Source organism: Homo sapiens, chromosome 2 (assembly GCF_000001405.40).
Source record: "Homo sapiens chromosome 2, GRCh38.p14 Primary Assembly".
NCBI lineage: Eukaryota > Metazoa > Chordata > Mammalia > Primates > Hominidae > Homo > Homo sapiens.
In genome coordinates, this window is record NC_000002.12 from 64725242 (window position 1) to 64958012 (window position 232771).

A 232771-nucleotide genomic window follows, 5' to 3' on the forward strand; every position below is an offset into this window, starting at 1 on the left:
AAATCAAGAGATCTAGACCATCCTGGCCAACATGGTGAAACTCCGTCGCTACTAAAAATATAAAAATTAGCTGGGCATGGTGGCACGTGCCTGTAGTCCCAGACACTCGGGAGGCTGAGGCAGGAGAATCACTTGAACCTGGGAGGCGGAGGTTGCAGTGAGCCAAGATCGTGCCACTGCACTCCAGCCTGGCGACAGAGCAAAACTCCGTCCAAAAAAAAAAAAAAAAAATTATTGCTGAAATTCAACTGTCATCTTCACTACTATAATGAAATAAAAAATATTTTGGGGTAAACATGGTAAGTGGAGGTGGAATCCTCAAACCTTCTTTGGCAAAGTTCATGTATGCACTATTTATAATATTTTACTTCTGTCTCTGGCCTGATTTAAAGCCAGTGAGACACATTATGGTAGTTAGGTACTGCACAATCCTTTATCAATAGAGTGTCTTTATTTTTTAAAAACTAACCCAAAATTGGCCAGGCGCATGGTTCACGCCTGTAATCCTAGCACTTTGGGAGGCCAATGCAGGCAGATCACCTGAGGTCAGGAGTTCGAGACCAGCCTGATCTCTACTAAAAATACAAAAATTAGCTGGGCATGGTGGTGGGTGCCTGTAATCCCAGCTTCTCGGGAGGCTGAGGCAGGAGAATTGCTTGATACCGGGAGGTGGAGGTTGCAGTGAGCCGAGATCACACCATTGCATGCACCTGGGCAACAAGAGCGAAACTCCGTCTCAAAAAAAAAAAAAAAAAATACCCTACCCAAAACCATTCGATACTATTGAGTTCTTAGGCCCTGGAGAACTAACTGAGGGCAAAATCACCTGATTATAGCCAAATACTGCTGACTGAGAGGCAGAAACCTGAGTAAATGAAAAGAGGTTGACTAAAAGGCAAAAATGGAAGCTAAGTATGATCCACGCAAAGCAAGCAGGATACTGAATGCGTTTTTATAAGTTAAAGAGAAACTCATCCCTCTAAGAATGTAACACAGCTTCCTCCCATACCTGCTTTATTGGAGACTAGTTTGCCCTTGAAATTTACAATCCAGCTGCCTTTGTGTATATCTGAATATTTCAAGCAGAGTACTGTGAAAACTGACCCACTTATACAATGCAGTTTGTTTAGTTTGGGAAGCAACTATTGAGAAAGACAAACTTAATTCTGGTGCAAATTAGGTCTGTAAAGGCATTCTGTGAGTGTTCATTGGCAAAGTGATCTCTTTCATATAATGGCACTTGTAATTATTCTGATCAATTTTGCATTCCCTATCAATTCATCTTGACTTGGAGACAGCCCAAATTATCAGGGGTGCATTCAGAAAGGCTCTCCAGGTTGTCGGCTGATCAGTGCTGAGGGAAGGCCATGAAACATGTGGCTTGCTCACCATCAGCTCTTTGAAAATGTATTTTAAGGAGTTCAAAGTTATTAGCAGAGCTTTTATAATAAGATATGAGTAATATGGGATTTTCTAAGTTAAAACTTTTAGGGGCAAGACCTAAAGAGAAACTTGGTGCTAACAATCACAGTTTGATTTGCTTTTAATCTTATACTTCAGCTTCTCAGGGATGGGTGGCATTATTCCAAAAGTTCCAAAGTGGCCACAGTTGCTATTTTTCTACAAATAGGAGGTCATATAAGAACATATAAGAAAGGGCTTCTTCATAAATGTTTCCAGATGACCAAGACCAAATTTGGATTATCTATGACATTCTTAGTCTTTTAAATGGCTGAAGACTTAGCACTAGGTGCATTTTCTCCTGGATTAAGTCTCTCCCACTAGATCCAAAAGTCCTCCAGAGCTGGTTCCACACAGGGCTTTGCACAGAGTAGATACTCAGGAATATCTGCTAGAATCTCAAGTCAAATTAGCTCTTGAGACAAGAACTGTACCTCTGTTGAAGGAGGTGTACTTTAACAGAAAGAACACAATGGTCTGAGTTTGAGGAAGTGGGCCCTAGTCTTTGCAATTAACTGGAGTTTCACTTTCCTTATGAAGGGCTTTACTCTAGATTTAGATATATACACATATTTGAACCAAATGGTCCCTAAGGTTCATTCAGCATGGTTCTAAGTAAGAAATAACAAGGCTCCTCTTTTATTCAATTATTGACTTCAAAGTCAATCAAGAAGCTACCCTTTGACGGTACATATGTTCTTATTGTGAGTAACATGGAATGGCCACTGAGGAAGATTTTTAGACGGTGATTTTCTGTGTAAATATGAGAATGACAGGGAAGACAGGAAGCTAGATGCTATCAAAGTGCTGGTTGCATGGTGGAGGGAATACTGGAGCAGGATGGCTCTAATGACTACTAGCTGTATGCCCTTGGACAAGCTGTAAACTCTCAGAAGTCTGTTTCCTCATTTGTAAAATGGGAGACAATACCTCACAAGGTGGTTGTGGCTGTGGGTGTTAAATAGGATAATGCTCATGAGAGCACTTACAAACTGCAAGGCACCATACAAATACAGATGGTATTATTCCTTGTACCAACCTGCCAAAAACGGTTTTTTCAACAAACTCTGAAGTATTAAAATAAAAAGCTAATGTTTTCCCGAAGAACTAAAATTGAAATTCTTTGTTTTCTGCTCATATTATATCTAGGTGTGGAGTGGACAGCAAGACAACTTAAGAGTTAAAATCTAAGCCCAGCGTGGCTCTCCAGCTGGTCTACCACTGACTTCGGTTATCTAACATCTGGCCTCTGCCCTTACTACTATTAGTTTACAATTACAAACAACCTCAGGCAGTGCTGAGAAACTCCATTGCCTGTTAGATGATAAGCTGGGGCACTTTAGGAATTGTTTTGCTTTGTTTTGTTTTTAACTTAAATTTGGTTTGGGCAGACCCCCTGCTGCCATTCCTGTAAGAATAGGTGTGGGTTTCCCCAAGGGCAGTGTTGGGGAAGACCCGGACTGGCATGCATGCTGCACTGGCTGATTTCTGCACTGCATTCCACAAGGTGCCCACAGCACTGCAAGGGCTGCCCTCTGCTTGAGCTCCTGCATGGCTGCTCCCTGCATGAGTAGCTTACGTGCGGCACGGCTGCTCCTTGCATGGGCAGCTCCAGCAAGGCCAGCACAATGCATTGCACGGGCCGCTCTCTGCACGCACCACTCCACGCTCACAGCAGCCCCAGACTTTGAGACTTTAACTGCAGAACAGAAGTGAGAGGCTTCGGCTGGCAGCTGTTAGTTGCTCCTTATTCTTTGTCACTCACAGAAAAAAGAGAAAGATGGTAAGAAGGCAGTGACTTGTTTTCTTTGTTTCTTCATAAATGGAGGCTTTAAGAATATTCTATAGGCCGGGCGCGGTGGCTCACGCCTGTAATCCCAGCACTTTGGGAGGCCGAGGCGGGCGGATCACGAGGTCAGGAGATCGAGACCATCCCGGCTAAAACGGTGAAACCCCGTCTCTACTAAAAATACAAAAAAATTAGCCGGGCGTAGTGGCGGGCGCCTGTAGTCCCAGCTACTTGGGAGGCTGAGGCAGGAGAATGGCGTGAACCCGGGAGGCGGAGCTTGCAGTGAGCCGAGATCCCGCCACTGCACTCCAGCCTGGGTGACAGAGCGAGACTCCGTCTCAAAAAAAAAAAAAAAAAGAATATTCTATATACTTTATTCCTTCAGCCTGCTGTAATTTTAGTATCATCGTTTAAAGGCAAAACATTTTTTCCATTTAATGCAATAAAATGCAAAATAAATAGCCCTTTTAGATTGTTTTACTTTATTCAGTAAGATACATTTCTTTCACCCAAAATTTTTTTTTTTTTTTTTTTTTGAGACGAAGTCTTGCTCAGTCGCCTAGGCTGGAGTGCAGTGGTGCAATCTTGGCTCACTGCAACCTCCGCCTCCCAGGTTCAAGTGATTCTCCTGCCTCAGCCTCCCGAGTAGCTGGGACTACAGACACACGCCACCAGGCCCAGCTAATTTTTGTATTTTTAGTAGAAGCGGGGTTTCACCATGTTGGCCAGGCTGGTGTCGAACTCCTGACCTCAGGTGATCCTCCTGCTTCGGCCCCCCAAAGTGCTAGGATTACAGGCGTGAGCCACCGCGCCCAGCCCAAATGTACTTTTTCTCTTGGGTATATTTTAGTCAACTATTGTATAGATGCTAGCTTACTGAGGTTGCTAAATAATTAACTTCTGATTATCACAGCTTTATTTAAAACTCTTTTTTTTGAGTGCTTGCTATCTGCCAAAGTACATTTTAAAAAGCCGTTTATTTTTTAAAACTACATTTGCTTTAATGTATAGGATGTTAATACATTTTCAGTCTAGGGTAAACTAAAATCAACATAAATTTGTATTCCCTAAACATACACCTCCCAGGTGAGCTGCTCCAAGTTCCGGGCATTCAGCAGAGAAGGTCCACATACTTCACTATGGATAATCCACAGATATCTAAGCACTCTTCCTGCCTATTCTTAATGTCACCCTGAAAAACTAACTTAGTCACAAACAGAAAACCAAGAGCTACCTACAGCCTGAAGTATTCCCAAATCATATATGCAACTATATAAATCATGGAAGGTAATAGTTCTTTTTCTACTTTTTGTAACTGCCTGAAAATAAACCAGAAGTGGGCACATGAGAAAAGACAACTATTTCATATAACAAATAAGTTATATTTTCACCAGTGGCTATTCAACTTTCTCCTCCTCCCCCAATAAAATTCTGATTTCTAACTAATAGAGCAGTCCTTTCATGTTGGTTTTGTCTCTTCCAGTTAACAACACAAAAGAATTACGACGATTCATCCTCTCAATTTTATGTAGCTTTCAGAAGCCAAATGAGCAACAGGATCATCTTGTTAATAAATCTTTCCAATTAAGTTGTGAGTGTAGGCTTATGTTAGATTTTTCAAAGGCTCTCTCAGAAGCAGAGGAGTGGGTTACCTTATTGTCTAGGAGTTCCCAAATGCAGAAAGAGTGTATCTGATGTTAATGCACAGATGTCTTGACTGGGGAAAAAAAGAAAACTCATAAATCATCACCCCACACATTTTAGATGGGAGAGGAAATAGCAGAATGGAACAATTAACAATTACTATTCTACAGAAATTATTTAATATAGTGGAAAGAGAGACAAGGCAGGGTTTAGAAGGCCTGAATTTCAGTCATTCCACCACCATTTACTAACTTTTTTATTCTCTGGACTTGAATTGGCACATTTCTAACATAGGAATAGCCACAATTCTCTTGCTGATCACACAGATTTGTTGTTGGGATTACATGTGAAAATTCACAGATAAGTATTTTAAAAACAGTTTTAAAGGGCTACTCCAGTATTTCTGACATTAACAAATTTCTCTGCATTGCATTCACTCAAGCGTGACTGAAGATGATCAAAGCCAGCCCTTCCACAGCTCTGTCAATTGGGAATCTCTGAAGTGGGTCTGCTATCACCACTGCATGGGGTGACGTCAGGCTGTTGTTTACAGGAGAAGAGAGGCTGCCAATTTCCACTGAGCCCAAGACCTCTATGGCCAGGCTTCTCAGTCTGCACGTGAGCAAGAATGGACTCTTTATGCGTGGCATGTGTGGACATGCACCAGTTCACGTTCAGCGGCACTAAAACAACAAAACTGCTTAACTGCTTGGTGTGTGCACAACAGCATGTACTTTGGATCTTACGATTTCACTAAGAAGACTAAGCAAAATTGATCAAAATGCAACTTTCACTTTTGTTACTCTGAAAGCGGGGAAAACCTGTCATTCGGCAACTTTATCCTCAGTTTGATTTTTAAAAAGCATTTTGAAAGCAAAACAGTTGATTCTAGTTTTTACAGAACTCTCCTCAAGCTCTACATTCACTAACAAAAGAACTATGGACAAAATATTTCAAAGCATGAAATATATTCAGACTGCAGTAACCAAGTTTTATAGGAACCACTTCATTTTCAGAGTGGTTGCAGTTGCTTCCTCCTATAAGTTCAGGAAGTACTCACTCAAGTACTAACATAGTCTAACTGAATCCACTTTGGGGAGATATTTTGTTACATTTATTACTATAAACAGGAAAAAAATCTGGCTTATTAACATTTGCCCATTCATGAAATTTCCTGGCAGAAAGCAGCCTGTTAAATCAAATTTAGAGGGCAAAAAAGAAAATAGGGGCTGCTTTCATTATAATCTTTCTTCAACTATCCATCACCTTCTGGGACAGCAGTCAAATCAGGAATAATATGGGAGCGGATCGTGTTTATAACTGGCAATGAAACTTTACCTCAGACAATAAATCTCGTGTAAATCCTAACACTGGAACACTGAAGAAGAGATGGAAGAGATGTGGGAAATATTCTTGGTCCCTGGAAATTAGTTTCTTTGGTCCTGTTTTAAGTGTAGCTGAAGAAAGGAGAAACTATGGCTCAGGAATAAAATGAAGCCCAGAAAGAATCCCAAGTTCTGTTTTTGGCTCTGCAGTTCATTACATATAATCCTAGGTCAAACACTTAGCCAAGATGGTCCTTATTCTCAGTGTATGAGAAATGGTGATGATAATAGAAAATACTACTTTTCAATTTTTAAGAGGACATAAGAAAAAAAGAAGACAACGAGTGAAAGTTTTATGCAACATTACATTACAGGAACTAGAAAAGAACAGAAACATGGACTGCGCATTCAGCCGGACCCTGGCCATCTCCTCTGAGAGCTGCGGAGGAGAACTCACTAAATAAGGGGGAAGTGCCATGAGCACTTCCTTCATTTTATAGTTAGACATAACAGGAGCATAAAAAGTATGACACCAGTTCAACTTTTTCAGGGTTGGTGCCAGCAAGTAACATTAGCCACATATCCTAAACACGTCAAGAAACCTAAAGAGCTATCTATCCCAGGGTTCCTCCCCAACATAAGTGCTAATCCAGATGCCAAACACCTTTGTAGAAAAATGTGGAAGTAGTTTCAGATTATACTTGAAAATGGCTGTCATCAGCTTCATTCCTTTATGTGGTGAAAGACACCTGAATACACGAATCAATGATGATGTGAAACAATGATAGCAAAAAGGCGGCAGGCAGGAGCATTAATAGTCTCAGTTAGGAATGCTTCAAATGAGCAGGAATTTTATCGACTGAACAAAGCAATGATTAGAGCAGAGCTTCACACGTTTGGAGCCAGTACAAAGTTCATGAACTCTATCTTTAAAAGAATAAAACCTCACATAAAGTAAAGCAGTCAACTTGTCAGTCAAGGCAATCAGTAAGAGGAATAGTAAGAGAAACTGAATTGACAGGAACCCTTATTCTTAATATTTGCCCCTATCCAACTTTTACTTAAAATTCTAAAACTGGCTATTTCGACTTTACTTTTCTAACCTTTTCTGTTTGTCAAATTGACAGGATCACTGAAAGCAATTATAAACGCACACAAAGAAAATAGGAGGACATGTGAAGAATAGACATTTATAACTGGGTTGACCAAGGGCCCGAGTTCCCACTTGACACCCCATGGCGAAACTGCTTGTTGCACTCCAGTACATCAAAGCATCATGTGCTCAATGGTGTGATAGTTAGAAAAGTCATAGTACACTTGCTTACTATACATTTGCTACATAAACTGCCTCTCCAGGAGCACAAAGGGTTCCAAGAACTCACTACATGAACGCTGATAGGTGACTGTAAGCACTGAATCACTTTAGCTTCAAAGACACACCTAATAAAAAGCGGGTGGATCACCTGAGGTCAGGAGTTTGAGACCAGCCTGACCAACATGGAGAAACCCCGTCCCTACTAAAAATATAAAATTAGCCAGGCGTGGTGGTGCATGCCTGTAATCCCAGCTACTTGGGAGGCTGTGGCAGGAGAATCGCTTGAACCCGGGAGATGGAGGTTGCAGTGATCCGAGATAGGGCCATTGCACTCCAGCCTGGGCAACAAGAGTGAAACTCCAACTCAAAAAAAAAAAAAAAAAAAAAAAAAAGACTCAGTTCCATTTCAGTAACTGACTAAACAAAACAGAACTTTTCTTTGTCAAGAACTTTTTCCTAGTCATTAAAAATGCCTATTTTTTTCCCTCATCATATAATGGTGTAATAAGTTTACACTGATACCTGCATCTAGCATTCAAAAGTTAAGATTTAAGTATTCCATACTGCATCTCATTTTGTATTCCTAAGGTGAGAGGTAGGGATACTGCTAGCTGGAATGTCAACAACTTGAACTGAAGAACAATGTAAAAGAGTAATTCTCACACCAACAATGTCAATAAGTGTATGAATAACTAACATAAAGTGAAGCAAAAGAATCTTAAAGAAAAGGCCTCTATTTTAGGAAATGGGAAATCCATTTTAAAAAAACTCCTCATTCACATAATTATTCAGTAATAAAAGTCACAGTTTCTCCAAAATACGTGAACCTAGGTCACCAGAACAGCTGTCAGAGGCCATATGAACTGATTTGTAGATTGCACAGACAAACAAAAGGTAGTGGTAACAAGCACCTCTCCTCCATCATGAAAGTGATCTCTTCTATGCAATGCTTCTTTGTCCATCTCCCTGTCCAATCATCATGTAAGATCAAAACAGAAAAACGAGTGGTCAAATGCCTGTATAACTCTATTAATAACCCTAAATTAGCCCGCGTGGAAGAAGTTTCCATTTTTATCATATTGTTCTTAAGATGCATAAGTACTGCAAAAAATAAAACCAAATCTTCATGACCCATGTCAATCTAGTGTACTTACCATTCAGTAATCACTACACTAGTGATAACGTCAAATTAGTGGTAGTGGAACACAACAGTGCTGAGAAGACATGAGTGTCTTTGTACCACATGGATTTCATGCTAAGGTAGAAAAGATGGATCCATGACCTGGTACACAATAAAGCTTATGTCTAGGGACTTAGCCAAAGTACAGACAAATTTTCTCCAAATATAATCTCTTTTCCAAATAGTTTTTAAAAACTATTGTAAATACATTTTCCTTAGCTGGTCAACAATTTTTCACTGGTCATCCTGCAGTTTTCAGTCAGAATAAGAATTCCTCGAGAAAAATGAAAACAATAAATGACCTGGAACTATGGCAGTTTGCCCTTAAAATCCATCGCACACAACTTGAAGTTGTAGATCTTGCCCATGAGAAGCTCCAAGAGAGTACACAGGAATGACAGAATCAAGAAAGAAGCAAACACAAAGACAAAGCGCTAGTGATTGCTCTATCATTGGAGTATAAACCTTCAGTAATAAGTGGCAGATAATACACTCTGGACTCTTCGTTGCTTTCCAATCCACTGAATTAGACTTTTGTTCCATTCTCTCAGGTAGACCAAGAAGTAGGGGCAAGAAACACAGTTAAAACATTTCTCAACAGAGACGAAAAAGAGAAATTGAGTCAGTCCAACTGCTTAGTCTCGACTGGTTTTTACCTGCTTGATTGTCTGAAGACAAGAATACACCCTGATCCAGCAATGAGTATGGTCAACTGCACAGCCATGAATAAACGTTTCCCATACAAGACTTACACATCACGGCAAGGTCAGTCTTAACTCTAGTTGGGAAATTAAATGTTAGTTTGTTTGAGCTTTTGGATCTTGATCTTGGCTTTCTTTTTTTAGCACTGGGTAGTGGAAATAAAAATAAAATCAAGCTATTAGATGGGAAACAACAGACATTTCACTTTTCATTTCAGCCTCTGAGCCATTAGTAACAAACCTTGGCTAAACAGTAAAAGCATTTGTTACACAGCAAAGGGAATCTTGTCCACAAAACTTTTCTGCAAGGCACTAACATTTAAAATGTGCTCAAATGAAACCAAGCTTCATAAGTTATAATCATATTTCATCCTTCTTAAAAATAACCAATAGCACTTCAAGGAATGCAATATGAATTTCAAATTTTTATATTCTCAAAACTCAGCACTTTTAAACAAAATTATAGCCACAATGTCCCATTCTCTGGCTTCTTTAATAAAATTATAATTTATCTCAGAGTTTTGCTTTCATTGTGCAGCATTACAATTATAGAACCTAATTTGAAATGTGTTAGAATCATCAACACACACTTAAAGAGTTCCTTTAAAAAACATCTCTCTGGCTGAAAAGATTCATGCCAGCAGAAGCTCTGAATTATGGATCGAACCATCCAAAATCTGAGTATTTTCAGTATTCACAGAGCCTAACAGATCAATAGCTACTTCAACACTAAATCTAAAAATTAAAGACACTGAAAAAAAGTAACAGAAAGGAACAGGCCAGGGTTCAGCATCTTCCAAGTCAAGAGAGAGACCAGACTTTTCACCCTTCTTCCATTCTCTTGCCATGGAGGATGGCAGAGTTAAACGTTCTACTTACAGGGGTCAACAGGCATCAATAACTTTCATTCAAGAGTGATCCTGTCATTTTGGAAGAAAATTTAAAAGGGAAGAACATCCCATGTAATTGGGTTGTGGCAATTTTGCAGGAAGTCACAGGTGTTTCAGAAGTGCTTTAGAAATACCATAGCGAGAAAAATATGACAGTCCTTCTCTCTCTATTTTGAAAAGGGCATGCCTGAACAAAGACCTTCCATTGTTCCTGCATAGAGTATTGGAAAACATGTCTTTGGAAGATGACTCTCTCTTGCAGTAGGTATGAGAGGGTTCAAGACCAAAGAATCCAAAAGAGATTTATTGGTAAATTAGACACAATTTTTTTTTTTTTTGAGACAGAGTCTTGCTCTATCACCCAGGCAAGTGTGCAGTGGCGTGATCTCGGCTCACCGCAACCTCCACCTCCCGGGTTCAAGTGATTCTTCTGCCTCAGCCTCCCGAGTAGCTGAGATTACAGGCACCCGCCACCATGCCTGGCTAATTTTTGTATTTTTAGTAAAGACGAGGTTTTAACCATCTTGGCCAGGCTGGAATTAGACACGATTTTTTTTCTAAAGGAAATTCTGTGAAACTGGAGCAGCTACACTACTGTGGTGAGTCTAGATTTTCCTAAAATATCAAAGACCTGGTCTATCCTGGACAAACAAGTTACTATATTTCAAACAGCATTTTATTTTGCTTACCTTTTCATGGGTCATCATGGTTTTCTTTTCATAAAGGGGGAAATCTATTTCAACTCTGTGTTTATGGACAGCAAAGCTGAAGAGATTTTTTTTTCACATTTGATAAATATGTACAACACACTGTTTTTTCAGTGTTATTTTTAAAATATGGGGTCTTGCTATGTTGCCCATGTTGATGTCACACTCCTGGGTTCAAGTGATCCTCCTGCCTTGGCCTCTAGAGTAGCTGGGACTACAGGTGCATGCTGCCATGCCTGGCCTTGTACACATTGTTAACAATTTCCCTTCCTCGGTTTTGGAAAAATATCAAGTGAAGTTGAAATTATGTAAGATGTTTCTAGGGATATATTACAGAAAAATTTTAAAAGAAATATATAAGAAAAAAATAAGATGGGCAAGATAGGTTAATGGAAGGTCTGACCAATTTGCAAAGCTCACATAAAATGCTATGCCCTAGATAGTGAGGTGAGAGGTCAGGTAGGAGACCAGCCAAGGGAGAGTCACTTACAAATGCTTACCAGCGGCCAGGCGCGGTGGCTCACGCCTGTAATCCCAGCACTTTGGGAGGCCAAAGCGGGCGGATCACAAGGTCAGGAGATTGAGACCATCCTGGCTAACACGGTGAAACCCCGTCTCTACTAAAAATACAAAAAATTAGCTGGGCTTGGTGGTGGGCGCCTGTAGTCCCACCTACTCGGGAGGCTGAGGCAGGAGAATGGCATGAACCTGGGAGGCAGAGCTTGCAGTGAGCCGAGATGGCGCCACTGCACTCCAGCCTGGGCGACGAGTGAGACTCCGTCTCAAAAAAAAAAAAAACAAAAAAAAACAAATGCTTACCAGTATGGAGGGTGGCAGCATCAGTGGAAGATAGGATTTTATATAAGATTGAAAGGAGAGAAGAAAGAACAGGAATTAACATTTATTAAATATCAGCTTTGTGTTTGTTGTTTTACTTATTTTATGTCAGTAATAAGCATAGAGGTAGATATTATTGTTCCCATTTTACAGCAAAGAAAATGAAGTCTTAGAGACATACCCAACATCCATTCCTCCCTTCCTCTCCCTAAGTGAACGCCATCCTGGCTTTAGGGGTAGGGTTACAGGTTAGTCCAAGCCATCCAGGGCAGAACGCTCTCTGAAGACAGTTACTGATCCAGAAGTGGGCAGAGATGCCCAATCAGACAGGAAAACTGACGGTCCATCCCTGTGGAGAGGTTTCTGACTTCTGAATATGGTGATATATGGCTATAAACCAGCTGGAGGAAGGAGGTGAAACAAAGTCAGAGCCAACAAGGAGCCTGGCAAGGCAGAAGGACACTCAGAACCTGAGCTCCAGAACTGACCAACCCTGAAGCCTGCCCTGCCTCTGAATTTTTTTGTGTGAAAGAATACATTTCCTGATGATTCCAGTGAGCTTGAGGGCAGTTTCTAAAAGCATCTTAACTGATAAAAGAACTTCACTTCTGCAAGGTCACCTCCAGTGAACAGGCAGAGCAACTATTTGAACCAACACTGTTCCTTCTGACTCAAGACTGAACTTCTTCCACTAAACCACATTGTGGCATGAACTTTGAGAAATGTTTCTTTCTTCTCATTGCTATGATCATGAGTTGGGAGAGCTAGAAAAGATTTTACCTCACTAAACATAGAAAATGTGTTTACCTCATAAAAATGTTTGAAGTAGTGGCCTCACTTGTAAACACAGAGAAGAAATGCATATCTTTACCAGAAAATTTCCAGAATTCCATATTCTGTGAAACTTCTCACTTTATATGCATTTAATTTTTAGTAGGATATAAATTCATATGTCTTTAATGAACTGAATTTTTGAAAAGCATTCCAAGTTATTACCAATTTTCCTAGGGATGATAATGGCATTGTGGTTATGTAGAAAATGTCCTTATTCTCAGAACATATATTCTGAAGTATTTAATGGTAAGGACTCATGATGTCTGAAACTTACTTTCACATGGTACAGGAAAAAAGTACTCATACAGAGAAAGAGGGACAGACTCATAAAGCCAATACAGCAAAAGGTTAATAACTACTGAATCTGGGTAGAGAGAATATGGGTGTTTGTTGACTTATTCTGTTAGGTTTTCTACATGTCTGAAAAGTTTTATGATAGAAAGCTTGGGTATGGGGGAATACGGTATGAGAGACAGCATCATAGAGCACAGTGTGGCTACACATTACAATAACCCAGGGCCTCACCTCTGGGTTGTGGCCTGGACATAGGTGATTCCAATGTGTCCTGCTAGTGTTGTAAAAAGAGCTAGAGCTTTCAAATCACTCATTAATGCCCTGGTAGCCCCAACCCCAGAAACACAATTCTGATCATTTTTATAGACTATTTTTTTAATTCATGAAAATTTGCCAATGTTCTAAATTTAACATAGGCATTAATTCCAACAATAAAGAAGCTTCAGCCCAGCACTGTGGCTCACACCTGTAATCCCAGCACTCCGGGAGGCTGAGGCAAGAGGATTGCTTGAGGCCAGGAGTTCAAGAAAAGCTTAAACAACCTGGTGAGACTCCATCTCTACAAGAAAAAGTTAAAAATTGGTCAGGCGTGGTGGTTCACGCCTGTAATCCTAGCACTTTGGGAGGCTGAGGCAGGTGGATCACCTGAAGGTCAAGAGTTCGAGATCATCTGGCCAACATGGTGAAACCCTATCTCTACTAAAAATACAAAAACATTAGCCGGGTGTGGTGGTGGGTGCCTGTAATCCCAGCTACTCAGGAGGCTGAGGCAGGAGAATCGCTTGAACCTGGGAGGTGGAGGTTGCAGTGAGCTGAGATTGTGCCATTGCACTCCAGCCTGGGCAACAAGAATGAAATTTCGTCTCAAAAAATAAAATAAAATAAAAATTATCCAAGAGTGATGGTGCACACCTTGTAGTCCCAGCTACTGGAGAGGCTGAGGTGGGAGGATTGCTTGAGCCTGGGAGGTTGAGTCTGCAGTAGGCAGTGACCACACCACTGCATTCCAGCCTGGGCAACAGAGCAAGACCTTACCTCAAAAAAAAAAAAAAATTCCTGATATTATACATACAGAAATTTGCCTGATATATATACTGGGCAACATAAGGAATGTTTGATTAACATTAAACCACCAATTAACAAACTTATATTAAGGTATCTGTACTGTGCTGAAGACCATACAGGCAAGAATAATTGAACAAACCTGGTTCTTCCCTAAACAAATCTATTCATAGAGTCTATGGCCCAACATGCCAAAATTTAATGTATAACATGCAGGGGAGAAAAAGGAATATTTAAAAAGCATTAAGCCATTTAACCTCTTCCAAAAAAAAAAGAAAGAAAGAAAAGAGGAGGAAAAAGACTCGCTAAAATCATGCTCTTTACTCCTTGCCAAAGATAAGTCACAATCTGTTAAACTATAAGAAAAGGATTCCTTGAAGAATACACAACTCCAATTCTCCAAATTCAAATTTGGGCAAATTACTTAAAGATACTCCAGTGAGTCTTACATATGGTAAAAAAGCTCTCTAAGGTCCTATATCTAAATTTCAACGGGCACAAAGCCCTCCTTAATTCTATTTATCTTTCTTACTTGAAATATGTGTTTCTGGGGTATGAGATATAGGTGAATAAAGGGTGGATGAAATAAAGAAATAAAACATAAATAACAAACTTTAAAAATATAATTCTTGGCCGGGCATGGTGGCTCACGCCTGTAATCCCAGCACTTTGGGAGGCTGAGGCCAGGAGTTCGAGACTAGCCTGGCCAACATGGTGAAACCCCGTGTCTACTAAAAATACAAAAAATTAGCCGGGAGTGGTGGTGGGTGTCTGTAAACCCAGCTACTCGGGAGGCTGAGGCAGAAGAACCGTTTGAACCCAGGAGGCGGAGGTTGCAGTGAGCCAAGATCGCGCCATTGTACTCCAGTCTGGGCAACAAGAGCGAAACTCCATTTCAAAAAAAGGAAAATACCTATTATAAGAAATGTGTGTGTGTATATATATAATATACAATTGTATATATAATATATAAAATATATATTATATATAATCGTATATTATATAATACATAAAATATATATTATATATAATCGTATATTATATAATATATAAAATATATATTATATATAATCGTATATTATATAATATATAATATAAAAATATATATATATATATATATATATATATATATATTTTTTTTTTTTTTTTTTTTTTTTTTTTTCCCTGAGACGGAGTTTCAGTCAGTGGCCCAGGCTAGAGCACAGTGGCACAGTCTCGGCTCACTGCAACCTCCGCCTCCTGGGTTCAAGCAATTCTCCTGCCTCAGCCTCCCAAGTAGCTGGGATTACAGGTGCCCGCCACCACATCTGGCTAATTTTTTGTATTTTTAGTAGAGACGGGGTTTCACCATGTTGGCCAGCCTGGTCTTGAACTCCTGACCTCAGGTGATCTGCCTGCCTCGACCTCCCAAAGATAATAAGTATTTTATCCTGAAAATATACCTTACAATCTGGTTGGCTTTTTTAAAAGTTTTATTGATATATAGTAAGTGCATATATTTAAAATGTACAATTTAATAAGCTGTGACATATGTATACACCCTCAAAACCATCACAACTTTCTAGATAATTAACAAAATTAACACCTTTGGTGGCTTTTTGAATCATATAGATTGATGGTTCTAGGAGAAATCGTTTTCAGGAAAAGAAACTTTTCATACAGATAATCTTTTTTTTTTTTTTAAAAGAAGTATCCACATAAGTATCCGAATACTGTTATTAACAGATAAACATTGAGACTTTGGGTTTTTTTTCCCCTAATTTATTTATTTATTTATTTTTTTGAGACGGCATTTCGCTCTGTCTCCCAGGCTGGAGTCTAGTGGCACGATCTTGGCTCACTGCAACCTCTGCCTCCTGGGTTCAAGCAATTCCCCTGCCTCAGCCTCCCAAGTAGCTGGTATTACAGGCACGCACCATCACGCTCAGCTAGTTTTTGTATTTTTAGTAGAGATGCGGTTTCACCATGTTGGCCGGACTGGTCTCGAACTCCTGACCTCAGGTGATCCGCAAGCCTTGGCCTCCCAAAGTGCTGGGATTACAGGCATGAGCCACCACGCCCAGCCTTTTTCCCCTAATTTAAATATAAGAGATAAGCATACGTTGTATTATCCTATCTTAGATTTAGCTCCAAATGAACAAACACCTGTACTATAAAAACAGAGATTCTTACTATTTTCAAATATCCAAGAAAATGAAAACAAAAGCCACAGTCACATAATATTTCATTTGAGAATTTAAACACACACACACACATCAGGAACTTCAGCTAATTCCAAAGCAAAACAATTTAGAGAGATTATATCTATAAATCATAGCAATATATGCAAACTTCCTAAATTTGTTATATTAGGTCTGGAGGACACCCATCTTGTAGGCAGGGCTGCTCTAGGGAAAACCGAGGAAGAAAGCGTCTTCAGTAACTGTCAAAAGCCTCCAACCCACGTTTTATTCCCCTTCCAGTGATTCTTCCATTTTTTTAGGAACTTCCCTTGTCCATGGGGCCCATATTGATGTATCAGGCTTCTCAAAGCTATGAAATAATTTTTTTAAACAGCTTCTCACTCTGTCACCCAGGCTTGAGTGCAGTGGCTCAATCATAGCTCACTGCAGCCTTGACCTCTTGGGCTCAAGCCATCCTTCTGCCTCAGCCCCTCAAGAAGCTAGCTGGGACCACAGGTGTGCACCACCACCTATAGCTAATCTTTTTTGTGCAGAGACAGGGGTCTCGCTATGTTGCCAGACTGGTCTCGTACTCCAGGCCTCAGGCAATCTTCTCAACTCAGCCTCCCAAAGCACTAGGATTACACGTGTGAGCTACTGTGCTCAGTCTTGAATAATTTTTATTCTCAAGAAACTAAAATATATCCATACTGTGTCCATATATTCTATTCTCAGGTGCACTTTTTGCTTCCCAAGGTGATAGCTAGTGAATAATAAATGGGTAAAATGTGTGCTCCATTCCCTTTTCCTCCCCTCTCTTGCTGAGCCACTGCAACAGCTAGCGCAGAGACTATTCTACCCTTAGGTGTCCAAGGACAAAAAGAAAGCCTGCTAACCATTTTTGCCCAGACTTAAAAGGAAAGATGGATTCCCAGGAAGGCCACTTAAAACTTCTTCTAGAAGGTAAGTTCACTTGATGCAAGACTAGGCTTACTGTAGTGGTCCACCCTAGACTTCCCATTAAGCTAAATTACATATTGCCTAATATAAATGATTTAATTTTCATATGGAGCTCTTTTGTCTCTAACTGGACTGTGAATACCATTATAGGCAGATGCCATGTCTTACTATTAGTCTCTGATAGCCTCAAGCACTTGGGACATGTATTAAATATTAATAAAAATGAAACAATTAATGAAAATCATTATATGTTATACTGTATTAATGCTACTTGTACTGCATAGATACTTAGGTATATCTACTTTAATATTTGAGGTGGAAATGAACCCTAAGCATTTTATTTATTTGTTTCTTTAGGAAATTACATAGTACAATCATAGAAACAAAAAATTAGTTCTTAATGTATACTAGACAAAGAAAACTTAAGATTTTCTTGCCAATTGTGCAATATAGCAGAGACGACTCCATTTCCATTGTGTAATTTTCAGTGTTACCCTTTTTCTCAGGCTCTATTACAAAGAAAACAAAGCAATAGGATAAAACAACTTAAAAGTATAAAGAAAACCTAGGAGAAATTTCAGACTCTGTCCACTGTAAGGTTTTCCAGGGTTCAGAAATGAGGATGATTCATGATTTCTGTTGGAAACTATTGACATTATTGTTTTTAATATTTCAACTCAAATTCAAATAAAAATTGTCCATTTAAATGAAATTTTGTTTTAAGATTTAGGATTCCTTTTATACCAAGTCAGCAGGCATAAAATCCATGTAAAGAATCCTTATTTTTTTCAGGTCATTATTGTACAATGTTTCATTATAACTACTCCAAATAGTAGATAACAAGCTGTAAATACCCCCAAAATAGTTTGGAATTTCCATAAAGGCAAGTATATTCATCCCTCTTCTTCCCCGCTATATCATACGTGTTTAATAAGAGTAGCTGACCCATAGTAAGTGCCCAATAAATATCTGTTGAATTAACTGAATGAGTAAATGAATAGAAGCCCAAAATGGGACGTATAGGTATAAAAAAGATCAAACTTCTTCCATGAGGCATAGATTTTATAAAGTACCATTTCTGGGAAATATCTTATTTAATCAACTCCAAAACTCAGTTTATCTAATTTTGCATTCAAATTGTTTAAAAAGTAAAAATAGACTTTGCTTTTTAAATCAAAAGGAGGACTTATTTTTGTTTAATTAAAGCTTTTCTACTACTGATGTCTAAATATGTCAGATATTTTGAGAAACTATTAAATATTTTCTCCAGATCAATGACGTTTGGTCCGTACAAAAACTCTTACTTACAGGATTTTTATGTAAATCTTTCTTGTTTAAAAATACATTTTTTATACTCTGATTTTCTGGATAAAAAGAACCCTTAAAATCAAAACTAAAGTTAACTCAAAGGGATACATTTCATTTGAGTTGAAGCCATAGAAGACAATGAAGCTGATGGTTACTTCACCAACGACCATTAATCATTCCACAACGGTGAACCTTGGAAAATGTCACAGTGGACATGGTCTGATGTTCTGCCTGGCTTTAAAGAGCCAACAGCAAAACAAAACAAAACAAAAGGAGCTGCTCATTCTGGCTAATGTGATGTTCTCAGGCAAGCCACCCTCCTCATGGTCAGGTGGCAATGATCATGGCAGAAACCAACTCCAAAGCTCACCAGGGAACCAGACATGGAATGAAAAAAAAAAAGCTTGGATGAAACATTTCAAGATAATGTGAAAAGAAAAAAATCTGTGGGCTCCTCCACATAAAATAGATTAATAGAAAATCAGTAAATAATAAATATGTTACAGTTTTCCCTTGTTACCACCTCACACAAGCTATAACTTGGTCTTAGGTTTAAATAAAAACTCCTACTCCATACCTTATATAGAGGCAAATGCAAAGGGAGCTAACAAAAAAAAAAACCTGCTATGATCAAGGAAAAAGAATTCCTATGATTCTTGGGAGGCAGACAGGATAGAGTAAAATGAAGATGCTGCATAAAAAGAAAAGACAAACGTGGAAATATTAAGAAAACTGAAATACAATGTAAGAATAAAAAGAAGGGTGTGAAAAACAGATGAAATTTAAATAAAAGGTAGACTAGTTTGATCATTTTATTTAATATGTTAAAGGTCAATATTCAATACCAAAGAGTTATACATACCAACACACGACACATTATAAACATCAATGTGAACTTTAAATTCAAAAAGAAAACTGATCATTCTAAGTTTCAGTGGGTTGGCTACTGAACAGTAAGGACAATATGTTTTTTAAAGTTGCTTTCTGCTTAGAAACCTCACATTTGAGGATCACTATTCACTCTTCTTAAAGTCAGTTAGAAGAAATATTTCTTTACATGCCTTATTTGTTTTAATAGTTGTTATTCTGAGTAAACTAGAATTTCATTTTCGCTTAAAAAAGTGAGTAACATCATGAGGTTGTGACAATTCTGCTAATAATCACAGAGACATAAAACTGAATTCAAAGGAATGTATATAATGCTAATTATATACATTGACTTTTAAATTTTAATAATTCCTAACTCATTGTTAGGGACACAGTTTCTTAAAACGCAGCCTTTCCACACAGGCCTTCCCTAGCTTTCCTAAATACAAAATTAGCTGAAATAAATTAAATCCTCCAAGCCACTATATTTTGAAATAATGCATATTTCACTGCATTCAAGGTAAAAAAAAAAAAAAGTTAGTATAAAGAAGGGTCCTTTCCAGGGATTCCATTCTTCTCAAAAAAATAAAAATATAAAATAAAACAAGATGGGTCCTACAGCCAAGTAATCCTTTCGAAATTTAAAAGTAAATAATATGATTAATTTTTCTATTTAAATACACTGCTAATGGAATCTAAGTCTGAACATGTTTTCCTGCAATGCAAATATAAGTTTTATAAACTTTAACTTAATAAAATGTATTAACTCTCAAGATACCTGAAGTTTGTTCTCAAAAATATCAACATCTGTTATAACCCAGGATGTACCAAAATCTCAGTGTTACAACATTTAAAACCCCATTCAGCTAAACCAAAGTTCATTGCTTCTTTAAAAGGTACCATATATATATTTTTGTGAACATACTAGTAAGAAGTCTCTTCACATATAAAATTAAAAGGAAAAATGCCCATTAGGTAAAAAATCTGAAAGGTCACAATTTTTAAATAATGATGAACAAATATTCATTTATAAATGCTAATGTTTACTTTGTATTTGCTTGCATTGTGTCCTTCTCAAATGCTTTTAAAAAGCACTTACAACTGACCCCTACAACTTCCTCTGTGAGTGAGCAGAGGGTAACTGCCTTCACTCATGGAGAGTGGTAAAGGTTAAGTGTAATGCTCAAGGTCACATGCCAATCAGTAGCATCACTCAGTATAGAACTTCATGGACCTTAATTCTGAGTTTATGCCATAAGATAATGCATACGTTATTTTCTTCTCCTTTTGATTACTGACAAAGTGTATAGATAGTTATCCATGTTCCTAATGTTAGAAGACAAGGATAGAAATCGCAAGCCTCAAAGGTTATTTCTACCCTTCCTTGCTCTTCTTTCCAAATAATTGTACACAACAAACATTGTTTAAAAAAAAAACCTGCGGAAATTGTATATGTCTGTAAAACACTAATAAATACCCAAATGTCCTCACAAAAAAAAAAGCTGAAAGAAAGAAAGAGGTGTGACCTATAGAATAAATGGCACGCTAAAATGTGTCAAGTGAAAAATAGACTTTCGATCTTGCAACCAAACACTTAAGCATAGGTTCTAAGTGCTTATAAATTATTATTTTTTAAAGTTTCACTGTAGATTAGCTGCTTTAAATGTATCAAAACAAAAAAGGGCAAGTTTTCTAAATTAATTATTTTAGCCAATGAAAATGTAATATATTCAACTGAACTGGGTAACTGATGATTTGGTTAAACGAAGATTTATATACACAAAATTGCCCACATTGTAATAGATATTTCATATATGTGTTTGAAAAGTTTTAACAATGTGATGGAACACTGTAACAATTCTGAGTAGATTAGTATTCAGATTTTATTACCAAGGATCTCTAATGAAAGATAATTCTGGCTTTTTATAACTTCAGAGGGCTCAGTAATTAGACTGGATTTTATTGACAAGTAAAATAGAATGATTCTATAAATGAGGCAGGCGGTAGGCCCCATGAACTTTGCTTATTTTGAAAAATATATTCCCCAATTGAGTAACCATATTAAGCGTATGGTAAAGTTTAGAGTGTGTTTTATTTACTAATTACATATGCTTCCTTTATGATTCCTGCCACACTATTTAGTGCAGCTATTTCAATAGCTAATTATTTATTAAGACTGCTCAAGAGAAAGTTTCACTCTTGAATGGAAAGAGAATAAGGATGTGGTCCCTAAGGAAATGATGCCATTTTAAATTTCACAGGATTAGGCTGATACATTATTATTATTAATCTGTAACAGATAATAACATCATATCATCATTTTTGGGACATTCCAAATCTAATTCATATAATTCATATTAATTATTAACAACATCCAACTTAATGACAGAAAGTGTGGGAGTCAGATTTTATGATTAAAAACTGGACATGTCAGGTATCAAAGAAGGATATGACAGGCATACTTTTCAGACTATTTTCTGTTTAACCTTGAAAATAAAAAATAGTTCCATAATGAAGAGTAAATTATACTGTAATTCCTCTCATTTATTCTCTATTTGCAAAAATTGAGAAAGTGAAAATTCAATTCAATAATACAAATAATAGTATTACTTATATTTGTATAAGTATCACTTATAATGTCACTCAACTACTATAAACATGAGAGTAGCATTATTTAATTAATTTCACATGCATTAATTAAGCTTCTTTAAATAAAAGGTACTGGGCACTGGAGATTAAATTATAAATGAAATACTATTCTTACCCTCAAAGAGCTTTGTTTAACAGGAGGGAAAACCACAGATAACAGCAAATGTGTGATATGTATTACACTTTAATAGAGGTATGTACATTCTATTATGCAAGTTTAAATGAAAGGGGATCAACTCAATTCATTCAATAGCTAAATTTCTTTTTTTTTTTTTTGAAACAGGGTCTTACCAAGCACAGTGGCTCATGCCTGTAATCCCAGCACTTTGGGAGGCCAAGAGGGGTGGATCACTTGAGGTCAGGAGTTCAAGACCAGCCTGGCCAACATGGTGAAACTGTGTCTCTACTAAAAATACAAAAATTAGCCGGGCGTGGTGCCGCACACCTGTAATCCCAGCTACTCAGGAGGCTGAGGCAGAAGAATTGCTTGAATCTGGAAGGCAGAGGTTGCAATGAGCCAAGTCTGCACCACTGCACTCCAGCCTGGGCGACAGAAAGAGACTCTGTCTCCAAAAAAAAAAAAAAAAGAAAAAAAGAAAAAGAAAAAGAAAAAAAAACAGGGTCTCTGTTGCCCAAGCTGGAGTGCATGCAGTGGCGTAATCACAGCTCACTGCAGCCTCCACCTCCAGGGCTCAGTAGCTGGGACTACAATCATGTGCCACCACATTCAGCTGATTTTTGTATTTTTTGTAGAGACGGGGTTTTGCTGTGTTGCCCAGGCTGGTCTCAAAGTCCTGGGCTCAAAGTCCACCTCAGCCTCCCTAAGTGCTGGGATTACAGGCATGAGCCACTGTGCCTGGTCCAGTAGCTCTATTTCTTAAAGAGTCATACAAACTCTAGATTAAAAGTATAAATCTCATAAAACATTAGGCATATTGATAAAAATTTTGATTATTTTATTGATAACAATAAATTTATCTTTACAAAAAATTGTCTAAAAAACATATTCATATTTCAAGATATGCAAAGCACATAAGAGTTAAACTTGCAAAGATGCACCAAAGACTACTCAAGATCTTTGCATATATTAACTCATTCTGTGCGATCACAATAACCCTATGAAGTAGGTGCTATTATTTCCATTTTACAGATGAGGAAACTGAGGCTAACTTGGCCAAGGTCACAAAGATAATGAGGAAAAGCTGGGGTTTAAACTTACGGAATCTGGTTCTGGAAGCCCCACTTTTTTTTTTTTTTTTTTTTAATTATTTTGTAGAGACCGGATCTCACCATCTTGACCAGGTTGGTCTCAAATTCCTGAGCTCAAGCCATCCTCCCACCTCAGCCTCCCAAAGTGCTAGGATTACAGGCATGAACCAGCGTGAGGTCCTACTCTTAACCACTACACTAGACACCTCTCTAAGACTGCTGGTGATGATGGGGTAGCTAACCTGGAGTGCTCTGTGACATGTACTCTCATGCAACCTTACAACAACCCCTTGAGAAGTCATTCTTTCCATCTACAGGACAAAACCCACAAAAGCCAGGTTAGAAACGTCCCCCAAGGTCACACAGCCAGTGAGGGATGGTGGTAAGATTCAAACTCTGGCAGCATGGCTCCCTTGTGCTATGAGGTCTTTCAATAATTCAGTCTTACACTCATAAAAAAGGTCACATGATAAAATTTACTAAACAATTCAAAAAGGTTTTGTGTAAGTCTTCCTGAAACACTCTGGAAGGTTTTGGGGCTTATGACAAGCATTTCTTTAAGACAGCATTTACATTTAAGTCACTTTTCATCTTTACTACTTTGGGCTGATCATAAACACATTTCTGCTCTTTAAAAAGAAATATTTCTGTAGCAACTTGGCAGATTTCGGTACAGGAACAGTCTATTCTTTAAAATTAAATTTAGTAACAACTTATTCTGGTTACTCTGAAAGAGAAGGAGAGAATGAACTATTAAGAGGCCTTTCCTGTACTTTAATGTTTCAAAACATGTTTGGTTTGGCCTCATTTGAATCTTGTGGACAACTAGCCCAGAACTTGACTCAAAAAGAGTAATACCATTTTAAAACAGCTGAATTCTAAAAAGCAACCTCAGAAGCCAACTCTGAGCAACTATTTCTCATAATTTTTACTTTTATTTCAAACAAAATATGAAAGATGCATATGGCAACATCCTCATAAAGCATATATAGACAGGTATTTGTACTTCTGAGCTATGGACAACCAAGAAACCAAATCAAAATTTTACAAAATTCTGTAGTATGACATTGCTGAACAAGCAATGAAGTACACAAAAGATGGATATCAAAAGAGAAATAATCCATATTTCTCTCATATCCTTAACATGCTCCATTGTGTCCAGTGACTGAGAAATTTAAAACTCTGTGTTGTAATGCCTCCCTGTAACAGAGGTGAGCTAAAGATGAAGTGTCAAGCTGGATTTCCATCTTACCTTGCTTTCCCCCAACAGGTTCAAAGACTTCATAACCTTTGATACGGACTTGATATTTTTTCAATAGGGAACCCATAAAACTATTTTCAAATAAAAACACTAAGCAATGCCACTAGACAATCTGTCTTTCTCTGCTTTATCGCTGCCCTATCGCCACGCATTAAAATTAAAAATACCTTTCTGCCTTGCCTTTATTGAATAAAAGTTTAACTTTGAATTAGAAGAAAACGTACCCATCGTCCCTTTTACACTTTTTGCAGGTGATAGAATCTATCAGATCACATTGGTGGCTATCACTGCTCTCTAAGCATCCTAAAGACAGAAAGCATGCCATTACCAAATGTTTTATAAGCGTTATAATGCCCCGATGGTGGAAGTCTGGCAATACCTAGATATACAGCAAGGCTGGTGAATAAGGAGCTGAGGGGCGGAGGAAGCGGGAGCGAGGGAGGGAGGAAAGGAGGGAGTCGCCACCTTAAATCCACGCCGGACCGGGAACCTGCAGCCCACAACCTGATCCCTGCCCTCCCCAACAGTGGACCGGCCACCACATTTTTTCAGATCCTCCTCACCCAACCCAGCACAGCACTCACCCTTCTGCGAAGAAGTCGGCACCCAGTCCAGCTCCGAGACGGGTCGGGGTGGCAGCGAGGGAGGGGGCGTCTGGGCTGTGGGCGGGGGGTGTCTGTGCGTCACTCGAGTACAGGACGGTGAGTTCGAGGGGTGGGAGCGCAGAGGAGCGGGGAAATCAAGTCACGGCCGAAAAGGGAGAAGGAGAAACGGAGGGGTGGGGTGATGGAGCGCCCCCTCCCTAAAATAAACCCACCGGCCCCTACGATCTCTGCCCCAGAGAGGGAAAATAAAATCAGGGGAAATAATAGACCAACCAATAAATCTCTAAAACGACGAGGAGCGAGGAACAGACTTTAATTTAAAGGGGGGAAAATTGAGCGAGGGCTGGAGGGGAGACAGAGGGAAGCGGCTCTGGGTCTATCCCATGCCTTTGCAGTCCCCAGGCAGAGGAGGAGGCTGGCTGAGGGGAAGTTGCAGCGGCTCCCGAGGAGGAGGAGGAGAAGGAGGAGGAGGATGTTACACCGTAACAAGTACAGACAGACAGCCATGGATCAGAGGGGCGCTGCAAGCAGGAGCAGGGGCGGCCGCGGCGGGGCGAGCGGCGGCGGGCGGCAGCACCGCCTGCTCGGCTCGCTCAAGACATTTAATTGGATTGATGGGTTGTGCAGTGACTCACAGACTTTACAGAGTCGTACAGCAATCCCCGCCCAGCTGGACAGGGGTGATGCGGCGGGGACGGGCGGGGTAAGGGGGCCGAGAAAGAGGTGAGCTAGGAGGCGGCGACGAGAGGGTGAGGAGCTGAGGGGGCGGAGCGGAGCGGAGCTACCCAATGGTGAGGCCCATCGTTCCGACGGGCGTGGGCCTCGACCTATGGCGGCGCGGCTCGTTAAGCGGCTGGCTGCACCCCTGGCCCAATGAGTCTTCTAAGGACACTGCCGCGAGCGGGGCGGGGGCAGTGGAGTGGGGGGTGGGGAGAGGTGGGTGGACGTTCAAGTGTGGGGTGGAGGGAAGGAGGAGGCGCCGGAGACCCGCGGAGTCACTCGGCCCTCCTCGCTCCAGAAGTGCGCCTTCTGCCAATCCGAGCGCCTCGCGGGAGTGATGGACGCGAGCGTGTGGCCAATGGGGAGGAGAGGGCTTCCGCAGCCGGCCAGAGGGGAAGGAGCGGGCGGGCCCGGCCTCCTCCTCTCCACCAGCTCCTCTCCGGGCCAGCCCTCCCCTCCCGCGCGGCTCGGGTCAGTCACGCAAATAACAGTGTGAGGGCCGGGGCTGCGCGGGGGGGCGGCGGCCCGCTGCTGGCTGCGTGACAGCGATGGGGACTGGCTGTGCTGCCTACTCTGATCCGGCAGGAGGAGGCGGCGGCGGAGGCTGGCTCCTAACTCTGCGTGCAGGCGGCGGCTGCTGCTCAGACTCTGCCTGGCGCTGCCGGGGAGCCCCTACGGCCAAACCCCACTCCCGGGGGACAGCCAGATTTGGAGTGAATCAGATCACGCAGTGCCCACTCTTGGAGACCGCTCCGGGGGAAGTCCGGCGGGGCTGTGTGCTGGGATCTGAGGAGGCTGGAAGCCGTAGGCGGGAGGCTTGGCCGTGACATTTGCCCCTTGCTTGCTTGCCTGTTTTCTGGGAAAGTCAGGGTAGGGTGTGGGCAGGTCGAAACAGCTCCTGAATACGTCCTGTTGCTTTACTGAGTTTCTGGAAAAGGCACTTCTTAACCTGGTATGAGCGAAGCTGTAAATGCATGTCGATACCTCAGCTTCCTCCAACCCTCCCTCCCGCACGGATCTTCCTCCCACTGGCTCACCTTGAACCCTGACGTCGGTGCTCCGCAGCACCCACTACTAGATCTTCTCCTCCCTGCTGATTCCCAGGAGTTATGGCTTTTCACAGTTTCTTGGCTACTGTCCAGCAATCATTTTACAGACCTTAACCCTTTACACACCCTTGTACTTGAAAGTACTGTAACTGTAACCACCAATAAACCTGAATGGAGATGTTCACTAAAGCAAATACACTGGCAAGAACCCACCTTCTTCCCCACAGGTGCATTTCTGCACGTAATTTGAGACTTAAAGACAATTGCTTCTGTGAAGAAACTAAGGAAAGGCAAATTAGACACTGTATCTCTACTCAAATTCACTTAGAATACCCGACATCCCCTTTCCACAAAGGAGTCATCTGGAGAGACCTAGGAATAATTTAGCTTTGGAGTCTTGAAGTGAGCGAAATCTTTACATACGTGTGTGTGTATGTATATATATGTATATATTTCAAATATATATATGAAATTGAAACCTACAGTGCTCTGGAATTCAGAAGAGAGATACTAAGTGAACACAAAGGTTTACTTTGGTCATATTGGGACCTTCCTTGATTATTGTCATTTTAGGATACAGATCCTTCCCCTGGGCCTGTTAAGACATACAGCCTGACACTTCTTTTCTCTTCCCTTTCTGATTTTAGCCCTACTCCATGATTTCTTTCAGTAGTCCTGAGTCCACTTACAAAAATGAGCTGTGCCACAAACTTCTTGTAGCACACAGCTTGTGTATGTGTTGCCTCTCAGTATGCTGAAACTCCTTTGGAATTCCACAGTGCAGGAAGGCCAGTGTCCTCATCCCAAGACATGATTTGCAAAAAGTGGACAGTGTTCCCTTAGCCAGGTCACCCTGTGGTAAGTGAAACAAATTAGATCCCTTGTGTGGGAAAAATTCACTTCTTTTCCAAAGTGGGTTATTGAACTACATTTAAGAATGTGCTGGCTGGGTCCAGTGGCTCATGCCTATAATCCCAGCACTTTGGGAGGCCGAGGTGGGCGGATTACCTGAGATCAAGAGTTCGAGATCAGCCTGGCCAACATGGTGAACCCTCGTCTCTACTAAAAATACAAAAAGAAAAAAATTAGCTGGGCCTGGTGGTGCGTGCCTGTAGTCCCAGCTACTCGGGGAGGCTGAGGTAGGAGAATCGCTTGAACCCAGGAGGTGGAGGTTGCAGTGAGCCAAGATCGCGCCACCGCACTCAAGCCTGGGCAACAGAGGGAGACTCCATCTCAAAAAAAACAAAAAAAAGAATGTGCTAATGATACATTTTAGAAGCCCCTTTCTTATTTCCTCCACTGTGAGGTCATTTCATGACTCAGGTGACTATAATTGATCAGAGTATTGTTTTACATATGAATAACCCTGAAGAAGATTTTGAATCTTCTTCATACACTAGAATGTAGTGCGTAGTATGTAGTTGAGTAGACATTCACTAGTATCTTTCAGAGGATCTGCAAATACCTAGGGTTAGCATCTTGTGGCAGAAGCTGCCCCTGTGTCAGTTGTTACTGGCATGCATCCAGGCCCTACCGTGTGCCTTCTAATTTTGTGCTCTCCTTAGTCCAGTGTTTCTTAAAGGGAAGACACACCCAAATTCCTGGATCTGCTGAAACCTATTGAGTTATCATCTCTGTAGGCTCTACCTGGACATCTGCTCTTTAAACAAATATCCCAGGTGACTTGAATAAATATTAACATTTTAAAATATTAAAATACTAAAATAAATATTTGATTTGAGAACCCTTGTTTATTCCTTTGTTTTGAAAATTTGAGACCCCCTGTTTATTTCTTCCTTTCCTCCTCTTCCTTTCTTATGTGTATCTATTTCTATTTCCTTTCTCCCTTTTTTTTTTTTTTTTGAGACGGAGTCTCGCTCTGTCACCCAGGCTGTAGTGCAGTGGCACGATCTCGGCTTACTGCAACCTCTGCCTCCCAGGTTCAAGTGATTCTCCTGCCTCAGTCTACTGAGTAGCTGGGATTACAGGCGCGCGCCACCATGCCCAGCTAATTTTTGTATTTTTAGTAGAGACGGAGTCTCACCATGTTGGTCAGGCTGGTCTCAAACTCCTGACCTTGTGATCTGCCCACCTCGGCCTCCCTTAGTGCTGTGATTACAGGCATGAACCACCGCGCCCGGCCTATATTTTCTACCTCTCATTTTTGTGCTCACTTCCCCTTCTACACTGCTTGCACACAGGCCTTGCGGGGAAGGAGTGATCCCTAAAAAAGAGGATGAAGATGGCCAATAGTCTTCTATAAATAACATGAGCATACCTCATAACTACAGCACTAAGAAGTATGGGCAAGTCAAATAAAGATCATATATGCCTGAAAAAAAAATCACTGTAATTGATGTTGTATATGAATTGTAATATGTGAGAAGCTTACTAGTTTATGATCTTAAAATACACAGAGACAGAATTTTTTCTATGTAGGAACATTTCAAAATGCAAATTTCAATGTATTAATTTCAACAACTATAGTATTATAGTATTATTGTCATTTTTCTTCCAAACAGTGAGATGTACTAGTGATGTACTGGTAGTATACTAGTGATGTAATAGTGATGTACTAAGGCTGTGATGGTTATTTAAAAGATAAAGTACTATATGAGATTTTTGGTGTCTCAAATGGCTTACAATCTATTTGAGAGGCTCAAAAGTACACACATGCAACATTAAAACAGGAACCTGAGGAAACGTGTAGGGAGGCTTTAAGTGTGTTTGTCAGAGATAAGCAGAATTTGGTTCATTTCTATATAGTTTTCCTCTTGCTTATCTCTACTTTCTAATCTGTTGTGATTATGAGTTGGATGTCTTTTTTAAAATCTGAAAAACAAACAGTATGTCATAATAAAAGATTTCCTTTTTATTGTTATTTATATATTTATGATTGTAGCTGATCAGTCTCGCTCTGTCGCTCAGGCTGGAGTGCAGTGACGAGATCTCGGCTCACTGCAAGCTCCGCCTCCCGGGTTCAGGCCATTCTCCTGCCTCAGCCTCCCGAGTAGCTGGGACTACAGGTGCCTGCCACCACGCCCGGCTAATTTTTTTTTGTATTTTTAGTACAGACGGGGTTTCACTGTGTTAGCCAGGATGGTCTCGATCTCCTGACCTCGTGATCCACCCACCTCGGCCTCCCAAAGTGTTGGGATTACAGGCGTGAGCCAAGCTCCTTTTAAACAGATTTGAACATATACTACCCACATAGATCAGGAAGCAAAAGCAAATCCTCTATCAAGGATAAAGGATTCCACCCAGACCTCATAGAATTTCTACATATAAAGCCTAGGCAAACATGAGCTCACAATCCAAATTACAAAACAAATGAAGAAAAAGGCCATTGTGAGCAAAAGAAGGTTGAGGGAAAAACTTTTTTTAAACCTACACAGCCAAATTAGATTCTCAATCTGAAAAAAGAACAGATCAAGAAAAGAATAGGCCCATTTCACTTATGAACATAGATGCAAAAATTATAGGTAAAATACTAGCAAACTAAATCCAACATGCTTATTACAGTGAGCTAGGAGAAACCTTAAAACGTATTTCCCTGTCTTTAGAATGCATTTATCTGACTAGCCACCTATCTAGTCCTCTATCATGAAAACATAATAAATTAGGTAGACTTTACTCCAGAAATTCAAGTATGATTTAACATCAGAAAGTCTATCAATATAATCCATTTCAAAAGACTAAGAAAAAGCATTTGAGAGAGTATATAACTTATTAATGATAAAAACTTTTATAAGATTAGGAATAGAAGGAAATTTACTTAACCTCATAAAGGACCAAAATGTACAGCAAGTACATTACTTAATGGATTAACTTTAAACACATTCCACATAAGTTTGAGATCAAGATAATGTTGCCTCTACTATTTAATATGACGCTGAAAGTTCTGGCTAACAGAATGATATTTTTTAAAGGAGGAGGAAATAGAAGAATTAGAAGGAAGGAAACTAAATTTGGATTGTTTGCGGTAATACGATCAACCACGTAAAACATCCAATAGAAATAGCAAGCTATTAGAAATAATAAGCGTTCAGCAAGGTGACAGAGATGTTGTTCTCCCCTTCTTCCATAATACTAGGTTTTTTAGCAGGGCACAGGGCCAACCAGAATAAAAACAACATTTGCCAGCCTCCCTTGCAGCTAAGTATTGTCATGCCCCAGGCAACGGGTTGTAAGCAGAAGTAGTGCATACATCCTTAAAGGGAGAAAGTGTGCCTTCATCCTCTTTCCTGTTATCTGGAATGCAGACATAATGGCTGCAGTGTTAGCAGTCATTTTAGATCATAAGCTGACCTTGGATAGGGAAGCCACACATGGCAGAGCAACAAAACAGAAGACACCTGATATAACAGTACCAGCCCTGAGTTATCTACTCACCAAACTTCTTGAATTTCTTGAATAAACCTCTGTCTCATCATGACACTTTTATTTCAGTTTGTGTTTGTGTGTTTGCATTACCTATAGCCAAATCTAATCCCAACTGATATAGCAAGATTCCCAAATAGAAAATCAATTCATGGCCCTGCACAGTGGCAACACTTTGGGAGGCTAAGGCAGGTGGATCATCTGAGGTCAGGAGTTAGAGGCCAGCCTGGACAACATGATGAAAAACCCTGTGTCTACTAAAAATACAAAAATTAGCCTGGTGTGGTTGTGCATGCCTGAGTCCCAGCAACTCAGGAGGCTGAGGCATGAGAATTGCTTGAAGGATCAGAGGCGGAGGTTGCAGTGAGCCGAGATCACGCCACTGCACTCCAGGCTCGGCAACAAAGTGAGACTTGGTCGCCAAAAAAAAAAAAGAAAAAGAAAATCAATTCATGGAAACTGAAAGTATTCATTCACACTTACACTAACAAACTAGAAAATAAGATACTATTTATAAAAGCAACAAAACTATAAAGTATCCAGGAATTAACATATTTGAATTTATTGAAGGAATTCAAAGGAAACCCAAATAGAGGTATATATAATGTTTATGGATAAGATGATGTAACGTTATTAAGATCTCAATTATCTCTAAATGTGTTTATAAATTCAATGCAAACCAAACTTGTAGCAAGATTTGGGGAATTTAAACGTATTCTAAAATGCACATGGAAGACTAAATTTCTTTATAAGTCGGTCATTTTTTATAGTAGCAGACATACAGAACCATGAAACAGAATAGAGAACTCAGAAACAACCCATTTACATAAGAGAATCTGATATGTGATCATGGTAACACCACAAATCCATGAGGAAATCATGTTGAGTTAGTCAGCTATTGCTTGCTGCAATAATAATATTATGTAACAGATAATCCCAACTTATCAGTGGCTTATGGTAGTCATTTATTTTTCTCCCTTATGGGTCTGTATATGAACTGAGATTCAGCTCATCTCATCTGGGCTCCTTAAGACTTGGTTGGGTTCAGCTGAATTCAGCTGGACTTGGCTCCAGGATGCAGGTCAGATTCAAGTCTTCACCACATGTCTCCTTCTGGCAAGAGGTCAAGCCAAATCATTCAAATACATTTAACACCTCTCCTCTCATCATATTCACCAACATTCCATTGGCCAAACAAGTCATATGGCCAAGTTGAACATCAATAGTGGAAGGTAATGCAAAACTTCATGCCAAAAGGCACAGGTGTATAATTGTAGAGCCAGGAGAACAAGAAGGATTGGGAACAATAATCCAATCTAACACAGAGATTTGGTTTCATAGATAATGTTGGGGAAATTGATTCACTGTGAGAAAAATATAAAATTAAACCCCTATCTCATACCATATGCAAAGGTGAGCTCTACATTAGCAACAACAACAACAAAAAAAAACCTAAAAGTAAAAGGTAAAACTAATAGAAATTAAAAATAGAAGAATAGCTTTGTAATCTTAGGGTAGAAAAAAGAAGAAAAGCATTTAAACAAGACTCAAAGCATAAACTATAAAATCAAAAAAAGATGAACTTGATGACATCAAAATTTTAAACTGTTCTGTTCAACAAAAAACATCATAAACAAGTTTAGAGAAAGTTGATAGATTGGAAAGTATTTTCAAAGGCTGAAGCCAACAAAAGATTAATATCTAGAATATACAGTATTAAGAATTCCTACAAATAACTGAGAAAAAAAAGAAATGCAATAGAAAAATAGCCAAAGGATATGAACAGGCAGATTTATAGAAGGGAACCTTGAGAGACTAACAAGTAGATGAAGAGATATCCAACCTCACTTATAATCAGATAACTGTACATAAAAACACCAAAATACTTATTTACATCTATTAAATAGGCAAACGTGAAAGTTTAGTAATATCAAGTGTTGCCTAGGATAGGAAGAAATTTGAATCCTCCTGCTTTGTTATTGGGAGTTAAGTCCTGGTACAATCATTTTGGAGCATTAACTAACAATACTTAATGAAATATAGAATGTGGTAGAATGTATTTTTCCCGATGACCCAGCAGTTCCACTCCTGGGAATGTGCACCCCTAAGAAGCTCTTGCACAGGTCCTTAAGTGACCACAATTGAGGTGTTCATCACAGCAGCACTTGAGCTAGCCAGATATTGAAGGCAACCTTAGCATATACATCACCAGCACAATGGGTAAGTACGAGGTAATGGGTGCCATGGAACAACATGCAGCTGTTGGAAGTAATGCACTAAGTGTACATTTTGCAACATGGATACATTTTTTTAAATGTTTTATGAATTTTTTAAAAAAGGTAAACAGAACAAGATCACGTAAGCCCCAGGCCTTTGAATGTCTTTCCTATAGGGTACATCTCTTTGTTTTTCATTTCTGCTTTTAGCTGGGACACTTTGAGGGAAGGGTAGGGTAGGTATTGTTACAATTCACTTCTGACAAATATTTTCTTCCAGTTCTCACATGAGGTTGAGGCAGATTTTCATGCAGTCCCCAGGCCCCCATGGTTTCTACCCTCATAGCATCCACCATCACCTTCCTGCTCCCCTTTTGCATGTTTAAAAGACATTTATCGATTATATGTTTTCTTCTCAGGCTGGGTGCAAGATGAGTGATGGCTGTTGAGGAGTGGGCCACAGTCTGAGATATAGAAAACAATCCTGCTACTCTGCTATTCGTATCTGCTCACATCCCCATTTCCAAGTTAAAAACATACGAACAGATCAGGTGCGGTGGCTCACGCCTGTAATCCTAGCACTTTGGGAGGCCGAGGCGGGCAGATCACTTGAGGTCAGGAGTTTGAGACCAGCCTTGCCAACATGGTGAAACACTGTCTGCATTAAAAATACAAAAATTGGCTGGGCGCAGTGGCTCAGGCCTGTAATCCCAGCACTTTGGGAGGCTGAGGCAGGCAGATCACCTGGTCACGAGATCAGGAGATCAAGACCATCCTGGTTAACACGGTGAAGCCCCGTCTCTAATAAAAATACAAAAACAAAATTAGCCGGACGTGGTGGCAGGCACCTGTAGTCCCAGCTACTCGGGAGGCTGAGGCAGGAGAATGGCATGAACCCAGGAGACGGAGCTTGCAGTGAGCTGAGATCACGCCACTGCACTCCAGCCTGGGCAACAGAGCAAGACTCCGTCTAAAAAAAAAACACCCAAACAGTCCTGGATTTTTCAAAGTTGTAAGACTACTGATCTAAACATATATTTACTTATGTATCTTTGTACACCTCTTAATGTGCTGTCAGTTCTAATAATAACCATAAGGATAAAACAATAACAGTGATTATAATATCAACTTTGTGTCAATAAGCAAGCAGTAGGCACGAGGGCCATTTAGAGTTGAGAAGCATGAGATGAAAAAAGAGAGCCGAAGAAGATTAGGTTAAATATCAGAAATAGCTCCCTGAAATCAGGATTGATGAACAAATGGAGTTACCAAAAGGCTGGGGATACATGGGTAGTTTTCTGAAAAAAAATTTAAGGGTTTTCTAGCTAAAGACAGGGGAATGGATGAGATGGTTCTTGAAGTTTCTCCCAGCCCTGTTAGGTTATGAGCCCTCCAGTAGGCATGTTAAAAACAAAATCGTTTCCCACAAAGGTACGCTCAGAATAACGCCTGTTTGAATTATGCTGCTTTAAAAGCCAGTCTCTGCCCGAAGCTTTTCTTAAGGGCTATTACCAGTATACTAAATTCTGACCCTTAGTAATGGCTAGGATTTCATGGCCCTCAAACTCTCATATGTAGGAGCTTGCCTGAGCTCAGGTAGGGAGCTCTACAGGAAGGCCCCTGTTGTGAGGCCCAGCTGCTCATACCCTTTCCTGGTGGACTAGCAGCAGCTGCAGGCAATTCTCCAGCAAACTTTGGGTCCCTGAATCTTGCAGAAGCCAGAATATGATCCTGCCGGGATGACTGTTCTCGGAATCGCATTTCTTACTATTCTCGCCTAGGGTCTGTAACACTCACCACCAGCTCCCAATATTGGGGCCTTAATGTTAGCTTGCATCTGTTTCATAAACCTGACCCTAAAAGGTCTAATGATTTATCCAGCTGCAGTTTCTGTAACTCCTAGGAGCTGTTGATCAGTCATTCCATCTTTGCTCAGTAATTACTTACTGAGTTCCAGGGAGCCTTGGGAGACGTATTTGGAAAAGTAGACTGAGTCCAGATTATAGAGCATTAGATGCCTGGTTAAGAGTTTCAATTTATGGGATAAGACAATAGGGACCCTCTGGTGGTGGTTGAGAACTGGAAAAGCAAAATGAAGAGTGTTTTAAATTTAATTGAACAGGCCTGTCACAGTGGCTCACGCCTGTAATCCTAGCACTTTGGGAGCACGAAGCAGGCGGATCACTTGAGGTCAGGAGTTCGAAACCAGCCTGGCCAACATGGTGAAACCCCATCTCTACTAAAAATACCAAAAAAATGACTGGGCGTGGTGGCTCATGACTGTAATCCCAGCACTTTGGGAGGCCGAGGCGGGCAGATCACGAGGTCAGGAGATCGAGACCATCCTGGCTGACATGGTGAAACCCCGTCTCTACTAAAAATATACAAATTAGCCGACTGTGGTGGCAGGCGCCTGTAGTCCCAGCTACTCGGGAGGCTGAGGCAGGAGAATGGTGTGAACCCAGGAGGCGGAGCTTGCAGTGAGCCGAGATCATGCCACTGCACTTCAGCCTGGGCAACAGAGCGAGACTCCGTCTCTTAAGAAAAAAAAGAAAAGAAAAAGAAAAATTAGCAGGGGTTGGTTGGTGGCAGATGCCTGTAATCCCAGCTACAGGAAGCTGAGGCAGGAGAATTGCTTGAACCCAGGAGGTGGAGGTTGCAGTGAGCCAGGATTGTGCCACTGCACTCCAGCCTGGGCTATAGAGCAAGACTCCGTCTCAAAAAACAAAACAAAACAAAACAAAACAAAAAAATTAATTGAACAAACACTTGTTGAGGAAAGGGACAAATAGCTATTAGGTCCTTATTACAAGAAAAAAGGAAAACACTGTGGTAAACCCAGGAGGAAGAAAAAAAGTCCCTGCCTTCAAGGAATTTATAGCTGCTAGATTTTGTTCTGTTTTTGTTTTTAATATAGGGGGGTAGTGTTTTGAGGTATTAACCAATGTGGCTTTCCTGCATTTCCTATACTCCTGTCCATTTTCTTGGGGTACAGAGGTAGCACAGCAGAGATTTAGAAACAAAGAAAAGAATCGATTCTTGATTTGTAGTTTTCAAAATGAACTTTAAGAACTCACAACAGAGACAATAGTTTTAAAGAAGAAGCGTGGGTTTTCATAAGTTACAATGCAACATGAATGACAGATTTTGAAGCAGGACAGCTACATAATTTGTGGAGCTTGGAAATAAAAAGGGCTGTTAAAGTACTAGAATATAAAGATGTTCCCTTTCTTCTGTAGTGTGTCTCCGAACTTGTGGTGTGGGTTTTTTTCATTTATTTAACGTCATTCTAAGTTTTAAAAATGGAAAATTTAATTTATTAGCTTGACTATTATTGTTCATTTTTATATTGTGCACTACCAGTTTTAAGTGCAAATATAAGAGCATTTACTTTATAGTGGAATCACTGAAATTATCCAGTTCACATTTCAGCTTGTACATGCATATGCATTTTGTTCTTACCAGAATATTGGAAACACTGCACAACCAGCTCAATTGCTTTTATTCCTTGATATGTAAGCATTCTACCAACACTCTATCTTCAGCTTAGTGATGAGCAAGGAATGGCTGAAAGGAAAAAGAACTATACATTGCCCAATATTTCCCATTTCTTCTACGTCTTCATGTTCAGCATATGTGATTAGCTAATACAGGGAAATATAACAAGTAAGAAAAGATATATGATCCATTTCCCTGGTCATTCACATTTTTTAGAATGCCATTGCCTTTTTTTCTGCATTCAAAACAAGTTCTGGTTTGAATGGAAAATGTGACCTCTCAGGGCTGTCAGCACCCCCACTTACCAATCAAAGATGAAACACACATGTCACTGAACCTCCGAACATTGTAAGACAACCAGAATTCTGGGCTTGTGGGGCAGCAAGGAACAGCAGATGTACAGCTGATGAATATCTCCTCTGCTTGTGCGCCATTGTCCCAGCAGACATCACCTACAAATCATAGGTTCAAAAGTAAAATTAAGACTTTCAAGATAGCACGGCAGAGTATTAAAACAAACCTGGGCCCTTCTGAGTGTGAGGCCCTGTACAACTGCAAGGGATCTGTGATGCTAGCCATGTTTGGAAGAATAAATGAAGAGCCAGACTACCCAGCTGCAGACAAGATAATGATGCTGTGGACTGAGGGTAGGAGAGAAAGCCAGGGGCTCTAGATACGAATGTATCTCTGAGAAAGGGGGATCTGAGTCATGATCTTGGCTTCAACACTCCCATCTACCCATCAGGTCATTCCCCAGAAGCCCCTGGGAGGTTGGAAAATGAAAGCAGGAAAGAGCTGCTGTACCTTGCTGCCAAGGCTTTATATAATCCATTGAAACCTTGGAAAATATAGAAAATCCCAATAAAATAATTAAACTATCTATAATCCTACCGTTCAGGGAGAGTCACTGTTCGAATTTTGGTTCCTAAGTGATTTGAAATATATTCGTACAAAATGTGTAAATGTAACAATATATGGTAATCATTTCTCATAATACTGCATGTGCTTCTAGAAAATGATTTTTAAGTCAACATTGCTTTTTAAGGTGAGTATTTGGTGGTGGTTTGTACGATGAATTCTGGAGGAAACAATCTGACAACAGAGAGCCTGGTCAGGAGAGAAACACAAGAATCCAAGAGGGGCACTATGGAGGCTTGCAGTGGAAAGAGGAAGGAAAGGACTGGATGGGGCTTAAAAAGATAGTGAAAAAAGCAAGTCACCAAAGCTTCTATCTATATATAGTTCAAAAGCAGACAAAATTAAACACCATGTTATTCAGTAATATATATGTAGGCAGTAAAACTACATAGAAAGATGAAATTCAGGATGATAGCTCCTGAGGTGGGGCCAGGGAGGCAAATGTGCTCAGAAATGGGCTCACAGTGACTTCCAAGGGGCTAGTAATGTTCTATTTCTTAAGCTGGGTGGTAGACACATGAGTGTCGATTTATGATTATTTCTTAAGCTGTACACTTTCATTTAATATACTCTTTTGTGTGCATGATATAATATAGGCCTATATATCTTAGGCCAATTCCAGAAGATAAGGTTTTCCCCAGCCTCAGTCTCTGTATCCTGAGATTTTGCCAGATAGGTTATAGAAACTGAGGCTCTTCCGGGAAAACACCCAACTTCTTCACCACCCACAGAATTTAATCTTGTTGCTCTTAAGTAGCTGACTGGAGTATATTTGTCTGAAAGGTTATGTCTGAGCTGAGACCAGCACCAATGCAGGAATGCACTAGAATATAGATACGCAGACATACATGGATACACAGCAGACCTAACCATGTGTGGCCAGGACTGGAAAAGCTTTCTGCTCTGGAAGTGTCTTCCTTGTAGCACAAACAGCAGGTACATGGCATGTTTTTCCAGCTTCAGGACAGCCACCCCTAACCAAATCTAGGATGTGGAAGGGGAGGAGTAGCTGCCAAGTATGTTATAAAGTCCTCTTCAGGTTATAGCATATCTGCAGGATCCTTAAGGACAAGTACGTTGTGATCTTGCCTTTCCCGTATCCCAACTGGGTAGACGTGCTACATGAGATACTTTCAGCAGCCTTACAAACGTTTCTTATTCTAATATACAGAATATGTTTTATTCTAATATATGAATATTGCATATTCATATATATTATATTAAATATATAATATATATATCGCTGACACCTAAAAGCCATGATTATTGCTTAGAGCAAAGCTAAACTGAAGTAGAGAGCAAAGGTAGCCTGAATTAAAGTTTTTAAAAGCTTTCAAAAAGGTCCCTATAAATAGTATAGCTGGTGCATAGAGAGAGTACAAATCACGAAAGTGGTCTACTTTGGTGGAAAGTTTGCACAGGAATTTTGTGGTTCTTAAGAAAGTGGAATATGGGCAGTGAGCAGCCCTACTCTATGACCCTAACCACAACTTGTGACCCAAGAGACTATTGTAAATCTCTCCTCATTCCAATAATAAATCTATTTTGAGCTCTTCTTATCTGCCAGGCTCTGGTAAAGTGCTCTGTGTACATTAGCTCATATACAGATACACTCAAAATATTTCCATTTATTCAAATATATCCCTCCTCCTCTTCTTCCTCTTTGTCTTCATCAAAATCTTCATCACAGGGCATTAGTGCTGGGTCCTCTGAAGGGAAACCGCCCTGGCACCATCAATCCTGCACCCTTTCCTATTGTACTGAAGAGTAACAACACTAACTTATACATAAACCTATGTAAGAAACACCTACAATGGAATTGAAAACAAATCATTTGGCTTATTTCTGGCATGACTCCTGTAGTGCACAACCCCTTTTCTATCTCAATGCCTGTGCTTTTTCACTTTTGTAACAGGCAGAAGGACTGTGTACACATTACCTCACTGGAATATTTTGGAATCTAACTACTTGATCTCTAGTACAGAAAGCCATTGTAGGAAATGTGAATTCTGATAAACAGATCTTTGTTTTAAGTTACACTCTGGTGTAACGTAAAATTGATGTTATAAATTTTTTACATAATTATTTTATAATGGATACTCAGTAGACCTTTAACTCTGCCGTTACTTCTATTCCTAACATGCCACAAGAATAGAGGAAAAAATATGAACAACAGAATGCTTTTTAAAATGCTGATAACACAGGTCTACCAAGCTTTGAGCAAATGATTTCTATGGTGATTCATAGATTAGGTCCAGCTAGGTTGAGAGTGCTGAGGAAGAACAGTACGGAGGTTCCTCAAAAAACTAAAAACAGAACGACCATCTGACCCAGCAATCCCACTACTAGATATATACCCAAAATAAAGGAAATCAGTATCTCAGTGAGATATTTGCACTCCCATGTTTATTGCAGCACTATTCACAATAGCCAAAATTTGGAAGCAAAGTGAATGTCCATTAACAGATGAATGGATAAAGAAAATGTGGTACATATACACAATGGAGAAGTATTCAGCCATAAAAAAGAATGAGATCCTGTCATTTTCAACAACATGGATGGGGCTGGAAGACATCATGTTAAGTGAAATAAACCAGACAAAGAAAGACAAACTTCACATGTTCTTACTCAATTGTGGGAGCTAAAAATTAAAACAATTGAACTCATGAAGATAGAGAGTAGAATGATGGTTACCAGAGGCTGGGAAAGGTAGTCGGGGATGGCAGAAGTGGGGATGGCTAATGGGTACAAAACTAGAGTTAGAATGAATAAGCTCTGGTATTTGATAGCACAACAGGGTGATTACAGTCAACAATAATTCACTGCACGTTTAAAAATAACTAAGAGTATAATTGGAATGTTTCTTTTAGTATAAACTAAAAGAAAGTTAAGTGTTTGAGGTATACGCTATTTACCCTGATGTGATAAGTATGTATTGTTTGCCTGTATCAAAATATTTCATGTACTCCATAAAATATACACCTACTATGTACCCATAAAAAATTTTTAAAAAGCATGCTAAGGATGAAAGATTAGCTTTGTTTGTTTCCCAGTAAACTTCTCTAAAATAATAATCCCAAAACAGAACTTCTACAAATATTGAGTGTCTACTATGTACCCTCAGGCCTCCACAGACAAGCAAAAGAAGAAACTGAAGATTTCCCTCCAAAGATTAACTCACCTGTAAATTAAAGAGAGATCTGCCTGCCATATGTGCCTAAATTTAGAAAAAAAATTAAGGGTATTTTTAGTTAAAAAATTTTTAATAGATGATACATACTCAATTCCAAGATACAAAAGGATAGATCATGGAAAATAATTTTCTCTCCCATCCTAGCCTCTCAGTTACCTCCCAGAAGGCAAACATTGTTACAGGTTTCATATATATAATTTGAATATATATACAAGTTCATATATACCATGTATACTTATTTTTCTAAAGTAAATCATAGTAGTTTATATTGTTTCTGCACCTTTCTTTTTTCACTTAACAATATCTTGGAGATACTTCCCTATCAGTACATAAAGGGATTGTTTTAATCTTCTTCAAGGCCACATAACAGTTCATTATATAGATGTACCATGATTGTGGGACATTAATATTGTTTCTAACCTTTTGCTAGTACACACATTGCAACAACCAATGACTTCACATGTAAGTACTGCATCTGTAGCATAAACTTCTAGAAATGAAATGACTGGATCCAAGGGTAAGTGCAGTTGCCAAATTGTCTTTCATGAGGGTCCTGCCATCAAATGGGTGTTTTATAATGAATGCACTGTTAACAATTGCTATTGTGGTTGTTGTTTAAGTACTCATACAGTGGTAGGGCACAGTACTCTCCTCAGCAAAACCATGTAATAATGCTGTTTTTACAGACACCCCCACTTCATAGACTAGTTGTTAGCAAGAACAGTACATTGTATGCTACTCTACTTGAATTTTGTGGTTATAGAATAATTGGCATGGTAACCAAGCCATGGTTTAGTTAGGCTTTAAAAAACAAACCTATATCTATGTATGTATATCCAATCCTTTTTCTTAATAAATCTAAAAGGCAGTCGACTCTGGAGTATGTGGAGTTTAGAAAGTGAAACTGACTAGAAACCAAGATGAAAGATAATCAGGCTTCCTCTTCAGTGCTGACTGCAGCAGACCAACCAAATTATAAGAAATAAATTACCGTTAAAAAAATTCCCCGTTTTAATTACTGCAAATGTTAACGTGACTAGGTAAGAACTATTTTTAATCACCTATAATTACACGGTTAGTGTACAGCTAAAAGCACGAAGTCAGTATCCAAAAGCCACAATTAAAAAAAACAACAACACTAAGACAAACTTTGCTTTTGTTTGAAATGTGCAATATTTTTCCTTTACATGCTCTCTCTTCCCGAATAAATGCTACGTTTAGAATTGCTAGGGTTCCGCAGATACAGAAAGCCAGCTAGAAACATCCCTTCCCTGAATTCGATGGGCTTACGTCTTACCCAGCTTGAGCAAATTCTTGGCGAATATTTCATGAACTCACAAGAGACGAATTTGACATATTTAGAAGGGATGTAAAATAAAGTAGTGTAGGTTTTAAAGCTTTAGAAAATTGGGGAATTCCTTGGGCCAGAGAGAGATCATTAGACCTGCAATTCATACTTGGAATTACAAAGGGATACACAAAATTGAATTCTTTCCGATCATTGTGTATTAGCATCTCCCATTCTAGGTAGGATTTTTCGTTCACGATGAAGGCAAGGAGAGGGAGGGCCAGCTAGGTCCGCGGTCGGAGGAGTGTCTATAAATAGAAGGTGAAGTGTTCTAATACCGACAGGGTGCGTCATAGCGTCCCTCCCCCGAGCCGAAAGCGCCCAGGCAGCCCGCGGGAGCCACTGCGCGGCACCGGGACGCCCGCCCGGCTTCCCGCTCCCCGCCCTGGCCCGCGCCCCTCTCCCTCCTAGGAGCTGGAGACCTGCAGGCAGGGGCAGGGGACCCGGTCCTCTGCAGAACCCGAGCTCAGGGTTGCGTTAGACCCACTCCGGGGCGCACGGTCTTCAGCGGAGGGACGGCGGGGTGCGAAGGACCGAGGCGCCCCTGCTCGGGTGGCAGCCGATCGCCGCCTCCCGCATCCCCCGGCTGCCTCCCCCGTCCGGTCCTACCCTCCTCCCTGCCCGCGAAGGGAGAACAATAACCCGAGCGCGCCTGGGAAGCGGAGACACTGGGAGGCGGGCAGACAATGCGAGGGAGTTGCGAGGGGGCAGCCCCAGCGCACCGCGCGTTCTCGCTGTGTCCCAGCCGCGCCCGAGGGCTTGGCCTGGGGCAAGCGGGCCGCGGGGGCGCAGTAAGAGGCTACGTGGAAGATAATTTAGGTCTCTTGAAATCTAAAATCTCACAGCGTCTGTTCAAGGCCGGGGAGAATTTCCTCCAGTCTAGATAGAACATCAGCAGTTGGTTAAAATACACACAGACATGTGTGTATTTGGGTCCTTTTCTATTTTGGATCTGAATCTCTAAAGTCACTTTTGGAATTTCCATAAGCCTGTCTTTTTGTAAACAGATTTTTCTGGGATTCCCCCACCCCGACTCCTGTCTTGCGCTGCTTGTTCTTCCAGCTTGACCCTGTCCAGGTATCCCTCCCTCTCTCCCTCCCTCCTTCTTTTCCTCCTTCCCTCTCTCCCTACACACATACATTTGCCCCAGTTTGCACCTTTTTTTTTTTTTTTTTTTTTTTTGGTGCTGCAATTCTTTCTCCCTTTTGATTGGCGCTTTCTTTGGGTTCTTCTGCCCTTTTCGAAGTGCTGGTTTTATTTCCATCCCTCTCATAATTTGTTTTCTCCAATTCATTTCCTCTTTTTTTTTTTTGTCACAAGTAACTGTATCTGCATGATTTTTTCTTCCTACTGCCATAAGTTCTGTTCCCTTAAGGGCTCAAGCGTTCCTGGGGTAGGGAGGGGACAAGAGAATTTCATTGCATTTTATCTGAGGGAAATAATGTGTTGTAGTTCCACTTTCAGGGAGTCGGGGATACTGGGATTTTATACTTACATATGGGTCAAACCGTCTTAGCTGAATAAATCACAAACCTCTGTAATATCTAGGGTGCTTGGGTGCTTGCTTACAATAAAAAAGGCATGCAGGAAAAGCGGCGGTGGGGGGGGAAGTATTTTCAAATTAGGTCTCTAAATAGGGATTTTACAACATCCGTTTATTATTATTATCATATTATTATTATTTAGAAATGGGATCTCACCATGTTGCTCAGGCCGGTCTCCAACACCTGGCCTTAAGGGAGCCTCCCAACTTGGCCTCCCAAAAGTGCTGGTATTACAGGTGTGAGCCAGCATGCCACCCTCCACTTATCTTAAAGTAAAATTTTGATTATATAGTATGTGAAAGAGACTGGCATCTTTCATTCACCCATGAAGTGCCATCTCCTTGGTCTCATTTTTTTGCATTTGTCCTCATCTGCGGAATGTCTGGCCACTTTGCTGTTTCCTCTGGGTGTGGTTTAGAGTACAAAGTACAACCCTTTATCAACCAAGCAAATCAGAAATAGCTCCTAGATGTGGGACGTGAGAAAAAAATCAGGCAAAAGAATGGTTAACATTTTAACAAAAAGCATGCTGTTTGTGGCTGAAATATTTGGAGGTAAGAAGGTGTGTGAGTGGTCCCAGGGTGAGGGGGCGAGGTAGGAGTGGGGGTTGTGCAATTATGATAAATATCTAGGAGGCAGTTCTCTTTGCCAGGGCTGACCCCCAGGTTGGGCGGGGCCTGGACATAGCACAGATCACGTTTCTCCGCAAGTGATACCAGATAGAAATGAATGTGGTGCAGCCATGACAGAAAAACCTACAACCAGTGGCAGCAATGACAACATGCAGAGATGAGGAAGAGTTGTCCAGCTGAGGAGAGAGAAGTGCAGGGTAACTGACAGGTTTGTCTTTGTGGGTACCAGCTCTGTATCAGGAGCCCTTCCTCCATCCTGCCACCTCTTCTGCCTGCCTAAGTTACCAAACCTGCTTTCTGCCAGCCAGGACCTAGATTGAAGGGGAATCAAGAACAAGCTATAGGTCATGAGCAATCCTAGCCCCACATGCCAGCCTCACACCCTTCAAAACATTGTAAAGATTTGAGCATCCAAAAGTCAGGTTCTAGCCAGCAGGGTTAAGACTCTAAAATAATAATCATATTGTATCAGTATTGAAATTTATTTTATGCTAGGTACTCTGCTATGTGCTTTAACACAGTATCTCATTTAATCTATGTGCTTTAATCTCAGTATCTCATTTAGCAACAAGAGGACTTTGAGATATATATTAATACTCTTATTTTACACATGAGAAAACCAAAGCAGAGAGGAGTGATTAAGGGTTTATTTGCCTTTGGTCACAAGGCTAATGAGTAGTAGACCAGGACTCAAACCGCTGTCTAGCTCCAAAGCCTGTAATATGAACCCCTCTGAACAAGGAGGAGATAAAGGCCATTCCCAACCACGAGGACCTGAAAACTCATCATCTAGTGAGGGACAGTTGCAGTAGCTCTCTCTTATTTATCACTTAGGGACCCAGGTCTGTGTTTACAGAGGTCTACAATTCTGCAAAGAGAGCACTATGACAATCACCTTTGTTCCTTTGGAACTTGATTCAGGTCCTTTTAAGGAGAATCTGTAAACCTGAAAGAGCAAGGATTTCTGAGAGGACCCTAAACTGTCCTAAGCTGTGCTATCAAGTTTGGGGAGCAAAGCCTTTATCTGCACAGAGCAGGAGAGTTGGCTCCTTCCAGCAGCAAGAGAGCAGATCCATTACCAGGAGCAGTCGCGGCAACAGCAGCTGTCAGCAGTGATGAGGCAGGCCCCGAGCAAGACGCTGCAGCTTGGGCAGCAGTGGCAAAAGATGAGGGTGGGGAGCAGTACAGTTGTAGTGGGAAGAGCCTTGATCAGAGACAGGTTGGCAACAGCCCCAGAGATGAGCCAACACTTAGGTCAGCAGACATTGGAGGAGTCCCAGACCCTACCGGATTGAGTGCAGGCAGCCACAGGCTGGAGGTGTTTGACTAGAAAAGAACAGTAGAACTGCAGTACTTAACAAGGACTCTGGAGCCAGCCTGCCTGCATTCACACCCTGCCTCCATCCCTTCCCCACTCTGTGACCTTAGACAAGTTCATTAACCTCTCTGTGCCTTAGTTTTCTTATCTGCAAAATGGAGATAATAATGCCACTAATACCTCCCTCATAGGGCTGCTGTAAGGGCTAAATGAGGGAAGGCTCACAACGGACCGTCTTGGGCACATTGTAAGTCCTCTCTCAGTGTAAGGTGTTCTTATGATAATTATTCAGCATGAACAGGCTGAGCCCCCTGGAACTGACAGGGTAGGAGGGCAACAGGGAGAGTCCCGCTTGGGGTGTCCATTCCCCCAGTAAGAAAATAAAGCAAAACCAGATAACAGACTGATGAGGTTGGAACTCCAACAAAATCCTGGGTAGAAGTTTAAGTGTAGCGTAAGACCCTAATTCCTCCCCACCACTCCACCCTAGCCCCTGCCTTTTCTGTGCTGAAGACCCTGAAATGCAAATTCCACAGAATGAACAGCAGTGTGGGTGAGTAAACCAAGCATTGGACTAAGTGCCAGAAGAGTTAAGTACAGGTTGTACCCTTGAGTAAGTCACTTAACTTCTTTGAGCTTAAATTTCCACGTTTGTAAAATGAATTAGGATGAACTCTGGGGTTGGGGTGGATCTTCCCATCATCCTTCCCTTCTTCCAGAAACTGTTTCTCTCCAGCCCCCAACTATTGGGATTACCATTTTCTTACATGACTCCATCCCCCTGGCCACAGTTGATTGGTCCATGAGTGGGCATCTGACACAAGCTGGGCCAATCAGAGGACTTCCCTGGGATTTTTTTTGTTTTGTTTTGAACTGGTACTGAGAAAAATCAGCACCTCTGTGGTGGTGAGTCTGTAAAAGTAGGTAGAGTGGGGCTCAGGACCATTTGGCAGCCCTATTTTCACCCTGTGAAGTCTAAGAAGCAAACATGCAGTGAAAAGCAGAGACAAGAGATAGGTCCCTCTGATGGCATTTGTATCAAGTGTTTCTGAGACCCACGTGTACCCTTGCCTTGCCTGCAGTTAAGTGGGACACTCAGATGTCCTTCCAATCGATTCACCCCTTTTGCCTAAGCTGGATCAAATTCGTTTTCTGTCACTTGCAAGATGCTGATTGATACAGACTAGTTTATTTCTAAGATACCTTTAACTCTAAATGTCTATGATTTATATAAAAAATTAATGAATGGTGTTCAAATAGAACTATGTCTCTGAATTGTGGGTATTCATGCGGAATAATCAAAGGTTTGTTAAAAAAACTCTCATTTAACTCACTTAAAAGGGTAGACTAGGTTAAAGATGATCTCTAGTCTTTTATTATATCTAAATGAAAGAAATAAATAGGTCAAGAGCTGGTGTTTTGGCGAACTGTGAGGAAATCAGCCATTAAGTTATAAAAATTGATTTCAAAACTGTTGACGTGGTGACCTGGTTTTGAAATTGAATTCATTTTTTCCTGTGACCAGTATAACACAAGAGGAGATTAGTAACTTTGGCTTGATGAAGAACAATAATTTAGAAAGGCTGGGTCACAATGTGGGTATTTTGACCTAAGTTACCTACATTGACTGTCTACACTACATAATCAGTAATGAGTGAGTGAAATCTCTCTTTTGGTTTAAACAGATAATGTAAATAACTAGCTAAGTCTCCCACTTCTGGTTTCTACTCTAATCGATCCACCTGTCTGTGTGTTATTAAAAATAACTTACATTTTAGCTTTTGGTAAATAATCTTTATTTAGGCTTCTTGAGCATTTATGGATTTCAATATGTAAAATTTTACATTTTTCCCATGGTAAAATAACTCAGTTATCTGATAACAATAAATCTTTCTATTTCACTTTTAAAAATATCCTAAAAATGAGCCCCCAAAACCTTTCTATTTCTAATGACCTCTTCTCAATATTAAATTTGAAATGTATGCACATGTGTCTATACTTACATCTGTAATTGTGTCTCAATATTCTCATCCTACTATAGTAAATTCTTGGTAATTAGTGGTAGTGGGGGATGGTACTTTCATAGATAATGTTAATTGAAATCCATAGAAAATTATGAGTTCTCATTTTTGCTGTTATTGTGATTTTAATCTCCTCCCCAGGGGGGAAAAAACTTTAAACCAGAGTTGACATGTGTAGTAGAAAAATTAGCTATTTTGGGTTTCACCCACTCTTGGCCCACTTTTCTTAGTGGATGACCTCCCAAGATGTAAAACTGTAGGTAAGTTAGAAGTGGGAAGAGGCAGAGGAGGCTGGAGATTGTATATACCATTACTGAAATGTTAATACATTTGAATAACAAAATATTGGTGATGTGGGCTAAACCCAGGATATAGTGGCACCTGTTTACTAGCCTCAGACTCCCAAGATTCTCATCTGGAGCAGCGCAAAAACCCAGCTCTCCACATCATCCTTACTTACAAGTCGGAGCCCATGTAGCTGTAACTACTTTCGCTTTCTTTCCGCTTAATAAGTCTTGTATAATCCTTCCAGTCTGGGAATTCCTAATCAGCAGTCAGCTGTTCTCAGTAGCCTAAACTATATATAATACAACAACCCTTTCCACCTCTACTTTGCCCCTCGCCCTTCTCCACCTTGAACTGCTCAGGGACCTTCTCACTCTGTTCTGATGTCCATCATGTCTTGGCCGCAGAGCATCTTGCTCAGTTGACTATTTCTTGCTTTATGTTTTGGTACCACTTCATTACAGAGGATCACTGGAGGACAGGTTTTCTAGGAGACAGCCCGTGGGCGGGGCCTGAGCAGGGAGCTCTTCCGGATTCGTGGCTGATCTTGGCTTTTAATCTTCTTTTGCTCTGATTACTGTGTATGGCCACGGGTGTCAACCATTTGTGCCTGTCCTTGGTACAGTTCCTGTTTTTGCCCAGGACACTTTGGATCATTCTCAGTACCCTTTTTCCACCCTTTTCTACGCACACAGCTAGAAATACCCAGCTCTACCTTGCAGATAGAAATACAGGCATACCTCAGAGATATAGCAGGTCTAATTCCAGACCACTGCAATAAAGCGAGTCATCCTAATTTATTTTGGTTTCCCAGTGCATATAAAAGTTATATTTACACTATGCTTGGTCTATTAAGAGTGCAATAGCATACGTCTAAAAAACAATGTGCATACCGTAATTTAAAAATACTTTATTGCTTAAAAAAATGCTATGATCACCTGCACCTTCATTGAATCACAAACTTTTTTGCTGGTGGAGGATCCTGACTTGATATTGATGGCTGCTGACTGATCAGGGTGGTGACTGCTGAAGGTTGGGATGATTGTGGCAATTTCTTAAAATAAGACAACAATGAGTTTGCTACATTGATTGACTCTCCCTTTCAGGGAAGATTTCTCGATAGCAAGCAATGCTGTTTGAGAGCATTTGCCCACAGTAGAACTTCTTTCAAAATTGCAGCCAATTGTCTCAAACCCTGCCACTGCTTTATCAACTAAGTTGATGTAATATTCTAAATCCTTTGTTATCATTTCAACAATGTTCACAGAATCTTCACCAGGAGTAGATTCTATCTCAAGAAACCACTTTCTTTGCTTATCTGTAAGAAGCATTCATTCAAGTTTTATCATGAGATTTTGGCAATTCAGTCACACCTTCAGGCTCCACTTCTAATTCCAGTTCTCTTGCTATTTACATCACCTCTGCAGTTACTTCCTCCACTGAAGTCTTGAACTTCTCGAAGTCAGCCATGAAGATTGAAATCATCTTCTTTGAAACTCCTGTTAATGTTGATATTTTGGGCTCCTCCCATGTATCATGAATGTTCTTAATATCATCTTGAATGGCTAATCCTTTCCAGAAGGTTTTCAATTTTCATTGCTCAGATCCATCAGAGGAATCACTATCTATGACAGCTATAACCTTATGAAGTGTATTTTTTTTAATATTAAGACTTGAAAGTCAGGCCAGGCGTGGTGGCTCATGACTATAATCCCAGCCTTTAGGAGGCTGAAGCAGGAGGATTACTTGAGCCTAGGAATTTGAGACCATCCTGGGCAACACAGGGAGACCCTGTCTCTACAAAAAAAATTAAAACTTAGAGCAACATAGTGACGCATGCCTGTGGTCCCAGCTACTCAGGAAGCTGAGGTGGGAGGATGGCTTAGGCCTAGGAGGTTGATGCTGCAGTGAGCCATGATTGCACCACTGCACTCCAGCCTGGGTAACAGGGTGAGACTTCGTCTGGAAAAAAAAAAAAAAAAGAAAGACTTGAAAGTCAAAATTACTCCTTGCTCCATGGGCTGAAGATGGATGTTGTTTTAGTGAGCATGAAAACAACATTAATCTTCTTGTACATCTCCATTGGAGCTCTTGAGTGACCAGGTACATCATAAATGAGCAGAAATCTTTTTTTTTTTTCTCTCTGAACAGTAGGTCTCAACAGTGGGCTTAAAATATTCAGTCAACCATGCTGTAAACAGATGTGCTGTCCTTCAGGCTTTGTTTTTCCATTTATAGAGCATAGGCAGAGTAGATTTAGCATCATTCTTAAGGGCCCTAGGATTTTCAGAATGATAAATGAGCATTTGCTCTGACTTAAAGTCATCAGCTGCATTAGCCCCTAGCAAGAGTCAGCTTGTCCTTTGAAGCTTTGAAGACAGGCATTGGCTTTTCTCTAGACATGAAAGCCCCAGATGGCATCTTCTTCCAATAGAAGGCTGTTTTGTCTACATGGAAAATCTATTGATTAATGTAGACATTTTTATCAAGGCCTGAGCTGGATCTGGATAACTCACTGCAGCTTCTCCATCAGCACTTGCTGCTTCACCTTGCACTTTTATATTATGCAGATGACTTCTTTCCTTAAATTTCACGAAACAATCTCTGCTAGCTTCAAACTTTTCTTTAGCAGCTTTCTCACCTCTGTTAGCCTTCATAGAATTGAAAAGAGTTAGGGCTTTGCTCTGGATTAGGCTTTGGCTTAAGGGAATGTTGTGGCTGGTTTGATCTTCTATCCAGACCACTCAAACGTTCTCCATGTCAGTAATAAGTCTGTTCCACTTTCTTATCATTTGTGTTTTCAGTTGAGTAGCACTTCTAATTTCTTCAAGAACTTTTCTTTTGAATTCACAGCTTGGCAAAAGAAGCCTTGCTTTCAGTGTATTTTGGCTTTTGATGTGCCTTCCTCACTAAGTTTATTCATTTTTAGCTTTTTATTTAAAGGGAGAGATATGTGACTCTTTCTTTCGCTTGAACACTTTGAGGCCATTGCAGGGTTACTAATTGGCCTGATTTTAATATTGTTGTGTCTCAGAGAATAGGGAGACCCAAGGCAGGAGAAAGAGAGAGAGAGAGAGAGAGAGACAGGGGAATGTCTGGTCAGTGGGGTAGATCACTATAACAAATAGAGTAACTACAAAACATTTGAAATACTGTGAGAATTGCCAGTATGTGACACAAAGACACAAAGGGAGCACACCCTGTTGGGAAAATGGCACTGATAGACTTGCTGAAGATAAGGTTGCCACAAACCTTCAATTTGTAAAAAGAAAAATACTCAATAGAAGAAGCCAAAACCCTGGCTGCATCTACAGAGAATTACATACCCTCACTTTATATACAGATACAAATTCAATAGAGGAAACAGCACCCATGTATGTCAACCGTGGCTCTCCTGTTTGGTTCACATTGAGCATGGGAAGACAGACAGTCAATAGGCTAGTACAGCGGTGTGCAAGTGGTGGCCTGCAAATCCTAAACAGGTGGGCAAACAAATTTAGCATAATCTGTGAAATGTGTTTTTACTGCACAGTAACATACAGTCACTACAATGACGTTAGCCAGGGGGTAGTGCCACCGGGTGTAGAGCTGTGTACAGCTTGCTGCCAATACATTAAATACTAAAGGAGTTACACCTAATACTAGAATATGGGTAGATGCATGTAAATGTATGGCCAGGGAAATAAGCTGGTGATACCCCCGAGAAAACTGTAGACACTTTTATAGTTAATGTGAGATGTTGCTTTGTAATTACTTCTCACTTATTTAGTCCTGTTTTGAATCTTTCAGTCTCTTCCAGTGCACAACCAAATTTTCAGGAATTTGGAAATGTGTCATGAGCACACAAAAGACACTGGATTTAAACAAATGTGAGTTATCATATGGTGTGGACTAAAACCATGTGAAACCAAGAGCAATAGCATTAAGATGGATGATGAGGAGCAAGGGAAAATGGAAATGGCGAGACTGTGGCCAGTGTTAGGCCGACATTGCAGCAGATCTACATTCCGCCGTGAGAACAGACATGGGGACAAAAGCCCAGACCTGGTAAGTTCCTTAACCTATGATGCGAGTGAGGACTATGGGAAATCATTCATTCATTCATTCATCTTTAAATCCATTAAGTAAGTGTTACTGAGCCTCTATCATATGCCACATGTTGTGTCCTGGGAGATGAAGACATCACAATAAGAGAAACTGTGTCTGTCCTCATTGAGCTGTTATCCTAGCTGGGGAGATGGACACAAACCAAGTAAACTGAGAAAACAAGGACAAGTAACAGTGTGTTATGAAGAAAGCCAACAAGGGGCTGAGATATAGAATGGTGTGTTTGGGAGATGTTATGGATTGAATGTTTACATCCTCCCAAAATTCATATATTGAAGCCTTAACTCCCAATGTGAAGGTATTTGGAGATGATACCTTTGGAAGGTAATTAGACCATGACCGTGGAGCCCTAAGGATGGGATATGTGCCTTTATAAGATGAGACCAGAGCTCTCTATCTCTGTCTCTCTGTCTCTCTGTCTCTCTCCAAGCAGGCACAAAGAAAGGGTCATGTGTGTGCATGCCTACCAGCCTGAAACAGTCCTCACCCAAAACTGGCCATGCTGGCGCCCTGATCTCAGACTTGCAACCTCTAGAATGTTGTGTAAGCCACCCAGTCTACAGAATTTTATTATTGCAACTTGAGCGATAACACAGGAGGGAAGACTTGTAGTAGAGAGGGTAAACTGGGAAGGCTTCTAAGACCTCCTAAGTTTGACTTCCCTCCTCAACTCTTAGCACCCAGCAAAACAGCCTCTGGAGTTACATGGAGACTCCAGTTAGAGAAGCTCTGTATGTGGCCCTGTATCAAGTAAAAGGTCTTTATATTTTTCAAATGGATGAAGAGTGGTAGGGGATCACCAGCGTAGTTCAGAATAACCTCATAAAGAGAGCTTAAAGTCTCTCAGAGGTGAAAAAAGAATGTCTATTACTTAGGAGAACCAGTAGTGAGTGGTGTCAGAGAAGTAAAAGGAGGGGATTTCAAAGATTGTAGTTATTAGACCCACCATTAGATCATGTTAATTGATGTTTTAGTAAAGAAGCAAATATGTTACTACATCACAATTTACATGTGGACACCTTCCATTCTTATTCTCTTTTCTGTCTTTACATTTCTCTTTACCCTATCACTAACATGCTGTATATTTTAGTGATTTTTCTCTCTGTCCTATGAGACTATAAACTCCCTGAGGGCAGAGATTTTTGTCTGTTTTGTTCATGGCTGTATCTCAGAGCCTAGAACAGGCCTTAACCAGCACATAGTTGAACAAATGCTCAATAAACAGCTGTTGATCAACTGACTGATTTTTCAGTTGACTGACTGACTCTTTTCTGAATAAAGCCATAAGCCCCTTTGTCATACAAATTCCCTCATATCCCTTAAAACACACCTAGCAGATGTCAGACATGTTGCAGATGACCAAGTGGATGTTGGTGATTGAACTGTCTGTCCAGAGTCCTGGACCTAACCTTTCAGGGCTCTTTTTTTTCTCCTATTAACCCACGACTTACTGACCGTGAGAGAAATAGAGTCTGGATTGAAGACAAGCTGGTGTCCTGTAAAGAATGAGCACATAAAACAGTTCAGCAAGTGGCTTCTTTGATTTACTTGTGAAAAAATAGCAACAAAACATTTCAGCAAGGATACCACTCCTAGGTGGCTATGCAGGCAGCACTGAAGTGTAAAGGCACTCCTGAGGCCACAGTCATGCCAGATTTCCCCCTTTGTGAAATGAAACAGATATGACCCTACCTTGCAAGGTGGTTGTCAAAATCAGGGCACGGTAAATGCAAAGTATCCATGGCAATGCTTATACACAGGATGTGTTCACTGAATGATGACGATTTGAGAATGAAGTTGGGCAGCCCTCATCCAGTGCAGCCTCAGCATTGCTGGTAATAAATATGTGACCCATTCTAAAGCTCTCTTGGCAGCCTTATCTGATATAGATTCTGAGGTCACAGTCATTTCTTAAGGCCACAAGACCGTGCCAAGACCCACTCAGGTATTTTACGCAGTTTATTTCCTTCCTCATCCAGCAGCATCAATGACTTTAGACATTAAACATTGGAAGAATGCTTCTGTGTCATACTTTAAAACTGATTAGGACTGCGTCCAAAAATAACATCAAAAGAATTCTCCAGTTTCCAGATAGGAGCCAGTGCTGTGAGCTGTCCTAATGCCACAGATAAAACAAGAGGGGTGCTGCCATCTTTTCTAGGAGAGTGAATTCTCCTCTTTATATATGGAGGAAAAATTCTCTGCAGTGAGGAAATCATTGATTAATCCCACGAAACCCATACTTTGACATTGGTTGCCTTTTCCTCTGAAAGTTTTACTTTTCCTTTCCTCCCTTTTTCTTTTTCTTTTTTTTTTCTTTTGAGATGGAGTTTCTCTCTTGTTTCCCAGGCTGGAGTGCAATGGCGTGATCTTGGCTCACTGCAACCTCCGCCTCTCGGATTCAAGCGATTCTCCTGCCTCAGCCTTCTGAGTAGCTGGGATTACAGGCATGCACCACCATGCGCGGCTAATTTTGTATCTTTAATAGAGAAGGGGTTTCTCCATGTTGGTCAGGCTGGTCTCGAACTCCCGACCTCAGGTGATCCATCTGCCTCGGCCTCCCAAAGTGCTGAGATTACAGGCGTGAGCCACCATGCCCGGCCCTTTCCTCCCTTTTTCAAAAATTCTCATCCAATTATTACTTCCTCTCAGCTCCTCTCTATTAATCACTTTCCTGTTTGCTGACTTTCCTTTTCTTCTCTCTCATGTTTGCCTGCTGTACTTAATCTTTGGTGAATCACTTTATTTTTTCACTTGCCTACTCCACAGTTCTTCCGAGTGAGATCTGAAGTTCTTAAGCTCCTTTTCTCTCCTGTGTGGCTCTTCTGACCTTTAAGATACAGTGGCTACCACTCTGGCTCAGAATGCTGCAAACCTCCCTTTTCCACCAAGTCCATTTAGTTTAGAAGAAGCTTTTTTTTGTTTGTTTGTTTTTGAGACGGAGTCTCGCTCTGTTGCCCAGGCTGGCATGCAGTGGCATGATCTCGGCTCACTGCAACCTCCGCCTCAAGGGTTCAGGTAATTCTCCTGCCTCAGCCTCCTGAGTAGCTGGGATTACAGGCGCAAGCCACCATGCCTGGCTCATTTTATTTTTAGGAGAGGCAGGGTTTCACCATGTTGGCCAGGCTGGTCTCGAACTCCTAACCTCAGGTGATCCGCCAGCCTCTGCCTCCCAAAGTGCTGGGATTACAGGTTTGAGCCACCGTGCCTGGCCTAGAAGAAGCTTTAGTTCCTTCTACTTAATGGCCAAGGCCTCAGAGAGACTCTCAGACTAGGAAAATGGCATGCTCAGTGAATCCTTGTTTCCTTACAGCCTGAAAGAGTTAATATGCAAACAGCACTTTATGAATACAAAGGATAGGCTGACATATTAGGGAAAATAGAGTGCCTTGTATGTTGCTGCCTCCTTCAGAACAATTTGAGGCTAAGAGAGCTCGTAGGCCTTAGCAGGTGTTGTTAGCACACACAGGGAGCCAGGAGAACCCCTTGGCCTCAGGGCCATAGCTACATGCCCTCTGAGTTTTGTTAGGAAGGTCCTGCCCCTCCATTTTTCTTTTCTTTTTTTTTTTTTTTTTTGAGATGGAGTCTTGCTTTGTTGCTCAGGCTGTGTAGTGCAGTGGTGCAATTTCAGCTCACTGCAACCTCCACCTTCCAGGTTCAAGCAATTCTCCTGCCTCAGCCTTCTAAGTAGCTGGGATTACAGGCGCGTGCCACCACACCCAGCTAATTTTTTGTATTTTTAGTAGAGACGGGGTTTCGCCATGTTGGCCAGGCTGGTCTCAAACTCCTGACCTCAAGTGATCCACCCACCTCAGCCTTCCAAAGTGCTGGGATTACAGGCATAAGCCGCTGCGCCCGGCCCCTGCACCTCCTTTTGTTATGGCCCCCATGAGTACCCAACTCACCTCTCACCTCTGCTCCAACTTCTTGGCCAACACAACACATCAGAGAGAACTGGACCTTGGCTCATTCCTTTCCAGTGGCCAACCAGCCAAGAGAACACCTGCTTTTCATTCTCTTCAGGGAAGTGTGAACTTTTCCCTTGGGGCTATAACCTGCACCTATGCTATAACACCCTTCCCCTCCACCACAACACATCTTGTAGCCTAACTACAGAAGGTGCCCAAGAAACCCCCAAAGTTTGCTCCTCACAGTCTAGGGTCACCCCTCAGCTATTACCAAGCCAGGGAGTGAGACTCCATGGTGGACAATTTATCTCTATAATTTTGTTTTCCTTTGTCTACATTTGGTCAGCATAAACACTTCTGAAAAATGGGCTGCAGCTGATGCCTTTTAGTTTAGTTCCCTTTAATGGGAATTTATAAAATGACTCTTACTATGCGGAACACATGTTCTAAGTATTCAGTTACTTGATGGATTGAAACAGTGCTGAGAGATATAGAACACATGCTTAAAAATATTCCTAAAATGCCTAATTACCCTGTGGACCAATCAGATACATAATATACATTTTAATATACCATTTAATTGTTGTTTACCAGGAGACAGGAACCTTTCTGGTCTCTTGGGTTAAACTACAGATTTTTAGAAACTGTCTAAATACGTATTTACTTGATTCATTCTGATCTCTTGGGTGAAGAATCCTTTTTCCAAAGAAGTGGCTTTACATGCAAAACAAGACAATTAAATACTCTGAGGTGGTGGTTACTCATGAAAAGACAATGGCTTTATCTTTCATGATTCAGGGATAAAAATCCCAAAGCTCAGCCAAGCCCCAGAGCCCTAAAAATAATCTACACTGGTAACTCTACATCACTGAAGCTCACCCACCTCAGAACAACTGAATATTTTTTCATCATAACAATCTCTGATAAAAATGTTTAAATTGCATTATGCTGGCTTCTTTAAAAGAGAACAGTAAGGATTTATGACTGGATATTTCTACCTCCAGAACCCAGCAAGTCCAAGGGAGAACTCATTATCTCCCTATCTGAAAATCCTGTTTCTCCTCCCCAATTCCCGATCTCAAGAAATAGTACTGTATCCACCCAGTACTGATGTAGGAAACCAAAGCGCCCTTCTTGACTGTCTTCCCTCTCTCTCTTACCTTCACTCAATCAGAAATTATTTGGGCATGTTATTTAGCTCCTCTGCATCTCAGTTTCCTCATCTGTAGAATGAGGATTATAATAGTTCAGACTGGGCCTGGTGCAGTGGCTCATGCCTGTAATCCCCAGCACTTTGGGAAGCTGAGGTGGGAGGATCGCTTGAACCCAGGAGTTCGAGACCAGCCTGGCCAACGTAGCAAGACCTTGTCTTTATTGTCTTTAAAATAATAATTTTAAAAAATAGTACAGACCTCACAAGGTTGTCATTGTAAGTTTTCAATGTCCAGTGCTTGTGATTGTGCCTAGCACATCATAAGTGTCATATATGGGTGTTCTTTCTCCTTCTCCCACCACATTAAACATCTCTAGAGTCTGTTTCCTTCTCCCCATTACCACTGCCAATGCCCTAAATCTAGCTACTGTTGAATTCCTCTCACCTGTTCCTCAAATTGGTTTCCAAGCATTCACTGTCTCTGACCTCACCCAACCCCTTTCCAATCCATTCTTTGCAAGGAAGAGCCATCTCCCACATTCAAATCTGAGCATATCTTTTCTATGCCTGAAAGCCTACCATGGCTCTCCCCAAGTCCAGCTTCTAGAAATGGCTTTTAAGGCCCTATGTGATCGGCCTCTGCTTCCCACTCCAGCCCTGTGTTCCAGAAGGTTATGGTTAATGGAAGTCTGACTTCAGCATGAAGCATCATGGATCCTGTCCCCCTTCCTAGTAATAAGGGAATCCTCCCAATGAGGTGGCTTCCAAAGTGTGAGGAAATCATGTTGCCTCCCCTAAGTCCTTCCTCTACCCAAAGCGTGAGGTTACACGTTTAGTTTTCTTGTCCTCTTAACACAACAGTACTCCCTGGGAGGGCCAATATTCTAAGCTTCTTTCCTACTGAGCTTTGGTGGATAACCAGCTTCTCATGAGAGATGATGAAAAAGTTTGATTTATGGCCCAAGACAGAGGGCATGGGCTAGCAAGGTGGACCACAGCACCTAATCGAAAGTGACAAAACACAACTACATGGGAGAAACCTCAGTCTCATTGTGATGGGAGGGAAGTGGACCTGTTTCCTCCTAGGAGAGCAAGAGGATCAGGAGTCCTAAGATAATGTTTCTCAAATTGGAGTGTGCATGAGACCCACCTGGAGGGCTTGTTCAAACATATTGTGGGGTCCCACCACAGAGATCCAGATTCAGTGGGTCTGGTGTGGAGTCTGAGAATCTGCACCTCTCACAAGTTCCCCGGTGATGCCAAGCTGCTGGTCCCAGGGTCCTACTTGGAGAACCACTGCTCAGGGGGACTGTCACGGGAAGCCTACAGTCCTGGGCAGAGGGAGCAGGATCTTCCTTGCTTCCCCCATCTCTAAGTCCAGGGCTGGGAGGGGAAATGTAATGCAGACATTGTTATTCACCACAATGCTTAGGGAGAGCTTGGTGTGTGTTTGGGAGGGATACTTTGATAAACCACTGGGATGGAGGGTGACCCCAACAGCTTGTTTCTGCTACCAAAAGTGGACACTAAATGGCTTACCTACAAGTAGAGAGATTCGTTCTGGTCTTAGGGGAAGGGGGAAAGGAAGGCAAATGAGGAGAACTAGTCAGATGACAAAAGGCAGTAGGCTTCAACATGGGCCCTTCCCAGTGGAACTTCCACTTTCAGAAAAGTTGACTACACTCACGAAATGCTTGGGGGAGAGGCCTGTTAGTAGGTGAAGGTCTGAGCTTTTCCCAAGTGTGTGGAAAGAGGCAGGAGCCACAGGACCCAGAGGTGGACAGAACTCAGAAAACATCAGCCCCAGCAACTCTTGGCAATCCTGCCCCAGACTTTGGGTTACTTAGGTGTGGAAACGAGTATTTAAGCCCAGCACACACAGGCTGCCGGGGTATAGGGAGCTACAGGGGATCTGCTGGCCTGTGGGAGGAGCAGAGGTCCAGGCAGGGCCTGCGGCCAGGTGGAGTGGCCTTTCCCTGCTCTGAGAGGCCCTGAGGGGTGAGCAGTTGAAGCAGGGAGGCCAGTGGGGTAGGTGCCCCCACTCTCCCGAAACCAAGGGCCTGGAGGCACTCACCCTGCCGCCTGCCGCTCATGGCATCACCACCAAGAGAGGGAGGCTACAGCGTGGGCAGAGCAAAGGGACATGGGGCACTGTGCAGCTGGAGCAGCAGGGTCAAGGCTGGCAGGGCAAGCAGGTCTAAGAGTTCACAGGCTCACAGAGAACCACCTGAACCTCTGCCTGGGCTGCCTCCTGAGACTGTGCTGTGTGTTTGTGGCCAGTGTGTGGAAACCCCTTTGTTTTTCTTTGCACTTTCCTCCCTCGGCCTGCTGGGGCCTGCGGAAACTCCTGTTGCAACTAGGCCAGAGGGCGAAGACTGCAACTGGACTGACCAGGGAGACCAGCTTTGGGGAGGGCGTGGCGCACGAGCAGGGCTCACCAGGAGCAGCTGCACCAAGGAGAGATGGGCAGCTGAGGCCTTTATCCTGGCACCTCAGAGCATTCATTTGGTCCTGCCCCAAGGACAGCCTTTAGCCTCTGAAGGTCCAGGGTCAGACCCCCAGCTCCAAATTATCTGAAGAGAACTCCTGTCTACCACAGGAGCAACTGCCAGCATCTATGTCTGACATTGATGAGGGGGTCATCCACCCTCATATCCAAGTCCTTGTTCTTCCTGAGGGCGACTCGAGACTATGGGCTCAGGGTCTCACATTATAGCCACTTGACCTGCATGTGCACAAGAGAAGTTTTTGATGGGAGGGAGGGATGGAGGCAAGGGGGCAAATAGGAGGGAGAGCACCACCTAGAAGGTGAGCACCTGCGGAGTGAGGGCAGGCAGAAAGGAGGTTGCATCCCCTTGATGGCATCTGTTTCCATGGTTACAGCCCCAGAAAAGGAGCAGAGTTCTCACTAGGCCCTTGCTACCTGCTCTAGGCCAAAGGGGAGACCCAAGACAAAAGGTTGACACATGCCCCTGACCATCACAAAAACCTTCTATTTGCTACAGCAGCAGAGGGGAGCAGTGCCCACTCAGAGCCCCAGGGGAGGGTCTAAAGCCACCGTTCATGACTAGCTTTTCAAGCAGAAATGCCAGGCACGGTCAAGTTATCTGAGCAGGGGCTACAGATGTTTGGTCAAACCCTTTAGGGCTTCGGAGCACAAGTGTGGAGGCTGAGAGAAGATTAGGAAAGGAGTTGGGACTAGGGCAGGTACAACCTCTGGAATGGAATTGAAGGATCCTTCCCAGCACAAGCCAGCCAGGGCAGCTGGGGCCAAGTGTTCTACAGGACAGTCAGCAGTCCAGTAGCCAGGGAGACCACAGCAGCTTCTGGGGAAGTCTAAGAGGTGGTGATGCAAACGTTGAGCTTACCTGGTGCAGTAGCTGATGCAGTCCCCAGTGGAGGGGCTGTATGACAAGGGCTTACAAGAATGTCTATGGCAGAGGCTGGGCGCGGTGGCTCATGCCTGTAATCCCAGCACTTTGGGAGGCTGAGGCGGGCAGATCACCAGGTCAGGAGATTGCGTCCATCCTGGCTAACACAGTGAAACCCTGTCTCTACTAAAAATACAAAAAAATTAGCCGGGCGCGGTGGCGGGCGCCTGTAGTCCCAGCTACTCTACTCAGGAGGCTGAGGCAGGAAAATAGCATGAACCTGGGAGGCGGAGCTTGCAGTGAGCCGAGATCGCGCCACTGCACTCCAGCCTGGGTGACAGAACAAGACTCCGTCTCAAAAAAAAAAAAAAAAAAAAAAAAAGGAATGTCTGTGGCAGAAACATAATCAACAGCAAAAGGAGCTAGCAAAAATTGAAGTCCTACCTGGATTGGAAGGACCAATCTGGGTTCAAATCCTAGCTCTGCAACTTATCAACTGATTGACCTTGGGCAAGTCACTTAAGCTCTCTGTGACTGTTTTGTCAACTTTAAGAGGTGACTATAATAGCACCTGCCTAATGAGATGGTTGAGAGGTGACATGAAATAAAAAAAATTACAGAGCTTGGTATATTGCCTGGCACAACTGAGCATGAAATTTGGTATTATCATTGACAAGCAACAACATCTATGATATATTATTAAGTGAACAAATAAAATATACATGTATGGCATAACTCCATTTATGCAAACAGGCACCTCTATATTTTCCTCTGTCTGTGTGTATTTATAAAGAGGATAATCAGGAAGGATCAAACTTCACAGTGGTTAATTCTGGGGAGTGGAATTGGGGAAGTGAGTGAAAGGGGATTTCTTTGTTCCACTAACAAGCATCTAGACTGGTGTTTTGGGGGAATGAGGGTGAGGATGGTAAAAGATGTGGGGGTGAAAGGCACCCTTTCTGTCTCAAGGGACTGTGACCTGCTCACAGAAACTTGCCAAGGCCTCAGTATGTACTTATTGGTCTGAGAACCTCATGTGTCCTCAGGTAACACTCATGGAGCTTTCTCACTGTGGATGATGCAGTTTACCAGGCACCGACTACCTGGCTGCTTGCTTCCTCTGCATAGGGGCCCTCCATTCCATGGCAGGGTCGTGTGTGCCAGCCAGGACATATCCCTGCCCCCAGGCTCCATACCAATCTAGAACCCAACTGGGAGAACCTGAAGAGCAGGAGACTGTCTTTGGTACTCAGCTTTGGGTGAGGCTCACTGCAACGACGGGAGTTTCCCGATGTTGATTGCTGGGTACTGCAGTGGCCATTCTCTCCTTCTTCCTCTTGGTAATTGAGTACCCACAGTAGGCTAAATAACAACCCCCCAGAATATCACGTCCAAATCCCTGGAACCTGTCATGTTATCTCATTTGGAGAAAAGATTTTTGCAGATGTGGTTAAAAATCTCAAGATGGGGAGATTATCCTGGATATTTAGATGGGCCCTAAAAATGCATTCACACATGTCCTTATAAGACTAAAGTGGAGGGTCATTACACAGACAGAAGAGGAGAAGGCAGTGTGACCACAGAGGCAAGGACTGGAGTGATGTGGCCACAAACTAAAGAATGCCAGCAGCACCCAGAATTTGAAAGAGACAAGGAAGGGATTCTCCCCTGGAGCTTCTGTTAAGGACTACAACCCTCATAACACTTTGGGTTTTGGCTGACACAGATTTTGGACTTCTGGCCTCCAGACCTCCAGAACTGTCAGAGGATAAATTTTTTTGTTCTTTTAAGTCACCAAGTTTTTAGTAATTCATTATAGCAGCCATGGGAAACTAATACAACCCTTATCCTTGGATTTTAGCTGGACACATGACCATATAGGTAGAGACTACATTTCCCAGCTTCCCTTATAACTGAGAGTAGCCCTGTGACTAGGCATGGCCAATGACTAGAAGTGATGTAACTTCGGCTTCCCGAGTTTCAAAATCATGTCTTTGTGAGTTGAGACTGCTGTGATAACACACCGCACCATAAACTGGGTGGCTTGTAAACAACACACATTTTTAATTTAATTTTTTTTCAACTTTTATTCTAGATTCGAGGGGTACCTGTGCGGGTTTGTTACATGGGTATATCACGTGATGCTGAGATGTGGGGTAGATTCTGTCACCCAAGTAGTGAGCATAGAACCCAATAGGTAGTTTTTTAGCCCACGCCCCTCCCTCCTCCAGGAATTTGCACTGTCCATTATTCCCATCTTTATTTCAATATGTACCCAGTGTTTAGCTCCCTCTTATAAATGAGAACATGTGATATTTGGTTTTCTGTTCCTGTGTTAATTTGCTTAGGATAATGGCCTCCAGCTGCATCCATGTTGCTGCACAGGACATGATTTTGTTCTTTTTTTATGGCTGGGTAGTATTCCATGGTGTATATGTACCACATGTTTTTGATCCAGTCCACCATAGATGGGTACCTAGATTGGTTTCATGTCTTTGCTATTGTGAATAGTAGCCTGTAGATGTGGTTAAGAATCTCAAGATGGGGAGATTATCCTGGATATTTAGATGGGCCCTAAAAATGCAATCACACATGTCCTTATAAGATAAAAGTGGAGGGGCATTACACAGACAGAAGAGAAGGCAGTGTGACCACAGAGTTTCTGCTTGCGGTGTCAAGCCAGCCAGTGACTATATAGGGCTTTTGCAACAGAGATACGGTGTGAATAGTAGCTACAATGAACATACAAGTACGTGTGCCCTTTTGGTAGAACAATTTATTTTCCTTGGAGTATATTTCCTCAGTAATAGGATTCCTAAGTTGAATGGTAGCCTTAACAACAGAATTTGTGTGTGTGTGTGGTTCTAGAAGCTGGGAAGTCCAAGATCAAGGCACCAGCAGATTCTGTGTCTCATTTGTCCTCACATGGTGGAAGGGGCAAAGGGTTTCTCTCTGGCCTCTTTTATAAGGGTATTAATCCCATGCACGACGGTTCTACCCTGTGACCTAATCACCTCTCAAAGGCCACGCTTCCTAATACTATCACCTTAGGGATTAAGATTTCAACATAAGAATGGGCATTGGGTGGAAGACATTCAGTCCATAGCATTAAGTTTCTTGCCCTCCATATTCTCTTTCCTACAGGTTGGAACTCCAATATGGTGCTGGTAGCCAGCTGTGACCAAGAAGAGGACAACCGGAGCAACAATCTTAGACACAAGGATGGAAGCTGTAAGGCAGGGGAGGAGTTCCAGGGTCCCTGGAGAACTTCATGGAGCTGAGGACGTCCTTCCTGTTTTGTAGTGTTGCATGAGAGAGGAATAACATTCTATATTATTTGGCTGGGCGCGGTGGCTCATGCCTGTAATCCCAGCACTTTGGGAGGCCGAGGTGGGCGGATCAACTGAGGTCAGGAGTTCAAGACTAGCCTGGCCAACATGGCAAAACCCCGTCTCTACTAAAAAATACAAAAATTAGCCGAGCGTGGTAGAGCATGCCTGTAATCCCAGCTACGCAGGAGGCTGAGGCAGGAGAATCACTTGAACCCTGGAGGCAGAGGTTGCAGTGAGCCGAGATAGTGCCACTGCACTCCAGCCTGGGTGACAGAATGAGACTCTCAAAAAAAAAAAAAACACCTGTATTAGTTAAGCCCTGTCATATCGGATCTTTTTGTCACAGCAGCTAGTTTATGCTGTAGCTAAACCACTGCGCTTCTGTCTTGTTCTGATAATCTAGGTCTCCACCTACCCATAAATCCCCCCTACAGCCTGTGCCTGGGTCCTGGTATCCTGCTGACCTACAAATATCTTCCTGGATTCCTGAATATCACCACCTCCAGGATTATTGAGCCCCACGCTCTGTCTGTTGGGACACTTCCACTACTCTGTGTGGAGCTGCCTTATGCAGACTGCTGGCACTACCAGAGTTTGCCTGCCACCACACCCTTCAGATTGTCAGGCTCTAGCTTCGCTGTCCCTTCAGCTGGCTTTGTCTCCCTGGAGTCTCCCCACTCCAGATAGAAAGTTGGCCTTGAGGCCCTAACTCTTTCTTGTCCATCCTGTCCTGCAGCAATTAACTAGGCCCCTCCTGGCTATGTCCTGAGTTATATAGGGAAAGGTTTGCCTGGCTCCTCACAGGAAGCATACCATGGAAGTACAAATCCCTACCCCCAATACCTTCCCTGGCTTACCCTGAAGCTGAGTAGAATTTCTGCTCGCAGTGTCAAACCAGCTGGTGACTATATAGGGCTTTTTCAATAGAGATACATTTCATTCTTTGCTAGCTTACACTTATGTTTGTTTTCCTTCCTGCAACTTTACGGCGGACATCAGATACTGATGTTTGCCTGAGGATGTGTACTGCTTCAGGAACACAAATTTCACATTTGGAATGTGCACAAGTCTAACTTCAGGTTAACAATCACCTGTGCTCATAGTAAGAAATGCTTTTGATTAACACCGGGGTGTGGAACAAAACTCATCTGGAATCCTAGATTAGGCAACTACTATTTATTTATGCAAAACAGTAAAGTCATTAGAGCCCCCATTCCTGGTAATTGTCTCAGAAAATGCATTCCCTGGCCTCACAATTCGTTTTATACAAAGCAAGAAGTTATTTGGGTTAATAACCTTGAGTTTTAATGACTCAATCAATATTTTGGTTTCTGCAGGCTGCTTTGCTACTGTAAATTTTGAGTACAGTGCTTGTGGAGTATATAAATATTTAGCTAGTCATTGAAGCATCAGTTAATGAAATAATTTAATCTTTTCTTTAATTTAGAAAATACTGTTGGCAATGAACTGGTATGAGGTGTTTATTTCAGCTGCTCTCATAGACTGGGAAACCAAATTGCTGCTGTGCTGTATGGTTTATTACTTTGTCACATTGCAAATCCATACTGCAAGTATCTCTTTTAGATTAATCTCCTTCAAATAGATCTTGAATAACCTAGTCACTTGCCTCAGATGGTTTTATCCTGATTTTAAATTTACAACCATGCTTCTCTGTCTGTTTTAAGATTTGCAGTATTGTGTGTTTGTGTGTGCAGTAAATTTACACATGTACTAGGAATCACAACCAGGACTGATTACAGATTTCTTCCTTTTAGAATGTGATGACTTTGAAAAAGAAAAACCTATATATTCAGAGTTCAAATACCAAATATAGCTTTCAAATACCAAAATGGCCATGTGAAGCTTTCTTTCAACTGGTTATTTTGTCTGAATCAAAGCTTCCAAAAATGTGTTCCTCGGCATACATATTCTTGGGATGCTAAAAGGATTCTACTTTGTTTCTGTTTGGAAATTCAAATGAAAACAAAAAAGATTATACAATCCAGTTATTAGTCTCTTCACTAGCCACAGGGAATCTTGAGGTTGAAGGATTGTACATACTTAGTCCTTTATTTTTCAAGCTGAATTATTAGGAGGGATTGTCTTGGTCTGTTTTGTGCTGCTTGAACAGAATACCACATACTAGATAATTCATAATGAACAGAAATTCATTGGCTCACCGTTCTGGGGGCTGGGAAGTCCAAGATAGAGGGGCCAGTGTCTTATGAGGGCCTTCTTGCTATGTCATCCCATGGCAGAAGGGCAAAGGAGGGTGGGGAACTCATCCTTGTATAAGGAATCCACTCCTGAGATAACAAAATTAATCCATTCATAAGGGCAATGTCCCCATGACCCAAACATCTTCCACTAGGCCCCACCTCCCAACACCACTGCATTGGGGATCAAGATTGCAACACTCAAGAACTTTGGGGGACATATTCAAATGATAGCAGAGCTTTAGCTCTTTAACAGTGACCTAGAAAATAACTACCAATGATTGCAAGTTTTTCTAATACGTGATTGGTTGGTGCCAGCTCTTGGTAGTAAAATTGAATCAGTAGAATCAGCAAATAGTTCCAAAGGTTTTTACTGAAAAAAAAAAGCTCTGACTTTTTAAATCAGGGACTTTGAATATCAACTGAGTATTAGATTATATTAAGGAACTATTTCAATCTTGACGGATGTGATAAGGACACCTTATGTAAGAAGATCGCCCCATTGTTAGATGCATACTCTGTACAATAACATATGCTGTCTGAAACTTCATTGAAGATACTTCAGGAAAAAGAAGTGACTATAGATAAAACAAATAGGACAGAATAGTAATGGTTAGTGATGGCTGGTGAAACTCGGTGATGAGTCCAAAATGCTCTTATATTCCCCAGTTTTATTTATACTCAATTTTCATAATACAAAATAGAAAAGAGTTCTGTGGTCAAATAAGCTTTGAGAAACCCTGGTTTTAATAAAATTAATTTAGGCATTTTTTTTTTTTTTTTACCGTATGCCTTTTTATGTATATGTAACTGTGTGTGTAAATCTTTTAATTTTCTCTTTGATTAAAAGAAAACTTTTTTTAAAGACTGATATTCTGCCAAATATGCTAACTAACTCTAGGAATGACTGCATTCTACCTAACAACCAGTTTGGATTGAATTGCCTGCACTGACCACTACTGGACTGCATGATCAAAACAGGTGGCTTATGCTTTTTTTTTTCCCCATCTCTCTATTTCAGTCATAGGCAGCAGATCCCTGTGGATGAGCTTCAACTTCAGGGAGGTCAGCCACTTACTAGCTCTCTAATCCAGGCGAGTCATTAAACCTCTCTGCCCCTCAGTTCCTTCATCTGTAAAAAGGGATAACAATATTACCTACTTCACAGGATTACCATATAGAATAAATGAGATAACACCTGCAAAGCATTTCACATCCTTCTTGGAACACGGTAAGTCCTCAATAAAATCTGGAATTAAAGAATTAAACTCATTCTTTAAAGGCCAGCTTACATAATATGTGTAATGGAACTTTCTGAGTTTCCTCTACTCAGGATTAATTCCTTTATCTTCTGCATTCTGGCAGTTCTATACCTCTATATGTATGATTTAATTGTAAATGTCTCAAGGATAGGGACCATGTCTTATTCATCTCAGTATCACTCCAGCATTCTAATACAGGCTATCAAGCCCCAATGGATAAAAAAGAGGGTGGGGGGTCATCTTGGCAATTCAGCTTCCTTTAATCCTTGAAAGACCCATACAATACCACTTACCTACCAATGCACAACCACATCTAGCTGCAAGAGAGGCTAAGAAATGTAGTCTTTATTCTATACATTGAAGCAACACCCTATCTATCTATCTATCTATCTATCTATCTATCTATCTATCTATCTAAGATGAAGCCAAAGGATCAAGACTAGTTCTGTAAAGAGTACATTGCCTGCTTTCAGTGACTCTTTCTGCCTTTAATATACTGATTTCGGGATAAGAAAACAACAGCTTCCTGATATTATAAATATCGTTGAGCTTTTGTCATACTAGGAAATACCTTTGTATTGACACACTCAAATACTATTCAGAAAAAAAGCCTTCAAATCCAGAAAAGAAATAACATAAGTGCCTCTGTAGCAGTAACGTCCCCACTGAGGCACAGCAAGCTCAAACACTGAGCATTTTGACAGGAAAACACGCAGATATTTACTTTGGCAACAGATAGATTTCACAGTTATTACTTCCCAGGTCTAAGCTATATAGTCATACGTCTTCCAAAAGAACACACAGACAGCAATATAAAACCCTGGCTTTAATCAAATTATACCTGTTTCTTTAGTGTGAGCAAAGCTCTCTGCCAATACATAAGCATCTTTTCATTTGGTTTGCCTGATGTGGCATATGAGTGAGAAATCAGGTTAATCCAGTAGTGAGGACATACCAATAACAGAGACCTGATCTCAATAAGCTTTTGGCAGGGAAAGCTTTATAGCGTATCTGTTCCTTTCTAGTTGAGGTAGAAAGGAGTTCATACAACCAAGAGTGCAGAGCTCTTCAGTTCTCATGGGAATGGCTAACTGATTCATGGTGCATAACAAAAAATCTGCAGATGACCTAAACCATCATACTGACTGTCAGATTACATTTTCTTCTTTGATAATATTTTACCCAAATGACTAACAAGTATACACAATGACTACTTGTGTATTTTTCCTTTGTCTCACTTCCCTTATCACTTAGGACATTTCTTCTTATTGAAATTAATCAACAAATATTAATAGAGACATTTAATTAACAGTAATTGAAGCATTTGCTGTGCAATGTAAGAAACACAAACTATATAAAGGCACTGCCCTCACTGAATTTAGTTTACAATTCAATTGATTTTATTTGGAGTTTTTGTTCATTTTTTAACCCAAATTGTGGCATATTATATAACTACTGTGTACCTTGCTTTTTTTCACCTAATGCCTCTTGGAAAGGGTTTCATATTATTATAGAAATATGGAATACATGGGACTATGGGATATTCCTACGACAAGAGTATAAAATATTCCATATATAGGAGTATGGAAAATTCCATTTACAGAAATGTGGAATTCAAAAGAATAGAACTGCCTTATTAGCCTTTTTAAACAGCTACATAATATTTCATTGTATGAAAATAACATAATTTACTTAAGTCCTTAAATAATGCACATTAAATCTTTTGCTGTTACAAATAACGCCGCAATGAATAACTTTGTACATTCGCTACTTCCCACCTGGGCAAATACATCTACAGGATAAGTACCTAAAAGTTGAACTGCTGGGTTGAATTGCAGAGAGCATGTGCCCTTGTGATTTGGTACTTGTTGCAATCAAATAGCTATTGCCAGACTGTCCTCCGTGAGGGAAAACAATTTACACACTCCGTAAACACTCATAAATTTACTTTTATGTATTTGGAACTTTACTGTTGAGTGTCCTCATCAAGAGAGGCAATTATCAAATTTTGTGAATTTTGCCAGTCAGAAAGATAAAAAAAAGTCACTTCCTATTTTTGATTTGCATTTCTTTTATTATAAATGAATGAAGCTGAGCACTTTTCATATGTTGAAGCAGGTATTTAAGTCTATTTCTGGATTCTCCATTCTGTTTCATTGATCTGTCTGTTATCTGTCGTTTTCAGAATTGAGAAGAATGATTCTTAATTTAAAAAGTAGAAGGTAAAACTGAGTTCTACCACTCACTAGCTAACTGTCTGATCTTGAATGAATCTCTTAATCTCTTTGATCTTAGCTTCTCCGTCTGTAAGACAATAAGGTTGAACCCCATGGGTTCATTAACTCAGATACATTTGTTGAGTTTTAAACTCCTTTGCTGGGTGCTGTTGATGTCAGGGAGAGCAAAAGCAGACACTGTCCCTGCTCACATGGAATTTACCGTCAGTGCGGGAGGGTCCAGCACTATTGGAATAATGACTTAGAGCACTGACAGTCCTAACTTAGGAGACTTGGAGAGGAGAAAGCAGGGAGAGGGCTGGAAAGGTTCCCAAAGGAAGTGAAGGAAGTAATGTGGAAACTGAGATCAGGTGGGAAAAGAGTTAGCCAGATGAAGCCAGGAGATGGTGGAGAGGAAGGCGTGTGAGGACTTGGCATGAAAAAAGAACTCTCTATTGTAGTTGGAGATAGACAGGAAAGTGGTAAGTAAGAGACGAGAGAAGCTAACGAAGTACACAGGAATCAGTTCCTGTAAAGCTTGGATAGATATTATGGTCTTTATCCTAAGCATTTGTCTTGCCTGGGACCTCTAAGAAGTAAAATCTGAGTTAAAGACCAAAGTGGTGACACTTTCTTGGAAGGCAAAAGCCAGGACAGTGAGGGTGAGGAAAAGGGAGGTAAAGTGAGGAAAGATGTGGAGCAAGGCAATGCTGTGTTATCACTCTGGTTACTGCACCACAATGAGCTCCAGCTGCAAGGAAACACAGCGGGTTGGTTACCAGGTGTTTGTTAACCACACAGGACTTCTCCAGAAAGTTAATGTGGAAAATCATATCTCAGAGCAATTCTTAGCAGGTAGAAAGGAAGGAATAATTTATCTGCCTGGTATTCTCCCATCTTGCATTGCCCATTGTTCATGTTTAATTCTACAGAAGCTAACTCCCATGTCCTTCCAGGGTGCATCACCCAGCCTCTCATTGGTTGTACCTGCGGTGTGGCATTTCATCCAAACCTGGAAGTGGAAGTGCAGGTGGAAGACCAGCCAATAGAGAAAAAAGGACACAGTCAAGGGAATCTGAGAAGGCACACAGGGTTTGTGTCCAACATACCATTAAAGAACTCCATGCAAGAGAGTGACATGGTCTGGCAACACTTGGGGGGACCGCTTAGAGAGGGTTGAGAATGGATGTAGGGAGATCAGTGGTGGAGTATTGCCATGATCCAGACGAGAGAAGACAGTGTCTGGGGCTGGCATTTGATGTAGAGATGGAGAAAGTGAATGGACATCAGAAATTTTAGGAGGTAAAATTGCCAGGGTTGAGGGATAGGTTGAATTTGAGAAATAGAGAAAGGCATCAAGGATGTCTGGGTTTCTGACCTGAGCAGCCCAGCCGATGGTGGTGTCATTGGCTGAGATAAGAATCTGAGGTAGTGAGGCAAGTCTGGGAGGAAAGATCCTTGGGATTTGAACTTGTGCCTATGAAAAGCCCAGTTGGAGACTTGGCATAGGCAACTGCAAGTAGGAGCCTGATTATCGGAGTAGTGGATGTGGGTAGCAGGGATTGCATATAGATGAGAAAAGGAAGCTTAAATAACCTAAACACTTAATGGCTCTGTAGAGAAGATTGGGTCTGCAAAGGAGAAAAAGAAACCACAGGCAAAGAGGTAGGAGGAAAATGAGAAGGGCTTTGGTCCTCAAAGCCCAGGGACTTGGGTTTTAGGAGGGAATGGTCCCAGAGAGACTAGGGGACATAAGGACTGAGTTCTTTCTGGCAATGTGGTGGTCATTAATTATTTTAGCTAAAGTGATGAGGCTGAGGAGTGAGGGGAGCGGATGAAATTGAAGTGGAGTATAGACGACTCATTTGAGAAGTTTCGCTGGGAAGGAGAGAAGAAAGAATAGTTGTAGGAAGGGGCTGTGGTTTCAGAGAGGTGTTTTTGTTTTGTGCTGAGAGAGACTCAAGCATGCTTAAGTGTAAATGGGAAGGATTCGGGTGTCAGAGAAGCGTTGGAAATAGAAGGGAGAGGAGACATTTTCTAGTGTGGGGCTCTGGGGGCTGGGATCCAGAACACAGGTGCAGGGCTTGACCTAAGGGCAGGACGCATCCGCCAAGGGATGGGAGGAAAGGAAGTGGGGATGGCGCCAGGGAAGGTGGGGCTGCAGCAGGAAGCTGGGGGCCTGGCTCTATGGCATCAATTTTTGAAAAGTAAAGGCAGGTCATATGCAGAAATGTGAGGTGATTCAATCGTAGGCTGTTATGACAGGGGAAAAAAAAGAAATGTGAAGTTGGGGTAGGGAGGTGTTTAAGGAGAATGGAAAGGATTTGAAAGAGAAGAAACTCTCAACCTCGTGATTTTTTTTTTTTTTTTTTTTTTTTTTGAGACAAGGTCTCGCTCTGTCGCCCAGGCTTGAGTACAGTGGTGCAAACACAGCTCACTGCAACCTCAACCTCTTGGGCTCAAGCAATCCTCCCACCTCAGCCTCCCTACTAGCTGGGACTACAGGTGTAGTCCCAGGTGGCCAATTTTTGTGTTTTTTGTAGAGATGGGCCAACCTAGTGATCTTGAGAGAACTTCAGTTCATGGGCAACTTGGAGGAGTGGTAACTGAGTGAATGGACAGGGGAAGTGCAGGGGGAAGATCGGATGGGGTCACCTGCCGACCCCACAAATCCTGCCTCCCCAGCTTACCCTTTAGCCAACCTTAGCTCTGGCCTTCCAGCTCAAAGACAAGGAAGCAAATGAGGTGGATCTGATACAACAGCCACAGCTTTTGGCCTTCAGATAACTAAGAAGGTGTCACTTTTATGACTCTCAAACATTCACTTAACACAAGAACCAATTCATTTTTGAAAAATCTTTTCTTGTGGCATACTGGTGATATTTTCAAATGTGGACGTTGGAAAATAAAACATTGTGAGCATCCACTAAAATTTTAGCACAGAAGTATGGTAAAAGTCTTTTGTTTCTTGGGCTTTTCTTTCAAGCGAGCACAGGACCTAACTGTTTAACTTGTGGTTAAGGATTATTTGTGCAGGGCACCTCAGTAGGTGAAATGTAGTGGATTTGGCATTTTGCCTGTGGAACACTGGGCAGGAGCTCCAGTTACAAATTGCAGTTGTATAAAATAACAGGAAATGTGGGGCTTTGAAAGATTCCACTGGAAAGATTAATTATTTGGAAAAGAGTTATGCATCAGCTTCGTGTGTTTTTAGAGAAAAGGTGGCCCACGCCATTTTTAATAGTGCAAAAGAAAATTCTGCTACCAGGCAAAAGAGGGGAAGAGAGAAACTCCTGTTCAGTCTTTTTCTGGAAGGGCTCACATTTAGTTTTAAAACCATCTTTATTCTCTTTGTTAGAAGACAAGGGGTTAGAAATGAAAGCCAGATGGAATCCTGGAAATATTTGAGGCTTATAAAAGAAAAGATCTGGATTTCCTAATTCTCTGAGATGACCTCCCTGGGTTTTTGGGTTTTTTCTAACTCTTCTACCATCCCCCATCCTGCCCCTCAACATTTAACAATTTCCTACACATCAGTTCACCATGGACACTCATTTTCCTGTAGGCATAAGAATGTTATTCAAATAAACTCAAAACTTCTGGGTGGACGCTGGCTCTGGATTTAGTGTCTCTGTAATGGCCAAAAGGATAAACCAACATTTATTGCACAGCTGCGACCCTAAATGATCAGACAGGCTGATACTCAGATAGACTTCAGCAGTTTTCTGAGAACAGTGTGCTTCTACACATTTGAAGTAAAATAATTCAATCTCTCCAGTGCACTCTAATTGTGAACTGCCAAGAAAATGTAGGGGAGTTGGTACTTTTTTTGGGGAAAAAAGGCATTTTCTTGAGTTCCTAAGACATCCATCCATAAATGTATACAGAGAAGGGACATATGTTTTCATGTAGGTTCATCACTTTCTTTCAGCTTGAACATCCTTCATCTGAAGTCGGCCCTGGAGAGATTTATTTGGCATGAACGTTTATTTGAGCAATGGAGGGAGGAAATTTTCTCTCATAGTTGAGCCTGACCACCAAATATGATCAATATTTATCCTCTGACATGACTGGGGAATGAGATCTTCAGGTTAGTCAATTATTTGGGCCAATAAAAAGCAACCATTTGAAGACTTTTATGTACAGAAACACACTTCAAGCCCAATTTTGGCTGCTGTGGAACTCAGACTTTCTGAGATGACCAGGTCTTCAGAATCTTTCAGTGCCTCAGGTCTCAGGCCATCACTAGAAACAAATCATCCTCATGTAAAGTAGATGTGTAGTAAACCAGATATTTCCAGTTACGAGAAGGCCAGAAAAACTTAGTTTTTACGGTAACTCTGTTAAGTTTCAGATTGATTTTTTTTTTTTTTTTAAGATAGGGTCTCGCTCTGTCACCCAGGCTGGAGGGCAGTGGCATGATCATAGCTCCCTGCAGCTTCCAACTCCTGGACACAAGCAGTCCTCCCACCAGGTAGCTGGGACCGCAGGTGTGCACCACCATGCCTGGCTCTTTAAAAATAAATATATTTTAGAGACAGGGTCTTGCTATGTTGCCCAAGGTGGTCTTGACCTCCTGGGCTCAAGCCATCCATCCTCCCACCTCAGCCTCCCAAGTAACTGGGATTACAGGCATGAGCCACCACATTCAACTCCTCAAATTGAATTTTTAAAGGTCAGAGAAGTGTGGCTTTGGAGAGATTATGATGGAAGTCCATGGTTTTCTTTATCCCCGAGACCTTATAGCCCAGAGATGGCTGTCTCAGATATGAAGGGAGAGAAGGAGCTGGCACCTTGCCTATTGGATGAGTCGCTTCCATTTTCCACACTCTCCCTCCTCCATCATCTTCTGTACACCTTGATGCTGATGCCCAGGGTCTTTCCTCCTTTTCAATAATAAACTTTTAATAGCCTTTGTGTTAGGGGCTAAGGATGAGAAGAAACACAGCCCCTGGCTTCAGGGGACCTTCATTTTAGCTGGAGAGATATGAAGCACATGCCAATCCAGGGAGGCAGCTGCTCAGAGCCATGGGCAGGTTTTCCTGGCCTGTGTCCAGAAGGAAAGAACCTAGAGAGGGAGAGGCCAAAGCTGCACTGTCAACTACCAGGGTCGTCACCCTGAGTCACTGGGCTGAGCTGTGGGCCTGAAATCTAGAGATGGCTTTGTTTTTCTCACACCTGCTATGTTGGGTGCCCATCTGGGAATGATATGAGAAGGTCAATCCCACCGCTTTTCCAGTCTCACTCAGAAATTCATCAACAGTCAGCTACTAGCCCAGCTGCAACCAAACCCATCCTGTATTTCTCATTTTTTTTCTACCCTACTCTTCTGTTCCTCCTTCAGCCTTTGACTCCTCCAGGATGTGGCATGGGGAGCAAAGACAGGTAAAGGACAGAAACTGCCTACCTGACTGGGGCCGTTGTAAAAAGTCATTATGAAGTGGTCCAGGTGACCCCTCATGCCTCATTAACTTTTTTGAAACCTGGGGAGGCAATGGCCATGCACTAACTGCTGCTTAGCCAGGGCTGCAACCCTGCAGCCCACCACTTTAACCTCATCGTGACTTTGGTTTTTGTTGATAGGTTGATATGCACAGTTCCCTACCCCTGTGGTCAGCCGCCCCAGCAAGCAGATCTCTTGCCCTTGAAAGAAATTTGAAAACAATTCAAGCCAACTCTCTTTCCAAGGTGTCCATTCTGCCCGAGAGATGCTCCCAGATGCTCTGTGGGGCATAGGCTCCTTCCTCTGCAGCATTCTCCTTGCCCAGCTGTCAGGAGCAGGGCAGCCAGTACCTCACCTTTCAACTTTCCCAGTCCTCCCAAGTGCAGGAACCCCATGTCAAGCACTCTGGGTCCATCTCTCGGGTCCTCTCACTAGGCTTCAGGGCAAGGGAAATGCCTATGAATCCAGGGTAACTCTGTCCCCAGTATTTTTGTCAGAGGCGTTTGAACCAGAGCAACTCCATCTTGAGTAGGGTCTGTGTAAAATAAGGCTGAGACCTACTGGGCCGCATTCCCAGATGGTTAAGGCATTCTAAGTCACAGGGTGAGATAGGAGGTCAGCACAAGATAAAGGTCATAAAGTCCTTGCTGATAACACAGGTTGCAATAAAGAAGCCAGCCAAAACCCACCAAAACCAAGATGGTGATGAAAGTCACCTCTGGTTGTCCTCACTGCTACACTCCCACCAGTGCCACGAGAGTTTACAAATGCCATGGCAACATCAGGAAGTTACCCAATGTGGTCTAAAAAGGGGAGGCATGAATAACCCACCCCTTGTGTAGTGTATCATCAGAAAATAATAATAAAAATGGGCAACCAGCAGTCCTCGGGGCTGCTCTGTCTGTGGAGTAGCCATTCTTTTATTCCTTTACTTTCTTAATAAACTTGCTTCCACTTTATGGACTCGCCCTGAATTCTTTCTTGTGCAAGATCCAAGAACCTTCTCTTGGGGTCTGGATCTGGATCGCTTTCCAGTAAAATTTCACTACCAACATTTAGAATGAATCGCAGAACTAACTCCGTTTCTGTTGTGTTTTTTTGTTTTTGTTTTTGTCTTTTATTTAACAAGTCCTGCCCAGAAGGCCGAGAATGTTTCTTTTAAAAGGTGTTCTTGTCACCTAATTTATCAATGTAGAGGCCTCAGCTGTGCCTACCGCAACAAAAAAAGTCCTATATTATCTCTCTGTTATTCTTAGTAAAAGTAATAACTAAAAGTTTTATAGAGCTTTCTCAGGTACCACCAGACATTGTGGTCCATGTGGATGGCACCCTCTGGAGTTGTGCAGTGCACAGTTTGCACAGCTGAGCTGGCAGAGTGTGCTTTATGGTTTTGTTTTAAGAAAAACAGGCACTTTCACATATATAGTAGTAATGATCATAACAACCATTACTACCATTTGTTTGGCATATAAGATATACCAGTGTATATTATACAGTATACAATCCACATTATGTTTACTCTTCACAACAAGATAATAGCTGCTGCAAAATGGGGCTTTTATCACCTGCTTTCAAATGAAGAAACTGAGGCTCAGCTTCCTGCCCAGTGATAAGCAGCTGGGATTTGAATCCAGTCCTGTCTGTCTCCTCAAGCAATGCTCCTTTTCATTTTTCTCTTTTGGATCCAATCACTGATTTTACAGATGAGCAAACTCCAGCTCAGAGAGATAGCATGGCTCATCCTGAGGCTCACAGGGCCTCCTTCTTTATTTCACAGAACTTCTAGGGATTTGATATGTCTGTGAGAGTGTGGCCTTACAAGGAGACTGTCAGGGAGAGACATCATAATATTGAACACACACACCAAAAAGACATAGCACCAGCTGTTTTTGGCATCTGTATAAGTCAGCATTCTCCAGAGAAACAGAACCAATAGGAGATATATATAATAAAAGTAATACATGTATTTATTACGAAGAATTGGCTCATGAGATCGTGGAGGCTAAGATGTCCCATGATCCGCCATCTGCAAGTTGCAGACCCAGGAAAGCCAGTAATGTAATTGCCTCTGAGTTCAAAGGCCTGAGAACCAGGAGAGCCTATAGTGTGTCTTGGTCTGAGGACAGGAAAAGACCCATGTCCCAGCTCAATAAGTCAAGCAGGAAAAAAAAAAAAGAAAGAAAGAAAGAGAGAGAAAGAAAGAAAGAAAGAAAGAAAGAAAGAAAGAAAGAAAGAAAGAAAGAAAGAAAGGAAAGAAAGAAAGAAAGAGAAAGAAAGAAAGGAAAGAAAGAAAGAAAGGAAAGAAAGAAAGAAAAAAGGAAGCAGATTCTCCCTTCCTCCACCTTTTGTTCTGTTTAGGTTCTCAACAGATTGGATAAGGCCCACCCACACTGGTGAGGGCAACTTTACTGAGCCCACTGATTCAAATGTTAACCTCATCTAGAAACATCCTCACAGACACACCCTTAGCCTAACACCCAGGGACCCCTGATCCAGTCAAGTTGACACAAAATCAAACTTCTCGGCATCTTTCTGTTCTGTTTGTTTCGTGTGCGGTTCTCTGGGCATCTTGGGGGAAGTGGTGTGGGGGCAGGCCAATCGTGAGAGAAGGGATCCTTGTATATATTACCCACAGGCAAGTGCCTTGGTTTTCTGGCCTGGATTAATAGTAAGGAAAGAGATTAAATGTGACGTGGGCTCAATGCAAATCTGGCAAGTAAAATTTAAATTCTGGAGCCTAGTAGTTGTGTGTTTTCAGAAATGAATGCTTACTGATTCTTTTCTGATTGAAGATAATATATGCTCATGTAGAAAATTCACATGATACTGCAAAGTATAAAGAAAAAGTAGGGCCGGACACGGTGGCTCAAGCCTGTAAGCCCAGCACTTTGGAAGGCTGAGGCGGGTGGATCACGAGGTCAGGAGTTCGAGAGCAGCCTGGGCAACATGGCAAAACCCCATCTCTACTAAAAATACAAAAATTAGCCAGGCATGGTGGCGGGCACCTCTAATCCCAGCTACTCGTGAGGCTGAGGCAGGAGAATCGCTTGAACCCGGGAGGCGGAGGCTGCAGTGAGCCAAGATTGTGCCACTGCACTCTAGCCTGGGTGACAAGAGCAAGACTCTGTCTCAAAAAAAAAAAAAAAAAAGAAAGAAAAAGAAAAGAAAAGAAAAGATAAAAATTTGTTACCCAAAGAGACTAACGGGCTTTTAAAAAAATTATTATTTTAAAGCAGACAGAGGGAAATCATACATTTATTTGCTCCCTGCAGCCATCCTGTTGGGGCTGAGGTTTCTGGCATTTTTAATCCTTCTTAGGAAGTAAGCAAGAGGACAGGAAAGATGCATTGCCTAACAAGGAGAATGGCCTGTAAAACCCAAATCCAGTGCTGTTCTTAGTCAAAACCACCCTTTTTCTGTAGTCTTCGGTTCAAAGGCAGTCTCTTCTCTCTTAGTTCACTATTAAAAGTGGTTTAGAGACTTGAAAAACAATTTCTCCATTTTGTTGCTGGTCAATAAATGCTTTGAGTTGAAATGGAATGAAATAGATGATACAGCACAAACCCATTGTGTTAGATTTTGTTAAATCAGGTCTAAATGAGGAATTAAGGCAAACACATGGGTAGATCAGACAAACCTGGCTGTCCTCCCACTGCTGGTTTGAATTTGGGCAAAAGTTCCACCTATGCCCAAATGGAAGTTGGCACCAAATACAAGTCGTCACTAAATTTTCCAAAGGGTAAATCCTCCTGTGATGTTTTGGTCAACTTGAGCACATAAAACTTTAGGTGATATAGATGAAATTGTGATATGCTTATTACATGTATAAGTTTAGTTATATGTACATGTTTAATATCATTTTTATAATATAATGAATTAATTTATAATTGCTGCTTTTTCCCACTCTCACTTTTTTTTTTTTTTTTTGAAACAGAGTCTTGCTCTGTCACCCAGGCTGGAGTGCAGTGGCACAATCTCAGCTCACTGCAACCTCTGCCTCCTGGGTTCAAGCGATTCTCCTACCTCAGTCTCCCAAGTAGCTGGGATTACAGGCTCATGCCATGTCACCTGGCTAATTTTTGTATTTTTTTAGTAGAGGCAGGGTTTCACCATGTTGGCCAGGCTGGTCTCGAACTCCTGACCTCAGGTGATCTGCCCACCATGGCCTCCCAAACTGTTGGGATTACGGGCGTGAGCCACTGTGCCCGGTCGCTCATATTTCTTAAAACAAATCTATTCAAACTTTTCCTGTGCCCCTTGGTCATCAGTATTCTTATTATCATTAGAGCCATTTTGAAGGCATTCTCACTTCCATCTGGACTGCTGGAGATTGTCTCGGACTCTGTATAGGATGCTGTCACTGGAAATTTTCTCCCAAACCACTAAGTGCCCATTTGCACAGCATTAGTCAGTTTCTGTTTTCACTGGTCTCCCCACCATAACCACTCACTGTACTGCTTTTTAAAGTCATCATAAAAGGCTTGTTTACAGCAACTTCCAGCATTGCAAATGTGAAGTCACACCTCCAGGAATAACTAACGAATCTGTGTTCGTGCTCACCTCCTTTTGTACTGAGTCAATGATCTCCCTAAGCATCCCAAACTACATTAATTGAAGTGATTGTAGGCTAATGTCTTCCCAGACTGTACCATAGTTGCTAAATATGAAGTAATTTAGTGAACATTAGTGTAACATGAGATACATTGAAAGGACTCAAAGATAAAGTACTCCTTTCTTTTTTGAGCAAGACTTTTTTGGGAAAAAGCCTTGCCTTATTGGCAGACTCAGATAGTGGTTAACATCTTTAGATGTTCCACGCCCAGGTATAAAATGTGGATCATAACTATTATAATTAACTGTGGGCTTCTTGAGGGCAGGACACATCTAATTTATTCATCCTTGTCCTCTGTGCCCAGTACAGTGACTAGCTCATAACAAATGACAATATACCTTTGTTGGAGAAGCGAATGAGCCTAAAAGCATGACTTTGTTTGCAAGGCACATGTCCACTTCTGTCTGCAAGGCTGTCCTGACACTGGGCCCTTCTCCCAGGTTCTGGCATAGGAAGTGCAGATCTCAGCCCAAACCAAAGAATTCTTTTTCAGGCGCTGTCACACCCATAACTGTACTCCAGGTCTTGGACTAGTGCTCCACAAACAGCTATTAAATGGATAGACAGAGGAACTCCTTAAGCCTATTTGATTTCAAAATTCACCTATATTTGAATGTATTCTGACAAGAGGCTGATTTTGGATGCTGCTTCCTCCATTTCATTTGGGCACAGCTCCTGTCATTTCCCAGTTAGGGTCTGCACTACGTGAGGCAGAGCAGCAGTTTGCTCTGGGAGGCTGGGCCTGGAGTCGGGTGGGGGTATGTAGGGCAGAGGAATGCTGGGGCTCAGAGCCACACCAGAGCAGGGGAGGGCCCACACATTGTTAAGACACGTCCGAGAATAAGGACTAGTAGCCACAAGCGGGTTTGAGTGGAAAAGCCAAAATAGCTGGCACCGTGCACTGTGCCTGTGGTCCCAGCTACTCAGGAGGCTGAGGCAGGAGGGTCTCTTGAGCCGAGGGGGTTGAGGCTGCAGTGAGCTATGATTGCTCCACCGCACTCCAGCCCCAGTGACAGAGCGAGAACCTATTAAAAAAAAAAAAAAAAAAAAGCGAAAAGAGTGTAGCAGTTAGGTGGATGCATCAGAACCCAGGTAGAGAGAAATCATAAGAAAACTTTAATAACCAGACAGGACACAGCCTGAAAACCAAAGCTGAATATTTATTCACTGAAATGGCAATCATTCCACCATTCTACTTGCTAAAGGGACTTAACCACGAATCCTTATGTGTATGTGAATGTTTATATGAGACAGAGAGAGATGTGTGTGTGTGTAATCACGGGTATGGGGGCTTCCTGCCTTGAGGGGCTGAAAAACTGGGGATCAGAGGAGGGGAAAACAAACCTTTGTGGAGCACCAGGCATGCCAGGCATGAGAGAGCTCCAGCCCTGCTGCCACTCTGCCTTGATTTGAACCCCAGCTGCCCTGCTCACCAGCTGGCATGCCTTAGCCAAGTTCTTAACACCTCTGTTCTTAGAGTCCTACTTTAAAATGTGCATGATACTAGTGCCTACCTCACGGAGTTGCTCTGCAGACTGTGTGAGTTAACACACGCTGTGTGCACTAGAGAGCCACAAAAGCTTTGCTTTTCCTCTCGTCAAATAGTGGAGTCTGTTTCCCTTTTCCTTGAGACTGGGCTGTCCCTGTTGCTGGTTTTGACCACATCAAAGGAAGAATACTGACTCCCCAAAGATGTCCATGTCCTAGTCCCAGAACCTGTGACTATAATACATCACACGGCAAAGAGGAATGAAGGTTGCAGGTGGAATTAAGGTTGTTAATCTGTTGACCTTGAGGTGGAGGAGAGGATCTTGAATTATCCAGGTGGGCCCAATGGAACCACAAGGGTCTTCAAATGTGGAAGAGGGAGGCAGGACAGAGTCTGAGTCCAGCGACACGGGATGAGAAAGACTTGACCAGCCATTGCTAGCCTTGAAGATGAAAGGGGACCCAGCCATGCAATGCAGGCAGCTTCAAGAAAACAGAAAAGGCAAGAAAAAGGATTCTTCTGTAGACACCCCCCCGAAAAATGCAGCCATGCCAACACCTTGATTTCTGCCCACTGAGGCCCATTTTAGACTTCTGATCTCCCAACCTGTAGAATAATACATTTGTGGGTTTTGTTTGCTTGTTTTGAGATGGAGTCTTGCTCTGTTGCCCAGGCTGGAGTACAATGGCACAATCTCAGCTCACTGCAACCTCCACCTCCTGGGTTCAAGCGATTCTCAGGCTCCCAGGTAGCTGGGACTACAGGCATGCACCTCCACTCCTGGCAAATTTTTGTATTTTTAGTAGAGACAAAGTTTCACCATGTTTCTGGTAATTTGCTGCAGTTAGTTGCTGTAGGAAACTAACACAGACCAATAGAATGGGGTAGAGTTAGGATGTGTAATATCTAAGGCCGGGCCTTAAGAGATCAGAGGCTTCCAATTCCATCCTCTTGGAATTCAGCTGTCACGTGAGAAGTCCAACTATGGTGAGTCACCATGCCTTGAGGAAGCCCAAGCTAGCCACATGGAGGAGCACTGAACTGCCAGACATATGAGTGATGCCTTGGTCTTTCCAGCCCAGCCACCAGCTAAATGCAGCTGAGTAAATGTCAGCTGATGCGTGGGCACAGAACTACTGAACTGAGCCTGCCTGGATTCCTAACCAGTAGAACTGTGAGCAAATAAAATGGTGGTTAGTTTTGGTTTTGTTTCTCTGACAAAAATGCCATTCGGGGGAAAAAAAATGGTTGTTTTAAGTCACTGTATTTCATGGTTGTTTTAAAAAATTATTTTAAATAACTTTTCATAGATAACAGGGTCTCGCTATGTTGCCCAGGCTGGTTGTGCAAACTCCTGGCCTTAAGTGATCCCCACTGCCTTGGCCTCCCAAAGCACTGGGATTGCAAGCATGAGCCATGGCATCTGGTCTTAGGATTGTTTTATGCTGTGATAGACACCCTATAAAGCACTTAGAATGGTACTTGCCATAAAATAAGCATTCAATAAATGTTGGTGTGATGGCTAATATTAGGTGTCCACTTGATTGTGATACAGGAGTTAAGAAGAAATTATTTAGGCAGATAATGAGGGTGTGGAAGTCCTCGGTAAGGTTTTCCTTTTAATGAAAGCAGCCCCAAATTACAAAGAGCAGCCTGTAAAATCAAGCTGCAGACATAGATGCCACCAATGGTGGCTCCATCTTCCCTTCTCTTTGTCAGCCATGTGTACAGTAAGGAGCAGACAAGATGGTGCTGGTCTACTGGAAAGCCCATTTGCATAGTAAGATTAGGGTGGGGTGGCCAGCCTTCCCTGGGCCCTATGTAAATGTCATACCTGATTGAACAAATCTGTGAGCTCTATGTAAATCAGATACCACCTCCTCAAGCCTGACTATAAAATCCAGCACATCCTCCACCTGCCGATCTTTTCCTCTCAGAAGTCCTCTCTCTCTCACTAGAGAGAGAGCTGTTTTCCTCTCCCTTTCATTCTCTTTCTTTTGCCTATTAAACTCCACTTCTAAACTCCTTGTGTGTGTCTGTGTCCTAAATTTTCCTGGCACGAGATGACGAACCCTGGGTATTTACCCCAGACAACATAGCCACTTAGATTGAACTGAAGGATGCTTAGATAGCTGATAAAGTATTGTTTCTGGGTGTGTGTCTGTGAGGGTGTTGCCAGAGGAGACTGACATTTGAGGAGGTGGACTGAGAGAGGAAGACCCACCCTCAACGTGTGAGTGCCATCCAGTTGGCTGCCAGCATGGCTAGAACAAAGCAGGTGGAAGAAGGTGGGATAAGCTGGCTTGCTAAGTCTTCTGGCTTTCATCTTTCTGCCTTGCTGGATGCTTCCTTCTGTTCATTCTGCCCTTTGGACATCAGCCTCCAGGTTCTTCAGCCTTTGGACTCTTAGACTTACACCAGTAGTTTGCCCAGGGCCCTCAGGCCTTTGGCCATAGACTGAAGGCTATGCTGTCAGCTTCCCTGGTTTTGAGGCTTTAGGAGTAAACTGAACCCTACTGGCTTCTTTCTTCCCCAGCTTGCAGACGGCCAATTGTGGGACTTTGCCTTGTGATCATGTGAGCCAATTCTCCCTAGTAAACTCTCTTTCATATATACATATATCCTATTAGTTCTGTCCCACTGGAGAACCCTAATACAGTTGGTTATACTAGTTTAGTTATATATATAGTCATGTGACAAAAAATGACATTTCTGTCAACAGTGAACTGCATATATGGTGGTCCCATAAAATCATGATGGAGCTGAAAAATTTCTATCTCCTAATGACATCATAGCCACTGTAGTGTCACAGCCATCAAAATTTGACAGCATATATTACCTTTTCTTTGTTTTGATATGCTAAAACTTTCTGGGCACAGTGCCACCACATGCCTGTAGTCCTAGCAACAGGGGCTGCTGTAGTGCATGATGATCACACCTGTAAGTAGTCCAGCCTGGGCAACATAGAGAAACTACATCTCTTAAAAAAAAATCCATGAAAATATTCATAATAAAGAATTATTTTAAAGAGTCAACCAAGAGTCCCTGTGTTCGTTTCCTAGGGCTGCCATGACAAATCATCACAAACCAGGGGCTTAAAACAACAGAAATTTATTCTCTCACAGTTCAAGAAGCTAGAAGTCCAAAAGTGAGGTGCTGGCAGGACATGTTCCCTTCCTTGCCTCTTCCTGGCCTCTGGGTTCCCAGAAATCCTTAGCATTCCTTGGTTTGTAGATGCATCTCTCCAATCTCCCCCTCCATTGCTGTGTTACTTTCTTTCCTGTGTGTGTTTGTGTGTGTGTCTCATTTTCTCTCTCATTTCTCTTATAAGGACACCAGTCATTGGATTTAGGGCCCACCCTAATCCAGTATGACCTGATCTTAATTAATTACAAAGGCTCTATTTGCAAATAAGGTCATATTCTGAGGTTCTGGGTGCCACTTGAATTTTTTGGGAGTTGTGGGACATTATTCAACCCAATACAGTCCCTCTGTTTCATACTAGAAAACTAGAGATATCATTAGGCAGACTATGCACAAATGATAGCTGCAGGCAAAAACTTGGAGGATGAAGAGTTTAAACCTTCAGGGGGCCAGGTGTGGTGGCTTGCACCTGTAATCCTAGCACTTTGGGAGGCTGAGGCAGGTGATCGCTTTGAGCTCAGGAGTTTGAGACTAGACTGGGCAACATGGTGAAACCCCCTCTCTACTAAAAATATAAAAATTTGCCAGGCATGGTGGTGTACATCCATAATCCCAGCTACTTTGGAGGCTGAGGCAGGAGAATTGCTTTATCCTGGGAGGCAGAGGTTGCAGTGAGCCGGGATCACGCCACTGCACTCCAGCCTGGGCGACAAAGCGAGACCCTGTCTCAAATAAATAAATAAACAAATAAACAAACCTTGAGGGGAAAACGTTGAGAAGACCTCAGGTAGAAGTTAAGATTTAAACTTACCCTCCATGTAGACATTTGATATGGTTTGACATGTGCCCCTCCAAAATTCATGCTGAAAGTTAGTCCCCACTGTGGTGGTATTAAGAGGTGGGGCATTTGGGGAAGTGAACAAGTCTTGAGGGCTCTGCCCTTATGAATGAATTAATGGCTTCATAAAAGAGGTTTCAGAAGCAGTTTGCCCCCCTCACTCTTCCACTCTTCTGCCAGATGAGGATGCAGCAAGAAGGCCCTCATCAGACACCAGATGCTGGTGCCTTGATCTTGGACTTCCCAGCCTCCAGAACTGTGGGAAAGAATTTCTTGTTCTTTTCAAATTACCCATTCTCAGGTATTTTATTATAGCAACACAAATGGACTAAGACAATGTTTCATAAACCTCTGACAGTTTTGGAACTATGAAAGAATGCTATTGAATGCTATTGCTCTAGTTGACAATGAAGGTAAGCATTGCTTACCTTGAATAAAACACTCAAGCCATTTTAGAAGCTCACATGATGAGACATCATTTTCTATCCACTGGTGTTCTTGTCAGTGCCTTTTGTGATGTGCTACTGTTCTGAGGAGCCCCTTACCTGGAGGTGGGGGAGCCCCTGGATACCATGAGACTGGGGCAATGAAGGGGTCTGCAGAGACTAGAAAAATGCTCAGGCTAGAATAGCCAAGTCAGGAGAGCAGGGCAAGTCAGAGGACAAGAAATAGAGCAGTGACAGCTAATCTAGTCACTGGTAATAAGAATTGGGGCCACTGTGTCCAGACCATCTCACACAATAATTAGAGTGCATTTATAGAGTGTTGCTTTGGGAGGTTGAGGCATGAGGATCGTTTGAGGCCAGGAGTTCGTGATCAGCTTGGGCAACACAAGGAATCCTCATCTGTATAAAAAACTAAAAAATTAGCCAGGAGTGGTGGTGAGCGCCTGCAGTCCCAGCTACTCAGGAGGCTAAGGAAAGAGGATCACTTGAGCCTAGGAGTTTGAGGCTGCAGTGAGCCATGATCATGCCACTGCACTCCACTCTTGGCGACAGAGTGAGACCTTGTCTCTAAAAATGTATATAAATAATAAAATGAACAAGAAATAAAACATAGAGTGCTTACTATGACTAAATATTTATTCCTTTAACTTTTATTACAACCCTGTGAGGGGATTGCTATTTTTACCATCTCTGAGGCCCAGAGAAGGTATAGTTGTCAGTTCCCAGAGGTGCTCCTGTGATTCTTACCTCCTGATATTTACACCCCTGTGTGCTTCCCTTCTCTGTTGAATCAGGGCTGCCCTTGGTCCCTGATACGTGTCTATGGAGGATATGCTTCTGCAGCTCAGGCTTGGCACCCTTTTGCACAAGCTGGTGACATGTACCCCTTCACTGTAGGTAACAGATACAGAGATGCTCCTACCTCCAGCTGAGGTCCTGAACCAGCCATGCCTGCCCCTTCTGGCCCATCCTCTGGGGGCTGAAGAAGGACAGGCATGATTCTGCTAGTGAAGGAGAAAGGTGAGGAGATTGCCCTAGCCCCCAAATATATCTGTTCCTGCTGTCAGGCAATCCAAAAGCCTTAAGGAGACAAAGCCTTTTGTTCTGTAATTATGGCAGATATGAAATTTAAAGGGCAAATACCACTGGAAGAAAGAAGTAGACACTGTCTTGAACTCACACTAAATTATTCTGAGAACTGAGTTCAGAGCAGGGCGAGACAAGAGAGCAGGGCTGGGGTTGGTGGTGAGGGGTGAGAAGAATCCACAGAAGGAGGAAAGGGCAAGCAGAAAGGGAAGGCTTGGTTCAACCAAAACAAACACTGTTTCTTCCAACTAGTCCTGTTTGGAAGAGCTTTTGGGGTCCATCTTCTGAAATCTCCAAATTGTGGCAAGGACAATGCTGAGTAAGTAGCTGCCTGAAGGACAGGGGTGGGTGAAAGTCGTTGGATTCATTTACCGGATACCAATTTGCCAGAAAAGGAAGTGGGGGTGTCAGGGACATTATTTCCACTTCCTGGTTACATGTTCAAACATGGAACAACTGAGTTCTAACAGGATGAGGGAATAAAATAGGCGACCACCCCAGGCGGCACCACACCCAACACATTTCAGAAAGGAGTGAGAACTAGTAGTGTTTGTAAGAGCCTCCAGAGAGCAGTGCCTAGTTGCCACTTTAAATAAAGGACACCAATGGTACCTCTAAGAATATGTATACTTAAAAGCCAGCTACAAAAGGTTGGACACAACCTCTTTGCTTTTGAATAAAATTAAATAAGTTGTGATCCATTCAGACAATGGAATACAGGTAACCACTAAAGAAATCTGGCTGCTTTCTATGTGTTGGTATGGAATGATCACCAATATAAACATGAAAAATAAAAACAGGCAGAACAGTCTGGGTAATATGCTACATAGTGTTTAAAACATTTTACCACAAGGTGCAGTGGCTCACACCTGTAATCCTAACATTTTGAGAGGCTGAGGCAGGCCAACTGCTTGAGCCCAGGAGTTTGAGACCAGCCTGGGCAACATAGCAAAACCCCATCTCTACAAAAAAGTACAAAAATTAGCCAGGAATTGTGGTGCACACCTGTGGTCCCAGCTACTCAGGAGGCTGAGGTGGGGGGATGGCTTGAGCCCAGGAGCTTGAGGCTACAGTGAGCTGTGATTGCACCACTGCACTGCAGCCTGGGAGACACAGCAAGACCCTGTCTCAAAAAACAAAAAACATTTTACTACATCTGTGCAATATAATAGCATATGCATATTCTAGCAGGTGCATAGAAAGTCCCTAGAAAAAAACACATGAATGTATTTTATATGTGTTCTATGTATGAGAGCTATAAAAAATAATGAGGACTGGGTTACAAGTCAGGATTCTCCCTGTGAGGAGTATGGAATGCCGGGGGCTTTTGGGGTGCAGCCAATATTCTGTTTCTTGACCTGGGCGCTGATCACACGATATGTTCAGTTTATGAAAGCTTATGCAACTGTATTATGACTTGTGTGTTTTTCTGTGTTATACTCCACTACAATTTTCCAAAAATAAAATAAAATAAAATTGAATTAAAAAAGCATAACTCCAGCATCAGGCAATCCAAGAGATTCTCAATCCCTTTCTCAGCAGGATTAGTCCTGACTATTACTCACACGCTCAATTCAGGACAGGGGATGAAAGGGGCTTACTTTTCAACGTTCTCCAATCTGGCCTCATTTATTCTTCCTTCACACTGACCTCAGCCTCTTGTTTATCAATTGCTTCAGGTCTTTTTTTTTTTTTTTTCCAAAACAGATTTAGCCACAGTTGTTCATCTGTTCAACAAAGTCTGCCCGTTGTCCAATCTGCGGCTCTCCAGGGCTGGGGTGTTGAAGAGAACCTGCTGGCTGTGAAACAAAAGGAAAGTTGTTTCATTTCATGCCGGTACTTTTCAGTGTGAGCAAGCACGTTTCTTGTCTTTTAAAAAAGGTAAAGACTTAATTCTTCCACCCTTTAAATTGAGGAGAAAGAAAAAAATACAATTTTCTTGATATTTTTCCTAAGGGGTAACAGATTGCCCCAGAAAGAAAAATCAAATACTCTCCGATCCCATTTTCAAAATTGATTCTAGGCATTCTCTTGGAGGATGTTGAATCTTTGCCCAGTGAGTTCAGAGCAGCAACCAAGATTCACACACATCTGGAATACAGAGCACCCTAGAGAAGGAGCAGGAAGGAACCTGGCATATACTGAAGGCCTACTGTGCGCCAGGCACTATGCTAGGCACTTCCATCATTATTGCATTCATATCATGATAACTTTATAGGTAGATACTGTTATTTTGCTCAGCTTGCGGAAGAAAACAAAACCTCAGAGTGGTTCCGTATCTCACCTGAGGTTCTACGCTATACCTATCCCAACACAGAGTGGCTGAAAACAACACTTTACTATGGTTGCTTGTGATCCTAGGGTTGACAGAGCTCCATTGGGTGATTCTCACGTGAGGTCTCTCATGCAGTTGCAGATAGATGTCAGCTGTGGCTGTAGTCTTCTGAAGACTCTACTGAGCTGGATGTCCAAGCACAGTAGAGCAAAACTTTATTGAACGAGTGCGGACCTGGGGCTGTCACCTGGGCTGTCATCTAGAGCACCTGCCTACACATAGCCTCCCCACGGGAAGGTTGTGTTCCCAGAGGGATGTCCCAAGAACAAGCATTCGAAGAGAGCCAGCCAGAAGCTACAAGTCTTCTTCTGCCCTAGTATCACTTCTACTGTGTCCTATTGGTCAAAGTGAACCACAGGCCTAACCCAGATTAAAGGAGGGGTAAATAGACTTCACTTTTTTTTTTTTTTGGAGACAGAGTTTCACTCTTGTTGCCCAGGCTGGAGTGCAATGGGGTGATCTCGGCTCACCGCAACCTCTGCCTCCCGGGTTCAAGCGATTTTTTTTTTTTTCCAGACTTCATCTTTTAATGGGAGAAGGCATAGGAAAGAGTTTGCTGCCTTCTTTAGCCTACTACATCTAGAAAGTGGTGAAGCCAAGATTTGAATCCAGGTTAGCCTGACTCCTTCCTTTAGAGACACCTCCAGGCTTCATTATGAACCTGCCTAACCACTGAAAAATGGCCATTATTGATTCTAGTGTTTGCAAAGGAAATAAGTGGCAATATCAACAACACTTAGATACCTCTTAATAAAGAGGCCAGTACAGGCGGCACCAAGCTCCATTGAGAAGGTCTGAATCTTCCCACTACCCACTGGAAGCTGTTGTCTTTTCAACAAAAGGTGAGGATCTGGAAATGCCTGCAAGACTTCTGAGGTGCCAGGCATCCCTCCTTCCACCATAAGATGATGGGCTAGGGCCCATCATCTAGGAGATACTTGAGCCTATCCCCTAGATATCTAGGTTAGGAGTTCTCTGGAAGCTCTGTGATAAGTGTCGTCTGGAATCCCGAGCAAAGTTCTGTGAGCTTCAAGAATAACTTTTTACCAGGTTTCTTTTAAAAATGAGAGCCCTAGCCGTGTTCCCCAACACCCATCCCCGGCTACTGCCCCTGTGGTAACCCACTCTCTCCAAAGGCTCATGTGCTTGTCTGTGTTGGGGTCAGCCCTGATACTGGGTCCCATGCTGCTCCAAATCTTTCTGCTGTGCTGTGTGGCTCTATGAGACTAAGGTAAGAATGTGCTTCACTGGATATAAGAAAGGCCCACTCACCCTGGGGCACTGAGATTCTGTCAAGGCAGGTCAGCGAAGGAGCATTCTATGGGAAGTTGAGTTATTCTCCCAAGAGAGACTAGAGAAGGTATAGAAGGTATTTCCTATTTTATTTTTTTTAGCATCCCCTGCAGCTGAAGGGGAGCAGAATATACTGCCTGAAAATATGCCACTTTGTTGTATGGGTTATTTTGAGTTGAATGCCATTGAGAATCAACAGATGCACAAAGACTTCTCAAAGCTTTCTTTATCTAAGAGCAGAAACTTCTGAGAAATGACAGTTTCCATCAGTCCTTTCAGGGGAGTTTTATGGCCATGAAGAAGATGGCAAGTCAGCACTGAGATGAGCCTGCACACACAAACTTTACTAAAAACCCTTATCGGCCATTGGCTTCCCCATATATTCACCTTCCCACAATTAACCACCCCTGGAAGCTCAAAACGCTTTTCCTTTGTCTTGCCACTTCTCCACAAATACATTGCCCTTTGTTTGGATGGTAGATAAGGCTTGTGGTCTGACCACCTTTCTAGAGTTTTCATTTCATTTCTGAGAGGTCTTCTCTAGGCATATCAAATGAACATTTTTCTCCTGTTCACCTGTCAGCTTATTTTGCAGGGTCCCAGTCACTGAACCTAAGAGGGTAGAGGAAAAAGGTTTTCCTTCTTCCCCAACACAACTTTGATCCATACCTCAAACATTTAATTGGCACCTGGTCTGAGGCAGGCACTGCCTTAAACTTCTCATTCTAAGTACCTCTTTCATGGCCTCACTACCTTCTCTCCTTTGAGAGGCTTCCAGGCCCCACCTTAGGGCATAAAGCCTCCTGCTTCCCCAGTGCCCACACAGGCCCCAGCATCCAGTCAGTGCCCAGCAAGTATTCAGTCAATAAACTTCAGGCCAGGCATGATGGATCACGCCTGTAATCCCAGCACTTTGGGAGGCCAAGGTGGGCGGATCACTTGAGGTCAGGAGTTTGAAACCAGGCTGGCCAACCTGGCAAAACCCCGTCTCTACTAAAAATACAAAAATTAGCCGAGCATGGTGGCACGTGCTTGTAGTCTCGGCTACTCTGGAGGCTGAGGCACAAGGATTGCTTGAACTCAGGAGGTGGAGGTTACAGAGAGCTGAGATTGCACCACTGCATTCCAGCCTGGGCGACAGAGAGAAACTCTGTCTCAAAAAAACAGAAAAAGAAAAAAACTTAAATTTTAGGGAAAGATTCAAAAGTTGAGGGGAGGAAACGCTGCAAACTAGAGAGTTAAAAACTAATTATTCTTTAGACAGGGGCCTCAAAATCGCCTCAATCAATATTACCGAATAATTAAGCAAACTTTACATTCACACTCTTGGCAAACAAAAGGATTTTTCTAATAAGCTAATCATTAGAAGAGATTGCAAGAGGGAGTTTAACTTAATTAAGAGGATAGTTCACAAACCTGTTGTTTTATCCATTTCCAAATAATAGGCTTACTTACAAATTTCAAGTGTGCCTTAGGAATTTGTTAAAGAAGTCTAAGACTTGTCATTAGGCAAGATTTTAGATCAGTGAGTTTATGTTCACCCTTAAAAGAAAAAAAACAGTGAATACCTTTTAAGTACCCCAATCCTAACTTTTTGCCAATTCAAAATAACCTTAACTTTTTCCACACGTAGTACATGGAGAAGTGTCCTTGCAAAGTATCTTAAGAATGTAGCTTAGTGTCTTCTTTTGTCAGAGATAGTAGCTAGGTGTGGTGGCACGCACCTGTAGTCCCACCTACTGTGGAGGCTGAGGCGGGAGGATCACTTGAGCCTAGGTGTTCTGGGCTGCAGTGAGCTGTGACCATCAGGTGTTTGCACTAAATTTAGCATCAATACAGTGATCTCCCAGGAGCAGGGAACCACCAGGTTGCCTAAGGAGAGGTGAACCAACCCAGGTCAGAAATGGAGCAGGTCAAAGTTCCAGGGCTGATCAATAGTGGGATGGTGCCTGTGGATAACCACTGCACTTCAGCCTGGGCAACATAGTGAGACCCTCTTTTGTGTGTGTGTGTGTGACAGAGTCTCGCTCTGTCTGCCAGGCTGGAGTGCAGTAGCACAATCTCGGCTCACAGCAACCTCCGCCTCCTGGCTCAAGCAATTCTCCTGCCTCAGCTTCCTGAGTAGCTGGGATTACAGGCGTGTGCCACCACACCCAGCTAATTTTTGTATTTTTAGTAGAGACGGGGTTTCACCATGTTGGCCAGGCTGGTCTCGAACTCCTGACCTCAGGTAATCCTCCCGCCTCAGCCTCCCAAAGTGCTGGGATTACAGGCACGAGCCACCGCACCTGGCCAATGTGACCCTCTTAAAAAACAGAAATATTAATGGCACCTCTATTGCAGGATGGTCACTGAGAATTCAGTGAGATTGTGACAGGGAAAATATTTTGGGAAATTTTTAAGTTTTTTTTTTTTTTAAACACTGTATTTATGTCCTATATCTCTTGGCCTTCTCCCATTTCGTCTGTAGTCTTTTACTGCCTTGCAGCATTCATTGCCTCAGGGGGCAAATGACATGACAGAAAAGCAGCACAACAGTTTAGGAGCTGTCAGAAGAAAGCCTTTTGAACTGCAAAGTTTAAGTCTGGGCCTGGCGCAGTGGCTCAGGCCTGTAATCCCAGCACTTTGGGAGGCCGAGGCTGGCAGATCACCTGAGGTCAGGAGTCTGAAATCAACCTGGCCAACATGGCAAAACCCCATCTCTACTAAAAATACAAAATTTAACTGGGCTTGGTGGCAGGATCTGTAGTCCCAGCTACTTGGAGGCTGAGGCAAGAGGATGGCTTGAACCTGGGAGGTGGAGTTTGCAGTGAGTCGAGATTGCACCACTGCATTCCAGCCCAGGTGACAGAGCAAGACTGTCTCAGAAAAAAAAAAAAAAAAGTATAAGTCTGAAATAATTGAAGGTGTCAAGTTTGTGCCCTAAATATTGGAACTGGAAAAACAATCAGATTGCCCTGTCTCCAGGAATATGGGATTATCAGGACTATGGAAGGGAGGAAAGAAGCAAAGCGAGGCAGAAAGTTGGCAGGGTCCCTGAGAGAGGGGCCTGCAGCTTGCTCCTTGCCCAGGGACTTGATCTAGAGTCCCTGATCTGCAATGATGAGTGACAGGAAAGCAGAGAGGACTGGTGCCTCCTGTCCCCAGGGCAGAGGAATTGTTTTCAAAATGTGCTCAGACAGAAAGGCTGTAGGTCAGAACCAGGTGCTGGAAACAGTGGCTTGCTCCCTGTGAACTACGAAGTGGTTTTGAGGTAGCAAAGAGAGTGATGGGTTTTAGATATGGAGTAAAGGAGGACCATCAAGCAGAAGCCTGCAAGAATGTCAGCCCTCACACTGCAACATAACGACAGGTGCCACTGTGGGTAGATAAGCACACGTAATAGCAAGTCCTAGCTACCGCCCATCACCTGGGAACTTAGACAAAACTTGGGATAGGGCAGGGACCCAAATCAATGAAATAAGGATGCTGCCACCTAGCAGAATGGACATTCAAAATAGAAATTAAAGTCATTTATAGAAAAAGTAAATACAATTGCATCATTGCTCAATTTTACACTTCTCATCCAGACCTTGAGATTTGCCCTCACTCTAAGATAATGCATGTAGCTGCTTGATGTATAATATATGCTCAGTAAATGCTAGCTACTATTAATATTATTGTTACCTTTGATCCCAGGACAAGACCCTGAAGAAAGTTCTTGCACTCTTTAAAGAAAGTTCCATTACTTTCTTTTAGAGAATCAAGGAAGGAAAGGGGGGTCATTTTATTCCTCCCAAGGGACACTCAGGTTTGTCACATGAACAGTCATGGTGGGAAAATGGGTCATCAACAACCAGAGAGGACATCTGTGGAGCGTCTTTATGACTGATAGAGTAAGTTCCCTATGTCCCAGTTTGTTGTGGGAAGTTAGGTGGAACCATGTGACTAATTCTAGCCCATGCAATGGAACAGAAGTCAAATATGCTATTTTCCTGCACACTAAAACTTCTCTCCAACCAAAAACAAAGTACTCTGAGGGCCCAGCAGACAGGCAGAACCATGAGAGAGGAGGAGCCTGGGTTTCTGAGACGCTCCCTGGAGAAGAGCCCCTTGGAGAGAGCCAACTAGGACACTTAGGTTGGGCTGTTCCTAAGTTAGAAATAAGCTTTTCTTGGGTTAAGCCATTAAAACTTTGGGGCTGTTTGACACAGCAGTCTATCCTGATACACACTGTACAAATACTAGAGTATGTTCAGTGAGTTCCTGTCAACACGATTGTGGGTTCCCCACCCCCGTACCCCTCTCCCACCCCTGCCACCACACTTCATCCTTCACAGCAGTCTCCTCGGAAGCCAGAGAGTGAGTGGGTATGACTGTACCTTATTTGCCTCGTAAATGTTCTTCCGGATTTAGACATTAACAAGAGTGAGCATAAGTTGGTTTCATTTTTAGGAACTTGAAAATCCTAGATTTGAGAGCATTTTTAGAAATGAAAGGCACATTTGTAGTCATTTGGCCCAACCATTAAAACAAGCAGGGAGAAAACCGAACCCTTGACAGGGACTGCTGTAAGGCCACAGAGCTGGATAGTACTGACGCCAAAATCAGGACCCACTTCTTCAGAGCTGCCTTCAATGTTCCTCTAGGTACTTTCAAATGTCCAGCATAGCATCACATTGACAACTCAAACTTCAAGATTGGACCAAAGTGGACTAAAATTCTGGCTCCACCTCTTACCAGGTGGACCATTTTAGGACTAGCATTTAACTTCTTTGAGGGTCGGTTTCCTTATCCGTAAAATGGAAATAATAATAGTAAGAGTACTTTCCTCCTAGTGTTGTCATGGCAACTAAATAGCTCCATGAATTTAAAGTACATGGCACAAGGGCCAGGCGTGGTGGTTCACGCCTATAATCCCAGTGCATTGGGAGGCCAAGTTGAGAGAATCTCTTGAGGTTAGGAGTTCAAGACCAGCCTGGGCAACATAGTAAGAGCCTGTATCTACAAAAAAAAAAATTTTTTTTAATTTGGGACATGATGGCACATGCTCTGTAGCCTTAGCTACTCAGGAGGCTGAAGCAACAGGATGGCTTGACCCAGAAGGTTAAGGCTACAGTGAGCTATGATCAGACCACTACACTCTAGTCTGAGTGACAGAGTGAGACCCTGTCTCTAACAAAATCAAATTAGATTAAAAAGTTCTTAGCACACATCTGACTCTAATAAAGTCTTAGTATGTTAGTTTCTGCTATTACTTAAAATAATACCAAAGTTGTATGAAAATAATGGGGCAACCTTAACAGAACCACATCACACAGCTTCAGGATTATTTCCTCTGGGAACAGAACTATGCATTCCCTGCTCATGCTTTATTTGGGGCACTGGTTCCTTATCTTATAGGTAGGCCTGACTCCCTCCTCTATCAGATGGCAAACTTCCTGTGGCCTTTCTGTATCCTTCAGGGCATAGGAGTGTGACTTGCACTAAAGCTTGTTGGGGGCCGGAGCCTAGCATGGGGAAGATAATTGCAAGCAGGCATGGGAGTCCCTAACACCCTATTCTTGGCCAGGGTCCCCATTCCTACCTCCTTCTTCAGAGCTCCAGCTCCTGCTCTGATGAAGAGAAGGCAGCCACTCCTGGCTGTCTAGCTGAATGGTCATTATTAAATATGTTGGGGCTCAGAAATTGATATTCTAAAATATGGTGCTTTGACATGCTGGACTGAAGAAGCAGCCTCAAGTTCTCTTTTTTGTTTGTTTGGTTTTGTTTTGTTTTTTGAGACGGAGTTTCACTCTTGTTACCCAGGCTGGAGTGCAATGACGCGATCTCGGCTCACCGCAATATCCGCTTCCCAGGTTCAAGCAATTCTCCTGCCTCAGCCTCCCGAGTAGCTGGGATTAGAGGCATGTGCCACCACGCCCGGCTACTTTTGTATTTTCAGTAGAGACGGGGTTTCTGCATGTTGGTCAGGCTCTCAAACTCCTGACCTCAGGTGATCTGCCTGCCTTGGCCTCCCAAAGCGCTGGGATTACAGGCGTGAGCCACCATGCCCAGCAAGGTCTCTCTGACCTCCCCGCCACTCCCTGCCTAGTCCTGTTTCTCAATTCTCTGTCTCTTCCAAAGCACGGGATAAATTGTTCTCCAAAGATCACTTATCTGCCTAAAGTTCAGACTCACCAAAGAAGACAACAATGACCTCTGGTCCCTTTCCCAAGTTTTCATTAACTGAACTGATATTGCAGGAAGAAAGACTGATGTCTGTCAACACACCTAGACAGACTTTTGTCACAAACCTGCTCTGCAGGCTCAACAGACTTTGTCCCAGGCCATTGTATGCTCTCCAAGTCCATTTATTTTCCCCTAAAAATTATTTACTATCCTTCGAATTGCCACATTTCTCCCATCTCCCTTGTCCTGTGAAGAAGGGTGTATAAGCATCTGTACCTTGTTGGGTTATTGAGTAATTATTCTCCTTCAATTCCCCCGAGCTGTACACCTAAAAATAAAAATTTGTATACCTTTTCTCCTATTAATCTGTCTTTGGTCAGTTGATTTTCAGCAAGCCTTTAGAGGGTGAAGGGGAAGTTTTCTCTTCACCCCTTGCTATGGTTTGGATGTTTTGTCCCCTCCAAATCTCATGTTGAATGTGATCCCCAGTGTTTGGAGGTGGGCCTAGTGGGTCCACTCACTAGTCATGGAGGTGGATCCCTCACGAATGGCTCGGTGCTGTCCTCAGGATAATGAGTGAGTTCTCACTCTGAGTTCACATGAGATCTGGTTGCTTAAAAGAGGGTGGCACCTCCCTGCTCCCCACCCCTGGCCTTGCTCCTGCTCTTACCGTGTGACATGCTGGCTCCCCCTTCACCTTCCACCATGATTGGAAGCTTCCTGATTCCCTCACCAGAAGCTGAGCAGATGTTGGTGTCATGCTTCTTGTATAGCCTGCAGAACTGTGAGCCAATTAAACCTCTTTTCTTTACAAATAACCCAGTCTCAGACATTCCTTTATAGCAACATGAGAACGGATTAACACACCCCTACACTAGAGAAGACTTTGACCTTAAGGAGGTCTAGAGAAGGTAGTAGCCACAGAAATGCTTGGCCACTAACAGGCAAACCTAATTTCTAGGCTCTCGCTATCAATCCATTCAGTCCTCAAGGCAAGAACTTCTATGAAAACCAGAAGATTGGAAAGCCTTGCTAATTCTAGCTACTTGTTCTAGGGGTTACCATTCCCATTTGGGTACACCTATCTCTAGAAGCCAGGCTTGCTCTCAGAACCTTGACCACTTTACTTCATATCACACCCCCAGGGGACGGGGAGCTTTGGAGCATGAAATTCAGATTAAACTGGCTATAGCTCTGGAAAAGGGACAGATTGGAAACTACTCCTCTAAGAATCAGTTTCCCTATTCATTGATTAGCATTTGAGGATTATCCAGGAATCAGAATATTCCAAGGCTGCTTCTGCCAGGAGGTCCCATTAGCAGTAAAACTTCAAATTTCCTTGGCCTAGGCTCCTGCTTGCATAACCCTGAACTTTGACCTCCCACTTTCATTTTAGGAGGCCTCAGTGGTGCACCATGAGCTCACAGACGACTTGGCCATGGAAGCCAAGGCAAGCATTGGCATGTCCACTTCTACCAGTCTGTGAGGAAGCCGAGGTCCCAGTCCAGGGCATCAACTCAGGGATCCTGGGCTGCCAGCCTTAGAGATGACAACTGTGCAGCCATCATCCCTGGGACCCTCACTATTCAGCAAGCCATGTTGGGTACCCCTTTAGGGGGTGAAATGAACCTCTCCCCAGCCCACATGGCACAGTGACCCTTTTGTACCCAAGCAGCCTCTGCCAATGCCACTCTATGCACAGTTCAGGTTCAGATACCAGGCCAGAGCCTGTCACAGTGTAGACCCATGAATGTAGCGGGGTGCAAAACTGATATTTTTTAGCTAAAGAAACATCAAGTTAAAGGCTGCCAGCAGCTCCCAGGACTTGGTTGAAGCAGAAAGTCATCTTGGAGCATACTTTTTTTTTTTTTAGAAATGAGGTCTTGCTCTATCGCCCAGCTTGAACTCAAACTTTTGGGCTCAAGGGTTCCTCCCACCTCAGCCTCCCCAGTAGCTGGGACTACAGTCATGCTACCACCTCACCTGGCAAGATTTTTTACTACCTCACCTGGCAAGATTTTCTTTATTCTATGACAATACCTTCAGTGGCCCCTTCTAGTCATGTAAATGTGAAGGCTAAAAGGTGCTCCCTGCCGTGGGAAAAGGGTGCGGCAACATCTTTTGTAGAAGACAAAGGCCTGTCTACCATCCTTGATATGCAGAGTTGGTTTCAAGCAAAGAGGGGGCCAATTTACAAAGAGGCACAGGATCTTCTAGGGCTCGGGGATGCTGATGTGGCTGATAAGAAAGGATGACAGGAGTTCACCTCCAGGGAGGCAGTGCCTGACCATGGCCTGGGATCAGTCAGAAACGCTGAGAGATTGCCTGGTTCTGCCACTTTGAGTCTTCCGCAGCTACCCTGCAAAGAAGCCTGGCTTTGAGAATAGTGACAGGGCATGAACCCACAGAACAGAGGACCTTGTGAAAACAACCAGTTCAAAATCTGAGCTGTTGAAACTTTATTTTAAGCCTAAAGGAATATGATTATGGGGCCTGAGACATGTGATAGGTGGCTGAAACCTAGGCAGCTGTAACCTATGTTTCTCTAATCACAGATTAGCCTTCTTCCTTACCTACATTATTCTGTAAAATGTTATGAATGACTAAAGGGCACCGGGGAAGATCCTTTCCCTCTTACTGTTTGTCTTCATTATAGATAAACTTTCTTCTTACCTCTCTCACACAGAGACTTCATGGTGATCACATTATCTAAAATGGATTGTTAAATATACTAGTTTAAATTGGAAAAGAAATGAAAACAAGCCCTAAGGGAAGGAAAAAAAACTGACAAATTAAATTGTCGTAATTCATAAACCATTCTTGTATAGAAAATGTTGTAATCCTGTTAAATTTCTTTGTTTCCTTCCTATATAAGCAAGATTTGAACTTTTAACTTAGGGGCACTGACCCCATTTCTCTGGAGTCTGTGTTATCTGAATGACTATCTCAGCCTTTTACGTGAATCAATTCTTTAAACCGGCTTCTGATCCTTCAGTTATTTCAGGTTGTCAGTCTCTGTTGCATGTTAGAATAAGCAGGGGAGCACTGGAAAAATATGAATGCTGCAGCACCTGAGCAGCTCTTTGCACACCAGTGTTCACAGCAGCATTATTCACAATGCCAAAGGGTGGAAATAACCTAAATGTCCACCAAGAGATGAACAGATGAACAAAATGCGATACATACATGTAATGGAACATTATTCAGCCTTAGTGAGGAAGGAGATTGTGACGCATGCTACAACATGGAGGAATCCTGAAGACATTATGCTAAGTGAAATAAGCCTGACACAAGGACAAATACTATATGATTCCACTTATATGAGATGCCTAGAATAGTCAAATTCATACAGACTCAGGTAGAATGGTGGTTGCCAGGGGCTGGGGGATAGGGGGAATGGAAAGTTATTGTTTAATAGGTACATAGTTTAAGTTTGGGATGATGAAAATGATCTGTGGATGGATGGTGGTGATGGTTGTACAACAGTGTGAATATACTTAATGTACAACACTGTGAATATACTTAACGTGAATATACAAATAATGAATTGTAAACTTAAGAAGATGATTACAATGGTAAATTTTGTGTTACGTATATTTTAACCACACGTGCACACACACACACACACACACACACACACACACACACACACAATATCAGGGAGGTAATATAGGGCTTTTCTTGTGTTGGGTACAGCTGAGGCCTCTAATTTAAAAGGGAAGTGAGAAGAACATCCCCTTTTTAAAAGAAAGGTTCTGGACCTTCTGAGCAGGACTTGTTAAATTTACAATTTTTTTTAAAAAAAGAGTTCTACCTTTCTGAACCCATCACTCACTCACCTTCCAGCGATTCATTCTAAATGCTAACAGTGTAAATACTAGGGTGAGAGTTGTCCTGGAGTCCTGGGCATTTCCCTCCCAGTCAAGCCTAGTCAGGGGACCCAAGAGATGGACCCAGACTGCTTGATATAGGTTTCCTGCAGTTAGGAAGACTGGGAAAGTCTAAAGAAGAGGTGTCGGCTGTCCTGCTTTTGATCTAGTGGGCCCTGATATTACTTTTGAAGGGGATCAGAATGTGCCACCCCAAAATATGCCACTTTGGCATAAGGATTATTTTAAGCTGAAGGCAAATGAGAAGAAGCAGGTACAAGAAAAGCCCTCTGCCTTCCCCCTATTTGCCTAAAAGCTGGATATAATTTGTGAAGGTGTTTCCTCCTCTGCTGTCTACCAGAAAAGACAGAAGTTAATCAACAGAGACCATTTTAGATGCTCGTCAGCCCAGAGAGGGCACTGGAGGAATCTGCACAGCAAACCTTGCTCACTAGCCCTTATCTTCCATTGGATCCTCCATATATTTGCCTTCCCACAATTTGCAGCCCTAGAAATTAAAAGTTATTTTTCTTTGTCTTGTCACTTCTCTAAAAATTTATTGTTCTTTTGTTAAGATGCTATATAAACCCGGGTTCTCCCACCCCTTTGAGTTACTCATCTCTGAGCACTCCATTGTGTAAGCAGGATGCACATGCTAATAAACTTCTGTTTATTTTTCTCTTTTGAGAAAATGTCTTTTGTTAGTCAACTTTACAGGGTCTTAGAGAACCTAAGCCAGGTAAAAGAAAAACACATTTTTCCTTCTCGACACCACCACCCCAAAATGACTACCCTCATATATGAACATAGTTATATACATGTAACATATATATTTTTATATATAGCTATATTAATATGTGCATACATATATGTATTGCATGCACACATATGTGTATATGTATATATACACATATACACACACATACTGCAGAAAGCCAGAAAGGTGCCCTTAGAGAGACTGGAAGTGATCCACATCTTGATCTAGGTGGTAATTACCCAGATAGATACATATGCAAAAACTTATCAGGCTGTATACTTAAGATTTGTATATTCTGCTGCATCTAAGTTATATCTCAATTTAAAAGTACCAATGGTCAGGCTTACTTTCAGAGACTCTGGATTTAAATGGTCTGGGACGGACCTCAGGCATCATGATTTCTAAAGATCCCCAGTTAGTTTTATTAATAGCACATAGCCAGGGTTGAGAAACAGTGGGAGCCTCACAATATATCTTGTAGTGGCTGGCTAGTGACCGGTCTATGCCTGGCCTCTGAAAACAAGACTGGCTTGCTTCTGTGGACTGAATAAACTCTGGGGATTATAGGGCAATTTGTGGAGTGGGGGAAAGAACCCTATGTCCTTCCAAGACCTCTCTCCCTACTCCCCCTACACAATTCAACTGAGAAAATCTACCCTGCAGACCACACCAAAAGTTGGAGGATTCAGCCTCCAATACCTCTCCTGGCCAGGGAATCACTGTGTGGTAAGCTGGGGAGCCAAAGGTTTACCACTGCAGGAATTTGACTGCAGGAAATCAGGCCCACAGCTTCAACCTGGCATCTGGACACGTGGCCTATTCACCCAGGGGTGCAAGGAAGGTGGTACACAGCAAGGCAGGTAGGTGGTGGGAGGACACGAACATTTCCAATGACCCTGGAGAAGTATCGCTGAGATGATCTTGGCCGGGAAGCTCCGGGTAAATGCAGTGTAAAAGCTTTGTGACTATGGTCTGGGGAGCTGTTGGATTGAGTATTTATGGTGGTATTTTTCATGGAGCTGGCTAGAAAGCTTCAGAAATGAAAGATTTTTTGGCACCATAAGCCTTGTGCCAACCAGCATATCTCTAAATTAAGTAGAGAAGCAGACAAGCTCTGAGTTACTGGACACTAATTCATGCCTCGGCACGAAAATTTGAGCTGCTCAGAACGAGTTCTTGCAATTAGATATTTTAAAATAACTAATGCATACCAACAAAGAAAGAAGAAAAAACGGAGTGATATCTACTCAAGTCGCTGTTTAATGGCAGAGAGGCTGTAGAAATTGTCACAGAGCCACCCATGGTAGAGCCCCCTTTCCCTTTCCGAGAGGTCAGAGCCATGCTAAACCACTTCGAGTTTTCTGAACAACTCCCCAGAGTCTCCTAAACAGCCATTATACAGTTGACACAACACCAATACCACCCTCAAATCACCCACTCTCCGCTTCAGACCCCAAATGCAAAAGCGAGACCCTCTTTCGTCCCTCTCAGACGTCCTCTTTTTCACTTTACGGTCAACTCTGCCTTTCTAGTATCCCCCACCTCAGCACGATTCTAGCAGTTTCTCTTCTCTCATTATTATTGCTGCCTTTCTCCTTTCTTCTTTGCCTTATTTTCTTTTTCTTCTTGATTTCAGTCCTTAATTCTAGTCATTGCTGTGCCACCGCCACGGTTTTTGCATATCCTAATATTTACTTAATTTTTTTACATCCAGTGATTTTTTTCCCTCTTGGCTCTCCTTTAAAAAGCTAAGCAAAATTATTTTAAAAAGAAACTTTTTATCAATAGAAAACCAATATCTCTTGCTATAAATAGGAGGAAATTATAAAACAGTAAACTAAACACAATGAAAACAGAGCAGTGGCATTAAATTCTAACTGGATACTGTTGCTGACCACAGGCTCTGAGCCTGAGGCCTCCTCATCCTTGGTTAAGAGGGGAGAAAGGAAAAGTTAAGAGAGGTGTTGAAGACAGAGCAGCACCAAACTGAGGCTTTCTCTGTCACATAATCAGAAGTGCCAAGGGCATGGCCTCATCAATCTCTGCTTAATGCTGTGTCCTTAGATCATTTTCTATAGCTCAGGAAATAATGGTGCGAAGACTACTCCAGTGTATTCTTGTTATAGTTTGGATGTTTTCCCCCCAGACCTCATGTTGAAATGTGATCCTCTATGTTGGAGGGGAGGCCTAATGGGAGGTGTTTGGGTCATAGGGGTGGATTCCTTATGAATGGCTTGGTGTCATCCTCACAGTAATGAGTGAGTTCTTGCTCTATTAGTTCCCATGAGAGCTGGTTGTTAAAGAGGGCCTAGCATCTCCCCCTCTCTCTTATTTTCTTTCTTGCCATGAGATCTGCACATGCCAGCTCCTCTTTGCCTTTGGCCATGAGTGGTAGCAGCCTGAGGCCATCAGCAGAAGCCAAGCAAATGCCAGCACCATGCTTCTTGTACAACCTGCAGAACCGTGAGCCAAATAAACCTCTTTTCTTTATAAATGATCCAGCCTCAGGTATTCCTTTACAGCAATACAAATGGACTAAGACAATTCTCTTTACCTTACCCTTTGTTTTCTCTCCCTCATTGCTTCCCTGTTTCCCTGTTTGCCCCTCATTTCTTCCTACTTCCTTCTCCCTTTTCCCCCTTTCTTTTTAGTGCAGTAGGCAAATACTTTTGTTATCTTCAATGGACTAATTACCGTAAGGAAAAAAAGACAGAGAAGAAAATTCAAACCTGGGAAAGATGACCCAAAGAGACATATAGCTAGGCTATACTATGCCCAGGTAAGCCTGGCTTCTAAGGGCTGGCCATTTATCTGCTTCTAAGCCAGCTTCCTGCTCTCAGAGGGGATAGGACTTATTCTCTGACATTGTTTTTGGATACTGTGTCAAGGGGAACACCAGTCCATGGCATGGGGCTGGGGGACCCAGGTCACCCTGTACCAACCCTATCTGCCATCTTTACACACACTGTCTCCTCAGAAAAACTCAGCCAAGAGCAGCTCATGTGGATATGGAAACAAATCCATCTAGCAACTATTCACCGCACCACACAGAGGGATGGCTGGGCTTAGTAGACAGGTGTGACATTGTTAAAAGGTAAAATTATGACTTCCATAAATATATTTTTAAAAGAACACGTTAAGGAATTTATGTTGCTCAAATAATATGAAGAAACCAGATAGGTGTTATAATTGGTTCAAAGGAAAAAAACAACACAAATTTATATGGAGTAAAGAAATGTTGAGATGAATTGCAAATGAAGACAAAGTGGGTTTTTTTCCTGCCAAGTGAGTGGGAGTGAGAAAAAGTCAAATCTCTACCAGACAGAACAGAATTTATGTATCTACAGATTACCTACAATTTATGGATGCGCAAAATAGCCTAAAGACAATGAACAAGGGGCCCGGCACGTGGCTCACACGTATAATCCCAGCGCTTTGGGAGGCCAAGCTGGGAAGATCACTTGAGGCCAGGAGTTCAAGACCAGCCTGGGCAACATAGCAAGACCCTGTCTTTTAAGTAAAAACAAAACAAAAAAATAATAAAAGACAATGGGCTGGGTGTGGTGGCTCATGCCTGTAATCCCAGCACTTTGGGAGGCTCCTGCAGGAGGATCACTTGAGCGCAGGAGTTCAAAAACCAGCCAGGGCAACACAGGGAGACCCTATCTCTACAAAAATTTTTTTTTTGTAGAGACCCTATCTCTACAAAAAATACAAAAATTAGCTGGGCATGGTGGTGTGCACCTGTAGTCCTAGCTACTCAGGAGGCTGAGGTGGGAGCATCACTGAGCCTGAGAGGTAGAGACTGCAGTGAATGGGGCTAGAATATCATAACCCTGAGTGGTGTGCTATAAGTGATATGTAGTTTCCCACTGAAACAATAAATTTTTTCTACATAAGGTTCTTAACCCAAGGGATACACTATTCATTTGATTAATGTTTCCCCAGTACCAGCTCCTTTGGTCATAAGCCACACTGCCTCTCCACCAGACCTCTAACTGGCCTAAGGTTAGGAGAGGATGCCCATTTGACAATCGGTGTAAGGTGTTGGGGATTTGGGTTCCAGGTGTGACTCATGATTAACCAACAATAGGAACAGTGTGCCTAGGTCAAATCACCCAGCCCTCTAGGTCTCTTCATTTGAGTGAGGGACTTGGGTGCTCTCTGACGTTTCTCTAGCTTTAAAGCTCTAGAATTCAAGGGAATAAGAAACATGTTTGTAAATCTTAAACTAGCCCAAGGATTTGTACCAAGTAGGTATAAACCCACAGGTCTGACTGGGTCAGGCCCCACCAGGTCAGCCACTGTCCTGAGGTAAACAGCAAATGAGAGAATATCTTTAGGATTTTCCTCTGTTTGTTTGGTATTCTTTTTTTTTTTTTTTTTTTTTTTTTTTTTTTTTTTTTTGATGGAGTCTCACTCTGTCACCCAGGCTGGAATGCAGTGGCATGATCTCGGCTCACTGCAACCCCCGCCTCCCAGGTTCAAGCAATTCTCCCTGCCTCAGCCTCCCGAGTAACTGGGACTACAGGTGACCGCCACCATGCCCGGCTAACTTTTGTATTTTTAGTACAGGTGGGGTTTCACCATGTTGGCCAGGCTGGTCTGGAACTCCTGACCTCAGGTCATCTGCCCACCTCGGCCTCCCAAAGTGCTGAGATTTCCCGCGCCCGGCCTTGTTTTGCATTCTTACCGCCCCCTAGCCCCGTAACAGTTTAAGGTTCCAGAGCAACCCCGCTGCTGTGATGAACTGACTGAGACAACCCCTTTCCCCTTGTGCTGTTTTCCAGGAAGCACGTGGCTGCAGAAGCAATGAGCTCTTTGTGCCCTCTCTTCCTGCTCCAGGGTTCCATGTGTCTGTGACTCTAAGCCTGGTGTGTGGACCGGGAAACATTCAAACAAGGCTAAGAGAAGCCTGTCAGTCCAGCTCGGGCTACACACTGGGTGAGCCATGCACCACCCAGGAATTTCCAGGGCACGTGCCACGTAAGGGGCACACCCGACAGAGTCCAATGGGGTTCCCCACTGGGCCTCCCACTGAGTTGCTCAGCCTGGGCCGGAAAAGGGTGAGTCACCCTGGGGGTGGGGCTCTCCAGGGTAGAGGCCAAAGGAGTGACTACCATGACAATTCTCCGGAGGGCCTGAGGCGGCGGTGGACAGCCCCGGCAACAGTGGGCCCTCCCCGCAGAACTGTGGTTCCAATCCCTCTCCACCCAGCCCAGGAGTCTCCTGGCCCCAGAAGGAGGAGCAGGAGGCGCCAAAAAGAGGAAAAAGAATTCCTTTTCCAGTCATTTCAGTCCTAAATTTTCCCTGAGACTGCCAGAAAAGATGCTAATGAAAGACCAATTGTGTGGCCAGAGTGTTTTCTTCGGACATCTGCCCAGGGAACTGGAGGATACCCAGTTCAGAAGCGAGGTCACTAGCCCCATCCTATGGCAACACCTTTTGCTCGCTACTGACCCCTACTGGGGAAGTGGAGACAAGCGGCTGAGGGCTGGGAAGCAGCTGAAAGAAACTAGACCCAGACATGTCTACTGGGTTCTTAAATCCAACATCTGCTGTTGGAGGATGAGTCCTGCCTAAACCTTAGGCCACAGATGCAGAGGATCTAACCTTGGGAATTCCGTTTCCTTCAAGGGGCCCCAAAACCTTTCACACTGGACTTCTCTTTTGCTTAACTCCCCTTAATGTTTTGTCCTATGGGAAATGAGGAGCCTTTAAAGCCAGCTTGTCCAACCTACCACCCACGGGCCGCCTGTGGCCCAGGATGCTTTGAATACTGCCCAACATAAAACATTATGAGTTTTTTTTTTTCGCATTTTTTTTCTCATCAACTATCGTTCGTGTTAGTGTATTTTATGTGTGGCCCAAGATAACTTTTCTTCCAATGTGGCCCAGGGAAGCCAAAAATTGGACACCCCTGCTTGAAGGCCTTTAGGAGAATGAAATGAACATGTAGTTACATGTTAGCAGCAGAACAAAGGGAGGATTAGGAGCAAGGCTAGGGTCAGCAGGGGTACTTGATTATTTCTTGATGTCCTACTAGGTGCTGTCTCCAGCAGAAAGACCAGTTAGGAGGCTGTGGCAATAACCCAACAGAAACATCTGGAGGGACTAACAGAGGGCAAGCGGATGGAGGGAAGAGGATGTCTGCAGGGAGGGGAATATTTGGGAAGGACCTCAACTGGCCTTGGTGATGGGTTGAATGGGGTAGGGCTATAGAGAAAGCAGAGTCTAGCACCACCTTCCTGTCTACACCCTTCTCTACCCTGCAGGGTTGGTTTTTGCTAACATCCTTCCAGCAAAATGAGATTTTAAGCAGACAAACAGGTATGGAACATGAATTTTGGTTTGAATACGGTTTGAGATGGGGTCATCGTTGTGGCTGAGAAGGACTTTGGCATCAGTCTGTCCAAAGCCAGGCTTGGCCACCACCAGGATGTGAGACCTTACACAGATGCTTTGTCAGCTTCAGTTTCTTCACCTGTAAAGAGAGAATATGATACCTCCTTCATGGCTTTTAAAAATTTTTTGTTTTTTAGACTTAAATGATATAAGTTGTTTAGTATAAGCCTGTTTAGGAAATACAAGCTTTAAAAAAAAAGATGAGTAATAGGCAACTGAATGCTATAAACATACCTGCATTGTTACTATGAGCCAGGCACTGCCTACGCACAGTACATAATCTCATGTAATCTTCTCAGCAGCTCCATAAGGCAAGCACATGATGATCTCCAGTTTATAAGTGAGGAAACTGAAGCACAGAAAACTTAAGACACCTGACCAAATGCACAAAGCTAATAAGTGGCAGAGCCAGGACTCAAACCTAGATATGTCTGACTCCAAAACTGTGAATCTTAACAATCACACTGATGTCTTTACAGCAAATACAGGTCAAAGCATAGAAGAACAGTCTTGGCTAGAGCTACAAATTCAGGAGTTGTCAAGATTTGATAATACAGTACAACAAAAGTAACTTGGAGGGGGGGAAGATTTGCTTATAGTTGAAACCATAGTTATCAATTAAAAACTTCCAAGATATGTGTGCAGTTGAGAAAGAGAGAGGGAGGAAATGCCAATATTTACAGTGCAGAGGAGAGAAGCCCTAAGAGAAAACTGAGCAGGAGCAGGCAGAGATGGGAAGGGAATTAGGGAAGCGATATCAAGGGAAGAGAGCAGGCTCCAAGGAGATGGGTTGATCAGCAGGACCACAGTGAGAAGACAGCCCATGGCCTCAGTCCATTAATGGGTCCTTGGAGAACCCAGCAAGAGCAGAAATAGGGGCAGAGTTGAAGGGAGAGTTAGGAACAGACTGCAAATGAGACTTACATTGCAGGTAGCTTGTTGGTGAAGGGATAGGAAAAGGGTGATAGCTAGAGATGGATGCAGAGGAAGGGATAGGGGTCTGGATTTCTGGTGATTGCTTTGGAATGGAGAAAGCCTTCCTTCTAAGAAACAGGAGAGAAGATGTGTTCTGAGAATGCAGGAAGGTGAAGGAGTTGATGGCCAATAGATTCTATTTTCTCCATGAAATTGTTAGTCAGCTGTGACAGGAGTTGGGTGGGAGCTGGGTAGGCAGTTTGAGAGCCCTGGTGAAGACATTTTTAAAGGCTAGTCAAGTGAAGCAGTGAGAGTGGAGCAGGAACAAAGGAATCGGTAACTGCTTGTGATCAATTAGTTGTAAACATCACTACATTCCAGCCAGCCCCTGGTGAAGATTTAAAACCACCACTGAGGTGAAGGGGGCTAATGTTGCCAGGGTGACCAGGACTGGGCAACAGGACTGCCAAATAGGGGTGCGCTGCAGTGGAGATTGGAGCCACACATTGATAATGGCCACTGATCACCTTGTTGGGTGCTTTTCCCAGCAGCCTCACCAGCAAAAGATAGGGTCCCCCATAATCCCAGTTTACCCAGCACAATCCCCATTTTAGCAGTGAAAGGCTGGAATCCCAGGAAGTCCCTCAGTCCCAGACAAACCTGGACAACAGTTTATTATCCTAGCTCAGGGTGGGAGCAGCAAAGGCAGAGTTGGATTGGTCCATGGCTGGGGATTTCATGGGAGAATGTGCTGGGGGGATGGGAGGACTGAGGCTTTGGAGGGAGCTGGCAAGAGAAGTGTGAAGGTGAACTACTATGCTATAGGATTCTATAATGACATGAAAGACAGTAAGGAGAGCAAATAGTCAATAGAACTGGAGAAACAGGAAAGGCCATGGAACTAGAGCTTCCAATGAGTTCACTAGAGAATGGACTTAATGGGGAAAAAGGATTTCAAGAGACAGGAGAAAAGCAATGAGGATGATTTGGGCTGCGAGTAACAGAAAACCCTGACTCCAACTAGCTTAAATGATACAGAAATGTATTATATCACATAATAGAATGGGTAGGTTTCAGGGTGGTTGATTCAGTGGCTCAACAATATAATCAGATAATCATGTTCTTTTCATCTCTCTGCTTGGCTACCTTAATTGGTGACTGTATCTTCAGTCTAGTGGCAAAACGGCCACCTCCAGATATGACAATGTCCAGAGTAAAAATAAAAATCATCTTGCCTGGTTCATGTCAAAGGGGGCGGGGAAAGAAAAGACCATCTCTTTCTTGAGTTCCTCTTAGGAACAAGGACATTTTTTTCAGGAGTCCCCTAGTGGACTTCCCATCAGCTCTCATGGGCTAGAAGTGAGTCATACTCATTCTAGCACCAGCCATTGGCAAGATAGACCAATCAGACCCACTCTGGAGCATGGGGTGGGACCGGCTTTTCTTTCTTTTTTTTTTTTTTTTTGAGACAGAGCCTCACTCTGTCATCCAGGCTGGAGTGCAGTGGCGTGATCTTGGCTCACTGCAGCCTCTGCCTCCTAGGTTCCAGCGATTCTCCTGCCTCAACCTCCCTGGTAGCTGGGATTACAGGCATGTGCGACTACACCTGGCTAATTTTTGTATTTTTAATAGAGACGGGGTTTCACCACATTGGCCAAGCTGGGCTCGAACTCCTGACCTCAGGCGATCGGCCTCCTCGGCCTCCCAAAGCGCTGAGATTACAGGCATGAGCCACCGCAGGGTGGGGCCGGCTTTTCTTAGGGCACATGGCAGAATAGTGGGGGAGTAGATCTTGAACAACATTGGAGTTCTGTTAGAAAGGAGTCAGGAATTGTTGCTGAGTGTAAAGTAAACAGTGTTCATCACAGAGGCAACACTGAGCAACTGGGATGTGAACACTATCATAAAAACTATTCAATTTTAGTTTTTTACCTGCTCAAATTGTTCATTTGTTCTCTGCTGCCTATGGGATACATTACATAATTATTAGTTCTAACCAATATTGAGGTAAACCTCTGTCATTTCTTCATAAAACTCCTCTGCTCTGGCCAAGCAGGTCAAGTCTAGAACACACCTTGTATTTTCAAACCTCCTTGACTTTCCCTGTTCTTGGAATGTCTACCCATCTCCCCGCTGCCCCACCTTCTAATAGATAGCCAGATCCTACCCATCCATCAGGCGCTGACCCAAACCCAATTGCTTAGTCTATAACCACATTATATTAATGCCCCAGAGAAGCTTCAAGACCTTCCAGCCCAGGATCATCTCTCTTCAGGCATCTCCCTGCGTAGTTGCAGCTCCTTGAGAGCGGATCCTGTTTTACACTTCTCAGGGGTCCTCTCCACTCCCAACACAATGACTGATGCACACAACGGATGCTCACTAAGTACTTGCTGACTGGCAGGTTAATCAATAAATGCTCACAGACTGAGGAGTGAGTATAACCACCCGCTTTTGAAGCTGCAGACTGGCTCTCAGGAGAAAAAGTCCAGAGGAAGGATGGGAGGGAGTCTGGCTCTGAAACACAGAGGCGCTGCTGGGCAACCCTGGGATGTCCAAGTGGGAGACAAGAGAGATGACAAAAAGCTGAAAGGCACATAAATGACCACCCTCAAACGGACAGGTTAAATGACGTACGATAACCCATTGACTGTCTTCTAAGATGCACGTTTAGTATCATCTCTGCTGGGCGAGTGCTGTTGCTCCATCCCCATCATAGGCAATTGTTATCCCAACCTTTAAGGTAGGGATCCCTGGTGGGGAGGGAAATGAGCAAAGATCCTTGGAAGGTGCCCTCCCTGCAAAAGTCGCCCTTCTCTGTCCTGGGAGGAGTGGGAGGGGAGGGAGAGGAGAGGTTTTTATTCTTAAAGGCAGCTCAGCCTCCAGAGGTCTGCCGTTCCCTGGATAATACTAGATTTACAAAGAGCCTGAAAGATCCCCAGGATTCGGGATCAACTCTGAGTTTCACAAGTGTTTATTTTGAGGGATTAGCCGTCCTGGGCAGGCCTGTTTGTCTAATGGTTAATCAACCAGTCAGCAAACATTTATTGAGGGCCTGCTTACTGGGCACCAAAACAAGCATAGGAGAGAGTCCCCTATTTTGAGGCATTCAGAAGGGTAATTGAGGCCCTGAAGTTAACTAACACCTGCAACAACTAGCAAATGATATGACATCATAACGTGTGCCTCAGACTGCCCTGGTCTTCCCGGCACCACCCCCTCCAAATTCTACTCAGACTTCACCACCCTGGCCCCTGGGGTACAAGCGTGGTTCAGGCTAAGCCAGAGTCCCTCGCTGAGATGTTACCTCTAAAGCCATCAGCCAGGAGAGGAAAAGTGGCTTCCATTGGTTACAAGGTTGTAAGGGGAGAACTAGGAGTGCCCCAAGGCCATATTCTGGCCTTAGTGGGCAGCCAGCTTGAGAGAAAGAAAGAGAAAACCATGCTGAAGAAAGCCAGGCAGGGACAGATGGACAGATAGAGTTTAAGTCGCTGGCCTGCCAGGGCTCCCCAGGGCCAGCTCTAGTGTGGCACTTTCCTCAGAGCAGTTACATGAGACAATATAGTCCCTCCCTTTTCCTTTTAGCTAGGGTGGGTCCTGTCCCCACCTGTGTAGGCAGAGGAGCCCTGAGCAATGAGCACACTGCACTTATTCAGCGGCAGCTGAAGTGATTCAGGAGGATGGCCTTGAAGGTTGTGGAGGAGAGAGAGCATCCAGGGCGAAGACGACGACGTGAAAGAAGGCTCTAGGGGCTGGGCATTGTGACTCACGCCTGTAATCCCAGCAGTTTGGGAGGCTGAGGTGGGTGGATCACTTGAAGTCAGGAGTTCGTGAACAGCCTGGCCAACATGGTGAAACCCTGTCTCTACTAAAAAAAGAAAAATTAGCCGGGTGTGGTGGGCGCCTGTAACCCCAGCACTTTGGGAGGCTGAGGTGGGTGGATCACTTGAAGTCAGGAGTTCGTGAACAGCCTGATCAACATGGTGAAACCCTGTCTCTACTAAAAACACAAAAATTAGCCGGGTGTGGTGGTGGGTGCCTGTAATCCCAGCTACTCAGGAGACTGAGGCAGGAGGATCACTTGAACCGGGGAGGCAGAGGTTGCAGAGAGTTGAGATCGCGCCACTGCACTCCAGCCTGGGCAAAGAGAGCGAGATTCCATCTCAAAAAAAAAAAAAAAAAAAGAAAAAAAAGAAAAGAAAAGAAGGGAAAGGGAGGAAAGGGAAAGGAAAAGGAAGCAGGCTCTAGGGACATGACAGCCCTGGAGGGTGGGTCTGACGGTCGGGAGTGCATGTGGAGGCTGGGAGCAAGCTGGGCAGAGTGCCCTGGGTGAATCTGCTCTCCAGGGGTTCCTGGGAGCTTTGGCTTCTGCCTGACTTCTGGGTTTAGCAGGAGCCCACACTGACGGTCCCCGGACGCACACACAGGCCTCCAGCACACTTCCTCTCCATTTATTATATAAAGCAGAACTGGCACTGCACACTCAGACTATGCTGTAGGTACCCAGGGATGCCATCCTGGAGCAGGCTTTAGTTAATGTTTACATTTTGTCCACATTCCCCTCCAACCCATTCTACTCTCCTCTTCTTCCCGCTAACCCTCGGCTTTTCTTATTCTTCCCCATTTTTTTTTTTTTTTTTTTTAGAATCAACACCTCCCTCTGTCACCCAGGCTGGAAGTGCAATGGTGTGATCATAGCTCACTGCAACCTCAAACTCCTGGCCTCAAGCCATCCGCCTACCTCAGCTCCCAAGTAGCTTGGGATTACAGGTGTGAGCCACATCACTGTGCTCCCCATTGTTAATATGTTGAGACTCTTACTCTGGGAGGAGGAGTGGCAACTAAAGGACCCCAAATCTCTACTTCTTGGGACCTGTATTTGACACTCCATCCAGCAGCTTCTGAATTTCACACCTGATAAAAGCAGGGGTTCTGGATGTTCTCACGGCAACCCCAATTTACACCCAAGAAGGGGCCTTCTGGGTGGCCACCTGGATCCTGGGTGCTTTTCCCTGGGCAGTGTTTATGCCAAAGGCCTGCTTGCAGCCTGGATCTGCTGTGCCCTGAGCCCGCCCTCCTCCCCTCCGCGCCCCACCCCACCCCAGAAGAGCCTCTGCTCTTCCTGCCCTTCTCCTTCCTGCTGCGCCAAGGTGGAGCCCAGCTGCCTCCGCACCCAGCCCTCTGTGACTCAGTGGAAGCCAGTGGCCACTTCCCCCTCCCACCCACCCACACTCACATTCCAACGGCCAGCTCACTTGCTTCTTGGCACTCAAACTGCACCCACCAGGCCTCTGACTAAATAGTCATCTCTTTACGGGACAATTTATGACCAGGGCCAGCCCAGTATGGGAAGAGGTCACGTGTATCTTACCCTCTGAGCACACTCCTTTTGCTCCACAGCTAATGACTGACCTCTGTGGATCTTTCCTTCTGGCCCCTGGCTGACCTGGGGCATTTTATTTAGGAGAACTAGAGTCTTAGCCTTTAGTGTTGTACCTAACACAGTGCTGACTCAATGCATCTTTGAATAAAAGAGGTTTAAAAAAAAATTACTGGCCAGGTGCTGTGGCTCACGCCTGTAATCCCAGCACTTTGGGAGGCTGAGGCGGGTGGATCACCTGAGCTCAGGAGTTCGAGATCAGCCTGGCCAACATGGAGAAACCCCATCTCTACTAAAAGTACAAAAAGATTAGCTGGGCGTGGTGGTGGGAGCCTGTAATCCCAGCTACTTGGGAGGCTGAGGCAGAAGAATTGCTTGAACCTGAGGAGCAGAGGTTGCAGTGAGCTGAGATCATGCCACTGCACTCTAGCCTGGGTGACAGAGCAGGTCTCCATCTCCAAAAAAAAAAAAAAAATTACAAATAAATAGAGAGTAATTCCCCAGGACCTGACAGATCCTACTATTTTGGTAAGGACTCAAGGACTCATTTAGGCCACACCTGGGAAGTTGGGTGGTTTAAAGTGGAGTTAGTGACACCTGGGTTGAAGCCCCAGCTCTGCCGCTCTAAGATCTCAAGCACATTTTATGACCCACCTAAGCCTCCATTCCTCACCTGTGTACTGGGGATGATATCGTGTATTTCATCAATTCTAGGATGTGCAGCTTTTTGCATCTTAATCTCTCTGAAATTGGGCTATGTCTTACAGTTGATATGGGGGTAGGAGATGGTGTATTCCCACTCCTAGATCGACTGTAGTGCCTCTAGGAGTGCCCTGCCAGAGAAGCCCACACTCCACCTCCTGAGCCAGGGTGGCCATATGACTTGTCCTGGCCAATGGAGTGTGAAGCAAGCAACATCTATCACATCCGGGCTGCACTTTCAAAGGCAACTGTCGTTCAGCTCATGCTCCTTTTCATCCACGTCAGCAGCCAGCAAAGTTCCAGATGGAGGCTGTTTCGTGGGCCCTGTCCCACAGTAAAGAGGATGTAGAGCTGAGCTGCAGCTGGTGGGCATTGAACAGAAGCATAAACCTTTCTTCTTTAGCCATTGAGATTGGGGTTCTGTGTTTTGACAGCACAGTCTAGCATATCCTGACTGGTATTTCATGCTCCAGTTAATTGACAGATTCCTTTTTCTTTCTTAATACATAGTGGTGTAACTCACAATTGTTGGTATTGTTGATTCAATGAAACACGGTAGTGCCTCTTACAGACTAATGTAGGTAAATCACTTAGCACAATGCCTGGCCCACAGTAAGTGTTCCATTCATGTTAGCCATTGTTCTATTTCTAGCCCTCTGCATGTAGCCAATGTTTAATACATGCTTGGAGGATGATACTGATGACACATGAGATCAGAACCCCCCTTAGATCCCTTGTGGCATGAGAAAGAGTATCGTAAAAGACAAAATTACAACAAATTTAGTTTAAAGATCTCAACAAGCTTTGTTGCAATTCTAAAATTGGGCAACACTTCGTTCCATAAAACAGAATAAGTGTCCAATGAACTGAGGAGAAGAGGCTGGCTTTACAGACAGAAAAGGCTGAAGAAAGCAAAAACAAAGAACAAAAAGCAGATTGATCATTTCAAAGTTACTTGCCTTGTAAGGCGGGACAGGGAGATGGAAGAGTAGAAAAATCACTGATCAGTGAACCTTGTGTTACTTCGGGCTAACTTTTGCATGTAAGGATTAAGGCAGAGGAAACTTCATTATCGTGCCAACTGAAGATTGAAACTGGCCTGTTTGGAAAATTGGCTGTTACCTTATTTCTCAGAAGGTCAGATAACTTAGTTTTAGTCTGGTGAAATGGAATTTTGGCATGCGTGACTCTAATTTTTTTTTTTTTTGAGACGGAGTTTCGTTCTTGTTGCCCAGGTTGGAGTGCAACGGCACACTCTCAGCTCACTGCAGCCTCCGCTTCCTGGGTTCAAGTGATTCTCCTGCCTCAGTCTCCCAAGTAGCTGGGATTACAAGCATGCACCACCACGCCCAGCTTGTAGAGATGAGATTTCTCCATGTTGGTCAGGCTGGTCTGGAACTCTTGACCTCAGGTGATCTGCCCGCCTCAGCCTCCCAAAGTGCTGGGATTACAGGTGTGAGCCACCGCGCCCAGCCAGCGTGACTCTATTTTTAGTCTTGTCTGTTGGGGCCTAGTGCAGGAGCTTAGTCCAAAACAATGGCCTCCTGCAATTTTTATTTAACAGTATAGATAAGTTCAAGTAAATAAAGTGGCATTGGCACTTGATTTTGGAGGCTCTTTGAGGGTATAGGTGTTTCTGATGCCCTTTCTGAAAGCTTTTTCAGGGGCTACTCGTTTAGGTAGGTAACTAAGAAAGCTGAGTTTTTATTCATATTAGTTAACAGTTTATTGCCTAGGATATGAGAAAGAGGAAGAAACAACTCAAGTGTGATGTGGCAAGTTTTTGGTGCAACAGAATAAAGAAACCACAGTCTCTTAGAGCAAAATATAAGCATCTTGAATTTTTGCAGAATCAAGTATGGGCCACAGATCCTGCTCTGAAGATACCATACTTCCAGCTAATTCTTGACCTTCTGTGTTAAACCCCGTGCTCTGGAACAAATCTCTCCAGGAATTTTATAGCCAGCCCCTGCAGACCCAAAAGTAGGGAGAGTGTTCTACATGCTGGGCTGGGCTCAGGTGCTGTGAGGGCAGACTTGCCAGAGCCACTTCCCATCCCTTTGGCATCCTCTCCCCTGAACCTCATATTACCTGTCTGTCTCCTCCTTTACTTCCTCCACTTGGGAAGATGACAAAAGTAATTTATCCTAAAGTATTATTGGTGTATGCATTACTTAAAGGGGAACCTAGAAAATGAAAAAGGAAATCACAGGACTGTATGTTAGGTTATGTTAGGGATCTGTTACGTTTCTCATCTCTGCTACCTGCGTCCACCTCAATCTTTTCTCTCAGCAGACAGCTCTCTTCACTCAGCTGTCAGCTTGCACATGGTCTCATAAAATGGCTGCCCTAAAATGGTGGCCCCCGCACCTCGTGACTATGTGACTTTCAAGTCTAGCACCAACTAGCTAGACTTTCTGTGGCCTCCAGTTCCTGAGAGGGAGGATCTGGCTTCATGTAGCCTACAGATGATTCCACTGGGGTCAGTTGACCATATCTGGCTCAGTCAGTCATGGTGCTGCTACTATTGGGCCAGTTAGTTTCTCTTAAAGACCAGGATGTTTGGTGTATTACGCAGGATTTGTTGAGCTGCATGTGGCAGAATATTCAAAACAATAGCAGCTTAAAAATACAAATTTCTGGCCGGGTGTGGTGGCTCATGCCTGTAATCCCAGCACTTTGGGAGGCTGAGGTGGGTGGATCACCTGAGGTCAGGAGTTTGAGACAAGCCTGGCCAACATGGTGAAACTCCATTTCTACTAAAAATACAAAAATACAAAAATCAGCCGGGTGTGGTGGCAGGCCCCTGTAATCACAGCTACTCGGGAGGCTGAGGCCAGAGAATTGCTTGAACCCAGGAGACGGAGGTTGCAGTGAGCAGAGACTCCGCCACTGCACTCCAGCCTGGGTGACAAGAGTGAAACTCCATCTCTCTCTCTCTCTCTCTCTCTAACATATAAACATATATTATATGTAACATATAAACATATATTATATGTAACATATAAACATATATTATATGTAACATATAAACATATATTATATGTAACATATAAACATATTATATGTAACATATAATATATAATATATAAACATATATTTTATATATTATATGTTACATATAATATATAATATATAAACATATATTATATATTATATGTAACATATAATATATAATATATAAACATATATTTTATATATAATATATAAACATATTTTATATATAATATATAAACATATTTTATATATAATATATAAACATATATTTTATATATAATATATAAACATATTTTATATATAATATATAAACATATATTTTATATAATATATAAACATATAATATATATAATATATAAAAGTATATAATATAAATATATATAATATAAACATATATAATATAAATATATATAAAATATAAACATATGTAATATATAAACATATATTATATATAATATATAAACATATATTATACGTACAATATATAAACATATATTGTACGTACAATATATAAACATATATTATACGTACAATATATAAACATATATTATACGTACAATATATAAACATATATTATACGTACAATATATAAACATATATTATACGTACAATATATAAACATATATTATACGTACAATATATAAACATATATTATACGTACAATATATAAACATATATTATACGTACAATATATAAACATATATTATACGTACAATATATAAACATATATTATACGTACAATAAACATATATTATACGTACAATATATAAACATATATTATACGTACAATATATAAACATATATTATACGTACAATATATAAACATATATTGTACGTACAATATATAAACATATATTATATGTATAATATATAAACATATAATATATAATATATATTATATATATGTTTATTATATATGTTTATATATTATATATAACATATATTATTATATTATATATGTTTATATATTATATATTATATAATATATATGTTTATATATTATATATTATATAATATATATGTTTATATATTATATATTATATAATATATATGTTTATATATTATATATTATATAATATATATGTTTATATATTATATATTATATAATATATATGTTTATATATTATATATTATATAATATATATGTTTATATATTATATATTATATAATATATATGTTTATATATTATATATTATATAATATATATGTTTATATATTATATAAATAATAAACTTACATATTTTATTAAGTATAATATATAAATATAATATAACTTACATATTATATTTTATATATATATAAACATAAATTTTTTTCTTTCTCATATAAGAGGCGAGCAGTCCAGGACTGGTACAGTGGCCCCTTGATCACTATCTGGGTATGCAGCTTCTATCCTCAAGGTCACCTCATGATCCAAGATGGCTGCTGAAGTTCCAGTCGTTACATCACATGGAGTTGCAGGCTGGAAGGAGGAAAGAAAGACAAAAGCTCCTCCACTCCCTGCTGTCATCTCCCATGAAGCCCCCAGAACACTTGCACTTGTCTCATTGCTAGGACCTAGTCACATAGGTTGTGCACACTTAGCTCTAAGAAAGTCTGAGAAATGAAGGGTTTTTTTTTAGCAAGACACATTGTCACCCAGAATATAATCAGGGTCCTTCCACCAAAACAAAGAATGGAGAATGGGTATTGAGGGATGCTCAGAGTCTAAGCCAGAGTTGGGAGGAAATAACAGACACTTCCAATTATGTTTTAATGCATTCTTTTTCTATAAGAAGGCCATGTCACTTTGGAAATTTAAAACATAAGTAAAAAAACCATTTTGGAAAAAATAAGAGAAATTCTGGAAAAGAGAGATCAGCACTTACCCTATAGGAATAATTTCTGAAAGTGGAATTTCAGGCATCAGAGAGATGGTGTTTTAGAAGAGGGAGTAGAAACCCTGCCAGAGCCCTCAAGTCAATGCACACGAACACATGGGGCTAGGGCACACTACCTATGGGGTAACCCTACTCCACAAAGAGCAGTTAAAAAAAAAAAAAAAAGCCTATTCAGGTTGAGAGAGTTCTGTAGGTGTGGATGTTCATCCTTTCCTATGCTTGAAGCCAAATATATGTTTTAATACATGCTAGTTTTGGCCAGGTGCAGTGGCAGATTACATGCCCGTAATCTCAGCACTTTAGGAGGCCGAGGCAGGAGGATTGCTTGAGCTCAGGAATTCAAGACCAGCCTGGGCAAAATAGGGAGACCTCATCTCTACAAAAAAATTAAAAAATTAGCCGGGTATGGTGGCACACACCTGTAGTCCCAGTTACTTGGGAGGCTGAGGTGGGAGGATCATTTGGGCCCAGGAGGTCGAGGCTGCAGTGAGCCATGATTGCACCACTGCACTCCAGCTTGGGTAACAGAGTGAGACCCTGTCTTAAAAAAAAACCCAAACAAAAACATACAAACAAACAAACAAAAAAACGCATGCTAATCTCCATATCTGTCTACACTTTTCTTCTCCTCTTCACAATGTCACTCACAGAGGGGAAACATGAAGTTTGCCATCCACTCAAATGCAGTTCTTTCTCCTCACCACAATCACTCCCTATGCAACTACCTGAGAACTCTTTCAAAAATGCAAGGCAAGCGTATTCCTCCACTGTTTAAACCCTTCTCAGATTCCCTGACCAAGGCAGGCAAACTCCCTCCTCATGGGGCCCCTTCCCTAATTTCCAGTCCTGCTTTCTGTCAGCTCCTCTGTGTCTTCCTCCTCCCCAGAGCCTCCAAGAAGCTTCTGCTCTCTGGGATGCCCTTCCCTCCATTGTCTATGTAGCAAACTCCTACTTTCCCTTCAATGGCCCACTCAAAGGCACCTCCTCTGTGAACCCTTCCTTGATTGCCTACAGGCATGGGCCTTTTTTTTTCTTTCTTTTGTGTTCCTGTGACACTTCATGACCATCTCTGCCAGCAGGTCTGTCTTTTCCATTAGAGCATGAACTCTTCCAGAGTAGAAACTAGGCTTTATTTTTGTCTGTGCCTCAATGCCAAGCACAGAGCCTGGGATGAACTAGGTACCCAGTGTAAGGCAGTTATAAGGCAATAGAGCATAGTGGTTAAGAGCATAAACTCTGGTGCTACCCCACCTGACTTCGAGGCCAGGCTCTGCCACCTACTTAACAGCTATATGCCTCAGTTTCCCCACTTGTAAAATGGGGATAAAGATACTTCCTACCCCATAAGTTTCTGTTGAAGACTCAATGAAGGAATATATGCAAAGGGTTCGTCACTCATTACATGAAAGCCATCATCTTTATTACTTCTGAATACAATGCTAGTGCAGCAGAAGGGGCACCTGGAACCCCGCCCCTCACCAGCTCAAGGGCTTTGGTCAGACAAGACTACCTCTCTGACATATGTAGGTTGATATTATTCTAAAATATGTTGTGCATTTCATCTTCCTGGAGAAACTCAGGGAAGTTACAAAATACCATCTCTTTGCTTGAAGGATCTTGCATAATTCCTTGGCCCTAGTCCATTTGTAGGGAGCACATTTAGTAACCCTAACAGAGTGTTGGAAAAGGCTTGCCTGGAAAGGGTTAACCACAGAGCTTTAGAAGGAGTTGGGCTCTGGGGAAAGAGAGATTTCTAGGGATGGTGGAAGATGAGGCCTCCCTGCCCTCTGGGACCCTGGGAGGCGTCACCATGGTGATGCAGAGTGTAGGTCCGCTTTGCATGTATTTGGGGCTTTTTGTTTCTTCAGTTCTGGTGAGGGTCAGTTGAACTAGATTATGGAGAAATGAGGTACAGAGAAAGGGAAATGCTTTCTCCAGCCAGGGTAGCATGGGAAGTTATTGGAAAAGCAAGGACTAGAACTTATTAGTTAACTTATTAATTAACCAATATTTATAGACCCCACTCTATGCCAGGCCCAATTCTAGGTATGGAGGACTTGGCAGAGAGCATGGCAGACAGTGTCTCTGGTCTAATGAGCACAGCAGGCAGGAATCAAGGAAGCAAATAAATATGTGCCATATTTCACTGATCCTAAGATGTCCCTCCCTTTTTTCACATTTTAAAATCTCTGAAATCAAGGTGGATGCATCTTACAATCAGTGATATGTCTTGAGAGCATTTTCTTCTCTCATAGTGATATGTAAAATAATGCTATACCTTACAACTGATGGCATCTGAGATTTAATAAGATATAGTCATACAATTCAAGTGATGGCATTCTCACCTCCTTAACACTGATTTATTTTCCATCCAAGCAACTTACAGTAGAAACCCCTGCCTGAAATGGACAACTTCTCTGACTGATCTATTTCTAGGACTTCTTTAGAAATTCATGGTTCTCTCAGTTATATTTCTGTGAATCCACTTTTTTTTGGAACCAACAAGGACCCTGCCTATATCAGTAAGGAATTTATTTGGCTACAAATAGGAGAAAACCAGAACCACAATGATTGACACTGATTTGCATGACCCTGGGGCTGGCACAGCTGCTCATCAGGCATCCAGGCTGCTTCTTTCATTTTACTGTACCATCCTCAGCGCAGGCCTTTAGTCCTCATGGTCACAAGATGGCTGCTGTACTTCCTGGTCTCACATCCATGTTCCAGGCAGGAGGAGGGAGGAAGGACAAAAGGCATGGCACTCCCCCAACTCCTTTTTTAAAAATCAGGAAAACAAGCTTTGCCAGAAGCGTCACTAGGCTGAACTTGACTATTTCTCACAGTCCATGTGGTGTCACACGCGCACCTCTAGCTAAAAGATGCCTGTGGAAAAGAGGGTTGTGTGAGTGAAGATGAGAAGCCAACAGCGTCTGCTCTGCTGAAGAAATAGAACAATGGAGTTCTCATGAGTGCATTGCGTGTGTGATGGCATTTGTAGTGCAATCAGAGGGAGGAGGGGATGTCATTCCTATTCTTGACAGGAAATCACTACACAGATTTGCCTCACCTGAAAATGTGACAGAAGCCAGTCAGCAACGTCGTGACAGAGCCTGGACTTCTTCGTGCTTGTCTCCACATATCCAGCCACCTTGAGGAAGAGGATGATCCCACAGGCGCTGGCCATGTTACTAGCCACTTTCTAACTTCCAAATAAGACGGGAAAGAACATTCCAGACCAGGGGAGCCCACCCCCAACTCTTGGAGGAGAGCTTCAATTTTTCCCAGAGACTCTGAAATGACTCCATCAAGGAGTTGAGTAGCTCACAAGGGACCAAAGCTGCTACGCCAGAAGATGGAGACAGTCTCAACCAGATGCTCATGCCCTGAGGGCAGGACGCAAGCCCTGGGCTGAGGCCCAGTGAGGATCTCACATTAAGGGGAGGGAGGAGGAGGGCTGGGTCAGGGAGGGACCCTTCGAGGGGTTGGCTGTTGGGGGAGCAAGCGCATTAACAAAGGTATTGGTCTTTGACAATCTTCTTTACCTGTCTGATGGTCTTCTTTTCCCATCTATCTTTTCATTGTAGGCTTGTCAACTAACACATCAATATAATTCCTTTTGGAAATGGCTGAAAAACTGTAAACACAGAACTTATTGGTAGCTACAGTGGTAGATTGTAAAAGTGGCCACAATCCTTCACTGCGTCTATATGTTTACCCCTAAGCTAAATGACTCTGTGCCTCTCTTCCATCAAGAGGAACAGACTACCTCTCTGCTCCTTCGACTGGGGCTGCCCTAGGGACTCACTGTGGCCAGTAGAATGCAGCGGACCTTGTTTGTACGGTTCTGAAGCTCTTGCCTACTTCTCTCTCTGGAAACTTGTGTGAACAAGCCCAAGCTAGCCTGCTGGAGAATGAGAAACACAGAGAAGCTGCCCCAGCTGAGGCTGTCCTAGTCCAGCCAGGCCCTAGCCCACCAGGCAGCTGGCCTCTGAGCATGGGCAAGCTGGCAGAAATATGCCAGACTGCAGAATCGTAAGCTAAAGGGTGGTTGTTTTGAGCCACTAAGTTTAGGGAAGATTTGTTAAACAGGAAGAGCTAACTGATAGACTTACTATGTGCTGGACACTGGCTAGGAACTTATGTAATCGTCATTTCTTTTAGCTATATTTGTACCTGTCAGTGTGCAGAGTGTGTGTTCAGGGGAGAAATAGCTTGGTCTGCTTCTGCTTGTGCTCCCATTCTGGCTGAATTTCTGTGTACTCAATTGCTCTAAAGAGCTTTCAGGCTCCAACAAAAGGACCAGAATATTCTGTGATAATCCCTGAACATTCCTCAGTCTCTAGTCCCTTAAAAGTGTGTGGGATTAGGGAAATGGTGCTCTAGTTGGAATCCATCCAACTTTTCAGCCTGCAGAGATTCAATCTGGGGAGTTATCTTGCTGTTTTTAAGCATATGTGGGTTCCTAGATATCAGGAACCAAGGGATGATCCTTTAGTGCCACTCACCAGGCAGTCCTAGCACACTAAGGGAGGGAAGGTAAGACACAAGATGCTTTCTCTGTAGTATGAAATGGGGGAGTCTGTGGAAGGTGGTCACTTAAAGCCCTGGGCAGAATGACAGTCACCAAAGCAGTGACCATGATAAGTGCCAACGTAGGGCAACCTCACGCCAAGGAAGAAGGTGTGACCTTAGGCTGGTGGCACTACCTACCTGGATAGCTGCACTCCAGTGTGGAGAGCCTTAAACTGGATTTTACTGTGGGCTGCAGACACAGTTTGCCATAACCTTTGGTGTAACAGACACTTAAAGTCAAGGTGCCTGCCAAAAGATAATAACTTTAAATGTAAAATTACAAATCATTAAGGGTAACATGATACAAATAGCAATAGAAGCATTGGCAGTATTTTACCTTGATTTTATTTTTGCTTGTCTTTCGCTGTCAGCCTTGTCTAAAGTTGCTGCTGAGGGCACCTCATTCACACACCATTTACCCTTCAGCTATGGCACTGACATTGTCGCCTCAAGGAGCATGAGAGTGAAGGCCAAGGACACCTCCCACACAAACTATGGTTATTTCTCAGAAATGCAGATTTAACTTTTTCAACATGGGTTTCTTCATTTACCCTTTGGGAAGTACATGGAAATGTTCAATTTCCTTTGGGAACTGAAGTCAATATTAGCCGTTAATCCAAAAAGCATCCTTCATGAAATGCTTAAGGAAGGCTTGTAAGAAACCAGTTGACTGAATTTGTTTACTACCTATGGGCTTTGGCTAGAGGAGGGAAGACTAGTCAACACTTGGGCCTTAAAAAATCTGAACCCAAGTGTCATGTCCTTTCTTCCCAAGGGATGTAGGAAAATTGGAAAGTGGTCTTTTCTCAACTACTTCCCTTTATAGCTGTTGAGAGGTAGATGGTGCTGAATATCCATTTTGCTGCAGCAAAATCAAAAAAGAAAGGCGCAAACAACAAAAAATATAGTTGTTTTTTTTTTTTTTTTTTTTTTTTTTCTGAGACAGAGTTTCGCTCTGGTCACCCAGGCTGGAGTGCAGTGGTGCGATCTCTGCTCACTGCAACCTCCACTTCCTGGGTTCAAGTGATTCTCCTGCCCCAGCCTCCCGAGTAGCTGGGACTACAGGCACCTGTCACCATGCCTGGCTATTTTGGTATTTTTAGTAGGCACAGGATTTCACCATATTGGCCAGGCTGGTCTCGAACTCCTGACCTCAAGTGATCTGCCCACCTTGGCCTCCCTATATGCTGGGATTACAGGCTTGAGCCACTGCGGCTGGCTGAAAAAATACAGAAGTGTTAAAATACTCTTGACATGTTTTATATCAAACTTCTTACAGGGAAGGAGCTCAGATCGGTTAACCATTCCATCGCTGAGAGAAGCCCCTACCCAAAGACAGTTAATGTCTCCAAGGGTGATGATGGATTCCAGAGTCTTCAGGTGGAAGACTTGGGGCTATGTGGGTCTCACTTCATCTTCCCTTTTTTTAGCTCCCCTGTGGCTACCTATTTGCAAGGAGCTCTGTGCTCCTAATGACAAGGAAAACCCAGAGGCTTAAAATAGAGTTCATTTCCCAGAATCTCAGGTACTCAGAGGAGAGAGGGGTGGGGACTTCTTGGACACAAGCTCACATTAGCTGATGAAACACAGCTGCATGTGCCCCACACCACAAGGAAGGAAACTTGTTTTGCTGGGAAATACTGCAGAGGTTTTTGCCTCATTTTCATGGGAGAGGCTGAAGCTTCCACTCTCTGGCAACATAGGCCAGACCCAAATGAATCTGTGGCTGAGACCAGCTTTTCCTAATGTAAGTGCTCAGTTGGCCAGGCATGGTGGCTCATACCTGTAATCCCAGCACTTCGGGAGGCTGAGGTGGGTGGATCACCTGAGGTCAGGAATTTGAGACCAGCCTGGCCAACATCGTGAAACCCTTTCTCTACTAAAAATACAAAAATTAGCATGGTGGCAGGTGCCTGTAATTCCAGCTACTCAGGAGGCAGAGACAGGAGAATTGCTTGAACCTGGGAGGTGGAGATTGCAGTGAGCCGAGATAGTGCCACTGCACTGCAGCCTGGGCAACAGAGCAAGACTCCATCTCAAAAAAAAAAAAAAGAAAGAAAAAGAAAAGAAAGTGCTCAGTCAATTCGCAGCTATGAGAACTGTGTTAGATCTATAGCCCCGTGACTCTCATTTTGATGTGTGTTACCTGAGCACTTGAGGTCATCTGTGAGCAAAGTTTGCCAGCCCAGGCATCTCCTCCAGAGACTGCTGGCTTCTGAAGCACACTTCACTTGGTGTGAAACTTCTCATTTTGAAGGAAGCTTTATAATGTGGCCCGATGATCCTTAGTCCGTCATGTTATATGCAACCCAGGAGCAAGGTGGTCCTAGCTATTAACACTAGGTGTGTGTTCACAGCCAGGCGTAGTGGTGCACACCTGTAATCCCAGCTACTTGGGAAGCTGAAGTGGGAGGATCACTGGAGCCCATGAGTTTGAGTCCTGGGTAACATAGTGAGACTCTCTCTCTAAAAAATCCCAGTACCCACGCCCCTCCCCTCCCTCCCACCCCCCACTGCCAACACACACAATCCCCACTGTTTGCAGCATAGCACAGGACATCTCCTTCCTTAGCTTCTTTGCTTGGGGATGCTGACCCAAGAAAGTAATAACAGCAAGCATTATGGATTAGTTCTTTATTGCTGTGCAATAAATCACCCCAAAATGAAGCTACTTAATAATAAAACACTTACTACCTCATGCAGTTTCTGTGGGTCAGAAATTCAGGAGTAACTTAGTTTGACAGTTCTGGTTCAGGGTCTCTTATGGGGTTGCAGACATCTGAAAGTTTGACTGGGGCTGCAAAATTTGCTTCCAAGAAGCTCCTCACATGACTGGCAAGTTGGTGCTGGCTATTGGCAGGAGGCCTCAGCTTCTAGACTATGTGAAGGTATTACTTTAAAAATTTAAAATTTATATTACACTCATAGGTATGCACTAGAGGGATCTAAAATTCCCCCTACCTTTGTAATGTTGTCTGTTCTCCTGAATGTCCCCACCTGCTTCCTCTGGGTACCTATCTCCACTGAGACACATGTCCATGCTCCCCAGGGTCAGGTGCCTCGGTTTCTAGTGCCTGCAACCCTATGTCCTTGCCCATCTCTTCTTCCCCCATTGCTCAGGACCTGGCCCAGCATGACACACACAAAAGGCACTCAACATGAAGAGAATTGAATAGAACCAGTCTCCACCATAGTGCGTTCCACAGAGAGGATGTAACCCTGACCTTGAAGAGAACTGTGCTCAGTTAGAGTGAGCAAAAACATGGATTTCAGTTGTCCTGGTTTGATCTCCCCAAAATGAACTAATAACATCAGGGGTGTAGAGAGTGATAGGCATTGGGGATGAAGAAATAGGAGCAGAAACCCCAACCATTTCTTTTCTAAGCTGGGTCAGGGCCTTCACTGCACCTGGAAGGCCCTGACCCAGCTTAGAAAAGGGGGAGCCTCCCCCAGGCAGAGCAGACATAGCTGAAGATGGCTGACCGCCCTCAAATACAGCCTTGAGTTCTGACCTGCAGCTCACCAGAATGGAGAAATCCCTGGCAGGGCTGTGAGAGGCACAGATTGAAACAAAACCTTTCACTTAAAAACGACAATGTGCTCTTTTCCACCCAGCTACTCCCCAGAGGTTCAACTCTGCATAGGCAAGAAGGGAGGAGGAAGAAAAAGAGGAAGGAGAGGGGCATTTCCTCCCACAGACTGGGTTGCCAAATAACTGCTCTAAGATGCCTCTTCTCCCTGGGTCTTCTGGACAATACGGCCCTGCTACTTGTTCAGAAAACACCACCTTCTCATATGCCACTCACTCCCAGTAGAGAAAGTGCTTCCTCCCTGCTCTGCTTCCCGTATCTTGAGGCTTCACATTCTCTCTGGGCAGAGCACTTTCTTCACTGCTCCCCACTTTGGCCATGCTGCTTCCTCTTTGTTTTGTTTTGTTTTGTTTTGTTTCTCTTGCTCTGTCACCTGGGCTGGAATGCAATGACACGATCATGGCTTACTGCAGCCTCGACCTCCCAGGCTCAAGCAATCCTCCTGCCTCAGCCACCTGAGTAGTCGGGACTACAAGTGCACACCACCATGCCTGGCTATTTTTTATTTTTGGTAGAGACAGGGTCTCACTATGTTGCCCTGGCTGGTCTTGAATTCCTAGGCTTGGGCAATGCTCCTGCCTCGGCCTCCCAAAGTGTTAGGATTATAGATGAGAGCCACCATGCCTGGCTGGTTCCTCTTTGGAGGCCTGAGTAAGTCAGGACTCCTTTGTTTGCCCAGAACAGAACCACGCTGCGCTCTAGCTTACACTAGAAAAGGAAGGTATGGACACAGAGTTACCAAATGACCCAGGAATTCCACATCCAGGTCTATACCCAAAAAAATTGAAAACAGGTATTCAAATTCTTGTACATGAATGTTGATAGTGGCATTATTCGTAATAGCCAAAAGTAGAAACAACCCAAATGCTCATCAGCTAATGAATAGGTAAACAAAAGGTGGTGTATCTATGCAGTGGAATAGTATTCAGCCCCAAGAAATAATGGTGTACTTAAACATTCTACAACGTTAACGAAGCCTGAAAACATTATGCTAAGTGAAAGAATCCAGACACAAAATGTCACATATTGTATGATTCCATTTATATGAAACTTTCAGACTTGGTAAAGCCATCTTCCAGAAGTATAGCCATAGAGACAGAAAGCCAACTAGTGGTTGCCAGGAGTTGATGGGAGAGGGAAAGAGAAAGTGATTGCTTAATGAGTATGGTGTTTCCTTTTGTGATGATGAAAAGATCTTCAACTGGATAGAGGTGCTGGTTGCACAGACTTGTGAATGTAAGTGCCACTGAACTGCACACTTTAAAATGGTTAATGATTAATTTTGTGTTATGTGAATAAAAAGAAAAAAATCCAACTGGGTGTGGTGGCTCACGCCTGTAATCCTAGCATTTTGGGAGGCCCAGGAGGGCAGATCACTTGAGGTCAGGAGTTCAAGACTAGCTTGACCAACATGGTGAAACCCCGTCTCTACTAAAATAAAAAAATTAGCTGGGTGTGGTGGCAGGTGCCTGTAATCCCAGATATTCGGGAGGCTGAGGCAGGAGAATTACTTGAACCCAGGAGGTCGAGGTTGCAGTGAGCCGAGATCGCACCACTGCACTCCAGCCTTGGTGACAGAGTGATACTCCATCTCAAAAAAAAAAAAGAAAAGAAAAGAAAAAAGAGGGAAAAAAAAGAAAAAATCCAATGCTTTTTTTTTTTTCTTTTTTTTTTTGAGACAAGGTCTCACTATATTGCCCAGGCTGGGCTCAAGTAATTCTCCCACCTCAGCCACTCTCTCCCCAAAACTCCACTTCCCACCCCCAGTCACAGAAACTGCTGACATACACCCCAATGCCTGGCTCTTTTTTCTTTTTCAATACATAAGAAATAAAATCGAATGAAAATTTGGCAGGGAGGAAGAAGTATACGGGCTCTCATGTAACTGCAAAGTCCAGTATGAATCCTGCTGACTTCAGACATGGCTGTATCCTGAGGTTCAGCAATGTTGTCAGGGTTTTGTCTCCATCCCAGCAGCCCTTGTGTGTGGGAGGAGAGGGACACTGCCAGTTCTGGTGTCACATGAGGCTGAGTAAAGAAGAGAGGAAGCTGCTTCCTGGAATGGGTCATGTGAACATGCAGATATAGACACATCCTTGGTCCAATCACCAAGGACTCCAGGGTATGGAGTCTTCTGACTGATCTGGCTCAAGCTATGTGGTCACCCCCATGGTTAGCCCACGCTGGAGGTAAGAGGCAAAGTGTGAGGTCAACACCACCCAAACCTTATGGACTGAATGGTCTCTTTGGAATAAGGAAAGGTGATTGCCAGGCAGAGGAAAGAATGCTGGGTAGCAAAATGAATCCTCCATAGGGCCTTCACTAGCCTTTCTTGCCCTCCATCCAGGAAGAGCCTCCATTCTTTCCCTACCATGTGCAAAGACTCCACCCTATCCCTAAGCATCTCTGCCTACTTGGACCTCCCTGGGCAGCACAACTACACTCAGGAGCAGAAACCCAACCCTGGAGGTCATTGTGTTAATTTTGCTTTCCAGAGAGCAACTTGGCACTGCACTGAATTCTGATGTTCTTATTATCCTTTAACTCTGCATGGATGCTTTTAGGAATATGTTCTAAAGAAAAATTCAGCAAGATGCAAAGATGTACGAACATAAGGATGACCTTAGGTAACCATTTATTAACTTCGAAACAACATAAGTGGGCATCAACAGGGGAGGGGTTGGCCAGGTGCAGTGGCTCACACCTATAATCCCAAAACTTTGGAAGGCTGAAATGGGAGGATTGTTTGAGCTAGGAGTTTGCGGCCAGACTGGACAACATAGTGAAACACCATCTCCACAAAATTTTTTAAAAAGCCAGATGTGGCCGGCCATGGTGGCTCATGCCTGTAATCCCAGCACTTTGCGAGGCCGAGGCAGATGGATCACCTGAGGTCAGGAGTTCGAGACCAGCCTGGCCAACATGGTGAAACACTCTCTACTAAAAATACAAAAATTAGCTGGACATGGTGGCATGCACCTGTAATCCCAGCTATTCTGGAGGCTGAGGCGGGAGAATTTCTTGAACCTGAAAGATGGAGGTTGCAGTAAGCTGAGATCACGCCATTGCACTCCAGCCTGGGTGACACAGCGAGACTCCATCTCCAAAAAAAAAAAAAAAAAAAAAAAAAAAAAGCAAGATATGGTGGTGTGCATCTGTAGTCACAGCTATTTAGGAGGCTGAGGTGGGAGGACTGTTTGAGTCCAGGGGTTTGAGGCTACACCACTCCACTCTAGCCTAGGAAACAGAGTGAGACTCTATTTAAAACAAACAAACAACAACAATGACAAAAATCGGTAAGTGGGGGTTAAATAAATTATGATGAAGACAAATGAAGGCCAACCATGCAGCTGTTTCAAAGGATAATTCATTTCTGCATTTATTGACCATAAGATTTAATTGTTTTTTTTTTTAAAAAAAAAGATCATGTAAGTACCAAATATATCCTCATTAGTATAGTGGTGAATTAAAAATTTTTTTGAAAGGCCGGGGGGTGGCTCACGCCTGTAATCCCAGCACTTTGGGAGGCCAAAGTGGGTGGATCACATGAGGTCAGGAGTTCGAGACCAGCTTGACCAACATGGTGAAACCCTGTCTCTACTAAAAATAGAAAAATTAGCTGGGCATGGTGGCATGGGCCTGTAGTCCCAGCTACTTGGGAGGCTGAGGCAGGAGAATCACTTGAACCCAGGAGGCGGAGGTTGCAGTGAGCTCAGATCGAGCCACTGTACTCCAGCCTGGGCAACAGAGCGAGACTCTGTGTCAAAAATAAATTAATTAATTTAAAATTAAAATTTTAAAATGTTTTATAAGTAAAAGTAAATATAGTATGACCCCATCTTTTAAAAACATAATTCTTGTAAATCAGAGGGGAGACCATAGGGTCCAATCCCTCTATAGACTTAATGCACAGTTTAGTGCTCAAAATTAATACAGAATAAATTCCATTATTTGATCACGTATTTGGAAGAACATTAAAAGACTCTGGGTCATAGTCGTGTTAGCTCATCTCAGAAGCCCCTTCCTCCACATCTGATTATTTAGAGAGCCTCAAATGTGCTAATCTCTGAAAACTCTGTTGAATTCCCTTCCATAAGGCTTTTCCCTGTCTGGACGTCTTCCTTAGCCCATTCCATTCCTTCATCATGCAGATCAGCTTAGCTCCTCTCAGCAAGTAATAATTGTTCCTCTCCCTAGAAGAGAGAAGTGAAGGAAACCAAATAGACAAATTCAAGATTTTCTTCAGTAGACAGGGGCAGGAAGAATGCTAAGAGCATGACCATGTTAACAATTTTAGCTCACATAAAAACATATGTCTGTATGCACAGAAAATAGTATGGGAAAAATATACAAAAATGTTATCAGGGCTATCACTGGTGGCGTGGTGACAGGTGATTTTTGTTCCCTTCTTTATTTTTTTTGTCTGAATTTCTTTTTATAGAGCATGTTCTACTTTTATATTCAGAGTTTTTTTTTAAGTCATCATACTTCAGCATATTTCTTTTTCTTCTTTCTTTTCTCAAGATCTAGCAAAGGATAAAGAGAATTCAGTTGCAAAATCCAATCCTCAACACAGGATGATTTATCTTTTTTTCTTTAATTTTAGAACTTTAAAAAAGTAACCCCCTTCCACACATACCAGCATGAATAAAAGACTATTCCTTTGTAGGTTTATGAATTCACTCATAACACGCAACTGTGCAAATTCATTTAAAATTAAGTAGCCTGAGCACGTGGTTAAGGACTGAGTTTGCTCCAGGGGCCAAGGTCAGTCCCTCCACAGTAGGAACAGCTTTTCTGCAAACAGTTTCCCTGCAAACTCCCCTTCCTCACAGAGAAGCTGGCCCAGGCACCATGCAGCCTGGCCACTGAGGTGTTGGTGACCCCACGCTGCCACACTGGCGTTTCCATAACCCCCTTGTGTGAGCCTCCAATGGCCGGAGGGGCCTTGGCTGTGGGTGTGAAGACAGTGGGGGCCCCTGCTCTGCAGACTTGCGGTGCGAAAACTCTGGGGTCTGAGCAGGGTAAAAATCACTCTGCTGCCTGCTTTCCTCTTCCTGCTGGGTTCCTCCCAAGCTGCTCTCCCATCTCCCCTGGGACCTCTCTGGCCAGCTCAGCTTTTGTGTTTGGGCCAGGCGGGAAGAAGCACTTGGCCCGACTCCTTGCTTGTCAGAAGTCCAGCATTACCAGGGGTCTTGCCTGGTTTCAAGTATTTCCCGGTGCCTTTCCTCGCTCTGTAGTCAAGTTTCTAGCCAGGATTTCTTGGCTCTGGGAAAGATTGAATGCCTGTCTGAGCCTTCTGGGCCTGTGTTTCATTTGCAGCTGCCTGGCCCTACACTGGGTGACAGTCTCAGCCCTCCCCAGGGCAGCCCGTCCCCTCCTGCTTGGCCAGCAGAGGAGGCCCTTTGTGTCGCTGTCTTGGTGCTGGAGTGGAAGTGAGGCTTCTAATTATCGTCCCCAGCCCCGTGTCCTGGGTTTACTTCGGCTCCAGCCCAGCGTCAGGGGCAGCACTCCCTTCTGAGAGCAAGCAATTCCTGCCTGTCTGTGAGACCAAGCAGACAAGAATGCCAACCGCCAGCAGCCCCAGCCCCTAACTGTTTCTAAGTCAGACTAGGACCTGTTCAGAACCTGGCACTTTCCTGCTAGAAATTTCCAGCTGCTCTGATCTTTCCTGTAGGGCTTGGCAAGGCCAAAAAGGTCTGGAACCAAAAGAATTCATAAGAACATCAGGCCTGGGCCGGTGGGCACCTCTCCCTCTGTCTGCTCAGGGACTCCCCAGTCACTTCCTACTGTTGGATTCATCCAGGGTGAGGGCCTGGTGGGGCTGCCAGGCCCTGAAGTCCAAGCTCAGGGAAGCGAGAGCAGTTTACCTCTGTGACATTGCTGGTGTGAGCCAAGGCTGCGGGTTCCAGGAGCTAACTTGGGATTCCGTTCAGGACATGACACAGAAGTGAAGAACTCAGGGAACTTCATATGTCCCCATCACCATAGGTGACCTGTGCCCTGCCATCATGGGGGGTGACGGGAGGCTATGAATGTTAACATAATGCAGACTGACAAAGACATCCTCTTTTGTCTTCCTTCCTCTTTGAGACTAGAATGTATTTTCTGAGCTCTCCTTTGCTTTGCTTTTCTTTTGGGTACCATGACCCAAGGTACAGTATAAATACGTCAGTATTTGTAGCCTGTAGAAGGTCACTCAAGAATGTGCATTTGTAACCATCTGGGGAGAAAATAGGCTTTGTCAGTGAGTGTTTCCTCTGGTACACTTATTACACTCTAGCAAGTATCATGTACGGGAGATGAAACAGGCAGCTGAAAGGTGTCCCGCCTGTGCACCTTCCTGCTGGCCCAGCGTCTATTTCCAGCCTCCTCTCCCAGGGTTGCTGAAACCCGGAGCTGATTTCTACATTGGAAGTTAGGAGCTGCAGGAAACGCCTCGTGCCGTGCCGGGGACGTGGAGGAAAGCCAAGTGCCCTTGATAGGCTCCTCCTCTGGAGCTAGGGAGTTCCCTGGATGGTGGCAGGAGGAGCTGCGGTTCTGCAGCTGCTGCGGGCGGGGCAGCTGCTGGCGGCACTGTGTCTTGGGTTTGACCTTGACCCCTGGGCAACACAGGGAGACTTTCACACCCTTCACCCTTGCATCACTCCACTCAGAGGTGCGCAGGGCCCAGCCCCAGCTACAGATGAGGAGACTGAGGCTCGGAGGCTCTCGGACCGCCCAAGGTCTCTGGGCAGATCAAACGGTGGAGAGAGGCCAGAGCCAAGTGTCTTGGCTCCCGGGCTGGGAGAGGCCCCGGCGTGGCCCTCTGGAGGCCGCCGTCTGCGACTGCCCGGGCGCCCTGGGGCGGCAGCCTGGCCTCCTGGGCTCGAGGCAGGGGGCAGAGGTGTCCCGGCGGGGCCGGGGCCGGGACACGAAGAGGGAGGCGAGCAGGGGCTAGGAACTGGAGCCGGTTTGTGCTCGCGCGCCTGCAGGCCCTTTGCCTCGGGCACCCCCGCTCCAGCCCAGCGGGGGCGGCGCCGAGAGGGGCCCATGGCCCAGACGGAGGCTCGGGCTGCGTCCATTGGCGGCCGCAGCCCCGGGGCGGGAGGGGGAGCGGCCCGGCGTCGGGTTACCGGGGACCAGCACGGCAGCTGGCCCCGGGAGGCAGCCGCGGGGTGAGGGTGCATTCTTGGATTCCTGGCCGGGAAGGGAAACCAAACCGCACTTGTATCCAACGCAATCAACAAACATGATGTGTCAAGTGCTGTATTGCACTTGAGCGGGTGTAAAATGGTAGAGCTGGGGTTCCTGCCCAAACGTTCGTCTAATTGAGGAAATAAGAAATCCACAGAGAAGAAGAACGCTGGAGATACCGGGAAGGACATAATAAACCCCGAGAACCACGACCAACCGAATTTAGAGGGGTTCCTGGAAAGGGAAGTCTGTTTTTCCCCAAAGTCTTCTGGAAAGCTTCCACAACAGGGCGAGGTGAGGGTATCCGACCTGCCACCTCCCTCCAGGGCCTGCCACCTGCCCCAGCCGCCCCCACTCACCACAGCACACATGCCCGACCCCACACTGCTGAGCACCCAGCAGCCAACCCTGCCTCCACCCTGCCTGCGCTCCCCAGTCTTACCCCAGGCCTCTACTCTCAAGCTCCTCCAAAACTAGGACCCTCACTTTCTTCTTCCAGAAGCCCACCTGCCCCCAGGACACTGCTGCCCTATAGCCCTCTCCAGTAGAGGCTCTTTTCTCCCTCCAGCTATGCAGCTCAGGGCCTGAAGATGTACTCCGCATTGATCACTGAAGTTTCTAAACGGTTTCTCCTTCCTCTTTCAAAAGCCCGGCCTCTTAGCACAGCGAAACTACTAGATGTGATACTATAATGGTGGATAAATGTCATAATACATTTGTTCAAACCTACAGAATGTACAACAGCAAAAGTAATGTAAAGTAAGAATAAAGCATTCACATCAATGTAAACTGTGGACTCGGGGTGATAATGTGTCACTTAGGTTCATCAATTGTAACAAATGCTGGTGGGGAATGTTGATAGTGGGGGACACTGCTCCCAGGAGGGTGGATATATAGAACTCTGGATTTTCCACTCAATTTTGCTGTGAATCTGAAACTACTCTAAAAAGTATTAAAAATTAAAAATATTTAATTAAAAAAGCCACAAATCACCCCTCCTAATGTCATCTGTCACCCTCCTAGTCACTTCCCCCAACCCTTGATTATTTTAGTATCAGGCTCTATCTCCTTTCATATCATCATTTTTGGTGACTTCAGCATCTATGCTGATGACCCACCCAACACTCCGATCTCTAAGACTGTTAATATCCTTAGCCCTAGCAGAATATTCCTCCTGCCCTGCCTCAGCCTCCTGGTCATATGCTAGATCTTGGAACCATGAATGTCTACACCATCTCTAAACTCTCAGATCCAGAGATCCCTTCACCTATCAGTCCTCCAGGTCACTTACTTTAGTTCTTGGACTCAGCAATTTTCCCATCTCAGACCTCTATTCCATGACTCTCCTGTTTTCTCATGACATCTCTCCCCTCAGGCCTTCGTTCTCAGCCAGCTGAGAACTGAAACTCCATGCTCCAGCACACAAAATCTCCCTGGCAAACACTCCTACCTTCCTTGCTCTGGTCTCTCTCCATTGTATTCACTGGGCGAAAACCCAGCTGTGGTTAAATCAAACTGTTTACTTCACACCTGCACCTGAGCAATTGAACACCACTAAAGAAAATCGGCCAGCTACTCTGGATGGACTCAATTCAAATTTCTGGCCATAAATTTCAAACAGGCATTTGAACTGTTGGACAATCCTACTACAGTTACTTAGAAAATTCCTTTTCCCTCTCCGCAGTGCAATAATGTCACACTTTCTCCTCTCTCTGCATATTCTCAACTCCCCTTCCTCTTTCATTCTCACTGTAACCTCAGACTATCCTTCATAGAGAAAGTAGGTACGATCTGTTGCCGGATCTTCCTACCTCCCTCCAAAGCCACCAGAATGCCTATAGCTCTGCATTCTCTCCACCCACCACCCATGGCCGAGCCCTCCATCTGTGCCCTGGGCCCCATCCCCTTTTGCCAGCACAATTATCCCCTTTCTGTTGTGTTCATCAATTTCTTCCTTCCTACCAGAGCCTTTCCATGGAAGTTAAATGGGACTTAAAAAGCTCTAAAGCCTTAGCCTCATATCCCCTTCTTGCTATTATACCATGTTTCTGCCCCTCTTTAGAGTGACTGTTCCTGAAAGAGTTGTCTACACACTGACATCTCCACCTCCACACTTCTCATTCTCACTTCCACCCACTCCAACTGGGCTTTTAGCCCTAGTTGTCTGTTTTAATAGCTCTTATCAAGGATGCCAATGACTGACATCTTAAGGTCACATTGGTGGCCAGTTCACCATCCTCTATTCATCTGGCCTGTCAGTGGCACTGAATGCGTTTGACCACTCTCTCTGTGGAAGACTGAATTATGGGTCCTATTTCTTGTCCTGCCTCACTCTATCCCTATCCCCTTCAATCCGACTCTGCAGTCCCTCCCGCTAGATGTAGACTATACTGTACTTTCTTGCCCCTTGACTTTGGGCGTGGCTGCATGACCCCTTTTGGCCAATGGAATGTAGGAGGAGGTGACATGGTGCCAGTTCCAAATCTAGGTCTTTAGAGGCATTTTATGTTTCCACCTGCTTTTTTGTGCCTATTATCACCATGGGAGAAAAATGTGCCCTAGCTGGCCTGCAGGTACAAAAAGAGTGAGGGACATGTATGCAGAGCAGGCTCAGCCCAACGGTGGCTTAGAGCTGCCCAGCCAACATCAGCCTCATCTAGCCAACCTCCAGCTGACTCACAGCTTTGTGAATCAAATAAATATTTACTGTTATGCCATTGAGATTTTTGTGGTTGTTTGTTACCTAGCAATAGCAGACTGATACATCCTCTTTCTCAAAATACTTCCTTTGCTGAGTTCCTTGTAATCACCATCTTCTGGTTTTCCTCCAGTGTCATGGGCTGTCTTCCTCAGTCTGCTCTGCTGGGTTTTCCCCTACCAGATCTCTAAAGGTTGGAGTGGCATCAGTCTCAGCCATCTGCTACCTTCTTTCTTGACTCTCTCCCTAAGTGGAATTATTCTGGCCTACTGCTTTGAAGACTACCTACATGCTGGTTCTCAAATTTAAATCTGAACTCCAGACTCAAAGCTGTCTACACATATTTACCTGATGTCTGATAGGTCTTGGCATGGCCCAAACACAATTATGGATCCACCTCCTACCCCCAACATAGGACTACCCAGTTAGTCCTGGGTCAGATCATCAGTAAGCCTTATCTATTCCCACCTCCAAAACTGACCCAGAAACCAGTATCACATCTCACCATCTCCATAGCCACAACTGTGGTTTTTAAAATCTCCTCCTGCCAGGACTTTTGCAATAGTATCTTAACTGTTTTCTTCACTCCCCACCTTCTAACCCTCCAAAGGCTTCCCACTGCAACAAAATAAAACCCACACTTCTTACCTTGATCCATGAGGACTCAGCTACCTATGTTCCCAAGGCCCCTCTATTCTTCTTGCTCACATTGCTCCAACCACGTTGGCCTTCACGGTGTTTCTTAAGCATAAGGAGCACATTTCTGCCTCAGGGCTTTTGTTTTTACTTGCCTTTCTGCTTGCAGCACTCTTCCCCAGATCACCACATGGCTGCCTCCTTCCCACCCAGAAGGTCTCGAATGCCACCTCCTCAAAGAGACCTTCCCTGGCTAAATAAAACAGCACCCATCAACCTACCACACACACGGATGCACCCACATGCACACACACACACCCCTCTACCACAATACTCTAGTTTAGCTTCCTTTTTTTGTTATTTTTAATTTTCTTTTGCAGAGGCAAAAGAAGACACTTGCTGCCCAGGCTGGTTTTGAGCTCCTGGCCTCAAGTGATCCTCTTGCCTTGGCCTCCCAAAGTCCTGGGATTATAGGCGTGAGCCATGAGTCTACTCTGTTTCTCCCATTAAAATATAAAATCCTTAAGAACAGGTATTTGTCTCAGTCTCTGATGTATTACCAGGGCCTAGAACATGTCTTGTACATAGTGGACTTTCAATAAATGCTTGTTGATTGACTGACTGATGCTAGAACTGAATAGAGAAGGGATACAATTGGCTAGATTGTGAACATGGGAATGAATGTCCCAGGAAGGCAACTGCAGAAAGGCTGGAGAATTCAAGATACAGTATATCCAAGGGGTTATGAGGGGCCAGGCTGGCTACAGGAGAGAATTCATGGGGAATGAGGGAAGAAACTTCTGCATGGTGGAAAGACTTAAATGCCATCACTCCCAGTCATTGGAGATCGTGGGTGCCCCTGAGGGTTACAGATCAAGGACGTGATATGTTGAAAGCACAGGTTTTAGGATGATTAGTAGGGTTGAAAGGTATGCATTTCTGAGTGTCCTTAACTATGTGTCTTCCCTTGGGATCCCAGAATTTTAGAAGACAAAGACATCTAGAAGAATCTGAGAGCCCAGGGGAGCCAGAGAGATTGGTCCCCTTGGATTCCAGATGCAAGAAGAAGCCATTACCCAACCTTTCAGGGACCGATACTGAGTTCCCGGTTCAGGAAGTTCTCCCTGTGTAATTAAGGATTTGCCAAGCGCACAGCCGGCATTCATACACACGTGTTAACGAGCTGGTGCCCCAGTGTCCCTGGGCTCCCTTATACCCTCCCCCGACACACACACACACACACACACACACACACACACACACACACACACACACACAGTTGCTTTCATGTACCCAGTGGCTGAACACAAGCTTCCCCATACCCCCACCCCACGGATGCATCTCTAACCCAGCTACTTGCCTTCCCAGCCCCCTCCACCCAATTCTATTGTCAGGGCTGAACAAAAGGCCCAAGGCATCCTGGGTTAAAGGATTTTTAACTCTGCCAATCCCAGGAGGCTCCAACATGAAGCAGCTTCCTGCTGGAGAAAAGTGACTGAGACATCTCCCCAGGCGACAGGGGAATTTTTTTTTTTTTTAATCTGGTCTGAAAAACAGAACCTAGCCGCCAATCAGACACTCCTCCCCCCAGGACCCCACCCCGGAGACCTCCCAGCAGTCAAATGGGCCTTGAGGTCTCTTTCCTGATGACTTCTATTTGCAGGCGTCAGGCTTGTTGCTTCCCACGTCCCCCCCGACCCCCATCAGACCGGACTCTGGCTCTCCTCTCCTCCCGCACCTCCCCCACCCCGCCCTGTGCCCGGTGGCTGCCCCCGGCGCACGGACAGTGCCCCCTCCGCCTCTCTGCTCCCCGGGAGTGCCGGCAGTGCCCGGGCAAGGCCAGAAGCCCAGGCTAGGCCCCCTCCGTGGGCGCGCCAGGTTCTGTGCCGCGTCGTCCTTCCCCTCCTTGGGCACCGGCTCTGAACCTGCCCGGCCAGAAACCGAACCCGTTTTCAGGAGGAGCGCCTGCGGGCGTGCTGGCTCCACGCGCGGCTCTCGGGGCGGCCGGGTTCGGGCGTGTGCGTTTCCAGGCGCCTCTGTCCCCAGCGGGAGGAGCGGCTGTGGAGGGGGCCTGCTGGCGGCTCACCCCAGGCCCGGAGGGTTCGGGAACTAAACCTGCATCTGGTGTCAAAACCCCTTTTTGCCCACCCTGGCACTGACGTTAAGCATGCATCTTTTTTCCCTGAAGTTTTTTTTCCGTAGAAGACATACTGGGTAAATTAGAAACATGTTTGAGAAAGGAGTGAGCGGCGAACGCTGGCATCTAAACAACACAAAAGTGCCCACGCCAGGCCACACGCCCAGGCGGCCGCGGCCTCGGCGGCGGCGCAGCGCCCCCTGGCGGCCGCGCGGGGCCCCTACCGAGCCGCCCCCGGCCGTGTCCCCTCACCTCCCCTCACCTCCCACGCTCCTGAGCCGGGAGCAGCCGGGAGGGCCAGGGAGACCCCTGCTCCCCCAAGTCAGAGCAACAGTGGGACACTTTGGGAGGAAGGGAATGAAAGGAGTCCAACGCCAAGGTCCTGGGGGATGCTTTCTGTGGTTTCGTGGCTGGCGCCGAAGTCAAGAACCTAGGGAAGGAGCCAACATAAAAGAAAACCCTTGATCCATTTTCAATGAATGCCTGAAATTCTACCAATCCAGCATCATCCCTTCACCTGCAGGCTTTGATTCCTTTTAAAATGCAAATGCCTCAAGGAAGGGGAACCCTTAAAACAAGGGCAGATGGCAGGCTACATCAAGAAATCACCAACGTCACCAAAGAGACATGATTACGCCATGATGTGTACATACTATATGGTAATGGCGTTTAATAAGCAGCGTTTAATCTTTTTTTTATTCCTGTTGTTGGTTGTCCAGGCATCCTTTTGTACTCTGACAAGCAGTGTTTCTTCAGGATGCCCCGCCCGCAGTGGCCAGACCCTCTAGTTCAGTTGCTCCAAGTTTTCTTACCCTTTGCATCCTAAACCTTTCTCCAATCATTCTACTTCCCATTCTCACAATCCTGCTTGATTGGAGGTTCACAGCATCTTATCGCTAGTCCCAATCATTGCAGTAGCCCAGTGGGAGTATCTGGATCCCTTCCATAGCACACAGGGTCCTGGGGAAGTTCAAGAGAGTCTCTCAAGTCCTTTCTGTACAATACGCAACACCACTGAATCTGTCAAGAGGCGGCTGCCTTGTGCTGGTGGTGGGGTGGGGGGACTGTCTTCCCAAAGTCAGCAGAGAACCCCTGCTTTCGGCTTCCCATCATCTATCTGGAATTTCTCTCCTCTTGCCACTCCTCCATCTGGCAGAAGCCAGAAGTAGGGGTGCTGGGTTTCTGAAGGACCCAGGCAGGGTCTTTCCCGCTTCTCCCCTTTGTCCTCTGAATCCGTCTTTTTCCTGCTCATAGGGTTTCTACTTAGCCATACTGTCCGGTGGGAATGCCTCCAACTCCAGAGCTTCCTCTTCTTTCAAGTGTCTCCTGCTGTATCAGTTATCTGTTGCTACAAAACGAGCCACCCAGTGGCTTACACTCAGTAGCTTAAAACAATAAACATTTATTTGCTCATGACTCTGTGGGTCGGCTGGGCGGTTCTTCTGGCTTGGCTCTGCTGGGCTCACTGTGTTTGTGGTGAGCTGGCAGGTCATCGGATGGTTTAAGATGGCCTCCCTCACACATCTGGTGGTTGGCAGGCTGTCAGCTGGGGTGAAAGGGTGACCCGGCCACGTGTCTCTCATCTAGCAGGCTAGCCTACCCCAGGCTTCTTCCAATGGCAGTAGGCTTCCACGGATGGGAAGAGCAAAAGCTACAAGACTTCTTGAGCCCCAGGCTTGGAACGGACGCACCTTCCCTTCCACCGCATTCTCTTCATCAAAGTAAGTGACAAGGTGGGCCAAACACAAGGGGTGGGCAAATGGACTTCACTCGAAATGGAAAGAGCTGCAAAGTACTGCAGCCATGTGTGCAGTCTACCACACTGGCTGTCTTCTTTCTTGGGGCACGTTATCAATGAAGCAAAATGCACTTAAAAATATGACATCCTTCAGACACACCAAACACAGGCAGTCTAGCACAGTGCTTAAGTGCACAAGCTCAGTAGTCAACGTGCCTGGGTTCAAATCCTGGCTCCGCATTTACCAGCATCTGACCCCGTAAAAATTATCTTACCTCTCTGTGCCTCAGTTGCCTACTCTGTAAAACTGGGGGTAGCTGTAAATATTAGATAAATTATATCATGCTTAGGCAGTGCCTGGCACATAGTAAGTGGCCAATAAATGTCAGCTATTGTGCCCAGGAGATGATGGCTGGCTGCCCACCAGGAGTGCTGCAGCCGCAGCACCATCTTCCACAGTAGCCCCAAAGCCCCACTCACCACTGCTGACACCAGCAGCCTCACACTGCCAGCTCTCCGGGCAGGGGCAGGGCCCCTTTGAGGTGCCAGCGAAATGGTCCTGTCAGTTTTTACCAGTTCCTTCATCAAGGCTTGCCTATCACTTGAGCCCAGGAGTTTGACACCAGGCTGGGCAACACGGTGGAACCAGGTCTCTACAAAAAATGCAAAAAAATTAGCTGGGCATTGTGGCATGCCCCTATAGTCCCAGCTAGTGGGGAGGCTGAGGTGGGAGGATCACTTGTGCCTGGGAGGTTGAGGCTGCAGTGAGTGGTGATTGCACTACTGCACTCCAGCCTGGGCGACAGAGCAAGACCCTGTCTCAAAAAAAGAAAGCATGCCTGTCTAGAGCTGGGACGGGTCAGCTGTCACAAAAAGAGCTCTGAAGTCACACAGACCCCAGGACTGCTTCTGGCTCTTCTTCCTGAGGGATTTAGACGATCGAATTAATTCTCAGAGTTTCAGTTTCCTTGTCTGTAAAATGGGTGTGACAGCAGTACCTGGCACAGAGCCGATGAAGTGTAACGTGAAGAATTAAAGAGCCTGGGCCTGAAAGCTGAGGGCTCTCAAAGGACTCTTGTGGTATCTGAAGCTGCCCCTCCTACAGGGGAAACTGCTGTGGATGAATCCTTACTCCCCACAATGGCCTGCATCACTCATACAGCCCTCCGCCCCTGGTCCAGCAAGATGGGCCAACATCCTAGGGAACAAGCTAAGCTCTCTCTGCAGTTGCTAGTTTGATAACTGTTACCCCCACTACACTTCTGGGGCCTGTACCTTTGTTTTATTTTCAACCTAGTACCTCTAATAGTTAGCCCAGGGCTTGACATGGTAGATACCCAATAAATGTTGATTAAAGAGAGGCTGAATAAATGAATGAGGACTTCATTCTGATAGTTTCCCTTTTCCTTGGGTTAGACCCGCTTCTTCTGGATGGTCTCCAAACCAAGAAAACCCACGGAAATGAGGGAAGGAGGAAGGGAAGCTGCACCTGAGGACTGAGAGTGGGGCCGTGCTCTTCAGCCTTGCTGACACTGCAGCCCTGGGGAGCCAGGGCCACCCCCAGAGATTCGGCTGTAATTAGCATGGGAGCTGGGAGATAGCCCTGATGGGTGTGCTTCATCATTTTCACCAGGTCTCTCCCTGAATCAAGTCTTCCAAAACTGACATCAGAGAACCCCAGATTCTGCTGATGGTCCCCATGCAGTTCAGACCACAGATAATGGAGCTGAGCAGGGATTTAAAGAAACAGACAAACCCAACTTCATCCCGAGTGAGTGTGTGAGAGAGTGTGTGTGTGTGCATAGACACAAGTGTAAAAAGAAAACACACACACATCATGATTTGATGCTTAACGCAATTCATGAAATGAGTTACCACTCACCCCCTTCGTACGTGGGTCCTGCAGGGCACACGTGATGGTGAAAGCTGAGGCAGCAGCAGAGGGTGAGGGCTGCGGGCTGCATGCGGATCTCAGGGGCTGTTTCCCAGGGAGCCAGGGCTCTAGGAGTCCTGGTAGGAAACTCTGTGAGCCGCCCAGGCTGGTGGCCATCCAAACCAATGGCTGGAGGTGGGCGGTGGAGGTGGAGAGCAAAGAGCGGCTCCTTGTGGGAAGATGAGACTAAAATATCCTCTATGAAATCAGGGGGAGAAGGTGGGGCGGGGCTCTGTGTAAGGAAATCTGAGTGAGCTCCTAAGTCCACTTTTTTTTTTTTTCCTGGTGCACATTTAGCTGAGCTCTTTTGAAAGATGGATGTGTATCTGTCCACAAGCACATACCCCCAAGACCAAATCAGAAGGATGGTAGAAAAGTGGGGAGAAGGCAAGTGGGTGAATGCGGGCCACAGTGGCATGACCAGCGCTCAGGCTGGGGCCCAGGCGGGATTTGAGAATAAAGGGATCTTCTTGGAGTACACAGTCCTGGGACTGGGGAAGAAGGCTGTCACCTTCATCAGAGGGGACTTGGAACTCCTGGATTTAAATTTTGACTCCCAGGAGGGCATCTGGTTGCTCAGGGGATAAAGGAGAGAAGGCTAAGATTATGCTGATTCTGAGTGGGGCCCTAAAGTCACTTTGTAACACATGGACTGCAACACAGAGTAACACACTGGACTGTGACACACACATGGCAACACACGCAGTGTGACACAGGGACCATGACACACCACAGACTATGACACATGCACCGCAACACAGGAACTGTGGCACACCATGGACTGTGACACACACACCACAACACAGGGATTGTGACATACCACGGACTGTGACACATACACCATGACATAGGGACTGTGACACACCATGACACAGGGACTGTGACACACCATGGACTGTGACACACACACACGGCGACACGTGGAGTGTAACTCTTTGGTAAATTTTTTTGATACAAGGTCTCCCTCTGTCACCCAGGCTGGAGTGCAGTGGTGCAATCATGGCTCACTGCAGCCTCCGCCTCCCAGTGTCAAGCGATTCTCCTACCTCAGTCTCCCAAGTAGCTGGGACTATAGACATGCACCACCACGCTGGGTGAATTTTTAAATTTTTTATAGAGATGGGCATCTTGCCGTGTTGCTCAGGCTGCTCTCGAACTCATGAGCTCAAGCAATCCTCCCACCTCAGCCTCCCAAAGTGCTGGGATTACAGGTGTGAGCCTCCGCGCCCAGCCAAGTGTCACTCATGGGCAACACAAGGACTGTGGCACCCAGACTGTGACACATGGAGTGTGACACACAGACTGCAGTAACCCTGGAGGCAAACTGTGGTCCTAGTCCCCTTACAGTAGAATTAACTGGGCTATTGGTTAAAAACTTGTTCCTGAGGCTATCCCAGATCTACCCAATCTAGATATTGGGCCTCTAAGGATTGGGCCTGAGAAATTCACATTTTACTTTATTTTTTAGAAATGGGGGTCTTGCTATGTTGACAAGGCTATACTTGAACACTTGTGCTCAAGCATTCCTCCTATTTCAGCCTCTCAAGTAACTGGGACTACAGGTATGCACACCATACAGGCTGGAATTCAAAATTTTAAATATATGCTCCAGGTGATTTCAAGGCCCTAAGGATGGAGGGCCTTTGTTGAGTTTGTAGACAGGGTTAGAGAAGGCCAGTGGCTCCCAAGCCTGGTGGTACCAGAATTGCTGGAAACATTAAAAACCAGGCTACCCTCCTGGTTGATCTGAGGTGGGACCAGGAATCAGTATACTTAGGAAGTTCCTCAGGTGATTACAATCATCCCTTCGGTTTGGTACCCTGGGAGGAAAATAACTGGGAAGAAATTTGCATGATCTGTTACTCAATGCTCCCACATTGCCTTCAGATGGGACATTCTGCACAGCCCTCCCAACCCCACCAGGGCAGGCCTAGGGGTACAGAGATGTTGGGGCCATTGTTCTGAAAAAAATAATTTTTTTTTTTTTGAGATGGGCTCTTGCTCTGTCACCCAGGCTGGAGTGCAGTGGCGTGATCACGGCTTACTGCAGCCTTGAACTCTTGGGCTCAAGTGGTCCTCCCACCTCAGCCTCCCAAGTAGCAGGGACTATACATGCATGCCACCATACTAGTTTAATTGTTTTTCATTTTTTCGGTAAGAGATGGGGTTTCACTATGTTGCCCAGGCTGGTCTCGAACTTCTGGGCTCAAGTGATCCTCCCTTGAACTCCTGGGCTCAAGCGATCCTCCCTCGTCGACCTCCCAAAGTGCTGGGATTACAGGCGTGAGCCACCGTGCCCAGCCTGTCTTGAAATACTTTTGGATTGATAAGAACCCTATGGTTTCAAAGTCAGCAGAGTACCTGAATCAGAAAAACAAGATTCTCCTCCCAGCAAGTCAACCTTTTCCTACGCCTCTGGCCATTCCTCTATCAGCTGCAGTTTAGGACAGCAAGCAGTGACAAGTTAACTGCAATAGAGCCCTACTGCTCACAGACGGGGAATAGACATGAAGCACGTGTGTGTCTACACCAGCGGAGGCCCTGCTTTCTAGCATCCCTGGCTGTGGACATCACATCTTTGCCTATGGGTGAACTTCAGGTAAACTGGTGCTCAGCCCTCAGCCCTCACCAAAGGCAACCTTCCTTTTACAAAAAGCAATTCGATCCTCATCCCAAAATAACACTATATGGCATTTAGACTCTACTTAATATCAAAATGGGCAGGGGGTCTGCAGGGTCAAAACTACTTTCATATGAGATGTTATTTGCCCATTTCACCCTGTTCTCTCTTGAGTGTACAAAGCTGCGTGCTTTGGGGAAACTCAGTCTGATATCACAGCAGACTGAATGCAAAAGCAGATATGAGACTCCATCTGTCTTTTATTAAGCTAGACACTTTTTAAAATTGCAGAAATATAAAAGAGGGCCAAACTTCTTTTTGTTTTGGAAAATATAGGTATTTTTCTAAATGAGAAATGTTATGTTAACATGTAGCAGGTTGATTATTGTAATAAATAAATAAATTTTTTAAATTCTCCATTTTGTTTTTTTGGTTGTTTTTCTTGAGACGGAGTCTCGCTCTGTCGCCCAGGCTGGAGTGCAATGGCCCAGTCTTGACTCACTGCAACCTCCGCCTCCCAGGTTCAAGCGATTCTCTTGCCTCAGCCTCCCCAATAGCTGGGACTACAGGCATGTGCCACCACACCCGACTAAATGTTGTATTTTTAGTAGAGATGGGGTTTTGCCATGTTGGCCAGGCTGGTCTCTAACTCCTGACCTCAGGTGATCCACCCACCTTGGCCTCCCAAAGTGCTGGGATGATAGGCATGAACCAACACACCCGGCCGTCGGTTTCTATTTTATTTTACACTTTTTAAACGTTTCTTTTTTTTTTTTTTTTTTTGAGACAGGGGTCTGTGCTGTGTTACCCAGGCTGACCTCGAACTCCCGGGCTCAAGCATCCTCCTGTCTCAGCCTCCCAAGTAGCTGAGATTGTAGGCATGGGCCACCGTGACTGCTTCAGTTTATTTTATTTTATTTTATTTATTTATTTTTGAGACGGAGTCTTGCTCTGTTGCCCAGGCTGGAGTGCAGTGGCCCGATCCCGGCTCACTGCAACCTCCGCCTCCCAAGTTCAAGTGATTCTTCTGCCTCAGCCACGCAAGTAGCTGGGACTACAGGCATGCGACACTACACCTGGCTAATTTTTATATTTTTAGTAGAGACGGGTTTTCACCATATTGGCCAGGTTGGTCTCAAACTCCTGATCTGCCCGCCTCGGCCTCCCAAAGTGCTGGGATTACAGGCTTGAGCCACCGCGCCTGGCCAGTTTTGTTTTGAGAGACAGAGAGTCTCGCTCTGTCACCCAGGCTGGAGTGCAGTGGCGCGATTTTGGCTCTGTGCAACCTCTGCCTCCCAGATTCAAGCCATTTTCCTGCCTCGGCCTCCCGAGTAGTAGCTGGGACCACAGGGCGGCTAATTTTTAAAATTTTTAGTAGAGATGGGGTTTCCCCATGTTGGCCAGGCCGGTTCAGTTTTAATCTACAAACTGGTAACTATTGAGAGGTACAACCCACATAAACAAACTAAAAGCTCTTCGAGGTCCTCAGTAACGTTTAAGAGTATAAAGGTGCCCCGAGACCAAGAAGTCTGAGCAGCGCTGCCTCATTTCCCCTCCTCCCAGAGTGAAAACGTATCCATTTGACTCTTGAAAGAGCAAACCTCAGAACGAGGCTCATGGGCAGTTGGGAAAGCAATGCGACTAAAACACAATAACTGCCCTTAAGGAACTGCTGGTTATGTAGGAGCTAGCGACAGGTCAGCAGCCGCCCATAACATACCTGTCATTGCCAGGCCACCCCTGCCTCTCTCCCGCCGCAGCCCTAGGTTCCCGAAATTCCGGCCCCTGCGCACCCCCTGGTGGCCGCCCCTCGCCGGTGCAGTCTTCTTCCTCCGGAGCGTCAGAATGCTCACTAAGGACCTCAGGCCTGGACCCCATCACCGTGAGGAGCAGTCTAGGTCCCGGGTGGCCTTCTGCCTGTCCCCTCTGCTCATGTTTATCCCTTGATGACTAATCCCAGCCTGCTTCTGCCTGTGTACCTGCCCTTTGAGAGTACTAGACATCCTTCCCCTGGCCAACCATATTTGTAGGTGATAGAGACAGTATATCAGTCTGGGCACATTGGCTCAGGCCTGTAATCCCAGCATTTTGGGAGGCCGAGGCGGGAGAACTGCTAGAGCCCAGAAGTTTGAGACCGGCCTGGGCAACATAGCAAGACCCCATCTCTTTAAAAACAATTTTTTTTTTAAAGAGAGTACATCACAGTAGAAATAATATATGTTGTAGATTGAACCTGAGTCCAGGCAGTGCCATGCCAAAGTTACACTTCTTACTGATCTGCCCTATAGCAAATGATCTGTTGTATAAAGTAACCCTGGACATTGGCAATTGATGGATATTCTACACTGGGATCAAGTTCCTTCAGGAGGGGTAAAGCGAGTCCCAACTCTCCAAATCTTGTTGGCTTAGCTAGATTCCCTGCTCTTCTGGACTGCATGTCACTGGCTATACTTTCAGCATCCTCACATAAGGATCAATACCCCAAGACCTGCATGAGTCCTCCTAGGACTTTCTTCTGGGGATTTAGGGGCCCTACTGTTGTAAACAGGACTCAAGTAGTCAACTATAAAATCCCAGAAATCCCAGAACTCCTCAAAGTGAGTATGCAGATTAACACTTTGTTTGTTTTGCTTGTTCGTTTTGCTTGTTTGTTGTCTCTATTTTAATCAAACCCTAGAAATTCAGAATGAGAATATCCTCAAATTGATAATACTATTGGAAGCAGGTGAGGGAATTTCAGAGACAGTGAGGTTTATCCTACAGTTCTGACCCAGAGTCCATTAGCAGTAACCTGACTGCCCCATAAATGACCTCAACCATCTTAGCCTAGTGGTCTCCATGGTAACCATCAAAGAGTGGTCCCCCTTTCTTACCTACAGATGTTCCTCCCACCTTCACCTGCACCCAGCACTTCAGGCATGACCTAGAACTGGATTCTGTACAAATGCCATTTGCAGAGGTATTGTTCCCTTCCTTCCTCCCTTCCTCCCTCCCTCCCTCTCTCCCTCCCTCCTTTCTTTCTTTTTCTTTCTTTCTTTCTTTCTTTTCTTCTTTTAAATAGAGATGGAGTCCTACTATGCTCAAGCAATCTTCCTGTTTCAACCTCCCAAGTAACTGGGATTACACGTGTGCTCAGCCTTTCTTCCCTTTGAATCCATGTTTTAAGCAAGTAGAACCATTTCTTTAATTTACACAGAAAAGCCCTTTAAATATAAATTAGGAGTATCAGGTACATGAGGGGTTATTTCATTAGTCTTTCTACTTTTGCATATGCTTAAAATATGCTTAAAAATTTTTATTTGAAAATTATCTTGATTGTGACAAAAAATAAATAAAAATAAAAAATTCAGAGAACAAACAGAAAAGGGAAACATTAAAAATACATCCTTTCTTCAACATGTCTGAAGGAAATCTGGCCTTTGCAAAAAAAAAAAAAAGAGAGAAAGAGAAGAGGTTATGCAGTAAATGTCATTTTCTACAAGTGGAAATCGTAGATTGTGAGCCTCAATCATTATCTGGGGTACGGGAAGGTGGCATAGCTGAAGACTTTAATTTTGGAGTACTTGAAGAATCTAAATCAATCTTTAAAGTATAATAAAAATGTGTAGATTTGGAGGGAAATTTTAAAAATCAATCATATTGTCCTTCTTCCACAATCCCTTTCCCATCTTCTCCCCTAGCAGCCTCCTCTTCCTCACAACCTTTCAAATGTCCACAGTGAGAAATACAGTGTTGACACCTGTTGCTTTTGTCTTGCAGCAGGGGTTGGGTAAACTATGGTTCTTGGGAACGGTTTAATCAGACTTCTTCCACAGATTTAAAAGATGGCCCTTGAATAACGTTAAAGATATGATTTTGCTATTGTGCATTTACTTTGTAAGATAAACACATTAATCAAAAATGGAGGAATTAAAATTCAGATTTTGTATTGCTGTTTGCTAAATAATTAACATGAAGGCATATTGTCACTCTCTTTAAATTCTAAAAAAACAAACCAATCAAAAACCCAAACCCCAAAACCCAAAACTACGGTCCTGACCTGTTTTGTTTGACCAGCAAGCTAAAAATGGTTCTATCATTATACATATTTTTTCAAATGTTTAATGTAATTTTATTTTTTTCCACGGGGGAGTTGGCCACTGTCCTGCTGTCCATATCAACCAACACCTTTTCTGGGATCTGATGAGTGTCATTAGGATTGTTCTTACCCAAAGGTTTTTACATTTTTGAAGGGTTGTAAAACAAGCAGACACACAAAAAAGAATAGGTTGACAGACACCCTGTGGCTGGGTCTAACCTCGGCTGTAGGCTGGCTGGAGCCCTGGTGAAAGGTGGCTTTTCTTCCATCCAGGCAGTCACTAACAAGAGGTACAGCCTTGAAGTTGCCATGCCGACAGGGAATTCAGTTCTTAAAATAGTAGACTGTGCTCAGGCATTTTCAGGGTGGGTGGGTTTGGAGGGAGGGGGTTGGGAATAGGGGTGGGGAGAGATGATAAACTAATGAGTCACACCCAACTGGTGACAGCTGCTCCAACAACCCTCTGGCAACATGAAGTGGGGAGGAAAGGACATTTTCCATGAATGGGAACAGTTTGGTTTCCTCACAGTATTTTCCTGCCTGGCCAGAGGAAATTCCCATCTCCACCTCCTCTCTCTCCCTCCTGCCACTCCCCAGCCTCCTCCTTGCAGAGAACAGAAGGAGGAAACGCCCATCTCACAAAGAGCCTGCCATGATTCAGAGGGACTGGTTGTTACTGAGGATTAGTCTGTGCAGGGACTGAGAGGAGCTCACTCTCACACACGCTGCCTTGGGACTCCGTGCGTTGGGAGGCCTGGGAACGAGCATTATCATCATCGCAAGATCTAATGAAAGTATTTCACTAAAAATGTCTTTAATCCAGATCGGTGAATCAATCAATAATAGTTATTCTTTGAGACTCGCCTGTTGCCCCTCTACTGTTCATAAGGTTTTTTTTTTAGAATTGGGGTCTCGATCTGTTCCCAGGCTGCACGACCATAGCTCACCATAACCTCAAACTCCTGGGGTCAACCGATCCTCCTGCCTCAGCCTCGCAAGTAGCTGGGGCTACACCACATCTGGCTGATCTATTTTTTTCTGTGTGATAAATATACATAACATAAAATCTACCATTTAACCATTTCCCAGCGATGCAATTCAGTGGCAGTAAGTTCATTCCCATTGTGCAACCATCAATATCTTCCAGCACTAGAATTTTTTTTTTTTTTTGAGGCAGAGTCTCACTCTATTGCCCAGGCTGGAGTGCAGTGGCATGATCTCGGCTCACTGCAGCTTCCTGCCTCCCAGGTTCAAGCAATTCTCCTGCCTCACCCTCTCGAGTAGCTGGGACTACAGGCACATGCCACCACATCTGGCTAATTTTTGTATATTTAGTAGAGACAGAGTTTCACCATGTTAGCCAGGCTGGTCTCAATCTCCTGACCTCAAGCAATCTACCCACCTCGGCCTTCCAAAGTACTGGGATTACAGGCGTGAGCCACCACGCCATGGCTAGGACTTTTTAACCATCCCACACTCTGAAACTGGGTGCATAACTCCTCGCTCTGCCTCCCATTGCCATCCCAACCCTGGCAACCACCGTTCTACTTTCTGTCTCTATGAATTTGGCTGCTTTAGGTAGCTCATGTAAGTGGAATCATCCAATATTTGTCCTTTTGTGTCTGGCCTATTTCACTTATTATAATATGTTCAAGGTTTGTCCATGTTGTAACATATGTCAAAACACAAAATTACAACGAATCCAGTTTAAGGATCTTAACTGACTTTATTTGTGATTCTAAAATTGGGCAATACTTCATTCCATAAAACAGAATACATGTTTTGGGCCGGGCGCAGTGGCTCACACCTGTAATCCCAGCACTTTGGGAGGCTGAGGCGGGTGGATCACTTCAGGTCAGGAGTTTGAGACCAGCCTGGCCAACATGATGAAAACCTGTCTCTACAAAAAATACAAAAATTAGCTGGGCCTGGTGGCATGGGCCTGTAATCCCAGCTACTTGGGAGGTGAGACATGAGAATCGCTTGAACCTGGGAGGTGGAGGTTGCAGTGAGTTGAGATAGAGCCATTGCACTCCAGCCTGGGTGACAGAGCGAGACTCTGTCTCAAAAAAAAAAAAAAAAAAAAAAAAAAATACATGTTCCGATGAGCTGAGCAGAGAGGTTGGCCTTACAGACAGAAAAGAACTAGCGGGAGTGGAAGCAAAGAGCCAAGTGTATTAGTCACTTAAAGCTACTTTCCTTGTAAGGCACAGACAAGGAGATCGAAAAAATAGAAAAATCACTGATCAGTGAACCTCAGGTTATGCCAGGCTACCTTTTGTGTGCAAGGATTAAGGCAGAGGGAACTTCATTATCCTGTCTATTGAAGATTGAAGCTGGCCTGTTTGGGAAATTGGCTGTTATCTCTCTCTCCTGATTTCTCAGAACTATAGATAATAATTTAGGTTTAGTGATGTGAAACTTTAGCATGGGTGACTCCATTTTGACTTTAACTCTGGTCTTACTGGGACCTAGTGCAGAAGCTTAGCCCAAAAAAATGGCCTATCAATTTTATTTAACACGTGTTAGAATTTCATTCCTTTCTTCCTTTTCAAGGCTGAATAATATTTCATCATATGTGTACAACACAGTTTGTTTATCCAGTCCTCCGTAGATGGACATTTGGGTTGTTTTCACCAAAAGGTGAATCAAAAGGCTTCACCAAAAGGCTGCTGTGAATAGTGCTGCTGTGACTATCAATGTACAAATAGCGGTTCGAGTCCCTGCTTTCAAGTCTTGTGGTGGCTAGTCCATTTTCAGAAAGAAAACAATTAGCAGGCTGAGAACCCAGCCCGGGTGCAGAAGACGCTACGGCAGCACGTTCTTGTTTTTTCCATCACATCCGTTGAGTCTCCTCTGAGGCCAGCAAGCCCCTCACCTTTTGTCCTCCCTTGGTGCTCCAGCCCTTGGCTCTTGCTGCTCATCTCCATGGGGTCAAGGCCCTGGGAACCTGTGATCCTAGATCCGTCATTGAGAACAGTGGGGAGCTATAAGGTTCATGGTTATCTCTTCCATATTCTTCAGAGTTGTGCATCATTCAAGCAAAGCTTTTTTAATACTAGTTGTATCTTTCAGCATGATTTCAATGTGTTTTTGTCCCGAAGAACCCATTTCCCACCAGAGGCAGAGCATGGAAGGACTCAGTGTACGCATGTCACTAGGAATTTTTTGGTTGGGAATGGGCACATGGCCTCAGCTGGCTCACTCAGGCTGACAGGAAGGAGTTTTATTTCATGGCTGGGCAGGATGTTCCCTTTTTTCTCTGGAAGTGTTTCACTTGATATTGATCAAAAGAATGCTAGCTGAACCGTGAACAAAGCTGGCACCTGGAGACGAAGGCGGGGCTGAGAGAATAGCAGGACGTGTTCCTAGAGCCTTAATCATACAATGCCTGAAGCCCACCCTATCCAGTCTACCTGTGAGGAAGCTAATAAACTGCCTGTAATTTAAATCTGGTTTGCTAGGGTTTCTGATCCTCAGGGTCAAAAATATTCTAACAGACTCAGTCTGCATGGTGTTAGGGTTTTGATTTTCACCCCAAGAGGAGTGGAAAGTCATTAAGAGATTTCAGCAGGGCGAGTCCAGGGAGGGGTGACAAGATCAGGTCTGCATTTCAAAGCAGGACTCTGGCCGCAGGGTGGAAATGGGTAGTGGCTGGGATGGTTGTACTTGGGGGCTACTGGGCTAGCTCTGGGGAGAAGTTGTAGAGTAGGACAGAGGGGAACAGATCTGGAAGTTTTTAAGGAAGTTAATAAGGTTGATGAGACTTGATGACGGTTTGTGGGGATGGGGAGTGGGGTGACCTCTAGGCTTGTGGCTGGCTCAACTGGATGAACAGGGGTGCTACCCACCATGACAGGAATATGGTTGAGAAGAAGAGATGGAACACCAAAAGTGTCAGGTTCCTGGAGGGACTGGCCTTAGGTGGGAGTGGCGACAGCTAACATTAGTTTAGTGCTAGCCATGAACCAACTGTGGCCCAAAGTGCTGTACGTGTGTAAATTTATTAAGACAATGACCTTACGCCCATTTTACTGATGAGAAAACTGAGGCACCGAGAGGTTAAGTAATTTGCCCAAGGCCACACAACTGATTAGGAAATGGGAGTTGAATCCAAGCAGTTTGGTCCCGTGAGGTTCCCAAGGAATATATGTGCTGAGAAGGCTCCCATGAGCAAATGGCATGTAATGTCTGTAACACTATTATCTGGGGCTTGGGCCCCCAACTCCAGTGCAGAGAAAACTCTGGGAAGCTAGATTTTGATTCCCAGAACAGCCTCCCTTTTCTAAGTCAGTTAGGCCTAAATGGCTTCTGACGAAGCAGCCTGGGAGGCGTGCTCGATTTCACAGCCGCCACCCCAACTTGAGTCTCCAATCTCGCCACCGTGATCTGGGCAGCCTGGCCTAATGGATCCCCAGCAGGGCCAGGGTGAGAGGCTGTGTGTTTCCTGTGTGCCGATGCTGCTGCTTCAGCCTGCTGCCAGGAGGGAGGAAGAAAGGATGTCCATACAGAAAGGGAGACAGGGATGGGCTGGCTCAGAGGGAAGCGTCTGCCTATGCCAGGGTCACTTGGAAAGAAGAGAGAGAAGAGGGAGCCACCTGCATGGGCTTCACCTCCTTGGAAAACACCACCGCTGGAAAGTGTGGCCTGGTCTCTTGCTGAAACCATCACAGGGTTAACAAAAATTACATGCCAGGTTCTGACAGAAATATAATTAAGCATTAATCAGGCTGCACTTGGCACACTTCCTTGTAGCTGCTTGCTAAATAAAAGCCACACATGACCATTTGCATTCCCATTGTTCTTATGGATAGGATCTCTGAGGTTAGCATCATAAGGCTTTCGTTTAAGGATTGCTTAAGATGTTTTTCAGATCCTGAATTCCAGCGGAATGGCTGACGCCAACCAATCTGAAGGCCCCCACAGAGGAACCAAATTGGCATGAGAATGTAGTTTCATTCCCCCCATCCCATGGCTTCACCCTGCACTCTTTGGCCAAGGAATGATCCCCACATCTCAGCCCCACACTCATGCAGACCCCTTAAAATCTCTAGCCCCAACTCCTCAGGGAGGCAGAGTTGAAGTTCACTCTCATCTCCTCATTTGGTTGCTTTATGAGTAACCCTCTTTCTGTGCTGCACCTTGGTGTCTTGGTGTCATCACTTTCCACACATCGGGCAGCAAACCTGGTATGGTGACGTTGCCTGGAGCCAGATGAGCTCTCTTCTGTACATACAGAGATGTAAGTCTTCAGCATGGCTCGTCTTGTCAACACAGAGTGCTAACCAGCGTCCTCAACAACATCCTTCCACTGGACACAAAGAAGAGCTTCCTAGCACACTATTCTAGAACATCCTTCCGAGTAGGTGACTCCAAGGGTCAATGCAGCACTAAGGCTACAGAAGTGAGGGGAGGGGCTGTGTCTACCACCTATCTTCCTCATCACTCTCATCAAAAGGCATTTCACACTTATACTGTAAAAACGTCATGTGAATGTGGTTACTTCCTCTCCCTTTCTCTCTCTCTCTCAAAATATCTTATTGTATGTAATGCTTTTGAACCTCAGTTGACCATGGGTAACTGCAACCACGGAAAGTGAAACTGTGGATAAAGGGGTATGGACTCTTGCCTCATCTCCCACTACTGGATTATCAATTCCTTGAAGGCAGGGACCATGCCATTTAGTTCTGTTATGGCCACTGCTCCCAGCACAGTGCTTGGCACTTGTGGGCACCTTGTGAAACTGATCAAAGTCCCTATTTGTTCAGAAGCCGCCTGGTCACAAGCCAGATAAATCCAAAGTGTCTTCAGGCAGAAGGAGAGGTTTAAGAGACACAGATACATTGACAGCTCTATTGCATAGGAAAGAGTTGAAATGGTTTCAAAGATTTGTTGAGCATTTCTTATATGCAGCATGCAGGCTGTGGCGCTGGGGCACACAAAGATGAACTCATATCTCTCGCCCTCCAGGGCTTCACCCTTGAAGGGGAGATACACATACTGCTGGCTACCATGCAGTGGACCAGGCGGGTATTGATGAGTATGGACAAAGGGATCCTAGAAGAAATGGGATCTGTTTTGGGGTGGGAAGATGGGTTGGGTGACAGAAGAGGCTAAGGAATGGCTTTTATAGAGGATATGACACTTGAGTGGGCTTTAAATGCTATAAATATAATTATCATAACATAAAATTAGCACTTTAAAGTGTATAACTGGGCCAGGCACAGTAGTTCATGCCCATAATCCCAGCACTTTGGGAGGCTGAGGTAGGAGGATGGCTTGAGCCCAGGAGCTCCAGACAAGCTTGGGCAACATGGCGAGACCCCCATCTCTTCAAAATTAAGAATAAAAAAAATTAGTCAGGCATGGCAGTGCATGCCTGTGGCTTTGGGAGGCTGAGGCAGGAGGATCACTTGAGCTTGGGAGGTTGAGGCTGCAGTGAGCCGTGATGATGCTACTGCACTCCAGTCTCGGCAACAGAGTAAGACACTGTCTTAAATTAATTAATTAATTAAAGTGTATAACTCAGTGGTTTTTAGTATATTCACAATGTTGTACAACCATTATCGCTATCTAATTCCAGAATATTTTTATTTGAGACAAAAGTGGAGAGGTGTGGAAATGCCTGGCCCCTCTGAGGGTGGGAGTGAGTGATCCACACAAGAAAGCATGCCTGGAACAGGGATGGGAGAGGCCAGGCCAGGTTGTGCAGGGCTTCTCCTGTCTTGGGAAAACAGGAATTAGGCTGTTTGCCTGTAGGTAATGGTAGGGCACCTGGGAGAATTTTAGCCTGGAGTGTGACATGAACTTTTGTGTCCCTTTCTCCCTCCCTCCAAGCCTGGGCAGAGCAGTGGGCAGGCCGGGAGACGTCTTGAAGATGTTTGCTTCCCTTCTTCAGCTCTCCAGGCTGCTGACATCCTGGCTCCCTGAAGTCTAACAGGGGAGAAAAGAGTGGATTGAAAATAAGAAAATGCTCGCGTGAAGGAGTAAAAAGGCAGCTGGAAGTACAACATTCATTTGGAGATGGAATAAATAAATGAGATAAAATCCTAAATAAATATCTTACACGGTTCTAATTGCATTTTAAAAGCTGCCACCAGAGAACAGATAAAATGATGCTGTATTTCATTAGTGGCTCCTGTAATTCTATGGTATTCGCCAGCAAGCCCTGTTAAAGTACTCTGTAATTAAAGACCAGTTCTAGGTCCTGTAATTTAGAGCATTATCAAAATACGGCAAGTGACAGGAGGTAAAGAAATGGAAACAAAGCCTGCTTTCATGAGGTCCTGGTAGACCACATAGAATGTGAATTTTTACAGCTCAGCCTTTGTATTGCCCTCACCACCAGGGCCAGTCCACATCAATGCTTTCCATTTGACAGGTGACCGGTTATGTTTTTGTTTTGTTTTGTTTTTAGATGAAGTCTCACTCTGTCACCAGGCTGGAGTGCAGTGGCGCGATCTCGGCTCACTGCAACCTCCGCCTCCTGGGTTCAAGTAATTCTCCTGCCTCAGCCTCCTGAGTAGCTGGGACTACAGGCACGTGCCACCACGCCCAGCTAATTTTTGTATTTTTAGTAGAGATGGGGTTTCACCATGTTAGCCAGGATGGTCTCCATCTCTTGACTTCGTGATTCGCCTGCCTTGGCCTCCCAAAGTGTTGGGATTATAGGCGTGAGCCACTGCGCCAGGCCTCCAGTTATGTTTTTATTATCCCAAAGGAGTGTGGATGGAGAAGTAAATCAGTTCTTTGATTTAAAAAAATTGAGATATAATTATCACAACATAAAATCAGCACTTTAAAGTGTATAACTGGGCCAGGCACAGTAGTTCATGCCTGTAATCCCAGCACTTTGGGAGGCTGAGGCAGAAGGATTGCTTGAGCCCAGGAGTTCCAGGCAAGCTTGGGCAACATGGCAAGACCCCCATCTCCTCAAAAATAAGAATAAAAAAAATTAGGAATGGTGGGGCATGCCTGTGGTCTTGGGAGGCTGAGGCAGGAGGATCACTTGAGCTTGGGGGGTTGAAGCTGTAGTGAGCTGTGATGATGCCACTACACTCCAGCCTCGGCAACAGAGTGAGACACTGTCTTTAATTAATTAATTAATTAATTACAGTGTATACCTCAGTGGTTTTTAGTATATTCACAATGTTGTACAACCATTATCACTATCTAATTCCAGAATATTTTTATCACCCCCAGAAGAAACTTTGTACCTATTGGCAGTGTCTTAGTCCATTCCTGCTGCTATAACAAAATACCCAACATTGGGTAATTTAGAAATAACAGATACTTATTTTTATTTTTTAATTTTTTTTTTTTATGCGGAGTTTCGCTCTTGTTGCCCAGGCTGGAGTGCAATGGCGTGATTTCGGCTCACTGCAACCTCTGCCTCCCAGGTTCAAGCAATTCTCCTGCCTCAGCCTCCCGAGTAGCTAGGATATAGGCATAAGCCACCATGCCCAGCTAATTTTATATTTTTAGTAGAGACGGGGTTTCTTCATGTTGGTCAGGCTGGTCTCGAACTTCCAACCTCAGGTCATCCACCTGTCTCAGCCTCCCAAAGCGCTGGGATTATAGGTGCGAGTCACTGCCACTGGCCCAGATATTTATTTTTCATAGCTCTGGAGGCTGAGAGCTCTAAGATCAAAGCCAGCAGATTTGGTGTCTGGTGAGGGCTCCATCTTTGCTTCCAAGATAGGTGCTCTTGTGTGTCCTCACATGGCATAAAAGTGAAAGGGGAAAAGGGACTAAGGCATTCCCTTTGATCTCTTTTTTATTGTTGTTGAGACAGGGTCTCACTCTGTTGCCCAGGTTGGAGTACAGCAACACAATCACAATTCACTACAGCCTCAACCTCCTGGGTTCAGCTGATCCTCCCACCTCAGCCTCCTGAGTAGCTGGGACTATAGGCATGTGCCGCCACTCTCAGCTAACTTTTGTTTGTTTGTTTGTTTTGTTTTGTTTTGAGACAGAGCCTCCCTTTGTTGCTCAGGCTGGAGTGCAATGGCATGATCTCCGCTCACTACAACCTCTGTCTCCTGGGTTCAAGCGATCCTCCTGTGTCAGCCTCCCGAGTAGCTAGGATTACAGGCATGTGCCACCACCCCTGGCTAATTTTTGTATTATTAGTGGAGACAGGGTTTCACCCTGTTGGCCAGGCTGGTCTCGAACTCCTGACGTCCAGTGATCCACCTGCCTTAGCCTCCCAAAGTGCTGGGATTACAGGCATGAGCCACCGTGCCCGGCTGTCACCTAACTTTTTGTAATTTTTGTAGAGACAGGGTTTCACCATGTTGCCCAGACTGGCCTCAAACTCCTGGGCTCAAGCAATCTGCCTGCTTCGGCCTCCCAAAATGCTGGGATTACAGGTGTGAGCCACCAGGCCTGGCCTTGACCTCTTTTATAAGAACAATAGTCTCCCTTATTGGGATGGAGTGCTTATAACTTCATCACTTCCTCAAAGGTACCACTTCTTAATACACTGGGTATTCACTTTCAACATATTCAGTTTCAACATATGAATTTTGGAGGGACACACACATTCAGATCATAGCAAGTATTCAGTCCTCATTCCCACCTACCCAGCCTTTGGCAACCACTAATCTTCTTCCTATCTCTACAGAATTGCCAATTCTGGACATCTCATATACATAGAACCATACAATACCTGGTCTTTTGTGTCTGGCTTCACTTACAATGTTTTCAAGATTCATCCCTGGTATAGCATGCATCAGTACTTCATTCATTTTTATGGCTATTCTGCAGTGATTAGGTCTATGCAAACCTGCCTCCAAAGGCCAAGGGAGTTGAGAGGCCAGAGAAAGAGGCTGGCAATCCAGCTTCTCAGAAGTAAACATTTAATAGGGATATAGGAATGGAAGCCATGTTCCTGGTGGTACGAGACAGTGAATCCCCACACCATTACCCCCCAGGCCCAGGGCTTATATACCATAGGGAAAAGATATCCATGCCTCAAAAGGAATTTGCCTAAGAGCAGGATTTACAGTAAGTAGTAAAGTAGAAATCTTAGAGGCATTCCCCAAATGGGTTTATCAGAAGTCAAAATGGCAGATTAGCATCCAAGATGGAGTTAGTTGCTTTAGCCTCTGCAATAGAGAAAAGATAGATTGTTGCCTGGAAACACATTTGGTTTATTCATTCATCTGTTGATTCCACATTTTAGCTACCTATTATATGACTATAAACATTCATTGCAAGAGTTTGTGTGAACGTAGGTTTTTTATTCTCTCAGGTACCTAGGGGTAGAATTGCTGGGCTCATAACTCGATGTTTAACCATTTGAGGAGCTGCCAAGCTGTTTTCCACACAGCTGCACCATTTCCCATTCCCAAAAGCAATGTATGAGGGCTCCAATCTCTCTATATCCCTACCCGCAGTTGACAATGTCCTTTTTCTTTTTTTTTTTTTTTTTAATTATAGCCATCCTAAGGGTATGAATCGCATTGTGGTGAAGTAGTAAGTAGTATTGCATTGTGGTGAAATCTGTCTTGTAACTAGGAAAATAGGCATTCTTTTGCCTTTGCTGTTTGTGATAAACCATGGAGGTTCTCTATGTTAGGCCAGCATAAGACAGTTTGTGGTTCTGCTTCTTCTGTTCTCACCACTGGGCCCTGGCCTGGAGACCTCCTCCTCACCGAGGACACTGTCAGAGGGACTCAGGTGGATTGGGTTCAATCCTGGTTCTGCCAATTGTTAGCGAGGATGAACTTATTAAAGGGCAAGTTATTAAAGTTTCCTAAGCCTCATCTCTAAAATGGGAATAATTTAAGTGACTGCTAATTTATTTCAAGGACTCTAAGATATACCCTTTTCACATCTTAACATCTCTGAAATAGAGATGTGTTTTAAGGTGTTTGTGGGGCTGGCAGGAGTTGTGAATGTAGTCATTCTCACCTGGACATACACATTAGAACTCGCAGATGGGATGTCAGCTGCCAGATAGAGAACCCCAGAGACAAGAGTGGAGCCTCTTTGAGGCAATGCCACCGTACCAACACTCTTGCCACAAAGGACAGCACTGTGGGTAAAACTCGGATCTCAAGGACTGGGCCATGGTGATCCCAAGAGTGGGCCCTAGATCAGAGGAAGTTTGGGGAGTATCTTCACCTGTTCATTTCACTTGTATTTTCCCTATTATCTATGCACAAGAGTGGTATGCAGTAACCATCTCTGTTGAAGGAAATCTAAAAGAGCTCTTTCAGAACTGTAAAATAAAAATTCTAAGGGCTAAGAAATACTTTGTGTCAATTAATTGACTTTATTTTCCTTTTTTAACAGTATATAAAATAATGATGTGTGTGACAATCAGTGATGAAATAAAGGTACCTACTTCCCACATTGGAAGGCTATTGAGAGGCCTTGGCAGGGGGCGGATAGTGTGCGTGGAACACTGAACACAGGGCCTGGCAGAGAGTAGTCCTGTTATAAATGTTGCTGGTTAAGAAGATTATTCACAATAACGTGCCTATTTGTAATATTATTGTAGCAGGACGAACCACTGACAAAACCCCTCAGACACTGGGTGAAGGAAGGATTTGGCTTTATTTGGCCGGGAGCCTCGGCAGACTCACGTCTCAACAGCCGGGAGCTTCGGCAGACTCATGTCTCAAGAACCGAGCTCGCCAAAGCCAGAGTTCCTGGCCCTTTTAAGGGCTTACAACTCTAAGGGGTTCCACATGAAACGGTTGTGATAGATTAAGAGCAGATGTGGTTAGAGTGGGGGGTTAACCTTTTAACCTCAGGCCTGGTCATCAGTGGCACTGGCTGGCCTTGCCACTGACTTCATTCCTGTTGTTTTTCAACTTTTTACTTCCTCCTTCTCTTCAGAGACAGGAGACAGTAAGAGAAATGGCCTCGCTCCTCATTTCCCCCTTTGAGAACCTCATTCACTAGTGAGAGTTCTCACTGTCATGTTCACAACCCAGGTCTTCCTGCCAGTCCAGTTCCATCGATTCCTAGAGTTACATACTCTCCTGTTTTCCAACGGAGATCAAGTAGTTCTAACGGGTTATAGCACACATCAGGTTGGTCACTTCCTGGGATGCATTCCTTGTACTGGGTGGCATTATACACACAAGTCCCTTTTAGAGTCCAGTACATTCATAATAACTATAAAACAGAAAGACTGTTTTAACTTTTTGCCCTACTCAGTAACTTGAACAGTCCTCAGTCTGAGGAAGGTCAGTTGAAGTCCTTACTGCACAAGTCCGAAATTTAAGGAAAATGAGTCCCACGATGAGTTTCCTCATGCTTTGGCCATGCGTGGACCCGTCAGCTTCCGGGTGTGATTGGGGCAGGGCTTGTCATCTTCTTCAAAGTCACCTTGCATGGGTTGTCTGGGCTTGGTTTCCCCTCCCAGGTCTCAGGTGCTGCGGGCTTTATGTGACTGTGGTGGATCCAGGCTGGGATTTCCTCTACTTTTATGGCTGTGGGGGTGGTCAAGACAACGGTCTGGGGTCCTTTCCACTGTGGCCGCAACGGGGCTATGTTCCAATCCTTGATCCACACCCAATCACCTTTGCTGTCTTCTGTACCGAGTCAGCCACAAATGCCAGCCCGTTGTCCAAGCTGATTCGTAAGGGCAGCCCAAACTTAGGGATGAGATCTCAGAGAAGCACACGGGTTACTTCACGAGCTTTCTCAGTCCGTGTTGGATAGGCCTCTACCCACCCAGAGTATGTACACACTAGAACTAGCAATTTCTTGTTACCTCCACATTTGGGCATCTCAGTAAAGTCTACTTGGAAATCTTCAAAGGGAGCTGCTCCAGAAGCTCGTATGCCGGGTGGGATGGTTGGACCTTGCTCAGCACTGCGCTGCCGGCAGGCAACACACTGCTGCACCACTATTTCTGGCAAGGGCTGACAGATGCGAGATGTAGAAGTACTGGCCCAACAACTTTTCAAGTGATCTTGACCTAGGTGGGTGGTCTCCTGCACAGCCAGTACGACTGCGGCTCCTCGCAGTTATGGCATGGCTATTCTTCCATCCAACAACTGGATCCATCCCTCTTCTATCACCTGCCCTCCCTCTGCCTGGAGAAGGTCCTTCTCTTCTTTAGATTAAGTAAGTACAAGGTCAGGTACCTGAGGGAGCAGGGGGACTGTGACTGATGCCCGGTAGGGGGTGGATGCTGATTTTCGAGCCTCTGAGTCAGCTCAGGAGTTGCCCAATGCAATCAAGGTGGAAGTTCACTGGTGTTCTTTGCAGTGCATGACTGCCACCTTTTGGAGCTTCCATACTGCCTCAATAACTGCAGGATCTCTTGCTGATATATGTCTTTTCCCCCAGAGTTCAACAGGACTTTTCCTTTATATAAAGCCCCATGCACTTGGAGGGTTAAGAAGGCATACCGAGAGCCAGTATAAATATTTACAGTCTTACCTTCACTTAGCTCTAAGGCCCAAATTAAAGCAATGAGTTCGGCCTTCTGGGCTGAAGTACCCTGGGGCAATGATTTGGCTTCAATGACAGCGTCCAGGGTTACCACTGCATATCACGCACACCTCTCTCCTTGTGGGTTGACAAAGCTGCTCCTGTCCACATACAGCTCCCAGTCTACTGATGCCCAAGTATGGTCTTGGAGGTCCAGCCTGCTAGAATAAACTGTGTCCAATACCTCTACACAGTTCTGTTCAACTGGGCTCTCTGGTACCGGGAGTAAGGTGGCGGGGTTCAAGGTGTTGCAAACTTCAATAGTTATGCAGGGCTTTTCACAGAGTAAGTTTTGGTACCTAGTTAGTCTAGCATTCATGAGCCAATGATGCCCTTTGGTATTCATTAAAGTCACCACAGCATGGGAGGCCTTTATGTTCAGGTTTTGCCCAAGAGTTAGTTTATCCACTTCTTGTGCTAGCAGGGCAGTTGCTGCCAAGGCCCTCAAACACGGGGGCCAATCTTTAAAAACTCCATCTAGTTGTTTGGAGAGGTAGGCTACCAGTCTTGGCCAGGGCCCCACCGTCTGGGTTAAAATTCCAACTGCCATTTTTTCTCTCTCTGACACATATAGTGTAAATGGCTTTGTCAGGTCAGGCAGCCCCAGGGCTGGGGCTGAAATGAGTTTCTCTTTTAACTCATGAAAAGCTCGTTGCTGTTGGGACTCCCATTCAAAAGACTCTTTGTTATCCCCCTTTGTGACTTCATACAGAGGCTTGGCCAGTACTGCAAAGTTTGGGATCCATAACCTGCAGAACCCCACAGCTCCTAAGAATTCTCTCAACTGCTTTCTGGTCTCAGGCTCCGGTAGGTTGCAAATGACCTGCTTTCTTTTTGATCCCAGGCTGCACTCTCCCTGTCGGATAGTAAATCCCAAGTAACATACCTGCTGTTGGCAGATCTGAGCTTTCTTCTTGGACACCTTATACCCACAGTCCTCCAGGTGCTGGAGCACGGTATCCATTCCCTTGGTGCGCCCGACTGCTGTGGGGTGTCCCAGCAGGAGGTCATCAATGTACTGGAGCAACACGCAACCTAGGTCTCTAGCGGGGAACTTTTGGAAGTCTCGAGCCAATGCCTCCCTGAAGATGGTGGGGGAGTTCTTGAACCCTTGGGGAAGCTGGGTTCAAGTGTACTGAGTGGTGACACCTGACCACAGATCCTCCCACTGAAAGGCAAACAGTTTCTGGCGCTCAGGGTCTAGTCTCATGCTAAAGAAAGTGTCCTTCAGGTCCAGGCAGGTGAACCAGCTGTCCTCAGCTGGCAGTAACCCCAACAATGTGTATGGGTTAGGTACCATTGGGTGCAAAGTCACTGTAGCTTGACTGACCAAGCACAAGTCCTGCACTGGCCTGTAGTCCTTGGTCCCTGACTTGGGAACAGGCAGGAGGGGAGTGTTCCATGGAGACTGACAAGGAACTATAATTCCAAAGGCCCTCAGGCACTTGAGATGGACCTGGATACCTTCAAGAACTTCTCTGGGGACCGGGTACTGATTTTGCCTGACTGGCTGGGCCCCAGGCTTAAATTCTATGAGTATGGGGGCCTGGTTGATTGCCAACCCTGGAGGGTTGTCTTCTGCCCACATCCTTGGCCACCGCTTAGCCAGAGCTATTCCTATCCCTTGGCCTGGCTCAGTTAATAATAAGAGTTTCCATGAGGTTCCAAGATGGCCCAATAGGAACAGCTCCAGTCTATAGCTCCCAGCATGAGGGACAGAGAAGACAGGTGATTTCTGCATTTCTAACTGAGGTACCAGGTTCATCTCACTGGAGTTTGTCAGACAGTGGGTGCAGGACAGTGGGCACAGCCCACGGAGCGTGAGCCAAAGCAGGGCGAGGCATCGCCTCACCCAGGAAGCACAAGAGGTCAGGGAATTCCCTTTCCTAGCCAAGGGAAGCTGTGACAGACGGCACCTGGAAAATCGGTCACTCCTACCCTAATACTGTGCTTTTCCAATGGTCTTAGCAAACGGCACACCAGGAGATTATATCCTGCACCTGGCTCAGAGGGTCCCACGCCCATGGACCCTCACTCATTGCTAGCACAGCAGTCTGAGATCGAACTGCAAGGCAGCAGCGAGGCTGGGAGAGGGGCGCCCACCATTGCTGAGGCTTGAGTAGGTAAACAAAGCAGCCAGGAAGCTTGAACTGGGTGGATCCCACTGCAGCTCAAGGAGGCCTGTCTGCCTCTGTAGACCCCACCTCTGGGGGCAGGGCATAGCTGAACAAAAGGCAGCAGAAATTTCTGCAGCCTTAAACGTCCTTGTCTGACAGCTTTGAAGAGAGTAGTCTTCAAAGACTCCCAGCACGGACTCTGAGATGTGAGAACGGACAGACTGCCGCCTTGAGTGGGTCCCTGACTCCTGAGTAGCCTAACTGGGAGACACCTCCCAGTAGGGGCCAACTGACACCTCATATGGCCGGGTGTCCCTCTGAGATGAAGCTTCCAGAGGAACAGTCAGACAGCAACATTTGCTGTTCTGCAATATTTGCTGTTCTACAGCCTCCGCTGGTGATACCCAGGCAAACAGGGTCTGGAGTGGACCTCCAGCAAACTTCAACAGACCTGCAGCTGAGGGTCCTGACTGTTAGAAGGAAAACTAACAAACAGAAAGGACATCCACACCAAAACCCCATCTGTACATCACCATCAAAGACCAAAGGTAGATAAAACCACAAAGATGGGGAGAAACCAGAGCAGAATAGCTGAAAATTCTAAAAACCAGAGCACCTCTCCTCCTCCAAAGGAACACATCTCCTCACCAGCAACAGAACAAAGCTGGATGGAGAAGGACTTTGACGAGTTGACAGAAGGCTTCAGAGTATTGGTAATAAACTTCTCTGAGCTAGAGGAGGATGTCGGAACCCATCACAAAGAAGCTAAAAACCTTGAAAAAAGATTAGATGAATGGCTAACTAGAATAAACAGTGTAGAGAAGACCTTAAATGACCTGATGGAGCTGAAAACCATGACACAAGAACTACGTGACGCATACACAAGCTTCAGTAGCTGATTCGATCAACTGGAAGAAAGGGTATCAGTGACTGAAGATCAAATGAATGAAATGAAGTTAGAAGGGAAGTTTAGAGAAAAAAGAGTAAAAACAAACAAACAAAGCCTCCAAGAAATATGGGACTATGTGAAAAGACCAAATCAACGTCTGATTGGTGTACCTGAAAGTGACGGGGAGAATGGAACCAAGTTGGAAAACACTCTGCAGGATATTATCCAGGAGAACTTCCCCAACCTAGCAAGGCATGCCAACATTCAAATTCAGGAAATACAGAGAATGCCATAAAGATACTCCTCAAGAAGAGCAACTCCAAGACACATAATTATCAGATTCACCAAAGTTGAAATGAAGGAAAAAATGTTAGGGCAGCCAGAGTGAAAGGTTGGGTTACCCCCAAAGGGAAGCCCATTGGACTAACAGCGGATCTCTCAGCAGAAACTCTACAAGCCAGAAGAGAGTGGGGGCCAATATTCAACATTCTTAGAGAAAAGAAGGTTCAACCCAGAATTTCATATCCAGCCAAACTAAGCTTCATAAGTGAAGGAAAAATAAAATCTTTACAGACAAACAAATGCTGAGAGATTTTGTCACCATCAGGCCTGCCTTACAAGAGCTCCTGAAGGAAGCACTAAATATGGAAAGGAACAACCGGTGCCAGCCACTGCAAAAACATGCCAAATTGTAAAGACCATCGATGCTAGGAAGAAACTGCATCAACTAATGAGCAAAATAACCAGCTAACATCATAATGACAGGATCAAATTCACACATAAAAATATTAACCTTAAATGTAAATGAGCTAAATGCTCCAATTAAAAGATGCAGACTGGTAAATTGGATAAAGAGTCAAGACCCATCAGTGTGCTGTGTTCAGGCGACCCATCTCACGTGCAGAGACACACATAGGCTCAAAATAAAGGGATGCAGGAAGATCTACCAAGCAAATGGAAAACAAAAAAAAGCAGGGGTTGCAATCCTAGTCTCTGATAAAACAGACTTTAAACCAACAAAGATCAGAAGAGACAAAGAAGGCTGTTACATAATGGTAAAGGGATCAATTCAACAAGAAGAGCTAACTATCCTAAATATAAATGCACCCAATGCAGGAGCACCCAGATTCATAAAGCAAGTTCTTAGAGACCTACAAAGAGACTTAGACTCCCACATAATAATGGGAGACTTTAACACCCCACTGTCGACATTAGACAGATCAACGAGACAGAAAGTTAACAAGGATATCCAGGAATTGAACTCAGCTTTGCACCAAGCAGACCTAATAGACATCTATAGAACTCTCCACCCCAAATCAACAGAATATACATTTCTCTCAGCACATCACACTTATTCCAAAATTGACCACATAGTTGGAAGTAAAGCACTCCTCAGCAAATGTAAAAGAACAGAAAATATAGAACACTGTCTCTCAGACCATAGTGCTATCAAACTACAACTCAGGATTAAGAAACTCACTCAAAACCGCTCAACTACATGGAAACTGAACAACCTGCTCCTGAATGACTACTGGGTACCTAATGAAATGAAGGCAGAATAAAGATGTTCTTTGAAACCAATGAGAACAAAGACACAACATACCAGAATCTCTGGGACACATTTAAAGCAGTGTGTAGAGGGAAATTTATAGCACTAAATGCCCACAAGAGAAAGCAGGAAAGATCTAAAATTGACACCCTAACATCACAATGAAAAGAACTAGAGAAGCAAGAGCAAACACATTCAAAAGCTAGCAGAAGGCAAGAAATAACTAAGATCAGAGCAGAACCAAAGGAGATACAGACACAAAAAACCCTTCAAAAAAAAAAAAAATCAATGAATCCAGAAGCTGGTTTTTTAAAAAGATCAACAAAATTGATAGACCACTAGCAAGACTAATTAGGAAGAAGAGAGAAGAATCAAATAGATGCAATAAAAAATGATAAAGGGGATATCGCCACCAATCCCACAGAAATACAAACTATCATCAGAGAATACGATAAACACCTCTACGCAAATAAACTAGAAAATCTAGAAGAAATGGATAAATTCCTGGCACATACACCCTCCCAAGCCTAAACCAGGAGGAAGTTGAATCCCTGCATAGACCAATAACAGGCTCTGAAATTGAGGCAATAATTAATAGCCTACCAACCAAAAAAAGTGCAGGACCAGATGGATTCACAGCTGAATTCTACCAGAGGTACAAACAGGAGCTGGTACCATTCCTTCTGAAACTATTCCAATCAATAGAAAAAGAAGGAATCCTCCCTAACTCATTTTATGAGGCCAGCATCATCCTGATACCAAAGCCTGGCAGAGACACAACAACAAAAGAGAATTTTAGACCAATATCCCTGATGAACATCGATGCAAAAATCCTCAATAAAATACTGGCAAACCGAATCCAGCAGCACATCAAAAAGCTTATCCACCATGATCAAGTGGGCTTCATCCCTGGGATGCAAGGCTGGTTCAACATATGCAAATCAATAAACATAATCCAGCATATAAACAGAACCAAAGACAAAAATCACATGATTATCTCAATAGATGCAGAAAAGACCTTCAACAAAATTCAACAGCCCTTCATGCTAAAAACTCTCAATAAATTAGATATTGATGGGACGTATCTCAAAATAAGAGCTATTTATGACAAACTCACAGCCAATATCATACTGAATGGAAGCATTCCCTTTGAAAACTGGCACAAGATAGGGATGCCCTCTCTCACGGCTTCTATTCAACATAGTGTTGGAAGTTCTGGCCAGGGCAATCGGTCAGGAGAAAGAAATACAGGGTATTCAATTAGGAAAAGAGGAAATCAAATTGTCCCTGTTTGCAGATGACATGATTGTATATCTAGAAAACCCCATCATCTCAGCCCAAAATCTCCTTAAGCTGATAAGCAACTTCAGCAAAGTCTCAGGATACAAAATCAATGTGTGAAAATCACAAGCATTCCTAAACACCAATAACAGACAAACAGAGAGCCAAATCATGAGTGAATTCCCATTCACAATTGCTACAAAGAGAATAAAATACCTAGGAATCCAACTTACAAGGGATGTGAAGGACCTCTTCAAGGAGAACGACAAACCACTGCTCAATGAAATAAAAGAGGACACCAACAAATGGAAGAACATTCCATGGTCATGGATAGGAAGAATCAGTACCGTGAAAATGGCCATACTGCCCAAGGTAATTTATAGATTCAATGCCATCCCCATCAAGCTACCAATGACTTTCTTCACAGATTGGAAAAAAACACTTTAAAGTTCATATGGAACCGAAAAAGAGCCCACATTGCCAAGACAATCCTAAGCAAAAAGAACAAGGCTACAGTAACCAAAACAGCATGGTACTGGTACCAAAACAGAGATATAGACCAATGGAAAGAACAGAGCCCTCAGAAGTAATACCACACATCTACAACCATCTGATCTTTGACAAACCTGACAAAAACAATCAATGGGGAAAGGATTCCCTATTTAATAAATGGTGCTGGGAAAACTAGCTAGCCATATGTAGAAAGCTGAAACTGGATCCCTTCCTTACACCTTATACAAAAATTAATTCAAGATGGATTAATTTAAAGACTTAAATGTTAGACCTAAAACCATAAAAACCCTAGAAGAAAACCTAGGCAATACCATTCAGGACATAGGCAAGGGCAAGGACTTCATGTCTAAAACACCAAAAGCAATGGCAACAAAAACCAAAATTGACAAATGGGATCTAATTAAACTAAAGAGCTTCTGCACAGCAAAAGAAACTACTATCAGAGTGAACAGGCAACCTACAGAATGGGAGAAAATTTTTGCAATCTACCCATCTGACAAAGGGCTAATATCCGGAATCTACAAAGAACTCAATCAAATTTACAAGAAAAAAAAAATCAAACAACCCCATCAAAAAGTGGGCAAAGGATATGAACAGACACTTCTCAAAAGAAGACATGTTCATCATCACTGGCCATCAGAGAAATGCAAATCAAAACCACAATGAGATACCATCTCACACCAGTTACAATGGTGATCATTAAAAAGTCAGGAAACAACAGGTGCTGGAGAGGATGTGCAGAAATAGGAACACTTTTACACTGTTGGTGGGACTGTGATCTAGTTCAACCATTGTGGAAGACAGTGTGGCGATTCCTCAAGGATCTAGAACTAAAATACCATTTGACCCAGCCATCCCATTACTGGGTATATAACCAAAGGATTATAAATCATGCTGTTATAAAGACACACGCACATGTATGTTTACTGCAGCACCATTCACAATAGCAAAGACTTGGAACCAACCCAAATGTCCAACAATAATAGACTGGATTAAGAAAATGTGGCACATATACACCATGGAATACTATGCAGCCATAAAAAAGGATGAGTTCATGTCCTTGGTAGGGACATGGATGAAGCTGGAAGCCATCATTCTGAGCAAACTATCGCAAGGACAGAAAACCAAACACTGCATGTTCTCACTCATAGGTGGCAATTGAACAATGATAACACTTGGACACAGGATGGGGAACATCACACACCGGGGCCTGTCCTGGGGTGGGGGGAGGGGGGAGGGATAGCATTAGGAGATATACCTAATGTAAATGACGAGTTAATGGGTGCAGCACACCAACATGGCAGATGTATACATACGTAACAAACCTGCACGTTGTACACATGTTCCCTAGAACTTAAAGTATAATAGTAATAATAATAATAATAAAAAGAAGAGTCTCCATTCCTCCTCCTGAGGAACCGTAAGGGCCATGATGACTCCCGTTCCAGGTAACTTTAGCTGTAAAGAGCTGTGCTTTGTAAAAGAGATGGTGGCTCTCAGTTTGCTAAGTAGGTCCCTTCCTAGCAAAGGCAAGGGGCAGTCAGGCATGTACAGGAACCGGTGAATCACTTCATGCCCCCACTATGGTACAGGTCCGGGGCTAACAGAAAGCTTGCTTTGCCGAAACCCCTGTGGCTCCAATTATATCAATAGTCTTTTTGGATAAGGGGGTGACGGGGTGGCCATTACTGAATGTTAAGCACCAGTATCGACTAGGAACTCAATGTCCTTGCCCCCAGACTGTCATCCTGACCATGGGCTCTTTGGGGGCACATGAACCTGGTCCCCCTCCATCCAGTAACCCTTCTGCCAGATTGAACAAGGCTCCTTCATCCTTGCCTTAGGCCTCATGCTCAGAGTCACCTTGTTTCCCTTTCAACTGGGGGCACTTGTCCTTCCAATGTCCTTTACAGTAAGCACACTGATTACGCTGCAAGCGTAGATGGCCAGACTGGGTATTTTTCTTGGGGCCCCCTTCTCTCGCCCTTTGGAGGGACCCCTCTAATAGCTGCAGCTAGCAGGTCGGTGTTTCGCCGGGCTTGCTGTTTGCTCTCTGCAGTTCTCTCTGCGGCTTACTGCAGCTCTATTTACAAACACCTGGTTGGCTATCTCCAATAACTGTGACGTATTCATGCCTGCAAACCCAGCCTGTTTCTGCAATTTTCTTCTAATGTCTTCTGTACTTTGACTAAAGCCATGTTAATCATATGCTGATTTTCAGGGCTATTGGGATCAAAGGGAGTATACATACGATAGGCCTTACGTAGAATAGTCTCTTGTAGAATTGTGCCAGGCTCTCATCTTTCCCTTAAGTGACCTCAGAGACTTTGTTAACATTTGTGGCCTTCTGAGCTCCCTTCTTTAACCCTTCCAGAAGGGCTTCCCTGTACCGGTTTAGCCTTTGCATACCCTTTCATTTGGGTCCCACTGGGGGTCTGTTCCTGGTAATTGGATCCTCACATACTCTTGGGGGTTTTGGCAATCAGCTGGAACATGTTCTTCCAGCCACTTAGTTGCTGCTTGGAGCACTCTCCTCCTTTCATCTGTGTTAAAGAGGTACATAAGCAACCGGTGGCAATCAGCCCAGGTGGGGTTGTGGGTCTGGATAATAGTTTGGAGCAAATCAATTATAGCTTGAGGCTTTTCGGTATAGGATGGGGTATTGTTTTTCCAATTGAGGAGATTGGTAGAGGTGAAGGGCTGGTACACAAAGGCATGCCTTTCCACCATATGCCCGTCCTCATCTACCCTAGTATACCATTGCTCTCTCAGAGGCATTTGTATCCCAGTTCTAGGCCTCAAACGGGCTGCCAAGGGAGGGGTTTCTCCCGAGGTCTCGCATCCTTTCTTTTCTACTCTGGGTGGCCTAGGGGTATATAGGCCTTGTGGAGGCCTTCCTTCTTGATGAAAGGGTGGGGGGGCACTAGCATTGTTTCTCTTATGTTGGGTCGGACAGAACTTTAGGAGCCTACTCCCTTCAGTGGGTGGAGCGGAATTCTTCCTTGGCTGTCTGTCCCTTTGCCACTAGTACTTCTACGTCTGTCCTCTTAACCACGGTGCAGGGGTCTAAAACCAGCTGTAACCAAGTGTCTATGTACAGAAACTGGTCTAGGTATCCTTTACCAGTTACCTTGTGCCACACCTTTGAAACAAGGGAGCTGTCTAGACTTCCTTCTGATGGCCAACCCACTTCTAATGCCGGCCACTCTATCTCACACAAAGTTTTCCTGGTGTCATAGTAACTCCATAGTCTCCACTAAATCCTTCCTTGAAATTTTCCAACATAGTTCCTAGCGGAGTGGGCGCTTACTTTGCGTTGCACCCATCTTCCTCCCGAGACAAAACAACACTCCCACCACAAGAAGGAAAGGGTAAAGGGGTCACTCACTTGTCTCGCCCATCTTAAACTCAAGCACTCACTCACTTTCACTTTCCTTTTTGCAAACGAGTCAAGCCAAATCAAAATCAATACTGAGACCAAAGTGCTGATAAGGGCACACCGTGGTTGATCAGGCCTCGCTTCCATTCAAATGGAGTGGGCAAATTCCCAGAACCAGCCTGTTAAGCAATTCAAACCAAGTCAAGAATCAAAACCAAAACCAAAGTGCCGACAAAGGTGGGCTGTGGGTGATCAGGCCACGCTTCCACTCAAATCGAGTGGGCAAGTTCCCAGGACCGGGCCTACCGTATTCCAGATGTCCAGACTCCAAGCGCCAGTTCCTTCCCGGTGTTCGGCTGCTGCATTGATCCTCCGCGGGGGCCTGCAGTGCACTGCTCTGACGAGGCGTTCCACCGAGGCAAATGCCTACCCTGGAGCGCTCTCAGGATCCGCATCGCTCAAGCTGGCCGGAGTCCCCCGTAGGAATACTTCCCAGGGCAAGCCTAAGCTGCCTAAGGGGCTGCCTCGACCGTCCATCAACCACCTCTCTTCCTGGTCAGGGAACCAAGAAATGAAGCAGGACAGCCGCGGACAAAACCCCTCAGACACCCGGCTACGAAGGATTTGGCTTTATTGGGCTGTGAGCCTCGGCAGACTCGCGTCTCAACGGCGGGGAGTTTTGGCAGACTCGCGTCTCAAGAACCGAGCTCCAGGAAGCCAGAGTTTTAAGGCCTTACAACTCTAAGGGGTTCCATGTGAAAGGGTCGTGATAGATTGAGAGCACATGCGGTTAGAGTCGGGGGTTAATCTTTTAACCTCAGGCCTGGTCATCAGTGGCACTGGCTGGTCTTGCCACTGACTTCATTCCTGTTGTTTTTCAACTTTTACTTCCTCCTTCTCTTCAGAGACAGGAGACAGTAAGAGAAATGGCCTCTCTCCTCATTATGACGTGTAAATATTGCCCAACTTTCTACAAGGGACCCTTCTTCTGGCCCTTCACTGACTCATTAATCCTAAAGGAGGAAAACCCATAATAATTGCTTATTTCTTTCATAGCACTCAGAAAAATCAAGGCCAGGCGCAGAGGCTCGTGCCTGTAATCCCAGCACTTTGGGAGGCCAAGGCAGGTAGATCGCTTGAGCCCAAGAGTTCAAGACCATCCTGGGCAACACAGTGAGACCCTGTCTTTACAAAAAATACAAAAATTAGCTGGGTGTGATGGTGCGTGCCTGTGTTCCCAGCTACTAAGGATGGTGAGGTGGGAGGATCGCTGGAGCCCAGGAGGCGGGGATTGCAGTGAGCCAAGCTCATACCACTGTACTCCAGCCTAGGTGACAGAGTGAGACTCTATCTCAAGAAAAAAAAAACTTAATGAAAAATCAATAAATTAGTTGGCTCAATGAATACAAAATTTGTTTTGTTTTGTTTTTTTCAGATGGAGTCTCACTCTGTCACCCAGGCTGGAGTGCAGTGGCACAATCTCGGCTCACTGCAACCTCTGCCTCCTGGGTTCAAGTGATTCTCCTGCCTCAGCCTCCCAAGTAGCTGGGACTATGGGCGTGTGCCACCACGCCCGGCTAATTTTTGTATTTTTAGTGGAGACAAGGTTTAGCCATGTTTGCCAGGCTAGTCTTGAACCCCTGACCTCAAGTGATCTGCCCGCCTTGGCCTCCCAAAGTGCTGGGATTACAGGCATAAGTCACCACGTCCAGCCCCCAGTGAATACAAAATTCAACAAATGTTAGTCAAAGGCTCTTACGGAAAAGGCTTGTTGCAAGACTGGCGGATGACATGCTAATGCTAGTGTCCTCCTAGAAGATGCACACTTGGCACCATATAGGTCAGTTCCAACCAGAAGTTGATTTCTGGACCCCAGGGGCACTTGTGTTTAGTAGCTTTCTCTATGAAGCCCAGTAACTATGTCCACTGTTATGTAAATCTCTTCCAAACTTTGGGTTCAGTGACTTCACATTGGTAGCCTGAAACTGGCCATGCGATGAGTTATTTACACCACAGGAATTGGCAAACACCATAAATCAGCTCATCACTGCATTGAATTCCTCGAGTTGAGGTGGTGTCTGTAAGTTCAGTCTCACACCACAAGCTGAGGGGCACTCACTGGGTCAGCAGAGATATTTGAGCCTTTAAGGAGTTATAGCACCAGGGGCATTTGCCCCTGCTCTGCTGGACACACGTCCTTGCAACAGTGTCCATTTCCATGTGGCTGTCTTTGGGTATGTCTGACCTGCTAGGAGGTTCTTCTTGCTCCTGTTTCAGCAGTCAGTCCATCTTCCAGACACTGGACAAACCTCTCCGTGGTTTCTCCGTGGCTGGAGTTAGGCTTAGAGTTGAAGCTCACAGGGGCTGAGTCAAGGTGAGAATGAAACAGACACAAAAGCCCAACAAAAGAGGAAAACAATGCATATTTGATAACCGAAAAGGGGGCGGAGATGGGCTTTTTCTTAATTTTTGACTGAAATTATTGGCATGGTTGAATTCATAGTCTTCCTCCCCACCTCCAGCTCTCCTGGCAGAATTCTATAGCCACTAGCACAGTCTCACTTCTTTTCTCTTCAACTGTCCTTATGAGGCTTAGCACACCTTGTAATAAAGACCAGGCAAGAGAAGACCGGGGAAGGGAGAACAGAAAACCAGCTTGCCTAGGAAGCAAAGAACACCATTTGAGGAGGGAGGTGGAGGTGCTAGAGCAGCTATGGGGTACGAGAGAAGTAGATGGAGGAAGACGGGGGATTAAACGCATTGTTTTATTATTCTCTGAATAGGTAATATATGCACATGGTACACAATTACAGAGGTCTCCCACCTCCCCTCATCTGTGCACCCAGCAGCCCCATTTCCTCCCTAGAAATAGCCTATGCCATCAGTTCTTCACATATCTCAGGGATTCCTGAGAATATTCCACCTCAAGGGCTCGCAGGCTTCCCTGGATGAGAATCACCTGGAGGGCCTGTGCAAGGACTGCTACCACCAGCCCCTGGGGGTTCTTTTCTGATTCAAAGGCTCTGGTGAATTTGCCTTTTCTTTTCCTTTCTTTTTTCTTTTCTTTTCTTTCTTTCTTTTTCTTTCTTTCTCTCTTTCTCCTTTCTTTCTTTCTCCCTCTCTCTCTCTCTTCTTTCTTCGGTGGAGTTTCGCTCTTGTTACCCAGGCTGGAGTGCAGTGGTGCAATCTCGGCTCACCGCAACCTCTGCCTCCCGGGTTCAAGCGATTCTCCTGCCTCAGCCTCCCAAGCAGCTGGGATTACAGGCATGCGCCACCACACCTGGCTTTTTGTATTTTTAGTAGAGACAGGGTTTCTCCATGTTGGTCAGGCTGGTCTCAAACTCCCAACCTCAGGTGATCCACCCACCTCGGACTCCCAAAGTGCTAGGGTTACAGGCGTGAGCCACTGCACCCAGCCTGGGAATCTGCATTTCTAACAAGTTCCCAGGTGATGCCGATGCTGCTGGCCCAGGGATTACACTTTGAGAACCACAGTTGTGGAGGTATTCACAGAAACCCTTTCAATACTCTCTCTCTCTCTCTCTGAAGTAATTTGAGTATCTGTGTCTGGCAATGGAAATGCCTCTAAGACAGCATTAATACAGCACAATTCCTTCCTGTGGGCCTTCCCTATGCTGGACTCTTCATCTGGAATACTCTCATCCCTCACCTCCACATGTCCAAGGCCCAGTTCAATGGCCATTTCCTCCAGGAAGTCTTCCTTGGTTCTCTCCCTATACTGCAAGAAGTCTTATGCTCCTTTAAATTTCCATAGGAGTGTTTGTCTGCATTCTTCTAAGGGTACCTGTTATTTATTAGAACAGTATATAAAAAATGGGGCTCTCTTTGCCTCAATTTTTATAATTTTTGTTAAAGAGATATCAGATCCCAAAATAAGTCTGAAGGAGACCATCAAATGTAGTATTTACGTTTCAAGATTCTTGGTCCTCCCTCCCCTGGTCAGCTTGGGGTCTATAGAATGGTTGAGGTAATTTTTGGATGATTTCTTGGGAGAGTGCTATGCTGTAAGCCTACAAGAGGAAAGGAGAAATTAAATGGAGCTGTCACTTCCATACTCCAGAGCCTAGAGAGCCTGGGTTTCAGTGGCCACTTGAGAGCTTGATGAGGGTTCTCTGTAACTGGGGGAATCCGGGGACCAGTTTCTGAGACAGTGGAAGCAGCCTGGGGCCAGGCAGAGAGAGAGGAGGAATTGCCCTCCACCAAAGGCAGAGCAAGGGGAGCGTTGTTGCTTCTTGAGGACCAGTGGAAAGTCTCCAAGGCAGCCATTGTGGGGGCATCTGAAATCCCACCCAATATAGCCGGGCTGGTAGGGGCTGTGTGGTGACCTCAGCTGAAAGGAAGTGTGAGGTGAACTTCACATTCCCATGGCTCCACATGGCAGAGTCCTGGGAATGGTGGACAAGACCCCAGTTTGGGGGATCTCTGAGGAACACCCAAAACACCCATAATCACAAGAGTCACCTTTACTCACCTGCCATCCAGAGGACCTTGAGATTTGGAGACAAGGGCACCACCTTGTGATTTTACCCTTTCTCCTATGGGCAGGAAGCTCATTCACCTGCCGGTGGGAAAAGGAGGGGTTGGGGGAGAGAGAGTGAGAGAGAAAAGCTACCCCATCTCCCTTCTCAGGTGGCTGGGGAGATGGAAGAACATGTAATGCCACATCAAGTTCAAAGCCTTGATTATGATATAACACTGGGCATTCTCCTGAAAGGAGACAGTGGTTGTAACTCAGAGGGGCAAAGGACTATAAGACTGCTGTTTCCTAAAGGTGGCAAGACAGGGCATAGCCCTGCTGAAGTTTCATCAGGGGCAGGCAAAGTCATTCCTGTTATTGTTATGCACCATGTTTGCTTAAAGTTTCACACACACACTGCATAAGCTTTTTCTTTCCCTCACTATGTCATGAACTCCCTGATATCCTGGCATGTAACACCTCTGTGGCCCTTTTGGTGCCTAGCATGCCTAGCACCATACCTGGCACATACAAGTCTACAGCTGATAGTTGCCCATTTATTCATTGATCCTTGCTTTCAACATGTATTGAGAGCCCATGTTGGGTGGTAGCAAGAGAGCAGGAAATGAAATGCATGTGACTTGTGTTCCAGGAGCTTGCTGTCTGCAGGGGAGGTGTATGAGAAGTGTCTGCAGAGCCTCACCCCACTCCAAGGGGAGCAAATTCAAGCCCACGGGCACCAGGCAGGAGCGTGAATAAGGGAGGCAGTCTCTAACTGCGACACCTTGGGCAAGTCTAAGACGATAAACGTGTTGGCAATTCTGGCAGAACAGGGCATCCACCGTGCCCCTCGGAAGGTGGCAGCTGTTCTTTATTGCCTTCTGAGAATCCAAAACGACTGTTGCCAGATTGCCTGCTTCTCCAAAAGAGTTTGAAATCTGGAGTTGCATGTAAAATGTCACCAAAAAAAACCACATCTGTAGGTTCCTTCAGTCCAAGGGTCACGGTCCGGGGCCACTGTGCTGTTGTTGGCTCTCTCCCCCGGTGTTCCTGTTTATAAAGAGGGGGTGCCAGTCATTGTGAGCCACGTGCTGCTTCTTTAGGAATTAATTAGTCAGGGATTTGGAGCAGCTTTATACAAAGAACTTAGCTGTGTGAAAACACTCCTTGGCCCAAAGAAGAAATATTTTTAAAATCCCAACCCTAAGTGCTTAATCTGCTAAAATGTACAACAAATAAAAATAACGCTTGGAAAAGAGCTTGCTTCCTCTTTCAGAAGAGCCCCTGTGGCCTCTACAGTCTGACTACAGGGAAGGGGCCTTTTCTGCCAGTGGTATGACAACAAGCCACAGACTTACCAAACCAAGTCAGAATTTGAAAGGAACTAGTTGACAGGTGGCATTCACTGCAGCTTTATTACCTGGAAAATAGTTGCGTCCGTTGGAGATGTAGTGACAGCTTCTAGGGCTGATCCCCCATGGTGGGGCTGTCCTTTGAGCTCCTGCTCGGACACTGCTGGGATCCAAAGGCCCAGGAGCCAGACTGTAAATGGAGCTGGAGAAGTCCTAGGAGACAACACAGCAGGCAGCCCAGGACAGTTGGCTACCTGACACATGTCTCCATGTTCTGGGTCCTGTTCTGGGGACAGTCCCAGAGGTAGCAATCTATACAAATATAATGTATGACTGCCTTGAGGTGCAAATAAGGCCATGTTTCTCATTTTTATCATTAACTCCCATCTACCTTTATAAGCAGGAAATCTGATCATCTAAACATCCCTTTAAACCTCCTAAGAATCCTAAGCACTTGGTTCCAGGAAGTCAGTACTGTGTCTGCAGGTCTGATGGAGAGAATGGGGAAGCTCCCCTGACGATTGTTTCAGTGGCTGCCACAAGGTGTTGTTGTTGGAGACTGTTTTTGTGCAGACCTGCACACAGCTGCCCTACACTTTGGGCGGAGGCCCTTGCTGGTGCAGGCAGGTCTTTGCCAGCCCACAGTAGTGCTACATGCCTGGCAGTGTGAAGAAAGTGCAGGGCTGTAGGCCAGCGCTTGTTGCAGCACAAATTGGAATGGGGAGGGGCCGAGGGTGTGTCTAACCTGATTTCTCAGCTGGCCACCCTGAGATATCAGGCAGGCCACCAGAAATTCTGTTTCCATAAAGATCCCATAACTTTCTAGAAGGGCAGCAAAACTTAGACTGGCCTGCACTAAGAGAAGGCAGTGGGCGTGGTTAAGAGCACAGATTTTGAAATCAGATCTACTTTGGCTCAAATTTTGACCCTTTAATAGCTGTGTGATTTGGGGCAAGTTGTTTAATGTTTCTGGGCATCAGCTTCCTTGTCTATAAAATAAGGATAAAAACACCTATTTTATAGTTTGGAGAGCTAAGCCATGTAAAAAGCTCAGCATCGCGTCTAACCATGCCAGATTCACAATGAAAATGGCCACTGTTCGGGTGAAGGAAAAAACTCCACTGTTGCCCTCTGAAGATTTGCTGAAAATTCGACTCACAAAAGACAGATTCAGTGGAGGAAGAACATACACATTTATTTTATTAGAGTTAACGTGATAAGGGAGGCTTTAGGGTGAAGACCCAACCCCCCAGTGGGGTGTAGAGGCTTATATGGTCTAATTCTTTTTTTTTCTCTAACTTGCTTCAGAGGAAGATACCCTTCTTCTCAGGGGAAAGGGCGATGGGGAAGTGTGGATGATTTTAGAGGAGTAGTAAATGATGTTTAGGGGAATTCAATGGGCTTGAAGAACATACAATGGCCTGGGGCAAAGCTTGTTGGGCCCAGAGAATGGACAATGGTTTGTGACAAAAGTCCATCAGGTGTGTGGGCAGACACTAGTCTTTTTTCCTATAATATGGATTCAGTTAATGAAAACTCAGAGAAGGGGCTAAAGGCAATTCTTTTCATCTTTGGTAGGTGCAGACTTTAGGCAGAAAAGGGAGCTTCAGAGAACAGCGTCCTCCTATGCTTTGGGAGAGATGGGTGGGGAAGGGGAGGTCAGAGAGACCTTGAGGCTCCTTTTTCAGTTCAACATGTACAAATGGCCATATTTTGGGGTATTGGTTTTTGAGCCCCGATACCACTCATAGGTGTTTTATTTAGGCATTAATTGTGCCATTGTTTTTAAAAAAACAAAAGGACCTGTTATAATTTGAAAACTGCAGACAATGAATACATTTTAGCTAGAAATTTTGATAAATTGGATATATTGAATAAGGCTTTCAACCTGTTTTATATATTTTTTTAGTTTTTATTTATTTCTTATTATTATTTTTTTTAGAGACAGCGTCTTGCAATGTTGCCCAGGCTGTAGTACAGTAGCTATTCACAGGTGCAATCCCATTACTGATCAACACAGGAGTTTTGACCTGCTCAGTTTCTGACCTGGGCTGGTTCACTCCTCCTTAGGCAACCTGGTGGCACCCCCGCTCCACTTAGTGCAAACACCTAATGGTCACAGTGTGCTACAGCCCAAGGCTTCTGGGCTCCAGCACTGTTCCCGCCTCAGCCTCTCCAGTAGCTATGACTGCAGGTGTGTGCCCACCACACCCAGCTATATTCTTATTTTTAAAGATCAAAATCATAGAACAAATGTTTACTCTCAAGTCCTATTCAGTGATGACCTTGTGTAGTACTTGACATAGAGTTAAGTTGTCACAGTGTCTGGTTTTTAGCTCTTGTGCTCTTAGACAACATAAATGCAGACAGTCATGGAAGGGCTGCCCAGCCCACGCTACCACCTCTGAGCCCTTACATAAGCTCTGTCAGGTTTACCTTCCTGCTCTGGATTGATTTCTCCATAGAGGACCTTGCCTCCTGCTTTGCTGAAAAATCAGAAGCATGAGGCAGGAACTGCCTCAACTTCCTGCTGCCAAATCTCAAGTCTCCTGAATCCAGCTTCCCATTTTGCCCTCCCCTTGTCCAGGTGGCGCAGTCCCTCAAGGCCAGCGCCCCCACACCCTTTCACCTCTTTCCTCCTGCCTTCTCAGGACACTTGCATTAACCATCACTCCAGATCACTCTGTATTTTCAACCTCACTTTTTCCCGGATTCTTCCAATTGGCATCAGACTACGTTCAAAATTCATTAAAGATAAGAAAGTGAAGATCCTTTTATCCACCACTATTAATTAGGAAGCAGGTTTGACTGCTATAAAGTCCCCAAATAATCAAATCCACTTAAAAAGCTTAAACAAGATGAAAGTTTACTTATTTCTCACATAAGCTGGCAGGGCAATACCTTAGTGGCAGGGAGCTCAGCTTCTTAAGGGTCCTCACTCCACCATTCCTAGGGGTGGCCTTGTCTCCACAGTTCATGATAACTCTCACTGCTGTAAGCAGCATCGGGAAAGAGGGATGGGGAGATGGAGAGCCCTTCCACATGAGGGTGTGACTTCCAATCACCTCCCAACAGGCCAGAATTTAGCAACATGGCCATGCTTAGCTGCAAGGAAGGCTGGGGATCAGCCATTATTCTGGTACCCAGTTGATACCGTTTGGATATTTGTCCCTGCCCAAATCTCATGTTGAAATGTAATCCCCAATGCTGGAGGTGGGGCCTGGTGGGAGGTGTTTTGATCATGGGGGTGGATCCCTCGTGAGTGGCTTGGATCATCTCTTTGGTAATAAGCGAGCTCACACTTTAGTTCACATGAGATCTTTTCTTTATAAATTAATGAACCAATTAAACCTCTTTTCTTTATAAATTACCCAGTCTCAAGTATTTCTTTATAGCAATACAAGAATGCCCTAATATACCAGTTAAACACAGAGACTCTATTAATGTACCAGGAGGGAGAATGGGTATAGGGTACAGCAAGCAAGTCTACTCCTGCACACCTTATCCCCCCTAAGAACAGCCCAATCTCAATTTTCTCCTTCTCACCCCAAGTTTTCAAATGAGTTGTCCACATTCATCATCTCTACTTCCTCTCTGTGTTTGTTTTCCACATAGAAGAGAATTTGCAAAAGTGTTTTGAAGCAAGGGAGAATTTTTTTTCTCATGTCAGATGCATAATGTGCTGACATATAACAATGTTTGAGGGAGGCACATCTCATTCATAAGCGTGAAAACCCAGTCATTATGCATAACTGCAAAAGGATCAGAGAGAATATTATACAAGTTCATTCCTTGAAGGTGGGACTAGGGGTGGGTTGAGCTGCTTAAGAAGACCTGGAAGGCGAGGTCCAGGGAGCTAAGTAAAGCCATGGAAGGAGCTGTTGTTGTCCAGGGATGGGCTGAGTCAAGGAGGCACAACCAGGAGGCAACCCATGCTGGGGGCTGAGAGAATTGGATCGTGTGTGAAACTGAAGGAAGGAGAGGACACACGTGGTAGGAAGAGGGGATCAGACAAGTGTGGGGGAGGCAGATGGGAGGCAGTGAAGGTGCCTTTTAAATTCCTGATCTCATGCTTTGTAAATGTGGTGATGGGGGCACCTTTTCACATGGTACCAACCGTGCTTTCCCAGAATGGGGTAGCTCCTTAAAGAAGACATATACACAGAAGGACGAAATTCTTTTTTTTTTTTTTTTTTTTTGAGTCAGAGTCTTGCTCTGTCACCCAGGCTGGAGTGCAATGGCATGATCTCGGCTCACTGCAACCTCCGCCACCCGGGTTCAAGCGATTCTCCTGTCTCAGCCTCCTAAGTAACTGGGATTACAGGTGCCTGCCACTATACCCAGCTAATTTTTTTGTATTTTGAGTAGAGATGAGGTATCACCATGTTGCCCAGGCTGGTCTTGAACTCCTGACCTCAAGTGATCTGCCCGCCTGGGCCTTCCAAAGTGCTGGGATTACAGGTGTGAGCCACTGCACCTGGCCAACAAAATTCTTGTGTGCATTGATTTTTCTCTACTTAGATCTGTTCATACTTATGCTGTTTATTAGGTAACCCACGCTTGGAGCATTGCGGATGAAACTTATGAAATCTTTGAAAACATAGCCTTTTAGATCAATGCAAAGCACACGTTAAGATAAATCTGGGGTCCAGTTGTGGCAGCTCATGCCTATAATCCCAGCACTTTGGGAGGCCGAGGCGGGCGGATCACCTGAGGTCAGGAGATCGAAACCAGCCTGGCTAACATGGTGAAACCCCGTTTCTACTAAAAATACAAAAAATTAGCTAGGCGGGGTGGTGAGTGCCTGTAATACCAACTACTCAGGAGGCTGAGGCAGGAGAATCGCATGAATCCAGGAGGCGGAGGTTGCAGTGGGCCGAGGTTGCACCATTACACTCCAGCCTGGGCAACAAGAGCAAAATTCCATCTCAAAAAAAAGAAAAAAAAAGAGAGAGAGAGATAAATCTGGATAATTTCTGAGTCACACTGCGAGGGATCAAATCCTGGCTTCTATACGATATACGAATTTGCTCTGCAGCTTTGGGCAAGTGACTTCGCCCCTCTGTTCTTAATTTATAAAGTGGAGATAATAAGAATACATTTAGTTCCAGTAAGGTTGTTGAAACTAACATAAAACCCAATCCAAATGGGCTTTAACAGGAAAAGGGAAATTACAGGCTTATGTAATTCAAAAGATCTAATGGTAGCATTCAGGTGTGGTTTGATCAAGACTCCGGTTCAGTTTCTCTGAGATTTCCTTTGACTTTGATCATAGCAGCAAATTGGGTAGGAACGCAGATTCCCCTTTGCACAGCCTGCCATCTAGGAAAGGATGTTCACACCCAGCATTCCTGTCCGTGGTTCTAAGACTCACTCTAGCTGGACTGGAATGGTGACCACCCACAGAACCTCATTGTGGGCAGGGTTAATGGGCTGAGCCTAGGGCCACACCCCACCCATGGAACCAGGTATGGAATTGGCTTCCCTGGAACCTACTGGACTCCTCTCAGAAGTCAGAGGCTGCTGGGAAGAAGGAAGGGAAAATACAAGCATGGGAAGCAAGCTAGAGGAATTGTTACCGACCACAGGTTCTTAGGCACCCATGCAATAGCAATTGACAGGAGGCCAAACAAGTTTCCCAGACAAGACTTTATGGGCGCTTGTGCTCCAACACAAGGAAACTAGCCCACAAGCAAGAGTTCTTGGCTGGCCCCACTGAGGGGAGTGCATTTCGGTGTCTTAAGGAGGGTGACATGCATAATTCATGAGGTAGGTGAGCCTCACTACATGTGCGGGGTGGAGTACAGGGTGTGCAGGCATGGTAAGGAATCATGCCAACACATACTGTTGTGTGAGCAGAAAATAGCAGATAAGCCCTCCTCTGGGCAGGGATTTTAGTATTATAATGAGGCAAGGGGCAAATATCATTCTTCGGATCTTATGTGCATGCAGGCTGTAGGATTAACTCCCTTGAGTAAGATTTAGGGTGGATGCTGCTTATCTTAGATTCTTCAAGATCGCAAGGTCAGCGGGGATGCGTTAGAGTGATGGTGGTGCAAAGTCTGCTAATTGACAGGTGTGGGAGTGGGGGCCTCATTCCAGTGAGGGCTGAGTCCTGTCCCTATGCTGTCTCACAATCTGCTATATCCATGCACACTGTTTTGACCCATGACTCCTCCCCCAGCAGTTATGGCCTTCTGGTGTCCTAAGTTAACCTTAAAGAAGCAACATAGAGCTAGTTTGTCATGGGAAATTTTGACAGACTCATAAAGGAAAAGACATGATAGGTCACAGCAATGCCATGTCTATACTCATTTCCAAGAACCACATTGTAACCCACATGTGTATTGGTTGTGAAACTCTTAAACTCTTTCTCCAGGGCCAGAGTATGACTTTTGTGGGTCTCCATTTTTGCCTTCATCATCCCTTTCTTCTATAAATAGTACTAAGAACTATATTACTAAGTTGATACTGACAGAGTTCAAGACATAGTATCCACAAATATAGCACGTTGGCATTTGAGAAAACAGCAGAAGCAGGGAGGCCACTCTCACCTTCTCCTCACTCTGCTCCCCTGAAGAGGGCCTTAAGAGAATTATCTGACCTTCCTCCGAAGAAAATCTTCATTCCAGAGATGTCCTTCCTACACCCAAGGAAAGGAATTTCCTTTTCTCTGAAGACACAGGAACACAAAAAAGAATCTAAACAGGACTTGCTAAGTACTTTCCAGTTTAATATCATTAGATCATAGTTTTTTATCCTCCAATCATACTTCTGCATGGCTGTCTATAAAATACACAGTTTTTTCTGTTTCTTTGGGCCTTCATTTCTGAGTGTTCCCATGTTATATAATTTTCTTTTTCTATCTTCTTTTTTTTTTTCTTTTTGAGAGAGAGAGAGTCTCACTCTGTCACCCAGGCTGGAGTGCAGTGACACAATCATAACTCACTGCAGCCTCAACCTCCTTGGCTCAAGTGATCCTCCAACCTCAGCCTCCAAAGTAGCTGGGACTACAGGTGTGCACCACTGCACCTGGCCAATTTTTAAAATTTTTAGTAGAGACAAGGTCTGGCTATGTTACCTGGCTTGCCTTGAACTCCTGGGCTCAAGTGATCCTTCTGCCTTGGCCTCCCAAAGTGCTGGGACTGCAGGCGTGAGCCACCTTGCCCAGCCCACATAAAATTTGTATTAAATAAATTTGTGTGCTTTTCTCTTGTTAATCTGTCTTTTATTATAGGTGCCTCAGCCTCGAACCTTGTGATGAGTGAGAAATCTTTCTCCCCTACGGTATGTCTGTATTAACATTATATATTAAAACATTGTCTTCTAGTTAAAAAAAAATTGAAGCATTTTCATGAGCCACTAAAATTATCATGAACTCTGGGCTCTGCCCCAGCTGTGCCTGATGGATGGGTCCACCCTGCCTTTATTCCCAATGCACTACAGGAGAAAAGTTTCAATGTGCACCTTGCCGAGAATTTCATCTTCTTTATGTTGCCCATGGCATTTTCTGAGCAGCTTTCCTGGAGCTCTGTCTGCCATCTTGCTTATGAAAACCCCAAGTTGTGTAATGGTTACCTGACAGAATGGGAATCCAGATCTCCTTCAGGATACAGCAGGATGGAGGCCTGCAGAGATGGCCTGAAAATAAGTAGCTGGATCCTAAAAGAGTGGAAAGGCAAGTGTTCTGTGCAGTGTTCAGGCATTGAAGCCGTCCTCTTAGTGAATGAGGAAAGAGGAAGAACCCTAAAATGATCCCAATGGCCTGCACACCTTCCTTCCTTCTGTTAAGTTTCTATGATCATGAGTAGGTTCATCCTTTTATTAAAAAGTTTAATAAGCCAGGCATGGTAGCTCACGCCTGTAATCCCAGAACTTTGGGAGGAGAAGGCAGGTGGATCCTTTGAGCGTAGGAGTTTGAGACCACCCTGGGCAACAAAGTGAGACCCTGTCTCTTTGAAAAAAAGAAGTTTAACCAATCTTGGCAGGTTAAGTTATGCTGTGGTAACAAACGACGCCAAAATCTCAGTGCTTAGAACCACAAAGATTTATTTTGTATCCATCCTACATGCCCTTCTTGGGGTGGCTAGGGACTGTCCTCCATGTCCTCCTTACTCAGGGAGCCTAGCGGATGGAGTGGCGCCGTCTGGAACCGGGACAGCAGTAGTGGCAGGAAGAAGGAAAATGTGGCAAATTGCAAATTGGTTGGTGAGCCTGCCACTGGGAAGTGACCTGTGTCACTTCCACTCGCTTTTCTTTGGCCTCCAACACTGATTCAGAAGGCGGGGAAGTACGATTTCACCATGCTTCCAGGGGGGCAGAATAAGAATATGCAGTGGCCAGCCTCAATGATTGCTGCAATAATTTTCATCTTTTTTTTTCTTTATCCTTTCATTCTTACAAAACTTGCACATGGTAACCAATAGCTCCATTCTAGGGTGAAGGAAAGAGCCTGAGTCTCTGCTGTGGCTGGGGACAGGAAATGCACCCACCTGCCAAGCTGCTGGTGACACCTGGTGGCAGCCAGGAAGCCCCAGACTCCTGAGGGAGGAGCAGTGTCCCTATTCTCCGGCCCCCAGGTGAGAGTTCCCAGCACTGGCTGGCCTGCTGGGCTGAGCAGGTATCTGGGGATGAGGACTTAGGAGTATGAAGGCCAAGGGCTCCCTGGGAGGGAAGAGAAGGTTTCTCCAGAGATGTTCACAGGGCGTGGGATCTCTAGGTAGTAAAAGGAATGCAACCTGGCTTCTTGCTCCCAGAAGGTGAAGCCAGACGTATTGTGATGTGTGGCAATCTAAATGACAAAATACTTTGTGGACACGGTTGGGAAGTACAGATAATGACATTACATCATGTCCATTACATAAACGAAGTGAAAAAAAGGTAGATACAAAAATAAGACTACAAATGACAGTTTGAAAAGAATGTTGTGTGTGTGTGTGTGTGTGTGTGTGTGTGTGTGTGTGTAGCAGGTATGAATAAGTCCACAAACTATATGGGCAAGACATATTTGATTCCTTTATTTCCTTTTAATCAACTTAGTCCTGCCTCTGAGCTCTCATTCATCCTGATAAAAATTTGTCCCCAGTTATTTTTAGGGTTTCCCACTGCCATGGTTGTGCTGGGGTCTCTCGTCCATAGCTGCAAAACACTGGCATTCTCCTGTGATTTTTGAGTCCATGGATACAGCCTTCTTCCACTCCACACAGTCCGTGGAAGCCCCCCATCTGGCTGGGGTACACGAATCAATCTTGGTGGGCCCGGAGACTCGATTCCTCAGAGGCACCCTCTGCAGCGTCACCCCGGAAGTCTTGCCACACCACCCACCCCCCATTCTCACCTCTCCTTTCTGCCTTCTTCCTTCTCTCCCACCTGCCCCTCAGAACACATACTCTTGAATGAGTTTAAGTTTTTCAAGAGGAAGAAGTACATCAGCCTTGCTGAAATAATCGAATAAGGGGATACCAGCAACATGGAAACCAGAAACCAGCCTGGACAACCTGGTGAAACCCCGTCTCTACTAAAAAAAAAAAAAAAATTTCAAAAATTAGCCGGGTGTGGTGATGCGTGCTCATAGTCCCAGCTACTCAGGAGGCTGAAGCACGAAAATTGCTTAAACCCGGGAGGCGGAGGTTGCAGTGAGCCGAGATCACACCACTGCACTCCAGCCTGGGCGACAGAGCAAGTCTTTGTCTCAAAGTAATAATAATAATAATAAACATTGAATGTACCTCTTCCTCAGGGAAAGGAGGTTAAATAAAGCTGGATTTCCATCTGAAAAGGGAGATAGAGGGGAAATATGGACAATAACATATGAAGTAAGAGTCAGAAAAAAATCTGTACATGTAAATAGATGTATATGGAATCACCTCATAATGTCACGGTGATTGTTTATGGAGAGTGAGGTTGCAGGTGAGTTTTATTTTCGACCCCACCTCTGGTACTCATGACCTTTGTGTGGCCCTCTCCCACTCTGTAACAGGGCGAGTTTGGGTGACCTATAGAATACAGCAGAAGTGAAGGTTCGTCACTCCCCACTGAGGCTATATAAAGGGCTGTAGTTTCCATCTTGGACACTGTCTCTCTTGCTCTTTCTCTCACATCATTTATTCTTAAGGGAAATTTTGTCCTGAGAAGCACTATAGAGGGGCCCAGCCATGGCCTCCTGCCAACAGCCACATGAGTGAGCTTAGAACCAGACCCTAGCAGGCCACTGATGCAATCCATCTGTAGTCCCAGCTAGTTGGGAGGCTGAGGCTAGAGAATTACTTGAGCCCAGGAGTTCAAGGCAGCAGTGAGCTATGATCACAACGCTGAAAAAGCAGCAGATCCTGCAACCTGCCAAGGCTTCACATGAGAATAGCCCTGACAACATCTGGACTGCAACCTCTTGAGACTCCCTGAGTCAGAACTACCCAGCATATTTCAGACGAGACCATAAAAGAGGAAGAAAAGAACCACCTGGCTGAGCTGCTCTCAGTGATAGTGAGATAACAGATGTTTGATATTTTAAGCTGCTGGGTTTTGGAGATAACCTGTTACACAACAACAAATAACTAACACAGTATTTTCCCCGCAATTTTCAAGTTCTATATAATGTACATATATTGCCTTACAACCAGAAAAAAAATGTTTTCAAAGATCAAGTAAATCCTTCATTCCAGTGTGATACAGAACAACCTGTTCAGTTGTCTGTCTGAGTACCATCACTGCTTTGCACACCTGTACCCACTGAAGTCCATGTGGTAAGACACCAGCTACACACCAGGGAGGCCTGAACAGGGGTTGGTCTTAATTTGGTTTTGCCAGAGAACTTCGTGTTGCAAAACATCCCATAAAAAGGGATGATTCTTTTCGTGTGATGCAGGTCTTGCAAATGTAGCCAAAAATCAGTTAATTCCCTCAGGAAATTGGATAACATTTAAACCTGGTTAACTGCCTCAAACGTTGTATAAAGTAATAAATAGCATTTGACTATTACCAACAGCTACATTTTGTTTATAGAGGATTTTCTTTCTTTTATTTTTTTTTATTATTATTTTTTTTTAGAGACAAGGTCTCCTTCTGTCGCCCAAGCTGGAGTGCAGTGGTGCAATCACGGCTCATTGCAGCCTCAACCTCCCAGGCTCAAATGATCCTCCCAGCTCAGCTTTTTGGGCACCTGGAACTACAGGCACATGTCACCACACCCAGCTTGGATTTCCCAAAATTGGAAATGTACATTTTTCTTTTGAAGGTCAGTGGGCCTAGAACAAAATGTGGCATGGTAGGGAGAATGCTGTCCTTGAACCTGAAGCCTTCCCTCTGCCAGGAACAGCTCTGTGGCTCTGCAACAAGTCACTTTGCCTCTCTGGCCAGTTTCCTTATATGTAAAACAGCAGTGTTGAATATACTATCTCTAATGACTCCAAAAATTTGTTACCCTATATAGTCTTGCTTTAACCTACCATGGTATTTTGGCTCTTGAATGACAAGCCTGAGCCCCCACTCATGATGGATGTTGCACTATCCAGTATGGAGGCCACTATGTGCATGTGGCTAAATTCAAATTAATTTAAATGAACTAAAATTAAAATGTATTTCTCTGTTGCAGTAGCCATGTTTCAGGTGCTCCATAGCACCTGCAGCCAGTGGCGATGTATGACACAGCGCAGAGTTAGAGCACTTCCACCATCACAGAAAGTTCTACTGGACAGCTGCTCTAGGGCCTCACCTCTCCAAGTGTGGTCCACGAACCAGCAGCACCACATTACCTAGGAGCCCTTAGAAATGTAGACTGGGCTCAGACTGGGCACAGTGGCTCACGCCTGTAATCCCAGCACTTTGGGAGGCCAAGGCAGGCTGATCACCTGAGGTCAGGACTTCAAGACCAGCTTGGTCAACATGGTGAAACCCCGTCTTTACTAAAAATACAAAAATTAGCCAGGCGTGGTGGCAGGTGCCTGTAGTCTCAGCTACTCGGAAGGCTGAGGCAAGAGAATCGCTTGAATTCAGGAGGCGGAGGTTGCAGTGAGCTGAGACTGTGCCATTGCACTCCAGCCAGGGCAATAAGAGTGAAACTCCGTCTCAAAAAAAAAAAAGAAAAGAAAGAAAGAAAAGAAAAGAAACGTAGACTCTTGGGCCCTACCCCAGATCAGCCGAATCAGAATCTGGATTTTAACAAGATTCCCCAGTGCCTCCTGCAGGTGTGAGTTTGAGAAGCCCTGCTATAGGGAATGTTCTCTGCTGAGCAGGTGACTGGAAGGACAGAGTGGTGGTTAGATGTGTGTCCTCGGCCGGATGCAGTGGCTCATGCCTGCAATCCCAGCACTTTGGGAGGCCGAGGCTGGAGGATCACTCGAGCCCAGGAGTTAGAGACCAGCCTGGGCAACATAGGGAGACCTTGTCTTTACAAAAACATAAACAAAATTAGCCGGGCATGGTAGTGCATGCCTGTGGTCCCAGCTACTTGGGAGGCTGAGGCAGGAGGATCACTTGAGCCTGGAAGGTCAAGGATGCAGTGAGCCAAGATCGTGCCACTGCACTCCAGCCTGGGCAACAGAGTGAGACCTTGTCTCAAAAAAAAAAAAAAAAAAAAATTGTGGCCTCTGTGACCACACTCAGCGGATGTGTAGCCTGGCTACTTCTTGGCTGTGTGAACTTAGGCAAATTTCTTAACCCTTCTGGGCTCCAGTTTCCTTATTCAGAAAATAGTATCCATCTCATGGGAAACTCTGAGGCCATAACAATATAAGACAATTATCACAGTGCCTCCCTAACACACAGTAAGTGCTCTTTAAATGACAGTTTTGTTATTTTGGGGTTCTGCAAGGTTTCAGGTTTCTGACAACCCCAGGCCTTGAGATCCAATGCAGACAACAGGCCAAGAGCGGCTCTTCTCCTTTCTGCCACAGGGTGGCGCTGTGTCACAACGTCCTTTCCTCTCCCGCAGACTTGGAGCTGGCTCCCCGGCAGGAAACCAGAATTTGAGATTTCCGCTGTCTCTGTTTCCGATTACTAAGCACGACCGGGCAGCCTGGACACCGATCCAAGCATTCATCTGGCAGATAATAGGAAAACAGTCCTCAGCTTTGTATCCAGTTGGAATGCAAAAGTAAGGGTCGAACCAAGAGTTCAATAAGGGCTGTGTGAAAGTGGTCGTGGAAGCCGGAGACTCCTGATGGAGGGCTGGGGGCAGGGAAGTTTCGGATTTTCTGTATCAGCTGTGCAACGACTTGTGTTCCTTGAACCACATGTTCAAACTACAGCCCTTTGCTGGCCAAGTATATGGGTGTGTGTGTGGGCGGGGAGTCGGGGTGGGGAGCCTGTGGGAGGTGTGGGTGTGAGAAGGAGAGACAGAGAGAGGATTTTTAATGTTTTGAAACAGGGTCTTGCTCTGTTCTCAGGCTGGAGTGCAGTGGTGCAATCACAGCTCACTGCAGCCTCGACCTCCCTGGCTCAAGCAATCCTCCCGTCTCAGCCTCCTGAGTAACAGGGGCCACAGGCATGTGCCACCATGCTCGGCTAATTTTTTATTTTTGGTAGAGATGGGAGTCTCCCTATGTTGCCCAGGCTGGTCTCAAACTCCTGGGCTCAAGGGATCCTCCCATGTCAGTCTCCCAAAGTGCTGGGATTACAGGTATGACCCGCCGTTTCTGGCTGGGATTTTTTAAGGAGTCGATTTCTAAAGTTTCTCAAACTTGAGCCTACCTCACAGTCACCTGGGGAGGCTTGATTGCTTGGCCATAGTCTCAGAATTTTCAATTCAGTGGGAGGTCTGGCCTGAATAATTTGCATTCCAAACAAGCTCCCAGGTGATGCTGACGCTTCTGATCCAGGGACCGCCCTTCACTACCCTAAACTGAAAAGCTCACCTGGACCAAATTAGATACTCCTAGTTCAAGAGAAGGACATCACTCCAGAGGAAGTTCCTTTAACACCCCACCCATGGTGACACCCTCAGCACTCTTAGGAACCTCTTAAGTCCCCCTTGGGCCATGTCAGGGGACTTGTCAGCCTGAAACCCCATGTGGACAGGAAAAGTGGCTACAGGGCCAGGAGCTAGGGTTATTCCCAAGTTAAGGTCCCCACTTCCCTCCAGACTCTTAATTCATAACTCTTGCTGTGTCCTGAGAAGGGTGATTAAGACCCTCAAAACCCTGCTTAGTCCCACTTGTGGCACCAAACCTGCGGAGAGCACTCTTTTTGCCTGATGCCACCAGTCCAAAGCAGAGTCACTTCCCCCTAGAAATAGGAAACAGCAGAGGTCTGGATGATTCTGATGGGGGTGTTGGACATTTCAGAGGGAGGGTGGACAACTCAGATGGGACCCCCACTGGTTGATACAGGCTGATTGGAACAGTCATGACCAGAGAGAGTGTCCTAAGAACAAGCCTGTGTCCTCCTCTGAGTTCCTCAGGCACTAGGGCCTCTGCATGTATGGCACTGATCATATACTGCCTGGCCATGAGTCGTGAGCTTTGCTATTCTTTTAAAAAGAGTATGTGGCCCAATCAGGATGTGCCAGGCTCAGCACCAAGCTTGAATGGGAGCCCACATCCTCACAATGGGGAAAACACGCAGATGTCAAAGCACATCTCACATATGTGTAGTGGGCCTATGTATGCAGCTGCCAGGCTCTGAGCCTTCTTTGAGTTCCCCTAAAACCTAGTTTCCCAAGCAGTGCAGTGAGGCCCACTGGTGGGCCATGAGATGAGTAAGGGAGGCCAGAAGCTAATGTTTTAAGTCTAAATAGTTTTAAGGAATAGCTATCTTTATAAGGTTGAGATAAAGATAAAATAAATTTGGTAAAAGTAAGGTGAGTTGATTTAGAGAACAATAATAGGCTATAGGATAAGTGCTTATCTGAAGTTTGGGAAACACTGGCCAACAGAATTCACACATGCAAAAGTGTGGGTGAGTAACGGAGACTTCACTGGAGACTTCATGGTAGCAATTGAGGAGGGGTCTTTATGTAGCACAGCCCACATCCCACACAGCCATAGGACCCCACAGGACTCATTTTCATTCTTCCCAAGTCCATTCATGGCCACACAGTCACGGGATCTTTTTGTGTTTTTGTTTTGAGACAGGTTCTCGCTCTGTCGCCCAGGCTGGAGTGTAGTGATGCTATCTTGGCTCACTGCAACCTCGACCTCCCTGGTCTCGGGTGATCCTCCCACCTCAGCCTCCCAAGTAGCTGAGAACACAGGCATGCACCACCATGCCTGGCTAATTTTTTGTACAAACGGGGTTTTGCCATGTTGCCCAGGCTGGTCTCAAACTCTTGAGCTCAAGCCATCCGCCCCCCCTCAGCCTCCCAAAGTGCTGGGATTACAGATGTGAACCACTGTGCCCAGTCCACTGGGTCTTTCTTTTTTTTTTTTTTTTTTTTTGAGACAGAGTCTTGCTCTGTTGCCCAGGCTGGAGTGCAGTGGCGTGATCTCGGCTCACTGCAACCTCCGCCTCCCGGGTTCAAGCGATTCTCCTGCCTCAGCCTCCCAAGCAGCTGAGACTACAGGCACGTGCCACTACGACCAATAATTTTTTGTATTTTTAGTAGAGACGGGGTTTCACCGTGTTAGCCAGGATGGTCTTGATCTCCAGACCTTCTGATCCGCCTGCCTCGGCCTCCCAAAGTGCTGGGATTACAGGCGTGAGCCACCGCGCCCGGCCTGGGTCTTTTTATTGTCTGTGTTTCTGCCACTTGGGTGCAGATTCCTGGCTCCATACAGGGGCCACACCCTACATCACCACCTTCAGTTCTTTCCCTTTATTATGAAGAAGATTCAGCTGTCTCCCAAATTCCACCCCAAACTCTGAAACTGGGGAAAGTTTATATAGTTTATATTGTAAAGGTCAATGAATACCAGTAAAGCCATTTTAAAAAAAATGCTTTATTAATGAAGATAGTAATGCAGAATGGTGCAACTACTTTGAAAACAGTTATGCAGTTTCTTAAATGATAAACATACACGCACTGATAACCCAGCCATTCCACTCCTAGGTATTTACTGTATTCACCCAAGGTAATATATGGCCATAGAAAGACTTGTACAATAATGTTCATAACAGCTTAATTAGTAATGGCTAAAAACTGAAAACAACCCAAATGTCCACCAACAAGTGAATGGATAAACAAATTGAGATGTTTCCATTCAATGAAATACTCTCAGAAATTAAAAAGGAATGAACTATTGATACATTCAACGATATGGATGAATTGCAGAAAAACTACACTGAGTGAAAGAAGCAAGATAAAAGGAATACGTACTATATTATTCCATTCAGATAACATTCTAGAAAATGGGCCAGGTGTGGTGGCATGCATCTGTGGTCCCAGCTACTTGAGAGGCTGAAGTTGGAGAATCACTTGAGCCCAGGAGGTCAAGGCTGCAGTGAGCTATGATCATGCCACTGCACTCCAGCCTGGGTGACACAGTGAGACTCTGTCTCTGAAAAACTACGAAATAAAAATAAAGGAAAAAGTGTAAGGGCCCTTTCCACAGACACAGCACAGCCTTGATCCTGCTCCCCAGAGCCAACTACTGTTAGCAATTTACTGAGCAACCTCTCAGGTTATTTCTTATGAATACACATGAATTTATAGAGATTTTATTTTTACAGAAACAGGATTATACCGTACATATGGTTCTGCAACTGCTTTTTTATGAAATAATGTGAGGGCCTTGGAGAAATAAAGTTTAACTCCAATGTACACTTTAACATGATTATGCTGTCCCCTTGCCACAGGGCTTGGGAGAAATTAGACTAAGCCAAATCAGGTAGCCACTCTTGAGAAAAGTACATAACTAGGCTGGGCGTGGCAGCTCACACCTGTAATCCCAGCACCTTGGGAGGCCGAGGCAGGAGGATTACTTGAGCCCAGGAGTTCAAGACCATCCTGGGCAACAGATCAAGACTGCATCTCTTGCTAAAGAATTAAAATTACTAAAAATTAAAAAATTAGTTTTCATTTTTAAAATTAAAATTACTACTACTAAAAATTAATTTAAAAAATTTTTTTACTAAAATTAAAAATTAAAAAATTACTACTAAAAATAAAAAAATTAGCCAGGTGTGGTGGTGAGCACCTGTGGTCCCAGCTACTCAGGAGACCAAGGTGGGAGGATCGCTGAGTCCAGGAGGTCAAGCCATGTTCATGCCACTGCACTCCAACCTGGGTGACAGAGAAAGACCTTGTCTCAAAAAAATAAATATAAAAAAAGAAAGAAAAATGCATAGCTAAATACTGAGTCCAGGATCACTGAGTCCAGGAGTTCAAGGCTGCACTGAGCCATATTCATGCCACTGCACTCCAACCTGGGTGACAGAGAAAGATCATGTCTCAAAAAATAAATATAAAAAAAGAAAGAAAAATGCATAGCTAAATACCCATCTCCTGTTCCATTAGATTCTCCCTAGGGATGCTAGTGGATCTGCTGTAGAGAGGGAGACACAAACCTCTCCCTGGACTTGGGGGTGTGGGAATGTCTTTGGGAAAGCCATCAGCAGGGGCTGACTGTGGTCGGGGTGAGCAGAGCCGTTGCCAATTTTGCAAGGTGAGAAAGTAAGTTTTTATTAACACAGCAGAATGTTTCAAGTCTGTTCTCTGGAAACCTAAGATGTACTTACTGTGCCTTCACATAGAGTCTAGGTCATGTTCTCGTTATCCTTGGGAGGTGGTGGTGTGGTGTGCACAGGGACCGGGCTCCGAAGTGCAGCAAAATGGGTTGGAATCCCAGCTCTCACCCTTGCCAGCTGGGTGACCTTGGGCAAGTCACATGTCCTTCCCCATTGGCTTCCACTGGCTTGTTGTGGAGGTTCATGCTGTAGCCGTATGGGCGGTGCCTGGTAATTCGTAGCCAATCAGCAGCCCCTAGGAAGCTAATTTTACTGGTCTCCTATTATTATTACTTCCTATTGAGGTCATTGACCTCAGGTTTTGCCAACAGCCTTCCCCTCCCGCAAAGGCAACTGGCGCCCCCTCTCAACTCTTTCCAGGTCAGCAGCAGCAAATAGCTAAAATTTGCTGTGAAATCTTGGCTTGCAGGGCCCGTATTGATTTTGTTCTCGAAGCCTTTCAAGTAGCCGCTGCCCTGTGATCTCCCTGCAAAGCCCCTTACAAAACCCAGCAGCTTCCCCAGACAGCTACTGGAGACACATATGCTTCTAGAAAGAAACCCGGACCCCTGGGCCACTAGAACCAGTCCTGTCTTTATCTCAAAGCCCCAAGGTCTCAGAGCTCAGTGTGTTTATCAGGTCATTTAGCAGCTACCCAGGTAATGGTTGAGGAGCATGGGCAGGAGGCTCCTGCCTCATCACCTTCCTCTCAACAGATATTGATCTCGTTCCACTATGTGCAAGGGAACCACACACAATGCTCCCAGGACCTTTGACGTCCCAGTGCTGCTTGTTGGCTAGGGTAGTGGTAAACAAAGGAAAGGCAACCTTAGCTGAGTCCCTGCCTCCATTCTTGCCAAAATTTAAACCAGGTCAATTTTTCCGGCCTAGTGCACCCTTTAACTTTGTTGCTGAACTGTTTGCTAGTCCTGGTGGCTCAGCAAGGACTAGGGAAGGCAGGTGGCCTGGCTGAGACCCTGCAGCTCAGTTCCTGCCACGGACTCAGCACTAGCCAGGTGTGTGGCCTTCAGACAACTCACTCACCTCTCAGTGCTGTTTTCACACATCATTTTCTAAGTTTTGTGGAAGTAAGACCACAGGCCAAAATGCCACACTAGACTAACAGAGAAACCTCTTCCAGAAGTTTCTGCAGCAGCCCACACACTAGTGATGATGGTGAGTGGATGCTCCCTTGTAAACCAGATGCTTGTGAGGCAAGAGCTGCCTATGTCTAGAAGGGTGTTTTGTTTTTTGTATTTTTGTTTTTTTGAGACAGGGTCTCCCTCTGTTGCCCAGGCTGGAGTGCAGTGGTGCAATCTCAGCTCACTGCAACCTCTGCCTCCCAGGTTCAAACAATTCTCCTGCCTCAGCCTCCCGAGTAGCTGGGATGACAGGCACGTGCCACCACGCCCGGCCAATTTTTGTATTTTTAGTAGAGATGGAGTTTCACCATATTGGTCAGGCTGGTCTCGAACTCCCGACCTCAGGTGATCTCCCTGCCTTGGCCTCCCAAAGTGCTGGGATTACAGGTGTGAGCCACTGTGCCTGGCCTCTAGAAGGGTTGTAACACAGATAGTTGGAACAAAAAGGTATTTCCATCCTCCAAGGACCTGTCTAGACATGAAGGCTGACTGTGAGAGGAGAGATTTAGAGGAGATGGGTCACCATGGGGGTCAGACCCACAGATGGGGATGGGGAAGAAGAGGTGATAATCCTTAGCAACCTACGTACAACCACAGAAGCTGGTGCTGGCTAAGTCAGGCAGAAAAGAAACTTAGTGAGAGGATACTGGGTGGCCACACAATGGTGGGAAGACAGAACTGTGTCTGCAAAATGGGGAAGAAGGAGGGATGTCATGGGACTGGAGCCCACGTCACACCCCTGGAGGTAGCTTGTTCTGGTATCACTGGGTCTGGTTGTGGTGACTGCCCCTGTGGCCACTGTTAAAGTAGATCCCCACCAACCTGAAGTCTGAGGTGAGTGCCTCCAACCAGCCAAGCCCTAACCACAAGGGAAGCTTCGAGAGAGTGTGCCTTACCTTAGCAGGGGTCTTTGCCTAACACAAAGCTGACTTTGCCTCTCACCATGTTGAATGGGGTGGTCCCAAACTCAGGAAGTGGGGTCAAGGCTGGGTGGCCAAAAATTCAACAAATGTCCCAGAGTGGAAGGCCAGCTGATCAGTCTCTGAAACTGTGCTTACTGATGAGAGGTGGAAGCTATTCATGGGGCAACTGGGGGCTCCAACCGACAGTAACAGGTCTCCAGGAGGCAGCAACAGGGGCTCTCAGAGGAAGCCTCATCTCGTGACTCTCCATTGGGGACAGTGTTGGCAATGTCTGGGCAAGGTCTAGCTCCGTCACCTATGATGGGGTGCAGTGGCACAATCTTGGCTCACAGCCTCTGCCTCCAGGGCTCAAGCCATCCTCCTACCTCAGCCTCCCAAGTAGCTTGGACCACAGGTATACACCACCATGCCCAGCTAATTTTTTTTTTTCTTAATAGAGACAGGGTTTTGCCATGCTGCCCAGGCTGGTCTCAAACTTATGAGCTCAAGTGATCCACCACCTTGGACTCCCAAAGTGCTGGGATCACAGGTGTGAGCCACTGTGCCCAGCTGATTAAATCTTAAAGCTCCAAAATAATCTTCTTTGACTCCATGTCTCACATCCAGGCTGGGTTCTCACATCTTGGGTGAGGGGTGCTACTGGCATCCAGTGGGTAGAGGCCAAGGGTGCTGGTAAACATTCTGTGATGCCCAGGACAGCCACATGCCCCCAGTGAAGAATTATCCCACTAAAATGTCAACAGTGCTGAGGCTGAGAATCCCTGATTTATTCAGAGGTCCTCACAGGTCAGCTCATCAGGCATGTCTGCAGAGAGGACAACAGCCTGGACATGTGGCCTGAATTTTGGGGGAGACCCATTCTTGTAGCAAGGACAGGGGAAATGAACTGTGTTTGGAAAAGGCAAGGCAGGAACCCCATCCTAAGTGCCCCGAGCTTCTGGGCAAGTTATGATGACTGAGCCTCAGGAACAAGGACTGCATAGGTATTTGCTTACAACCTGAACGAGCATTCAAGATGCTGGAACAGGCAGATACTAGGGATGCAGCATGAAAGCCTGAGAGTCTGCAGTTGGCTGGGACCAGAGATGGAATGCTGAGGTGGTATGGTTTGGCTCTGTGTCCCCACCCAAATCTCATCTCAAATTGCAATCCCCACATGTTGCGGGTGGGGCCTGGTGGGAGTCCACCCCCATGATTCAATCACCAGTCTCAGGTAGTTCTTCATAGCAGTGTGAGAATGAACTAATACAGGAAATTGGTACTGGGAGTCAGGCACTGCTATAGAAATACCTAAAAATGACAAAGTGACTTTGGAATTGGGTAACATGCAAAGGTTGGAAGAGTTTGGAGGGTTCAGAAGAAGACAGGAAGATGTGGAAAGTTAGAAACTTCCTAGAGACTTGTTGAGTGGTTTTGACCAAAATGCTGATAGTGATATGGACAACGAAGTCCAGGCTGAGGTGCTCTCAGATGGAGATGAGAAATTTACTGGGAACTGGAGTAAAGGTCACTCTTACTATGCTTTAGCAAAGAGACTGGTGGCATTTTGCCCCTGCCCTAGAGATCTGTGGGACTTTCCATTTGGAAGTGATGACATATGATATCTGGTAGAAGAAATTTCTAAGCAGCAAAGCATTCAAGATGTGACCTGGCTGTTTCTAAAAGTGTATGCTGATATGCATAGAGAAAGAGATGGTTTGAAATTGGAACTTACATTTAAAAGTGAAGCAGAGCATAAAAGTTTGGAAAATTTGCAGCCTGACCATGCAGTAGAAAAGAAAAACCCATTTTCTGGGGAGAAATTCAAGCCAGCTACAGAAATTTGCATAAGTAAAGAGGAGCCAAATGTTAATTGCCAAGACAATGGGGAAAATATCTCCAGGGCATGTCAGAGACCTTCACAGCAGCCCCTTGTATCACAAGCCCAGAGGCCTAGGAGGGCAAAATGGTTTTATGGGCCAGGCCCAGGGCCCAGCTGCTCTGTGCAGCCTTGGGACATGGCACATGGGAGCCCACCTCTTACATCAGCATGGCCTGGATGTGAGACATGGAGTCAAAGAAGATTATTTTGGAGCTTTAAGATTTAATCAGCTGGGCACGGTGGCTCACACCTGTGATCCCAGCACTTTGGGAGCCCAAGGTGGTGGATCACTTGAGCTCACAAGTTTGAGACCAGCCTGGGCAGCATGGCAAAACCCTGTCTCTTTAAAAAAAAAAAAATTAGCTGGGCATGGTGGTGTGTACCTGTGGTCCAAGCTACTTGGGAGGCTGAGGTAGGAGGATGGCTTGAGCCCTGGAGGCAGAGGCTGTGAGCCAAGATTGTGCCACTGCACCCCATCATAGGTGACGGAGCCAGACTTTGCCTCGGAAAAAAAAAAAAAAGATTTAATGACTGTACTGATGGGTTTCAAAATTGCATGGGGCCTGTAGCCCCTTTGTTTTGGCCAACTTCTCCCATTTGGAATGGGTGCATTTACCCAATGCCTGTACCCCCATTTTATCTTGGAAGTAACTAACTTGTTTTTGATTTTACGGTCTCATAGACGGATAGGACTGGCCTTGTCTCTGATGAGACTTTGGACTTGGACTTTTGAGTTGATGCTGGAATGAGTGAAGACTTTGGAAGACTCTTAGGAAGGCCTGATTGGTTTTGAAATGTGAGAAGGATATGAGATTTGGGAGGGGCCAGGGGCAGAATGATGTGGTTTAACTCTGTGTCCCCACCCAAATTTCATGTTGAATTGTAATCCCCGGTGTTGGGGGAAAGACCTGGTGGGAGGTGATTGTATCATAGGGGCAGTTTCCCCCTTGCTGTTCTTGTGATAATATGTGAGTTCTCACAAGATCTGATGGTTTAAAAGTGCGTGGCACTACCCGCTTCGTGCTCTCTCTCTCTCCTGCTCTGCCATGGTAAGATGTACCTGCTTCCCTTTCACCTTCTGCCATGATTGTAAGTAGTTTCTTGAGGCCTCCCAGCCATGCTTCCTGTCAAATCTGTGGAACTTGAGTTGATTAAACCTCTTTTCTTCATAAATTACCCAGCCTCAGGTAGTTATTTATGGCAGTGTGAGAAAGGACTAATACATGTGGCTTCAGCTCTGGGGAGGAGAGGCAAAAGGGGTGAGGAGCCAGGAACTGCTGGCTTCCAGTCAGACCTTAAGGCCAACCACAGTTTAGTCCTTGGGTCCAGCCTCCTCAGTTGGGTTGTCATTGTCATCTCCTTAGACACATGATGGTGGGTGGGGTAAAGGGGACAGATAAATCAAGATCTCAAGGGAGGCAGAAATTTGTACAACTGGGAAGCAAGACAAATGTCTACTTGTTTTCATAATGCAATGGGCCGAAATTAAAGCTTTGCATAATATTCTTGGTTGGTGGTTTTTTTGTGTTTTTTTATTTTTTTAATTTTCATAGAGATGAGGTCTCACTATGTTGCCCAGGCTGGTCTCGAATTCTGGGCTCAAGCAATCCTCCTGCTTTGACCTCCCAAAATTGTGGAATTATAGGCATGAGCTACCCCAACCAGCCCAGGATATTGTTTAGAAAGTATCAAGAAACCTGGTATAAACAATATATCAAAGTTCTGTCTGATTTTCCATAGACACACAGATGGTGCTAATTTTCCATGTTGGTAAAATGCTTTGGCTTTTGCAAAACCCTTTCAGGGCTCTTAGCATCTCAGCAACCCTGTGAGGTAGCCATTAACAATCCCATTTGACAGGCAAGGAAACTGAGGCTTGAAAAGGCCGGGCAGCTCACCCACAGCCACAGGGCTAGCTAGAGCCTCAACTCTTCCTTGCCTTTCTTCTTCTGTAGGAAACATTTATGTCAGTTCCAAGGGGCATTTGAAAACTCCACGAACTCAGAGGTTGATCCACCAACCTCAGCCTCCCAAAGTGCTGAGATTACAGGCGTGAGCCACCACATCTGGCCTCTGTATACATTCCTTCCCCCCATTACCCCCCAGAAACAGGGTCTTGCTCTGTTGCCCAGGCTCTGGATACAGTGGCACAATTATAGCTCACGGCAGCCTCACACTCCTGAGCCACCACACCTGGCTATTTCTTATATTTAGTTATTTGTTATAGTTATTCCACTTGCCTGATCACCCTACTCCTTTTGGGTTTTAGGTTTTTAATTCTTTAGGGAAATCTGGTACTATTTCCTAGTAAAATGCTCCATATATCTTAGGGGATTCTGGCCCAAGATTAGGAAAGAAAATTGGTAGATAGGGGATGGCTGCTGGAGAAAAGTCTTACTGACAGCAGCAAGAAATGACAGTTATTAGTCTGACAGTGAGAGAGTCACTGTGACCTGGGCACTTTTCCTTTTTTGCTGCTTTACATTGTGGTGAGCCTGCTCTCTTCTTCTTGGCTGCCTTCTCCCACTTGGGTTTGGCACAATTTCCCCTTTGGGAAAAACAACGTCCTAGCAGCCATCTACTTATAATTTCTCTCACATGGCCAGGCACTCATTGGAGGCTGCTGTTCTTTGGGAAATGCCCTCTTCAGCAGCCTTGATGAATGTGGGGAGAAAGCCTCAGGAATTGGCTTCCCTTTAAGGAATATGGACTGTCCTTCTCTTTTACTAAATTGGTGCTAATTGCCATTGTGAACATTTGCTTGTTTCATTTTATTATCTTTTTGAGATATATTTCTTTTTAGTCCTAGGCTTATATTTAAACTAATGTGTAATTATTGTTTGGAATTCTTAATAATCCACTCAACCCTGCTCAAGAGGCAAATATTTTAGCACTGGAAAATATTTATATGTGTCTTCATGGTTTCTTATTCTGGATGCAACTATAAAATAATAAACTACAACAAATATCTTCCAAACAGTAATTATACATTTATTCATATCAGATCCCTTTAAGCTATTTCACTAGTTTGGTGGTGTCTAAGCAATATGGTGACATGCATTTCCTATCCAAGTCAACTGGGTTCCCTTTTTGCAGCTGACATCTCTAAGAGCTGAGACTCTTAATCTGCAAAAGTCATTTTGTAATAGCTTTCTTGAAGTACAACTGGCATACAACAAACTACATATATTTGAAGTATGCAATTCAACATGTTTTGACATATTTATACACCAGTGAAACCATCACCACAATCAAGATAACGTATCTATCACCCCAGAAAATTTTCTCAAGCCCATTTGTAATTTCTCACTCCTGCCCTTTTTCACCTTCCCCTCCTCATTTCCCAGGCAATAACTGAACTGCCTACTGTCACCATAAATGAGTTTCCATTTTCTAGAATTTTATATAAATGAAATTAAGCCATATGTCCTATTTTTACTGGCTTCATTCACTCAATGTAATTTTGTGATTCATCCATGTTGTGTTGTATCAATACTTCATTCCTTTTTGTTATTGAGGACTATGTCCACTGTATGAATACAATGCAATTTGTTTACCCATCCATGTCCCTGTTAAGGGACAGTTGGCTTGTTTCCAGTTTTGGGGCCATTATAGATAATGCTGCTGTGAGCATTTGTGTACAAATCTTTGTGTGGACCTACGCTTTCTCGTCTTTTGGGTAAATACCTAGGAGTGGAATAGTTGGATCTTACGGTAGATGTTTATCTAGCATATTAAGAAAGTGCCAAAAAATGAAAAAGAAACAGTAAACTGTTCTTTCAAATGTTTTCCATTCCCACTAGCAGGGTATGAGAGTTCTAGTTTCTTCACATTCTTGCCAAAATTTGGGATGATCAGTCTTTTAAACTTTAGACATTGTAACATATGCATAGTGGTATATTGTGGTTTTAATTTGCATTTCCCTTATGACTAATGATCATAAGGGATCATTAGTCAATGATGCCTTCATCATTGACTGATGACCAAAGCATCATCTTTGGTGAAATGTGGAATTAAATCTTTGCAAAAGTAAAATTTTGCACAGTTTAGTGTCCTGTGTCATTTATTTGCCAAACATCACAATGCTATGACCTGCTACTTCCTGACACACTGACTTAACCCCTCTAAGTGTGCATTCAAAATCCTAGCATCAGTAAAAGCCAGCATTTATGAGGTGCTTATTACATGCCATTGCCTGTGCTTAGCATTTTATGCGTACTAACTCAGTTATTCCTTACAACATCTCACTTTTTGGGTGAGAAAACAGTGACCCAGAGAGATGAAGCAACTTGCCCCAAATCACACAGCTAGTTCAGTGGTAGAGCAGGGGCTCAAAGTTGTGTGGGAAGTGGGAGAGAAGAATATAAAGAAGCATTGGTCTGCAGTTGAGAATTCATCTGCGGTTTTTCCACATCCTTTGTGCAGAAGGTGAATAGATCGTGGAATTGATCTGGAGTCCAGAATTTTGCCAAGTGCAGAGGACCACAGGGTATGATATCGACCAAGTTATTTGAAGTGACTGATTAGGTGATCTTGACTAGCTAGAGAAGGAAGACAGAAGAAAGAAAGAGCAACAATGGAGGAGTCAGAGGGCTCCAGGAGGTTGGAGGGCCATGACAGGCAAGAGAGTGCTGCAAACATGGATGATTTTGGCTAAAGTGAGATGTAGGAACTTGGGAATTCATAGGCGACAGGGCTCCTAGTACTGATGGGGTTCAGGCACAAGGAGGTTGGATACTGGCAATCAGGAAATGAAGGGCAATGTCACTAAATGGCTTGAGTCCCAAAGAGATAGTCATTTATTTTAATTTTTTTCTAGAGAAAAACAGTTTAGATGCATTCAGACTATTTTCTGTTTTTTCATTCACATGTTATTTTTTATGGAATGAAATCTATCAATATCTTCCTTTATGGTTTGGGTGATGTTTCAGGGTGTTCAATCATCCCCATTTGCATGGAACTGTTCAGTTTTAGCACTGAAAGTCCCACATCCTGGGAAATTCCTCAGTCCCGGGCAAATCAGAACAGTTGGTCACCTTAGAAGCCATGGACTCTCATACTTCAAAAATTACCAATAGTCTCGCAACCAGTTCTCTCCTTTCATTCTCATCCCTCCTCTCTTGCTGAATTATTATCCAAAATACAAAAGAACAAACTCACAGACTGGTAGGAACCTACATCTTTAATCCTAACCCCCGTTACCTGCTTTGGATATCCAACACTCTAACCAAATAGGCTTAATTAAATATGATTCCCCAAACACCCCCACCCCAGGTGTCTCAGTCACTCTGTGCTGTTATAAATGACTATATACTGGGTGGCTTAGACAACAGAGATTTATTTCTCACTGTTCTAGAGGCCGGGAAGTCAGATCAGGGCGCCAGCATGGTCGGCTCTGGTAAGGGACCTCTTCCTCGTTTGCAGATGACCATTCTCTCGTTGTGTCCTCACATGGCAGAGAGGATAGAAAGCAAGCTCTCTCCTGTCTTTTCATGAAGACACTAATCCCATTCATGAGGGATTCACCCTCATGGCCTAATTACTTTCCAGAGGCCACACCACCTAATGCCATCACAATGGGGACTGGGCTTCAACAAGTCGATTAGGGGGAAGGGGGGAGCCACAAGCATCCAGTCCATAGTACCAGGCTCTCATATCTCAGGCCTCTGTTCCTGGTCTTCTCCTTCCCTGAATTTTCTCTCCCTTTGCAGCCTGCCTGCCTCCCATTCTTCCTTTCAGACCTTCCTTTGAAGCAACCTTGTCTAGGAAGGCTTTGCAACCTGAACTCTTCCTCCTTAGATATTTATAGCTCTTTGAGCTCCTCTATTAATTATAACAAGGTAGTAAGTGACAGAACATCTGACACCAGATGGCTCAAACAAACGAAAAGCACCCTACCTTTGGAAGGTAGATCCACATTCAGGCATAGTCGGATTACAGGATCAGAGCATAGCCATCCAGATTCTGTATCTCTTCCTCCATCTCTCAACTCTAGGTTACCTCTCTCCTCGGGCAGCCCCTCCCCTCACAGCTGTAAGAGCATCGGCAGCTTCTTGGGCTGCATTTTTTCAGGGTATGGGAAAAGAGGAGGAGTTACTATATCAACATCCCCAGAGGCTGAAAATGCCCCTGACTGGACCACTTTATTCCATCGCTGTGGTCAGGAGGTTGTGCAGGGCCATGAGGCTGCACAGGTGGTTGTTATGCATTGCATGACACCAAGAGGTGCCATTCACATAGTCTGCAACACAGCTACCGGACCGAGCACACCCTTTCACCTCTCTGGGTCTCAGTTTCATGAGTCAGATAAGAGTGACAAATCTGAGGTCTCCTTTAGTCCTACAGATCTACCATTCCACCATTCTGTGACCTCCTCTGTTGAAATAGTATTTTAGTGGTTTGGCTATCTTTCCATGAAGAGTTCTTAAACTCTCTTTTTATCTATGTTCATCCCCCTCCAGAATAACAAGTGGGTGGTAAGCTTTTTTAAAAAGAGGAAGCAGAGAAGCCCAAAGAAATTAAGATGTAAAAATAGTACATTGTGAAAATTCTCAGTTCCGTGTTACCACTGGTCATATCTATTTGGCTGGACAAGTTATAATGTAGTCGCCATTTGCTGAGTGTTTGTTACATGCTTGCTTCTAAATGTTCCTTGTGTGTTACATCTTCTAGTTTCTTCTGGTGACCCCCATGGACTAGATGGTACTGTACCTGTTGTTCCCATTTTATAGACAAAGAAAGTAAGCCCTGGAAAGTTGCTCGGGGTGCATGTTCACCGAATGGTGGCATCTGGATTTGAACATATGTTTGCTGGGCTTCACATTTCTCTCTGACCCAACACACTGTGTCACTCCTTCGTCAGAGTCTCTGCTGGAGTTCATCGAGTCTCAACTGGGGGCTCTAGCCCAAGGGAGTGATGTACTTGCTGGTTCACAGGAACATGAGTGTTTTTAAAAGGAAGATTCAATTTTAATATAATTAATAATTATAAATAATAACAATTTTATATTTGGAAATTTTTATTTTCTGACAAAAGTATAGAAAGTAAAATTCAATAAAATACTCTTGGCTGGTTGCAGTGGCTCATGCCTATAATCCCAGCCCTTTGGGAGGCCAAGATGGGTGGATCACGAGGTCAAGAGAGTGAGATCATCCTGGCCAACATGGTGAAACCCTGACTCTACTAAAAATACAAAAATTAGCTGGGTGTGGTGGCACACGCCTATAGTCCCAGCTACTCGAGAGGCTGAGGCAGGGGAATCGCTTGAACCTGAGAGGCAGAGATTGCAGTGAGCCGAGATCGCACCACTGCACTCCAGCCTGGTGACAGAGCAAGACTCCATCTCAAAAAAAAAAAAAATACTCATGGCAAGTGGGGACACACAGACAAGAGAGATGCTTCTTCATGTATCAGAACCTTGGGTCAGGGATGACCTTTGAGACTTGTATGTCGATCTGAAGAAGAAATTGTTTTTAAAAAGCTGAAAAGCACAGATCGATACAATAATGGGCAGGTCTTATTTTAGTTAGTATCTGTTTCAATTCAGTCTCTACTTTGCTGCCCAGGGCTGTGTGTATGCCACTAACCTTTCCCAGGGAGTGCTGGTCAACCAGGAGAGCAGGCTGGATGTTGTAGGGGAGCCCTGCCTCTCCAGGCAGCAGCAGGTAGGTCAAGACTCAGACAGCCTCTCTTCCAAGCCTGGCTTCCTGGATCTTTGTCCAACCCTAACGTGTGATGGGAGGTACACAATGCAAAAATAACCAAAGAGACCTAACTGGGTTGCTGCTGAAAACAAGGGCTTTTTCATATGAAGATGTCACATTAAGGAAAGAATACCATGCAAGCTGATAGACGACTGTTCCGCAGGAAGGTGGAACCAAGGTGGTCCCTGCTTGTCCATGCATGGGGCACCATCTCTTGGTGTTTCTAGAGTAATGAATAAATGTTCTTGTATTCCAGTGAGTTTCCTAGTGGATAGTTCACTGACCTGTTTATTTGCAGGCCTAGATTCTTCTGTGTAAAAATGGAGACTTCATTTTGCCCTTGGCTTGAACTGGTGCTCAATACCCACAAGTCCTACATGATTCTGTCTACAAACTCGGTGGCGGTTGTTGGTGTAGTCCACCAAGTGTTTTTAGTACTCCACCTGGAACATGGAAAGATTATACTTCCTCCCCCCTTGAAGTTGGGTGTGGCCACATCATTTGCATTGGTGAGCGAAGGTGAATGGAACTGAGGTGTGTCACTGCCAGACAGGAGCTAGTGCAAGATTCATTCATCTTGCTCATTCTGGCAAAGCAACCAGCAACAATGGAGGCAGGGAAGCTCCATCAGCTTGAGTGACTCTGAGTGATATCTTGACATCACTCTGAGTGACTCTGACAAGCACAGCCTCCTTGTGGACTCCTAACGGACATGCAGCATGAGAAATAAATCTTTGTTCCTTTAAGCCACTATAATATTGGGATTATCTGTTACTGATACATAATCTAGTCAATGCTAACTGACACAAACTCCTGCTCCCTCCAAGAATGGTACCACCCCATACCTCAGTAATTAATAATCCACTGTTTTCCTCTAATTCATCACTATTTCATGCATTTTAGGTTTGTGCCTACAACTGAACTGTTTGAAACCAAGCCTCACATGTTATGCTTCCATATCCTTCACAATAGTAGAGTGTAATGGCTAAGTGCACTGGGTTTAGAGTCTAGCAGAACTGGGTCCAAACCCAGACCTATTCAGTGTGACCTTGGCCAAGTGATTTAACCTAGAGGAGCCTCGGTTTCCTTATTCCTAAAATGGGGATAACAAGGCAGCCATCCTAGGATTGCCAGGAGCTTGGGATTTATTAGATCCCTGGGACTTAGCAAGAAGCCTGACGCAAAGTACGAGCCTAATGGTTTAACTTCAACAGTGCTGAACACACATGAGGTGCTGACTTGCTGTGTGATTGGTGCCTCCTTTTGATGAGCAGAGTCTTCCAACTTTGGGCCCACAACCATAGCAACTTATAAGTCCCCCCTTAGAACTAATAAGCCCTCAGATATTTGGAGACAGCTCTCATGAGTACCATTCAGACATATTCTTGTAAAATAACATCATCAATCAAAACCACAATGAGATACCACTTCATATCTACTAGGATGGCCACAATGAAAAAGACAGACAATAACAGGTGTTGGCGAGGATATGGAGAAAGTTGAACCCTCATACGCTGCTGGGAGAATGTAAAATCATGAAGAAGTTTTGACAAACAGTCTGGCAGTTCCTTCAGCAGTTAAGCTTAGAGTTATCATATGATATAGTTTGGATGTTTGTTCCTTGCAAATCTCATGTTGAAATTTGATCCTGGTGTTGGAGGTGGGGCCTGGTGGGAGGCGTTTGGGTCATGGGGGCGGATCCCTCATGAATTGCTTGGTACCCTCCCCATGGTAATGGGCAAGTTCTCACTCTATTAGTTAAGGCAAGATCTGTTTGCTAAAAAACAGCCTGGCACCTCCTCGTCTCTCCTGCTCACTGTCTCACCATGTGACATACCTGCTCCCCCTCCACCTTCTGCCATGAGTAAAAGCTTCCTGAGGCCTCACCAGAAGCTGAGCAGATGCCAGTGCTATGCTTGTATAGACTGCAGAACTGTGGGCCAAATAAACCTCTTTTCTTTATAAATTACCCAGCCTCAGGTATTTCTTTATAGCAATGCAAAACAGATTAACATACCATATAGTATAGCCCAGCACTTCCACTCCTAAGTATGTACCCAAGAGAAATGAAAACGTTTCCACACAAAAACTCACATATGAAAGTTCATGGAAGAATTATCCGTAATAGCCAAACAGAAAAAAAAACAACTCAAATGTCCATCAACTGATGAATGGTTAAACAAAATGTGATACATCCATGCAATGGAATATTATTTGGCCATAAAAAGAATAACACAAGCTAGAATACGGATGAATCTTGAAAACATTATGCTAAGTGAAAGAAGCCGGAAACAAATGTTCCCATGTTGCATGACTCCATTTATATGAAACGTCCAGAATAGGCAGGTCCACAGAGACAGAAGGTTGTTTGCTGGGGGCTAGTGCTGTGGGATCAGGAATTAGGGAGTAATGGCTAAAGGGTGTGGGGTTTCTTTATGGGGTAATGAAAATGTTCTGGAATTCATGGTGATAGTTACAGAACTCCATGGATATACTTTTAAAAACCCCTCTGATTCGTACATTTTTAAAAGATGGTTTTATGGTATGTGAATTATATCTCAATTAAAAAATATATATCCTCTTCCACAAAAGCACAGGTGGGTACCTGTCCGCATGGAAAACTTTTCTTAGGGCAGGACATTAAGACATTCATGCAGCATGTGTCTTTAGAAACTTACAACAAAAGGTGGCAATGAGTTCTGCCCTCACCTGTGAAAGGTAAACATCCTTTCTCCAGAAGAGCCTGCTAGCCAGGAAGGGCAGCTTGGAGCCTCTCACAAAAAGTCTGCAAGGAGCAGCCCAGTCCTGACTTCTCTGGGCACCTGGGAGTTGGATTCAGCATTCTGTGCAAACACACACACTTGGCCAGAAAGTCCTGAAGCCAGTTTCTTGTATGGACAACAGAGGAAGGTGCGAGGAGTGCTGGAAGTGAGGGGCCTGAAGGAGGACACAGCCAAATAAGATGAGACTTAGCTACACTGAGGTTGTCCCTGTAAGTCAATGGTGACCACTCTAAGGATAAGCCAGTAAGTCAGTGGCCAGCTTTCCCACTCTGCATATTTCTCTTACATTCCAGGTGACATCACCTGGGGTAGCAGACAACACCAGTTGCCAGTAGTTCTCAAAGAATGGTCCCTGGTCACTGGCATCACTGGGAAACCGGTGAGGGAGGAAACTGAGAGGAGGAGCAAAATCTCAGTTTGAACAAGCCCTCCAGGCAACTCCAGTGCACGCAAAGTTTGAAAACCACTGGCCTGAGGTGGGCAGATCACTTGAGGTCAGGAGTTTGAGACCAGCCTGGCCAAAATGGTGAAACCCCATCTCTACTAAAAATACCAAATAGCTGAGCATGATGGCCGTAATCCCAGCTACTCATGGGCTGAGGCAGGAGAATCGCTTGAACACAGGAGGCGGAGGTTGCAGTGAGCTGAGATCATGCCACTGCACCCCAGCCCAGGTGACAGAGCTAGGCTCCATGGCAAATAAAGAAAAAAAGAAAAACCACTGGCTTACACTCTGGCCGTGGTCACCTCTCTTCCTCATTATCAGAACCCTGGCTTTGCTTGGGAAAGTGGGAATCAGGACCACATGCTCAGGACAGAAGAGAGACAGACAGGGACTCAGGGCCACTGAGAGCACAGAGCTGCTGCACCTGCCCTGACCCACACACCTCTAGTCTAGGCTTGTGCGGTTGGGAAACTTAAACCCCTAATTTGCTGAAGCTGCTATTTTCAGATTCCTGCTATTTACAACTGAATCCATTCTCTACCAGTGAACCTGGGGACAGGAAGTTCTGAAAACACCAGGTTTGTCCTGGTTGGAGAAGTGTGGGATTTTTCTCTTGCAGGAACCAAGCACATGGGCTGTCGTACACGCGAGGGGCCAGGGTTCAGAGCTAGATTTCTGGTTTCAGTTTCTCTGCAGGGCTGGGGCAGGCCAGCTGGGCCAGGCCATGGGTGAAGTGGGCGGGCTCTGACCAGAGTGCCAGGGGTGCCATCCCGGGTGCCCACGCCCTGCCCCCCTGCTTCAGCCTTAGCTGCTTTCTCCCAGGACCTGGCAGTTGACAACTCTCCCATGACAAAAAGTCTGCGCCTGGGTGGCTCCAGGGTCAGTTCAGTGACTCAATAACATGAAGCACGCTGGCTTTTTATTTTTATTTTTGTATTTTTTTGAGACGGAGTTTCGCTCTTGTTGCCCAGGCTGTAGTGCAATGGCGCAATCTTGGCTCATGCAAACTCCACCTCCTGGATTCAAGCAATTCTCCTGCCTCAGCCTCTCGAGTAGCTAGGATTACAGGCATGCACCACTATGCCCAGCTAATTTTGTATTTTTAGTAGAGACAAGGTTTCACCATGTTGGTCAGGCTGGTCTTGGACTCCTGACCTCAGGTGATGTGCTTGCCTTGGCCTCCGAAAGTGCTGGGATTACCGGCGTGAGCCACCACACCCAGCCCCTAGCTTTTTATTTTAATTCATTAATTAATTCAATAAAGATTTGTTGAATACCTATTAGATGCCAGGTGCTGCTCTAGGTGTTGGGGAATGGACCAGGGTGCTGCTCTCTGGAAGTTCACATTTGTGCATGTGTGAGAGTGATTGCGGGTCAGCATGTGAGTGAGAGAGTGTGTGTGCATGTATCAGGGAGCGTGAGTGCATATGAGTGTGAGAGTTTGTGTGTGAGTGCATGTGCGTATGAGGAAGTGTAAGAGTTTGTGTGTGAGAATAAACAAGTCCTTAAAGTGTAAAGTGCTAATATGCACTCTGAAAAACAATAAGGCAGGAAAAGGGAATAGAACGATTAAGAAAGGGGTGCATTAGAAAGAGAGTGGTCAGAGGATGCCTCTCCAAGGTGGTGACATTTACACAGGGAGCTGAAGCAAGTGGGTGAACAGGCCAGGTGTGGGCTGAGATCACTCCAGGCTGAGAGCATCCCAGGTGAAGCAGAACAGCTAGCGCAGAGGCCATGAGGCTGGAGCGTGCTGGAAACATTCAAGGATCAACAAGGAAGCCAGAGGTTGGCTTGGAGGGAGGGAGGGGGAGAGTAAAAGGATGAGATCAAAGAGGCAGTGGGGAGTCAGATCACATGGGGCTTTATGGATGTGGAATTTTATTCGTGGAGAGGGAGGGAGTCATCAGTGGGTTTTGAGGAGAGGAGCAATGAGTTCTGACTTCCAAACAGAGTCATCCTCACTACTGTGCACAGAACAGCCTGAGGGACGCCCACCATCCTCTGCTCCGCCATCCTCAGTGTTTTCACTTTACCTTTAGACTTCTGTCCTCCAGGTCACAGGATGGTTGCCATGGCTCCAAATGTGACACGTACACCTCACTCACGTCCAGGCTGCTGAGATCCGCAGATAAAACCAGATCACACCACAGATTTATGTTACTGTGAATTCACTGACCCCAGCCTCACTCCGCTCTCAACATTGCCTAGAAAACCTCCTCTATTTCCCCGGCAAGATTGTGCCCTTTCTCCACAGCAGCTATTTCCAATTATCATCATTTTCTTCAAACCTACAATACCACTACTCTCCCCTCAGTAGATGGTCAAGCTCTTATTTCGCAGAAAAAACAGAAACCATTAGGTGGAAATCCCCTCAGCTGCCACCAAACCTATCAGGAGGATCTTGTCGGCATCTGCCTCATCGCTCCTGCTTCCTCCGTGAGAGGCAGCCCTCGCAGGTGTAGAGGCAGTCCCATACCACCCCCTCCAGCACATTCTCAGGGATGCATCCTATTGCTCACCTCCTCTTTCCCTCCTGTGTTTTCAACATCTCCCTTCTCTACTGGCTTCTTCCCATCTTTTCCCCAGTCTTAAAAAGAAATAAACAAACAAATGCTAAGTTAGAGACACCAAGCACAAAAGGTCACACACTGTAGGATTCCATTTATTTTTTATTTTCAATATTTATTTTTTTGAATTTTAGTAGAGATGAGGTCTCGCTTGAACTGAGGTTAAGTGATCCTCCCGCCTCAACCTCCCTGCGTGCTGGGACTACAGGTGTGACCCACCACACCCAGCCAGGATTCCATTTATATGAAATATTCAGTACAGGTAAATCCATAAAGACAGCAGATTAGTGGTTGCCTGGGGCTGAGGGGAGGGGGATGGGGAGTGACTGCTTATTGTGTATGGAATCTTTTTTGCAGATGATGAAATGTTTTGGAACCAGAGAGAAGCGATGGCTGCACAACACTGTGAATGTACTCAATGCCACTGTACGCTTTAAAATGGCTAATTTTGACTGGGCGCGGTAGCTGGCACCTGCAATCCCAGCACTTTGGGAGGCCGAGGCGGGCTGATCACTTGAGGTCAGGAGTCTGAGACCAGCCTGGCCAACATGGCAAAACTCCATCTTTACTATACATACAAAAATTACCCGAGTGTGGTGGCAGGCGCCTGTAATCCCAGCTACTCAGGAGGCTGAGGCAGAAGAATCGCTTAAACCTGGGAGGCAGAGGTTGCAGTGAGCAGGGATCAAGTGGGGGCTGCACTCCAGCCTGGGTGACAGAGTAAGACTCTGTCAAATAACATAACAAACATAACATAACATAACATAACATAAAATATTTAATTTTATGTTATGCAAATTTCACCTCAATAATAATAAGAAACAGACTCACAATGTCATATTGTCTTCAGACACCTCAAACCTAATATGCTTAAAATTCAGCTCACCAACTGGCTCCTCACTCCCTATTTCAGTCAGTGGTGTCAGGTCCACAATGTGTGGCCATACAGGTTGTAGCCTGCACAGAGGCCTCTAGCCAGGAGGAGTGTGGGAGACAGAATCCAGCCTATGCCACTCATAGGATGTCACCTTGGCAATAGCTACTCCTGCTCAGCAGGCCCTGTTTCTAACTCTCACAAAGGTACCTTAAGGGCTGGAAGTGGACTGGAAATAGAATTGCATGGCCCACCATTGTCGTGCGAGGCAGACACCTGAGCCTCATTCTTGACTTTTCTTTGAGCACACAGAACCATCACCCACACCATCCAGTCAGTTACTAAGTCTTGTCAATTCTTCTTTCTGTCCTCCTCCCTCCAATGCCACCAACCTGACTGGGCCACCATTATCTCTCACCTGCAAAGGTGGAGAACGCAGATTTCCCATCCCTGTGCTTCTAGAGCTAACACGGCCAACTCACCTGGGGTGAGAGGTGTCCATGTTCCTCCATTAGGTGGAGCTCAGCAATGGAAAGACCATGATAAGTGCCGGGGACTCAGCCTCTTCTTCCCCTCCTCATCCTGGCCAGAGGAAGGCAGTGATTCTCCAGAGAAGACCCAGATGGATGCCTGGGTGGCTGCCCAAGGCCTAGACTGGAGGGAACCATTGGGCAGGGAGTGACTGGAAACCCATTTGGCCCTCACAACAAAGGCACATTTGCTAACTGCTTATTCAGGAATAAAGGTGAGGTTTGACTTCCACGAGGAGGCCATCTGTGTCTATTTCTCAAACTGCTTTCACAGTGAGAATGAAAACAAATAATAATAATAATAACAATAATAATAAAGGGAGCCTGGATTACTAGTCTAGACTTTTCAAAAGGTTTTCTTTTCCATGTTCTACATAATAGCCAAAGTGATCCTTCTGACATGCAAATCCAATCATTCTGTTTCCCCTGAACAAAACCATATCCTGGCATCTCATTGCCTTCATGATAAAATCCAACTCTTTAACAGGGCCTGAAGTACCCTTGGTGATCTGGTCCATGTTTAGCTCTCCAGACTCAATTCTCACCACTTCCTTCCTTGCCCTCTCTGCTTGTTGGGCAGCCATGGAATTGCACCATCGAGGTCTCCGGCTGCAGGGAGCAGTCAAGTGACAGCCACAGTTCCCGCCCTTCAGGATCCCTCACTGCATCCCTCCAAAGCCACACGTCCCCTGAGCTAATTCCAGCCAAAGGCTGAGCATAACACGGCACTAGCTTCTGCCTGATGGGGAATTCCTCTGAGGGCCAGCTTTGGCTCAGGGACTCCCCATCTGCCTGGCCAAAACCTTCTTAGAACCATGCTGCAGTCTGAGACTTTCCTCTCCAATCATCCTTCCTGCCCTGGCTCCTTCCATGGGGTCAGACCCACATCATGATTCAGAAGCTCCAGCAGAAAGCTCTTCCTTTCGCTGCCTGCTCCTCCTGCTCTGTTAATGAACATGCCTGTCATACAGAACTACCTCCCATCATGTTCTGCTCTCCTCCCCTGGTTTTGTACATGCTGCTCCCTCTGCCTGGAAGATTCTCTCTTCTCTCCCTGACCCTTTCCCTGGTCAATCTCTATGCATCCTACAGGATCTAGCTTAGTGGTCACTTTGTTCACCCAAGACAGGCATTGATGGCTCACCGTGGCCCAGGCATTGTTCTGGGAGTGCACTGGGGATGCAATAAGGAATACAAAATAGGTAAAGCCCCTGCGTTCACCAAGCTTACTTTGTGGTGGGTAAATGGTCAATAAACATATTTTTCAAAACAGATCCACAATCCGCTGGTAGAAAAGATCAGTACTGTAAAGAGAATAAAGCAGCATGAGGGCATGGAATGGAATGATAAAGGCGGCAGGGTGGGTAGGGATTGTTTTAGACAGAAAGATTGGAGAAGGCTCCTTGTGGAGGTGATGCCTGAGCAGAGTCCTGAATAACATGAATGAGTGGGTCATGGAGCCATCTGGGGGAAGCTCTTTCCAGGCCAGGGGAAGGCATCCAGACAGCAGAGGGCAGCTGCAGTGGCCTGCCGCCCATGGCTCTGGGGTGGGTGCCCCTCCTGTGGGCTCCTGCAGCCACTCTTGCTTCCCTAGCAGAGGGCATATGTACTAGTTAAGGGAAACTGGTTGACTGGTCTGCCTCTCCTTCAGACAGCCACCCGGTGAGGACAGGACACTTGCTCGTCAGCCTAACTGGTTAGTACCCTATCCCCTGAGCCTTGCACAGCTCTCGACATGCAGTAAGTTCTGATGGCTGAATGCGTAATTACAATAATAGCTGTCCGTTCATGGAGCACTTACGGTGTGCCTGGCTCTGTGCTGAAGGTTTCACTCATACTTTCTCACTTAGTATTCCTAACAGCAAAGTAGGTAGCATTATCATCCCCAGGTATACGGCCACAATAGGCTATTCACACTTTCTCTGCCAGGCCCAAGGAAACAGGCACAGAGAATTTAAATCACGTATCATGGCTCTACAGCTGAAAAGTGTATTTCAAGATGTATAAAGGCTGGGTGTGGTGGCTCACACCTATAATCCCAGCACTTTGGGAGTCTGAGGTGGGAGGCTTGCTAGAGGCCAGGAATTCAAGACCAGCCTGGGCAAGATAGTGAGACTCTGTCTTTACAAAAAAAAAAAAAAAAAGAAAAGAAAAATTAATTAGCTGGGCGTGGTGGTACACGCCTGTGGTCCCAGCCGCTCAGGAGGCTGAGAGAGGAGGATCACTTGGGCCCAGGAGTTTGAGGCTGCAGTGAGCTTTGATCACACTCAGAGGCGTGAGGTGCCCCCAGCATGGTATGATTTAGAGGGTGGAATTCTAACAGAAGGCTCCTAGCATTTTAGTGTCAGAAGGGACATTTAGAAGATCCCATCCCATCCGCTGCACACAGGGACGCTGAGTCAGAAGGCTGAGGTGACTCTCAGGCTGCCTTACTGTTTGCTCAAGCTTAAACTTGACAACAAGGATTACAAAAGCCATTTGATCAGAGGCCTGGCACTGCTTAACTGAAATGAGAAAACATGTTGCCGTAAGGATGATTATGTAAAGGGGGGATGCGGTTCCCAGACTGGCCTTGCTCGTGTCTGCTGGAGCCCTGCCACAGTTACTCCAGCATCCTGCCCACACTGGCAAGCCCCGGCAGCCTTGGCCTGCTCTTTGCCTTAGCGTTGCCATGCTGCTTGCTTCAATGCCAACTGGCCCCATGTGCCGGCCACTCCCTGCCACTTTGGCAGTTCCTCTGGTGCTCCTGGCAGTGCCAGGCATTATGCCATGGTTCAGGCTTTCCCCACCCCTGGAGCAAAAGAAATGTGCAAAAGGCCCATCGTTCTTACCATGGGAGAGGATGCATTCAGCCCCATCATTTTACAGCAGTGAAAACTGAGTCCCGGAGGGATGACGTGACTTGCCCAAGGTTCCAAAGCTGGTTGGGGACAGAGCCTAAGCAAGACTCTTGTTCATGGTTTCTTCCTCCTTTGGGGCCTCTGCCTCCTCTCTGGCTCTCCTCTCTAGTGATCCCCATGCTGCTTCCCTCTCCAGACCAGAAAGCTGTCTTCCTGTCCTCGCCCAAGGCCCCAGCATTAGTCCCAGCCGCCATCCCTCATGCCCCATCACCTCCTCTCTCAGCCTCTGCTCTGCTCTGCTCTGCTCTTGCCCCTCCAATCCATTCTCAAAAAAATAAGCCAGGTCACATTACTTCCCTACCAAAAGCCCCTGATCACTCCCCCTCACCCAGAGGAGGGATCCTTGGCATGGCATTCTGTTCCTCCCCAGCCTAGTCCTAACTGACCTCTGCAGGTTCATTCCTAAGGCGTCCCTACACACCCCTGACATTCCAGCCACACTACTCAACTACCCCATAGGCTGCTGCGAGAATTAAATAACATCTGATAAGCCGACAGCACCTGGAGTGTAGTAAGAGCTGTCACCTGTGTGGGCTGGGCACTTCTCCACCAGACTAAATTCTAGAGCCCACCTGAGCTGGCTAGTGGGCGAGCACTGCTCTGCTCTCTGAGCCAGGACACATGTCCTTAGCTGTGACCCTGGCCAGACCCTCACCTCCCCGGGTCCAGGTTACATGCCCCAAGAAAAAAGGTACAATGAAGAACCCCTCTGCTGTCCACGATTTCTCAGGAACTTTTTCGGTTTTTGAGAAAAAAATTTGAAGTGGTTCCTATGAAATGGCCACATGGTTTATTATTAGTTCCTGGCCCTCAAGAGCAGCGGGGAGCTACTGTCCCCCTTGGGTCCCTACCGTCATAGCTGCAGGTCTCAACTTGGGGCTGGGGAAAGACACCCGGAATATTCCCCATGGGGCACAGGGGTGGAACGGGCCGTAGGTGCTCTTTGTGTTCTAGCTACTCATTCGCACAGGAGGCACTTTCAGCCTTACAGGCTAAGGCATAAGAGCCCAACTTCATGAATGCATCGTATCACATCCAGAGGTGAGCTGTGGGCAGTGAGCGGTCCCAGTCGCAGCCTCCATGATGAAGGTAGATTCCTACCTGCTCTGAAAACCTGGCAGCTGTTGGCTCATGAGGTTACCCACCTGTCCATCTGTCTATCCATCCAATCATCCATCCATTTCTCCAGGGGACATTAACTTTGCCTCTTTCCCATGTTTATTTTCTGAACAAAACCCATTGGGAGAATAAAGAAGATCAGAAAAGCAAACCAGCTCTCCAAAACTCACTTTGATTTTTCCTTTCCCCCTCCCTCTTCCCTTTTTTCCTTTCTTATACCTGGGGTACATATCGGGTGTCGTGCAAGATAAGTTACAAATAAGGATGAATTCAATTATCTCTCCTTTGTTATAGTTAATTTAGTTTCTGAAATATTTCAAACGAATGGACAAGTATGGAGAATAACATAACAGTCATAAAAGACCCATCGTCCACTCCAACGAACATTAACTTTTCACCATATTTGCTTTGAGGTTTTTGTTTTCTTAGGAAACAAAATGCCATGGGTCCAGTTGAAGTTGCCTTCCTCAACATCACTCCACCTCCTTTCTCTATGAGCTCTTCCCATCCAGTGTGGCGTCTTCCAGCAGGCTTTAGGCTTTTTACTAGGCCCCTAGGTTTAGACCCCGTAAACAATACATAGGATACCCCATAAACAACACAACATATTGTTTATGGGAGTTTTGGATTTCGGATTTTATGGGCATGATATCATACTGTGTGTCTCCTTTTGCGACTTGCTTTCTAATTTTATTGGATTCTTTAAAGTTTCATGTGTAATACATGCTGGTTATAACAAGTTCAAGCAACACAGAGATAGTAAGGAAAAGTTAATCATCTCCATCTGCCTGACTGTAATCCCACTGCCCCAGGTAACCACTGCTAACAGTTTAACAAACGTCTTTCTGCACCTTTTCTGCTGCTCACACAAACATACACAGAGGCTTCATCATAAAAGCTCATGAAATGCTGAAGAAAGAGCCAGAGAAAGTTCAGGACAGGCCAGAGAGCATTTAGGACCGGCAACATGAACAGACACGGCTCTCTGGTGCTACAGTAGTGAGAGGCAGCAGAGGAAGACGTGCAACCTCCCCTGCCGTTAACCCACATCCTGCTGGGTTTCCCCACTCACACCCCCCACGTGACAGGCCCAGTGGTCTCAGAGGTGTCCAGGGCCAGTGGTGAGCAGTGTCCTTTCTAATAAATGTCCTTAGACCTGGCAAATGGGGAGGGTCCAGGCCGTCACTCGCCGGCTAGGTGGCTGTGGCAAGTCTCTGTAGTAAAGGGGCCACGAGACCTCTGAAGTCCTTCCTGATTGATGATTGTCAATCAGATTGCTCTGGCAGAGAGATGAGCTGCTGCTGGGTCCGAGATGCGGAAGAGCCTTTGGGAAGCTAGACTGTTGTAACTCACACTCTGGCTTTAGTTGTGCCTGAGAAGGGATTCACAGATGATATGTGTTTTCTGACTGCTCCATGAACCAGGAATGAGTACACTGGATGCCAAGCAAGTTTCCAAGTGTTGGATTTTGTTTGTTTGTTTTCTTCTCTTTTTACTTTTTAAAAGTGTAATAGGACCAGACATGTTAAGCTCAGAGATGGACTGGAATGTTTTTTTGCCCTTGCCAAAAGAAAAAAAAGAATCAATCATTAGAGCTTAAGTTTTGTTTTGTTTTGTTTTGTTTTTCTTAATTAGTTTCATGTGACTGCAAAGCAGTAAGAGAAACTGAATGCAAGACTTTGGTCAGCTTCATCTGGGTGGTCTGTTCACTTGTTGACCCTTGAGGCTGTAATAGCTTGGAGAGGAGCATAAACCTTGCTGGGACTTATAAATTGAGATTTGACATGATTTCTAAAGATCTCTCCAGTTGTTAAATTCTGCAATTCTTTGTGTTTTTTTTTTCACATGTATTCATTCAATAAACTTTTTTTAAGTGCCCAGTATGCGTCAATCATTGTCCTAATATTTGGGGATATCAGTGAAAAACCAGACAAACCCCCACCCTCATGGAATGAAGAACTCCTTACACACAATCTCAAACACAAGGACTTCCACTCTTCATCAATATTCCAATAATTCAGTCATGCACCTTTCAGAGTGTATGGATCCCCATAACACCCTCATGACAATGGGCAGGACAGGTATTCCTAGTGCCCTTTTCCAAATGGGCAGACCAAGAATGACTACATGTAGGAATGGAACCTCAGAATGAATGATATTGTAGTCTCGAAGGAGACACAGCAGAGGTGAAATGCCCCAGATCTCACTTCCTGGAGCCTCAGTCCAGCTCATCTCACAGAATGGGAAAATCTGCTGTGCACATCTTCTGATTTCATGCCAATGAGAAGCTTAAGTTTCCAGATCTGATTCAAAAAGCCAGTGGTGAATTCTGAAAAATGATACTGGGGTAAGAGAGGCTAGGATTCCCGACTCCTTGAGCAAATGAAGCTCCCTACCCTGCTTCATTTGTCCATAATGTTTAAAACCCCATTTGGCATCCTTAAAGTTGAAAATAGCTCTCTCATGCTTCATTTTTCCCTTTCTTTCCTTTTCCCTGGCCTGGTATTGGCCCCAACAGCAGCAGTCTACAGCCCCTATGCAGGCCGGGGCACTGACCCCTCCTCAGGCCCCAGTAGAGGGGCAGGTGGCCATTCAATCTCTTCCATTAATGCCTTCCAATACCAGCCCAGGGATTCCCTAAATTGCCCAATGGGGCCTTTCCAGGGCCCTTAATAACTTGCCCACAGCCCTGGATCCCCTAGCTCTGGGCTCCTGGCCAATATTCTCCAAACTCTTTTCATGAGCAATGAAAGGGTTCTTTAGTGTTGCAGTCAAATGCAGGGTCTTTTCTCCCTTTTTCTTGGAGGGCTGTGAACCCTTTTCAGGCTGCTGCTGTCTCCCCAGCATGGCCCATCTATCAGAGAGTTCAGATCCCGAGTGTGCGCCCGCTGGGTGAAAAGGTGGCTTCTGTGGTGACTGGAGAGTTTGGAGCTCCCAACAAACTCTCAGGCAGCCTCAAGTTGGCAGCACAGACATAATAAATTATCTGAACCGAATCTGCTCCTAAAAATATGCTGCATAGAACATTTTAGTGTGTTCATGAACTTCATGGCAAAAAAAAAAAAAAAGAAAGAAAAAGAAAACTTTAGGATAACAAGCGTCTATATTTCATTAAAATAGAGAAAAGGGGTGGGGTGTGGTGGCTCACACCTAGCCCATTAAACCCAGCACTTTGGGAGGCCAAGGTGGAAGAACTGCTTGAGGACAGGAGTCTGAGACCAGCCTGGACAACATATATTTGTATAAATTAAAATTTTAAAAAATAAAAAATGAAAAATAAATAAAATGGAGAAAATGATAATACATTGCCAACCTATCCAAACACTCCAATCAATATCCTCTTAATCACTAAAACACTCAAAACATTTATGTAAACATCCACCAAGGAGCTCTGAACAATAGAAATCAGTGTTTCCCAGAGTATGAATCTGGACCAGCAGCATCAGCATCACTTGGGAACTTGTAAAAAACTCAGATTATCGAGGGTGGGTATGGTGGCTCACACTTGTAATCCCAGCACTTTGGGAGGCCAAGGCGGGGGGATCATTTGAGCTCAGGAGTTCGAGATCAGCCTGGGCAACATGGTGAAATTTCATCTTTACAAAAAGTACAAAAAAATTAGCCAGGCATGGTGGCACATGCCTGTGGTCCCAGCTACTCGGGAGGCTGAGGTGGGAAGATGGGTGGAGCTGGAACCTGGGAGGCAGAGGTTGCAGTGAACCAAGATCTCACCACTGCACTCCAGCATGGGCAATGGAGCCAGACCTTTTCTCAAAAAAAAAAAAAAAAAAGGAAATTCTCAGACCCCATTCTAAACCTACTAAAGCAGGGGTTTACTCTGAGATGGGGTCCAGCAATCTGAGTTTTAGCAAAACCTCCAAGAGATTCTGATGCTTGCTGAGGTCTAAGAACCACTGATATGAAACACTGAACAATTACCTAATTATTTAACATTGGGTGAAGTCATCAGTGGGTACCTTTGTGTTCAAGACACTTTCATATTGGATTGAGTTATGAGATATGAACTACATTTTACTTCTTCATCACAAAAATATAAAAATAGTGACATCACTTATTAAGAATCCACAGTGAATGCATAGAGTGCATAGAAAGAATTGCACGTACACAGGACATGTGCATGCCTATGTTCATATCACATATGATTTTGCCTCTCACAATACACTTGATCACATTCAACTTTTTTCTTTTTCTTTCTTTTGTGTGTGTGTGTGTGTGTGTGTGTGTGTGTGTGTGTGTGATGGAGTTTTGCTCTTGTTGCCCAGGCTGGAATGCAATGGCGCCATCTCTGCTCTCTGCAAACTCCGCCTCCCGGGTTCAAGCGATTCTGCTGCCTCAGCCTCCTGCGTAGCTGGGATTACAGGCACCCGCCACCATACCCGGCTAATTTTTGTATTTTTAGTAGAGACGGGGTTTTACCATGTTGGTGAGGCTGGTCTCGAACTCCTGACCTCAGGTGATCCACCCACCTTGGGTTCCCAAAGTGCTGGGATTACAGGCATGAGCCACCACACCCGGCCTCAACTTTTCTTCTAATTTATGGGGGTTGTTTAGATCTCTTAGTCTCAATTGCTTTATTCATAGGCTTTTCAACTTTCTTACAAGACATCTTCCCAATATGGCAGAACAACATAGACACGAGAGGCGCTTCTACCAGGAGGAGAGCTGAGATGTGCCTGTCGCACATCCTCCACCCTTCCACTAGGACCTGAAAGGTTGCTGGAGAGCAGATTATAATAGTGTTTTGATTCATATAGCACATTTTTTTCTTTTCTTTTTTAAGCTACCAATTCTTGAGCCTGCATCACATAGCAAATTTTAAGTAAAAATGTTGCTAAGTCTCTATAACAAATGTTTGGAGAGTGAAAGTTCAGATGGTGGTTCTTACTCTTGGAGGAAGTGCTGATGAATCAATGGATGCTGGCCTCAGTTCCCAACCTGTCTAGGCACAGCAGGGTGATTCAGGAGTGAATTCCCAGTCCCTGAGGGCTAATAGACATTCCCAGACTATTTGTTTACACAACTGTCCTGGGAGTTGTTTAACTTCAGCCTCATTTCAGATGCAAAATATCACAAGTGCTTTCTCTTTGCAGGTCCAGAAGGAAATGTCAGGCGAAGATTTTATCTTCGTGTGAGGGCTCAAATGAAGAATCAGGAACCAACTAAGAGATTAATTCGCCAAATTACTACGGAGGTCTGTCATGCCTGGGTGTGAGGAGGACAGAGATGATTAAAACAGGGGATGCTGACCTCTATGGGCTTACAATGTAGAGGAGTTGGAACTTGAGGTTGTAATGGAAACCGAAAATTCAAGTCTTTTATCTCCTGGGGAAGGCCGTACCCAGGGTAATGCTTCTCATTTATTTATGTGTTAAATAACGTATTTTATAAACTTGACCGGCTGGGTGCGGTGGCTCACGCCTGTAATCCTAACACTTTGGGAGGCCAAGGCAGGTGGATCACATGAGGTCAAGAGTTTGAAACCAGCCTGGCCAAAATGGTGAAACCCCGTCTCTACTAAAAATATAAAAAAGTTAGCCGGGCGTGGTGGTATGTGCCTGTAATCCCAGCTACTTGGCAGGCTGAGGCAAGAGAATTGCTTGAACCTGGGAGGCAAAGTTTACAGTGAGCCGAGGTTGCACCACTGCACTCCAGCCTGGGTGACAGAGCAAGATTCTGTCTCAAAAAAAAAAAAAATGTGTTTAACAATAATGTATTGTACACTTAAAAATTTTTTGGGGTAGATCTTATGTTTTCTTACCACAATAAATTTTTAAATATAAAATAACTTAGTTAACATTGCATTCTTTTTGTCAAAAAATTCCTGTGATCACCATTTCCCATAGGAAGCTGCATAGCAAGGGGGTCTTCCACCTGACACTGCTGCTGTTGGCATAACCTCTGGGGATGAGGTGCTGTAGTGGGGTCTTCCTGTTCCAAGACGATGATGGGATCTGGGTGGATGCCTTCCTCTCCTTGCTGGGGTGGGAAACTGGGAGGTGTTGCAAATCAGTGGGTGTGGCAGCTTCTGATGAAGAAGTCAGTGGTGTCTGGTTTTCAAGGCCAACAAGGGGAATCATTAGTACCTACCTCTGTCCCCTCCCCCACTGTGCTATGTCATGTTAGTAGGAGCTTCACTTGCCTCATGGGACAATAAATGTTTTTTAAAGCCCAGTCTCAAACGTTGCAGAGGGATGAGGTAAGGCTAAAGATTAATGAGTGGGTATGACCTGTCCGAAGGGGAGACAGAGACTCTAGAGATAGGGGACCTACGGGAGGAAGAGTGCCACAGAGGCAGAGACCTGCACACACCCCCTGCAGTGCCCCAGGGACCTTAAGGCCCATGGGGAGGTTCCCTGTGAGCCAGGGCAGCTGGGGCTGGGGAGCAACTGCACGGTTGGCTGTTTGCCTGTGCCTAGGATCAGGTTCCTCAGACTCTGGTTCCATGGAGATGGAGGCCTGCTCCAGGGATGGGGCTACACTAGGCTTCCCATCAGTTGGCAGGCAGGTGCTCACAGTTGGATGGTACAAAATTTTTTAAAAAGGAGAAATATGACATTTCTCATACCTGAATGTTGTGAAGCAAATTTATACCTGTTAGACTTGACTCTGGATAAACGCATCTCTGCAGTCTCCTGGCAAGTGAGAGGCATTGAAGGATGCATCGAGAGTAGGGGCCTCTGGAGAGTTAGAAAACAAAGCCCTATGAGGGAGCCAAAGAGATTATCTCATTGGCCAAAAACTGACAAACAGGGAGTCGCATACAACAAAGGCTAAATGGAAAGGGCTCCCTTTACTACAAGAAAGTCTTCCAGTACCTTGTGGGGTCTGTGGGACCCAGAGAAAGTGGGGCAAGCAGTTGGGCTGTGGGCCAAGGCCTTATCGAGCACTTGTGGTCAAACACAGAGCATGCATTGTGCTCCCTTCAGAGCCGGAGCCCAAAGGAGGACTGGGCTGGAGACAAAACACTACAGAAAGGACCCACATCTCCTGTCGCTGTGAAAATGGAGAATTTGGCCATACAGGAGGAGAGGAAGGGATCCTGACTTGTCTACTAACAATGCAATTCATATCACTGTGTATCTTTTTATGCTCGTCAAACGGAATGGAACTCTGTGCCAAGAGCTTCAGAGAAGAACATGATCTGGTTGAGTGTGATGAATATTCCCAAATATTAAGGCACTGTTTGATGCTCGTGCCCCGTCACTCCTCTCTCGGAATCCGCCATGTTTGTACCCCCAGGGAGGCCAGCTGACCCGGGACATGCCAATCAGCCTCGCTTTCCTGGGAATATGCGGTTAGGAGTGAGAGAGCGTGCGTTCCTCTCAACATGGGAGTGTAACATGTTGAGTAAACTTGGAGCTAAGGAGAAGGCAGCAAGTATTTCCCACCCAGGGGGCCAGGAAGAGAGAAACTAGGCTGCAATGAGAATGAAGATGAAGTCGAATCACAGAGAAAAGCCAAGACCAGGAAGAGTCCAAGTGGCCTTCCAGTTCCTAATTCTAGTCCTTCCTGAGACCTCTTAGCCTTCCTGCCCTGGGGTTCGGTGAGATACAACCCAGGATACTTACAATTTACCTTTTTTTGTTCAAACTAGTTCTCATTGGTTCTGTAACTTGCAACCAATAAGTCTTAAGTAGCCCATCAAGAATAACACATCAGACAAACAAAGCAAGTGATTCACCATTTTGTGTTTATTTATATAGTACAATACACAGAACACTAACCATTTTTAAGTGTACGGTTCTGTGGCATTAAGTACATTCACATTAGCGTGAGTCATCACTAGCACATATCTCCAGAACTCCTTTTTTTTTTTTTTTTTTTTTTTTTTTTTTTTCATTAACAGGGTCTCACTCTATTGCCCAGGCTGGAGTGCAGTGGTGCAATCATGGCTGACTGCAATCTTGACTTCCTGGGCTCAAGTAATCCTCCTGCCTCAGTCTCCCAAGTAGCTGGAACTACAGATGCATGACCAACCATGCCTCGCTAATTTTTTTTTTTTAAGAGAATGGTCTCACTATGTTGCCCAGGCTTTCAGAACTTCTTTACCCATTTTTAAAATCGGGGTCCTTCATGATGCCAGGGTTGGCTCATTGCAGTTTATGAGCATGAGCTATGGCAGAGACATATGCCAGCACTGTGAGATGCCTTTGGGATTTGTTGGTTTTAGTTACTGATCTTATTGTTGGGTGATTTGTTTCTTTCTGATAGTATTAGGGTCTAGGAAAAATTCATGGTTACTTCAAGGTTCCAGGCAAACCAGTGTTCATTATAAAAAATATAGCTGCTGTTCGATAAACTTTGTTGACAACCACTTTGACTTAACATTCTGTTGCTATACACCACAAAGAGCTTTACCCCTGGATCCACCCATGTAAGGTTTCCATTATTACATTTGAGAAGAGGAGGAGCTACTTTTCCAAGGCAAGTAGGAGCCTCCCCAAGGGTCGCATGGCCTCTGCATGCTAGGCAGCATGTCAGTGAAGAATATAATCAGTCAAGGGCATGCCACAGTCATTAACATGCCCCCGCCAGCCTCACTGACTTACAATAAAGGTTCATTTTACGCTCATGCCGTCTGTTCATCAAAGGTCAGCTTAGTTCTTCCCCATCTCATCTTCACTCCAGGATTCAAGATGATGGAGTAGCTTTCATCTGAATGTTGCCAACCAGATGGCAGGAGAAGAAGCACATCGTGTGTCATGTACCAGCTTTTAAAGACACAAATCACTTCCATTCACAATTCATTGACCAAAGCAAGTACATGGCCGCTCTTGACTGCAACAAAATGTATTGCAGGGGAGGGTGCCATAAGGAGATACTGCAGTATGTGGCAGATAGTAATAAAACCTTTCCATAGCTAGCCTTCCACATTCAAATCAGATCATGCTACTAAAAAGGACATCATCTTCATTTCTTTAACAAGAAGTTATTGGGCATCTACTCTGTACCAGGCACTGTTCCAGCCACAGAAGATTCAGCAATGAACTAGACAAATAGCTCCCTTCCCCCATGGAGCTTATATTATAGTGAGGGACATGGGTACTAAATAAGTAAACAAGTAAATACAAAGGATAATTATAAGTTGTAATTGATAAAGATTAAACTCATACGTTACGAAAGGGAGTATGAAGTTGTGATTTAGAGTACAGGCTCTGAAGTCACACTGCCTGGGTTCTTAACTAGGGTTACCAGATGAAATACAAGACATCCAGTTAAATGCAAATTTCAGATAAACAACGAATAATGTTTTTGCATAAGTAGGTTCCAAATATTGCATGGAACATATTTATACTAAAAAACTGTTTATTGGGCTGGGCACAGTGGTTCATGCCTGTAATCCCAGCACTTTGGGAGGCCCAGACGGGCGGATCATGAGGTCAAGAGATCGAAACCATCCTGGCTAACACGGTGAAACCCCGTCTCAACCAAAAAAAAAAAAAAATACAAAAATTAGCTGGGCATGGTGGCACGCTCCTGTAGTCCCAGCTACTCAGGAGGCTGAGGCAGAATTGCTTGACCCCAGGAGGCGGAGGTTGCAGTGAGCCGAGATTGCCCCACTGCACTCCAGCCTGGCAACAGAGCAAGACTCCGTCTCAAAAAAAAAAAAAAAAAAAAAAACCTGTTTATCGAAAATATAAAATTAACTGGACATCTTGTAATTTTTATTTGCTAAGTCTTCCAACTCTATTCCTAACCCAGTTCTGCCACTTTCCAGCTGTGTGATCTGGAACAAGTTATAGTTACTTAATCTCTCTGTGCCTCAGTCTCCTTATCTATGATATAGGACAGTAATACTACTTACCTCCCAGGATTATGTTAAAGATTAAAGTTAATATACATAAGGTACATAAATTAGTGTCTGGTACTTAGTAAACATGCAATAAATGACAGTTGGTGTTTATTATCTAATAATAAACCTAATATTATCCAATAGAATGGTGAGCAATTATATGGAAAATAGAAAAAAAAAATTCAGTATTGCCATCTGATGAAAGAATCTCACAGGGAATGAGAGAAAAAAAATCAAGTTTTGCTTCTTTTTCTACCTTTTTAATTAATAAATATTTATTGAGTACTTCTATTGATAGAAGTTGTATCCTAAGTCTTGAGCAGGCATCAAGAATAAAAGATACATAGGATTATAGCAGACATGATTTACCATCTATTCAAAATCTATCTCACTTGTCTCTTCCTTAATAGAATCTTAAGTTTGTTCAAAGCAGTAATATGGCCAAATAAATACTTGCTTACCCAGCCTCCCTTGCAGCTAGGGGTGGCCATGTGACGTGGTTCTAGCCAATGAGATATAAGCATAATCTGGTGAAGTTTCTGGGAAAGCATTTGCTTTCCCAATAAAATGGAACTGCAGCACTTTCTTCTTCCTTCCTTGAACGTGGATACAGCCATCATTTTGAAACCATGGGGGAAAGGCAAAGAGAATCACAGTGGTGTCAGTCCCAACACCACTGAGCTTCTGAACCAATACAAGCAGCCACTTACCTCCAGCCTTCTCATAAGGTGAGAAAATTATGTCGTTATTTGTTCAGGCCACTGTTAGTCAGGTATACAGTTGTTTGCTGCCAATCCCATTCCTGTTATAAAGACATAACACCTTTCCTCAAGGAGTTTATAGGCAGTCCCTTAATTTTCTGCTCCTTAAAACTACACTGAAGTATAAAAAAATTGTGTATTTCCAAGGATTTCAAAATAGTATACAAAAGGGGTATATTCCCAGAGATTTTAAAAGTATAATATTGCTTGCCTTTGGAACATCATTTTGAAGCTCTATTTCCACCATATGTGGTGGTTAATTTGTGTGTCAACTTGGCTGGGCCATAATGCCCAGGTATGTATGTGATGGAAGATTTTCTGCATATTTCTGTGAGGGTGTTTTGGATGAGATTAACATTTAAGTAATTGGACTTTTTTTTTTTTTAAATGAACTCCCACTCTGTCACCCAGACTGGAGTGCAGTGGTGCAATCTCGGCTCACTGCAACCTCCGCCTCCTGGGTTCAAGTGATTTTCATGCCCCAGCCTCCTGAGTAGCTGGGATTACAGGCATGCACCACCACACCGGGCTAATTTTTATATTTTCACTAGAAACAGCGTTTCACCATGTTGGCCAGGCTGCTCTCAAACTCCTGACCTCAAATGATCCACCTGCCTTGGCTTCCCAAAATGCTGGGATTACAGGCTTGAGCCATCATGCCCGGCCAAGTCGGTGGACTTTGAGGAAAACAGATTGCCCCGAGTGATGTGGGTGAGCCTCATCCAATCAGTTGAGGCCTGAGTAAAACAAATCACTGACCTCCTCTGAGTTAGAAGGAATTCTGTCAATAGGTGGCCTTTAGATTTGAACTGCAACACTGGTTCTTTCCTGGGTCTCCAGCCTGGTGGCCTTCAGACTGGACTGCAGATTTTGGACTTGCTGGCTCTCACAATCACATGAGCTAATTCCTTAAAATAAGTCTCTGCTGCTCTCTCAGGATACATATCTTGTTGGCTCTGATCCTCTGGAGAACCCTGACTATACATTATGTTCTATATATTTTGTTCACTTTATTCTTCCTTGTCACGGTTAAACACAAAAGTCACCCCTTATAAATAAAACAAACACCCAAATCGAGGTTCCATCCCTAACATTCAGCTTGCCTAATGATCTCCATCTTTGCCTCAACTGCATCAAGTTTTATGAGGTCTTCATTTTTTTTGTCACCAGGATGAATATTTTCATTTTTCCACTTTACTTTTTTTTAATAAAATAATCACTGCAAATTTAATAAAGTATTTAAATAATTGTCCCCAAACTGCCATGCCAACGAAAGTGATGAAACCGTAGAACACAGCAGCTGGCTGGTAAGCAGCTCTGCTGTGGGATAGCTGGGAATGTTCGTTTTTGCCAGCTGACGCTTGACAGCCTGAATTTGACATGTAACACTCAGTTTAGAAGTGTCAGTGTAGAGTGTGAAAAGGGTGCTTAGATCGTTTTAAAGCACAATCATTAAAGTTGAGGACTACCTATGCGATGCAGTAGTGGCCTATGAGAAGTCCACAAATAACTTTAAAGCCAGATTTGACAAGTGACTGAAAAGGAGACAATGAAATGCAGAGAGAGGCTAGAGCAAAGACAAAGAATTTACATCCTTTTTTCCACCCTCCTGAGTTTTCAGCTATTCTGAGATAGACACAGGAGCTTGGCAGATGGAAATTACAATATCACTTTTATTATCTCTGAAGTTGTTAAAATAACAAGGCTAAGGTGTTCAGCCAACTGGGCTTATACAGGCTTAACTTACGAATTAGGCAGTCCCCAGTCCCAGGCCCAGCTGGGCGAATGCTTTGTACTGTACAGCAGAGACGTCAACCAGAGCATAGCCCATCTCAAAAGAAGGGAGGAAGGGGTTGGGCCAGCATGCCCAGGTCATTCTCTCAGACTCACCTACCAGATGTCACTTCTGAGAAGAAGATTCAGGGAGGTGGGGAGAAAGGCCAGTAGTAGGGTTCTAGGTAAAAGTTTCCACAGGAAACATAAGAAGTGGGGAACAAGCGTCCCCATAACAGCCTCCAGCTGTTTGTTCTCCCAGTGCATTGGAGTCCTCTATCAAGTGTGCCACCAGC

The 232771-nt window shown here is 44.4% G+C and overlaps 4 long non-coding RNA genes, 1 other non-coding gene and 2 pseudogenes across 6 annotated transcripts, besides 33 other annotated features; 2 read left to right on the forward strand and 5 right to left on the reverse strand.

Annotated features, from left to right (window-relative positions):
- Window positions 13117-13176: an enhancer, noted in NCBI's record as "active region_15905". NCBI's record gives its function as "activates an Ori minimal core promoter by ATAC-STARR-seq in GM12878 lymphoblastoid cells {active_cell/tissue: GM12878}" and the evidence as "EXISTENCE:reporter gene assay evidence [ECO:0000049][PMID:35858748]".
- Window positions 20460-20539: a silencer, noted in NCBI's record as "silent region_11564". NCBI's record gives its function as "represses an Ori minimal core promoter by ATAC-STARR-seq in GM12878 lymphoblastoid cells {active_cell/tissue: GM12878}" and the evidence as "EXISTENCE:reporter gene assay evidence [ECO:0000049][PMID:35858748]".
- Window positions 25081-25150: a silencer, noted in NCBI's record as "silent region_11565". NCBI's record gives its function as "represses an Ori minimal core promoter by ATAC-STARR-seq in GM12878 lymphoblastoid cells {active_cell/tissue: GM12878}" and the evidence as "EXISTENCE:reporter gene assay evidence [ECO:0000049][PMID:35858748]".
- Window positions 25482-26481: a silencer, noted in NCBI's record as "silent region_11566". NCBI's record gives its function as "represses an Ori minimal core promoter by ATAC-STARR-seq in GM12878 lymphoblastoid cells {active_cell/tissue: GM12878}" and the evidence as "EXISTENCE:reporter gene assay evidence [ECO:0000049][PMID:35858748]".
- On the reverse strand, window positions 31748-42956 carry LOC105374777 (uncharacterized). Its single transcript, XR_940177.3, has 6 exons — window positions 42805-42956; window positions 42332-42630; window positions 41023-41058; window positions 37229-37375; window positions 36888-36992; window positions 31748-32573 (listed from the first exon to the last, which is right to left on the reverse strand). It is a non-coding gene; the product is annotated as an uncharacterized LOC105374777 (long non-coding RNA).
- Window positions 42396-43241: an enhancer, noted in NCBI's record as "H3K27ac hESC enhancer chr2:64994771-64995616 (GRCh37/hg19 assembly coordinates)". NCBI's record gives its function as "activates a minimal SCP1, AML or CMV promoter by ChIP-STARR-seq in primed H9 embryonic stem cells {active_cell/tissue: H9 hESC(primed)}" and the evidence as "EXISTENCE:reporter gene assay evidence [ECO:0000049][PMID:30033119]".
- Window positions 42640-43139: a silencer, noted in NCBI's record as "silent region_11567". NCBI's record gives its function as "represses an Ori minimal core promoter by ATAC-STARR-seq in GM12878 lymphoblastoid cells {active_cell/tissue: GM12878}" and the evidence as "EXISTENCE:reporter gene assay evidence [ECO:0000049][PMID:35858748]".
- Window positions 51972-69631, forward strand: LOC105374776 (uncharacterized). 2 transcript variants are annotated; one of them, XR_002959393.2, is made up of 3 exons: window positions 51972-52229; window positions 63866-64111; window positions 67291-69631. It is a non-coding gene; the product is annotated as an uncharacterized LOC105374776 (long non-coding RNA). The 2 variants fall into 2 exon arrangements; XR_001739503.2 differs by lacking the exon at window positions 51972-52229 and adding an exon at window positions 63658-63691.
- Window positions 59424-59967: an enhancer, noted in NCBI's record as "H3K27ac-H3K4me1 hESC enhancer chr2:65011799-65012342 (GRCh37/hg19 assembly coordinates)". NCBI's record gives its function as "activates a minimal SCP1, AML or CMV promoter by ChIP-STARR-seq in primed H9 embryonic stem cells {active_cell/tissue: H9 hESC(primed)}" and the evidence as "EXISTENCE:reporter gene assay evidence [ECO:0000049][PMID:30033119]".
- Window positions 92137-92434, forward strand: RN7SL341P (RNA, 7SL, cytoplasmic 341, pseudogene; annotated as a pseudogene).
- Window positions 105658-106857: an enhancer, noted in NCBI's record as "P300/CBP strongly-dependent group 1 enhancer chr2:65058033-65059232 (GRCh37/hg19 assembly coordinates)". NCBI's record gives its function as "activates an origin of replication core promoter dependent on BRD2, BRD4, P300/CBP, MED14 and CDK7 cofactors, with strong dependence on P300/CBP, by STARR-seq in HCT116 cells {active_cell/tissue: HCT116}" and the evidence as "EXISTENCE:reporter gene assay evidence [ECO:0000049][PMID:35650434]".
- Window positions 106172-106788: an enhancer, noted in NCBI's record as "H3K27ac-H3K4me1 hESC enhancer chr2:65058547-65059163 (GRCh37/hg19 assembly coordinates)". NCBI's record gives its function as "activates a minimal SCP1, AML or CMV promoter by ChIP-STARR-seq in primed H9 embryonic stem cells {active_cell/tissue: H9 hESC(primed)}" and the evidence as "EXISTENCE:reporter gene assay evidence [ECO:0000049][PMID:30033119]".
- Window positions 106180-106429: an enhancer, noted in NCBI's record as "active region_15906". NCBI's record gives its function as "activates an Ori minimal core promoter by ATAC-STARR-seq in GM12878 lymphoblastoid cells {active_cell/tissue: GM12878}" and the evidence as "EXISTENCE:reporter gene assay evidence [ECO:0000049][PMID:35858748]".
- Window positions 106440-106549: an enhancer, noted in NCBI's record as "active region_15907". NCBI's record gives its function as "activates an Ori minimal core promoter by ATAC-STARR-seq in GM12878 lymphoblastoid cells {active_cell/tissue: GM12878}" and the evidence as "EXISTENCE:reporter gene assay evidence [ECO:0000049][PMID:35858748]".
- Window positions 106720-106769: an enhancer, noted in NCBI's record as "active region_15908". NCBI's record gives its function as "activates an Ori minimal core promoter by ATAC-STARR-seq in GM12878 lymphoblastoid cells {active_cell/tissue: GM12878}" and the evidence as "EXISTENCE:reporter gene assay evidence [ECO:0000049][PMID:35858748]".
- Window positions 113105-114304: an enhancer, noted in NCBI's record as "P300/CBP strongly-dependent group 1 enhancer chr2:65065480-65066679 (GRCh37/hg19 assembly coordinates)". NCBI's record gives its function as "activates an origin of replication core promoter dependent on BRD2, BRD4, P300/CBP, MED14 and CDK7 cofactors, with strong dependence on P300/CBP, by STARR-seq in HCT116 cells {active_cell/tissue: HCT116}" and the evidence as "EXISTENCE:reporter gene assay evidence [ECO:0000049][PMID:35650434]".
- Window positions 114881-114930: an enhancer, noted in NCBI's record as "active region_15909". NCBI's record gives its function as "activates an Ori minimal core promoter by ATAC-STARR-seq in GM12878 lymphoblastoid cells {active_cell/tissue: GM12878}" and the evidence as "EXISTENCE:reporter gene assay evidence [ECO:0000049][PMID:35858748]".
- LINC01800 (long intergenic non-protein coding RNA 1800) lies at window positions 120889-138390 on the reverse strand. The gene is made up of 5 exons (NR_110224.1): window positions 138173-138390; window positions 124199-124306; window positions 123031-123122; window positions 122556-122636; window positions 120889-122371 (listed from the first exon to the last, which is right to left on the reverse strand). It is a non-coding gene; the product is annotated as a long intergenic non-protein coding RNA 1800 (long non-coding RNA).
- Window positions 127867-127926: an enhancer, noted in NCBI's record as "active region_15910". NCBI's record gives its function as "activates an Ori minimal core promoter by ATAC-STARR-seq in GM12878 lymphoblastoid cells {active_cell/tissue: GM12878}" and the evidence as "EXISTENCE:reporter gene assay evidence [ECO:0000049][PMID:35858748]".
- Window positions 134054-134348: a silencer, noted in NCBI's record as "tiled region #2197; HepG2 Repressive DNase matched - State 4:PromP". NCBI's record gives its function as "represses a minimal TATA promoter and a strong SV40 promoter by Sharpr-MPRA in HepG2 cells {active_cell/tissue: HepG2}" and the evidence as "EXISTENCE:reporter gene assay evidence [ECO:0000049][PMID:27701403]".
- Window positions 134386-134905: a silencer, noted in NCBI's record as "silent region_11568". NCBI's record gives its function as "represses an Ori minimal core promoter by ATAC-STARR-seq in GM12878 lymphoblastoid cells {active_cell/tissue: GM12878}" and the evidence as "EXISTENCE:reporter gene assay evidence [ECO:0000049][PMID:35858748]".
- Window positions 134665-134868: a silencer, noted in NCBI's record as "fragment chr2:65087040-65087243 (GRCh37/hg19 assembly coordinates)". NCBI's record gives its function as "represses an EF-1alpha promoter that drives an FKBP-Casp9 reporter gene in an ReSE screen in K562 erythroleukemia cells {active_cell/tissue: K562}" and the evidence as "EXISTENCE:reporter gene assay evidence [ECO:0000049][PMID:32094911]".
- Window positions 135196-135415: an enhancer, noted in NCBI's record as "active region_15911". NCBI's record gives its function as "activates an Ori minimal core promoter by ATAC-STARR-seq in GM12878 lymphoblastoid cells {active_cell/tissue: GM12878}" and the evidence as "EXISTENCE:reporter gene assay evidence [ECO:0000049][PMID:35858748]".
- Window positions 140377-140576: a silencer, noted in NCBI's record as "silent region_11569". NCBI's record gives its function as "represses an Ori minimal core promoter by ATAC-STARR-seq in GM12878 lymphoblastoid cells {active_cell/tissue: GM12878}" and the evidence as "EXISTENCE:reporter gene assay evidence [ECO:0000049][PMID:35858748]".
- Window positions 150792-150998: a silencer, noted in NCBI's record as "fragment chr2:65103167-65103373 (GRCh37/hg19 assembly coordinates)". NCBI's record gives its function as "represses an EF-1alpha promoter that drives an FKBP-Casp9 reporter gene in an ReSE screen in phorbol 12-myristate 13-acetate-treated (for megakaryocytic differentiation) K562 erythroleukemia cells {active_cell/tissue: K562(+PMA)}" and the evidence as "EXISTENCE:reporter gene assay evidence [ECO:0000049][PMID:32094911]".
- Window positions 176599-207206, reverse strand: LINC02245 (long intergenic non-protein coding RNA 2245). The gene is made up of 3 exons (NR_036586.1): window positions 207104-207206; window positions 179750-179894; window positions 176599-179379 (listed from the first exon to the last, which is right to left on the reverse strand). It is a non-coding gene; the product is annotated as a long intergenic non-protein coding RNA 2245 (long non-coding RNA).
- Window positions 178867-179061: a silencer, noted in NCBI's record as "fragment chr2:65131242-65131436 (GRCh37/hg19 assembly coordinates)". NCBI's record gives its function as "represses an EF-1alpha promoter that drives an FKBP-Casp9 reporter gene in an ReSE screen in phorbol 12-myristate 13-acetate-treated (for megakaryocytic differentiation) K562 erythroleukemia cells {active_cell/tissue: K562(+PMA)}" and the evidence as "EXISTENCE:reporter gene assay evidence [ECO:0000049][PMID:32094911]".
- Window positions 179254-179548: an enhancer, noted in NCBI's record as "tiled region #15627; HepG2 Activating non-DNase unmatched - State 4:PromP". NCBI's record gives its function as "activates a minimal TATA promoter and a strong SV40 promoter by Sharpr-MPRA in HepG2 cells {active_cell/tissue: HepG2}" and the evidence as "EXISTENCE:reporter gene assay evidence [ECO:0000049][PMID:27701403]".
- On the reverse strand, window positions 181622-181897 carry RN7SL211P (RNA, 7SL, cytoplasmic 211, pseudogene; annotated as a pseudogene).
- On the reverse strand, window positions 183346-183445 carry LOC124906172 (small nucleolar RNA U13). Its single transcript, XR_007088759.1, has one exon. It is a non-coding gene; the product is annotated as a small nucleolar RNA U13 (small nucleolar RNA).
- Window positions 186155-186204: an enhancer, noted in NCBI's record as "active region_15912". NCBI's record gives its function as "activates an Ori minimal core promoter by ATAC-STARR-seq in GM12878 lymphoblastoid cells {active_cell/tissue: GM12878}" and the evidence as "EXISTENCE:reporter gene assay evidence [ECO:0000049][PMID:35858748]".
- Window positions 190251-190330: an enhancer, noted in NCBI's record as "active region_15913". NCBI's record gives its function as "activates an Ori minimal core promoter by ATAC-STARR-seq in GM12878 lymphoblastoid cells {active_cell/tissue: GM12878}" and the evidence as "EXISTENCE:reporter gene assay evidence [ECO:0000049][PMID:35858748]".
- Window positions 191244-191433: an enhancer, noted in NCBI's record as "active region_15914". NCBI's record gives its function as "activates an Ori minimal core promoter by ATAC-STARR-seq in GM12878 lymphoblastoid cells {active_cell/tissue: GM12878}" and the evidence as "EXISTENCE:reporter gene assay evidence [ECO:0000049][PMID:35858748]".
- Window positions 191804-191853: an enhancer, noted in NCBI's record as "active region_15915". NCBI's record gives its function as "activates an Ori minimal core promoter by ATAC-STARR-seq in GM12878 lymphoblastoid cells {active_cell/tissue: GM12878}" and the evidence as "EXISTENCE:reporter gene assay evidence [ECO:0000049][PMID:35858748]".
- Window positions 192864-192943: an enhancer, noted in NCBI's record as "active region_15916". NCBI's record gives its function as "activates an Ori minimal core promoter by ATAC-STARR-seq in GM12878 lymphoblastoid cells {active_cell/tissue: GM12878}" and the evidence as "EXISTENCE:reporter gene assay evidence [ECO:0000049][PMID:35858748]".
- Window positions 207581-207720: an enhancer, noted in NCBI's record as "active region_15917". NCBI's record gives its function as "activates an Ori minimal core promoter by ATAC-STARR-seq in GM12878 lymphoblastoid cells {active_cell/tissue: GM12878}" and the evidence as "EXISTENCE:reporter gene assay evidence [ECO:0000049][PMID:35858748]".
- Window positions 207761-207830: an enhancer, noted in NCBI's record as "active region_15918". NCBI's record gives its function as "activates an Ori minimal core promoter by ATAC-STARR-seq in GM12878 lymphoblastoid cells {active_cell/tissue: GM12878}" and the evidence as "EXISTENCE:reporter gene assay evidence [ECO:0000049][PMID:35858748]".
- Window positions 207871-208020: an enhancer, noted in NCBI's record as "active region_15919". NCBI's record gives its function as "activates an Ori minimal core promoter by ATAC-STARR-seq in GM12878 lymphoblastoid cells {active_cell/tissue: GM12878}" and the evidence as "EXISTENCE:reporter gene assay evidence [ECO:0000049][PMID:35858748]".
- Window positions 212900-213455: an enhancer, noted in NCBI's record as "H3K27ac-H3K4me1 hESC enhancer chr2:65165275-65165830 (GRCh37/hg19 assembly coordinates)". NCBI's record gives its function as "activates a minimal SCP1, AML or CMV promoter by ChIP-STARR-seq in primed H9 embryonic stem cells {active_cell/tissue: H9 hESC(primed)}" and the evidence as "EXISTENCE:reporter gene assay evidence [ECO:0000049][PMID:30033119]".
- Window positions 221181-221420: an enhancer, noted in NCBI's record as "active region_15920". NCBI's record gives its function as "activates an Ori minimal core promoter by ATAC-STARR-seq in GM12878 lymphoblastoid cells {active_cell/tissue: GM12878}" and the evidence as "EXISTENCE:reporter gene assay evidence [ECO:0000049][PMID:35858748]".